At 43.1% G+C, this 227,017-nt stretch overlaps 2 protein-coding genes and 1 pseudogene across 2 annotated transcripts; 1 reads left to right on the top strand and 2 right to left on the bottom strand.

Moving 5' to 3' along the window:
• Window positions 1-18,588: 18,588 nt before the first annotated feature.
• Window positions 18,589-74,089, top strand: DDX60 (DExD/H-box helicase 60). Its single transcript, XM_052645225.1, is given in 28 exon segments — window positions 18,589-18,843; window positions 19,928-20,020; window positions 21,463-21,628; window positions 21,631-21,743; window positions 25,427-25,543; window positions 28,598-28,631; window positions 28,824-28,988; window positions 29,661-29,707; window positions 29,710-29,823; window positions 31,423-31,572; window positions 34,326-34,445; window positions 35,349-35,459; window positions 40,443-40,552; window positions 47,540-47,678; window positions 50,319-51,001; window positions 57,335-57,407; window positions 60,438-60,479; window positions 60,482-60,529; window positions 60,532-60,552; window positions 61,135-61,335; window positions 62,190-62,294; window positions 62,435-62,579; window positions 64,002-64,124; window positions 64,519-64,739; window positions 67,797-67,917; window positions 70,075-70,130; window positions 72,699-72,768; window positions 73,896-74,089. Coding segments are annotated over 28 exon segments (3,837 nt in total).
• A 10,986-nt stretch (window positions 74,090-85,075) lies between these two features.
• On the bottom strand, window positions 85,076-128,163 carry ANXA10 (annexin A10). Its single transcript, XM_052645224.1, has 12 exons — window positions 128,026-128,163; window positions 126,153-126,234; window positions 117,593-117,687; window positions 106,658-106,771; window positions 104,725-104,815; window positions 103,681-103,760; window positions 94,209-94,262; window positions 94,031-94,124; window positions 93,069-93,164; window positions 92,497-92,555; window positions 87,616-87,738; window positions 85,076-85,144 (listed from the first exon to the last, which is right to left on the bottom strand). The coding sequence occupies exons 1-12, from the start codon at window positions 128,161-128,163 to the stop codon at window positions 85,076-85,078; spliced, it is 1,095 nt and encodes a 364-aa protein (XP_052501184.1).
• Window positions 128,164-216,430: 88,267 nt separating this feature from the next.
• LOC128052644 (coenzyme Q-binding protein COQ10 homolog B, mitochondrial-like) lies at window positions 216,431-220,881 on the bottom strand (annotated as a pseudogene).
• Between the last annotated feature and the right edge of the window lie 6,136 nt (window positions 220,882-227,017).

Below are 227,017 nucleotides of genomic sequence, written 5' to 3'. Positions count from 1 at the left end.
ATTAGCCAGAGGATAGGGGTAAGTTCCAAAGGAAGGACGCAGTGGTCAGAAGCCAAGGGCGTTTCTAGAGTGGAGACCCCGGGGGGGCCCGGTGCAGCCACACCAGCCACACCTCCTGATGAATGACTGTCTCCACCCAGAGGCTGCATCCTGCCCTTCCCTGAGAAGGGACAGCACGTTCTCAAGATGCTAACATCAAGTCATGCAGACATACCCGGAGCCCCAAGCTTCCTATCCATGGGAAGTAGAGAAGCTTGTCCGAAAAGAACTCTTTTCGAATGTCAAATAATTCAGGAAGATTGTTTTTTACTCAGCATGTTCTTAACTGAAAGAAAACATACAGAAAAAATTGTTTACATCTGACTACACAGAACTCCAGTAGTGGAATGATGACTATCCCTTCATGTTTTACTTTATTTTTCAGAGTTTCTTATGCAAATCACCTTTTTCCATTCGAGAATCAGAAAAAGGAAGAAAGGGGTTCTCTTGCCTAGCAGTTCATCACAATCAACAGTGGTGTAAAGCTTTGTTTAAGGAAACTAGGTTGAAGGTACAACTAATTTCTCATTTTGACATTTTAGGTGACAGACAATAATTTTACTGACCTCCTCAATTAGGAAAACATGCACTAAAAACTAGATTGCTCTTGCATTAACTGCTACAAGTTTCAAATCTGCCAGAGTCTATCCTAATAGGGTTCCCAGAAATGAACATTAAGTCTTATCTGCCATCTGATCAATCCAGGTCCCATTAAGAGCATAATATGCTGAGATGCGGGCAGTTTATCTCTGGTTGGCAAGGTCACAGAAGGCAGCCTTTAGTCTAGTCTGAGGCACTGAACCCCTCAGGACAGTTTCCTATTGATCAAAGTCCATCAAACTTGTATTTCAAAACCGAACCTTTCAGTACCTCTTCCATAGTCTCTTTCTATGTTAAACGTCCAAAGTCAGGGGCTCATGCTAACATCTTCCTTTCTCCTGTGGGTTGCATGAAGCTTTGCTGTGCCATCTGAATCATCATCTTACTCTAAAAAACAGAGAAAGTCGTGTACAACACCTTCAGTGAAATATACATCTGTCCCAGATACAAAATATGTATCTGTCCCAGATACAAAAACATGACTGCTCCCCAGGTGAACGTGGTCATCACTTTCTCCATCTGTCCTTCCTATAGACAGTCACCTGCCACTCTTGAGCACCTTCTGTACTTTGAGCAGGCAGTGGGAAGGCCTAGCCTTGTGGTGGGGTGGGGGGCTGCGGTTTGTGTGGACGTGATTCTCTCTGTGTGGCTTTGCTGCTCCGCTGCCCTGGCTTGGACAGCCTGTTTTTCTAGGATTGGGTGTGTCTGTATGTTCATAAAAATGGTTACTGTACTTCAAATGGTACTGTACTGTACTGTAGCTTATTTTCTGTTTCACGATGAGAAATAAAGAGCATGATCACCTTTAAAATAGATTCATGTTGTGGGAAACTGCCGTATAGTGCAGGGAGCTCAGATCAATGCTCTGTGATAACCTAGAAAGGTAAGATAGTAGGAGGGAGGCTAGATGGGTAGGAGGGAGACTTAAGAGGGAGAGGATATGCATATAGCTGTTGTGGATATGTCTGGTGATGAAAGTAAAATCTGGTGCTGTAAAGAACTGTAATGCGTAGGTACCTGGAATGTTAGGTCCATGAATCAAGGTAACTTGGATGTGGTCAAGTAGGAGATGGCAAGAGTCAACATTGACATCTTAGGAATCAGTGAACTAAAATGGACATGAATAAGGGAATTTAATTCAAATGACCATTATACCTACCACTATGGGCAAGAATCCCTTAGAAGAAATGGAGTAGCCCTCATAATCAACAAAAGAGTCCAAAATGCAGTACTTGGGTGCAACCTCAAAAAAAACAGAATGATCTCTTGTAAGGCTTGGAGACCCGCACTCTGAAAAGGACACTCAGGGACAGCCTCTAGGGGACTGACAAAGTTTATTATCCAGTTGTGTAGTTTTGTAATTTCCAGGGACTAGAGCCTAAGGCTGACGTGCACGTAGCCATTCCAGATAAGCATTAAAGCATTCAAGCATAAAATACAGTTCCCACCGCCCAAGCCGTAACACAGCTTTGGTGAAACTCTAAAGGGAGTCTTATCATGAAACAACAGTCCTTGCTCTCAGAAACACGTGGTCAGAAGGAAGCCTTCGAACGCCTCAAGGCCGGGCGTATTGACCCTTCGTCATCCGTACCCAGCCTTGGGCACTCAGTGAACGCTCATAACCCTTTGTTATGCTCGTCCCAGCTTCCAACCTTCGTCATGAGTGGAGCAAATACATTTTCAGTATTTGCTTAAAGCCTTCCAGCTCCTCCACAATCTCCGTTCATTTCGAAGGTAAACCATTCAACGTCACAGTAATCCAAGTCTATGCCCTAACCACTGATGTTGAAGAAGCTGAAGTTGAGTAGTTCTATGGAGACCTACAAGACCTCCTAAAACTAACACCAAAAAAGATGTCCTATTCATCATAGGGGATTGGAATGCAAAAATAGGAAGTCAGGAGATGCCTGGAGTAACAGGCAAGTTTGGCCTTAAAGTCCAAAATGAAGCAGGGCAAAGGCTAAAGGAACTTTGCCAAAAGAACACATTGGTCATGGCAAACATGCTTTTCCAACAACACCAGAGACAACTGTACACATGGACATCACCAGACGGTCAGTACCAAAATCAGATTGATCACATTCTTTGCAGCCAAAGGTGGAGAAGCTCTATACAGTCAGCACTGTATAGAGCTGACTGTGGCTCAGATCATCAGCTCCTTATAGCAAAATTCAGGCTTAAACTGAAGAAAGTGGAGAAAACCACCAGGCCACTCAGGTACAACCCAAACCAAATCCCCTATGATTATACAGTGGAGGTGACAGATTCCAGGGATTCCATCTGGTAAACAGTGCCTGAAGAACTAGGGACAGAGGTTCATCACATTGCACAGGAGGCACTGGCCAAAACCATCTGAAAGAAAAAGAAAGGTAAGAAGTCAAAGTGGTTGTCTACAGAGGCCTTACAAATAGAAAAGAATAGAAGCCAAAAGCAAGGGAGAAAGGGAAAGGTGCCCCGAACTGAATGCAGAGTTCCAGAGAATAGCAAGGAGAGACAAGAAGGCCTTCTTCAATGAACAATGCAAAGGAATAGAGGAAAACAACAGAAGGGGAAAGACTAGCGATCTCTTCAAGAAAATTGGAGCTATCAAAGAAACATTTCATGCAAAGACAGGCACAATAAAGGACAGAAATGATAAAGATGTAACAGAAGCAGAAGAGATCAAGAAGAGACGGCAAGAATACACAAAACTGTACAAAAAAGATCTTAGTGACCCGGGTAACCAAGAAGGTGTGGTCACTCACCAAGAGCCAGATATTCTGCAGTGTGAAGTGAAGGGGCTTAAGGAAGTGTTGCTGCTAATAAAGCTAGTGGAGGTGATGGAATTCCAGCTGAGCTGTTTAAAAATTGTAAAAGATGATGCTATTAAAGTGTTGCATGCAATATGTCAGCAAGTTTGGGAAAACTCAGCAGTGGCCATAGGACTGGAAAAGGTCAATCTTCATTCCAGTTCCCAAGATGGGCAGTGCTAAAGAATGTTCAAACTATTGCACAATTGTGCTAATTTCACATGCTAGCAAGGTAATGCCCCAAATCCTTCAAGCTAGGCTTCAGAAGTACTTGAATTGAGAACTTCCAGATGTACAAACTGGATTTAGAAAAGGCAGAGGAACCAGAGATCAAATTGCCAACATTTGCTGGGTCATAGAGAAGGCAAGGGAATTCCAGAAAAACATATACTTCATATGTTTCATTGACTATGCTAAAGCCTTTGACTGTGTGGGTCATAACCAACTGTGGAAAACTCTTAAAGTGATGGGAATACCAGACCAATTTACCTGTGTCCTGAGAAACCTGTATGTATGCAGGTCAAGAAGCAACAGTTAGAAGTGGACATGGAACAATGGACTGGTTCAAAATTCAAGGAGTACATCAAGGCTGTATATGTCATCCTGCTTATTTAACTTATATGCAGAGTACATCATATGAAATGCCAGGCTGGATGAAGCACAAGCTGGAATCAAGATTGCTGGGAGAAATATCGGTAACCTCAGATATGCAGATGCCACCACCTTTATGGCAGAAAGCAAAGAGGAACTAAAGAGCCTATTTATGAAAGTGAAAGAGGAGAGTGAAAAAGACAGCTTAAAATTCAATGTTCAAAAAAACTAAGATCACAGCATCCAGTCCCATCACTTCATGGCAAATAGAAGGGGGAAAGGTAGAAGCAGTGACAGATTTCCTCTTCTTGGGCTCTAAAATCACTGTGAATGGTGACTGAAGCCATGAAATCAGAAAATGTTTGCATCTTGGAAGGAAAGCTATGACAAACCTAGACAGTGTATTAAAAAGCAGAGACATCACTTTGCTGACAAAGGTTCATATAGTCAAAGCTATGGTCTTTCCAGTGGTTATGTACCGATGTGAGAGTTGGACCATAAAGAAGTCAGAGTGCTGAAGAACTGATGCTTTCAAACTGTGATGCTGGAGAAGACTCTTGAGAGTTCCTTGGACAGCAAGGAGATCAAACCAGTCAACCCTAAAGGAAATCAACCCTGAATACTCATTGGAAGGACTGATGCTAAAGCTGAAGCTCCAATACTTTGGCCACCTGATATGAAGAGCTGACTATTAGAAAAGACACTGATGCTGGGCAAGATTGAGGGCAGGAAGAGAAGGAGGAGACAGAGGTTGAGATGGTTGGATGGCACCATGGATTCAATGGATATGAGTTTGGGCAAACTCTGGGAAATGATGAGGGACAGGGAGGTCTGGTATACTTGGTATATGCAGTCCATGGGGTCACAAAGAGTTGGACACAACTTGGAGATTGAACAACAGCAACAGCTGATTTATGCTGTACAGCAGAAACTAAACATTGTAAAGCAATTACATCCCAAACAGCAACAAAAAAATAGATTCATCTTGGAATAATGCCAGATCTAATTAGTTGATGAATCAATCAGGTCCCGTTTTCAATACATTGCTTTATTACAATATGTCTGTTTTTTTGAAGCATGAGAGCATTTCTCTTTCGTTCCTCCCTCTGATGAGAGTATGTTTCTGTGTCATCAACCAAGAAACTTGGTTGACATTATGTTCTGTTCTTCGAACTAGAAAACCCATTTATGCATTTATTTTTTTCTGTTTATTATAAAATTATAAGAAAAATTGGAAAACTGAAGAAAAATAGATAATATGTACTCCTAGCCTACCTCTCAAATTGATGCTGATAACTATTAGTATTTTGACTTAATTTCTGCTACTATTTTAGTTTAGGGCATAGGTTTTGTTGTGAGTGTTTCTCTCTCTCTTTTTTTCACTTTTTAAAAAATTTGGCTGAGCTGGGTTGTCATTGCAACATGTGGGGTCTAGTTCCCTGACCTAGGGGTCAAACCTGGGTCCCCTGTGTTGGGAGCACGGAGTCTTATCCACGGGACCACGAGGGAAGTCCCTGTGGTAGTTCCTTGTATGGTTGCAGTCATACTATACATACTGTGCATTATTTTACCTTAAAGGTATTTTCATTTTTCTCACAGCACTGTGCCAAAATAATTTTTATGACTGTTAAATATTGTTCGCGTGACCTACTATATTTTATATAATTGCTCCATTATTACAGAAAGTGAAAGTGAAAGTGAAGTCGCTCAGTCGTGTCCGACTCTTTGCGACCCTGTGGACTGTAGCCTACCAGGCTTCTCCGTCCATGGGATTCTCCAGGCAAGAATACTGGAGTGGGTTACCATTTCCTTCTCCAGGGGATCTTCCCAACCCAGGGATTGAACACAGGTCTCCTGCATTGGAGGCAGATGCTTTAACCTCTGAGCCACCAAGGAAGATTATTATAGAGCATTAGGATAATTTTCAGGTTTTATATCATAAATGCTCTTGGTCTCAAAATTGTGTGTTTAAAGATTTCCTTCTAACTTGGAATGAAATTCTTAGATTTTCTGAAATGGAAAGTGGGATTATTGGCCAAAACGCTACTGAAAATGTGGGGATCTTGGTACCTCTTGTCAGATTGTCATGGAAGGCGGTTAGTAACGCATGTGTGGGCAGCCTGCAACATGAGCGAGTTAGTGCTCCTGGAGCCCGAGCCCATCGGCTGCCCCTCCTGTTCCTCTTCCCGGCATTGGCCAGTTTCCCTCCCTTCCCCACCCACAGGCGGGGTGGGGAGACCCTTGGCTTCCTCCTCCTGCTGCTGTCTCTGCCTTCCTCCCTCCACACAAACCAGAGCTCTAGGGGCCACTCAGCCCACAGGGAAGTGGGGCCCTCCCAGAGGTCAGGCTCCCCTTCTCCAGCGGGCAGCCTGGCTTGGAGTGCTGTGCACCCCCAGGAACCACGGCACTGTCACTTCGGTGCTCCCCAGGGTGCCCCCCCAAATCTGGTCTCCTCTGTAGGCTTTCTTCTCCTTTTGCCCCCACCCCCAGGCTCCTCTCCCCGACCTGTCCCCTGAAGCCCGAAGCAGCCGCTTCCGCCCCCAAACTAAGCCCAGGCCTTTGGTTCTTTCTGTCACAGGCTTCCCCCAATAGATTTCCGTATGTTGTATTTCTGTTCGCATTTGTTTCTAGATAGTTTTAAATTTTACCTTTGGTTTACTTGATAACCAGTTGATTATTCAGCAGTGTTGTTTAATTTTGTGTGTTTATTTTTTCCATAAAAAAAAAGTTTTTGTAAGTTTTCCACTGAAAAATTTGCTGGTAGCCTCATGGGGGTTCTCTTGTATGTAACAAGTCATTTTATTATTGCTGCATTTAGGATGCTTTCTTTATCCTAAGGGCTTCCCAGATGGCTCAGTGGTAAAGAATCCACTTGCCAATGCAGGAGGCGAAGGTTCGATCCCTGGGTTGGGAAGATGCCCTGGAGAAGGAAATGGCAACCTGCTCCAGTATTCTTGCCTGGGAAATCCCATGGACAGAGAGCCTGGTGGGCTACTGTCCACCGGGTCACAAAGAGCTGGACATGACTGAGTGACCAAACAACAATGGCATAGAGCTGGTTAGGAGGATCCAGGTTTCTTCCAGTTTAAGACCCACTTTGCTGGCCTTAACGGCTCAGTAAGGATAACTCCCTGGGCTGTGGGAGGGGTCAGAGCATCCTCATCTCAATAAAAGCTTATTTATAAACACAGGTTCAAGAGGGCGGGGACATGTGTATACCTGTGGCTGATTCGGGCTTCCCAGGTGGCTCAGTGGTAAAGAACCCCCTGCCAATGCAGGAAACGGGGGTTTGAATCTGGGTTGGGAAGATCCTTGGAGAAGGGCATGGCAACCCACTCCAGTATTCTTGCCTGGAGAATTCCCATGGACAGAGGAGCCTGGTGGCCTGCAGGCCACAGGGTCACAAAGAGCTGGACATGAGTGAGAGACTAGACAATAGCAACAGTTTTATCCTGAGTCTTTACCGCTTCAGTGTTCCTGTGCCTTGGGTTAATCTTATTCAGAACTCTCTGGGTTTCCTAGACCTAGATGTGTTTCCTTCCTCAGATTGGGGATGTTTTCAGAGACTATTTCTTCTAATAATTTTTCTCTCTTGCTCTTTCTCTTATCCTTTTGGGATCCCTATAATGCAAATGTTATTCGGCTTGATCTTGTCCCCAGGTCCCCTGAAGGTAGCTTTGTTTTTTGCTTTGCTGCTCTGTCTGGGCGAGCTCCTCTGGTCTGTCTCCCAGTCTGTTGACTCCCTCCCACCCGCTGTTGAGCCTCTCTGGTGTGTTTGTTGGCTCAGAAACACGACTGTTTGGGTTTTTCTCTTTGCTGAAGTTCTCACTGTGTTTGTTCATCATCCTTGCCCTGAATTCAGTGAGCACTTTCAGGACTATGACTATGACCTCTATCAGTTAGATTGCTTATATCTGTTTCATTTAATTATTTTTCTGAGATTTTTTTTTTTTGTATTGTTCTTTTGATGGAAACACATCTCCTTATTTTGCCTAACTCTCTGTTCCTATGTATTCGGTGAGTCAGCTCTCTTTTCTGGTCTTGAAGGAGGAGACAGCATAGTAGGTTGCCTGTGAGCTTGGAAGCACAGCTCTGCCTGGCCACAAGAGCCAGGCGCCGAGGGGCTGCGTGCCCCTCCTGTTGTGATGAGGCTGTGCAGGCAGGTGGGGTGGCCCTGGGAGTGACTGCGCGGCCCACCACAGCAGCTGTGGCCGTGGTGAGTGTAGTACAGTTTGTAACACATTAATTTGGCCAGTTCTGAGGCCCTTATTAGGAGCTGCTAGTGTCCCTTTCTTGTCCAGTGCCTCAAACCCACACCCCAACCACCTCCCAAATAGGGTTCACACACTCCAGGCCACCATGCACCTGCCCTTATTACCCCCAGGCAGGTGTGACAACCAGAACTGGTGGGATTTATTTGGAGCCTGGATTAGGCTGCTCACTTGCCTCACCAGCTCCTTTGCATGAAAACCACAGGCCAGGCACCAGCCACTGTTCCCCTCTCCTCTGCCGGCCGACTGACCCCAGTGCTTCCTCTGAGTGGCCCTGCCTGGTCTGCTCTCGCCCTGGAACTCAGCTGACAGAGCTGCTGGACTCTCTCTGATCTCTCCTCTCAGTCCACTTCTGCCTTGCCATGCCTGTCTGAGCTGACGTTGTGAAGGGGAGTCCCATGCAGTTCCCATTTACCACCACAGCCATTCGACATGCATCTGAGGCTGGGAGATGAGGAGGGGAGTCAGGGGCCTGTCCTGGGGCCCCAGTTCAGCCTCAATGCAATTGCTTCTTCATAAAAAGCCCTGCTCTTTCGTATTCTTGTCGTGGGAGTGGACTGTCCTCTACCCACCGTGTTGTATCAAGACCTTGAACCCATCTGGGCTCTTGGCTTTCTTCTCCACCTCTAGTCCTGCCATAATCCTGGGTGACACCAGCACCCTCTTGTCTGTCAATTCCACACCCTGCAGTCTTGAATCCTATCTGTGATTTTATCTTCTTATACCTGCTGCTTTTCACCTCTGTTCATTGTCTAACCCTTGATTGTGCAGCAACACTTATGTCCTCTGCTTCCAAAATCCCAGATCAAAATATGTATCAGTATGTACTGCTGTTGGCAATTTGATCTCTGGTTCCTCTGCCTTTTCTAAAACCAGCTTGAACATCTGGAAGTTCACAGTTCATCTATTGCTGAGGCCTGGCTTGGAGAATTTTGAGCATTACTTTACTAGTGTGTGAGATGAGTGCAACTGTGCGGTAGTTTGAGCATTCTTGGGCATTGCCTTTCTTTGGAATAGGAATGAAAACTGACCTTTTGCAGTCCCGTGGCCACTGCTGAGTTTTCCAATTTGCTGGCATATTGAGTGCAGCACTTTCACAGCATCATCTTTCAGGATTTGAAATAGCTCCACTGGAATTCCATCACCTCCACTAGCTTTGTTCACAGTGATGCTTCCTAAGGCCCACTTGATTTCACACTCCAGGATGTCTGGCTCTAGGTAAGTGATCACACCATCGTGATTTTCTTGGTCATGAAGATCTTTTTTGTATAGTTCTTCTGTGTATTCTTGCCATCTTTTCTTAATATCTTCTTCTTCGGTTAGGTCCATACCATTTCTGTCCTTTATCGAGCCCATCTTTGCGTGAAATGTTCCCCTGGTATCTCTGATTTTCTTGAAGAGATCTCTAGTCTTTCCCATTATGTTGTTTTCCTCTATTTCTTTGCATTGATCATTGAGGAAGGCTTTCTTATCTCTAATTGCTATTCTTTGGAACTCTGCATTTAGACGCTTATATCTTTCCTTTTCTCCTTTGCTTTTTGCCTCTCTTCCTTTCACAGCTATTTGTAAGGCTTCCCCAGACAGCCATTTTGCTTTTTTGCATTTCTTTTCCATAGGGATGGTCTTGATCCCTGTCTCCTGTACAATGTCACGAACCTCAGTCCATAGTTCATCAGGCACTCTGTCTCTCAGATGTAGTCCCTTAAATCTATTTCTCACTTCCACTGTATAATCATAAGGGATTTGATTTAGGTCATACCTGAATGGTCTAGTGGTTTTCCCTACTTTCTTCATCAAAAAAGCAAGAGAGTTCCAGGAAAACATCTATTTCTGCTTTATTGACTATGCCAAAGCCTTTGACTGAGTGGATCACAATAAACTGTGGAAAATTCTTCAAGAGATGGCAATACCAGACCACCTGACCTGCCTCTTGAGAAACCTATATGCAGGTCAGGAAGCAACAGTTAGAACTGGACGTGGAACAACAGACAGGTTCCAAGTAGGAAAAGGCATACGTCAAGGCTGTATGTTGTCACCCTGCTTATTTAACTTATATGAAGAGTACATCATAAGAAACGCTGGGATGGAAGAAGCACAAGCTGGAATCAAGATTGCTGTGAGAAATATCAATAACCTCAGATATGCAGATGACACCACCCTTATGGCAGAAAGTGAAGAGGAGCTAAAAAGCCTCTTGATGAAAGTGAAAGAGGAGAGCGAAAAAGTTGGCTTAAAGCTCAACATTCAGAAAACGAAGATCATGGCATCTGGTCCCATCACTTCATGGGAAATAGATGGGGAAACAGTGGAAACAGTGGCTGACTTTGTTTTCTGGGGCTCCAAAATCACTGCAGATGGTGATTGCAGCCATGAAATTAAAAGATGCTTACTCGTTGGAAGGAAAGTTATGACCAACCTAGATAGCATATTCAAAAGCAGAGATATTACTTTGCCAACAAAGGTCTGTCTAGTCAGTTCAGTTCAGTTGCTCAGTCGTGTCCGACTCTTTGCGACCCCATGAATTGCAGCACGCCAGACCTCCCTGTTCATCACCATCTCCCGGAGTTCACCCAGACTCACGTCCATCAAGTCTGTAATGCCATCCAGCCATCTCATCCTCGGTTGTCCCCTTCTCCTCCTGCCCCCAGTCCCTCCCAGCATCAGAGTCTTTTCCAGTGAGTCAACTCTTCGCATGAGGTGGCCAAAGTACTGGAGCTTCAGCTTTAGCATCATTCCTTCCAAAGAAATCCCAGGGCTGATCTCCTTCAGAATGGACAGGTTGGATATCCTTGCAGTGCAAGGGACTCTCAAGAGTCTTCTCCAACACCACAGTTCAAAAGCATCAATTCTTCGGCTCAGCCTTCTTCACAGTCCAACTCTCACATCCATACAGGACCACAGGAAAAACCATAGCCTTGACTAGATGGACATTAGTCGGCAAAGTAATGTCTCTGCTTTTGAATATACTGTCTAGGTTGGTCATGACTTTTCTTCCAAGGAGTAAGCATCTTTTAATTTCATGGCTGCAATCACCATCTGCAGTGATTTTCGAGCCCCCCAAAATAAAATCTGACACTGTTTCCACTGTTTCCCCATCTGTTTCTCATGAAGTGATGGGACGAGATGCCATGATCTTCGTTTTCTGAATGTTGAGCTTTAAGCCAACTTTTTCGCTCTCCTCTTTCACTTTCATCAAGAGGCTTTTTAGCTCCTCTTCACTTTCTGCTTATAAGAGTGGTGTCATCTGCATATCTGAGATTATTGATATTTCTCCCGGCAATCTTGATTCCAGCTTGTGTTTCTTCCAGTCCAGCGTTTCTCATGATGTACTCTGCATATAAGTTAAATAAGCAGGGTAACAAAATACAACCTTGACGTATGCCTTTTCCTACTTGGAACCAGTCTGTTGTTCCACGTCCAGTTCTAACTGTTGCTTCCTGACCTGCATATAGGTTTCTCAAGAGGCAGGTCAGGTAGTCTGGTATTGCCATCTCTTGAAGAATTTTCCACAGTTTATTGTGATCCACACAGTCAAAGGCTTTGGCATAGTCAATAAAGCAGAAATAGATGTTTTTCTGGAACTCTCTTGCTTTTTCCATGATCCAGCGGATGTTGGCCACGTGATCTCTGGTTCCTCTGCCTTTTCTAAAACCAGCTTGAACATCAGGGAGTTCACAGTTCACGTATTGCTGAAGCCTGCCTTGGAGAATTTTGAGCATTACTTTACTAGCATGTGAGATGAGTGCAATTGTGTGGTAGTTTGAGCATTCTTTGGCATTGCCTTTCTTTGGGATTGGAATGAAAACTGACCTTTTGCAGTCCTGTGGCTACTGCTGAGTTTTCCAAATTTGCTGGCATATTGAGGGCAGCACTTTCACAGCATCATTTTTCAGGATTTGAAACAGCTCAAGTGGAATTCCATCACCTCAGCTAGCTTTTTTCATAGTGATGCTTTCTAAGGCCTACTTGACTTCACTTTCCAAGATATCTGGCTCTAGATTAGTGATCACATCATCATGATTATCTGGGTCATGAAGATCTTTTTTGTACAGTTCTTCCGTGTATTCTTGCCACCTCTTCTTAATATCTTCTGCTTCTGTTAGGTCCCTACCATTTCTGTCCTTTATTGAGTCCATCCTTGCATGAAATGTTCCCTTGGTATCTCTAATTTTCTTAAAGAGATCTTTCCCATTCTGTTGTTTTCCTCTGTTTCTTTGCCTTGATCGCTGAAGAAGGCTTTCTTATCTGTTCTTGCTATTCTTTGGAACTCTGCATTCGGACGTTTATATCTTTCCTTTTCTCCTTTGCTTTTCACTTCTCTTCTTTTCACAGCTATTTGTAAGGCCTCCCCAGACAGCCATTTTGCTTTTTTGCATTTGTTTTCCATAGGGATGTTCTTGATCCCTGTCTCCTGTACAATGTCATGAACCTCAGTCCATAGTTCATCAGGTACTCTGTCTATCAGATGTAGTCCCTTAAATCTATTTCTCACTTCCACTGTATAATCATAAGGGATTTGGTTTAGGTCATACCTGAATGGTCTAGCGGTTTCCCCTACTTTCTTCAATTTGAGTCTGAATTTGGTAATAACGAGTTCATGATCTGAGCCACAGTCAGCTCCTGGTCTTGTATTTGTTGACTGTATAGAGCTTCTCCATCTTTGGCTGCAGAGAATATAATCAATCTGATTTCGGTGTTGACCATCTGGTGATGTCCATGTGTAGAGTGTTCTCTTGTGTTGTTGGAAGAGGGTGTTTGTTATGACCAGTACATTTTCTTGGCAAAACTCCATTAGTCTTTGCCCTGCTTCATTCTGTACTCCAAGGCCAAATTTGCCTGTTACTCCAGGTGTTTCTTGACTTCCTACTTTTGCATTCCAGTCCCCTATAATGAAAAGGATATCTTTTTTGGGTGTTAGTTCTAAAAGGTCTTGTAGGTCTTCATAAAACCATTCAACTTCAGCTTCTTCAGTGTTACTGGTTGGGGCACAGACTTGGATTACTGTGATATTGAATGGTTTGCCTTGGAGACGAACAGAGATCATTCTGTCGTTTTTGAGATTGCATCCAAGTACTGCATTTCAGACTCTTTTGTTGACCATGATGGCTACTCCATTTCTTCTGAGGGATTCCTGCCCACAGTAGTAGATATAATGGTCATCTGAGTTAAATTCACCCATTCCAGTCCATTTTAGTTAGCTGATTCCTAGAATGTCAGTGTTCACCCTTGCCATCTCTTGTTTGATCACTTCCAATTTGCCTTGATTCATGGACCTGACATTCCAGGCTCCTATGCAATATTGCTCTTTACGGCATCAGATCTTGCTTCTATCACCAGTCACATCCAGAAATGGGTATTGTTTTTGCTTTGGCTCCATCCCTTCATTCTTTCTGGAGTTATTTCTCCACTGATCTCCAGTAGCATATTGGGCACCTAATGACCTGGGGAGTTCCTCTTTTGGTATTGTATCATTTTGCCTTTTCCTACTGTTCATGGGGTTCTCAAGGCAAGAATACTGAAGTGGCTTGCCATTCCCTTCTCCAGTGGACCACGCTCTGTCAGACCTCTCCACCATGACCCACCCATCTTGGGTTGCCCCGCAGGCATGGCTTGGTTTCATTGAGTTAGACAAGGCTGTAGTCCTAGTGTGATTAGATTGACTAGTTTTCTGTGAGTATGGTTTCAGTGTGTCTGCCCTCTGATGCCCTCTTGCAACACCTACCATCTTACTTGGTTTTCTCTTACCTTGGGCATGGGGTATCTCTTCACAGCTGCTCCAGCAAAGCACAGCTGCTGCTCCTTACCTTGGATGAAGGCTATGGTTTTTCCAGTGGTCATGTATGGATGTGAGAGTTTTACTGTGAAGAAAGCTGAGTGCTGAAGCATTGATGCTTTTGAATTGTGGTGTTGGAGAAGACTCTTGAGAGTCCCTTGGACTGCAAGGAGATCCAACCAGTCCATCCTAAAGGAGATCAGTCCTGGGTGTTCTTTGGAAGGAATGATGCTAAAGCTGAAACTCCACCTCATGCGAAGAGTTGACTTATTGGAAAAGACTCTGATGCTGGGAGGGATTGGGGGCAGGAGGAGAAGGAGACGACAGAGGATGAGATGGCTGGATGGCATCACCGACTCAATGGACATGAGTTTGGGTGAACTCCGGGAGTTGGTGATGGACAGGGAGCCCTGGCGTGCTTCAGTTTATGGGGTCGCAATGAGTCAGACACGACTGAGCGACTGAACTGAACTGAACTGATACACTGCTGTATAAGAAACTACTCTCAAATTTAGAGGCTAAAGCAACAGCCTCAGACCTCATGTGTTTTTATCCAGAGCATTAAATGACCCTCACTGACTTTAAATACTTGACACGAAGTGTCCTCTACGCAGGCCCAGCACTCATCTGTGGACTGGCAGATCTTTAGTCCATTTTAAGTGGGTTAGCATCTGCACACTTTAAATGCTCACACTTTACAGCATACTTTGACCCATTCATTGTTTCCTGCTCTTTGAGGACATGTGTGATGCCATGGTCTATACAACAGTATTTATAGTAGCAAACAGTAACAGCCTCAATCTCCAGGGTATGGAGTGGCCAAGTAAATTCATAGAGTTTAAAGTGGTCATAGAAAGTGATGTGAATGAAATGTTTATAATTGCATAGGAAAAACTCTCTGTAGAATGATAATGAAAAGAAATAATAATCATCTGTGTTTACAGTATGAATGCATTATTTAAAATGCAGCATCTTTTAAAATTTATCTATTTATTTTTTACCGTGCTGGATCTTCCTTGCTGTGCGGGCTTTATTGCAGTTGGCAGGGGGCGGGGCTCCTCTAGCTGTGCGGGCTTCTCTTGTTGTGAGCGCGGGCTCCAGGGCACGTGCGCTTCAGTTGCTGGCTCCCGGGCTCCGGAGCACAGGCTCAGTAGTTGTGCAGCACAGGCTTAGTTGTTCCGTGGTGTGTGGAATCTTCCTGGACCAGGGGTTGAACCTGTGTCCCCTGCATTGGCAAGCAGATTCTTATCCACTGCATCAACAGGGAGGCCCACAGCATTTTTTTTTTTTTTAATGATGGCAGACTGCACTGTTTTAAGTTGAGTCTATATAAATAAGAGGAAGTAAAGCCTTGATGGAAAGAGGTAGTTTGGCTTTTTTTCTCCATTAGAGGGGAAGGCAGATCTGCCAGGAAAATATGATGTTTAAAAGTGGCTTTGAGACTCCACCGCCTCAATCCCAGCTGACAGCCTCTGCTTCTCCTAGAGTTCTTGTTTTCTCTGCCTTGGGGAGACGTGGGGTGGGGAGCATCAGACTTGCCTGGGGAGCATTTGCTGCAACAAGCGGGGACATGGGGACAGCTGCCCACAGCTTCAGGGGCAGCTCCCCATGAAGCCTGCCCTGGACCATGTGGCCGGGACTCCCTGGGGAAAGCAGACAGGAAGGAAGAATGTGTCAGAGGGGGGAAAGCGGCTGTCGGAGCAGAGGACGATTTGAACGCTGAAAAAAGGCCAGCGTGGGGGCCAGTTGCTGTCCACAGAAACCCTGGATCCGCCCTGGCCCGCTGCAGCTGAACTTGCTCTTTGCTCAGCGCCTGCTATTCTGGGAAGGAATCTGCAGGGAGCTGGCGGGTCTTCAGCCCCGAGGTTTCCTCTGATGGACTGACGAGCAGGTGTTGGAGAAGCCTGTGTCAGAAATGTCACACACCCGGGGGCTCATCTTCACTTTCTACTGGAGCCTGGGATTGTGTTTAAATGTTTTATGTGTTCTTCATGATGAAGAGGTCAGTATATTATTGGTGACACTTTTCCATAGGGATACATAAAAATTGATTAATTCCATTGTTTATTTATGATTTGTATATTTAATACTCAGGTTATTATTACATAATTCAAACCAAAGCAAATTCAGTAGAGACGAACTCTGTTGGTAATAAAAAGTGTTGACTTTATGATATTAAGAAAGCATAAGACTATCTTGGTGTTAAAAAAAAAATTTCATCGTAGGACTCCTTGATGGTCCAGCGGTTAAGACTCTGAGCTTCTGATGCAACAGGTACAAGTTCAGTCCTTATTCAGGAAACTAAAATGCCACATGCTTCTTGGCAAGACCAAAAAATTCAATTACATCTCAAAAAGTAAGTCTTGAGATTCCTTAGAAATGTTAGGTAAACTCCTGAAACAATAATCACAGCATAATCAGAAAAAAAAGTAAAAAGTGAAATAGCATAGTATTCAGCTGCTGCGCTCTTGACAGATAATTTTCAGGAGCTGAATCATGTCTGTGTCTGTATGTGTGCTCAGTTGTGTCAGACTCTTCGCGACCCCATGGACTATAGCCTGACAGGCTTTCTGTCCATGGGATTCTCCAGGGAAGAATACTGGAGTGGGTTGTCGTTTCCTTCTCCAGGGGAGCTTCCCGATCCAGGGATCGAACCTGCATCTCCTGCTTGGCAGGTGGATTCTTTACCGCTGACCTAGTGACGAAGGGGTGGCAGTCCTCACTGGCTCTCCAGGCACCAGCCCACCTTGGTGTCTTCTCAGCCCGAGGGTGCCCCCTGCCTCCACCATGGACCCACTCCCTTTATGGCTCCAGGAAGCCCCCGACCCCCGGCACTCCATCCAGCGGCAGCTGGTGCATGACTGTTATGGAAAAGCACAGCTGTCCTGCTCTGTGCCTGTTCCCACAGCCCCTCTGCTGTCTGCAGTGTCCCGTCTCTGAAGGGCCAGGCTCCCCGGGGAGGGGGGCAGCAGCCTGGATGTGCACGTGCTTTGCGGGTGACATCTTAGCCGTGTCACCTTTCTCCAGGGGCACAGGTGTGACAGCACTGATGGTCTCATCTGAGGAGGTCCCTTCTTTCACTGAAGTGCTCATCCTGGACTCACGGATGTTGACAGAATGCCCAGTGTGTGCTGGGGGTGGATGCTGCACAGACAGACGGTGCCGGCCTGCCATCCTGGAGCGGGGCTCAGGATCTGATTGGTGAGCTGAGGGCTCCACTGCCAACAAGGAGTGCAGAGACCTGGTGACCGGCCCCCATCTAATGTGTGGACACAACGCTGATGGCTTTTAGTCCTGGTTGGGTTCTGGGGACAACATGATCTACATCTGCTCATTTCACCTGACTGCTGGTGTGACTTGCAAGTCACTATCTCATGGGGGCCCCCTGTACCACACGCTGCAAAACCTGCCTCCGCTGAGCTGAGTGAGCATTTCAGAGGTGCCCTCCACTCCTTCGCTGAAGAGGCCTCCTCTCGTGACTCCTCAGTACCTAACTACCTGTGGTAGCCACAGGGACCTCCAGGCTTGTGCCGTCAAGTGCTGCCTTCCTCAGCCCTGCACTCAGGATCCTGGAAAAGAGGTGCTCAGGACCCTGAGCCTGTGACCCTCTGGACTCTGCCCTCCCTGATTCGGTTGGTTAACAGCAGCACCCCACACTGTGGAATTGGGACCAGGCTGCTTGTGGAGGGTGGGGGTGTGGGGCTGAACCTGGGGACCCACAGGTCCCGCCCTGGAGCAGGACTTGTCCTTTGTGCCCCCTGCCCTCAGTCCAGGCCAGATGCTGGGGAGTTGGAGGAGGTACCCCAATCCCAGACCATTCAGTTGCCTGGGAACACCCAGGGATCGCCTGAGTGAACAGAAATGGGAGTTGGCAGATTCTGTAGATGGAGTTACCGCCAGTGTGTGTGCAGGAACTCAGAGGTGTGGGGCTGCTCTCCCATCTCTCAAACCAGGTGTCCTGGCGGAGGAGGGGGCCATGGCCAAACAGCTGGTGGCCCTTCTGCCACAGTCTCGGTTCTGAGGCTGGCCGCCCAGGGGCCCTGCCTGGGCATCTCCACGTGTGCCTGCCCCTGGCCTGGAAGGCCTTCCCTTTGGGTGGAAGGGCTCCAGACATCTTTGCTTTGCAGATACCCAAACAGAGAGCCAGTAGCAGACTTGTCTACATCTGCTAACCCCCAGAGAGCCCTCCTGGGACATGCCTCGTCCCCTTGGGAGTCCTAGATGCCATCCAGATGTCACGCACAGCAAGGACTCTTGTCCCATCTCAGAAGACATTGCTAGGCCTGAAGGGAGTGCTCCGGGCACCCACCTTCCATACACACCCCCGGCAGCCGGTCTAATTGGTTTAGTTTAGATGACCAAAGGACTCTTCAGAGCTCTGATTGAAGTTAAACAGTAGCACATGCCACCCTCCCACGTGCTGTGAGTGTCACCCTTACTACAGGCACCAATCACACTACAGGCACCAATCACGCTCTACCATCACTGTAGAACATGCAGAAGTCTTGGGGGAAAGGCATCAGCTATGTCTACAAACAGTTTGATGGGACACGAGCAGGGTCAACTTCCCCTGTGTCCAGAGAGAGCACTGGGGAAAGTGGATCCAGACTGTCAGCTGCAGGCAAGGTATGGAGGAGAGCCAGCAGTGGAACGGAGAGGTGCTGACTCGGAGCTCACCCAACAGGACCCGCTTCTGGGAGGTCCCCAGGGGAGGCAGCTGGAGGGAGGGGCTGACAGAGGGGGCGGGGTTATGATTGTCGACAAGCTGGACAAGGTCCAGGTGTGGTCGCAGGAGTAGGTTGTTGAAGTGGAAAGCAAGACTAGAGCTTCCGGTGCTGTTGAAATATGCTGGATGGAAGAGGGGAAGGACTGGGTCAGGGGTTGCTGAGGTTTCCCTTCCTCAACTCATTAAAAACCCTGAACAACCACAAAATACCATACATACCGAAACACTTCCCATCTCAACAAGTGAGCCAAAGGAGAAACCAGAGTGAAATCAGTTGCCCTTCAGTGAAAGGCTCTCAGTTGAGGATCTTGAAGGGTGGATCAGGTCACAGAGAAAGCTGTGGGCAGACCTGTGGCCCAGACAAGGTGTTGGATCTTGGTGCCATTTACTGCTGTGTTACCCCTCTAAGTTTATGAAATGATAAAATATTTATGAAATGTTTTATGAAATGATAAAAATAATAGTGCATATCTCATGGCATTGTTATGAAGGTTACTGTGGGAACAAATGTAAAGAGGTCAGCATATTTTGAACACACGGTGGCTTTGGCTATTGCTACGTCTTATTATAACACAAAGTCCATATTTCTGCTGCTGATAAATGCGTTATCACTTTCTGACCATATTAGTTTACAATATTGTGATAAAGTACAACAGACTTAGTGGTTTGAAACAGCACCCATGCATTTCCCTACAGTTCTGCAGGTCAGCCCTATGGGGCTAAAGTCAAGGTGCAGGAGTGCTGGTCCCCGGAGGCTCTCCAGGAGAATCCGTTTCCTTGCTTTGCCAGCTTGTAGAGACAGCAGACTCTCTAAACTGTGGCCTGCCCTTCTCCTGACGGCCAGCAGTATGGGCCCCCCCCCAGGCTGCTGGTCTCAGTGGGCCTCGGCCTGCAGTGGCTTGGAGCAGGGTTTCGGGTCCCCACCAGAGCCTGTGGTTGGTCACTGTGGGGAGAGTGCTGAGTCTGAGCTGTTATACCACCAGGGACCAGGGACCAGGTTTGGCCTGTCGGCTGTGTAGAGATGAATTTCCTCATAGAGATGAAAAGTAGTGAAACTAGTAAAGTGTCTGTTAGGAGGAAAAAGAGTACCTATGTAGACACATGGGTGGGCTCAGAGACAGTCAGGCCCTCGTGGTAGTTTGGACAAGACCTGTACTTCTTCTACCTGATTGAATGCTACCTCATGAATCTAATTAGCTAAGGAGGACAGTTTGCCATCGTTTTAGTCAAGGTAACATGCAACGGTGGGATTCTTTTCTGTGATTTGAGAACTGAAACCTGCAGTGACATTGTTTTGTAAGCAGTCTATTTTTTTCTTTTTTCAAAGAGAAATAGACCAATGAAAATTTAGAAAATTTAGAGGGGATAGCAGAAAAAGTTATTACCCATAATCCCAGTATTCAGAAATGACTAAGAGTTGAGAATTTTTTGTTTTTGTATTTTGGCTTTTGCACTTTTATCTATTATGACAATCTCTGTATTTTAATTGAGGATATAGAACATTCATATTTATTTATTTATTATTATCCATTTTTGTTGGAGTTTAGTTGCTTTACAGAATTGTTAGTTTTTGCTGTGCAGCAAAGTGAATCAGCTACACATGTACATATTTGCCCTCTTTTGGGGGTTTCCTTCCCATTCAGGTCACCGCAGAGCACTGAGTAGAGTTCTCTGAACTGTACACTATGTTCTCGGTAGTCGTCTATTTTATACATGGTATCAAGAGTGTATAAATGTCAGTTCCAGTCTCCCAGCTCCTCCCACTCCCTCTTCCCCTCTTGGTGTCCATACATTTGTTCTCTATGTCTGTGTCTCAATTTCTGCTTTGCAAATAAGGTCATCTCTATCATTTTTCTAGATTTCATGTGTAAGTGATATTATCTGATGTTTGTTTGTTTCTTTCTGACCTACTGGAGCTTTCCTGTGAGGACATACAGGACCCTGCAGGAGGGAGGCCAAGCTGATCTCCAGTCTAGCCTCCCAACTCCAAGTAAATCCATCTCTGTCTTCAAAACTCAGCAGTTTGAGCCCAGAGGAAGGCCAAACTCATTAGCGTTGCTCTGTTCTTATTTGCTCTGCAGTAAATACCTCTAAGGGAAGATACTTGGCTGGTGAAATTTTAGCACTTTCAAGTTCATATGTGTATAATACCACCTCCTTCTCATTCTACCCCTAAAGGTTTTGGTGCATGCCTGTCCAGTTGTTTTGTGATCTACATTATTTAAAGTGTTTGAACATTGCTGACTGCTTGCAAGCAGTGCACAAGCTGTGGTTTTTTGATAAAAACCAGTGCTACTTCCGGATGACCTGAGATCGTCCCTACAGAGCGATCTACCCTATCTTTCCTTGTGGATGATTTGTAGCCACCATTTGGTTTTAGTATTTTTCTTTCCTTTTTTTTTTTTTTTTTTGAAGTGCGTTTGGAGAGGAAAAGAATTAGAGTGGGAAGGGAAAGTGTGGTAAATTCTGAGTTAAAGGAGACACATGTATTCAAACCCAAATTGGGGTTTGTGGATGTATTTGCAAAATGACAGTCAGGGGTCTATTTCCTGACTGTGAATCAGAACATGACTGTGTTGGAACCCCCTTTAAGGGCTTCCATGGTGTATGTTAACCAGTGAAGCTAGTAGAGAATGAAATGATGATTTCACAGTTATCTATCCATCCTCCTAGGATGCTGAGCATGCATATTTCAACTTCCAGGAACTTCGTGCTCTGAGAATGGCATTAATCCTCCATCTTCAGGATAATACCAACATTGATGTTCAAACAACCTTTTCTGGGTGCTTGTCACAAGAGTGGATCACTTTCCTGGAAGGCAGTTGTCCGTATTTTCTGATTGTTGGTCAATGAAGGTCAGTGCTGTACTCTTCTCTGGCCAGTCATCTGATATCCTTCTACTTTATGTGTACTTTATGCAGAGCAAGTACCCAAACCAGATGTTTTTCCATAAGGTAATTTCCACCTGAAAGACAAACTTTTAGAATTTCACAAAGTTTTCTGTATTACGTGACTTGGTTTCATTTTCACCTGTTTTATGGAAATTATCATAGGTTTAACAGAGAGGTATAGAAATGATAACAATAAAATAAAAACGCTGTCTTCTCCTGGGCAGTTGTTGTCATAACAGTAGTGCTTGGTACTTTCTGCGGATCACTTTGTTTAACCTTCACAGTGACGCTGTGAGGGAGGTGTTAGTGTCATCTGTGTTTTGCAGATCATGAAATAGATACTTGAATAAATAATCTGCCCATTGTGTGTGTGTGTGTGTGTGTGTGTGTGTGTGTGTGTGTGAGTTGCTCAGTCATGTCTGATTCTGTGACCCCATGGACTGTAGCCCGCCAGGCTCCTTTGTCCGTGGGATTCTCCAGGCAAGAATACTGGAGTGAGTTGCCACTTCCTTCTCCAGAGGGATCTTCCCAACCCAGGGACTGCACTGGGTCTCCTGCACTGCAGGCAGATTCTTTACTGTCTGAGCCACCAGGGAAGCCCCATCTGCCCATTGTCAACCCCAGATGAGTAATAGAGCCTGGATTTGAAAAGAGGCAGCCTAACCCCAGTGCTTCTGTCCTTAAGTGTGGCGTGTCATTCTGCCTCCACTTAGGAAGGCCAGACACACATCCATGTACTAGTGAAAGGGTGGTGACTACAGCAGCTCTTCATGAGACAACAACGGAGAAATTTGATGAAGAAGGAAAACATATTATATACAACTTTTCAAAAAAAATTGGTCCGGTGGTTAAGAATCTGCCTTGTAATGCAGGGGATGTGGATTTGATCCCAGGGCAGAGAACTAGGATCCCATGTGCTGCAAAGCAACTAAGTCCACATGCTACAACTAGAGAGTCGGTGTGCCGAAACGAAGGATCCCATGTGCTGCAACTAATACCTGATGTGGCCAATAAATTCACACTATTTTAAAAAGAAAATTAAAAAATAATTATTGGCCATGTTGTGTGGCATGTGGGGCCTTAGTTCCCAGACTAAGGATCAAACCCACACCCCCTGCATTGGAAGTGCAGAAGCCTTAGCAATAAATGGACTGCTACGGAAGTCCCTGACATAAAGTTATTTCCTAACAGAAATCATTAACAGAATTTTCAAATTATTTAGAATTTTAATCTTGTGATCTTATTATTTTGCTGTATTGGTAAAATTGGTAATGACTGTAATATACTTTTGAGAGTTCAAAAAATGCTCACCAACTTTAGAAATCTGGTTTCTGTCTAATTTTCACTACCTATAGTGAATTTAGAATATGAAGATAATTCTACATATAATCAAAATGATTTTTGAGTCAATTAACATTTCTCACTTTTTTTGACTTTAGGGTCATACCCCTCTGGACATTGGACACATCCATCATAAGATAGTTTACTATTCTTCCATTAGAGCTTCAGTCATTAAACTATTTCCAACTCTAGTTGCCTGCAGTGAGCAGCAACAGCCTTGGGTTCTTTTTTTAATTAAAAAAATTTTTATAGTGATACGGTGTCCTATAATCAGTATATCTCATTTTATTCTGTTAGTGCAATTTCTGAATCTGAGTTTGAAGAGTCCTTACAAAACTTCCTTACTAAACTTTCCATAAGAACAGTATTTTGTAAAGGAGGATTTATTTTTGGTAAAATAATTTATATGAACACTCACCTTACAGAGGTTATTTCATTCATCACTTGGAGGACTGTGTGAAATGCACATAAAATGCTATGTAAATGGCTGTGGCTGGATGTTTATTACCTGGGCGGGGGTTATGCTGGTCTCTCTACTTATGTTTGAACTTTTTCTAATATAATATACTGCATTAAATGGGTAAATAGTTTCTTCTTGAGATGTTGAAGATGTTCTAAAATTAGATTGTGACAGTGGTTGTACACAGTTTTGTAAATTTACCAAAAGCCATTGTACCCTTAGAGTGAGTGGATTTTCTATCATGTTAATTACCCCATCATAACGTTGTTAAAAGATGAAATGGGCCAGACAAAAATTAATTTGGTGAAAACAAATCAGTGCTGTTTGGCAGGCTATAACAGCATTGTCAATACTCCATAATTACATTTGGGCCTTAGGAAGCATCACTAAGAACAAAGCTAGTGGAGGTGATGGAATTCCAGTTGAGCTATTTCAAATCCTAAAAGATAATGCTGTTAAGTACTGCAGTCAGTATGTTACCAAATTTGGAAAACTCAGCAGTGGCCACAGGACTGGAAAAGGTCAGTTTTCATTACAATCCCAAAGACAGGCAATGCCAAAGAACGTTCAAATTACTGCCCAAATTGCACTCACCTTACACGCTAACAAAGTAGTGCTCAAAATCCTCCAAGCCAGGCTTCAACCATGAAATTCCAGGTGTTCAAGCTGGATTTAGAAAAGGCAGAGGAACCAGAGATCAAATTGCCAGTATCTGCTGGATCATCAAAAAAGCAAGACAGTTCCAGAAAATCATCTATTTCTGCTTTCTTGGCTATGCCAAAGCCTTTGACTGTGTGGATAAACTGGAAAATTGTGAAAGAGATGGGAATACCAGACCACCTTACCTGCCTCCTAAGAAATCTGTATGCAGGTCAGGAAGCAATAGTTAGAACTGGACATGGATCAACAGACTGGTTCCAAATCAGGAAAGGAATATGTCAAGGCTGTATATTGTCACCCTGATAATTTAACTTATATGCAGAGTACATCATACAAAAATGCTGGGCTGGAAGAAGCGCAAGCTGGAATCAGGATTGTCAGGGGAAATATCATCAACCTCAGATACACAGATGACACCAACCTTATGGCAGAACGTGAAGAACTAAAGACCTTCTTGATGAAAGTGAAAGAGGAGAGTGAAAAGCTGGCTTAAAGCTCAACATTCAGAAAACTACGATCATGGCATCTGGTCCCATCACTTCATGGCAAACAGATGGGGAAACAATGGAAACAGTGAGAGACTTTATTTTCTTGGGCTCCAAAATCACTGCAGCCGTGAAATTAAAAGACGCTTGCTCCTTGGAAGAAAAGCTATGACCAACCTAGACAGCATATTAAAAAACAGAGACATTGCTTTGCCAACAAAGGTCCATCTAGTCAAAGCTATGGTTTTTCCGGTAGTCATGTATGGATGTGAGAGTTGGACTATAAAGAAAGCTGAGCACCGAAGAATTGATGCTTTTGAACTGTGGTGTTGGAGAAGACTCTTGAGAGTCCCTTGGACCACAAGGAGATCCAAACAGTCCATCCTAAAGGAAATCAGTCCTGAATATTCATTGGAAGGACTGATGCTGAAGCTGAAACTCCAATTTTCTGGTCACCTGATGCTAAGAACTGATTCCTTGGAAAAGACCCTGATGCTGGGAAAGATTGATGGCAGGAGAAGAACAGGACAACAGAGGATGAGATGGTTGGAGGGCATCACCAACTTGATGGACACGAGTTTGAGCAAGCTCCAGAAGTTGATGATGGACAGGGAAGCCTGATGTGCTGCAGTCCATGGGGTTGCGAAGAGTCAGACACAACTGATCGAGTGAAATGAATTACATTAGTGTATTTTTTTAACTTAGAAATATATTGTAACAATAATATATTCAATATATGATTTTCTATAATTGGAGAGTAGTGGAATGTTTTATTTATGTGATTTGCCCTCCTTTTGCAGAATGAAAAGAACATTGAGAATGCTTATAAGGCGCTGATGGAGGAACTGGAGGAATGCTGAGCTTTAGCGTTAGGACGTCTTTTTGGAAATTTAAAATGGGAAATTATGATGGAAGAAGTACTGAAGCTTTAAAAAAAGCTTCTTATTTGAATGAATTGTTTAATTATTAAGAAATATGCAATAATAGTAGAGTTTCCATATACTTCTCACTCAGCTTTCCCTAACATTAACATCTAATATAATGAAGGTACATTTGTCAAACCAGGAAATTAATATCACTATAATGGTAAAAAATGCACCTGCCAATGCAGTAGATACAAGAGACATGGGTTCTATCCCTGGGTGGAGAAGATTCCCTGGAGAGCAACTGACAACCCACTCCAGGATTCTTGCCTGGGAAATCTCATGGACAGAGCAGCCTGGTAGGCTACAGTCCATGGGGTTGCAAAGAGTTGGACATGACTGAGCACACACACACACACACACACACACACACACACACACACACACACAAACAATATTAACCAACAGACAAATATATTAATAATAGACTTTAATAGACCACTTTTGCTGATTGTCAAAAAATTCTTCACAAAGCTTATCTTTATGGATGTGTAATAGCTCTCTAATGCTGAATATTTAAATTGTTTGAAAACTGGCTTTAGCAAATAACTCTGTAGTGAATGTCTTGGAGCATAAATCTTTGTACACATTTTGTATAGCTCGCTAACCTACATACCTGGAACTTGAATAGTCAATCCCAAAGTATCAACATGCTTAATGGTAATCATTCAGTTCAGTTCAGTTCAGTCGCTCAGTCATGTCCGACTCTTTGCAATCCCATGAATCGCAGCACGCCAGGCCTTCCTGTACATCAACAACTCCCGGAGTCCACCCAAACCCATGTCCATTGAGTCGGTGATGCCATCCAGCCATCTCATCCTCTGTTGTCCCCTTCTCCTCCTGCCCCCAATCCCTCCCAGCATCAGGGTCTTTTCCAATGAGTCAACTCTTCGCATGAGGTGGCCAAACTACTGGAGTTTCAGATTTAGCATCAGACCTTCCAATGAACACCCAGGCCTGATCTCCCTTATGATGGACTGGTTGCACCTCCTTGCAGTCCAAGGGACTCTCAAGAGTCTTCTCCAACACCACAGTTCAAAAGCATCATATTGCCAAATGTCTTTGCAGTAACTCTGTGCCTATTTATACTCATTGGCAAAATGGAAGAGAAATGACTTATCCTATGATTTACAGTGCTGCTGCTGCTGCTAAGATGCTTCAGTTGTGTCTGACTCTGTGCAACCCCATAGACGGCAGCTCACCAGGGTCCCCTGTCCCTGGGATTCTCCAGGCAAGAACACTGGAGTGGGTTGCCATTTCCTTCTCCAGATTTCCAGTGCTATTAACCTTAAAATATACTTTGCTAATTTGAAAGTAAAAATATGCTATCTCATCATCTTTATTACTAAAGAGACTTGGACACTTTTATCAATATTTGTATTTCTTGTGTAAATTATCTACTCATCTCTTCTTAAAGGCTTAGATACTTTCTTATTGAGAAAGAAGCTTCAGTCAGACATCACTGAAGCTCCCTTACTTCAGTCATGTCTGACTCTTTGCAACCCCATGGACTGTACCCTGCCAGGTTCCTCTGTCCATGGGATTTCCCAGGCAAGAACACTGAAGTGAGTTGCCATGCCAAGTAGTATTACCTCTTTTATTGATGAACAATGAAGTCTCAGAGAGGGCCCAATAGCAAAGATGGAGCACATTCATAAGTGAATTAAAATCCATTCCTCGTTGCGTATATGTGGAATCTAAAATACAACACTGATGAGCTTCCTTACAGAACAGAAACAGACTCACTGACACAGAGAGCAGACTTCCGGGTGCCATGGGGGGAGTGAGGGAGGGATGGGGTGGAAGTTCAGGATTAGTAGATATGGACTAGTGTATGTAGGGTGGATAAACAGCAAGGTCCTGCTATAGAGCACAGGGAACTCTAGTCAGTATCCAGTGATAAACCATAATGGAAAATCATGACTATGTAGCTGAGTCACTGCTCTACAGGAGAAATTAGCACATTATAAATCGACTACACTTCAATAAAAAATTAAAATTGATTCCCAGTCAGAGTTGACAGCTATTTAGAGAATCATGGGCATGGTTAAGGGGCCCCACAGGGCAGCTGGACTCCTAAGAAGAGCCTGTCATCCATCTCTGAGGTCTGAACATTTCTCTTTGGGCAAAACTCCAGCTGCGTTTGCCTGGCATGCGGAGTTTCTATGTGCTACTTTACAACTGCCACAGTAGACAGGAGAAACGAAAAGGAGAGGTGGAAAGAAGCAGATGAAGGAGAGACAGCTGGGTAGAGACATGCAAGGTGGTGGCAGATGACACGACCGGGGCCAGTGCGCCGCCAACTGACTGTTCTTCCGAGTGAATCTCACTCATCTGTTGTGATCATCTCCACACGCGAATCCACGGAGCACATGGTCACTGGGTTCCCTGCTGCCCACCACCCCCCGCCATTCTATACTAACTTCCATCCTACCGCAAAGTCAGTCTTTCCTGAGGACCTTGCCACAGCAAGAAGCACGAGGCTTGGTCTCTGGTGTCGCTCTAATTAAGAGGCCGTGTCAGGATTTGCAGATGGTGGCTGTGAGAGAGAGCAGGATTAGCAGTGGCTTACCCGCCTGGGGCCAGCGGGGCTGCAGGGCGGATCCATGTTAAAACTCTTCTGTAGCCTTTATAGCATTGGTAAGTGTTTGGTAATGTTTGTAAATAAAGTGTAGGTTGATTGGAAGAAAGAGGGGATCAAAACAGCCCTAAATGTGAAGTATGAAAAGGCCAGCTGTGAGGAGGAAGAGAGAGTATGTCTGTGACCTAAAAACAGGAGAGGAATTAGCCAAGTCTGGGTCCAGTCTTTGAATTAAAGACTTTAATGTTTACACCACATGTTTATGTCTGGTCACTGTTAGGATTCAATACTTCTTGCCAAGTTTTAGCCAGATTATTAAAGTTATCTCAGTATTTTTCTTTGAATATAGTAGAGAAGGCATGGAAATCCTAGCTGGAGAAAGATTTGTGTTCCTCCAAACTTAGACCAATTTGGGTTTTAATGACCTGATTTTTGTCATGAACTACAAGATTTTTCTTTTTCTCCAGCACTTACATGGCTACCTCTCAATTGTCTATGGAGGTGAAGGAGTGTATATATAGCTGCATTTTAATTTTATTGAGTTTTCTGTATTCCAAAACCTCCATTAATGCTGAGTAAATAGTGAATTTAATTGGGACAGGTTGACTGGCCAAGTGACTAATCTTGGATAATCAAACATTTGTTATTTTTGATAGCCTTTTTAAACAGTTTTGTTGTATATTCTTTACCAAGGTGAAACCACGGAAGACTTAAGTATAGCTGTGCAGATGGTGAAAAGGATCTGCTTTGTGATGGGAAAATACCCAGAGCGTCTGCAGGAGGCAGACCAGCAACTCCTGGCCAGGTGCCTGCGGTGTTTAGGGTTCAAGGAGCTGGCGAGTTCTTTGCATCCAGTGCATAATGTTTTCAGAATAGCTCCATTTTAATAGAGCAGCTGTAAGGTGTACAGAAAGTGTCTTGTATAGTCACCTCCTGTCAGACTTTTTCTATTGAAAATATTTGCTTCAAGTTCTTAATCATTAGTAATCCAGATGCCCCAACCTGAAAAGTGAAAGTGAAGTTGCTCAGTCATCTTGGCGACCCATGGACTGTAGCCTACCAGGCTCCTCCATCCATGGGACTTTCCAAGCAAGAATACTGGAGTGGGTTGCCATTTCCTTCTCCAAGTAACCTAGAACTGGAACGTTTTACAAATGCTTCTCTGGTCAAGCAAATTGCATGCTTGATAGTCTCTGCAGACCCTTAAAACTAGTCCTGTGTTTAATTCTAGGAGAACATTAAAAGCTATATTGTGATTGTTCAGTTGTCTTTGTATCAGATTGTAGCTCAAGTACTGTGATGGGTATTTGAAAATCTTGATGTCTGCTATTTACTCTTAGTTAAGATAATGATTTAGATGGTAGAAGATTTCTTCAATAAATGTTGCACAATTTCAAAGGTGGTAAAATGTTTTTCTGATAAAAATTAGTTTTCAGTCATTTTATTTTAAAAAATAAAATAAATAATTTTGATCATTTAAATGATGTTAAAGTTTAAAATCACTTTCAAGTTGGACTTTTACACTAATACAGGTCACAGGAAAGGGCATAAAGGAGAAGAAAAAGGACAAATACTCACAGTGGGCCTTGGGCCAGCCCGGTTTCAGCTGCAGTACATGGGCCACTATCTGGTGCATGATGAGAGGAAAGATCCAGACCCCAGAGTTCAGGACTTTATTCCTGACAACTGGCAGGTAATGCCTGAATTTTCTATTGTATAATTAAATCTGATCTCAGAAGCTACTCATGATTGTGGTTCCTCATATCATGTTTGGCATGAAATTCTTAATATTGAATCATGTCATTTAAGACTGCCACAGGAAATGTCAAATGTGAACTTTTTCCCACTTAAAGAAAGTGAGTTTTCCATATCATCCACTTTTGGTAAGTGGACCATCTTCTTGGAGGTGTTCTGGTGGATTCACATGTGTGTATTTGAAGTTCCAACCGTATCATATGGAGCAGCCTCCAAGCTTCCCCTGAGTCAGTAGGGTTCCCGTGTAAATACAGAAAAGTGTACAGAGATTCAGGGAGGTTAGACAGTATAGACAGTCATTTAGGTATCTGGGGCCACAGTAAGTGCTTTTCTATAAATATGTGTAATAAAAGGACTCATTTCTGCATTGGTCCAACCGTATGAATTAAACATGCTTCCCTACAAGAGAGCCGTCTCAGAGGCTCACTCTCACAGGCTGTCTCATCTGCATCTGGCTGTCCTCCTTGAGCTGGCGCTGGCGGCGCTGGTCGCCCACGGGCTCTCTGGTGCTGCTGGGGGCGGGGCCCAGGTCCTTCCTGCCTGAGGGCAGGCCTGGGGCTGCCAGGGCTTCCGGGAATCCTACACACAGCGCACTGCTGATGCTGCCTTCGCTCTGAAGTGCAGCCCAGAGAGGACTTGGATTCAGATAGTGAGCAGAGTCGGGCTTTGGAGGGCTAGTCTCACAGGTCTCTCGATCCTTCGATGAGTCATCATTTTGATGAATGAAAGTGCAGACTGAGGGATGAGAATCTGTTCTAATGAAGAACCCACAGGCCCTCTAAAGTAGGGCCATTCTTCTCTTTACAAAGGAGAAGATAAGTAGTAAAATGGCTAATTATTGATTTTTTTTTTCTATTCAGCTACTTTTTCACCCTCACAAAAATACATATTCTTAGATCTTCATTTCTCTAAGCCAAGGTGCACTTAATGACAAGTCAGCAGAAAGAAAATCTGCCCAAGAACAAGATAACTTGTTCTGACTCAGTCTCCATTTTTCACACAGAGCCCACCTATGTATGCTCAAAAGCACTGTGGTTTTCTCTTCTGGGAGAGGCAGTGATCTCCTCACAAGTTCTCTAGGATCTCTTGGCGTGTTTTCAGCTCCCAACCACTGCTTTGCAGCACAGTGTTACCCGGCCCAAGCTCGCTCTGCTTGTGGCAAGTCAGTAAGTCAGGAGGCAAGTTGTTGGGATAAGAATTTTAATCGGAAAGCCAGCAGACCCAGAAGATGGCAGACTGGTGTCTCAGAAAACCATCTCCCTCAGTCCCAGTTCAGACTCCTTTTATACACAAGAGGGGAGGGACCCAGGACCAATCGCCAAGAAGGACCACTCAGGTGGCTGGTTGACAGTTGCTCTTAATGGTCGCTTGCTTGGGGGAGGGGCCCAGTGTGGCCCCGACCCCCGAGGGAAACAGGCTGCTAGAGCCCACGTCTGCCCTGCTGCCATCAGAAGGGGATTATGAGGGAGGTGTCTTCACTTACTGGTTTTGCTGTCGCTGCACCTGGTGCTGATGTGACAGTGCTCTGAATCTGCAGCGAGAGCTCCTGGACATCGTGGACAAGAACAAGTCTGCAGTCATCGTGGCCCCCAAGTCCTCAGGGAAGACCTACGCCTGCTACTGCTGCATGGAGAGGGTGCTGCATGAGGGCAATGAGCGCGTGGTCGTGTATGTGGCCCCCACCAAGGTACGTCCTAGGGCTGGCAGTCATTCCCGGGTGACAAGGGGGTGGTCGTGTGTGTGGCCTCCACCAAGGTACATCCCAGGGCTGGCAGTCATTCCCAGGTGACAAGGGGGTGCTCGTGGACATGGCCTTCACCAAGGTAACAATCAAGTGAATTTTCTCATTTACTCCTGAATCTCCTCTTTTGAAATAAGCCCTTGGTCATGTGGTAGATTAGCCCACTTTATTTTTTTTTCCAGTTTATTTTTTCAATTTTTATTGAGATAAAATTGACATGTAGCATATTAGTTTCGGGTATACAACATAATGGTCAGTAATGGTGTATATTGTGACGTGATCTCTACAATAATTCTGGTTACCATGAATCACCTCATACAGTTACACCTCTTTTCCCCCTTGTGATGAGAACTTTGGACTACACTCTTGGCAGCTTTCAGGAACACAATGTTCTTCAGGTATACAGTGTTATTAGGAATAGTCACTATTACATCCAGGACTGACTGACCACTGGAGCTTTGTACCTTTTGACCCCTTCCCACTTTCCCCTGCCCCCGCCACCATCTCCACCAACCACCAGGCTGTTCTGTTCCGTGAGTGTTACTTTATTTTCTGTGCTTTATCCTTCCAGTTTGAGAGCCTAAAGTAACGCTCTCCTTGGAGGGTTGTGAGGGAGAGTCTGGACTTGCACCCTTGTCATTCAGCTTTTTGCTGTAACTGAGCGAGGCACCTCCATTTTGCTGGGCAGTGTGGAGTCACAAAGGACCCCGCATCACCTCTGCCCTCCGTGGGGCATATTCCACTCTGCTCTCGGGCATCAGTTCCTTGCCTGTTCCTCACGCCTAGTGGTTTTGCCATATTTGTTTTATGGCTAAAACCACCTGAAGTCAAACTTAACAATAAAATATGATCTTTGTTATTTAGACGAAAGTTTGATTTCCAGAAAGTATAAGTTTGCATATCCTCATTTACAACCCCTTGTTTTTAATGTGATTACTCTTAAGAAAGGCAGATTTAGTTGACATAACTTTGATTCTACAGATTAAAATGAGATCTCACCCCATTTTATTGATATTTATAGGAAAATGTAGCGTTGAGTGACTTAGGGTCAGACTCAGAACCAGATCGATCAACATGTTAAATGAAATTAGCACTTTAGTTTTTATTGTAGCTTTTCTGTTTTTCACACTTGTGAAAGCAGCAAGTATTCATAATAAGAAATGAATAAAAAATACATCAAGAAAAATTAAGCTTACTGGAAGTGGAATTGGTAATTCAACACAGTACCTATTCCTTTTCTAAAAGTTTTAGAACCCAAAAGTTTAGAAGCCAAATTACTCTTCTAAAGGTTTAAATCTATTTTTATTCCCTCTGGAAGTGTATGGAAGTATATATTCTCTTATTTGTAAACAACATTCCTATGATTTTAAAATTTTATTTCCATGCTGATAAAAAATTTCCATCGCATATTAAATCTGAATTTCTGTGATTACTGACTGGAGAGTCTTCCCATATGATTTCTGGGCAGTGATATTTCTTTATTCATGAGCTACTTGTTCATGAAATCTGCCTATTTTCTTTTTCTTTTAGTGAAGGGGAATTCCCTTTTTATTGATTGGCCAGAACTGTATGTAATAAGTATATTTCTTTTTCTCTCCAAATTATAACCAATATACCTCAGTCATTTTGTCTTTTTACTATATTGCACCTATATTAATGGTATTTTGTTAATATTTGTGTAGTCAGATTTATCAGTATTTCCATTTAGCTTTGCCATGTGTGTGCTCAAATATATGAAAATATGTGAAATTGTTCACTTTCTAGTATCTTTATGCTCATGTTTTAAAGTTTACATTTTAATCTAGGTGAAACTTTCTAGGGGCATAAAGTATGAAGTAGAGAGATATATGTGGGTTTGCACATACTCACTGGCCGCCACCTGCCTGGTCTGGGGTGAGGATTGCCTGTACCCGCACAGATAGAGGTCTGGAGGCCACCCCCAAATATGAGGACCACATGACCACCCCAGTGCTCGCCTCGGCCATTCTCCTACGTAGACTTGTGGCTTCTCTGCAAGCCCTGATCGCCCAGGGAGCAGCTGTGGTTTCTCATGTGTGGCAACGCTTTCTGTTTTTCTCTCTGATGAAGCCATTTTTCCCATTTTACTTTACACTGAGGCTATGACCAAGGTTCAGGCGTAGTCACGCAGCTGGTAGACAGCCTGTGGGTCAGTGTATGAGGGCAGATGGGGGGAGAAAGAGGTGATGACGCCCCCCGCCCCCGCCCCAGCAGCACGTGCTTTGACAGAGCCCGTTGTTTTCCGGGTTTTCCCGGTGCTCTGTCACATGATTCAGTTCAGTCTCTCAGTCATGTCTGGCTCTTTGCAACCTCATGGACTACAGCACATCAGGCTTCCCTGTCTATCACCAATTCCTGGAGCTTGCTCAAACTCAGGTCCATTCAGTGATATCCAACCATTTGACCCTGTGTCGTCCCCTTTCCCTCCTGTCTTCAATCTTTCCCAGCATCGGGGTCTTTTCCAACGAGTCAGTTCTTCTCATCAGGTGGCCAAAGTGTTGGGGTTCCAGCTTCAGCATCAGTTTTTCCGATGAACATTAGGACTGATTTCCTTTAGGATGGACTGGTTTGATCTCTGCAGTCCAAGGGACTCTCAAGAGTCTTCTCCAACACCATAGTTCAAAAACATCAATTCCTCAAATCTGTCACATGATAAACGAATCTCTTTATTTGTCAATCAGGCCCTTCTCAATTAAGTGGCAGCAACCATTGAGAATCGTTTTAACAAAAATCTGCCAAATGGGGAAAGTCTGCGTGGTGTTTTCACCTGGGACTATTGTCATGATGCCCTGAACTCTCAGGTAGGGTGCACGCTAACTAATGCATTGGTTACTGACGTACATGATAGCACTTAGGAGTCTGTCTCAGTAGAACTGTGGTATCTCCCCAGGGTCTTGTACAAGTAATTTTCTTGAATTTACAAAAGGCATCATCTGGTTTATAAGTGGATTAAAAATGATCTGAAAAACCCCATAGTGTAAAAAGTAAAAGCTCTGATTTCCATTCAGAATAACTGTTTCTTGATATTTCTCAATGAGAAGGCTTGTCATGGTTTCAAATGTTATATTTATGGATGGACTTCTGGTGTTAAGTAAATCAAACAGTTTTCCTCCTTACTGAACTCACAGAAAATGGTTAAAGCTAAACAAACATCCTATCCCAACTTCCATCATTGTTGATTTTGTCTTTTTAAGATTTTTTTTTGATGTGGACCATTTTTAAAGTCTTTATTGAATTTGTTGCAATATTGCTTCTGTTTTATATTTTGGTTTTTTGGCTGTGAGGCATACAGGATCTTAGATCCCTCACCAGGGATCAAACTCACACCGCCTGCATTGGAAGGTGAAGTCTTAACCACTAGACCACCAGAGAAGTTACCCCATCATTGTTAATTTTTAATAAACGTTCTTCAACCTAAACTGAACCTCAGGGTCAGATTTTGAAGAAATAAATCGGTGACAATTAACTCCTTCTATTGTTATTACCTTGATTGCTCATAAATAAGAATTTAAATTTCAAATCTGATATTTTACCATTTAGACCTAAAAAATTGCAGGTTCACAGTATTCAGAAAAAATACATTGCATCTGTAGTGAAATGTTCTCTGAAACAGGATCGTATTCTAGCTATTAGCAGCTCCATTCAGGAGTTTTAACTCTCTCTTATATTCTTAGAAGCACATCTGTATGTGCAAGCGCTCAAAGTGTTCTTGTTCGTGGGTGCTCATCACAGTGCCTGCCTGCTTTGAAATTCTGCTGCTGGCTCCGTACCACCAGGTGTGGGTGACAAGGATCAGACACGTCATATTTGATGAGGTAGGCTTGGGCTTGTTCCTCTGGGCTGGTTTCCTGGTTGCGTCAGCGCTACACTGAAGATGTTTGCTGCTTCAGGGCGTTGTCGTCTGTGTGGAGTTTCTGTTGGGTGGCGGGGGACACCGGCTTCTCCATGAACCATCGTTTTCCTGTTCTGGCTTAGGGCCGGGCATCTGTGTCTGTGGGCTACTGGAGGGCAGAGGAGCTGTCTGTGGTGACCACAGTTTCGGGGGAGCAGAACCACCAGTACATAGGTGTTCCTGGGCAGAGCTTCCAAAATCCAGTCTTTGATCCCTAAACAAAGAATTAGGCCTCTAGCAAGGATGTCAGTTACATGAGTATCTTTTCACTTGTGATCCCAGCAGGAAACCAACGACATACTCCAAACAGAACAGTGCCAGAAGAGCATTTTCCAAAGCTGTGTGTATAGGGGGGAGGGGCCACTGGGGGGTTAGTGCAGGAATGCCGGGCAAGGAGCCCACCCCTTGGTCTAAGGGGACAAGGCAACGACGCGGTCCTTGAGGCCCACAGGGAGGTTCTGTGTGTGCTGGCCGCTTGGGGAGGACAGCTGCCTTAGTCAGGGTGGTGGGGGGCGGGGGCGGGCGGGCAGGGGGGCACAGCTGGCTCAGGGCAACCTGCCAGGAAGGCAGCTGGTGGCACTGAGACCTCATCCTCATTCCCTTCAGGTCTCTTGCCCAGGCTCTCATTTGTCCAAATCCGATGGACCCAGAGAACCCTGGAACCCTTTTGAAGTAGCCTCTGTGGCTCAGTTTCCCAGGGCAGAGAGAGCAGGATGGAAAACAGACATTTATAGGGCAAATGAAGGGTGCTGAGAACGTTTTTATAGCAGAGTAAGAGTATTTATTCAGAGAGGCTTACAGCATTATAGAAGAATTCTGCTCTAAGGGGCTTTTGGCTTAAAGGGGAAATGATGATAAAAGCCTGTATTTCACTTAACTCTTGTGTGAACTAGGAGCCACCAAGAAGGCTGTACTTTTGATTTGTTTGAAGCTGACTTCTTGTGTTTATTTCTGCTCAATCTGTATACATTGCATCTTGAAGGCCTTGAATATTCACATTTGCCAAACATCCAACAGCTTTGTCTTTGCACTCCAGTGCCTTGACCTGTCAGAGAAGGCAATGGCACCCCACTCCAGTACTCTTGCCTGGAAAATCCCATGGACGGAGGAGCATGGAAGGCTGCGGTCCATGGGGTCGCTGAGGGTCAGACACGACTGAGTGACTTCACTTTCACGCATTGGAGAAGGAAATGGCAACCCACTCCAGTGTTCTTGCCTGGAGAATCTCAGGGACAGGGGAGCCTGGTGGGCTGCCATCTATGGGGTTGCACAGAGTCGGACACGACTGAAGTGACTTAGCAGCAACTTAGCAGTAGCAGCCTTGAACTGTACTCTCATTTCCAAGCTCTGAAATGAAGTGACATGGGGTACCTCAGCTTCCCCAGTTTGTGTAAGGGTAAAGCTGGAGGTCTTTGGAGACTGATGGCTCTTCTGGCAGAGTCAGGAAAGAGTGCCATGTGTACAGACTGTAAGGCCACCACTCAGCTGAGTGGTGTGTTATCTGACTGTGTGTGGTCAGTCTCTCAGTCATGTCTGACTCTTTGCCACTCAATGGACTACGGCCTGCCAGGCTCCTCTGTCCATAGGATTTCTTAGGCAAGAATACTGGAGTGGGTTGCCGCGCTCTCCTCCAGGGGATTTTCCCAATCAGGGATCAAACCCGTGTCTCTTATGCCTCCTGTACTGGCAGGTGGATTCTTCACCATTGTGCCACCTGGAAAGTCTGTAATAAATAGAATTCTCCCGGGAAGAATACTGGAGTCGGTAGCCATTCCCTATTCCAGGGGATCTTCCTGACCCTGGGATTGAACTCGGGTTTCTTGTGCCTCCTGCATTGCAGGCAGGTTCTTTACCATCTGAGCCTCCAAACCAAATGGGCAAGGGAATTTTTAAAAATTATCTAATAACTGTGATAGTAAGCCCTTTCCAGTTGATTGCCAGGTGTCAGTGCAATCTGTTTAAAGGAAACCACTGTGAGATGAAGTATTTCCTGCCATATCATAGACAAAGGAGTCACAGCCTTCAGCTGTTTTGGCCCTCCAAATGTGACTTTCTGAGCCCCGAGGGCGCCCAGGAAGAACAGTGCGTGCCATCTGGCAGCCTTGGAGCTGCCACCACTGCCTATGGTGAACGAGGAACTAAGGAGGTGAATAATCAAATCACAGGGCAGTGGCCCCAGATAGCTGAGATGCATAAGAAAGGGGTGATTTCAGGGAGCCCAGACTCTTGCGTCTTCCCACACACAGAAAAGTGCAATTCCTTAATGAGATATCTCATCTTCCCTCAGTTCAGTTCGGTTCAGTGACTCAGTCATGTTTGACTCTTTGCGACCCCATGGACTACAGCACGTGTTCCCTAATTAGCAATAATCTTTTGATTTTTCAGACTGCCTGCCCCCTGTTGCAAGTTTCTATATTACCTGACTTCACACCCTCCCCTCCCCTCCCTGTCTCCTCAGAGCAGTTCTCTCAGGGTCACTTGAGACACTGTCTCCTGGGCTTGAAGCCCTAAAAATTCCCACCAAACGAAACATAACTCTCAGCATGTTTAGTTTTTAACTAAAACTTGTGTCCTGTGATTTGATTATTCACATCCTTATTTCCTTGCTCACCATAGGGAGTGCTGGCAGCTCCATGGCTGACAGATAGCAGGTATTGTTGTTCCTGGGCGTCCTCAGGGCTCAGAAATTCACATTTGGAGGGCAAAAAATAGATGCAAACTTATATTTTATAAGTTGACACCACTTCTGAGAATCTTCCTTAAATCTAGTTCCATTTGCTTTATCGGGTCAAAGGACATTCGTGAATTCAGCAAGTATAGAAGCAGTGTCTCCACAATGCCAGGCACTGTGGGTGGGGGAATGCACAGGTGTGAGCCACAGACTCACTGGGCCAAAGGGGTCAGACAGCTGAGCATATGTGTGCCTGTGGCAGCCCACTTCCCAGCATATGGTGGCGAGAAGGGCCAGCCTGTCTGACTGTGATGATGGCCAGGTAGGGGATGGGTGCAGCCTGAGGACAGCTCTGCAGTGCTGGTGGGAAGGGTCTTCCAGTGGGTGACACTGAGCTGAATTCTGCAAGTCCAAAAGTGGGTCAGAGCATTCTAACCAGAGGGAACAGTGTATGTGGAAGCTCTGGGATAGGAAATTTGTGGTCAAGCAACAAAGCGAAGTCCAGTGTGTATGGAGAGAAGTAAGTGCATGAAGGAACAGGGGCTGGAACGAGGCTGGAGAGCCGGTTGGTGGGGGTGGTAACCCCCAACACCATGTTCGCCCTGTTCAGGAATTTGTATTTTGTTCCACATGTAGTGGGAACATACTGAGAAAATGTAACTGGGGGCATGGCCTGATTGAGTTCATCCTCGAGACACATCTATTGGCTATGACGTGAAGGGTGCAGGGGTGGGCCCAGGGAACTGGGAGGTCAGCCGGGAGGATATTGTGGATGACCTGGGGGCCGTGGAAGTGGAGAAAATGCTTAGATTTGAAAGATATTTTGGAAAGTAAGATACAGAGGAATTATTGATGGATTGGTTGTGGGAATTAAAAGAATTAATTAGGATGTGTGTTAGGATTTTGTGTTGGCTGAATTTGTCAGTGTTTATGTAAACTTGGCATGGTTGGCAAATACGAAACCATGTATGATGGTGATTCAAGCTTCCAGGTCTTATTTTCATCTGCTGTTTTTAAATCAACTGGAAAGTTATTTAATTTATTTAATCTAAATAATCTAAAGTAATTTAATCTAAACTAAAACAACAAACAAAAGCCATTCACCAACTTCTACCACACACACTTCTTGCAACTACATATGTGTTCTCTATGTATTTGAGCTTGTTTGTGTGTGTGTGTGTTTTAAGATTTCACATGTGAAATCATTGTTTGTCTTTTTATGTCTGACTTATTGATTTATTTCTCTTAGCATAATGCCCTTGACATCCTCCCATGATCACAGATGGGAAGATTTCATTCTTTTTCATAGTTAGATAATATTCCATTCTGTGTATACATACTACAGTTTCATTATCCATACATTCATCCTTCAGTGAACACTTAGGTTGCTTCCTATCTTGGCTGTTATACATGGTGCTGCAGTAAACATGGGGGATGCATATATCCTTTCGTTCTCTTTGGATAAATACACAGGAGTGGAATTGCTGGATCATATGGCAGTTCTATTTTTAGCTTACTGAGGAGCCTCTGGTACTGTTCTGAATGGTTGTAACCATCTCACATTCCCACTAACAGTGTACAAGGGCTCCTGTTTCGCCATACCCTCACCAACAAAGTTTTTTTTCATGTGTTTACTTAGTCTCTGAGTAATGGACGTTCAGGGTGCTTTTCACCATGCTTTTGTTTATTTTGTGTTTTCACCTTTGGACTGTGCTGGGTCTTCACTGCTGCACGGGCTCTCCTCTAGTTGCGGCAAGCGGGGGCTTCTCTCTAGTCGTGGTGCCCAGGCTTCTCACTGCAGCGGCTTCTCCTGTGCAGCCTGGGCTCTGGGCTGTGAGGGCGTCATTGTGGCACGTGGGCTCAGTAGTTGCAGCTCCTGGTCTCTAGAGCACAGCCTTAATTGCTGTGGTGTGCAGGCTTAGTTGAGCCGTGGCTTGTGGGATCTTCCTGGATCAGGGATTGAACCTGTCTGTGTCTCCTGGATTGGCAGGTAGATTCTTTACCACTGAGCCACCAGGGAAGCCTCCAGCCAACAGATTTGATTTGTGTTCTTTCTGGTGGTGGCTGTTCTGACAGGTGTGAGTGATATCGCATGTGGTTTTGATTTTCATTTCTCAATGGTGGGTAAAGTTGAGCATCGTTTCATGTAACTATTGGCCATCTGTTTGTTTCTTTTGGAAAGACATCTTTCAGACCTCCTGCTCAGTTTTAATGGAGCATTTTTGTCTTTAATAGGTCCACTGTTTTGGTGAGGAAATTGGAGCAGAAATCTAGGAGCATCTCCTCATCATTATCCACTGCCCCTTCCTGGCCCTTTCCACCACCATCAGCAACCCAGAGCATCTGACTTGAGTAGGCCTGAGCTTCAGTCTAGATAGAATACTTATCTGTTTTGAATGTTTGAATGTTATCTTTTCTACATGTGTTCTGGAAAGTTCCATAACCACCTGTTGAATCTCTTACCTTATCTCTGAATATTCAGGGGATAAACTCACCCCTCCTGGCAGGTGCTGAGCAAGGCCACACTCTATAAAGGAAAAAACCAAGGGTTCCCCCAGCCAGATCTTCGGTTGAGCAGGAAATTTCCCCTGTATCTCAAAAAAGGCTCACCAGAAGTGATTGATTTATTTTTCTTTTTCTTTGTCCTTTTGCAAAGAAATAAAATTAAAATAGCATAGTGGCTCCCTGGTGGCTCAGACAGTAAAGAATCTGTCTGCAGTGCAAGAGACCCAGTGTCGATCCCTGGATCAGGAGGATCCCCTGGAGAAAGGATAGGCTACCCACTCCAGTATTCTTGCCTGGAGAATCCCATGGACAGAGGAACCTGGTGGGCTACAGTTTGTGGGGTCGCAGAGTCAGACGCTTTGATTGAGTGATAGACACACACACAGAAGGATGCAGTTTGCCATGGACCTTGAGACTTCTTGTGTTGTCCCAGTTTGCAGATGTTTAGGGAAGCCTTATTAGCTGAAAGCCCCATATCATTTTTCCCTTGTGCTACATCCTTGCCCACTAACAACAATTTTAGCAAAGACTCAGATTTGCCAAGTGCCTTTCTAAGTACTTTGCATATGTTGATTTGTCTTAGATGGCCAAAAACTCTTACGATTTATTATTTTAATTGCTGCTGTTAGATAGTTTTTCTGACTGCTATTATTATTTCCTTTTAAATATGAAAAATGAGGCACAGAGAGATTTTGTGATTCAACAAAGAGTCTCAGCCCATGGTAAGGAGGCTGGGATTCCATCTTAGGTCGTCTGGCTCCGGGGCCTATTCATTTATGTACAGGTTTTAAGGCACATGCAATTTTCTGTATTTTGAAGTACTTGATATTTCAGGAAGTGGTTCCATGTTCCGCATAAGTAATACGTAATTTAAATTTTAACATGGCTACAATCTGTAAAACGGTACTGAAAACAAGCAGACAGTATGATTGAAAAAAGTATTGCTTCTACAGAAATGCCAGCTGCCATGCCAGTTCCCACAAAAACTGCTTGCTGATGAAGGAGTCATGTAAAGTGAGACTTGGTAGGTTTGACACATCATAGGAATTTTGTCTCTTCCTTTCAAGTTATCCCATCATTATGTGTCCATTCATTGGGAAATTCTTGCTCTTCACTTCCAGTGCTCGATGAAGAGAGATTCAATGATTTAGAGAAATGCATATGGTCAGTGAGCAATCATGACATTTCCTTTGACCATTTTCACCTGTGTGCTGCGTTGACAACAGACCACGTGAGTGATGCTTCCGCCATGTTTGTTCTGAGCAACGGCTATTATTTATCTGACATTGCAGAGCTGCCTGGGTGGTCCTCATCAGAATTACAGAATCAGTACTTTTAACAGATATTTAATCTGAGTTTTAAAAGTAAGAAGAATAACTTCCCAGTTTTTATCTGTTCCTTAATGGTGTATGTCTCTGCAAAGCTTAAAAATGACTGAACACTTTGACCTGAAGTTTTTTGGGTTGATTTTTCTTTATTCTTAGATGTTATGTTTGCCCATGTTCCTTCTTCTCAGCACCCATGTCCACCTTTTTGGACACTGTCTCTTCTCTTAGTGCCGCTGCAACTTTGTGTGGACAGTGTCTCATACATGTGAGAATTTGATCACTGTGAATTAGGTTAGACAAGGAAAAGATGCTTTTCACTGATGTAGCAATCACAGTGTGATGTTTTGGTAGTAAATCAGTAAGGTGGAAGTTTTAAGGAGACCTCATTTGGGGCTCTGGGGTTTGAGTAGGGAAAGATTTCTTAATTTTCCTTTTCCATTCTATTCTGAACATGGCCCATTAAAGCTTTGGTTGCCTCTCAAAGTGATAATTAGGCAATAGTTTTCCTTCCTTCCAAGACTGAACAAGTTAAAGATACTCTAAATTCTGTTGTCAGGTGAAGCCTTGTAGTCTGACAGTTTTTAAGCCACATGCAGTTTTCTTTAGTTACAATAGTTGATGTCATAGGGAGTAGTTCCAAGTTCTGCCTGAATGACGTATCTGGATCCGAAACCTAACTTAGGTAAATAAATAGGATAATTCTGATCCTGCTGAGCCTCTGATGGCTTTCTCTTGCAAACAGCCAAAGGCACAGCTCCTTGGTCCGGCTTCTGAGGTCTTCCAGGACCCAGCCCCAAGTGCTGCGCATCCAGTTGGTGGATTTTACTGGACGCGCTCATGGTTTATCTGTAAACTGGAGTGTTGCACCACAGATGCACCGTACCAGCCATCTAGACCCTGTTCCTCTTGGATGGCTCTTCTCATGGGAAATCTCTTCAGAATCCTCTGTGACCTGCTTAGCTGGAGGGAGTCTTCTCTCCAAGCACCTGGTCTGTATTTCCTGTCCGACAGCAGTCGTGGTTGGCTTGCTGCTGAAGTTCCTTAAGAGCTTGTCTTCTTACTGGAATAATTCCTTGCAGACAGATTTTCTGCCCTTGTGGTTTGTAACTAACTGGATTGAAATGTTTGTTACATGAATATAGACACCCAGAGTGAGCACATTCTTTGGGTTCTAAGGATTTTATGTATCTTGCCTCTTTTAACCTTTGCAACAATTGGATGGATGCCTTACTTATACTCCCGTTTGACAAGCAAGGGAGGTAGGGCAGAGAGAACCTGTACTGCCGAGGAAGGGGTGGGACTGGGGTGCAGTCTCAGATGGATGACCCCAGAGCCTGCAGCTTCATTGCTGTGTTCTGAACAGACTGGTGGACAGATGCGTGAATGAGGGACTGAGTGAGAAGCATGTTACGGCCTTTGGGCTGTGACGCAGTAGCTTCTAAAAGCAATGAAATTAGTTCAGTGTGGTAATTTTCCAACAGGATTTCATTACGGGACTTTCTTTTTTGTGTGGCAACGGCTCCATTTACATCTAAAGAAAACTGAAATGTGGGTGAAATTCCTGTGACCTAACTCACACCCCAAAACTGGAGTAGTGGTGATAACCCGCACATGGATAACAAGCCCCCTTTCTCTGTGTCCATCTCTTCTCCTCTTCTCTTTCCACCTTGTCACCAGGCGTCTCAGTGCAGCATTTACACAGTCCTCCGTTCTGTGTAGATGGTTCAGGGCAGACTGTCTTTAGGTGGCAGCGAGCACAGGGATTGGGAGAACTTGGTGAGGTTGGCATCTTGCTCCAAGTGCCTGTCTGCTCTCTCAGTGGCTATTAATGGCTGGCTGGGAAGCGGATCCAGCTACTCTAACCCCACGTGACTCCTGCAAAGGTCATGCTGCTGCGTGAGTCTCCTTTGCAATAGGGACCCACTTGGATGGCATTGAATGTGTATGTTGACCGTTGTGTGTGTAGCGTGTGTTCACATGGAGTGTTTCCTAAAGCATCAGTGGTGAATGGCATGGCAGCCTCCCTGAACAAGGAGATGACCCTGATCTTGTGTAGCAGACCTCAGGTGGGCGTGAGGAGGTTGGGTGGTGCGGCCACAGGAACAGAAGAGCTGTCGCCATAGGTGTCTGCTGTGGCTCTGCTCTCACATGGGGCTCTAGAAGGAAAGGCTGAGTAGCTCGAGGGCCTGCCTCCATGTGAGGCTCATTTCTGGCACAGGGTGGAGTCCAACCTTGTCACCAGCTATCTGGCCACTCGGAGACAGCTGTTGGGACGGGGGTGTCAGCCCCAGCAAGTGTGGGAGGGGCTGCCCATCTTTCTGCTGCCTGTGGAACTGGGCTTCCCGTCACCTGCGGGGGTGGGGACAATGCGATTTGCTGAAGCACCATCGTGATGTGATGCTGTGTGCTCATAAATGAAGGAGGGTGGGAGCCTGTGGCCTTTTATCTCTCTTCCTTGTCTCCCTGGGCTGGCTCATTAGTTGTCACACAGTGAACACCAGCTGAATGGAATGGTGTGGCCCAGCTTTTGGCCACAGAGTTGTTAAATTGATTAAAAATGAAGACCTGTAAGTTGATCATTCATCAGGTACATGGACAGTCGAGGCATCGGTCACGTGCTGTGTGTTTTCCTAGGCTTGTGCCGTGTGTTGTATAGCTTTGTTCTGACGGCAAAGGCAGTACGTCTCTCCATGGTGGAAATAAGGGCATGCAGGCTTCTGTAAGAGGCTAAGAGCCCCAAGAAACAATGCATTCTAGTGACCAAACCAGAACAATTATATCTTAAAAATTGTGATAGTTCTTGTATTTATTTTATTTGGGCAAGATATTGTTGTTGTTCAGTCGCCTAGTCACGTCTGACTCTTTGAGACCCACCCTGTGCACTGCAAATTGCCACTTTTACGTGGTAATAATAACAGAACAAATGCTAACATTTCAAAGCAAGATATTCAAATGCTATTTGGCGAAAAGCAATTTTTTCTGTTCAGCAACTTCACTGCTCAGGTTGAGATGCTGAACTGTAGCCCAGGCACTCACCTACATTCTGTTGATTTTTACAGCCTCAGTCAAAGCCCGATTATTTTAATTGAAGTACGTTTGGCATAAAACCTTGTGTAAGTTTCCGGGGCACAGCATGTTGACTTGGTATGTTCATTTTGCAGTATGAGGGCCACCTGTGTTGCGTCTGAGTCCTAATCCTTTTCTTTTTTCGTGGTGGGACAGTTCAGATCTAGTCCCAGCATGTTTGGGCTCCCCAGCTGGCTCAGGGGTAAAGAACCTTCCTGCCAGTGCAGGTTTGATCCTGAGTCAGAAAGATCCCCTGGAGGAGGACGTGGCAACCCACTCCAACATCCTTGCCTAGGAAATCTCATGGACAGAGAAGCCTGGTGGGCCACAGTCCGTGGGGTGCAAAGAGTCAGATATGACTAACTGAGCACACACATCCTCAGCACATTGGTGTTCATAATTCAGCTTTGTTGTCTGTAGTCACTGTGCTGGGCATTAGCTCTTCAGGTCTTACTTATCTCCTAGTTTAAAAAGTCCAAAACCTTGTGCTAAGGTATTTGCCTTATTTGCTTTTACTGCAGTCTGTAAGGTGGCAAGAGAGATACTTGGATCCTACGTTGTAGATAAGGAACCAGCATTTAGAGGTGGAATTAGAATTAGATCTTCTGATTCAAACTTGGCTGTATTTTCCAGCCTAACAATTTTTTTCAACTGTATTATTTGAAGTGGCTTTATTTTTTAGCCCTGAGTTTCACAACTTAGTAGCTGTTTATTAAAACTCATTCCCTACTGTCAAATAACTTTGGAGAAATCTGTGTACATAGCCCCTTCTTGAAGACATAACCTTTCCAATGAGAAACCTTGAGGAAGCCTATTCATAAACCACCCCACCCCACCCCAGCCTTTTCTTTTGAAAGAAATCTGCCAGCATTTCAGGGATCATAGTTTCACAGGCAGTGGATTTGTAGCAATAGTGGGTGAATCCAACAGAATTTACTGCAATACAAGCTTTTGGGGAACAGGATTTTAAAATCTATATTTTAAAATATCTGAGGAAAAATGAATGACATGGATATCCAGAGGGCTTAAAGCAGAACTGAGTCAGTACCTGGGGAGAAGTTTCCTTGAGTGTTGTGAAAGTGACCTTCCAGTGATCTTCAGTACAGTTCAGTTCAGTCGCTCAATTGTGTCCGACTCTGTGACCCCATGAATTGCAGCACACCAGGCCCCCCTGTCCATCACCAACTCCTGGAGTTCACTCAGACTCACGTCCATCGAGTCGGTGATGCCATCCAGCCATCTCATCCTCTGTCGTTCCCTTCTCCTCCTGCCTCCAATCCCTCCCAGCATCAGGGTCTTTTCCAATGAGTCAACTCTTCACATGAGGTGGCCAAAGTATTGGAGTTTCAGCTTTAGCATCAGTCCTTCCAAGTGATCTTAGGACTTGAGAAAGTCAGACTTGCCCCTTTCAGGCTGGTGCTCAAAAGCCAGGAGCCATATTTATAGTGAAATCACACTTCTGGTGCCAGGGTGGAGCCTGTGTGTTCTTGTCTGAACCGAATTTGCAGATCTTTTAGACACCCCCTCACCTCTACGCTTATAGAGAACTGGCCCAGCTGCAGGGTCTCAGAACTTTGTATAGGAACTTTGTGGTGGGCTTTTGGGTTTTTCCCTTTTCTTAGTAAATCAGGGACACTCTTGGTTAGTACTGTTTCCATCAAGCATTTTAGATCAGGGATAGTTTCAGTGTCTGGGTTCACGATAGTGACTCTGAAGCAAAGGATAAAACTTCAGATGAAACAGAAAGAATATTAAATTTTTCCATTTTATTTTAAATGTAGATTGAAAAGTTTGGATTCCCTTCCAATCTTACCCTTTCACCTCAAGAGATGGTCCAGCTTTATGATACCTACCATGTTTGAATTCTGGAAAAGTTGTCTCAGAGCTCAGGTAAACAGTAATTTAGCAATTGTTTTTGAATTGATTTTAGTGGATGGTAACTGCCATTCACAGAGATGAGCTATCACCCTTCCTAATCGTCTGCATCTGATCTTTGAAAATCACCAGTGGATTCTTTACAAAATAAGATTGCTCCTCCTCTAACAGCCTTCCTGCTCACAGTCTGTGTTTTCCCGCAACTGGGGTGGAAAGCCCCTCAACTCCTGAGCTTGCTTCCTCTTCTGCTTTCTGGGATGGGACCACCCTTCCATCTCCCGCACTGTGTGCCGGGTCCTGGGTTTCTATTCTTGCCTTTCTCTCCTCTCATGCCCCTTTCTTCTCTCTGCCCATCTGTGTTCAGCTCCCTGTTGGCTTTGCTGCACATTCTTTTGTAAGGGTTCACCATCCCATTAGGTTTACACACCAGGAACAATGGGGAGATAGTTTGCCCCCTGTTTGCAAGACACTTGCAATTCTGTTCATGAGACATATTGTCGAGAAGCACTTGGATTTTCTTGCATGCTTTTACTGAATTTTGTGGCATTCCTTTTCAAGGAGTTGTGTCCAGAGGAATAAAATAAATTCATTTTATTTTGAGAATAAAGTAGTCATTAGGAAGATGGATGCTAGAAAGTGTGAAGAGAGCTTAAAGGCAGAACTGACGAGCTGGGTGAAGAATGGCCACACCAACAAGGTAATTTTCACACATGTTTTGGATGAAGCATCTCTGTATTCTTGTTTCCTTGAGTTATACTGTGCAGTCATGACTATGTCTTGACTTTTTAATCTTCAGCCTCCATTCTAGGATTTTCAGTTGAGCGTGAAGTCCAGTGGTTCCGAGATAGACCAGAGAGAAAGGACCTTGGTCCTCGACTTCTCCCCTGCCCCACCCGCCATGTGTGCTCTGAGTTCTGACGGATGCAGGCAGAGGGAGCCCTTCCATGGACCAGGTTGTGATGCCCAGACAGTGTGGGGCTGGAGTTACAGTGATTGATGATAGCTGAGGAGAGCTTTTGACTTCTTTATCTCTTTTTCAGAAAGCTTTTTTTTTCTTTTATGACTTTTGTTTTAATTTGCAGAAATTATTTTTGTGTTGAAACCTTAACCCGGGGTTATATGAGTTATGCATATTTATTTTAAGTAACTTGATGATCTTTTTTATTTTGATGTCTGCTTTCTTGTCATATATTGATGTTTCTGATTTTGGGGTGTGACACATATTAGAATTCTCAGGTGAGCTTTTCCCATTATCTTTTAACTTAGATTATCTCCTCCTGCTCAGAAACATAGTTTTATTTTATTCCATTTATTTTGCCAAGAAAAACCTTTAAAATATATTTATAAGAGATTTTTACATGATAGAGAAACTGATTCACCCCATCTGCTGCCACAGTGAAACTAGCGTTATTTACCAAATAATCCTCTTCCTAACTGATTTGTGTTGCTTTAAAAAGTTGCATGTTAAATTGCACCTGTGTGCGTGGTTATTACTTTTTATCTTTTTGTTCTCTAGTGTACTTCTTTAGTTCTTCTGCAATGTTTTATCTTATACTTTCATCTTGATTATTTTTGTTACATACTCTATTAAAGAACCAGAGGCATATAGATTAGATAGCGATGAATATGTTTTATCAAGAAGTAGGCACTCCTGTCTTCATTATGCAGAACTGAAAATAATTTTATTTTCCCTGCTGCAGGCAAGAATGGTCCTGGAGAGTGTTCATCCTCCTTCAGTCCTCGGTCCTTTGGTTGTTCAGAAAACATGGCAATTATGTTTCTACTTCTTGTTGCAAAGCTAAGGGAAATGGAGAAGTTACCTGCATGGTTTTTTCTGTGAGTCACTTAGTTTGTTTTTTATTAGATGCATTCCTTTAAGGATAAGAGTTATACAAACTTGACTGTTTTAGTGTTCAATAGGATTTTTGGTTCCCTTTTGTTATCAGAGTACATATTTAAAATGACACCTTTCCAGTCCAACTTTAAATGTTCTCACCACAAAAGGGAAAAAAGATAACTTGGGAGGTAATGGTTTTATTAACTAACCTTATTATGGTCATCATTTTGCTATATATACCTGTATCAAATTATCGTGTTTTTTTCACCTTAAATGTGTACAGTGTTATATGTCAATTTTTTCTTGATAAAACTGAAAACAAAAAGCACAGAAAAAAGCAAAGGAAGCGCTACAATTCACAGAAGATTGACCATCAAGAAATCTAACTTACTTCACTAATCTTAATATTCTCTGGTGAAACAAGTCAGAGAAAGACATATACTCTATGATCTCACTTATGTGTGAAATCTAAATAGTCGTACAAACTAGTGTACATGGGGAACAGAAATGGTCACACAGACATAGGAAACAAGCTTATGGTTACCAAAGGGAAGAGGGAAGGTGGGGAGGGGCAAACTGGGAGCTTGGGATTAATAAACTGTTAATACTGTATATCAGGTAGCCAGCAAGGACCTGCTCTACAGCACAGGGGATTTTAGTCACGGTCTTGTAATAACCCATAATGGAGTAGAGTCTTCAAAAACACTGAATTACTGTCTTGTACAACTGAAACTAACATGATATTATAAATCAACTATACTTCAGTAAAAAATACAGTCAGGACTTAGATATATTTAGCTAATACTAAGGGTCTTTGGGGGCTTTCCAGGTGGCACTAGTGGTAAAGAACCCGCCTGCCAATGCAGGAGACGTAAGAGACATGGGTTCCATCCCTGGGTTGGGAGGGTCCCCTGGAGGAGGGCATGACAACCCACTCCAGGTTCTTGCCTGGAGAATCCCGCGGACAGAGGAGCCTGGCGGGCTACAGTCCATGAGGTTGCACAGAGTTGGACGTGACTGAAGTGACTTAGAACACACACAAGGGTCTTTGATTCTGTTACAAGAGAGACATAAAAGCCACTGGAATTAAATATAAGAGCAACTATGATAACAATAAAAATAAATTTTAAAATAGCAGAAAAATCTTTTGTTAATTTTTTACCCCTCTCTTAAGAGTATACAGGGGAGCACCTCTCTTCTGTAGACAGAGAAAACGCACTGGGGTCGGCCCCTTGCCTGTGGGGTGCCCAACCCCTCCTACAGGAACATTTTCCAGGGGACTCTGCTTGCTGCTGCCCCAGGAGGGGGACTTCTGATCTCCCAAAATGTGGTTAGTGATGGGGCTGTGACCCAGAGCACCCCGTGTTCAGAATGAAGCTCGTAGCAAGGGATATTCAATCTCGACAGCCGTATGTCAGTGGTAGCAGTGGCTGCCTGGATGGCTGAATTGTTTTTATCACATCACTTTCAAGGCACGCCTTCTTTTCCTCTCTTTACAAGTTTGATTTAGGGGCTGTGGAGAGAAGGGCTGAAAGTGTGGAAAAGTTTCTACAGCGAAAGCAGGAGCACAGAAGGCCCCCCAGGGCAGATAGAGAGACCCGCGACGTGGCAAACGAACTGCACAAAGTGGCAAAAATCCATGGAGAAATACAAGGCAGTGTGAGTGTGCAGCTCAGTACATTGTGCTGGGAAGGCCGGGATAGTCGCACGTCCCAGCAGGGAGGCCGCTGGCTGCACGGACCAGTTAGTTGTCACTGGGACTTGTTTGCTGGCCAGTTCTGTGCTTGGAGAACTGTGTGTGCGGTGGGCCCCTCTGCCTCGGGGCCCTCATTCTGGGGCCCTAGTTCTTGGGGTCTAATTCTGACTCCTCTGGGTCTGAAATGCATCCCCCCCCCCGCCCCCATCCTCACGTCCTCAGTGACGTCCTGGTCTCGAAGTGTCCGCATCTTCCTTGGATGGTCACAAAGTTCTTCTTGGAACCTGACCTTGGGGCTCCCTCGTATGCTGCAGCTGACATTCAGGCTGATAACCTCACCCTCACTCGCTCTCCCTTCTGGGCTGTTGCGCACGGACCAGCGTGTGTGGGCTTTGCCCTCGCCTCTTCAGGTGCGCTTCCTGCTACTCTCACCCGACAGTACCCCTCACGCGCCTCTCCCTAGGGCTGTGTCCCCCTGTACTGTCCCGTAATCTTGGGCCCTCCATCCCATGCCCCCAGAGCTTCTGTGCAGCAGCTCGCCTGAGGCATGCCTGCCCCTCTTCCCCCCACCCCTGATTGGACTTGTCCCTTTCTCCCGGGCTCATGCCGCACTGCAGTACTTGGTGGGTCAGTTGTGATGTATTGGCCTCTTTCTCCTAAATTGTCGCTCCCTCACAGCAGGGACCATGCATTTTCCTCTTTTTATCTCCAGCTGTTATTTTATGTGGTGTCCTGCTACTCACAGCTTAAAAATCAATTACATTCTCACAAATGTCGGTAGAAAGGAAAGGTGCTTTTAATCAGGATGCCAGCCATCTGAGATACTCAGCGGGCTGAGTATCTGCTGGAAACACCTCTGAGATCCTGCTCGGCTGAATGGCACTGAAACATGTAAATTATCATATGTGAAACGAATCCCTAGTCCAGGTTCGATACATGTTACAGGGTGCTCAGGGCTGCTGCACTGGGATGACCCAGAGGGATGGGATGGGGAGGGAGGTGGGAGAGGGGTTCAGGATGGGGAACACATGTACACCCGTGATGGATTCAAGTCAATGTATGGCAAAACCAATACAATATTGTAAAGTAAAATAAATAAATATATAAATTTAAATTAAAAAAATAAAAACCATTGAGCACCTAAAAAATAAATAAATAAAATAAAATAAAGGGAAGGAGGGGAGTCATCTCAGTGAATCACTGAGATGAGGGGCGTCAGTCGCCATCCCCTCCAGGCTTGAGGATGCCTCAGAATCTTCCTCTGGATGTTCTCTTGTTCACGTAGTTTGGTCACACAGTTTACACGATTACTGAAGGGGAAGCTCGAGAAGAGGTCTGGTCACCTATTAATTACTGATTCTCATTTCTTCTTCTCTGATCTCTGTAGAGAACCGAACAGCCAGGCAACATATTGTGTGTCCAGACTTGAAAGGAATGCTTGGGCAGAGATGAGTAGAGCCTGGGGCTCCTGGTTAAAAGTCAGAGACAATGTCACTCTGCTAAGTGACAAGGAGAGGACCTCATGCCGAGGAGGGCTTCCTGCAGAGAGCTGCGCACACAGTCTCAGCGCCCTGCTGGCCGGGCCACAGCTGTTCATACCTGTTTTGCAGTGAACGGTAGTTACTTCCTTGAAAGTGGAAACAGCTTTTAGAGCTCCTTTGTTTCTCATGTTCTAGAGCAAGGTAGGATTTCCTGCTGACACTTCTGTGTGTCTTCCTTCCACCGGCTATGTATCCTTCCTTCCACCTTCCTTCCATCGTCTCCTTGGTTGTGACAGCAGCTGTTGGCCTTTTCAGGCTCTAGTTTTCTAATAGCTTTTCTTCAGGCCTCTAGGAGTTATGGTTTCAAGCTGGATTCAGTTCAGTTCATTTGCTGGATGGCATCACCGACACAATGGACATGGTTTGGGTGAACTCCGGGAGTTGGTGATGGACAGGGAGGCCTGGCATCCTGCGGTTCATGGGGTCGCAAAGAGTCAGACATGACTGAGCGACTGAACTGAACTGAAGTTAGCTTAATTATTATATGGTGTGCCTGATATTTTCATTTCATCATTTTAAAATGAGATTTAAATTAAAATGAGATGAGAGGTGATCATTATCACCCACAAGTGTTCTTGCTGCAAGAGACTCTGCTGACTGATGCAGACAGCTCTGGGGTGCTGTGGACATCCTGTTATCAAGAATTCTCATGTATTTTCAATCTAGACACAATATTCACTTAATGGAAATATCAGCTTTATGCATTTTTACTGATTTGATAAAGAAGCAAACTATTCATAACGACCCAAATTCTGAAAAAAAGAAGGAAAATTTGAAGAAGAAACCTGTCTAAAGCAATAAAGACTCAGAGGAGAAATTATGAACAGTGGAGTATTTCTAGTTGAATTGTGGTGTTAAGCCCTTAATCAATGAATGTTTCAGCAATTTTTATAATTCCAGCTTTCATTTATGACAATGTGGCTTCTTTCCCTCTTTATGACACATCCAGTTAATTGTACTGCACTTCTGGGGGACATTCAGGAGAGGATCATTGAATATTTTAATAAGTATACAATATTTTACAGTAATTTTCTTCATTGTAATCACTTTTTTTCTTCCTTTTCTTCAGAAGTGCAAATTATAAATTTGTTTTTTTTAGAAATGGCAAGTATACAAATTTGCTTAAAATGGAATTTGTGAATGTTGATACCCACTTATAAAGGATAGCCACTAAAATATCAAAACCTAGTCAGGCCAAGTTATCTAACATCTTAGACTCATTTTAGAATAACTTTCAAGAAATATGATTTTAGTTTTTCTGTGCCTTTATTGTCTTCAGTTCAGTTCAGGTCAGTGGCTCACTCGTGTCTACTCTTTGCGACTCCATGATTCGCAGCACACCAGGCCTCGCTGTGCATCACTCCTGGAGTATACCCAAACTCATGTCCATTGAGTTGGTGATGCCATCCAGCCATCTCATCCTCTGTTGTCCTCTTCTCCTCCTGCCTTCAATCTTTGCCAGCATCAGGTCTTTTCAAATGATTCAGCTCTTCTCATGAGGTGGCCAAAGTCCTGGAGTTTTAGCTTCAGCATCAGTCTTTCCAATGAACACCCAGGGCTGATCTCCTTTATGATGGACTGGTTGGATCTCCTTGCAGTCCAAGGGACTCTCAAGAGTCTTCTCCAACACCACAATTCAAAAGCATCAGTTCTTCAGCACTCAGCTTTCTTCACAGTCCAACTCTCACATCCATACATGACTACTGGAAAAACCATAGCCTTGACTAAACGGACCTTTGTTTGCAAAGTAATGTATCTGTTTTTTAACATGCTATCTAGGTTTGTCATAACTTTCCTTCTAAGGAGTAAGTGTCTTTTAATTTCATGGCTGCAATCACCATCTGCAGTGATTTTCGAGCCCCCAAAAATAAAGTCTGACACTGTTTCCACTGTTTCCCCATCTATTTCCCATGAAGTGATGGGACCAGATGCCATGGTCTTCGTTTTCTGAATGTTGAGCTTTAAGCCAACTTTTTCACTCTTCTCTTTTACTTTCATCAAGAGGCTTTTTAGCGCCTCTTCACTTTCTGCCATAAGGGTGGTGTCATCTGCATATCTGAGGTTATTGATATTTCTCCTGGCGATCTTGATTCTAGCTTGTGCTTCTTCCAGCCCAGCGTTTCTCATGATGTACTCTGCATATAAGTGAAATAAGCGGGGTGACAATATATAGTTTTGATGTACTCCTTTTCCTATTTGGAACCAGTCTGTCATTCCATGTCCAGTTCTAACTGTTGCTTCCCGATCTGCATATAAGTATCTCAAGAGGCAGGTCAGGTGGTCTGGTATTCCCATCTCTTGAAGAATTTTCCACAGTTTATTGTGATCCACACAGTCAAAGGCTTTGGCATAGTCAATAAACCAGAAATAGATGTTTTCCTGGAACTCTCTTGCTTTTTCCATGATCCAGTGGATGTCGGCCAATTGATCTCTGGTTCCTCTGCCATTTCTAAAACCAGCTTGAACATCTGGAAGTTCACGGTTCACATATTGCTGAAGCCTGCCTTGGAGAATTTTGAGCATTACTTTACTAGCATGTGAGATGAGTGCAATTATGCAGTAGTTTGAGCATTCTTTGGCATTGCCTTTCTTTGGGATTGGAATGAAAACTGACCTTTTGCAGTCCTGTGGCCACTGCTGAGTTTTCCAAATTTGCTGGCATACTGAGTGCAGCACTTTCACAGCATCATCTTTCAGGATTTGAAATAGCTCAACTGGAATTCCATCACCTCCACTAGCTTTTTTCATAGTGATGCTTTCTAAGGTCCACTTGACTTCACATTCCAGGATGTCTGACTCTAGGCGAGTGATCACACCATTGTGATTATCTGAGTCATGAAGATCTGTTTTGTACAGTTCTTCTATGTATTCTTGCCACCTCTTCTTAATATCTTCTGCTTCTGTTAGGTCTAGACTATTTCTGTCCTTTATCGAGCCCATCTTTGCATGAAATGTTCCCTTGGTATCTCTAATTTTCTTGAAGAGATCTCTAGTCTTTCCCATTCTGTTCTTTTCCTCTATTTCTTTGCATTGATCACTGAGGAAGGCTCTTTTATCTCTTCTTGCTATTCTTTGGAACTCTGCATTCAGATGCTTGTATCTTTCCTTTTCTCCTTTGCTTTTCACTTCTCTTCTTTTCACAGCTATTTGTAAGGCTTCCTCAGACAGCCATTTTGCTTTTTTGCATTTCTTTTCCATGGGGGTGGTCTTGATCCCTGTCTCCTGTACAGTGTCACTAACCTCATTCCATAGTTCATCAGGCACTCTGTCTATCAGATCTAGTCCCTTAAATCTATTTCTCACTTCCACTGTATAATCATGAGGAATTTGATTTAGGTCATACCTGAATGGTCTAGTGGTTTTCCCCACTTTCTTCAATTTAAGTCTGCATTTGGCAATAAGGAGTTCATGATCTAAGCCGCAGTCAGCTCCCGGTCTTGTTTTTGCTGACTGTATAGAGCTTCTTCATCTTTGGCTGCAAAGAATATAATCAATCTGGTTTCGGTGTTGGTGTCCATGTGTAGAGCCTTCTCTTGTGTTGTTGGAAGAGGGTGTTTGCTATGATTAGTGCGTTCTTTTGGCAAAACTCTATTAGCCTTTGCCCTGCTTCATTCCGCATTCCAAGGCCAAATGTGCCTGTTACGCCAGGTGTTTCTTGACTCCCTACTTTTGCATTCCAGTCCCCTATAATGAAAAGGACATCTTTTTTGGGTGTTAGTTCTAAATGGTCTTGTAGGTCTTCATAGAACCATTCAACTTCAGCTTCTTATTGTCTTAATGTAAAGTATACAGATGTGTAGAGTCATGCCTTTTTTTTTTTTCATTCTAATGTATAAAGCAACCTGGAAAATAAACTTCATTATAATAGTTGCATGTTTCCCACCTGCACTCAGGATTCTTTCCTAGTATTTGTCCTTATCTACTCTTGAGAGAAGTAATAACCAGAATGCAATATGTTAGTCTTTTCTGATACTGCCAGGTATATTTCTGAGATGAGGTGATCATGGAGGATAGGTTTGGGTCTGAAAAGGCTGCACGTGATCCCTCAGCCTGCATGCTGCCCGGGGCTGACTCAGGCCTCTCTAATGGCTGTACAGGCTGTCACCTGTGTCTCCTGGTGACTTACTGGTGGAAACAGACCCCAGCTCATCTCAAAGCTGATCTTGGCACCTCTAGAATATCTGCACAGTGTATGTTAGAATGAGAGTCTAGCAGATACAATCTTCTATACTTCAACTGTGAAGCATTTGAATTTGTATGCAGTTTTTAGGAAAATTGAATTTTTCTGTCAAATTTGATGTCAAAAACTGGAGATAGAAAATAAATAAAGCTTTAGTTAGCCTGAGGGATGGGATAGTTTAGAAGGTTTTGCTAATTCCTGTTAAATCCATATGAATACTTACACTTAAAATATATTTAAATGGCAAGCTGATAAATCTGGGTAATTAAAGCCTGATAAATGTGCTCTAATAAGACAAGTACATTTTAGGTTTGAGTTACGTGGCATTCTTTTCACCTGGCATTGACAGGCATAACCTCAAACTCAAAAAAACAAAAAGAAAGAAACTTAAAAAAAATACAAGCAATATATTTACTGATATTTCTGATATTTTATATTCAGTTTTTAAAATTCGAATTCCAGGGCAAGATTGGAGAGAGTGATTTTGTGGGAGGCTGAAATAAGTGAAATGAAGAAAAGCCTTGGGAAGCATTACGAAGTTCCTCCAGACAGCATTTACACTGAGCACTCAGTTGTGGACAGTCAGGTAGGAGGAAAGGATGGGACTACATTTGGGGTGTGTGTGTTAATTGTGTGGCTGGGGCTGCTCCAGGGACACAACCGTAGCCTAAGCAGCTTAAACAATAGGAATTTACTTTCTGAGAGTTCTGGAGCGTGGAAGTCAGGGATCAGGGTGTTGGTGTGGTCTGCTCCTTCCGAGTCCGTGAGGGCCTGTGTCCTTGGTTTGTAGATGGCATTTCTAGTCCACCACCTGCGGGTTCTGCCCCAAACACAACTGCTCCTTGTAAGAGGACTCTCTAGTGCTACACTCTCCTAATCTACTCGAGAGAAATAAAAACCAGAATGCAATGTTCGTCTTCTCTGATGCTTTCAGGTGTATTTCTGAGCACTGTTTTAATCATTGTTAAGTAACAGAGTGAAACCTTTAATTTGATATTTCTGACTCTTTGGTGTTTCAGACTTTAATGAAGATCTTATGTAGACTGTGGGAGACGAGAAGAGGCTAGAAGCTGTGTGGTCTGTTACGGCGGGGCAGCAGGTACCATCACAGGTTGATGGAGATTAGGCAGGGACAAATGGTGGAGACACTCTTCAGGCTGAAGCACATCAAGGTTGGTGAACTTTGAGGATAACTTTCCTAAAATCACTGTCTTCATCCCTTTGGACTGAATGTCCGCTGATAGCTTATAGGGAAATGTGCCCTGACATCACCTCTCTCTCCCCCAGGTCCTTCCACTTACCAGGATGCTCTGCCAACACTCAGCATTTTTATTTTGTTTTCTTAATACATTTTTACATAGTTCATATACAAAATATGTGCAATTTGGGATCCTGTCTGCTTTACCTTTGAGCTTCTCAGGCGGCTCAGCAGTAAAGAATCTGCCCGCCAATGCAACAGGCTTGGGTTTGATCCCTGGGTCGGGAAGATCCCCTGGAGAAGGAAATGGCAACGCACTCCAGTATTCTTGTGTGGGAAATCTCATGGATAGAGGAGCCTTGTGGGCTGCAAAGAGTCGGACACATCTGAGCAACTGAGCACGCAAATGTAATCAAGTAAATTATTAATGAACATTACATAATCAACATCTTTTAAGTGCATCATAACACACACACATATATATACTCTACTTAGGCATTTTCTTGACATTTTCTGGTTTATACATTTATATCAGCATTTCTCATTATTGAAATGACTGTTTCAGAGGGAAAAAGTATTATTAAGGCTATAGAATTATATTGCTATTTTTCCCTCCAGGATGGGTCTATTTGTTGTGACTGATGTTGAGTATTTTGGTTAAAAAGTAGAGCTGTGAGTGTAGTTCAGAGAGTTTCCTATTTGCCACCCACCACACCCCCCAGCTCCCCACATTACTCACATCTTACATCATTGTGGTGCCTTTGTTACAGCTTTCATTTTCCTACAGTGTGGTCAAAATTGCATAAAAGAATGACTCTAGAAAATGCTTAGTGTGGGTAGATTAAAATTATTAATATCTGAATAAAAGTTTTAAAAGAGCACACACACACAAAAGAGAGGCTTCGTGTTCAAGATGGCAGAGCAGAAGGATGTGCGCTTATTTCCTCCTGCGAGAGCACCAGAATTGCAGCCAGCTGTTGAACAGCCATCAGCGGGAGGACGCTGGAACCCACAAATGAAAAAGAGGGAAAATGTGTCCCAATAGTGTATGTATCAGAAGTGGGAGTTGTTGGAGGTAATGCCCAAAGGAAGGGTAAAATTACTGATCAGTTTTAGAATTTTACTACTATTGATTGTGTACATTTGTCAGAGCCCACTGAAAGAACAGAATTTGAGAGTGCAACTTCCAAACCCAAGAGGAAAAACAGCTGGCAGCAGAAACAGCTGAATCAATGAAAAGTAATCAGCAAAGCAGACAAAGTGGTTCAAAACACTGGACAAATAAAAGGCACAGTATTAACTGGTAGGTATATCATCAAATAGGACAATTATGTTAAATATATTGGATGTGTATAACTCTAATTAACAGGACAATATTTTGAACTTGGTTACCAAAATACCCAAGCAGGTATTGATTATACGGTACGCATTAAAACATAAGCGGAAAAGAATTGAAAGGGAAAAGTGCAATAATAACCAAAAGAAAGCTGATACAGTAATAACCAAAATAAGCTGATGCTTATATGAAATAAAATATACTTTAAGGTAAAATCATTACTTCAGGGATGGATGGTACCACCATTAGGAAGGTATAGTAATTTAGTGTTTTTACATGATATCACAAGGTCAAGATGTATAAAGAAGAAACCATAATGGGAACAGGAAAATACAGAGTTGATCAAGAAAACCCTACACAGGCAGACAGAGGCGGTGCAGGTCAGCTAGTGCTTCGAGGAAAATGTATCGCCACAGTGACGGGAAGAGAGAGACAAGAGAGGGCGTGAACAACCTTTGTTAAGTCCGGAGCAAGGTAGGCATATGGCAGAGTCCAACTGGTGGCTTCAGTTTCTTCTAAAAAATGTGAGTCAAAATAGTATTTTCAAATAGAGGTAGGAAAGCAAAAGCCTCAGGAAATATCCTTTTCCCTATATCTTATCTCTTCTGATGCCATCACATCTTACCTGGAATCATCTAAAAACCTCCTTCAGATTATTCAGCTTCCACTCACCCACTTCCTAAGAGTAGTTCAGAGCAGCCAAAGCAAGAGTGGAAACATGCATAAACTCGTCTACTCTGCTTCTCTTACAGTCTAAGCTCCTCAGAGTAGTGCTCTTCATGCTCGATGCGACCTGACCCCTGCCGTGCCTCGGATTTTATCTCCTACTCTTTGCTTGCCTCGGGAATCTTACTTCTTCATTTTTGCTTTGGCTGTGCGGGGTCTCTGTTGCTGCTCGGGCTTCTGCCCAGCTGCAGCATGCGGGCTTCTCCTGTTGTGAGCACGGGCTCTAGGCTGTGTGGGCGCAGTAGCTGTGGCACCCAGGCTTACTTGCTCCGCAGCATGTGGGATCTTCCTGGATCAGGGAGCAAACCTGTGTCTCCTGCATTCGCAGGTGGATTCATTACCAATGAGCCACCAGGCAAGCCCTAGAAATCTTTTTCTTTTTTAAATTTTTATTTTTACTTTCTTTTACTTTACAATACTGTATTGGTTTTGCCATACATTGACATGAATCCACCACGGGTGTACATGCGTTCCCAAACATGAACCCCCCTCCCACCTCCCTCCCCATAACATCTCTCTGGGTCATCACCGTGCACCAGCCCCAAGCATGCTGTATCCTGCGTCGGACATAGACCTAGAAATCTTTTAATGTAAAATCAATACTCCTTTTATAACCTATTGCTTTTATTTGTGCAAAAATTGAATGCTTACCGAGTGGCTTTGGTTTCATATCTTTTTGTAAACTAAAAGTGATAGATAATTGTAATATTAAGGAAAAACATTGAAAAGAAAGGAAATCCCTGTAAGACATAACTATTTCAAATGAAAACGTAAAGTTTGCAGTTTTGATTACATTGGCTACTCTCTGGACTTTTGTATAACAAAAGTGATTTCAGAGAGTCTAATTCAGTCAATATTCAATGCCTTCCTATACAGCTGTGTTTTCTATGTTAAATTTATTTTTCTATTTGTTTTTTGTTTTGTTTTATCCTCATTTCACAGATGGTAACAGCTACGTCAACTCTTGCTTTGGGAGTTAATATGCCATGCCATGTAAATCTGTTGTTTTTACGGAAGATTCTTTTTTTTTTTTTGGCGTGCCTTAAACTTCCGACAGGTACTGATGCCTTTTGTTATGTTTGTATACATGAGATTCTGCAACACCGATTCAGTGAGCCGAGATACACCATGCTTATTCTGAGACATTTGGGGACTATAAAATACTGAAAATAGATTCTAGATATATGACATCTGATGCATATGACTATTTTGAAACATGTTTTCCAGTCATTGATTAAATAGATTCATTTTCTTAAGAATATTCTTGTTTTGGTAAATATTATTGAACTGAACAAAAATGATATGAAGGGTCATAAATGTTCTCAGTTAAGACTAGTTTCAGGAAATATATGGAAATAAGACAGAAATTTCTCCTGCTTAAAAGCGATGACCTGTAACACAGATGTTACTGAAGAAGTAAACACATTTTAATAGTGATTTTGTGAAATCAGACAATACTTTGAAGTTTGCTAAAATTAATAATGCCAAGACAGGATGCTTTCAGGATTTTTGAAAGTCTAACATTCCATATAGTCTAGGTAAGTGTGATGTTGATGGAGACAGGATTCGATCTAGGTGGGGGTGACCGTTGATGGAGACAGGAATGAGGCTGCTGACGAGCTGTGTATGCTCTCTCTAGACGTCCGGCCCCGCAGCCAGACATGGGGAGGACCTCACAGGAAGCGTGTTCTTCGGCAACATCCCATTACCCAAGACAGAACGGCCTCTGAGATCAAATGTGCCTGAACTGAATGACCAGTTTCCTCTAAGCCTTTCCGTGGTCCTCAGACGCATGCCGTTAGGTGCCAAGGCAGATGACAAGGAAGATGCCAGTGCCAAGGTATTAACACACGTTTCAGAGGATCTGACTCAACTCAGTAAACAGAACCGTTCCCCTCTATTGTGTGATATTGCCTGAGCTCCCTAGGCTGCAGGGAATAAAATGACAGTGTGCCTCAAGTAAACCCACAGTGACGTTTGATTCTACTCCACAGAACCCTGGTGCTGCTGTTGCTGAGTTGCTTCGGTCGTGTCCGACTCTGTGCGATCCCACAGACGGCAGCCCACCAGGATCCCCCTGTCCCCGGGATTCTCCAGGCAAGAACATGGGAGTGCCACAGAACCCTTATTCCTCACAAAAGCAATCTTACAACCTCCATGCTTCCAAACATATGGAAAATTTAGCCCTCGACTTTACTGCTGTAATTACTCCTGGGATCTACATATATTAGACAAGAGACATTATTTTTTCTGTAAATATATATTGTCTGAAATATTTTAAAAGTCAAATTTCAAAGAAGTAGTTAATGGTTTAAAAATGTACATGATATTGAAATGTTTATAATTCTTGGTTCTATACTTTTATACCTTATTAGATACATGTAATACAAAAAGTATGTAATATTTGTAATAAATATAGTTTAATAATATATTTAATAAATGTAATTTTAATAATAATTTATTATAATAAGTATGGTACATTTTAATAAATTTAAGAGCAATATGGAATGCCTAATTTAAAGTGTAGAAATTCATCATACCTTATACATGGTATAAGGCCACCATGTATGGGCCACCATGTGGGCCACCATGTTTTATAATAATAGCGTCTAATGGTCCCATGGGCGTTGCATCTGAAGACAGTACGGAGTCCGCCCTGTGTCTGACTTCGTGTTTTGATCTGCATCTGTGTAGGCACTGTCAGTTCTCCAGCGTTCGCTGATGTCCTTCAAGCAACCAAATATCAAGTGCATGTTGAAATTTTATTTTATATATTCTTTACAATTCTTGGTCACAGAGGTAAGATTTATACTATTTTTACCAAATCTAAGTGTTAGTTTTTGCCTCTACTGTACCGAAATTTGCTTTGTTAATGATTTGTTTGTTGGATATTTCTGAGGTCTAGAGACAGAGGTTAGCTTGTTGGAACTGGTTTCCAGGGATTCCTGGATCAAGAGTGTGTTCCCATTGGATATTCTGGGCTTGTCTCCCATTTACACTACCACGAACCCTCCAAGTTTGTTTTAGTGAGCTTGCTGGTGAAAGGTTTATTTTACAAGCTGTGTGTTCCAACCGACATCAAAGGTGACCAGAGGTGCCTTTCCCACACTCCTACTCATTAAACTGTGCTTGTGTATGCACACCCCCCATACAGCATAAGCACACCATCATACCACACACACACAGCATACACACGTACAACCCACATGCTTTCATGCACACCACATCGACACCACACGCCACACAAATATACAGTCATCAGTCAGTTCAGTCACTCAGTTGTGTCCGACTCTTTGTGACCCCATAAGCACACCGTCACACCACACACACACAGCATACACACGTACAACCCACATGCTCTCATGCACACCACATCGACACCACACGCCACACAAATATACAGTCATCAGTCAGTTCAGTCACTCAGTCATGTCCGACTCTTTGTGACCCCATGAATGGCAGCACGCCAGGCCTCCCTGTCCATCACCAGCTCCCGGAATCCACCCAAACCCATGTCCATAGCGTCGGTGATGCATCCAACCATCTCATCCTCTGTCATCCCCTTCTCCACCTGCCCTCAATCCTTCCTAGTATCAGGGTCTTTTCTGGTGAGTCAGCTCTTGGCATCAGGTGGCCAAAGTATTGGAGCTTCAGCTTCAACATCAGTCCTTCCAATGAACATTCAGGGTTGATTTCCTTTAGGACTGAGTGGTTGGATCTCCTTGCAGTCCAAGGGACTCCCAAGAGTCTTCTCCAACACCACAGTTCAAAAACATCAGTTCTTCTGTGCTCAGCCTTCTTTATGGTCCAACACTCACATCCATACCTGACTACCGGAAAAATCTTAGCTTTATACAGACCTTTGTCAGCAAAGTGATGTCTCTGTTTTTTAATACACTGTCTAAGTTTGTCATCGCTTTTCTTCCAAGTAGCAAGCATCTTTTAATTTCATGGTTGCAATCACCATCCCCAGTGGTTTTGGAGCCCAAGAAAATAAAATATGTCACTGTTTCCATTGTTTCCCCATCTATTTGCCATGAAGTGATAGGACTGGATGCCATGATCTTAGTTTTTTGAATGTTGAGTTTTAGGTCAACTTTTTCACTGTCCTCTTTCACCCTCATCAAGAGGCTCTTTAGTTCCTCCTCTCTTTCTGCCATTAAGGTGGTGTCATCTCCATGTCTGAGGTTGTTGATATTTCTCCTGGAAGTCTTGATTCCAGCTTGTCTTTCATCCAACCTGACCTTTTCATGGTGTACTCTGCATAGAAGTACAGATTATACTACATGGGTGACAATAAACAGCCTTGTTGTATTACAAAGTAATATAATCTATTTCTAATTAATTTTATTTATTTAAAATTCACCAAACATCTGAAAAGTGACTTCAAATCCTTCTTACCTTGAAATTTTAAGTTTAGGTATTAAGAACTGATCCAACATATTTCTAAAATGATGATTTTTTTTCTTTAAAGTTTTGAAAAATTACAGTCTTTGTTTTAAACAGGCCCAAAGACATTTTCTGAAGACATAGTGGAGACTCTGGTGGTGGTGTTAGCAAATCTTTTTGGGCAACGATATTTTCTTCAGTGTGTGAAAAACTTTGAAAAGAGATTTTTTTCATTCAGTGGTAAGAAAAAAATATACCACAACCTTGTGATTTTATCAGAACTCTTCCCATTGTAACCTGCGGTGAAATTGTGTTCATATAATGACAAGAGCTTTGCTGTTGCTCACTAGAATTGCTTGTTCATCCTGCCTCAGCCAGGTCTGGGCATTTGCCAGAACTTCTCAGACAAGGCTAAGCTTGAGCTCCTATTTAAATATGGCAAACTTTATTCCTGACAGAGATTCTTAGCAAGCTATAATAGAGGAGTTTTTTGTTACATTGAAATAAATTTCAAACAACATCACATTCAAAATGGAGAAATCATAGATAGCCACAGGGACATTTATATCTGAAACGAGAAGATGTGAACGTTCAGTTTAGCGTTCATTTGAAAATGTCATTATGGAAATTTTAGTGACTGCCAAATGGCACGAAATAAAACTAGGGTGGATGCCTTGGGTAGGTGAGCAGAGCGAGCAGGGAGCAGGGGCCAACCGATATGAAACCGGACCCCGTGCTGCCGAGCCTGAGCACGCGGGTGGCGTAAGCGCTTTCTTCATCCGCCAACCTTTGCTGGGAGGATTGAATGGATGGATGTGTGCAGTGGCTGAGAACAGTGCTTGGCACATGGGAACAGTAAGTGTTCTATCTCATTTCACAATTATTGTTATTTAGGGACAAAATGGCTCCTGAAAAAGGCAGAAGACTTGGCAGAAAAATAATTACAATTCATAGCAGGTTAGTATGTCTTCAGATGCAAAATAGATCTAATGAAAGGGACAGCTTTCCCATACACTAAAGTGATAAAGGAAATGAAGTATAAAATAATTGAGTAGAAAATGCAAATTAACAAGACACCACAGTTCTCTTGTAAGTCTGGCAAAGATTACAACGAACAGTTGTGTTGATAGGATTGTACATAGGTAGATCCGTTACAAGTGTTAATATAGTATTTAATTCTTGAAATTTACAGTAGTGACACAATCGAAATACAAACACAGTGATGTAAACTGCATTAGCTTCCTCAGGCTGCTGTCAGAGGCGAGGTGGGTTAGACACTGAGGGCTGCCTTCTCTCCGCTGGAGGTGAGTCCAGGCAGGACTGGTCGCTCTGCAGATGGCGAGGCAGGGCCTGCTGTCTGCCTCCCTCCGCCTTCCTCGGCTTGTGGACACATCACCATCATCTCTGCCCCCATGTGCCTGAATACGTGTCCACATTTTCCCCTTTATAGGGGCGCTAGCCACTAGGTTAGAAGCCCACTCTACCTCGTCTTAGCTAACTGGGTGTGCAGTGACCCTCTTTCTTTTCTTTCCCCCTTTAAAATTTTAATTTATTTTTGGCTGAGCTGAGTCTTTGCCGCTGCTCAGGCTTTCTCTAGTTGCAGAGAGCGGGGGCTACTCTTTGTTGCGAAGCATGGGCTCTGGGGCACGTGGGCACAGGAGGCGGGGCGCCGGGGCTCAGCTGCTCTGCAGCAGGATTGAACCCATGTCCCCTGCACCCGCAGTTGGACTCCCGACCGCCAGACCACCGGGGACATTCTGACCCTCTGTCTGTTTTTTTAATTGGTTAGTTAATTGGTTTCTGGCGGTGCTGAGTCTCCCTTGCCGTGTGGGCTTGCCTCTGGTTGTGGCGAGTGGGGAACTGCTCTCTAGTTGTGCTGAGCAGGCTTCTCATGGCAGCGGCCTGAGTTGTTGTGGCTCCCAGGGTCCAGGGTGTGTACACTCAGGAGTTGGGTGCACAGGCTTAGTTGCTCCTTGGCATGTGGGATCTTCCTGAACAGGGATGAAACCCATGTTCCCTACATTAGCAGGCAGATCTTTGCCCCTGACCCCATTTCTTAATAAGGTTGCATTTGTAGGTACTGGGGCTTAGGATTTCAGGACAGGATTTATTGAGGGACACGATTAAATCTAATGTAGAATAATTATTCACCATTGAAAATTGAATGCCACTCACATGTCAACAAGAAGGAAATGGTTAGGTGAATTCTCAGTTCAGTTCAGTCACTCAGTCCTGTCCAACTCTTTGCGACCCCATGGACTGTAGCACACTAAGCTTCCCTGTCCATCACCAACTCCCAGAGCTTGCTCAAACTCATGTCCATTGAGTCAGTGATGCTATCCAACCATCTCATCCTCTGTTGTCCCCTTTTCCTCCCGCCTTCAGTCTTTCCCAGCATCAGGGTCTTTTCCAATGAGTTAGTTCTTCACATCAGGTGGCCAAAGTATTGGAGTTCCAGCTTCAGCATCAGTCCTTCCAATGAATATTCAGGACTGATTTCCTTTAGGATGGACTGGTTGGATCTCCTTGCAGTCCAAAGGACTCTCAAGAGTCTTCTCCAACACCACAGTTCAAAAGCATCCATTCTTCAGCGCTCAGCTTTCTTTATAGTCCAACTCTCACAGCCATACAATTTAGTCCATAATATCCCTTTTTCTCTTGATGCTGTTTGTCTTTTGGTCAATACTGATGTCCTCACTAGTTAAGCTTTCAAATCTGAATAACTTTGGAAATAGTTAAAAAAGGACCATTGGCACTACGGGGCTCATCAGTATGTGTGAACTTCCTTGAGTACACTATGAGGGCAACAAGGAAGTCCAGGCATTGTGAGTGCCTTTGAGGAAAGGAGAGAGTAAATGAAAAAAGTAACAAAATATAAGGAAAGTGCACCCATCTGTGCCAAATGAAGTAAAGGCTTAGGAAGTAGAGAATACACTCTGTGCCCAGGACAAAGAGGAGGAGGAGAGGAGAGGGACGAAGAGGAGGAGGATCAGAGAGGGACGAGGAGGAGGTGGATCTGAGAGGGACGAGGAGGAGGAGGATCTGAGAGGGGACTAAGAGGGAAGTCAGAAGGGGCAGTGTCCTTCCCTCCCTTCTGGAAGAACCAGGGAGGGAAGAGGAGCGGTTAGCTCCGCCTAGGTTCATTTTTATTTCTGGATAGACTATTCTAGTGGAATGTGGGAGGCTTAGGAGTGACAAAGAGGAAAGGGTGGGTTCTTGCAGTCATCGAATATGAAATTAGCCAGCAGTGAGGCACTTCTCAGGAAAGAATGTCATTGTTTCCAGGAAACCGCCTGCGTTTCGGATGCTGGCTCAGTATACTTACCTGTCTTCTGACTTTCTCTGGGGCGATGTCTATGGGCAGGCTAATGCCCCCTCCCTGCAGAGCAGTGGGGTCCTGGTCCTGGGGCCCCCTGAGCTGGTGATGTGGTCAAGGGACGTTCTCTGCCCTGCTGATCTCAGAGAACACGTCTGGGGCGAGGGAAGGGGGTAGGGGGAGGGCAGAGTGCAGACCGGGGGAGACGGCGTGAGACACTGCTGTGCTCCTCCTCCGCTCACACTAGCGTCTCCGGCCTGGGTGGGGGAGCTCAGTCAGAGCTGGTGGGGCACAGGGAGGAGGGTGAGGCCGCCATTCCCTGCCCTGCTGGGTTCTGAAGAGAAAACCTAGCCCTACTGGGCAGTGAGGCCAATTTTAACACTGTTACAAGAAATCGTGCAGTTTTTGTAGCTCTGAAGCATCTTTTAAAACAACTTTTTATTTGAAATACAGTGATTTAAAATGGTGTGTCGGTGCCTTAAAAGCAATTAACCAATGATGAAATGCATTTTAAAGGACTGGTTGGTGGTCTTGGGGTTTGGCCTGAGACTGTCAGATCACCGGACTCTGTTGCTTTGTCAACGGTGTTCATCCAGTTTCCGGGTGGGGACGCAGCAGCCCCGTGGGACCAGTTGATGAGGACAGATAACAGCGCCCATGACACAGACCAGAGCGGCTGTGGTGCGGGAAGAAGGCCTTCCCAGTGCCGGCCCAGCAGTACCATCCTTAGCTGTTCATCTTAAACATTTTCCTCTTGAAAACCCTTAATCAGTAGCCTGGTAATAATGGAAAAAACTGAGGCTTCCCAGTAGTGTTAGTGGTAAAGAACCTGCCTGCCGATGCGGGAGATGCGAGAGTGTTGGGCCCGATCCCTGGGTTGCGAGGATCCCCTGGAGAAGAAAATGGCAACCCATTCCTGTATTCTTGCCTGGAGAATCCCATGGAGAGAGGAGCCTGGTGGGCTATAGTCCATGGGTCACAAAAGAGTTGGACGTGACTGAAGCGACTCAGCATGCATGCACCAAGGGAATAACAAGTCTGTTTAGCTTTAAATAATATTGTGTTTAACCAGAGAACAGTGTTCAGTCCCTTCCCTCTTTGATTTCCTGCTTCATTTCTTCTGGACTTTTTGGGTAAAGAATGTGTGGACTCTGTGGGTCTGCCACCTGATGCCTGGGACAGAGCAGGACTGCAGTCTCCCTGCTTGCCTGCCCAACACAAGCGATCAAGACCTGCTTGACATCAGTGTGGTAAAAGATGTGTGTGGACATATGGCTGAGCTTCCTTTCATCATGTGTACTTGCTTAAGAGAAACAATTTCACCCTGATTATAGTAGTAGCTGTGTTCAGTAGACCTTAAGAGTATATACTTGAGTGTAAATCTTGGGGCTTCCCAGGCGGTGCTAGTGGTAAAGAATCCACTTGCCAATGAAGGAGGCATGAGATGCAGGCTCAACCCCTGGGTCAGGAAGGTCCCCTGAAGGAGGGCACCCACTCCAGTATTCTTGCCTGGAAAATCCCCTGGACAGAGGAGCCTGGTGGGCTACAGTCCCTGGGGTCGCAAGGAGTTGGACACGACTTGGGGAGCAACTGAACAACAAGAACAAGTATATCTTACTCTTCTTCCAAAACAAGAATTCAAACTTTTCACTGAACTATAAAAACAAATCTTTTTTTAAAATACTTGAGTGGTTTTTAAATAGAAAGTTAAATGAAGTAAGGAAAAGAATGTAACGTTCTCAGCTTCCCATCACTTACGGATTCTGCCTGACTGTGAGGATGGTCAGCCCAGAGGCCCGGGCTGCTCCTGTGTGGACCAGAGCCCAGCACCCCTGCCGGAGACCCTGTCCCATAGGCACCGAGTAGACACACAGCAAATTAGGCCCCTGCGACTGGCGGGTTGTGTCTGTGTGTCCTCATTCTTGTGATCCTTGCACCTAAGATGGTGTGGGATACAGAGGGAAACAACAAATATATAACACACTTTAATTTTTAAGATGAACACACGAGCCACTGTTTCCTGCCCCAGGTGATTGAGAGTAATGAGCCTGCTGGCCGGCCCTGTGAAAAACCCTAGTGCCTTATCCACGGCACAGAGAGAAGCAGTACGTTTTTGTTTTCTTGGATGGAAACTTCTGGGAGATATTTCCTCATGCTTTTTTGATTGAATTATAGTTGATTTGAGCTTCCCTGGTGGCTCAGACGGTAAGAATACACATGCAATGCAGGAGACGCAGGTTTGATCCCTGGGTCGGGAGGATCCCGTGGAGAAGGGAACCCACTCCAGTACTCTTGCCTGGGGAATCCCATGGACACAGGAGCCTGGTTGGCTGCAGTCCTTGGGGTTGCAAAGAGTCGTATGTGACTGAGTGACTAAGCCACCACAGAGCTGATTTACAGTGCTGTGTTAGTTACTGCGGTACAGCAAAGCAATTCAGTCATACACACGTACGTGCATATATTCCTTTTTTACACGTTGTTTTTATTATGGTTCTTCACAGGATATTGAATATAGGTCCCTGTGCTGTACAGTGGGGCCTTGTTATTTATCCGTTCTGTGCATAGACATTGACAGGTGCTAACCCCAGCCTCCCACTCCGTACCTCCCTCAACCCTGTCCCCACTGGCCGCCCCAAGTTTGTTCTCTCTGTCTGTGAGTCTGTGTCTGTTTCACAGACACACTTGTGCCATATCTGAGGCTCTACACAGTACCATCTGGTGTTTGTCTTTCCCTTCTGACTTGCTGCAGTGGGTGTGATCATCTGCGCTTTCTTCCCTGTGGCCTGAACTGGCGTTACAATGGCTGAGCCATTTGCATTGCATTGTCTGTGTCCCCCGTCTGCTGTATCCATTCATGGGTCCTTGCTTCCTTAGGCTGCTTCCACGTCTTGGCTGTTGTACCTAGTGCTGCGCTGACCATTGGCCTGCAGGTATCTTAGACAACTGTGGTTTTCTCCAGATCTGCGCTCGGTACCTGTGTGTCTAACGTTGGAAAGAACCCCCATGCTGTTCTCCCTAGTAGATGATTTGATTTCCATCCCCACCAGCAGTGCAGGAGGTTTCCCGTCTGTCTGCACTCTCTCCAGCATTGACTGCTGTAGATGTTCTGAGATGGCCCTGCTGAGTGGTGTGAGGTAATGTCACTGGACTTTCGACTTGCGTTTCTCTAGTGATGAGCCACGCTGATTCATGGGCTTCATGGGCTTTATGGCCATGTGTATGCTTTCTTCGGAGAAATGTGTGTTTATATCATTGCCTCGTTTTTCTGGGGTTGCTGGTTTTGACATAGAGTGGCACAAGCCATTTGTACATTTTGGAGATGAATAGTTTGTGGGTATCTTTGTTTGCAAATATCTTTTTTCCACTCTGAGAGTGATCTTTCTCTTTGGTTTGGTTTTCTTTGCTGTGCTCAAGCTCTTCAGATTAATTACATACCATTTGTTTGTTTTTGTCTTGTTTTCCATTATTCTAAGAGGTGGGAAAAAAGAACTTGCAGCGATTTACATTAAAGTGGATTCTTCCTGTATTTTCCTCCAGAGTTTCTTAGTATCCTTGCATGGAAATCTTTAATCTCTTTGGAGTTGATTTGTTTGTATGATGTTAGGGAGTATTCTGATTTCATCCTCATTTTCATCCTTTCGGGAACCTGTCCTCCAGAGTGGTTGTTCCCAAGTAACAATCCTAGCAGCAGTGTGTGAGGGTTCCCTTTTCTCCACACCATCTCCAGCATGGATTGTTTGTAGAGTTTGTGGCAGTGGTCATTCTCACTGAGGCAAGGTGAGCCCTTTTTGTAGTTTTGATTTGGATTTTTCTAATTTTTAGTGATATTGTTATCTTTTCATGTGATTCTTTATAAACAGTGTGAGGTAAATTTACCTCTTGAAATTGGTTTCTTGAACTACTGCCCTATTTGGAGTTGTTTGATGACCTGCCTTAGGAAATTACTTGAGGGCAGAAGAAGATTTTTCCTTACAACCCTGAAAACCTTTCCTTGTGTGAGAAGGCAATGGCACCCCACTCCAGTACTCTTGCCTGGAAAATCTCATGGACGGAGGAGCCTGGAAGGCTGTAGTCCATGGGGTCACTGAGGGTCGGACACGACTGAGCGGCTTCACTTTCACTTTTCACTTTCATGAACTGGAAAAGGAAATGGTAACCCACTCCAGTGTTCTTGCCTGGAGAATCCCAGGGACAGGGGAGCCTGGTGGCCTGCCATCCGTGGGGTCGCACAGAATCGGACACGACTGAAGCAACTTAGCAGCAGCAGCAACAGAGGTTTTATAGTTGTAGTTCCTCAAAATGGCCACAAAACAGCAGCATTTCTCCATGCCGCACTTCTTTTTTTGATGGTGGGGTGGGCTGTAGAGGATTTCATTTTTCTTTTGTATTGGAGTAAAGTTAATTTACTTTACCCTACCTGCCTCCTGAGAAACCTGTATGCAGGTCAAGAAGCAACAGTTAGAACAAACATGGAACAACAAACTGATTCAAAATTGAGAAAGGAGCATGTCAAGGCTGTATATTGTCGTTGTGCCTATTTAACTTATATGCAGAGTACATCATGAGAAATGGCTGGATGAAGCACAGGCTGGAATCAAGATTGCTGGGAGAAACACCAATAACCTCAGCTATGCAGATGACACCATCTTTATGGCAAAAAGTGAAGAAGAACTAAAGAGCCTCTTGATGAAGGGAAAAGAAGAGAGTGAAAAAGCTGGAGTAAAGCTCAACATTCAGAAAATGAAGATCATGGCATCTGGTCCCATCACTTCATGGCAAATAGATGGGGACACAATGGAAACAGTGTCAGACTTTATTTTTGGGGGCTTCAAAATCACTGCAGATGGTGACTGCAGCCAAGAAATTAAAAGATGTTTGCTACTTGGAAGAAAAGCTATGATCAACCTAGATAGCATATTAAAAATCAGAGACATGCCGATAAAGGTCTGTTTAGTCAAAGCTCTGGTTTTTCCAGTGGTCATGTATGGAAGTGAGAGCTGGACCATAAAGAAGGCTGAGCACCAAAGAATTGATGCTTTTGAACTGTGGTGTTGGAGAAGACTCTTGAGAGTCCCTTGGACCGCAAGGAGATCCAAACAGTCCATCCTAAAGGAAATTAGTCCTGAATATTCATTGTAAGGACTGATGCTGAAGCTGAAACTCCTATACTTTGGCCACCTGATGTGAAGAGCCGGCTCATTAGAAAAGACCCTGATGCCAGGAAATATTGAGGGCAGGAGGAGAAGGGGACCATTCCTAGAGATGGTTGGATGACATCACCAACTCAATGGACCTGAGTCTGAGCAAGCCCCAGGAGATGGAGAAGGACAAGGAAGCCTGGCAGGCTGCAGTCCACGGGGTTGCAGAGTCAGACATGACTGAACAACAACAGCAACAAAGCCGGTTTCCGATGTTGCGGTTGTTTTAGGTGTACAAGAACTTGATGCGGTTATACTTAGACACACGTCTGTTCTTTATTGTGTCCTTTTCCCACATAGGTTATTACAGTATGTGCGGTGGAGTCACCTGTGCACTTCCCTGTCATTTTTGATTATCTATTTGATCAAGGTTAGTGTGCATATGTTAATTCCAAGCACTTCATTTATCTCTTTCCTCTAACTTTTTTTCTAATCATAAGTTGGTTTTTTAATTCTGTCAGTCTGTTTCTGTTGTGAAAGTTCATTTTTTGTATGAATATACAGATTCCCCCTTTAAGTATGCTGTATGGTATTATTCTTCCTATCTCTGATTTACTTCACTTAGTAATGTTATCTCTTTGTCTGTGCTGCTTCCAGTGACACTGTTTGGTTCTGCTTTATGGATGAATAGTATTCCATTTATAGATGTAGCAGTATTCATTTTTCGCTGGATGGACATTTTGGTGGATTCTGTGTCTTGACTGTGGTAAATAGTGGTGCTGAGAAAATAGGGGTGCACAAGCCATTTGGAATTACGGTTTCCACGTCTTGGCATAGGAGTGTAATTGCTGGATCATGTGGTAACCCTGTTTAAAGGAACTTTAGTTTTTAGGAACTAAAGTTCATTAAACTTTAAAACTTAAAAACTAAAGTTCATTTAGTTTCCTTTAGTTTTTAAGGAACCTCCATGCTATTTTCCATCCTGGCTGCACCCATTTCCATCTCCATCTAGAGTGATGGAGGATGCCTTTTCCCGATGCCCTGAGCAGCATTTATTCTTCATAGATCCTTCAGATGGTGGTCCTTCTGACTGATGCGACGGGATTGCGCATCATAATGTTGATTTGCATAGATTTACCGATTAGTGATGTGGAATATCGTTCCATGTGCTTTTTTACGTTATACAGTGTGACTCCAACTTTCTGCTTGAAATTGGCTCCTTGTAAGTCTTTCCTGTTTTGAGTTCTTCTCAGATGATTTATCCCAGGACATTCCTTGAGGGCAGGAGTCCTTTACAGCCCTACAGGCCTTGGCCATCAGCACCAGGTTTCAAATGGTTGTAACAAAAAAGGGCCACAAGGTGGCAGCATTGTTTCCTGCCCCACTCTGTTTTTTCACAATTTAGTTTTGTCTATTGGATTTGAGTTGATTTTCAATGTTGTGTCTCTTTGAGGTGTGTGGAGTCTTGATCCAGTGATACACAGATGAATGGTAGACACATATCTCTGTCTGTATCCGGGGTCTGGCCTCTTCTCGTCATTGGGATCTTTTCCCCAGTGGGCCTGGCAGCCCTTTGGGAGTCAGAGTACCCCCAGCCACCCCATTCCCTGCCTGAGCCCGGCCCTGGGAAGGCCCCGGGCCGGTGTAAGTCACCCCTTCATGTAAGCATAGGTCAGATGGTGAAGGTCCAGGCAGCAGTGAGCCCGGCTCTGGAGACTGTGCCTGCGCCTGGCATCGTCTCAGAGGTGTAGAGCAGAGCCCCTCAGGACCCCCGGGAGCCAGAAGGACGGTCTCGTCACAGAGAGCTTCTTAAGCTCACTTGATTGGAGTCTAGCTGGTTTACAGTGTTGTGCTGTACGGCACGGCGGCTCGGTCACGCGTGCGCTCCGTGTTCTCTCCCACCATGGCTGACCCCAGGAGTCTGCCTGCGGCCCCCTGTGCTCCGCAGTCAGCCCTGGTTGCTTATGCTTCCTGTAGGTAACGGCCTGCGTCTGCCAACCCACCCTCCCAGTGCGTCCCTTGCTCATTCTCTTACACCTTGGCAACCGCAGGGCTGCTCTCTATGCCTGTGAGGCTGCTTCTGTTTTGCAGATAGGTTCATTTGCGTCAAATTTTGTCCTGCACATAGCTCATATTGTATACTTGCCTTTCTGATTCACTTACTTCACTTAGTTTGATCGTCTCTAAGTTCATCCGTGTTGCTGCAAGTGTCATTGTTTCACTTGTTTTGACTAATATTCCCTTGCATTTATGTACCACATTTTCTGTATCCATTTATCTGTCCATGGACAGTTAGGTCGCTTCCATGTCTTGGCTATGGTGAACAGTGCTGCTGTGAACCTAAGGGTTTGTGTGCTTATTGAAGTAGACTTTTCACCAGAGCAGGATTGCTGGGTCACATGGGATTTCTATTTTTAGTTTTCTGAGAAGCCTTCGTACTATGCTCTGTAGTGACTGCGCCAACTTCCCCCCAGCAGTGTAGGCATGTTTGATGTGCAGCACATTCTAAAGACTGAGGACAAAGTCCGATAGTTATATTCTGAAAGGCAGTTTGAGAAAAAAATAGGTATATATGGAGAGGGGGAATGCTACTTCTGTTATGCGTAGCTGATACAATATCAGTTTGTGAAGTCATGAATATTTTTTCAGGAAAAATGGACTTCAAAAAACTATTTGTAGTATAAAAATACAAATATAAAAGTGACTCTGACTTCACATTTCAAGCAAGCTCCAGGAGTTAGTGAAGGACAGGGAGGCCTGGCATGCTGCAGTCCATGGGGTCACAATGAGTCGGACATGACTGAGCGGTGACCTGATTTCTATGATTTCTAAGACTCAACATTTTGAATATTGATTTTTTTTTTTTTACTGACTTTGGTCGTTTATATTAAAGTGAAGAAAACCTTAATATGCTGTTTGAACACTTGACAATACTTAATTAAAACATATTATTGTTTAGATAGTAGATGTAAAGAACCAGGATAGTCAAATTTTATAATAGACTAAAGTGAAAGTGTGAGGAGCTCAGTCATGTTTGACTGTTTTGCGACCCCATGGACTGTAGCCCACCAGGCTCCCCTGTCCCTGGGATTCTCTAGGCAAGAGTGCTGGACTGGGTTGCCATTTCCTTCTCCAATAATAGATTAAGGCTTGCCTCAAAAAGAAGATGGTAACAATGTAAAATCTCTGCATGTCCTCAGGGTATGTTAGGAACAATTGACGTGGATGCAAAAAATTTTCCTCTCCTTTACTCGAGTAAATGCAACAACATTGGAAGAACCTGCCCTTTGAATGGTTATGTACTGAACTTCTACAAACGTGACTGCACTGACTGAGGATAACTGGTATAAGCTTCCCTGTGTTAATATGTTCTACAGATGTGCACGTGTGTTTGTGTAATGGGGGCTGTTTCATCATGACCTATGAGATTAGTTTTAAGATACAGTGATTTAAGAAGAGTCACTAAGATGCAATTTATTTCAAATGGTTTAAAAGATGCTTTTTCAAATTATGATTGAGGTGAAGATCACATTACATAAAATTGTCCATTTTAAAGTGAACAATTTCAGGATGTTTGATGCATTCAGAATGAACAACCACCGTCTCCATCGAGGTGTTAAGCACTGTCAGTAACCCAAGGGGAGTGTCTGGACCCGTGAAGCAGAAGCTCTCCGTCCTCCCCTCCCTCACACTCTGGCAGCTACTGTCCTGTCTCTGTCTTATGGATCTAACTTGTCTGGGTGGTTAATATGAGTGGTTTTACAGTTATTTGACTTTGTGTATCAGACATCTTTCACTGGGGATTTTTGAAGTTCACCATGTTGTAACATTATCAGTCGTTATTGTTGCTCAGTTGCTCAGTTGTGTCCGACTCTTTGTGACCCCATGGCCTGCAGCACTCCAGACCCCCCTGTCCGTCACCAACTCCCGGAGTCTACTCAAACTCATGTCCACCAAGTCGGCGATGCATCCAGCCATCTCACCCTCTGTCGTCCCCTTCTCCTCCTGCCTTCAATCTTTACTAGCATCACGGTCTTTTCCGATGAGTCAGCTCTTTGAATCAGGTGACCAAAGTATTGGAGCTTCAGCATCAGTTCTTCCAATGAATATTCAGGGTTGATTTCCTTTAGAGTTGAGTTTGTATATATACAGTTGGTTTATCTGGTGGATGAACATTTGAGTTGCTTCAACTTTTGCCTGCTATGAATGGTGCTGCCAAGAACATGCGTGTACATGGATTTATTTCAGTGCCTGTTTCCAATTCTTTTGTGTGTATCCCCAGACGTAGAATTACTAGGCCATACATTAACTCCATGTTCAACTTTTGTAGAATCGCTGAAATATTTTCCACAACGGAACCGTTTTACACCGCCAGCTGCACTGTACAAGGGTTCTACTTTCTCTACAAGCTCACTCCTCTTGTTTTCTTTTTGAAAATATTATAGCCATTCTAGTGTGTGTGAAGTGATCCACATCTCATTGTGGTTTCAATTTACATTTCCCTAAACACTAAAGAATTTGAACTTAGTCTTATGCTATGAAACAGATGCATATAGTCTTTGGAGAAATGTGTGTTCAAGTCCTTTGCTCACTTTGCATGTATGTTAGTTTCCTTTTGTTGCTGTGTTGTAGATGTTTTTTATATCTTCTAATACTAGACTCTTGTCAGGTATATGATTTGCAAATATTTTCTCCTACTCTGTAAGTTATCTTTTCTTCTTCTTCTTCTTTTTTTTTTTGGTGATGTCCTTCGATGCACAAAAAATTTCGGTTTTGGTGAAATCTAACCTTTCTAATTTTCCTTTTGTTACCCTTGCTCTTGGTGTCATATCTAAGAATTCTTTCCCAGATCCAAGGTCATGCAGACTTAGCCCTATGTTTTCTCTAAGAGCTTTTCTTTTTGAGTTGTCAGTCCATTTTGGATAGATTTTGGTGTGTGGTATAAGAGAAGGTTCCAACCTCATCTGTTTGCACGTGGATACACAGTTGCCCCAGAAAAGTCTGTTCAGTTCTTTTTCCATGGAATGGTGATGGTGCCTGTCAGGACTCAGCTGACGGATATATGTGCTCTTCTTTCTGAATTCCTAGTGCTCTTCCATTAGTCTACCTGTCTGTTCTCATGCCAGTACCACCCTGCTTGAGCTTCCCTGATGGCTCAGATGGTAAAGAATCTGCCTGCAATGCGGGAGACTCGGGTTCAATTCCTGGGTCAGGAAGATCCCCTGGAGGAGGGCATGGCAACCCACTCCAGTATTCCTGCCTGGGAAATTCCAGGGACAGAGGAGCTACATACAGTCCATGGGGCCGCAAAGAGTCAAACACGACTGAGCGACTAACACTTGAACTTCACTTTCACCACCCTGTTTGATAACTATAGCTTGTGAAATGTATGGGTCTTCCAACTTTCTTTGTGTCCAATATGGTTTTGTCTGTTCCAAGCCCTTTGTAATTCCACATGAATTTGGGGATAGTCTTTTCCACTTCAGCAAAAACAGCTGTACAGGTTTCCGCAGAGATTGCAGTGAATCTGTAGATCTCGTTGAGGAGCATTGAGGGATCGCAGAGTCTGACTCCACCGAGCGACTGACTAACACTTTCAATTTTTTTGCTTGCACTCTATAACTTTGCCAAAGTTGTTTATTAGCTCTGATAGTTACTTTGTGAATCCTTCAGCATTTTCTACATATGGGATCATGCCACCTGTGAATAGAGTTCATTTCTTCCTTTCCTTCTTTTTCTTCTTACCTGAGGGCTCTGGCTAGTACTTCCAGTAGAATGTTGAACAGCGATGGAAGCAGACAGGTTGTCCTCCGAGGTGTTCGTTGCTCAGTTTTTTGGCCTCGACTGTCATGTTTCTCCCTTGGCAGCTGGGACGGCTCTGAGCTCACATGGACAGAGACCAGCACCTCACCTCAGTCCTTGCTGCAGCTCCCAACAGGTTCAGTTCAGTTCAGTTGCTCAGTCATGTCTTACTCTTTGTGACCCCATGGACTGCAGCACGCCAGGCCTCCCTGTCCATCACCAACTCCTGGAGTCCATCCAAACCCATATCCATTGAGTCAGTGATGCCATCCAACCATCTCATCCTCTGTCGTCCCCTTCTTCTCCCGCTGTCAATCTTTCCCAGCATCGGGGTCTTTTCAAATGAGTCAGCTCTTCACATCAGGTGGCCAAAGTATTGGAGCTTCAGCTTCAGCATCAGCCCTTCCAATAAACACCCAGGACTGATCTCCTTTAGGATGGACTGGTTGAATCTCCTTGCAGTCAAGGGACTCTCAAGAGTCTTCTCCAACACCACAGTTCAAAAGTATCAATTCTTTGGCACTCAGCTTTCCTCACAGTCCAACTCTCACACCCATACATGACTACTGGAAAACCATAGCCTTGACTAGATGGACCTTTGTTGGCAAAGTAATGTATGTGCTTTTTAATATGCTATCTAGGCTGGTCATAACTTTCCTTCCAAAGAGTAAGTATCTTTTAATTTCATGGCTGCAGTCACCATCTGCAGTGATTTTGGAGCCCCCCAAAATAAGGTCAGCTACTGTTTCCATTGTTTCCCCATCTATTAGCCCTGAAGTGATGGGACCAGATACCATGATCTTAGTTTTCTGAATGTTGAGTTTTAAGCCAACTTTTTCACTCTCCTCTTTCACTTTCATCAAGAGGCTCTTTAGTTCCTCTTCACTTTCTGCCATAAAGGTGGTTTTATCTGCATATCTGAGGTTATTGATATTTCTCCCAGCAATCTTGTGCTTCATCCAGCCTAGCGTTTTGCGTGATGTACTCTGCATATAAGTTAAATAAGCAGGGTGACAGTATACAGCCTTGATGTACTCCTTTCCCTATTTGGAACCAGTCTGTTGTTCCATGTCCAGTTCTGTTGCTTCCTGACCTTCATACAGGTTTCTCAAGAGGCAGGTCAGGTGGTCTGGTATTCCCATCTCTTTCACAATTTTCCACAGCTGATTGTGATCCACACAGTCAAAGACTTTGGCATAGTCAATAAAGCAGAAATAGATGATTTTCTGGAACTCTCTTGCTTTTTTGATGATCCAGCAGATGCTGGCAATTTGATCTCTGGTTCCTCTGCCTTTTCTAAAACCAGCTTGAACATTTGGAAGTTCACGGTTCATATATTACTGAAGACTGGCTTGGAAAATTTTGAGCATTACTTTACTAGGGTGTGAAATGAGTGCAGTTGTACAGTAGTTTGAGCATTCTTTGGCATTGCCTTTCTTTGGGACTGGAATGAAAACTGGCCTTTTCATTTCAAAACCTGATGGATTGCTACTGCTACTGCTAAGTCACTTCAGTAGTCTCCGACTCTGTGTGACCCCATAGACGACAGCCCACCAGGCTCCCCCATCCCTGGGACTCTCCAGGCAAGAACACTGGAGTGGGTTGCCATTTCCTTCTTCAATGCATGAAAGTGAAAAGTGAAAGGGAAGTCGCTCAGTTGTGTCTGACTCTGTGCGACCCCATGGACTGCAGCCCACCAGGCTCCTCCATCCATGGGATTTTCCAGGCAAGAGTACTGGAGTGGGGTGCCATTGCCTTCTCCGCTGATGGATTAGGACAGACATATTTGGGAGACAGGGGCCAGTATCCCACAGCAGGACACAGGCACTGTCTTCAAGTCTGATGCTAAGCTGGTTGGAGGGAGAGAGATGGTGAATAAAAATGTCTCAGTGGTTTCCTACTTTCCCCACTGTGTTCTTGACTCTGAGTTAAATCCCAGCTAATTTCCCACACTTCTCAGTTGATTCCGGCAACTTTTGCTTGCATTTCTGATGTTTCTCTGCAGGGATAGGCCCTCATTCTGCCTCTGTTCCATCTTCTGAGACATCCCAGTTTGGCACTGTTTTAACATGTACGATGATGACTTTGGTCATAATAATGTTCTGTAATATAAGAACACTAAAAGTCAGTTTTTTTAGCCAAACGACTAGCCTTTTTTCTGATTCAGTATTTAAGTTTTATTTTGTCTCTGGAAATGCCAGCAATTCAGTGCTAATTTATCTTTTCTCAGCTGTAGACTAAGAACACACCCAAACAAAATACATTCCTTTTACGTTGCTGGCTCTTTTCTCTAGGTTAAACATGGGTGATAAGTCTCAGTTAATCAGAGGCCTCGCGCTGGTCACTTGGGCCTTTGGGTAGACACCCCTCCCTGTGTTTGGGGTTCCTGTGACCGCTGGAGGTCGGTACGCACAAGCGGCCACTGCTGTAATGGTAACGCTCCCTCTAGCACAGGACCTCAGTGAGTGAGTTATGCGAAGACGAGGACAGCCGTGTTGTGCTGGCATTTAAACAACTAGGTGATGCTTTCGACAGAAAACTTGGGAGAAAAGAAAGGCCCTGACTGTGTCCAGTTTTCCTGAGCCCTGGGCACCTGGGAAACTCAGCTGGCCCAGATGCCCCCTTGTGTGTCAGGATGCGGTCACCACCCCTTCCCACGTGGCTAAGATGGGGCTTGTAGTGACTCCTCCTTACCCACGACCACCCTCAACACGCCCTCCCGACTCTTCTGCTTCGTCTCATGTAGGATGAGCTGGACTGATTTCCCCTGCTGACCAACCGAACAAACATTCGCTACAGGTCTTTTCCTGTCCACCCCACAGGTCCCTGAACTATATAACCCACCTTCAGGCTCCTCCTAAAAGCTGCCTGGAGGGGATCTGCCCAAGATCTGTCCCCACCCAGCCCCTGTGAGGGTCACTGTGAGGTCAATGGTGCCATCACACCACATCCCCCACTCCCACACTGATCCTCTCCAGCCTCGTGTACTAACCCTGTGAATCGAAGCTGTTTCCTGCTGACCTTTGAGACCCTGCACACCCATGGTCAGTGTCTTCCCTTTGTGTTTGCCTCCTCCACTTACTGCAGTAAAATCTGCTTACCTAAGTCCAGAGGCTTTTTTTTCCCACACTATGCCAAAGACACAAAAAATATTACTTAGCTAAAGTGTAAGTTTCACAATTCCTTGAACAATGTATATAAAGATGTCTTAAGGTGAAAAACATCTATTTCTGCTTTATTGACTATGCCAAAGCCTTTGGCTATGTGGATCACAATAAACTGTGGAAAATTCTGAAAGATGAGAATACCACGACCTGACCTGCCTCCTGAGAAATCTGTATGCAGGTCAAGAAGCAACAGTTAGAACTGGACATGGAAAAACAGACTGGTTCCAAATAGGAAAAGGAGTACGTCAAGGCTGTATATTGTCACCCTGCTTATTTAATTTATATGTAGAGTATATCATGAGAAATGCTGGACTGGAGGAAGCACAAGCTGGAATCAAGATTGCCGGGAGAAATATCAATAACTTCAGATATGCAGATGACACCACCCTTATGGCAGAAAGTGAAGAACTAAAGAGCCTCTTGATGAAAGTGAAAGAGGAGAGTGAAAAAGTTGACTTAAAGCTCAACATTTAGAAAACAAAGATCATGGCATCTGGTCTCATCACTTCATGGCAAATAGATGGGGGAACAATGGACCTTATTTGGGGGGGCTCCAAAATCACTGCAGATGGTGACTGCAGTCATGAAATTAAAAGATGCTTACTCCTTGGAAGGAAAGTTATGACCAACCTAGACAGCATATTAAAAGGCAGAGACATTATTTTGTTAACAAAGATCCATCTAGTCAAGGCTATGGTTTTCCAGTAGTCACGTATGGATGTGAGATTTGGACTGTAAAGAAAGCTGAGTGCCGAAGAATTGATGCTTTTGAACTGTGGTGTTGGAGAAGACTCTTGAGAGTCCTTTGGACTGCAAGGAGATCCAACCAGTCCATCCTAAGGAGATCAGTCCTGGGTGTTCATTGGAAGGACGGATATTGAAGCTGAAACTCCAATACTTTGGCCACCTGATGTGAAGAGCCGGCTCATTAGAAAAGACCCTGATGCCAGGAAATATTGAGGGCAGGAGGAGAAGGGGACGACAGAGGATGAGATGGCTGGATGGCATCACCGACTCGATGGACATGGGTTTGGGTGGACTCCAGGAGTTTGTGATAGACAGGAAGGGCTGACGTGCTGTGGTTCATGGGGTCACAAAGAGTCAGACACGACTGAGTGACTGAACTGGAACTGGAAGGTGAAGTTTTTTTCAAGGAGTTTTTTTTTTAATTAATAATTTTTTATTGAAGGATAATTGCTTTACAGAATTTTGTTGTTTTCTCAACATGAATCAGCCATATATGCCCTCCCTTAAGAACTGCCCTTCCATCTTCCTCCCCATCCCACCCCTCTAGGTTGATACAGAGCCCCTGTTTGAGTTTCCTGAGCCATGCAGCAAATTCCTGTTGGCTATCAATTTTACATATGGTAATGTAAGTTTCCATGTTATTCTTTCCATACATCTCCCCCTCTCCTCCCTCTCCGCATGTCCATAAGTCTATTTTCTATGTGTGTTTCTCCATCGCTGCTCTGTAAGTAAATTCTTCATTACCATTTTTCTAGATTCCGTATATATGCATTAGAATATGATATTTATCTTGCTTTTTCTGACTTACTTCACTCTGTATAATAGGGTCTAGGTTCATCCACCTCATCAGAACTGACTCACATGCATTCCTTTTTTATAGCTGAGTAATATTCCATTGTGTATATGTGCCACAACTTCTTTATCCATTCATCTGCTGATGGACATCTCGGTGGCTTCCATGGCCTGGCTACTGTAAACAGTGCTGCAGTGAGCGATGGGGTACACGTGTCTTTGTCAGTTTTGGTTTCCTCAGGCTATATGCCTAGGTGTGTGCTTGCTGGGTCACATGGTGGTTTTATTCCTAGTTTTTAAAGGAATCTCCATACTGTCTTACATAGTGGCTGTATCAATTTACATTCCCACCAACAGTGCAAGAGTGTTCCCTTTTCTCCACACCCTCTCCAGCATTTATTGTTTGTAGACTTTTTGATGAGGGCCATCTGACCAGTGTGGGCATTCCTCTAATAATGAGTGATGTTGAGCATCTTTTCATGTGTTTGTTAGCCATCTGTTTGTCTCTTGTGGAGAAATGTCTGTTTAGGTCTATTTCCCACTTTTTGATTGGATTGTTGTTTTTCTGGTATTGAGTTGTATGAGCTGCTTGTATATTTTGGAGATCAATCCCTTGTCAGTTGTTGCATTTGCTATTATTTTCTCCCATAAGGTGGAAAGTTTTTAAGTTCTCATTGGGAATTCTAACAATATTTTTCTTCTAAGAGTTTTGGCTTGTACAACAGCTATGCTAAATGTCTCAAACAATTACTACTTTGGCTTGAAATGCTAATGATTTTTTTAATGGAAATAAAACCCAGGTTGAAATTATATAACATCATATGCATCAAGACAACCAGTTGAAGTCTTGAAAGTAGTTTCAGACGTCTAATTATGAACTGTTTCTACATGTCCTGCACCCTCCCCCGAGGCAGAACCCAGTTCTGAGCAAGTGCACTATATCCCTGAGTCCAGAGGGGCCGGTCTCCCGGGACTGGGCTGTGAGCCTGCAAAGTGTGCTCCCTGGGGAACAACACCCTCCTGTGAACGTCACTTAGGTTTCTGCCTGCCTGTCTTCATCTCCCTTCTGGCCTTCCTCACCTGCTGCCTCCAGGGTCTCGTTTGTGTGCTCACCCCCCGCCCCCGTGCCCACTGTACCACTGTGTATTCTGGGACTGCACCCCTCTGTCGTGGGCTCACCCATCCCTGTCCCCGATTCTGTTCTTGCTACACTGTGGCTTCAAGCTCCATTCTCCCCAAATCTGACTCTGTGAGTACCTTTTCTCTGCTTCCCCTAATTTACCAAATCTTTAGACACCAAAGGGATCAGCCTCACTGATGGGGCCAATCATGTGCTTGCTTCCAGAGAGACCCTGATGATGCTGCTGTTGAGCAGTGAAGATGGAAACCGGGAGCAAGGACTCCTCTGAAGCAGCTGGAGTAAGTGGCTGGTTCAACACCAACGCCAAGGAAAACAGTACCTGGGATAAGCTGCTGTCACTAGAGTGGCTGTCAAACACACACACACGCCTGTGTTTATGTCTCTCACACATCTCAGCTTGACAAGCACAAAGCTGGCTGCATGCTACTGTTTTGTGTTTTTGCGGTGGTGGTTTAGTCCCTTCAGTTGTGTCCAACTCTTTGTGAACCCTTGGACTGTAGCCCACCAGGCTCCTCTCTCCATGGGATTCTCCAGAGAAGAATACTGGAGCGGGTTGCCATTCCCTTCTCCAGGGCATCTTCCTGACCCAAGGATTAAACCTGCATCTGTTGCATTTCATGCATTGCAGGCAGATTCTTTATCAAGTGAGCCTTATGTCTTTGCTTTCATTTAAAAGGGCTTTAAATGTTCACTTCGCTTTAGTTGGCCCAGAGTCTTGAATGGGGGAGGGGATGGCCACCCACTGCTTGTCCTGGTCTCCCACTGGGACAGACATAAGCCAACCCACTTCTTGTAGAAATTGATCCTTCACATTCAGTAACATATATTTCAATACAGTGATTTTCTTTATTATTCTAGTATACACAATTTAACAAATTGCTGATTTAGATATGTGCAAATCCAATCCCATATACTTTCATCAATAGGTTTTCCTTGAAGAACCTATTGATACTAATTATTCTTAAAATACTTTTAAAGAGAGAAAAGAAAATATGATTCTATGATTTCATAGTAAAAGGCAAATTAATCACAACCTATATGTGACGTGTCTGTGAAGATGACGGCATACTCCAGATTCTCCTTTGCACTTAGTAGTCATCTGCGTCACCCGCACAGATGGCCAGCAGAGCCTTCTCATAGTGCCCTGATGCGAAATTCTGAAAAGGAGCACATATAAGGTATTTGAAACACAATGTCATAAAAAGAGCATAATTCCTCTGAACTATAGAGTGAGACACCATGGGCCATTAGCATCTCAAAAATTATTTTTCCATCCTGATGTAACATGTCCTGGGGACTCTTCCCGGTGGAGGTTATTGAAAAGTAATGACATGGTCATAGTCAATAGAATGTGGTTTATATAAAAACTGATGAAACCCTAATGGTTTTTATTTATTTATTTTTGGCTGTGCTTGGTCTTCATTGTTGCATGTGGGCCTGAATATGTTTTTATAAAGAAGAATGCTTAGCAGTAGAATTAATTCTTCTCCTCACCTTTAGATCAAGAGGTGCCCTAATGTTGTTACAAATTAGTGTAGAGTCTAGAGGGCACACTGGACAATATGTCTCAAATGGTTTAAAGATATTTATACTCATTAAAGCAGTCATTCTACTTCAAGAAGTCTATCCTAAGGAAATAATGATCAATTGTTGATGAGCCCAAGATTTGTGCTCCAAAACATATTGTGTACAATAATGAAAAAGTAAAAGATAATATATAATAATGTAGGGAGTTTATGCTCTTTACAACTAATACAGTGGGATCCATGATTTAAAGAAATATTTCTTTAAGTAGTAAAACTTTGATGTTTACATATAGTTTTAAAAGAAAACACATACAACAAAACTTTACTGTTGGTTATCTGTGGTGAATAATTTGGTGTTGCTCCGTCACTCAGTCATGTCCAGCTCTCTGCAACCCTATGGACTGCAGCACGCCAGGCTTCCCTGTCCTTCACCATCTCTCAAGAGTTTGTTCAAACTCATGTCCATTGAGTCTGTGATGCCATCCAACCATCTCATCCTCTGTCATCCCCTTCTCCTCCTGCCCTCAATCTTTCCCAGCATCAGGGTCTTTTCCAATGAGTCAGTTCTTTGCATCAGGTGGCCAAAGTATTGGCGCTTCAGTTTCAGCATCAGTCCTTCCAGTGAAAATTCAGGACTGATTTCCTTTAGGATGGACTGGTTTGGTTTCCTTGCAGTCCAAGGGCCTCTTAAGAGTCTTCTCCAGCACCACATTAGGGCAATTTAAATCCTTTTATCATCTTCTATAGTTTCTACATTATTTTCAAAAATGATAGTAATTAAAGTATTGTAAAACTTATCTTTGTTAAAAGGCAACTCTCATGTTCATGTTCTCTTACACAGCTGTTACTTATAATTCACTGCTGTAAATGCACAAAGTTGCATTAATTATTTGTGAATATTAGTAGATTTTGAGGTGGCCATGGTTAACTGCTGTATAGTATTGAGCTAGTTTACTCACTGAGAAGATTAGTTATGCATTTCTCAGTGAGAAACGTTCATCCTCACTAAAGGTTTCGGGCTTTGAAGGTGGATGCGAGAAGAGTTTTATCAGAGACAAAGGAGGAAGATGTCTCTTAAGTACTCCAATAATCATTCCTCTGAAACCATCTCGACTTCCTGAGGCCTGCAAGGCCTCCTGGGTTATATGGTTTCTTGGTCCTGTGGTTGTCAAGTTTCTCCTGGATCTTTCAGTGGACTAAAAAGCTATTTTATGCAATGGAAGATTTCAAGAAACAATGTGTACAAGACAACAGGGCTTGTTTAGTGGCTAAGTCATGTCCGACTCTTTCCAACCCCATGAACTGTAGCCTGCAAGGCTCCTCTGTTCATGGGATTTCCCAGGGAGGAATACTGGAGTGGATTGCCATTCCCTTCTCCAGGGGAATCTTCCCAGGTGCTTGGCAGGTGGAGTCTTTGCCACCGAGCTGCCTGGGAAGCCCAGAGGACCAGGCTGTGCTCAAAATATACCTCAAGATACATTACAGGCCCCTGTGCTTGGGTGCCATCTTGGAGTTCTTTATACTATTTTGAACCACAGGTCAAACATTGTCATTTTCCACTGTGTCCTCAAGTTACATATGCTGACATTTTTGGCTGGGCTTTATCAGGATCTAGGGTAGAGTTTACATGAGTCAGAGTGAAGACCCCAGGCTGCAGACTTCGGAGTCATCGCGTCAGCACCCTCCAGGGCTCATGGGTGCGCGTGCGCAGAACGTTACGGCCCCAGCACGTGCGGGGACCCGACAGGCTGCCCTCTCCTCTGGCGGCACACAGGTGGCTGATCTCAGAAGGTGCTCTTCAATTAACGTGCTCCCGCTGCAGAATGCAGTCTTCTGGTGCTGGTGCTAAGGCCTCATCACACGATCAGGGCATGAATAGCACTCATGACCAGACCACTGACTTTTGCTTAAAACACATCAAAGAGGGGTAAGTGAGGAGAAGGGGTTTTCTCACCTACTGATGCTCTCCTGACCCACTAATGTAGACGACCCCTTGACTGAACTTTTAGATTCCACCATGAAGTTATCTAAAGTTAGGCTCTCGTTTCAGTTTCAAGAAGGATGAAGTACGGGTGCAGGTAGATGACGATTAGGAGACTTACCTTGATGTCGTGGAAAAGGGACTTCCCATATCTCTCTTTGTACCGCTTCCTTACGGTCATCAGGTCGATTTCACTTCTGGCGATTAGAATCCTAATCACGGTTTTATTATGGAAGCCGAAGTCCTAAGAGACACAGCCAAGTGGGGGTGACCACCATGAGGAAGCAGCACCTTAAAGACAGTCCGTCTGAATAAACAGCCCTTTTCTGTGACCATGTCCTGTATTCCTCAGACCGTGGTGCTGGCACCCATGAGCACTGACTCAGACTCCGCCTCAGCAACGTGACCACCCCTGGCCGCGGTGCACACCCAGTGAAGCGGTCCATCTCCTCCACTTTTCCAGTGCCTTGTCATCTCTGTTTCCAGGGTCACAGCCTCGAGGCTGGCCCTTTTCATTTCACCAGGTTCTGCAATAATCTTCCCTTTTATTTTTATTTATTTTTAAAATTTATTCTTATCGGAGTATAGGTGATTTACAAGGTTAGTTTCGGGTCTACAGCAAAGTGAATCAGTTATACCAAAACCTAAGTCGCCCAGCCATATCTGACTCTGTGACCTCATGGACTGTAGCCACCAGGCTCCCCCGTCCCTGGGATTCTCCAGGCAAGAACACTGGAGTGGGTTGCCATTTCCTTCTCCAATGCATGAAAGTGAAAAGTGAAAGTGAAGTCACCCAGTCCTGTCTGACTCTTAGCAACCCCATGGACTGCAGCCTACCAGGCTCCTCCATCCATGGGATTTTCCAGGCAAGAGTAGTGGGGGTGGGGTGCCATTGCCTTCTCCGATTTTATATATAGTAGTGTGTATATGTTGATCTCAAATTCTTGTATTGATCCCTCTCTCTTCTTACCTGCTGGTAACCATGAGTCTGTTTTCTACCTCTGTGACTCTGTACTTCTCCCTTTAAACCTGGCCAGCCTCCTCATCGTCTCCCAGATGCTGCATTTTAGGATGCAGATGTGATCATTTGCTCTCTCTATGTAAACATTCTTCCTGGGTTGGGAGGTGGTCCCAGCTCTGGTTGATAAACCATTGGTATGTCTCTAAGATCACGATTATGTTTTTTTAAAATTAATTAATTTATTTTAATTGGAGGCTAATTACTTTACAATATTGTATTGATTTTGCCATACATTGACATGAATCAGCCATGGGTGAACATGTGTTCCCCATCCTGAAGCCCCTCCCACCTCCCTCCCCATCCCATCTCTCAGGGTCATCCCAGTGCACCAGCCCTGAGCACCCTGTCACATGCATCGAACCTGGACTGGTGATCTGTTTCACATATGATAATATACATGTCTAAATGCTATTCTCTCAAATCATCCCACCCTCGCCTTCTCTCACAGAGTCCAAAAGATTGTTCTTTACATCCGTGTCCCTTTTGCTGTCTCGCATATAGGGTCATCATTACCATCTTTTAAAATTCCATATATATGCGTTAGTATACTGTATTGGTGTTTTTCTTTCTGAGGTAAGTCCAAAAGAAAGACGATTATGTTTTTATTTTATCATCTGCTTATTCTGGTAAACTGTGCAAATAATAATTCCAGGTATTTGGAATACCTGATTTAACCTCCAGTATTGAAAAATGCACAAAAATTAATTTCTGTGTACTAGCTTCAGAAAGAATACTTCTGGCACAAAGGAAGTTCAAATTGCCTGTTCAAATGGAGTGATGGTGACACCTAGTGGCCAGGAAGGATCAGCTAATTTTTGAGGTATGAATGTTTTATGTAGTGTTAGTCACTCAGTCGTGTCCGACTCTTTGTGACCCCGTGGACTGTGGCCCACCAGGCTCCTCTCTCCATGGGATTCTCCAGGCAAGATACTGGAGTGGACTGCCATTCCCTTCTCCAGAGGATCTTTCCAACCCAGGGATCGAACCCGGGTCTCCTTCATTGCAGGCAGATCCTTTATGTCTGAGCTACAGGGAGATCCAGTTTTATGGATAGGCTCCAGTGTTCTTGGGCTTCCCTGGTGGCTCAGCTGGTAAAGAATCGCCTGCAATGCGGGAGACCTGGGTTCGGTCCCTGGGTTGGGAAGATCCCTTGGAGAAGGGAACAGCTACCCACTCCAGTATTCTGGCCTGGAGAATTCCATGAACTGTATAGTCCATGGGGTCGAAAAGAGTCGGACATGACTGAGCAACTTTCATTTTCTTCAGTGATCTGTCTGCCAATTCAGGAACCATGGGTTTGATTGCTGGGTTAGGAAGATCCCCTGGGGGAGGGCATGGCAACCCACTCTAGTATTCTTGCTTGGACAATGTCACGGGCAGAGGAGCCTGGGGGGCTGCAGTCCATGGGGTTGAAAACAGTCGGACACGACTGAGCAGGCAGGCACACACAGGCACTACTAACAAGCTCTACCATAAGTTGAAGTGATGGAAATGAATGATTAACCAAGTTTCTGTATTTAAGTTGTGTGATTAGAGTGTGTTGGAGAAAATCAGAGATGCTTTCCTTGGTGAGGGCTGGTGAAAACAGCTTTCCCCGAACTTGACCCTGGAGGGCCCTGACTTGACGTGGTCCTGTGCATGAGATCTCTGATTGCTGGAACACAGGCCTCTCCTCCACACCTGTGACGCTGACTACACACACCTTCCTTTTTGCACTGACACACTTCAGCAAAGCAGTTTTTGTTATTAGGGGGCTCTCACTTGGGGCATAATCGGAATCAGTAATGTGATTATTTTCCCAAGGTCATTCATGAGCAAAGCTGTACTCTTGTTGGAGAAAGAAGATTTGAAGTCATCCATTGTACATGCTAAGCCCTTTAGTCATATCTGACTCCTTGCAAATCTATGGACTGGAGCCCACCCGGCTTCTCTGTCCCTGGGATTTTCGCAGCAAGAATACTGGAGTGGATTGCCTGCCCTCGTCCAGGGGATCTTCCCGACCCAGGGACTGAATCTGCATCTCCTGTGGCTCCTGCATGGTAGGCGGCTTCTTTACTGCTGAGTCACAGGGTAAATCCAGTCACCCAATTGTTCGGTTGCCCATTTGTTTCTGACTCTGCAATCCCACGGACTGTAGCACGCCATGCCTCCCTGTCCGTCATTATCTCCTGGAGCTTGCCCAAGTTCATGTCCATTGAGTCAGTGATGCCATCCAGCCATCTCATCCACTGATGCCCTCTTCTCCTTCTGCCATCAATCTTTCCCAGCATCAGTGTCTTTTCCAATGAGTCATCTGGTTTCCATCAGATTACCAAAATACTGGAGCTTCACCATCAGTCCTTCCAAAGATTATTCGGGTTGATTTCTCTTAAGATTGACGAGTTTGATCTCCTTGCTGTCCAAGGGACTCTCAAGACTCTTCTCCAGCGCCTCAGTTTGAAGGCATCAATTGTTTGGTGTTCTGCCTTCTTTATTATTCAGCTCTCACAACCATATGTGACCACTGGGAAGACCGTAGCCTTGACTATACGGACCTTCGTCAGCAAAGTGATGTCTCTGCTTTTCGATACACTGTCTAGGTTTGTCATAGCTTTCCTGCCAAGAAGCAATCGTCTTCTGATTTCATGGCTGCAGTGACCATCCGCAGTGATTTTAGAGCCGAAGAAGAGGAAATCTGTCACTACTTCCACCTTTTCCCATGCAGTAATGGGGCCGGATGCCATGATCTAAGTTTTTTTTTAATACTTCGTCTTAAGCCAGCTCTTTCACTCTCTTCCTTCACCTTCGTCAAGAGGCTGTTTAGTTCTGCTTCACTTTCTCCCATCAGAATGGTATCATCTGCATATCTGAGGTTGTTGATGTTTCTCCCACCTTTCTTGAGTCCAGCTTGTAACTCATCCAGCCTGGCATTTCTCATGATGTGCTCAGCGTATAGGTTAAACAAACAGGGTGACAGCAGACAGCCCTTCCTTTCTCAAGTCACTCAATAGCCTTGCCCATTACACTTTTAGACAGATATTTAATCCAATCAGGTTTTCTTCTTGGAAATAGAATAACAAAGAAGCAGGGGACTGTGAGCGTCAATCTTCCTCCTATGTTCCGAGGATACAGAGGTTCTTGTACATAATAAAAAACACTGTACATAACTATAAGTAAATAAATCATTCTTGATGATTAGCATGTTATCCACACTTTCTGGCTACCTCTAAGAAGCTGGTCTCTAAAAATCACTTGGAGGATAAAACACTCTATTAAAACTACTCAACTACTGAGTTTTTAGAATGATTTTCATTGAGTTTTCAGGGCTGTGGTGTGTGTAACGACTTGCATCAGACCTTGTCAGTGTCTCAGCGTCTCATGCATGTTGTGAATGCAATATGCATGGTCTCAGGCATGGAAGCATTTGTTTCTTTGAACATGAATGCACCAGAGGATGTGCAATTGACTATCACCTGAAAGTAAAAACGTTTGTACTTAATTACAAATACAGCTTTAGAGTTTATCGTTGTCTGGCTGTTGCCTTTTAAGTGGTTTAAAAGAACCGCTATGCTGGAAAGTTTGTAGTGCTCTGACATTTTCTGCTTGACTCCATACGCTGTGTAATTGCCTGAGTATGAGGTGGCCGGGGCGGTGGGGTGGCAGAGGGGGAGTTTCTTTGGAAGCTGTGAAAGCATTTGGCCTTTCAGTTTCTTCAGATGCTAAAAAAATGCTGAAGCACACCTCCTGGGGGGAAAGGCGCTAAGAAATGCTTCTTAGGCACCTCCATTTGATATAGAAAGCAGAGCGTTATTTTTACTTGATAGGTCTCATTTTGGTGTGTAAAATATCTTTTCACTTGAGCATATCTGCTTTGAAGGTAATATATTTGCATACAAACTCAAAAATGGGAATCAATATTTAAATGATTGAAGTAAAACTAGTCCTTTGAGAAAGTATACATGACTTCTGGAGAAATATTAAAAATATGTGGGTCATACTTACATGGATTGCACTATACAATCTGTAAGCAAAATAGGCTGGTTTGTCTCGAATACAGAGAACTAGGAAAAAACAGAGAGAAAAGAAGGAAGTTTGAGAGCAATAGTACATATTTTTTTTTCAAAATTTGGGAAACGATGAGAATGCTTTTTTTTTCCAGTTATAATCCTGGAAAACTGATATTTTGTGAGTTCTCTGTGGGATCGCTCATTGTACACTATATTACAATGTCAACATTTCAAATAGTGGTAAAAACCATAACCTCTTTACAAGGGAAGGAAATTAGCATGTATGCGATGAATTTAAAGATGTGAGATCCCAATGACCTGAGAAGTCAAGGTTTCCTACTATGAACACTGACAGCTCTTAGGAAGAGTATAGGTTCATGAAAGACATCAGCTTGCCATTGTATCAGGAGCTGATGTATTTTTTCTCTACAGAGAATGTAGAGAAATGTCTTGTCTCAATAGTTAAATTCAAGGGAAACTAACTCAGTCACTTTAATTCAATTGAATACATCTTTATGTCAGTCAGAGCTACTCGACCCTTGATGTATCCAGTAAATTATTACTCACCAACTGCTACTAGCAGCTCTCGAAAGTATCCATCGTAACATTCATTAATGGCATCTACTATGTCTTGCCCAGAAATATTTTGAAATTCCTGGAAAACTTTAACAAATTGATTCAAAGGAGATTATTATGAATATTATAAATTTTAAATGTAGGCATTGATTTGACTGCTTATACACAGGAAGGCAAATAAAGTGTAGGTATGTGCAAATAAGTGTTGGGTTGGAGTGGGCCACCTTTTAAATTATTATAGACTTCTCTGTGTTATGGATAGTAGAAAAAAAAAACAAAAAAAGTATTGTAAAAAAATGAGAGAAGCAGGGACTTTCCTGGTGGTACAGTGGCTAGGACTCCAGCTTCCACTCCATGGGATGCGGGTTTGATCCCTGGTCAGGGAAGTAAGATCCCTCATGCCACATGGTGCAGCCGAAAAAAAAAAAAAAACCAGTTGAAAAACAAGAGAAATAGAAAGGTATCCAGCAGTTTGGGGAAAGCCAAAGAAAGCACCTTTAAAACCAATATGGCAGCTTTGCGTGAATCACAGTTTCAGTAACAGTGACCTTGGTTCCTTCCAGACTTATTAACCTATGTTCAGCATATTCTGTTTAAGACAACACGTGACACACTGAACAGGACACAGCTGATACATGTGAGTTCTTCACCAAAACCAGAGATGGCTTTCAAAGGTTTAGTACTGAAAGGTTGTTGCTGTTCAGTCGCTAAGTCCTGTCCGACTCTTTGCAACCCCAGGAACTGCTATAATTCAGTTACTGGAAGAATAAAATTCTACAGAAACTTCCTTCCTTAGCAGTGTTAATGGATGAGGCATGTCTGTACAAATATAATCTAAAATAGGTGCCTTGAGAGAACTGGCTTTCCTCTATTTGTAACACCCCCTTCTCCCCAGTTACCTACTTGCTTCTTATGCATAATCGGAGAGGAGCTATAAAACAGGAGGACATTACCCAGGCACAGCTGCTGGTAGCTCTTGTTACACAGCATCAATTGCAGAAGCGTCTTGTGTTCCCCTGTCCTCTGCTGGCAGGCCTCCCACAGCACCTGAAACGCCGCAGGGCCGCCCACTAGCACCACAGCCCCGGGCTGCCAGACAAAGCCCCCACAGCTGCCCCAGGTCCTAGTTACCATCGCGTCCTGAGTGGCCGTGGCTGGGTCTGTGTATCCTTCCTCCCTGGTTCCCTGGGAAGCAAGCACAGGTTTCCTTTGTAAGTGTCCTTTGTTTTAAAATTGGAACATGGCTGATTTTTCATACTGTTCATGTTCATGGGGTTCTTGCAGCAAAAATCCTGCAGTGGTTTGCCATTCCCTCCTCCAGGGGACCGCATTTTGTCAGAACTCTCCACTGTCATCCATCCACAAAGCTCCAATACTTTGGCCACCTGATGTGAAGAGCCGACTCATTTGAAAAGACCCTGATGCTGGGAAAGATTCAGGGCAGGATGAGAAGTGGGGCAACAGGGGATGAGATGTTTGGATGGCATCACCCACTCAGTGGACATGGGTTTGAGCAAACTCTGGGAGATGCTGAAGGACAGGGGACCCTAGTGTGCTACAGTTCATGGTGCCACAAACAGTTGGACACGACATGGCAACTGAACAACAGCAACAGTTGTTTAAAACGTTGTGTTAGTCTCTGCTGTATAGCAGAGTGAACCAGCCACGTGGATACACATATCACTCCCTCTTGAACATAGGATAACTGGGTGACAAGCCTTTGAACCACCAAACACACTGGAGATTCCTAAGAAAGTGCTATCACTAGTTAGAGTTACTCTACATTTCTTGGATACTTTATAAGATGCTGGTCTTTTAAAAAAATGTGGGCACTTTGCGTCTTTTCTTTGCAGCCGAGGTAATCCTTCGGAGTTGATGAGCTTTTCACTTTGCCAGCCCTCTGTGCAGTATCTTCTCCTCCCTCCAAACAGCGTCTGCTGCCTGGCTGGCTGGTAGAGACAGGATTTAATGTTGTCAGGAGGAAAACGCACAAAGAAAGCATGAATTAATAATGGACCTCTGGCACGGAACATCACACATAGGCAGCAGGAAAATAATCATGAAATCCAGATTTTGTGCAGTGAGAAGAGAGTATTTTGTATATTTGTTTCACTCCTGCCTCTTTATCATATAAGGAAAGAACAAACACGGCCAAGCTGACCTAAGAGGACATTTCGAATAGGAGGGAAGGAGGGCTCACCAGTGCAAGGTCCTCTGGTCCCTGAGGGTCATGACGACACAGAGGAAAGAGAGGTGGGAGAGACATGTGATGACCCAGTTTATCTCATGCTTCCTTTGGGAGACCTGAAGGAAACGTGCTTTTTGAACTTTGTGGGAATACTGAGTACCCTGTCTTTTGCTCTTACGGTTTTTTGGACTCTGCAAATGAACTCAGTGACACAGGACAGGGCAGAGGGCCCTGAAGACATCTCTGTGCATGATCTGCATCCAGGAGTCCCGTGAAGGATCCCAAGTGTCTCACCCGCTCCTGATGGAGAACCCTGACTGCTGGCTGGGAAGCACACAGGGGACCCTGACAGGTGGAGGGGCTTATGGCCACAGCAGGCAGACCCTTTGGCAGCCCCGGGCCATGAGGCAGACCACAGTGGCTGGAACCGTGTGGGGGACACAGCGGGACATGAGGGGATTCTTCAGTGAGAGCAGAGGTGAGGCCAGACCATCATCAGAGGTTACCTGCTTCTGACCAAAGTGAAACAGAGGAAGGGCTATACATTAACCAACTGAGGCTCATCTTCTCAGTGGAATTTGCTCTGACTGAGCTGTGGCACCTCTTAACTGACCCACCATCCCCTCCCCTGCTGTATTCTTCATCAGCTAACATGCTGGGAAATGCACCGATTTATTAGCTTCCTCCTGTTTGCATCTCCCCCCTAAAATGCAAGCTTCTTAAGACTGGGGTCTTTGCCTTTTTTGATAATTCCCAGTTGTCCTTGGCACACTGAAGGCTTTTGATGAATACTCACTGAATCAATACTACACGAAGGAAGGAAAGATAAATACCTTCGATGTCACAGAAGTTAAACATCAGTTGGTAGAGATGGGAAGATTTTCTGGATCACTGAAGTGTTTTCAGTGATTTCCAATCACACGATGTAGCTAAGTTGTGAGAAATATTTAAGAATTTTCTGCAGTTCTGTGCATCTGATATTTTTTTGAGAGGTAAGAATTTTGGACATTTACCTTGAAATGGGGCCCATATGTGTACTTCTTTGTGCAGTTAATTGCCAAAAGCACTTTAAGCAGATGGGTAGATTAAGAAAATGTCAATCAGCTAATGTGTGATGTAGCTTTTCCCACCAAGCAGATTTGGTCACATGAAAAGCCCAAGTTAGGACAGTAGCCTGTTAGGGGATGCAAATGCCAGAGAAATGGCATAAACAGACATTTGGGTTAGGAACAGAATAAACTCGTGACAGGAAGAAATTAAGGGGGTTCAAGTCTAGCCAGAAGAGTCGGGAGCAAGCACAGTGCCTGCAGCTGGTCCCGGGGGCTGCAGGTAGTGGGTCGCCGGAGGCCCCAGGGCAGCCGCCTGTGGAGCAGCAGAGGGGACTCCTGGCAGATGACCCTCTTCCCCTCTGTGGAGACACTTGTCATCTGTGTGTGATCATGCATGCGGATTAAGTAACCTCTAAGTGACTAATTCTTCATTATTTGACAGATAATGAGATCTCCCGTAAGTCTGGTTTAATAGAAGCAGAGCAGAGGAAGTGCTGTGAATTTAAGTTCAGTGATTGGCATTCATTTCAAGAAGAACGTGTTCTGGTCGAGTGGTTTTCTTATTAGAAATAGCCCTGTTGGAAAATTGTTTGTAGATTAAGTAAAAGCACTTCTTTCCCAGAAAATATGACAATAATTTAAACACTTCACGTTTCATGAATACCTTCAAGCTTCCAATCCCCACTCTCTATTAATTCTCAAAAAAACCCCAAGTGTGTCTGAATGTCCATGGACAGTCTTTCCTTTGATTCTCAAAGTGAAGATGCAGAGGGAGGAGGTGGATGTGATTATAACTGTTGGAGAATTTTAGAACATGGGCACAGGGAGGGAACAGAGAGAAGAATGGTTTCATGACCATTAATTTACGGAGTATGTCTCTGGAATCTCAAGAAAGCAAAATGATAAACCCAAGGAAACACACTGACTTATAGCAGAGTTGAGAGGCAAAGATACATAGATAATACCTGCTTGTTTTACAAACAGTATCTGTCATCTCTCTATCTACTTTCTACCTCTCTACCTTCTATCATCTTGTATCTAAGGAATCTAATATATCTGTTTACCTATCATCTATATTTCTATTTTCTCCCTATCATCATCTATTTTATTGGGCTCCAAAATCACTGCAATGGAGACTGCAACCAAGAAATTAAAAGATGCTTCCTCCTTGGAAGAAAAGCTATGACAAACCTAGATAGCATATTAAACAGGGGAGACGTTACTTCGCTGACAAAGGTCCATAGAGTCATGTATGCATGTGAGAGTTGGCCCATAAGGAAGGCTGAGGGCTGAAGAACTGATGCTTTTTTTTTGTTTTTAAATAAATTTATTTATTTTAATTGGAAGCTAAAGAACTGATGCTTTTGAACTGTGGTGTTGGAGAAGACTCTTGAGAGTCCCTTGGACTGCAAGGAGATCAGACCAGTCAATCCTAAAGGAAATTGGTCCTGAATATTCATTGGAAGGACTGATGCTGAAGCTGGAACTCCAATACTTTGGCCACCTGATGTGAAGAACTGACTCATTGAAAAGACCCTGATGCTGGGAAAGATTGAAGGTGGGAGGAGAAGGGGATGACAGAGGATGAGATCGTTGGATGGCATCACCTACTCAATGGACATGAGTTTGAGTAAACTCTCGGAGTTGGTGATGGACAGAGAGGTCCATGGGGTCCCAAAGAGTCAGACACGACTGAGCGGCTGAACTGAACTGAACTGCTTTCACTGGAAGAACTGATGCTGAAGCTGAAGCTCCAACACTTTGGTCACTTGATGTGAAGATCTGAATCACTGGAAAAGACCCTGATGCTGGGAAAGATTGAAGGCAGGAGGAATAAGGGGACGACAGAGGATGAGGTGGCTGGATGGCATCTCCAACTCAATGGACATGGGTTTGAGCGTGAGTCTATTTTCTATGTATCATTTATCATCGGTCATCATCTATCTAAGGAATCTACCTAATCTACCTATTTGTCTATCATCTATCTATGGAGAGAGCTTGAGGCAGAGAACAAGGATCCCAACTGGGGGGAGAGAAGGGTCATGGTCCTGTGACAGCCTCTCAGTCAGCTGGCTGTTTCAGTTATTATCTACCTGCAGTTTCACAACCCTGTAGGATGCAATTCCATTTCCTTTCTGTGAATATCTAGACAGATTCTCTGGCATGGGATATACCAGAGTTCGTGGTCAGCGGACATGCTGGACTTCATCAGTTCCCTAACTCACTTTTCACATTTTTCCAGTGCTCTAAGTTTATGGATTCAAATCCTAAACTAGGAGTTCCAAAATGAGTCATGAGTGTAGAAATCAGAAGCCAGTGGTCAAATTTAAAAATTTATGAGAAATTGTACATTTTACTAAGCATTCCACAGGACTCCTGATCTTGAAAAAGACTATTAGTAAAGGATATTTTACTATGGCTTTGATAAGTTTCTTATATCCAGTTTCAATTGTGAGTTAAGTAACTTCTGTAAAATCTGTGTTATACTCATAAGGTATGTTTTACATTTTAAGAGAAATATACTGTGAAACCTCTTAAATATATAATATTTAAGTACACATTATTAATTTTCCTTGGCTTCTTATAAAATGTAGAACTCTCCCCATTTTTGATATTCTATGTTGAAAGGACAATTTTAATGCTCTGAAAAGCTATTTTAAGGTTAAACACACACACACTCAAGTTCCAACTATAGAAATTGAACTTCAGAAGTAATACTTTATCCTGTAAAGTCATAATCAAAATCAGGTGAAAGCCAGTGATAAAACAAATTGTGTGTTATTTCAAAATATGTATGTCTATACAGATAATATTATTGCATATACATGTGTACTCTATAAAAAATAAAGCATTATTGTTTAATTTCAGGAAAAAGGAACTGCAGTTTTGCTAAGGGGAAATATTGTGCACTGATTTTTTCCCTTTGTGACTTATTTTCTCTCATGTTTAATTTTCAGAACTGTTTGTTTTTCCTGAAATATAGAGCACTTGCTTTATAAAAATCCTCATTCTTGGGTATCAGTTACTTTTAGGTGTTTTGTAGCTCAGCCTTTGAAGAATGGCAGAGATTCTGAGAGGCAGCGCACTTGATCACTGGAATTTCACCAAATAGAAACAGAAGTGGAGAGGAGTCAGACGAGGTGGAAACAATCTCGTTTACCATTGTGCTTCCCTGTTTTCAGGCTGGGCTCTTACTCAGCAGACGTGAAGTGTCGGCCCAGCCACAGGGCCCGTCTGAGCTTCCAAGGAGGAGGTGCCGTCAGCACGCTTCCCTCAGCTGGCTCTGAGATGCGGACCAGCAGTTATCTTTGCTTTTTGCCTTAAATTTTTTGTTGTTGGTGTTTAGTTGATTTATAACGTTGTGTTAATTTCAGGTGTATAGCAAAGTGATTCAATTATACATGTATACATATCAAAAAGATACATGCACCCCAGTGTTCCCTGCAGCACTAGTCACAATAGCAGGACATGGAAACAGCCTGTGTCCGTCAACAGAGGAACGGATACAGAAGACGCGGTGCATACGCATGGCGGAACACTACTCAGCCGTAAGGATGATGGAATAATGCCATCTGCAGCAGTGCAGAAGGGACTGGAGATTGTCCTACTGGGTGGAGGTGAGTCAGAGAAGGACAGATATCACATGATACCACTTATATGTGGAATCTTAAGAAATGGTACAAATAAACTTATTTACAAAGCAGGCGCCATGTTACTGTGGGATCAACTGTGGACCAGAGAGAAAAGAAGCCAGACTTGGAAGGAGAGTCTGGACTGAGATATAGCCCTAGTGGAATACAAAATAGTCTTTACAGAATGCATTTTTACCCTACTTATATTTTTCTTTAACAAATTGAAATACATTTCTGTTTGGATACTAAGAAAATAAAGATATGTTTGCCCTTAGATGCAACTTGTGGATTTATAGCAGCACTGATTTCTTTATTCTGTTGGGGCAGTACTAATGCCAATATGAATTTCTGACTGGAAACTGTTGCTTTAATTTACATTATGGAGTGTTAGTCCTGGAAAGCCAAGAAATGATGACCCTTCTAAGTTGAGAGAATCTTGTAACTAATCTTACAACATTTATAAGTTAGAAAATATTCGATTGACGCTTTGCCAAATGAGATTATTTTTTACTATTAATAATGATTATTAAAAACTTTTTTCACATAAAAAGACTCAACTTCTGTCACAAATTTAAATAGGCTTGTAGCTCAGTTGGTAAAGAATCCACCTGCATGCAGGATACCACAGTTCAATTCTGGTGGGATGATCCACTGGAGAAGGGATAGGCTACCCACTCCCATATTCCTGGGCTTCCCTGTGGCTCAGCTAGTAAAGAATCTGCCATCTGGTAAAGAATCTGGTAAATCTCCTGCAATGCAGGAGATCTGGGTTCGATCTGGGTTGGGAAGATCCCCTGGAGAAGGGAAAGGCTACCCACTCCAGTATTCTGCCCTGGAGCATTCCATGGACTGCAAGTCAATGGGGTCATAGAGTCGGACATACAGAAGCTCACACAGAAGCCTCCTGTTGGGCAATATAAAGCCAAGCTCTGTGTTCTCTATTGATGTTATCATCCTAGAGAGCAGAATCTCTGAAGGTGAAAAGACAGCCTTCAGAATGGGAGAGAATAATAGCAAATGAAGCAACTGACAAACAACTAATCTCAAAAATATACAAGCAGCTCCTGCAGCTCAATCCCAGAAAAATAAACAACCCAATCAAAAAAATGGGCCAAAGAACTAAATAGACATTTCTCCAAAGAAGACATATGGATGGCTAACAAACACATGAAAAGATGCTCAACATCACTCATTATCAGAGAAATGCAAATGAAAACCACAATGAGGTACCATTTCACACCAGTCAGAATGGCTGCGACCCAAAAGTCTACAAGCAATAAATGCTGGAGAGGGTGTGGAGAAAAGGGAACCCTCTTACACTATTGGTGGGAATGCAAACTAGTACAGCCACTATGGAGAACAGTGCGGAGATTCCTTAAAAAACTGGAAATAGAACTGCCTTATGACCCAGCAATCCGACTGCTGGGCATACACACCGAGGAAACCAGAATTGAAAGAGACGCGTGTACCCCAATGTTCATTGCAGCACTGTTTATAATAGCCAGGACATGGAAGCAACCTAGATGCCCATCAGCAGACGAATGGATAAGAAAGCTGTGGCACATATACACAATGGAATATTACTCAGCTATTAAAAAGAACACATTTGAATCAGTTCTAATGAGGTGGATGAAACTGGAGCCTATTATATAGAGTGAAGTAAGCCAGAAAGAAACAGACCAATACAGTATACTAACGCATATATATGGAATTTAGAAAGATGATAACGATAACCCTGTATGCGAGACAGCAAAAGAGACACAGATGTGTAGAACAGTCTTTTGGACTCTGTGGGAGAGGGAGAGGGTGGGATGATTTGGGAGAATGGCATTGAAACATGTATAATATCATATATGAAACAAATCGCCAGTCCAGGTTTGATGCAGGATACAGGATGCTTGGGGCTGGTGCACTGGGATGACCCAGAGGGATGGTACGGGGAGGGAGGAGGGAGGGGGGTTCAGTATGGGGAACACGTGTATACCTGTGGCAGATTCATGTTGATGTATGGCAAAACCAATATAATATTGTAAAGTAATTAATCTCCAATTAAAATAAATTTATATTAAAAAAATAAAAATGACAGTAACTTGGGCACAAAAAAAGTTTAAAAAATTAAAATTCTTGGTGCTTGGCAATGAATGAAATTCTCCGTTGGTGTTAAAATCAGGCTGATGTATTTATTCATTTTTTTAACTGAATGGTACCAAATACTGTGAAGTACAATATGAAGCTTTTAATCACAATAAACACACATTTGATTGGATATGTGAAGCTACCCTGGATGAGAATGATAACAAAATTGAAGTTTAAGAAGGAAAATAAAGTAGGTATTTAAATTTGCACACTGCCGTTGGTATTTTAAAGGAAAAAAATCATTGTCAATAGTTGTTTTCTCATTTTAACTCTTTGCTATACACAGACTAGTTCTAGCCAGGATAGAAATAATTCTTAATTTTTACCTTTCTCATGCAAAGTACTACATAAAACTGCCCATTTTTTAAAAACAAAGTTTTGTAGAATCAAAAAAAAAATCTTCCAAACTACAGATTTGAACCTTCAGTTTCAGAAAGAAAAATTAGTATATGGCTGTGGGTCTGTCTACCATGGAATTTCCTGGTGGCTCAGACAGCAAGGAATATGCCTCCAATGTGGGAGACACAGGTTTGATACTGGAGGAGGAAATGGCAACCCACTCCAGTATTTTTGCCTGGAGAATCCCATGGACAGAGGAGTCTGGTAGTCTATGGTCCATGGGGTTGCAAAAGAGTTGGTCATGACTGAGCAACTAACACTGTCACTATTTTCCAGAATGGGTGGGAGATTTCTGTAGTTTTCCCTGAGCCGATGTCCGCTTATTCTCTCTCATTTGGTAAGTTCTGTAACCTGGGCTGGAACATCAGGAATTCCATCCACTACTCCCTGCTAGAAGATGGCTGGTCAGCAATCTGACTAGTGACACAGAGGGACAGTGGCAACTTTGCTTGTCTAAATTCAAGCCTCTGGCTTCCTGCGCCATGTCATCAGACACTGAGGCTGTGTCTGAACAATTCGCTCAATACAAACTCAAGCAGAAGCTGGAATTACAGACATAAAGAGCTGCTACGGAGCGCCCCCTGGTGGCTCAGATGGTAAAGAATCCCCCTGCAATGCAGGAGACACAAGTTTGATCTCTGGGTGGGAAAGATCCCCTGGAGAGGGAAATGAAAGTTCACTGCAGTATTCTTGCCTGGTTAATTCCATGGACAGAGGAGTCAGACATGACTGAATGATTAACACTTGTACTAAGGAGGGAAAACTAGTTTTTGTTTTCAATAAACCAGAATCTCTTAAATTGAAGTCATATGGGAGGCTCCTGAATCCCAGTTTCTTGTATTTCATCTGGTGGTTCTGACTGTTCACCAGCTGGGTGGGTCCTGGGTTCCTGATGCCTTAGACGGTGTGCACATTCTAATTGTAACTGTAACATTGTCAGCCTGTTGGTTCCCTTGTCATATATAATCAGCCATGCATTTATCTAAAACTATGATCATTTGACTTAGAGTAGACTGTTTTGAGGACAGAGATGGTGTCTCATTCATACTGGTTTGTCTCTATATTCAACCCAAATTTCCATTGTAGTGCCTTGAATTTACTGGCATTCAGTAACTGTTATTACTGGAGTTTCCTGTCCTATTTTTTGAAAATGAAACATTTCAGTAGTGCAAAGTGGAGCAAATCTAGGAATCTCTTACCTGGACCAAGCTCACGAGCATGTCTCTGAAGTGTCCTGAGGTCTCTGAGTAGATGTCCTCCTGCAGGTCACGGCTATATTCTGGGGGAGAGCACACCCACGTGGAAGGGTTAGTCACGATGGAACCGCGCCTCCCTGTGTTCGCAGAGGTCAGTGCTGCTCCCATAGGGTGACATTTCTTGGTCTTCTACCACCTTCTACTCGCGTGAGGCCCATGAACAGTCCACCCAACAAAACTGATCCCAACAATAACACAGGCCCAAGTCTACTTTCTTATAAAAATACTATCTCTATTCCAAAATTGAAAACAACACTGAGAATCATTTCACATTCTGTAACCCTTAAAGTTCAGGGCTCTGTCTTCTCTTTCCTTGGCCCACGGCCTGGTCCAGTGGTCCCCCAAGTCTTTGTCCCGTGTTAATATTTTCAGTGAAGGGTCTTAATTCTCTCCCCCGGGGAAAGTCTTGTTTTTGTTTGAGTGCGATGGAGCTGATTGTCTGGAACATTTTGTTCACTCTCAATGTCACAATGATGCAATGGAACTTAAGGTCTTAAAGCTTTTTTGAATATGAAAGTCGTTAACCTTTCCGCTTTTAAAATGCATAAAAATCAGATTCTGAGGTGGATTCAGTGATTATGAGGTTTATGAAAAGTGAAGTTGTTGCCTATATTTGTAGAATTCACTGAGTGATAATTACATTTTGCTTTGTTCTGTCTTCATAACTGTCCCTCTTGGGTGAGAGACAAGGTCTCCCTGAACCACCGTCCTGAGTGCTCGCTGTCCTAAACTAAAGTCCACCTTGTAGAAACTCATTGTTATTTTCCTGGAAACTTTGCTTCACTCAATTATCTTGGAATTGCTTTGTTTTTAGTGCCCTAATCACCAACTCTACTTAGACAATTCATTAGTCTTGTGTAAGTGATATCTCACGTGTGACTGTCTTAGATAATTCTTTAAAATATATAAACTGGAATATTTTGCCTGTTATTTGAAAAGTATAAAGTTTATAATGTAAAACATATGTACAAGTGTATATTTCCTTACGCAAATAGTAGGCTTCTCGCATCTGGAAAATTTCTCCATTTGTTCTCGAAGCTAATATCTCAATGAGGCAGCTCTCATCAGTGCCTGCTCCCTGCAAGGACAGAGCAAGAGACAGCTGAGGGCCTGCAAGGGGAGCAGCCCCGCAGTGAACGCAGGCGGCCCTGGTGCTCTGAGAGGAGCGGAGGGCGGGCGTGTGCGCGGGGTAGAGGAGGGCCTTCTTCCGTCTGGCTTCGGGACCTACTAGGTGCGTGGCTTTCAAGAAGATAGTATCATCTGAAATGAGTTCCTTCATAAAATAAAACAGCATGGGCACCTCTAAATCATGTGGGAAAAGACGTTTAAACAGCACTCATGACACTCATTTTCTTTGCTGCTAGAATGTCAATTCTTGGGCAAACTGGTACTTGATTCTGGGTCCCTAATTCCCCAAGAATGGTGCAGAGACCTCACCCCATCTCTTCCCAGGTGTGGAGTTTTGTACCATTTGCCTGAATATTTGGACTGAGTACTCTCTGCAGCCTCTTCCAGTCATAGGATATTCCTCCCTGATGGTGATTTGAAAGACAACACACGTTTTTCTGAGAGCTTCAGAAATCCAAACCATTTTATGAGACACTGAAAAAATATAACAGTTTCATCTAAACATTGACATAGGACTTTCTCCTTAGGTTTTCAGTTACATCATTTTGCAAGAGGCATGGACTGACTTATGCAACACTTAAAAAGACATTAGTTGAAATTCATAATTTATATAAGGCCTGTGCTGACCTATTGGTCTACCTTGGCGGCTTAGCGGTAAAGAAACCACCGGCCAAGTAAGAGACACTGGTTTGATCCCTGGGTTGGGAGGATCCCTTGGAGAAGGAAATAGCAGCCCATTACAGTATTCTTGCCTGGGAAATCCCATGGACAGAGGAGCCTGGGGTGCTACAGTCCATGGGGTCACAAAGATCCGAACATGAGTTAGCGACTGAAGCAAACGACAGTGCTCGTTTGTGCATATGATAGCCATGACCCAGGTCCCCTAACTTCTCCCTTTGCCTTTTCGTGTTGTCCCCAGATGGGGGAAGTCAGGTCCTTGGCAGGCATCCCCCTGGAGAGATTGCACCCTCTCTACAGGTGTCTCATTCAGCATTTGGAAAGATCTGGAAAGATGTGAAAAGTCATCTGTTCCCCTTCCGTAGCCAACAGACCTCTGACAAATCTGTAGTCAGCTTCTTTCATGACCAGCCTGTACGAAAGAATTGTTCTGATCCTTTAGAAGCAAGATTTTGCTACATTTGAGCAGTAGTTTTGGTAAAGGACTAATTTAGCATCACAAAAATATAGGTGTCATCTATGTTTTTCTCTGCCTCAGCATTACTGACTCATTACTTTATGAGCCCAATTTATACAATAGTTTAAAGAGATTCACAAGAATGCTAACATTTCCATGTAACATAGGAAGACAAACCAGCTGATGCTGCTGTTTAGTCACTAAATTGTGTCCTACTTTTTGTGACCCCATGGACTGTAGCCTGCCAGGCTCCTCTGCCCATGGGATTCTCCAGGCAAGAATACTGGAGTGGATTGCCATGCCCTCCTCGAGTTCTTCCTGATCCAGAAATCGAACATGTGCCTGCTTCATTGGCAGGTGAATTCTTTACCACTGAGCCATCAGGGAAGCTGAAAGCCATACTCGGGAAGAGAAAAATGCAAACAGCCCCCAAAGAACCTCATTTCCTCATTCCTCTTGGCAGCTCTGCACAGGGCTGGGTCGTGGGTCTGAGTTTGCTCAAAAGAAGAGTCAAGTGATCCTGCTGCTGGGCTATGGAGGCCTCCTCCTTTCATGACAACCCCCTCTCCCCAAGCGTTTCTCTTGTGTCTTCCTTGCTGACATGCCTCCTCCCCTCCCTGATCACACATGGCAGTATCACAGGGTGGCCCACTCTACCTTCATGGCGTGCCACAGCTCATGGGCATCATACGAGGGTGGGGGGTACATGAGGCTGACCATGACATCCTTGAAGTGATTGGAAAGCTTCTCCTTCAAGTCCCCGACCAGGTCCTGTGCAGGGAAAGCAAATACTTGCATTATACCACTTCCCAAGTTTGTCGGGAAAACGGAATAATTGCAGAACGTCTTCTAGCAGGATTCCCTTCTCCTTGCCCCTTTCCGTAATAGCTAGTTTGGTTTGGGTTCACATGTGTGTACGTGGGTTACACCAGATGATGGACTTGAGGGTTTCAAAATGATTGATGTCACCGAGGAAACCAGAATCAAAAGAGACACGTGTACCCCAATGTTCATCGCAGCACTGTTTATAACATCCAGGACATGGAAACAACCTAGATGTCCATCAGCAGATGAATGGATAAGAAAACTGTGGCACATATACACAATGGAGTATTACTCAGCCATTAAAAAGAATACATTTGAATCAGTTCTAATGAGGTGGATGAAACTGGAGCCTATTATACAGAGTGAAGTAAGCCAGAAAGAAAAACACCAATACAGTATACTAACGCATATATATGGAATTTAGATGATAATGATAACCCTGTATGCGAGACAGCAAAAGAGACACAGATGTATAGAACAGTCTTTTGGACTCTGTGGGAGAGGGAGAGGGTGGGATGATTTGGGAGAATGGCATTGAAACATGTAAAATATCATATATGAAATAAATCCAGTCCAGGTTCGATGCAGGATACAGGATGCTTGGGGCTGGTGCACTGGGATGACCCAGAAGGATGGTATGGGGAGGGAGGTGGGAGGGAGGTACAGGATGGGGAACACGTGTATGCCTGTGGCGGATTCATGTTGATGTATGGCAAAACCAATACAATATTGTAAAGTAATTAGCCTCCAATTAAAATAAATAAATTTATATTTTAAAAAAAGAAAAAAAAGAAAATGAGTGTGTGGTCATATCTCCATGCCAGACATCATCTGTATGGATATTCTAGTTACACAAACACAGAACCATGATCCTTCTTTAATCCCAACACAACCCCTCTTCTGAGCTCGTAAATAAAAGTTAACATCTGAAAAGTTTAAAATAAATAAAAGTTGAAACTGAAAGCATTTCAGTAGGGAGTATAATAGTTTTGTGTGGAAGTAATGAAATATTAGTCCTTAAAGAAAATATGCATTTTGTTTTATCATTGTAGCAGTGTCTTTCAGTAAAGAGTTTCTGGTTATACTGTTGCCAAAAAGCTTGTGTACATGAGTTAAGTAAGCTGTCTGGGAACTTTCTTCAAATAGTCACCTGAAAAAGAAAAACAAGCATGCTAGATTTTTGTCCTTAAAATACAGCTCTAAAGGCATGAAACTGATGGTTTTAATTTAGTTTTCATTTTACTCATATAGAGCAGATGTTTAAAAATATAAAATATGTCCAATTTATGTTTTCTAGGGTTACAAAGATATCTGAAAGATTTGTTAAATGTACCATTTCTTGTTAAAATGTACAGTATATATTCAGTTATATGTTAAAATATGCAACAGTTTAGTTATGAGATGAATTATAAGATAATTATAAGATAATTCAATAAGGCACAATAAACTTTGTTACAGTAAAAAACAAAATTGTCATAATTTTCATTTTATTTGGTACAATCTGGCAGTATATTTCCTGCGTTTCTTTTTTAGCAAAGAAAAGCATCACCCACAAGGTGGTGATTGGTGACAGAGAGAATCTATTGAATTTTTGCTCAGGTCAAGGCAGTCTGTTGAATGCCTGGACCTGTGGCTGGTCTTGAAGTATATATAAGACTTATAAGATCGCCTCCTCACAGAGCTGGTATTCCAGTCAATTCCTTGTCTTTTGGCGTCAACTGTTTCTAATTTCTGTAACAAACAGTCCTGTGTGCTGTCAGGAGGCAGGCAAAAGCAATGATAAAGCCGTCGTGAGCACACGAGCTTGTGAAGACTTTGCTCTCCTGCCCACATGAGCTCAGCACATCGTTTTGAAGGAAAGGCAGCAGTGGATTCAGTGTGTTTTTATTTCTACTTTTTCTCAGACAAGATGGTAGGAGCTGGAGAAAAACAACACACAGTCTCTGTTTTCAAGAGGATCCACATCCGCAAACATCCCAGACATAATGTAAGTGGAAATGTGAGCTGATGCTTTGGAAGGCTCTGATCGTCATTTTTCACATCATAAGATCCTAAACACTAGTTCAAGAGGGTTCTAAAAATTCAGATAAGAGGTCAGAATGGCCTTACAGGTTTAGGGACATGAGACAGACGAGAAGTTGCTTTGGGATGGGCGTTCAGAAGTCGCTTCTGATAGTTAACTTTATTCACTTTTGCTGGGCCATTAACATTGTTCTAGATGGTTCTGTGAAGGTGTTTTTAGATGAGTAACATTGAAATCAGTGGACTTCAAGTCAAGTGGATTGCCCTCCACTATGTGGGCGCGACTCCTTCAGTCTGCTGAAGATGTTCCCTCAAGAGTTCTGCCAGCAGCTGGTCCTTGACCTCAGGCTGCTACCCTCTCTGAGCCTCCAGTTGGCCCGGGTCTCGGCTGGCCTGCCCTGTGGATTTTGGCCTGTCCGCCTCCACAGTCATGTAGCTAATCCCTCACTTCTCCCTGCCTCTAGGTGCCTGTGGGCATCCTTCCAATAGCGAGGACCTTGCATCTTCAGAACAGCATGAGGGTGGCACGCTTCCTTCAGCATGGCTCATGACTTGTCTCTCCGTGAGTTTACTCTCCCACTGCAGCAAAATCAACTGCGAACTAATAATAAAGATGTATCTGGAGAACCCCAGATACTTTATTTAATGAACCTGAAAATATAACAGGTCAAAATTTGTGACATGCAGCTGAGACAGTGATTGAACATACATTTTAGCTTTAAATATTTATATTTGAAAAGAAACAGGCAGTCAATGACCTAATCTTCCACCTCAAGAAAACTAGAAAGAAAAGAATACATTTAATCCAGTATAACAAGGGAGGAAATGACAGGATGGAATGCAGACTGTGATGGATTAATGTAACTGTATTACACATGTATGAAATATATATTCATATATTTTAAATTTTAAAAAAGGGAGGAAATGAGAATAAGATCATAATTCAATGAAATAGAAAATTAATAAATACTAAAACTGTCAATGAAATCAAAACCTAATTTTCTGAATGTTAATAAAATTCTAATTAGACTGACAAGAAAAAAGAAAATGCAAAAATATTGGCAATGTAAGAGAAACATACTCAAATACTACAGATATTTTCCCATTAGGGAAAAAGAGAATATTATGAACACATTTATACCGCTATATATATTTTTAGCTGAAATATAATTTATTTACAATGTTGTGTTAGTTTCAGGTGATTAAGCTATATATATATGTTTATATGTTCTTTTTTCATAATCTTTTAGGTTATTACAAAATGTTGACTAAATTTCCCTGTGCTACACAGTAGGTCCTTGTTGTTTATCTATTTTACATATAGTGATGTGTATGTGTTAATCCCATCCTGCTAATTTATCCCTCCCCCACATTTACTCTTGGCAACCCCAAGTCTGTTCTCTGCGCGTGTGAGTCTGTTTCTGGTTTGTAGATAATTTCATTTGTGTCATCTTTCAGATTCTACACATTAGTGATGTCATACAGTGTCTGTCCTCTCTCTCTGACTTGTTTCACTAAGTATAGTGCTCTCTGGGTCTCTGTGTTGCTGCCAGTGGCATTATCTCATTGTTGTTTATGGCTGAGCAATATTCCATATACATACCACATACACATTCCACATCGTCTTTACCCATTCCTCTGTCCATGGACATCTAGGGTGCTTCCATGTCCTGGCTATTGTGAAGAGTGCTGCTGTGAACACTGGGGTGCACGTGTCTTTTTGCCGTCATCATAAAGCCTAAAATAATACCTGCTGGAGAGGCTGCACTCAGCACCTGTAGGTCATTCCTGTCACCTGGCTGCTGCGTCCCTAGAGACCGCCTGTGGCGGTGTCATGACAGGCGAGCAGAGCCAGGCTCAGTTTGCTGGGGGAGGGTGGGCAAGGTAGCCTTCCTCTTCCTGGGAAGAGGAATTGGTGCAGCCTCTATGGAGAACAGCATGGAAGCTCCTCAGAAAACTAAACATACAACTACCATATGATCTTGAAATCCAAGTCCTAGGCATATATCTGGATAAAAACATAAAGATACACCACTATATTTTAAAATTTAGTTGAAAAGTATAAATTTGTTGACAGCCACAAATTACCAAAATAGTCAAGAAGAATTTCAAACTCAATCTAAATTTCCTTATATAAACAAAAACAAACAAACAACAGCAAAAAAAAAAAAAACCCAAAACTGGATTCACAAGTAATCCACCCTCTTTAATCTCTAGACCCAAGTGGAGTCACTTCATAAAATCTATAACACATTTTAATGTAGAAGTAAAATCATTTATACACAATATTTTGTAGAAAGCAGAGGGTGAAAGAAGACTTCTCAATTTATGCAACTAATATTGTCCCAATACCCCAGTAAAAAAAAAAAAAAAAATTAAATTCAGTGCCGTGCCTCAAAGGTTCAAAGGGGGCCAGATGGAAACGGTAGAATCAGCAACTCTTTGCGAGCCTTCCTCCGGCCCTCAGGGAAGCTGATTGTTTCTCTGCCACGGCAGCTCCACCCTTGAGTTTATTACACTAGATGAATGACCATATTACGTGAATTTATGGCCCCCCAAGTCTGTCTCAGGCTTCCCAGCTGGCTCAGCGGTACAGAATCTTTCTAGCAATGCAGGAGAGGTGGGGTTGATCCCTGGGTCGAGAAAATGCCCCCGGAGAAGGAAAGACCCACTCCAGTCTTCTTGCCTGGGAAAGCCCATGGACAGAGGCGCCTGGCGGGCTACAGTCCATGGGGTAAAAAGAATCGGACACGACTGAGCGACTAAACAACAAGAAACGGCTTTATCACAAATGTTCCCAAATCTGGCCAAGTGCTGAGTGGTCAGATGTGCAGAGTTTATGGTGTACACCCTGTATAAACGAACCTGTAACAAGTTGGAGAATGAAGGAATGAACGTGGGAGGAGAAAGCCCTAAATTTACTGATTAAACGTAAAACATACAGGCAATGGCTTGGGCATGGAAAAATCTTCCATTTGATCTTCAGTCATTTCTGGGGCCCCTATTCCTCCCGAAAATTCGTGACAGCATCTTCCCCTTACTTTCCCTGTGATCGCAGTGGGCTCTAACCTGAACACCTGCGCGGGTTCCACAGCCCGGTGAGGCTCGGCGCGGCCGCTAGATGGCGCGGAGGAGCTGTGCGCCGGAGCGCACGTGTACACATGTGCGTGTGTGCGCAGGGCTGTAGCACACGGATTTGATAAGGGACCTCGAGGAAGCCGGAGCACTTCGGTGAAAAAGACTGCGGGTGGCGCCCGGGCGGGAGGTGGCCTAGGTTCAGTCCGGGCGGAGCATCAGCTGCGCTGTGGGTGGCTCGCCTGGCTGCCCGGGCCGGTCTGCATAGCGAGGACAGCTCCCACCTCAGCGTGGACCTTACTAGACAGTGTTTGCTCAGGTGAAGTCCTTAACATGTTTTCTGGCCGGTATGAGGCACTCAAAAGGTCTTTTTTTCCCCCCCAAAATATTAGGTAATTTGCTGTAGGTTTAAAATGGCGGGTACTAGCTGTGTTCTCTGTCCCCACTTTTTTCTTTCTCTCCACCCCGGAGAAGGCAATGGCAACCCACTCCAGTACTCTTGCCTGGAGAATCCCATGGATGCAGGAGCCTGGTAGGCTCCAGTCCGTGGGGTCGCTAAGAGTCGGACACGACTGAGCGACTTCACTTTCACTTTTCACTTTCATGCATTGGAGGAGGAAATGGCAACCCACTCCAGTGTTCTTGCCTGGAGAATCCCAGGGACGGGGGAGCCTGGTGGGCTGCCGTCTGTGGGATCGCACAGAGTCGGACACGACTGAAGCGACTTAGCAGCAGCAGCAGCAGCCACCTCATTAGTTGTCTGTTCCCTTGTATTTCTCACAGCCTTTACAGTATCTAGTTGTCAGTGATTCCATGACCTCTAACTTAACGAATGCATCCCCAAACTGACGATTTTATGCCCAGTTACCCCTGCAGCCTCGGCCTCTCGTGGTCATTGCTCCTGCGGTCAGTGCCCAGGCCTCCACAAGCGCCCCCTTGTGCCCTCCCGTTTGCCCTCCCAGCACACCTGACAGGTGACCCTGGAACGTGCACATCAGCTAGTCACTTCTCTGCAGAAAGGCCCTTACCCACTCCAAACTCCAGGACGAATTACAACTCCTTTTGTGCAGCTCAGCTCAGAATATAGCAAACGTGCAGGTGTTTTATGTGATGGTCTCCAGGGCGCTCAATGGGCCTGTGGTGGTCACATCCCTGCCCTCACCTCCTGCTGCTGCTATCCCTGCTCCCCACCGGCTCCACCCGGCCGGCTTCCTGCAGCTCCTGGGTCTTCAGGCCCCTCCCTCAGCGCCCCGCGTGTTCCTTTGCTGTCTGTGCCGTCGGCCTCCTTCATAGAGCCTGCTGTCCCCGTTTACAATATGCCCTGTTTATCGCCAGGCTTCATCTTTTCTCCAGAGCACGAGTTCATTCTAACATGGTATTCGTGCATGTGTGCGTTGCTTCAGTCCTGTCTGACTCTTTGCTACCTATGGACTGTAGCCCGCCAGGCTCCTCTGTCCTTGGAATTTCCCAGGCAAGAATTCTGGAGGGGGTTGCCCTTTCCTTCTCCAGGGGATCTTCCTGACCCAGGGATCGAACCTGGATCTCTGAAGTCTCCTGCATTGGCACGTGTGTTCTTTGCCACTAGTACCACCTGGGAAGCTCACTGTAGTGGTGGCTCGTTTTTCAGGACATCAGAAGACAGTACTTTCATTAGGGAAAATAGGTATTGAGTGACATGTTGAAGCAGCCAAACTTCTCAAGCTCAGAGCGGAGCCTTCAACTGCGTCATCTAGTCAGCGTCTTAAATGCTCTCTGGAGGGGTAGACACAGCTTTGCAGATGCAGTCTTCTCAGGGCGCCTCTCCCAGCCTGACTGCTGCTCTTTCCTCTTTGCCAAAGACTCGCCCCAAAGGGACTCCGTGGGCTTCACGGCCTGGGCCTAAACTAAGCCGGTGGGAGGGCGCTGTTCAGGCGGATCTGTTGGAGCTGCAGGTGGGCCGCGCCGCAGCGGCTCCGACAGTGCCACTTAAGCTGAAAGTGACGTGGCGGTTCCCTTTCTTTCTTCCTTTCACCTTTACCTAAATGTGTGCACTCAGGGCAAGAGAAAGGAGGATGGCCCGCACTCTGCTTGTTGCAATACGTTTTTAACTTCTATTGCTTTTCCTGCTGTTGTGAAAAGATACTTGCTTTGAAGCCATGTTGTTGTAGTCCTGTATGAAGTGTGACTGAGATGTTGTCTTCATTCTGCCGACCCCAATAGTCATCCTGTAAACACTCGGGAAATTGTATATTACATTATAAAAACACTTGTGCAAGCTGCTTTGTCACTGTGCACTGGTAAGTAAGTTTTTAAAAAATGTATTTACTTATATTGACATATAGTTGACTTACAATGTTGTATTAGTTTCAAGTATACAGCAGAGTGATTCATTATAGGTTGCTACCAGATGTTAAGTAGAGTTCCCTGTGCTATACAGTAAACCATTGTTGTTTATCTATTTTATTTACAGTGGTGTCTATCTGTTAATCCCAAAGGTGAAAGTGAAGTCGCTCAGTCGTGTTCGACTCTTTGCGACCCCATGGACTGTAGCCTACCAGGCTCCTCCGTCCATGAGATTCTCCAGGCAAGAATATCAGACTCCTAATTTATCCTCCCCAACACCTTTCCCCTTTGATACCATATGTTTGTTTTCTATGTCTGTGAGTCTGTTTCTGTTTTTTATGGAGATTCGTCTGTATTATTTTAAGGATTCTGTGTTTAAGTTTATGTTTCAGTTATGTTAAGGATTCTATGTTTAAGTATATTCTATGTTTAACATATCATATGGTATTTCTCTTTCTCTGTTACTTCATTTGGTATGATAATGTCTCTAAGTCCATCCATGTTGCTCCAAATGGCATTATTTCATTTTTTATGGCTGAGCAATATTCCGTTGTACATATATACACATCACATCTTCTTTATCCATGCTTCTGTCATTGGACATTTAGGTTGTCTTATATATAAAAGTCATGTCTCGGCTACTAAATGCTGCTATGGACACTGGGATGCATGTATCTTTTGAATTAGAATTTTCTCCAGATATATGCCCAGGAGTGGGGTTACTGGATCATAGGCTAACTGTTTTTAAGGAATCTCCATACTGCTCTCCACAGTGGCTGCACCAGTTTGTATCCTGGAGTATCACTTCAGGTGACCTTGCCCCCTCTAGGAACCACTGTCAGATTGCCCAGCCCTTCAGCTGGGGCAGTCCCTCCCAGCCCAGGGGCATGTTGGGTCCCAGCTTCCACTGCCCTGGGGAGAACTGCTTTGGGTAAGGGTCTGGAGTGCCGCGTTCCTCACACTGACCAGTGTGTCGGCGGTGTTCCAAGGCTTCTCTGTGTGTCTCGAGACCAGTATCAGCAGCTCGTCTCTAATGTAAAGTATAGTATAAAGTATAAAGTATAGGAGGAAGTATTTATGGAATGTGCCCAGAACTGTACCTTATTCAGCAGCTAAGAGAGTAATTTCCTCTCATCTTTGTTATTCATGTTAATAAAAATCAATGGTTAACATACAGGAAATCTATCAGCTCCCCCACAGGAAGGGAAAACTAGCCTTGTCCAGGTGGAAGAAGTCATTTTGAACGTGAGCAGTGGGGGCGGTCAGGAAGCCATCCCCAACGTCTGGCAGGGTGACTGGGGGGCATCCAGAGGAAGAAATGAAGGAAAAGGGACATTGAGGCAGTTTGTCAGTGTTTTTTTTAACTGTTAAGTGTGCCCTAATGTGATTTTTTCCCCTCCTTTTTATTTACAGGCAGAGTGGACTTCAGTGAATACAGTTCCTGTTCTATATCAGACCCTGGCTGGACCCGATCCCTGACTCCAGGAGGTGAGGGCTGAGGGGTGGCAGGTAAGGTCAGTCCGCACACCTGGCGGGGAGGGAGAGGTGGGGAGGCAGGAGAGGATGTGGTGTGGCAGTCTTGGGGGGGTGGGGGGGGTGGGGAGAGGGGGCGCGGTGTCTGGAGCTGCCTGAGTGTGCAGGTCCCGGGGGAGTGCACGGAGTCCTGGCCGGGCAGTTTGCAGACCTGCAGGGCCTCCTCTTGTTGCAGTGGGCAGAGCAAGAGGTGGCCAGCCCAGTGTGAGGGTCAGAGTGCAGATGCTGGGCACTTGGTGAGAGCGGTGGGAGGATGGATTGAATTCGGTGCACAGATGGGTATTTTGTGGGGGAATCGACATTAATGCTCCTGTATTAAAGCGAGACAGTGGAGTTTCAGGCTTGGACTCCTCCTGCCTTCAGTTTAGGGATACCCAGGGTAAGGTCTTGGGGCAGCAGCTTGAGGGGGGGACCATTTCCACATCCATTGGGTACCATGTGGGAATGCCCAAATCGGGACCATGTGAACCAGGGACCCACGGCAGTACAAGTGACTAGGTAACTGACCTGATGGGGTCTCTCAGAGCCAAGGGGCCCCAGCAGGCTCCTCTGAGGGTCCTCAAGTTCCCTGGAGGCCTGGGGCCCTAGCACAGGGGGTCTGACCACTCTGAGACCTTGGGCGTGTGGTAAGGCCTCTTCCCTGGAGGATCCGGTGTCTGAGAAGGTGCAGATGCCTCGTTTCTTAGTTTTTTCTTGGTCTGTTTTAGGGCCATTTTGTAGAGAGTGATAAAGTATTGCTTTTACCTAAGTTAACCTTATCTATGAAAAGCACAGATGTATGTAAACTTTTGGGATAAGAAGTTACTGAAAATGACCTCTCTTACAGCAGTATGCATATTACAGCAATATTGGGTGACTGATGCTGCAACTTGTATAGCTTTTATATTTTCTTTCAAAGGAAAACTACTCCGGGTATCATAGGAACATAACAAAAGGAATAGTTTTACCTAGAAAAAAAAACCAAAAAAACAAAAAAACAACTGATTGCCTACTATGGCTTAATTCAGCTAATTTCATGAGCAGTGGTGGCTTTGTAGATGTCATTCATTCTAAAGCAGAGAACAGCTTTGTTTTGTGTACTGTCGTTGTTCAGAGCCTGAGGTTTGGAGATGGACTAATTCCTTAAGAACTAGTCTTACAGAGGAAGAGTTATGATGGTATTTCATCGATAATGGTCAGTTGACAAAAAGTAATTGCTATTCCAGGTCCTTTTGGACCGAAGAGTTTTCATTTTTATTCTGTGGTTTAACTGCACAAAAAAGGAGAGAAATCCTTAACGGCACCTGCTTCGAAACCAGTGCATGATTATGTAAAGTATTCTGGATGGTTCTATTGCCTGAAACTATTTTTGAGCACCATTCTTTTCAAATGGTCTCTAACTGTAGATTTGGGAGGAAAAACTAGTGGGGAAGCCACTTGGATAGAGATGCGGGTGAGGATCTCGGGAGAACTGGAGGAAAAGATCTTCTTTCTGGGCCTGGATCGTTAGTCCCTGTGTGCCTTCCCTGGAGCTGAACACGGGGTGTTCCCAGGCAGTGCCTAATTGGACCAGCTGGTGGTGTTGGGCTGTGAGAGGTTCTACTCTATCAAGTGAATGATTTCTCAGAAAGGGCTGGTGGGGTCACACATCACATACAGGCACTTCTGATGTGTCTCTTTCCCACATTCTGTGCCACATGTTTGAGGCAGAGGAACTGTCTCTAATGTTCAGTGAAGTCAGACACCTTTGTGATCAGAGACTAGAGAGCATACCAGACCCTGTTTGGAGGTGTCTCAGAAGTTCGCATGGAAACGAGAGGGGTTGGGGGGACTCACCCGGCTGAAGGCACCCAGGTAAGCCTCGGCGATCAGCAGCCTCTGGGTGTTGCAGCGCTGGGTCAGGATGTCGATCAGCAGGTCCTTGTCACAGCCTGGAAGAGAGTTGTGTTGGTGAGTGAGTGAGTGCTGTGAGTGCCACGCTGCAGGTAGGGAGGGCCCACGGTGCAGCGGTCAGGCCAGTGGGCCAGCTCGTCCCCTGGTGCTCTCAGTGGAGGGAGAAGGCCCAGCTTGAGTGGAAGTTTCAGGGTACCCCTGCCATGGCCGAGGTGCCTTCTGTCTCCCCTTTTCCTGGTGCTACAGACTTTTCTTTTTTAAAAGATTCAATAAAAATAGAGGGGAGGAGACAATGTGGCCTTTCTCCCCTCCCCTCCTACCCCACCAGCAAAAGGCTTCCCTGCACTCCACACTGATCTGGTTTGAACAGACCCCATGTCCTTCTCACCACACGTCTCCGAATGACTTACAACAGATGTGCACTGAGAGGAAAGTCACTGCTCTGGTCCTGCCAGCAGCAGGTGAGTCCACCAGGGCCCTTGGCTTTTTTGGAGAAGGCATTCCCCACAGAAATGGGGTGAAGCAGGCACAGAGTTTATTGGCAGCACAGCTCGTGCAAAGCAAACAAAGAAGCAGTTCATGTAGAGCAGGAGCAAAGCAGAGACACAGACCTAGAGAAGAGAGCAGCAAGGTCCCTCATGAGGAGTGTGCCAGAGACGTGATTTAAATCACTGATCTGGGGCACTTTTTCTAGGGCTCTGTTCCGCTCTGGCCAGTTATCTCGCCTCTTCCCCCACATCTGACCTGTCCCAGGGCCCTCCCCATATATATGCTCATCTTTTAGCCAAGACGGATTCTAGCACAGAAGACTGTGGAAGGTTTGACGGCACTTATTATGATGTGAGAGCTGGACCGTAAAGAAGGCTGAGTACTGAAGAATTGATGCCTTCAAACTGTGGTGCTGGAGAAGACTCTTAAGAGTCCCTTAAAAAAAAAAAAAGAAAAAAAAAAAGAGTCCCTTGGACAGCATGGAGATCAAATTAGTCAATCTAAAGGAAATCAACCTTGAATATTCATTGGAAGGGCTGATGCTGGAGCTGAAGCCCCAATACTTTGGCCACCTGATGCAGAGTCATTTCATTGAAAAAGACCCTGATGCTGGGAAAGACTGAAGGCAGGAGGAGAAGGAGACAACAGAGGATGAAATGGTTGGGTGCATCACTGACTCAATGGACGTCAGTTTGAGCAAGCTCCAGGAGTTGGTGAAGGACAAGGAAGCCTGGTGTGCTGTAGTCCATGGGGTTGCAAAGAGTCTAACGTGACTGAGCAACTAAACAAGAACATTATGGGATGGTGCCCCTCCCTTTCTGACCCCTGAGGAGCCTTCTTGCACACTTGTGCCTAGTGGGGCGGGGTCTAGTCTCCCTGACCTCAAGAGTGACAGATATGCTCATCCTCTCTCCTACTCCTGCAGAGCTCAGCTCCTGCCACTAACTCTGTCGTTGGAGTATCAGGGAAGACACAGCTCCAGTTTAACCCACCTGACAAACTTCAGCTGCTCTGCTCAGGGTCTCATCTGCCCCTTACTCAGTGCAGACCCTCCAGAGAAGGAAGAGCCTTGGGGGAGGGAGCTGTGAGAGGAGGGAGTCAGGCCCCTGCTTGTAACAGAGGCCCTGCTCCTAGGCTCTGAGGCCAGCGCTTCCTCCTCCACCAACCCATCGACCTGGTAAAATGGCGGGATGTACAATCGCTGCAGGGAGATTTAGCTATAATTGTGGTCTGCCTGCCAGTGCAGGAGACATAAAAGATGCAGGTTCGATCCCCGGGTTAGAAAGATCTCCTGGAGAAGGAAATGGCAAACCACTCCATTTTTCTTGCCTGGAGAATCCCATGTACAGAGGAGCCTGGCGAGCTGTAGTTCATGGGGTCGCAAAGAGTCGGACACAACTGGGCAGATTAGCATGCACACACGCGGTCACAGTAGTGACCAGGAAGACCCCAGCCAGCCCTCAGCTTGACCAGTATTTAGATAGACTTCTTCCTATCATCAGCCTTTGATCTTTGCTTTTCTTTTTTCTGAGAGCATTTACTTTGGAAAACTTGTAGTTGTAAATGCTTTCTTTACTCCTTTGAGATGTAAATCTTCTCCCAACCACTTGCTAGAAGGCTAGAAATGCCTTCCTCAGGGCTTAGGACCCACCCTTTTGAGCTGTAGTCGCAAGTATGACAGTTGCTGTTCCCGGGCTCTGTGGCAGGCGGCACCCTCAGCACCACTGGGCAGACTTAGCTGTCCTCATTGCATGACCGGGCCCCCATCCTGCGTTCTCTGAACCACTCCCTAGCTCAGCCCAGGGCTCAGACCTTGCAGGCCTTTGTCCCAGAGGAGCTGGGGCTGGTCTCTGCTTTGGTAAGGGCATCCTGGCCTGTTGAGTTGTGTGCGGTATAATTTTTCTCTGACAAATTATGGAGATGAGTAGAAAAGCGAGTTGAAGCACTGGGATGTTAAGCAGATCGTGTTTTGGGGATTTCATGCGTCCTGGAAATGCTGGGCTCATAGGAAGGTAGTGAGTTGGCTGTGGAAACGTGCAGTGAGCAAGGGTGAGGTTTGGGTAAAGGTGGACGGAGGGTCTCTGAAGACCCAGTGTGGGGCGGGGTGTCTGTTCATGTGAGAAAGAGGGTCTGGCAGTGGCAGAGTGGAGGTAGAGAGGCAGAGAATCTTCTCCAAAGACTGGAATTTCAGATTTGTGACAAAAAGGTAGCCTGCAGTGAAGTGGCACCGAGCAGCAGGGTGCCCAGGCTCCCGGGTTACATCCTGGACCCAAGGTATGTGAGATGGTTCCAGAGGAGTCTGTTGACCGCATGATCCAAAATGAATGTAGCTTTAATAATAAGTAGAAGGTTTTTTGGTGTTAACCATCTGGGGATGTCCATGTGTAGATTTGTCTCTAGTGTTGTTGGAAGAGGGCGTTTGCTGTGACCAGTGTGTTCTCTTGACAAAACTCTGTGAGTTTTACTCCTAGGCCAAACTTGCCTGTTACTCCAAGTATCTCGTCTTCCTACTTTTGTATTCTAGTCCCCTATGATGAAAAGGACATCATTCTTATTTATTTTTTGGTGTTAGTTCTAGAAGGTCTTGTAGGTCTTCATAGCCTTCAATCTCTTTGGCATTAGTGTTTGGGGCATAGACTTGCATTACTGTGATATTGAACTGTTTACCTTGGAAATGAACAGAGATCATTCTGTAGTTTTTGAGACTGCACCCAAGTACTCCATTTTGGACTCATTTGATGACTGTGAGGGCTACTCCATTTCTTCTAAGGAATTCTTGTCCACAGTAGTAAAACAATCGTTATCTGAATTAAATTCACACATTCCAATCTGTTTTAGTTCATTAATTCCTAAAATATCAATGTTGGGCCTTACGAAGCATTACTATGAACAAAACTAGCGGAGGTGATGGAATTCTAGCTGAGCTATTTCAAATCCTGAAAGATGATGCTGTCAAAGTGTTGCACTAATATGCCAGTGAATTTGGAAAACCCAGCAGTGGCCACAGAAGTGGAAAAGGTCAGTTTTCATTCCAATCCCAAAGAAAGGCAATGCCAAAGAATGCTCAAATTACTGCACAATTGTACTTATTTCATGTACTAACAAGGTTATGCTCAAAACCCTTCAAGCTAGGCTTCACATAATGACCCTAGAACTCCCAGAGGTTCCAGCTGGATTTAGAAAAGGCGGAGGAACTAGAGATCAAATTGCCAACATCCATTGGATTGCAGAAAAGCAAGAGAATTCCAGGAAAACATCTACTTCTGCTTCATTAACTATGCTAAAGCCTTTGCCTGTATGGATCACAACAATCTGTGGAAAATTCTTAAAGAGATGAGAATACCAGGTCTCCTTACCTGCCTCCTGAGAAACCTGTATGCACGTCAAGAAGCAACAGTTAGAACTGGACATGAAACAACAGACTGGTACCAAATTGGGAAAGGAGTACATCAAGGCTGTATATTGTCACCGTGCTTATTTAACTTATATGCAGAGTTCAGTTCAGTTCAGTACTCAGTCCTGTCCAACTCTTTGTGACCCCATGGACTGCAGCATGCCAGGCTTCTCTGTCCATCACCAACTCCCGGATCTTGCTCAAATGCACCTCCGTCAAGTCGGTGATGTCATACAACCATCTCATCCTCTGTTGTCCCTTTCTCCACCTGCCTTCAATCTTTCCCAGCATCAGGGTCTTTGCCAATAAGTCAGTTCTTCGCATCTGGTGGCCAAAGTATTGGAGCTTCAGCTTCAGCATCAGTCCTTCCAATGAATATTCAGAACTGATTTCCTTTAGACAGAGTACACCATGCAAAATGCTAGGCTGGATGAAGCACAAGCTGAAATAAAGACTGCTGGGAGAAGTATCAGTAACCACAGACATTCAGATGATACCACCCTTATGGTGGAAATGGAAGAGGAACTAAAGAGCCTCTTGATGAAGGTGAAAGAGGATAGTGAAAAGGGTGGCTTAAAACTCAACATTCAAAAAACTAAGATCATGTCATCTGGTCCCATCACTTCATGGCAAATAGATGGGGAAACCATGGAAACAGTGTCAGACTTTATTTTTCTGGGCTCCAAAATCACTGCAGAGGGTGATTGCAGCCATGAAATTAAAAGACGCTTGCTCCTTGGAAGAAAAGCTATGACAAACCTAGACAGCATGTTAAAAAGCAGAGACATTACTTTGCCAACAGAGGTCCATCTAGTCAAAGCTATGGTTTTTCCAGTGGTCACATATGGATGTGAGAGTTGGACTATAAAGAAGGCTGAGCACTGAAGAATTGATGCTTTTGAATTGTGGTGTTGGAGAAGACTCTTGAGATTGGACTACAAAGAGATCAATCCAGTCAATCCTAAAGGAAATCAATCCTGAATATTCACTGGAAGGACTGATGCTGAAGCACTAATACTTTGGCCACCTGATGTGAAGAGCAGACTCATTGGAAAAGATCCTGATACTGGGAAATATTGAGAGCAGGAGCAGAAAGGAACAACAGAGAATGAGATGGTTGGATGACATCACCGATTCGATGGATATGAGTTTTGAGCAAGGTCCAGGAGATGGTAATGGACAGTGAACTGGTGTGCTGTAGTCCATAGGGTGGCAAAGAGTCAGACACAACTAAGCAACTGAACAGCAACAAATAAGATGTTTTCAGTTATATATCCATATTGATTTTGCTATCATCACACATAATTATTGTAATGTGGTTTTTGTTTTTATCCTGTTGGGATATCCACAATACACCTCTTTGAATTACTCTCCATTTTTCAAAGTTCATAGCAATTCTGGCTCATTTATTCTTCTAGAAGTTTTTAAAATTATTTTCATATGGATCTCAAAAAATGTTATTCAAATATCAATTAAAATAACTGTAAACTTAGGAACCAACTTAGAGAAGTCACTAACATATCTGTTGAATTATTTATGTGTTTTTCTTTTCTAAAAGACTAAGTAAACATTTGTATAGTTTTTGCAAATGACAAGAAACTTTATTTGGTTAAAATTATTCATATTTGTATTTCTATCAATATTTCAAGTTATATTATTTTTATTTTGGTCTTAACAGAATAATTCCTTAATGAAATAGATGATATTGAACTTTATGTGGACCTTGTGTCCAGAAAAATTATTGAACTCTCATGCTGCTGCTGGTGCTGCTAAGTCACTCAGTCTGGTCCGACTCTGTGTGACCCTATGGACAGCAGCCCACAAGGCTCCTCTGTCATGAGATTCTCTAGGCAAGAATACTGGAGTGGGTGCCATTTCCTTCTCCTGAACTCTCATACTTCTAATAATTTTTTACTGGATTACCTTGGATTTTGAAATTTGCTGATAATGTCTGCTGCAGAAACAAAGAATTTTGACTTATTCTTTAGACAGTGTGTCGTTTTCTCTCTCTTGTCCTATTGCATTAGGGCCAGGAATTTCTAAATAATTCCTACTTGATGGTTTAACAGAAAGGCATAGTGTAATGATCCTTACCAGTTTTATGGGCTTGTATGATGTATGGTTGATTCTTGTTATTCATGATGTGTTTCTACAAAGTCACCATGAACATGAATTAGTAGATGCTGAATGGTTGCTTCCAGGGGAGATACAGGAAAACTCAGCCACGAGGTGTAAAGGGACACTTCCTCCACTTGTATAAATAGTGTCTACACACACCCTACAGCTCACACTGTATTATTGCTGAGTGAGGGCAGGGGCAGGTGGTGGTGGATCTAATTTAAGTAGCACCGAGGGTCCCACAGAGTCTTGCGGGCAGTTTTGCCATGATTTAGGCGTGTAGGTCAAAGATAGTTCCCATTGTCCAGGATCTGATAGGGATGGTCTGGAAGTTACATGTGCTAACTGAGACAAAATAAACACAGGTGCTCTGTGCTCTAAGTGTGCACAGGCTAGGGAAGCAGCTGGTCACAGTTGGGGCTTGGCAAGTGCACTGTTAGAGACCGTTACCTGGGAGGCACTGCTTTTCCTTGGTGAACTGTTATACAATGTAAGACACATTTTATTAAAACAACTCCCTTTCATTTGCATCGGACCATATTTTTGCTTTCTGATTTTTCTAAGTATCAATAAAACACAGAGCCAAGTCAAAAATCGTCAAGTAGGATTACATCAAACTCAAAAGCTTCTGCAAAGGAAAAGACTACAGTTAACAGTACTGCATTGCATCGTTGAAAGCTGCTGAGAGAGTAATCAGTGAATGTTCTCAGCATAGTAACAAAAATGGGAATTATGTGATGAGAAGGATGTGTAAGCTAACCTTACTGGGTTAACCATTTAGCGACAGGCATGTCAAATCATCATGTGTACATACACCTTGAACTTACACTGTTGTATGTCAGTTTTGTCTCAGCAAAGCTGGAAAGAACCCACAGTAGCCAAGGAGAACACTTGCAGTTGTCATTTTTGGTTGAACTTTGCCAGGAGCATCAAGATGGCTTGACTTTCCAAGCATGTTGACCTGTGTCCTTGCTCCGTCACCCTGAAGCATGCCTGCGCTGTCACATGCAGAACCTCCTGGAATCCTTCAGCTAAAACACTGACAAGCAAAAAGCTGCAAGGGTCGAAGTGAATCTGAATTCTGACCCTAAAATTGCAATGACAAGAAAACTGAAACTGTTGCAAGAAAAAAACTTTTTTTTCAATGAGTAGATTGCTCTGATCTATAGTTTTAAAGCAAAATATTCTCCAGAAGGAAGAATTCATCCACAACTTTCTGTTACCCTGCCCTTAGATTTTTCTAGTGATGATTGATATTTCAAAAGGCATGGAAGCAGTGCAGATTCTTAAAGTGGACTTCAGAGCATATTCAAGTTCTTTATTATTTTCCTCTGGGGTCCTGCTAGTGGACACACACACACACACAGACACACAGACACACACATACACATAGTATCGCTCTCATAAAAGCAACCTTGTCTTCCAAGCTGACAGTTTGCTTTCTCCTGAAAGGCTTTGTATGTTTGGTGCAAACGTTCTGGTGTCAGTGTTTATCTCCCTGCTCACCAGCTGTCTCCTTAGCACATGCTGACGTCTCACAGCTCTGTGTTGAATCTTAAAGATTAAATCTCTTTTTAAAAAAGACTCAACAACTTCCCCCTTCTCTCTACATTTCTTTCCTAAACTCTTGCTCGTTCACTGGACATGCACTTCTAAGGTGGGAGACCCAGCCTCCCCACCCTCGGAGCTCACAGACTGGTCTGCAGTTGACAGAGGCGGACAGGCTGGGTGAGGGGGTGGGGGCAGGGCTGTGGAGAGGAGGCGTCTGGCCTGATGAGTTTGGAGCACAAGGAAGGGCTATAAAGAGGAAGGCTCACTTGAGGGGGTTCCTGAAAGACGAGAATTTGAATGCCGAGTGAATTGGAGAAGAAAACAGCCTTCCAGGTGGGGTGGGGGAACAGTGGGGTGGGGTGGGGGGTGCTGGGCCAGTTTGTAGGATGTAGAGGAGCTGCCCCCCCTGGGAAACAGCAGAAAGAGGGCTGGTCTAGCCGAATATGGAGGTCACAAAGGAAACAGGCTAGAAAACAGACATAGTGAGAAAGGACGCTTATCCCAGATAAAGTTTTTGACTTAAGAATTTCATTGAGTAGTAGGGGTGAGGCGCTTAAGAATTTGAGGCAAAGATATATTGATCAGATGTGCAATGGTGAGAAGCAATTCTGGTCATCTTTTCTATATTTTTATTCTATTTCTTTGCCCAGCTTTTTGTTCGAAGCTGTGTTTGCCTTCTGTAGGGCTTCCCTGGGGGCTCAGATGGTAAAGAATTTGCCTGCAGTGCAGGAGAGCCGGGTTCAGTCCCTGAGTTGGGAAGATCCCCTGGAGAAGGAATGGCAGCCCACTCCAGTACTCTTGCCTGGAGGATCCATGGACAGAGGAGTCTGGTGGGCTACAGTCCATGGGGCTGCAGAGTCAGACACGACTAAGAGAGCATGCACACACAGTCATAAAATATAAAACCACAGAAAAAATGACCCCAAAGGAGCTAGACATCCCCAGACTCACCGAATCCCTGGAGCGCGCTTCCCAGCAACTCAGCATCCAGCACGGGGTTGAAATTGGGAGCTGGGAAGATGGTACCCTGAACCTGATGGAGGGTCAAGGAGAGAGAGGAGTTGGGTAATTCTCACCAAAGACTTCAGCGTGTTTTTCATATAAATAAAAACAGAAGTACATCCTATATGTTAGAATTACTCTAAGACACACACATGGGTATTTTAAACAGATGTGTTACTTGTATGTCAGTTGCGGCGACTTAGTTGTGTTCTTTTCGATCCCCTGTTCTCTCCCGTATTGAGATCTAGAAATTGAGCAACTAGAACTGATAGTATAAAAGGGTAAGAATCAAATAAATACATGTCTTCTTAGTAAACAGTAAGCATTTTCTTAGGAATTGGAGACTACTTAGAAACTGAAAAGAGAACTCTATTATGGGGCTTCATTCCATTTAAATGCTGCTGCTGCTAAGTCGCTTCAGTCGTGTCCGACTCTGTGCGACCCTATAGACGGCAGCCCACCAGGCTCCCCCATCCCTGGGATTCTCCAGGCAAGAACACTGGAGTGGGTTGCCCTTTCCTTCTCCAATGCATGAAAGTGAAAAGGGAAAGTGAAGTCGCTCAGTCATGTCCGACTCTTAGCGACCTCATGGACTGCAGCCTACCAGCTCCTCCGTCCATGGGATTTTCCAGGCAAGAGCACTGGAGTGGGGTACCGTTGCCTTCTCTGCCATTTAAATGAGTTACAGATTAATCCTTTGTCTGTTGCTTCATTTGCAAATATTTTCTCCCATTCTGACCGATGTCTTTCCCTCTTGTTTATGATTTCCTTTGCTGTGCAAAAGCTTTGAAGTTTACCTGGGTCCCATTTGTTTATTTTTGCTTTTCTTTTCATTGCTCTAGGAGGTGGGTCAAAAAAGATCTTGCTGTGGTTTATGTCAGAGCATGTTTTTCTTAGGTTTTTCTCTAATAGTTTTATAGTGTCTGGTCTTATATTTAGGTCTAAGCCAGAAAGAGAAAAATAAATATTGTATATTCACACATGTATGTGAAATCTAGAAAGATGATACAGATGAACGTATTTGCAGAGCAGAAATAGAGACACAGATGTAGGGGATAGACTTGTGGGCGTGGGGGTGAGGGGAAGGGGGACAAGCTGAGAGTAGCGTTGACATGTATAAATGGTTGTTTATTGTTCCTCACTAAGTCGTGGCTGCCTCTTTGTGACCCCAGTGGACTGTAGCACGTCAGGCCTCCTTGTCCACCGTCTTCTGGAGTTTGCCCAAGTTCATGTCCTTTGAATCGGTGATGCCGTCCAACCGTCTCAGTCTCTGCTGCTCTCTTCTCCTTTTGCTTTCGATCTTTGCCAGCATCAGAGTCTTTTCCAGTGAGCTGGCTGTTCACATCAGGTGGCCAGAGGATTGGAGCTTCAGGTACCATGTGTAAAACAGATAGCCAGAGGGAAGCTGCTGTAGAGCACACGGAGCTCAGCTCAGTGATGATCTAGAGGGGAGGAATGGGGGGGCAAGAGAGGTCCCAGAGGGAGGGGGTATATGTACACACGTGGCTGCTTCACTTCACTGTACAGAAGAAACTAATGCTACACTGCAAAGCAACTGTACCCCAATAAAAAATAAACAATGAGTTAGAAGTGGCAGTTACCACCACAGCTTAAAAAAAAAAAATTCAGGGGCCCTTAAGTCATATTATAGAAAATTGAAATATTGAATCTAGAATTGAAATTCATAAAAACCTAGACAATGCAGGTAGAGTGGAGGGTTTTTGGCAGAAACTGGCAGGTGCAGAGGAAGACCTGAGCTTCTGCAGGCCCTCCTTTCACACTCTGTCGTGTGCCAACAGTAGAGTGACTCTGCGTCTCTTGCTTGAGCCTGAGCCAGCAGCGCTGGGCTGGGTAGGATCACACGCCGAGCAGGAACCGCCAGCTCAGGTGTGCTGAGAAGGGGAGCTCCCCCCGTCTGTTGTGCGTTTGCCCAGAAATGATGGGGAAAGAGCCTTCCCATGGTGACGGGTCTCTGGGTCCTTGAGCAGGCAGTTTCGGAGAGCAATTCTGCTGAACACACAACATTCTGGGGCCCCCGGTGAAAGAGCAGAAAATTAATTAATTGATGAGCCTGGTTTCTAGTCTTAAGAAACATGCATATACCACCGCCAAAAGATTAATGAAAAGATTTCGGGAGGAGTAATAGCACTGTTCACCTGTGTTAAAACTAAGAATTAAATTCAATTTGTGTTCTACTTGACCGATATTATTAATAAGTTTTTATACTCAGAGGCACAAACGTGTCCGTGGAACATTCTTTCTAAATCCTAGATGGACAAATGTGTGATTAAAAAATACGGACATAGTTTAGGACCTTAGGATGCCCACGCGTGTGTCTGCACGCCAATGTCCAGTTCACTTCAGGTACAGTGAAAGTGAAAGTCGCTCAGTCGTGTCTGACTCTTTGCGACGGCATGGACTCTACAGCCCATGGGATTCTCCAGGCTGGAGTACTGGAGTGGGGAGCCTTCCCTTCTCCAGGGGATCTTCCCAACTCAGGGATCGAACCCAGGTCGCCTGCATTGCAGGTGGATTCTTTACCAGCTGAGCCACAAGGGAAGCCCAAGGATATTGGAGTGGGTAGCCTATCCCTTCTCCAGCGGGTCTTCACGACCTAGGAATTGAACTGGGGTCTCCTGCATTGCAGGCAGATTCTTTACCAGCTGAGCTATGAGGGATATCTCAAGCTTATTGGCGATGACCCAGGGCTTAGTTTTCTTGAGCCAACTCTCATTTCTATACACTGTTGCATAGGAGACGATATGAGTTTTATTTCCCTGTTCACTATCATCCCTGTGAGTGAGACTCTACTAAGAAAATAGACTTTGATTCTTCTTTCAGTCACTAAAGTGAGTTCAGAAAGCAGACTCTAAGGTAAACTCCTAGACTGAGTTCTCTTCACCTCAGCTGTTTTCTTTTGAATCTTATAATCCTAGAGCAATGTAAGATTTAAGCTTTTGAAAGACAAGCCCTGCCTTTAAATGTGAAATTTATTCTCTGATCTTTGTCACTGTCTTTTACTAAGTCCCCTTCGGCTGCGTAGCTTTTCCTCAGTTTTTTTGTTGGGAAAACTAAAGGCTCGTTGAGGCATGTTCATTGTAGGAGTTAGAACGCTGTTGCACAGGTCTTGGGTGATGGTGCCATTCATTGCCAGGTGACCTCAGTCTTGCTGCAAGCTCTCAGACAAAGGACTGTCTTACTTATTTATTTTTTAATTCATGGGAGTATAATTGCTTTACAGTGTTTCGTTAGTTTTTGTTGTACAGTGAAGTAAATCAGCTACATATATATGCATACAGCCTCTTGAACCTCCCTCCCAGCCCCCCATCCCACCCCTCCCGGCCGTCACAAAGCACTGAGCTGAGCTCTCTGTGCTTTACAGACACTTCCCACTGGCCGTCTGCTTTACACATGGTAGTGTACATGTGTCAGCCCCAGTCTCCCAGTTTGTCCCTGTCTTAAAGTGTAAACGAGGAAATGTATTTGGAAACAGTGAGACATATTGTTACATATGTGTAAGTAGCTTAGGCCATCTCATCTCTGAAGGTACAAATGTCCATCACAAAGCAGAGCATTCCATTCCTGGCTGGACTAGGGTCCTCCAGAATTCCAACTGGAGTGAGTGCTATAAAATGAAACTATTCATATATTTTGCAAAAGGAAAAAAAAGGCACACACACATACAGAGCTCTAAAAGTAATACATAAGGAAAGTTGCTGTTCAGTCGCTAAGTTGTGTCTGACTCTTTGTGATCCCATGGACTGCAGCAAGCCAGGCTTCCCTGTCCTCCACTATCTCCTGGATTTTGCTCCAACTCATGTCCATTGAGTCAGTGATGCCATCCAACCATCTCAACCTTTGTTGCCCCCTTCTCCCCTTGAACTGTCTATAGTGATTTATTAGAAAAAATTTGCATGTGAAATAAAAATCCACAGTTTTTTCTTCATAGTTTTTTTTAAATCCTCACACAGACTACTAATACAATGTATTTTTACAATATAATGCAAAAATTCTTTCTTTCTGTTTACACTTCTCATCTCTTGCCACTTAAAGTACTCTCCTTATCTATTCGTCTTAGAAAACACTAAAAATGTTTTAGAAGTAAATTCAACACTAAAAGTAAAAAAGAAATTGTGAATGGTCAGTAATTCAAACAACAGTTTTCTAGTGAGCTCTTGTCATTCATGCCCATTTAGATAGCATATTAAATCATTATATTCATTTCATATCAATTATTGTGTTTCAGTTAAGCTGGAGTCAGCAACATTGTTTCATGTAAGGTACCTATTTAGGGTTCCTTGGAATGCTGGCCTCGTCATTTAATGGTCATATTTCCTTGTTTCATTGAGAAGTAACTGACATGTGGCATTGTGCACAATGTGATGTGATGTCTGTGTGTGCTGTGAAGTGCTCCCCTCAGTACAGTTAGTTGGCACATCTGCCACCGTTGTTTAGTTGCTTCAGTCGTGTCTGACTTTGGGACCCCATGGACTGTAGCCTGCCAGGCTCCTCTGTCCATGGGGTTCTCCAGTCAAGAATACTGGAGTGGGTTGCCATGCCTTCCTCCAGGGGATCTTCCCAACCCAGGAATCGAACCGGCATCTCTAATATCTCCTGCATTGGCAGGCGGGTTCTTTTCTACTCGCACCACCTGGGAAGCCCAATAGAGATTGTAGGGGTGTCTAATTCTGAGTCCCCTGGCAGGTATAATGTGCACCTGAACTGAGGCAGATGGCGTGTTCTCAATGAATACAGATCACTTATCTGACCAAGTGTAGTTTTACTTACTGATTTTCAAGGTCTATTTTAAGTTAACCCAATCACTGTAATTTAACCTTCTGAAAGAGTGAGAAACTGTTATGTTAGGTACTTTTCAGCATGTATGCCTCTTAAAGTGAAGTCCCTTTTTATATATGTGTTCCTAATTTGTTCACGTCTTAGAGCAAATTGGAAATTTTGAAAAAGTGGACACTTTCCAATGTGTCATAAAAAATAATTCATCTATGATACAATTTTTTTGCCTTGAAAATGGACAGAGTTAGACATAGTGTCACTTAAAAATAAGTCCTAATGCCTGTCATTTCCACTTGAATTCTTACCACAAGGTAAGCAGAATATGATCTTCATTTCTACTCATTTGTGAGTTTAGATTTTGACAAAGGAATGAAACATACTCCCTTTTAAAAAGACAGAACAAACTGCCTCATCAATTCACTATGCAGAAGGTTATGAGTAATTTGTAAATTTAAAATTGGTTCCAGAACCTACTCCCCTGAGTGAATAATGAATGGATTTCTTCAACTGACAGAAAAATTTCAGAATTATTATCTGGAACTGAATACAGACTGGAAGACTCACAGCTTGCTCATGAAGTTGATAAAAACATCTTAATCCAATAGGTGCATGGATCAGTGCATATTTCATCTCTTCGTAGCTGACCTAGGGGCCAAGGTCCGTAAACCCACGTTGCTCCTTATTCAGCACCCACTCTGAAGTCCTTTCTCTCCTCTGCCTTTTGCGTCAAGCGCACACTAACCACTTGGGAGCCTCAAGAGTTTCAGCTCTGAAATGTCAGCTGGCCTGACTGGTGCCTGCCAGTAGGCGGGTCTCAATGAATGACTCAGCGTAGTTTCAGTGTCATAGGATCCCTAGATCTCCAGGGAACTGAGCGTTTTTGGAGCCCTGTGGGAAACCCTTCAGGAGTCCTGGGTCTTCATTCACGGGCATATTGTCACCTTTGGGGCACTGGAACCTGGTCTCCACTGATTCAGTTCTGAACACCCTGCAACCACTCACCTGTCACTCCTGTCTGCAAGAACGTCCTGAACGATTTCAGTGGCTTGGAGGCAAACAACACCATGGGGTGATTACCCCGCTGTCTCCCACCTTCCAGGAGCGTGTCCTTCAGTCCCTCTGCTCCTGGCAACACCTTCCTCAGGTCCCCTTATCTCAGCCTCTGCTCCTGCTTCCCTGATGCTCTTCCCTCCCCCAGCATCCCCGCCCCCACCCCACACACACCCAGCGAGCTGTCCCCGCAGCCAGAGAGGTCCCTTGCGGGTCAGACACACCACCTATCCTTCTGCCTCAAGTGCCCCCGCCCAGAGCCGGATTTCCCATGCTAGTTTTCTGCTCTGGTGCACAGTGGGGATGCTGTTCACGTGAGAGAAACATCCTGAGACACCGGGATTTACGCACACATCCCGGGGGCTGGCCTGAGCACGCTGCAGGGCATCAGCAGAGCGCGTCCTCACACCCCGGGGGCAGAGCAGGAGTGTGTGGGGTAGAGCAAGAGCCTGAACCTCGGCGCATCAGTCAGTGTCCACGGTGACTCTGCCCGTGACTGAGAATAGACCAAAGTCCAGAGGTTTCAACCGCGTGAGCAGAGCTCTGCGCACCATTCCAGGCTGTCTGTGGCGGTTCCTGCCTGACTTCCTCTCTCCTGAACCTCTCAGCTCCCGCACACAGCAGCCCCACGCTGCAGCCCTAGGGCACTGCTGTCACCCACCCGTGCCCACCTCCGTACCCACTCCCATCCCCAGACTCCTCCGTGACTCTGGGGAGTGTCCACTCAGGATTTGACTGATGGCTTCAAGGCCACGAGTAAAGGAGTCCCTCCTGACGTTCCCTTCCCCCCAGGAGTGTCTGCGCCCTTCCAGAGTGCAGCCGTGTGCCATCCCTTGCCAGTGGTTGGTACCCCATCAGGAAACGACCCTAATTCCCTCCTTCCTTCAAAATACCAACAGAAAGCTACCCCTGCAGCGCTGTGCAGGACCCTGGCCACATCCCAGATACTGAGAGTGACGGAAGCACACAACCAAGCTGGGATCAGTGGGCCGGAGCACTGCGGCACAGAGGGAAATGTTCCTCTCAACTCTCCCGGGGTTCCCAGAGCACGAAGTCTGCTTAACTGGACTTCCTGCATTTCGTTGAGGATGGACCTGAACGTGACTGGTCGTGCAAGGTTAGAGACTGAACATTCTCATGAATAAAGGAAGAATATTTGGATTTCCAGGCGTCAGTTTAGGAAGAGACACAAGTCACGAGAATGGAGGTGACCCAGAATTACACTCTTTCCTCCCAGACTCTGGAGTCAGCTCAGATTGCGCCTGTACTGTGGAGCCTTCCCTGATTTTATTGTGTATTACCTGTGGCTGACTTTTGTTATTAAACATGGCCTTGCTTTTTTTGCATTTACCTTTTCCTCCAAATTTTCAGTTTCTGCAGGGCAGTGACACTTCCTGCTTTTCAGAGCATTTAGGGCAGCACCTTATTCAGGAAGTGGGCCCTGAGGATGTTTGTAAAATGCTAATTAGAAAAGTGTATGGACCCAAAGGCATCTGCATGCATCTCCCAGCTTCAGAATCCACTCTTCACACAAGCGGGCTGTGCTCCGCCCCCCTTCACCCGGGCTTCCTGGGCAGTCCCCGCAGCCGTCTTGTGAGACTGGGGTGTCAAGTGTTTTACCGGTGAGGAGGCGCTGGGGCCCAGTGAGTCGTGTGTCAGGAAGCCCACACTCAGCTCCAAATTTACCTTCCTGGCTGGTGCTTTTTCCGTTAGAGCTGGAGTTGATGTAAAATAAAATAACATGTACTGTTGAGGCCCCTTATTCATTTCTTTTTGCCAGGGAAAATGTCCCTATTTGCAAAGGTTCCTGTGGGTAAAACCAAAACTCTAAAAGCATAAATTCTTACTCTTAAGCCAGTTCAATTAGAAGAAGAAAGGGGTGTATGTGTGTGTGTGTGTGTGTGTGTCTGTGTGTGTGTGAAGGAGGGGTTGAGGAAATTAGAGAAAGAGCCAAAAATAGATCCAGTGGCTGGGCCACTGAAGTGCATTTAAGAACAGAATGTCTAATAGTTAACCTCACAAACAGCGTTAGTCACTCAGTCGTTGTCTGACTCTTTTGCGACCTGACTGTAGCCCACGAGGCTCCTCTGTCCATGGGGCTCTCCAGGCAAGAATACTGCAGCGGGTTGCCATGCCCTCCTCCAGGGGATCTTCCCAACCCAGGGACTGAACCTGGGTCTCCTGTGTCTCCTGCATTGGCAGGTGGATTCTTTTTTTTTAAGGATAAATGCTGTACAGAATTTTATTGTTTTCTGTCAAACCTCAACATGAATCAGCCACAGGTATATATATATATATATCTATATATATATATATATATATATCCCCTCCCTTTTGAACCTCCCTCCCATCTCCCACCCCATCCTACCCCTCTAGTTTGCTACAGAACCCCTGTTTGAGTTTCCTTAGCCATGCAGCAAATTCCTGTTGCCTGTCTATTTTACATAGTTTCCATGTTTGCATGTTACTCTTTCCATACATCTCACCCTCTCCTCCCCTCTCCCCAAGTCCATTAGTCTATTCTCTATGTCTGTTTCTCCATTGCTGCCCTGTAAATAAATTCTTCATTTTTCTATATTCCCTATATGTGTGTTAGAATACGGTGTTTATCTTTCTCTTTCTGACTTGCTTCACCCTGTATAATAGGTTCTAGATTCATCTACCTCATCAGAACTGACCACTGAACTCACCTGGGAAGCCCAAGGAAATATGCATCTAGCATGTAATAAAAATAAAGCTTCGTGATCTGATGACTACCATAGCTCCTGATATTAAGATGTGCTAAGTCATTTCAGTTGTGTCTGACTCTATGTGACACTGTGAACTGTAACCCGCCAGACTCCTCTGTTCGTGGGATTCTCCAGGCGAGAATACTGGAGTGGGTCACCATGCTCTCCTCGAAGGGATCTTCCCTGATATTAAGATCAGTTCAGTTCAGTTCAGTCGCTCAATCATGTCTGACTCTTTGCGACCCCATGAATCGCAGCATGCCAGGCCTCCCTGTCCATCACCAACTCCGGGAGTTCACTCAGACTCACGTCCATCAAGTCAGTGATGTCATCCAGCCATCTCATCCTCTGTCGTCCCCTTCTCCTCCTGCCCCCAATTCCTCCCAGCATCAGAGTCTTTTCCAATGAGTCAACTCTTTGCATGAGGTGGCTGAAGTACTGGAGTTTCAGCTTTAACATCATTCCTTCCAAAGAAATCCCAGGGCTGATCTCCTTCAGAATAAGCTCCGTTATATTCTCAAATTGATGCAGAAGTGTTTATGACTGTGAACTGATTACTAAATTAGTTTCTGTAAGATCTGTACAACTTAGTAGATGGATGTTAAGGAGTTTAAGAAAAGGATGGGGGAACCTGGATTCAAATACACTGTCTCTGATGACTGTGGTCCAAGAGTATCTTCCCTCACAGGACTTTATATTTTGAGGAAACAGTTATGAAAGAAGATGTAACTGAAGATAGCTTTATCTGAATAACAGGTATTGTGAACATTATCTTAATAATATGTAATAGAACATTATAAAACTTTCCCTCTTCAGAATGAATTGATGGCATCAAATGACTGCTTTCTCTTGAAGCCTCAAAATATTCAATTCTTAATCCCAGGAATCTAAGATGCTCCCATGTTTGTAGGTGTAATTAAGTGAAGGGGTTTGAAGTGGAGAGTATCCTGGATTATCTGGGGGCCCTGAATATAGCCCTACCTATTGAGGCAGAGGGAGATTTGACTACAGCAGGTGACGTGAAGCTGACAGCAAGCTGCCGCGATGCAGGCTGTGAGGATGAAGGAAAGGCACTTGTGCAGGGAGGTAGGTGACTTCTAGCTGCTGAAAGGGCAAAGAGACCCCCTTCCTAGAGGCTCCAGGAAGACCCAGCCCTGGGAACAGCAGCCTGGTGAGACTGATTTCAGGTTCCTGACTTCAGAGCTGTCAGAGGATATGTTGGTATTGTCTCCACCTTTCTGATACTTTGTTACAGAAGTAACAGAAAATGAAGCCTTCACCTTGGAATCCTCCTCTCCGTGTGTCCTCCCAGCCTGAACTCTTAGCTCACGAACCTGCTCAATCCATTAGGAACCCCACCCCCTCGTCAAATGATACCCTTAAGCCAGCCCCCCTAATTCTTAAATATCCAGCCTTCCCCTGCACCCTGAGATGCTGTTAAGATTGTCAACGTAGAACTTCCTCTTCTATTCAATCTGCTTTATTGTTGGAGTGCTTTGGTGCCATTTCTAGGAAGCCCACATTTGATACGATACAATGAGGAAATCTGAAACAACATTCTGTCTGGATGAATAAAAGGCAATGGGTTATTACGGTTTTGTAAGTAAATAAAGACTGTCACTGAAGTTACCAGGAAGACTAGGTTTCATAGTTTAAAAGATCTTAGAAGCATTTTATGTGACTGATGCCAATTAATGAGGATTGTAAAAAGATTATTGCTATTTGGAAACTCTGTCCAGGGTCTTTCAGAATAAACAGAAAAAAGACATAGGGTTGAGATTATGAATTACAGAAGAAACAATAAGATATAGAGACATAATTTAGGACATTATATTTAATGTATACATCCCTAGGAGAGAGCATAACTATGGAAGAAAAACAATAATAAGAAATAATAAAATAAAACTAATAAATAATATAATCATAATAAATACATAATAATAGCAAAATAATATACCACTATATAAAATAAAAATAAAATAATTAAAAATAGAGAAAAATGCATCATGAAAAATTCAAGCAGTGAAAGGATCACATCCTTGTGATGTGATAAAGAAGGACCATCTTGTCTCAGGGAATACTAATGAAAAATATCAAGGTCAGCACTTAAGGGACAACATTTATACATATTCCAGTTGCTTACAAGGGACATAATCAAATTGGAATCCGAATTCTCCCTCATAAAATTAAATTTTAGAAGGCATTTATTTGATCAGTCTTTCCAGACTTCAGAGGAAACAATTGAGGATTCAAAGTTTTAAACCCAGTGAACTATAAATTGAAAGAAAGGGCAAAAGAAGAAGTTACCACTTACATACCCTTTTCAAATCATAGTAAGAATGATTCAGCCCAGTAAAGCTGACAGTGGAAGAAGGAAGTGATGTGAAGAACAGAAGTAATTCCATACTCTTAGCACCTCAATCCAGAAATAATGGCACCCACTGAGTTTCCAGTATGTCTCAAGAGTCATGGTAATTTATGCCTTATCTAACTCCCAGGAATTAAACAATCAGAAGTACACACAAGATGCATGAAACTTAGGTCACTTTCTGTTCAAGATCACAAACTTAGTGATGGGTGCAGACTGGCACCCACTCCAGTCTGAATCCACCCTCACCCTCTGTGTGCTTTTAAAATTCAATTTATATTGGAATATGTTTCATACACAGTCTTGGGTTAGTTTTAGGAACAGCAAAGTGGTTCAGTTATACATATGCATGTATTCATTCTCTCTCAGATTCTTTCTTCATTTGAGTATTAGGTAGAGTTCCCCTGTGCTGTACGATAGGTCCTTGTTGATTTTCTCTTTTATGCATATCAGTGTGTATATGTCAGCCCCAAGCTCCTAGTTTACCACTATCCCCAATGTTTCCACTTTGGTCACCTTAAGTTTGTGGGTTTTTAAAAAAAATTTATTGATTGATGGTATCTGGTCCCATCAGTTCATGGCAAATAGATGGGGAAATGGTGGAAACAGTAGCTGACTTTATTTTTTTGGCCTCCAAAATCACTGCAGATGGTGACTGCAGCCTTGAAATTAAAAGATGCTTACTCCTTGGAAGGAAAGTTATGAGCAAATTAGACAGCATATTAAAAAGCAGAGACATTACTTTGCCAACAAAGGTCCATCTAGTCAAGGCTATAGTTTTTAGTAGTCATGTATGGATGTGAGAGTTGGACTACAAAGAAAGCTGAGTGCTGAATAATTGATGCTTTTGAACTGTGGTGTTGGAGAAGACTTTTGAGAGCCCCTTGGACTGCAAGGAGATCCAACCAGTCCATCCTAAAGGAGATCAGTCCTGGGTGTTCACTGGAAGGACTGATGTTGAAGCTGAAACTCCAATACTTTGGCCACCTGATGTGAAGAGCTGACTCATTTGAAAAGACCCTGATTTGGGGAAAGATTGAGGGCAGGAGGAGAAGGGGATGACAGAGGATGAGATGGTTGGATGGCATCAGCGACTTGATGGGTTTGGGTAGACTCATGTGATGGACAGGGAGGCCTGGCGTGCTGCAGTCCATGGGGTCACAATGAGTCGGACACGACTGAGCAACTGAACTGAACTGAACTGATTTATTTATTTTAACTGGAGGATAAGTATAATACTGTGATGGTTTTTGCCATATGTCAGTAGGAAACAGCCCCAGGTACACATGTGTCCCCCATCCTGAGGCCCCTCCCACCTTCCTCCCCACCCTCTCCCTCTAGGTTGTCCCAGAGCACTGGCTTCCGGTGTCCTGCGTCATTCATTGAACTCACACGGGTCATGTATTTTACACACAGTAATGTACATGTTTCAGTGCTATTCTCTCAAATCATCCCTCCCTTGCCTTTTCCCACTAGTCCAAAAGTCTGTTGTTTACGTCTGTGTCTCCTTTGCTGCCCTGCACGTAGAATGGTCCGTACTGTCTTCCTAAACTCCACATATGTGCATTAATATATAGTATTTGTCTTTCTCTTTCTAACTTACTTCAGAAAGAAATAGGCTTTGTTTTCTAAGATGTGGTACCTATACACAATGGAATATTGATAGATATTATGATATCTATATGATATTATAAGATAGATATTACATTTAATGTATGAATGGAATATTATATATATATATGTATAATATATACAGGCTTTGTTTTCTAACCCTATCCCTAGCCCTAGCCTTTGTTTTCTAAGATGTAGTACATATATACAGTTCAGTATTACTCAGCCATAAAAAAAGAATGAGATAATGGCATTTTCTGCAACATGGTTGGAGTTAGACACTGTCCTGAGTGAAGTAAGTCAGAGAAAGACAAATGTTGTGTGATATCACTCATATGGAATCTGAAAAAACGATACAAATGAGCTTAAACTAAACACTGAGTCACAGACTTTGAAAACCATCCCCCCTACTTCCTTCCATGCACAGAACAGATTCCAGTGTGAATATTTTATCATTAAATAATTAACCTACACTTTTAGTACAATCATGTTAGCAAATAAGAACATCTCTGACAAAAGTTAAAACATCATTTGTGATCTCATTATCTACAAATTATTGGTAAATATTTAGTGGCAATAACAAAAGGAAATATCTGCCAAGTCCTCTTCTTGTGCTTTTCATATCTTTAGATATAATTGTGTTTGTCCAAATGGAATCATGTTTTACATATTTGGCAATTTTCCTTTTCCTATGGGCTTCCCTGGTGGCTCAGATGGTAAAGAATCTTCCCGAAGTGCGGGAGACCTGGGTTCAATCCTTGTGTTGGGAGGATCCCCTGGCGGAGGGCGTGGCAACCTGATCCGGTGTTCTTGCCTGGAGAACTTCTTTTCCTAGTGTACCAGTCTATAGGAAATAGCTTACAGTCTCTTCTGTTCTTTTATTTGAAGATAAAATTCTGCAGCAGCTCTAAAAATACTACTCAACCTGACTTACAGATAATCTAGTTAATAATAAGGTATCCTAACACTCTTTTAGTTCTCATCTATATCATTTAAATTAGAGACCTGACTCATAAATCAGTGACCTTCCTCAGCGATCAATGCAAAGAAATAGAGGAGAACAACAGAATGGGAAAGACTAGAGATTTCTTCAAAAAAATTCGAGACATCAAGGGAACATTTCATGCAAAGATGGGCTCAATAAAGGACAGAAATGGTATGGACCTAACAGAAGCAGAAGATATTAAGAAGAGGTGGCAAGAATACACAGAAGAACTATACAAAAAAGATCTTCATGACCCAGATAATCACGATGGTGTGATCATTCACCTAGACCCAGACATCCTGGAATGTGAAGTCAAGTGGGCCTTACTTGACTTCACTACAAACAAAGCTAGTGTAGGTGATGGAATACCAGTGGAGCTACTTCAAATCCTGAAAGATGATGCTGTGAAAGTGCTGCACTCATTATGCCAGCAAATTTGGAAAACTCAGCAGTGGCCACAGGATTGGAAAAGGTCAGTTTTCATTCCAATCCCAAAGAAAGGCAGTGGCAAAGAATGCTCAAACTATTGCACAATTGCACTCATCTCACATGCTAGTAAAGTGTCGGGGGCCAGCGTGAGGAACTCTGCCCATGGCAAAGGTCATGAGGAACGAGGCTTGGCATACACAAAGGCGTGATCAAGCCTCAGAAAACCCCCTGTTCCCGAGCATCTACCCCAAAACCAGAGTCTGTTTTATGCTCTCACCTACACCTCTGACTTTACGGGGGGCTCTCCCCCGTCACCATTTCTCTCGGAGAAGAAGTTAACTTGCAGCTCCAAGGCAATAAAAATTCCTGGGCGTGACAAGAATGTTTTAGCTTATGGACTCCTCTGAAGGTTATCTAGCCCACCTGTATAGGTTCGTCCGGCCACATGTGATCGTTTACAGCCTCCCAATCTGAGAGGCATGAGATGTTTTAGACTTACTAAAGGCCAATTCTTTTGGGGAGTTGGAAATTATTAGTATAGTGGGTTGGTTAGGAATTATATTGGTAAAGGGTTTTTCATTTGTTGTGTCAATAATTGCTGCTAATTCCCTGCTCTGGGTGGGACAAGGATGTCTCAGGTCAAACCTCTCTGCTGACAGACTAGCTTGTGTGACAGGATTATCCATACCCCTGCCACTATGCACATGATTGTTTACTACCTCTTAACCATAAACAGCACAGAGAGTTTTGGAGTATTTTGAGAGTCTTAATTAGCATAGGGCTTTTTCTTCTTGCTGAGTCAATGATTGCCGTCAGGCCTCCATATCCTTAGGCACCTGGGAATATATTAATCAAAGTATTTGGAATATAGAAAAGGAAATATAGTAGTTTTTAAGGTTAGCAATACTAGACTTTTTGAGTTAATGAATTTTCTTTTTTGTAATAGATCACTGTACTTTCTTATAAATCACTGTGTCCTTGCTATGTAAAAATGTAACTTTATCACTATCTTAAGACTAGATCTTAAGGGGAGCATTGGTGGAAGGATTTTCATTTGTTGGATTGATGTTTGCTGCTAAATCTCCATATTCCCTGCCCTTATAATGAATATAACGAACATATAGGAGAAATAAGTATTAACCTTTAAGCATATAGGAGAAATAAGTATTAACCTTGAAGATTAATCATGTTAACCTTGGGGTAAATAAATTCCTTTCTTGATTGTAACTCACTACACCCTCATCCTATAGGAATGTAACTTTATTTGGAGGGTGGTGCCTGGTTTAAGAAAAAACACCCTTGGAAAAAATAAGTTTTTTGGTTATCAGAAAGAAAGGATCATAAAATCCCTAAGACCTTTTTATGTGAAGCACCTGATTTTGATAAAGGTCAGGACTGCTGACCCCCGCGTGACTCTGTATTCATCCCTATGTGTAACAAAAGGTATATAAGCAAACCCCAAAATAAAGAAGTCGGATCAGTTTCCGGAAAGACTGATTCCCCCATGTCATTTCTTTCTTGCTCCCTGTTTTTCAGGCTGAATTCCTATCTGGAGCATGGATACTATTCCACGTAGACCAAGTTATTCAGCCTCTTTTTCTCCACTAATCTTCCTACTACACTATCTGTTTCTAATCTCTCTATATATCTGTAATTAAATATGTATTTTTCCAAGGATGCTGATGCCGTCCCCACCTTCGAATTCCCTGGATCCACTGGGGCTGGACCCTGGCAGTAAAGTAATGCTCAAAATTCTCCAAGCCAGTCTTCAGCAATATGTGAACCGTGAACTTCCAGATATTCAAGCTGGTTTTAGAAAAGGCAGAGGAGCCAGAGATCAAATGACCAACATCCACTGGATCATTGAAAAAGCAAGAGAGTTCCAGAAAAACATCTATCTCTGCTTTATTGACTATGCCAAAGCCTTTGACTGTATGGATCACAATAAACTGTGGAAAATTCTGGAAGAGATGGGAATACCAGACCACCTGACCTGTCTCTTGAGAAGCCTGTATGCAGGTCAGGAAGCAACAGTTAGAACTGGACATGGAACAACAGACTGGTTCCAAATAGGAAAAGGAGTACGTCAAGGCTGTATATTATCACCCTGCTTATTGAACTTATATGCAGAATACATCATGAGAAACGCTGGGCTGGAAGAAGCACAAGCTGGAATCAAGATTGCCGGGAGAAATATCAATAACATCAGATATGCAGCTGACACCACCCTTATGGCAGAAAGTGAAGAGAAACTAAAAAGCCTCTTGATGAAAGTGAAAGAGGAGAGTGGAAAAGTTGGCTTAAAGCTCAACATTCAGAAAATGAAAATCATGGCATCTGGTCCCATCACTTCATGGCAAATAGATGGGGAAACAGTGGAAACAGTGTCAGATTTTATTTTTGGGGGCTCGAAAATCACTGCAGATGGTGACTGCAGCCATGAAATTAAAAGATGCTTACTCCTTGGAAGAAAAGTTATGACTAACTTAGATAGTATATTCAAAAGCAGAGACATTACTTTGCCACCAAAGTCCATCTAGTCAAGGCTATGGTTTTTCCAGTAGTCATGTATGGATGTGAGAGTTGGACTGTGAAGAAGGTTGAGCACCGAAGAATTGATGCTTTTGAACTGTGGTGTTGGAGAAGACTGTTGAGAGTCCCTTGGACTGCAAGGAGATCCAACCAGTCCATTCTGAAGATCAGCCCTGGGATTTCTTTGGAGGGAATGATGCTGAATCTGAAACTCCAGTACTTTGGCCACCTCATGCAAAGAGTTGACTCATTGGAAAAGACTCTGATGCTGGAAGGGATTGGGGGCAGGAGCAGAAGTGGGAGACAGAGGATGAGATGGCTGGATGGCATCACTGACTCGATGGACATGAGTCTGAGTGAACTCCAGGAGTTGGTGATGGACAAGGAGGCCTGGCGTGCTGCGATTCATGGGGTCGCAAAGAGTCAGACACGACTGAGAGACTGAACTGAACTGAACTGACTCATACATGTGTGCTGAGTCATGTCCACCTCTGTGATCCTATGGGCTGTAGCCCACCGGGTTCGTCTCTCCATTGGATTTCCCAGGCAAGAATACTCGAGTGGGTTGCCATTTCCTTCTTCATAGAATTTTTCTGACGTGGGGATTGAATCTGCATCTCTTGTGTCTCCTGCATTGGCAAGCAGGTTCTTTACCACTAGCGCCACCTGGGAAGCCCAGAGAGACCTGAAATCCACATCCCAAACAGAACAAAGTGTGGGTTTGCAGACCCTGGTGTTCTGAGGTGAAGGAGGCCTCTGTACCTCTTGCTCTCTGCCTGCCTACTCTGCAGTTTAAACAGTGCCTTTATGGTCTCTGTTTGATTTGAGGTTATCAACAAGGCTGTAGCAGGCAAGGAAAGTGTTCTTTGTTCTACATTACATATGAAAATGATGACTCAATATTTGTATAACATCCTTGGCTTAGTAATTGGCAAACAAGAATAATAGTGTTCTGACGTTAAACCCAGATCTTTCCGTGTATATCTTACTTCTCATTCCTCTTCTCTCTTTTTCTTTAAACTCTTTGTCCTTATATTAAAAAAAATTAATGCTGCTTTCATATTTGTTTGTGTCTCTTTTAAAAAGATTAAAAAAAACCCTAGTGCCCATTACATAGAATAGAGGGAATAAGAGATATCATAACTTCAAATTTTTAAAGGTTAATTGGGAAGCAAGTCAATATAGGATTCATAGCTCAAACTAAAGGAACATGTGGAGTCCTGAATTTCAGTCTTAATATAGAGATTATGTTGCAGTTAATGAGTGAAGAATTGCATTTCATGGATTTATTATAACAGTTTCTACAAAACGAGGCTACTCCTAGATGAATGGTGATTTCAGCCACTCTACACTAATTTTATATTTTTAGAGGTTGGCAACCAGCAGTCTCGGGAGCAACCCCATGTCCAAGGAGTAGTGGCTGCATGGGCGCAGGAGGGCTGAGAGGAGCTACTCCACTTTCAAGGTCAGGAGGGGTAGCGGTGAGGAGATACCCCTCGTCCAATGTAAGGAGCAGTGGCTGCGCTTTGCTGGAGCAGCCGTGAAGAGATACCCCATGTCCAAGGTAAGAGAAACCCAAGTAAGACGGTAGGTGTTTCAAGAGGGAATCAGAGGGCAGACACACTGAAACCATAATCACAGAAAGCTAGTCAATCTAATCACACTAGGACTACAGCCTTGTCTAACTCAATGAAACTAAGCCATGCCCGCAGGGCCACCCAAGACTGGCGAGTCATGGTGGAGAGGCCTGACAGAATGTGGTCCACTGGAGAAGGGAATAGCAAACCACTTCAGTATTCTTGCCTTGAGAAACCCATGAACAGTAGGAAAAGGCAAAATGATAGGATACCAAAAGAGGAACTCCCAGGTCAGTAGGTGCCCAATGTGGTACTGGAGATCAGTGGAGAAATAACTCCATAAAGAATGAAGGGATGGAGCCAAAGCAAAAACAATACCCAGCTGTGGATGTGACTGGTGATAGAAGCAAGATCCAATGCTGTAAAGAGCAATATTGCATAGAACATGGAATGTCAGGTCTATGAATCAAGGCAAATTGGAAGTGGTCAAACAAGACATGGCAAGAGTGAACGTCAACATTCTAGGAATCAGTGAACTAAAGTGGATTGGAATGGGTGGATTTACCTCAGATGACCATTATATCTACTACTGTGGGCAGGAATCCCTTAGAAGAAATGGAATAGCCATCATGGTCAACAAAAGAGTCTGAAATGCAATACTTGGATGCAATCTCAAAAATGACAGAATGATCTCTGTTCATTTCCAAGGCAAACCATTCAATATCATGGTCATCCAAGCCTATGCCCCAACCAGTAATGCTGGAGAAGCTGAAGTTGAATGGTTCTATGAAGACCAACAAGACCTTATAGAACTAACACCCAAAAAAGATGTCCTTTTCATTATAGGGGACTGGAATGCAAAAGTAGGAAGTCAAGAAACACCTGGAGTAACAGGCAAATTTGGCCTTGGAGTACGAATGAAGCAGGACAAAGGCTAATAGAGTTTTGCCAAGAGAATGCACTGGTCATAGCAAACACCCTCTTCCAACAACACAAGAGAAGGCCCTACGCATGGACATAACCAGATGGTCAACACCGAAATCAGATTGATTATATTCTTTGCAGCCAAAGATGGAGAAGCTCTATACAGTCAACAAAAACAAGACCAGGAGCTGACTGTTGCTCAGATCATGAACTCCTTATTGCTAAATTCAGACTTATATTGAAGAAAGTAGGGAAAACCACTAGACCATTCAGGTATGACCTAAATCAAATCCCTTATGATTATACAGTGGAAGTGAGAAATAGATTTAAGGGACTGGATCTGATAGACAGAGTGCCTGATGAACTATGGAATGAGGTTCATGACACTGTACAGGAGACAGGGATGAAGACCATCCCCAAGAAAAAGAAAAGCAAAAAAGTAAAATGGTTGTCTGGGGAGGCCTTACAAATAGCTGTGAAAAGAAGAGAAGTGAAAAGCAAAGGAGAAAAGGAAAGATATAAGCACCTGAACGCCAAGTTTCAAAGAATAACAAGAAGAGATAAGAAAGCCTTCCTCAGTGATCAATGCAAATAAATAGAGGCAAACAACAGAATGAGAAGGACTAGAGATTTCTTCAAGAAAATTCAAGACACCAAGGGAACATTTCATGCAAAGATGGGCTCAATAAAGGAAAGAAATGGTATGGACCTAACAGAAGCAGAAGATATTAAGAGGTGGCAAGAATACACAGGAGAACTACACAAAAAAAGATCTTCATGACCCAGATAATCACGATGGTGTGATCACTCACCTAGAGCCAGACACTCTGGGATGTGAAGTCAAATGGGCCTTACTTGACTTCTCTATGAACAAAGCTAGTGGAGGTGATGGAATTCCAGTGGAGCTATTTCAAATCCTGAAAGATGATGCTGTGAAAGTGCTGCACTCAATATGCCAGCAAATTTGGAAAACTCAGCAGTGGCCACAGGATTGGAAAATGTCAGTTTTCCTTCCAATCCCAAAGAAAGACAATGCCAAAGAATGCTCAAACTATCACACCATTGCACTCATCTCACAAGCTAGTAAAGTAATGCTCAAAATTCTCTAAGCCAGGCTTCAGCAATATGTGAACTGTGAACTTCCAGATGTTCAAGCTGGTTTAAGAAAAAGCAGAGGAACCAGAGATCAAATGGCCAACATCTGCTGGATCATCGAAAAAGCAAGAGAGTTCCAGAAAAACATCTATCTCTGCTTTATTGACTATGCCAAAGCCTTTGACTGTATGGATAACAATAAACTGTAGAAAATTCTGGAAGAGATGGGAATACCAGACCACCTGACCTGCCTCTTGAGAAGCCTGTATGCAGGTCAGGAAGCAACTGTTAGAATTGGATATGGAACAACAGACTGGTTCCAAGTAGGAAAAGGAGTACGTCAAGGCTGTATATTGTCACCCTGCTTATTTAACTTATATGCAGAGTACATCACGAGAAACGCTGGGCTGGAAGAAGCACAGGCTGGAATCAAGATTGCCAGGAGAAATATCAGTAACCTCAGATATGCAGATGACACCATCCTTATGGCAGAAAGTGAACAGGAACTAAAAAGCCTCTTGATGAAAGTGAAAGTGGTGAGTGAAAAAGTTGGTAAAGCTCAACATTCAGAAAATGAAGATCATGGCATCTGGTCCCATCACTTCATGGGAAATAGATGGGGAAACAGTGGAAACAGTGTCAGACTTTATTTTTTTGGGCTCCAAAAATCACTGCAGATGGTGATTGCAGCCATGAAATTAAAAGATCCTTACTCCTTGGAAAGAAAGTTATGACCAACCTAGATAGCATATTCTAAAGCAGAGACATTACTTTGCTGACTAAGGTGCATCTAGTCAAGGCTATGGTTTTTCCAGTAGTCATTTATGGATGTGAGAGTTGGACTGTGAATAAAGCTGAGCGCTGAAGAATTGATGCTTTTGAACTGTGGTGTTGGAGAAGACTCTTGAGAGTCCCTTGGAATGCAAGGAGATCCAACCAGTCCATCCTAAAGGAGATCAGTCCTGGGTGTTCTTTGAAAGAATGATGCTAAAGCTGATACTCTAATACTTGGCCACCTCATGCGAAGAGTTGACTCATTGGAAAAGACTCTGATGCTGGGAGGGATTGGGGGCAGGAGGAGAAGGGGACGACAGAAGATGAGATGGCTTGATGGAATCACCAACTCGATGGACATGGGTTTGGGTGGACTCGGGAGTTGTTGATGTACAGGGAGGCCTGGCGTGCTGTGATTCATGGGGTTGCAAAGAGTCGGACACGACTGAGTGACTGAATTGAAATGAACTGTACCAGCAGTCTCAAAGCACAGTAATCTGTTTCACAAATAGAAACTGGCTCCTGGTGATTAGAAATTTTTTACCTTTGTAACAGAGATCAGTGATAACTTTATCTGGTTAACTGCCTGTTCTTGAGACGTTAATGAGAAAAAGAGTGGCTTTTCTGGGCTACCATTTACTTCCTTTTAAACCCTGAAAGACTGTTGTGGAAAAAGAATCATGATACTCTTTCCCCACCAGATTTTACCTTTATATTAATGCTTGATTCTAGCTGGGTTGACTTTTTTTTCTTTTTTCTGAGTTAATATTAACTAAAGCAAGAGAATATGGTTTTTAAAGATTTCTCAGCTAAATAAAATACTGGATGGATAATCTGTAAATAAGTTGTTTAGGTATAAAATAAAGGAAATTTATATTTCTTTATTTAGGAAAATTTAAGGCAAAGATTTTAGGATTTCATAATAATTTCGATAGATACAACATATGACTAATACATTTTACACAGTTAAAGTAATGGCCAGTTTGGGGCAATTTTTGCTTGAATTATTTTTAATAAATATCCTGCAAAGCAGTTCTGCTTCATTCTGTGAATGAAGATGTATACATCTAAAACAAAGCAAAACAAACACACACAAAAACACAAAAGCAGAGAATGTTAGTGAAGATAAAATATGGAGTCACAGTAAAGGTGGAAGCCATTCATTACTACAAGATTTCTTTATAGACATTAGCTGTGCTTCTGCCGTCATTGCGCCGAGGATGAAGAAGACAAAAGGACCACTTGGTACCTTGACTGGTTTCTTACCTGTTGGTTCACAGGTCTCTACTTCCTTAATGAAAGGCATAATGGTGTCATAGTAAGGGATCAGGAAGACATTAGTTAACTTTATGGTTAGATAAAGTACTTTTAAATTGTGTGAAAAAGCAAGAGCATTCCAGAAAAACATCTACTTCTGCTTTATTGATTACACCAAAGCCTTTGACTGTGTGGATCACAACAAACTGTGGAAAATTGTTCAAGAGATGGGAATACCAGACCACCTTACCTGCATCCTGAAAAATCTGTATGTAAGTCAAGAAGCAACAGTTAGAACTGTACTTGGAACAACAGACTAGTTCCAAATCAGGAAAGGAGTATGTCAAGGCTGTATATTGTCACACTGCTTATTTAACTTATATGAGAAATGCTGGGCTGGATGAAGCAAAACTGGAATCAAGATTGCCAGGAAAAATATCGATAACCTCAGATACACATATGACACCACCCTTGTGGCAGAAAGCAAAAAAGAACTAAAGAGCCTCTTGATGAAAGTGGAAGACAAGAGTGAAAAGATTGGCTTAAAACTCAACATTCAGAAAACTAAGCTCATGGCATCTGGTCCCATCACTTCATAGCAAATAGATGGGAAAACAGTGGAAACAGTGAGAGATTTTATTTTGGGGGGGCTCCAAAATCACTGCAGATGGTGACTGCAGCCATGAAATTAAAAGACGACTGCTCCTTGGAAGAAAAGCTTTGACAAACCTAGATAGCATATTAAAAAGCAGAGACATTTCTTTGCTGACAAAGGTCCATCTAGTCAAAGCTATGGTTTTTCCAGTAGTCATGTATGCATGTGACAGTTGGACTACAAAGAAAGCTGAGTGCTGAAGAATTGATGCTTTTGAAGTGTGGTGTTGGAGAAGACTCTTGAGAGTCCCTTGGACTGCAAGGAGATCCAACCAGTCCATCCTAAAGGAAATCAGTCTTGAATATTTATTGGAAAGACTGATGCTGAAGCTGAAAACTCTAATACTTTGGCCATCTGATGCAATGAACTGACTTAGTGGAAAAGACCTTGATGCTGGGAAAGACTGAAGGTAGGAGGAGAAAGGGACGACAGAGGATGAGATGGTTGGATGGCATCACTGACTTGACAGACATGAGTTTGAGCAAGCTCCGGGAGTTGGTGATGGACAGGGAAGTCTGGTATGCTGCAGTCCATGAGGTCACAAAGAGTTGGACACAACTGAGCAACTGAATTGAACTGAACTGAACTAAATTGTTTTAAGTATTTAAAGGTAATTTTTAATTTCTCAAGAATACCTGGTTTAATTGGATTTAAATAGTGTTATGCTTTTAATTGAAAAAATTGATCAATGTTCTGATAAATAGCAATCAATATAAGTGATCTCATTGTGAAGAAAAGATCTCAGAACTCTCAAATGTTTAGGAAGGTAAAGATAATTCCAAATCTAATTTTATGGTAAATTTGCTCCTATTTTTAATCTTCATAGTAACCTGTCAGCCAAGTGTCAAACCCCACAGTGATACTAGGATCTATTCAGAAAATGACAGCCACCTGCTCCAATGGGGGATCCAGTTTTATTTTATTTTTCAAAATAATACTCAATTGGTCACTTTTACACTTTAAAGTGTTGGTAATGCACCTACAGTTTTCCTAATAGATACTTAAGTACAGTGTTCTCTTTTGCTATAAATTGCATTTAGCATGTTTTTATATTACTTTTCTTACTTTAAAAATGTAATAGCTACAGAAATGTAAGTGTTAAAGCAGTACTAGTATTAAGGTAATTTGAAAAACTTGAGAGCAAGTGTTGAGGAGACTAAAATCCATTAACATTCATGTGATGTCTTATATTACAGGAAAGATTTCTGCCACATAAATATGGGTGTGCTGGATAGGAGTATGTGGTGTGGGCTGCACCACAGAAGGCATATATTAATCTTTCTGGAAAGTGAAATTTGGTAGAGATAGATACTCATTTGATAGACAAACCATAGGGAAAATGTGGCAAACAGTCAAGATGTTTATATAACACTAATAGTGGGATTTGGGGCTTCTCTGGTGGCTCACTGGTAAAGGACCTGCCTGTCATTGTAGGAGATTAAAGTTCAATGCCTGGGTCTGAAAGATCCCTTGGAGAAGGAACTGGAAATCCACTCCAGTATTCTTGTCTGGGGAATCCCATGGACAGAGGAGCCTGGCGGGCTATAGTCCACAGGCTCACAAAGAGTCAGACACAACTTAGCAATTAAACAACAGCAACATAATAGCAGGATTTTTAACACTGGTCGCTTCATTGTGCTATTTTCACTGAGGCTGTGATTTTCTGGCAATGCAGTGGCCACCATTAGCATCCACACCGCAGAGTGAAGTGGAGCACCTGGCTGGGGCGGCAGAGAAGGTTCTAGATGCCCATTTTGTAACTCAGCCACTCAGCAACCTAGGAGAGGGGAAGAGTGAGAACATGTGTTGAGGAGACTAACACATTTAGAGATGGGATTAGAGGTGGGATTACTTGGTTGGAGGTGACAGTGTCCTGAGACCCTCTGCGTTGCCATGGGAACCAAGGTGAAGTGTTCCAGGGTTGGGGTGTCTTTACCAAGGGAGCCGCTACAGAATTTGAATGTGACCATGGAGTCCTGACTACACAGCGACTCACACTGGACAAAGCCTAAAGCTGAGACTGCCCAGCTGCCCGAGGTGGGGAGGGTGGCTTTCCTGGGACTGCCAGCCCCAAGTGTCTGTTCCATTCGGAGTTGGAGGGGAGGTAGGTGTGAGTGCGTTTACCACCAGCCAAGTGAGGGCCACAAAGCAGGTGCATTAATTCCGAGTTAATCTGAAGGGCTCTGGCTCCATGTCTTCCTTCAGGGGGTAACAGGAACTTTGAAAGCAGACAGATACACAAACCTACCACAGTGGCCCGAGAGGCATCCTCCGTGGCCACAGGGCATCTTGACTGCACGTTACTTCAACACCCTTGATCCACACACTGTGGAGCTTGTATAGACACCGTGTTCACCTGAGTTATTTTGAAGAATGAGGTATCATGTCAATCAGAGGTAGTTGCTTTTTTATTGAAGTATATAGTTGATTTACAGTGTTGTGTTTCAGTTGAATAGCAAAGTAATTCATTTATCTGTACACATATATCTTTTTCTTTTTTTAAGATTCCTTTCCCTTATCAGTTCGGTTCAGTTCAGTCACTCAATCATGTCTGACTCTTTGCAACCCCATGAATTGCAGCACGCCAGGCCTCCCTATCCATCACCAACTCCCAGAGTTTTCTCAAACTCATGTCCATTGAGTCGGTGATGCCATCTAACCATCTCATCTCAGCTGTCTCCATCTCCACCCACCTTCAATCTTTCCCAGCATCAGAGTCTTTTCCAATGAGTCAACTCTTCACATGAAGTGGCCAAGTATTAGAGTTTCAGCTTTAGCATCATTCCTTCCAAAGAACACCCAGGACTGATCTCTTTTAGGATGGACTGGTTGGATCTCCTTGCAGTCCAAGGGACTCTCAAGAGTCTTCTCCAACACCACACTTCAAAAGCATCAATTCTTCAGTGCTCAGCTTTCTTCACAGTCCAACTCTCGCATCCATACATGACTACTGGAAAAACCATAGCCTTGACTAGACGAACCTTTGGTGACAAAGTAATGTCTCTGCTTTTTAATATGCTATCTAGGTTGGTCATAACTTTTCTTCCAAGGAGCAATTGTCTTTTAATTTCATGGCTGCAGTCACCATCTGCAGTGATTTTGGAGCCTCCAAAATAAAGTCTCTCACTGTTTCCACTGTTTCCCCATCTATTTCCCATGAAGTGATGGGACCAGATGCCATGATCTTCATTTTCTGAATGTTGAGCTTTAAGCCAACTTTTTCACTCTCTTCTTTCACTTTCATCAAGAGGCTCTTTAATTCTTCTTTGCTCTCTGCCATAAGGGTATTGTTATCTGCATATCTGAGGTTATTGATATTTCTCCCGGCAATCTTGATTCCAGCTTGTGCTTCATCCAGTCCAGCATCTCTCATGATGTACTCTGCATCATAGGTTAACATCATCATAAGTTAAATAAGCAGGGTGACAATATACAGCCTTAATATACTCCTTTCCCAATTTGGAAGCAGTCTGTTGTTCCATGTCCAATTCTAACTATTGCTTCCTGACTTTCATGTAGATTTCACAAGAGGCAGGTCATGTGGTCTGGCATTCCCATCTCTTGAAGAATTTTCCACAGTTTGTTGTGATCCACACAGTCAAAGGCTTTGGCATAGCCAATAAAGCATAAGTAGATGTTTTTCTGGAACTCTCTTGCATTTTTGATGATCCAAAGGAATTTGGCAATTTGATCTCTGATTCCTCTGCCTTTTCTAAATCCGGCTTAAACATCTGGAAGTTCACAGTTCACATACTGTTGAAGCCTGGCTTGGAGAATTTTAAGCATTACTTTACTAGCTTGTGAAATGAGTGCATTTGTGCAATAGTTTGAGCATTCTTTGGCATTGTCTCTCTTTGGGATTGGAATGAAAACTGACCTTTTCCATTCCTGTGGCCACTGCTGAGTTTTCCAAATTTGCTGGCATATTGAGTGCAGCACTTTCACAGCCTCATCTTTCAGGATTTGAAATAGCTCCACTGGAATTCCATCACCTCCACTAGCTTTGTTCATAATGCTTCCTAAGGCCCACTTGACTTCACATTCCAGGATGTCTGGCTCTAGATGAGTGATCACATCATCGTGATAATCTAGGTTGTGAAGATGTTTTTTGTTCAGTGCTTCTGTGTATTCTTGCCACCTCTTCTTCTTCTGTTAGGTCCATACCATTTCTGTCCTTTATTGAGCCCATCTTTGCATGAAATGTTCCCTTGGTATCTCTAATTTCCTTGAAGAGATCTCTAGTCTTTCCCATTCTACTGTTTTCCTCTAATTCTTTGCATTGATCACTGAGAAGGCTTTCTTATCTCTCTTTGATATTCTTTGGAAATCTGCTTTCACATGGGTGTCTCTTTCCTTTTCTCCTTTCCTTTATAGGTTATTACAAATTATTGAGTGTAGTTGCTTGTGCTATACAGTAGGTTCTTGTTGGTTGCCTATTTTATATGTAGTAGTGTCTGTATTTTAATCCCAATCTCCTAATTTATCCCTCCTTCCCCCTTTGCCCCCAGTAACCATAAGTTAGTTTTTATGTCTGTGAGTCTGTTTCTGTTTTGTAAATAAATTCATTTGTGTCATTTTTGTTTTTTGGTATTTTGCTCTTTATTTTTTATTTTTTACTTTACAATATTGTATTGCTTTTGCCATACATTGACATGAATCTGTCACAGGTGTACATGAGTTCCCAATCCTGAACCCCCCTCCCACTATCCTCCCCATATCATCTCTCTGGGTCATCCCAGTGCACCAGCCCCAAGCATCCTGTATCCTGTATCGAACCTAGACTGGCGATTCATTTCTTTTTTTTTTTTTTTTAAATTGGTATCTTACTTTATTAATTTATTTTTTGGGGGGGAATGTTTTACATTTCTTTTTTTAAATTTTACTTTATTTTACTTTACAATACTGTATTGGTTTTGCCATACATTGACATGAATCTGCCACAGTTATACCCGTGTTCCCCATGCTGAACCCCTCTCCCTCCTCCCTCCCCATACCATCCCTCTGGGTCGTCTCAGTGTACCAGCCCCAAGCATCCAGTATCATGCATCGAACCTGGACTGGCGATTCGTTTCTTACATGATAGTATACATGTTTCAATGCCATTCTCCCAAATCATCCCACCCTCTCCCTCTCCCACAGAGTCCAAAAGTCTGTTCTGTACATCTGTGTCTCTTTTGCTGTCTTGCATACAGGGTCATCATTACCATCTTTCTAAATTCCATATATATGTGTGTTAGTATACTGTATTGGTGTTTTTCTTTCTGGCTTACTTTACTCTGTATAATTGGCTCCAGTTTCATCCATCTCATTAGAACTGATTCAAATGTATTCTTTTTAATGGCTGGATAATACTCCATTGTGTATATGTACCACAGCTTTCTTATCCATTCATCTGCTGATGGACATCTAGGTTGCTTCCATGTCCTGGTTATTATAAACAGTGCCACGATGAATATTGGGGTACATGTGTCTCTTTCAATTCTGGTTTCCTTGGTGTGTATGCCCAGCAGTGGGATTGCTGGGTCATAAGGCAGTTCTACTTGCAATTTTTAAAGGAATCTCCACAGTGTTCTCCATAGTGGCTGTACTAGTTTGCATCAACAGTGTAGGAGGGTTCCCTTTTCTCCACACCCTCTCCAGCATTTATTGCTTGTAGACTTTTGGATCGCAGCCATTGTGACTGGTGTGAAATGGTACCTCATTGTGGTCTTGATTTGCATTTCTCTGATAATGAGCAATGTTGAGCATCTTTTCATGTGTTTGTTAGCCATCCATATGTCTTCTTTGGAGAAATGTCTATTTAGTTCTTTGGCCCATTTTTTGATTGGGTCATATACTTTTCTGGAATTGAGCTGCATAAGTTGCTTGTATATTTTTGAGATTAGTTGTTTGTCAGCTGCTTCATTTGCTATTATTTTCTCCCATTCTGAAGGCTGTCTTTTCACCTTGCTTATAGTTTCCTTTGTTGTGCAGAAGCTTTTAATTTTAATTAGATTCCATTCATTTATTTTTGCTTTTATTTCCAGTATTCTGGGAGGTGGATCATAGAGGATCCTGCTGTGATGTATGTCGGAGAGTGTTTTGCCTATGTTCTCCCCTAGGAGTTTTACAGTTTCTGGTCTTATGTTTAGATCTTTAATCCATTTTGAGTTTATTTTTGTGTATGGTGTTATAAAGTGTTCTAGTTTCACTCTTTTACAAGTGGTTGACCAGTTTTCCCAGCACCACTTGTTAAAGAGATTGTTTTAGATTACACATATTTGTGATACCATATATTATTTGTCTTTCTCTGTCTGACTTAGTGTGATAATCTCTGGGTCCACCCATGTTTCAGCAAGTAGCATTACTTTATTCTTTTTATAGCTGAGTAATATTCCGCTGTTTATATGTACCATATCCCCTTTATCCATTCATCTGTTGATGAACGCTTAGGTTGTTTCCATGTCTTGCCTGTTGCAAATAGTGCTACTCTGAACACTGGGGGTGTATCCTATTCCTCATTATAACCATTAGCTTCAACCTATAACTCCACATAGGCTTTCATTGTTCTTCTGAGAGTTTCATGGGACTCTACCATTTTCAAGAATCAACTTTATATAAAATTAGAAATGTTAACTTTGTTGAGATGTAAAATGAAAACTGTAAGTCTTATAGGTAACCACAGATAAATTTGTAGTACTTTCCATTTTTTATCTCAGAAGTTAATGATAAATGCTTTAAAATATTGTTGATCTGTAATTGTTTCTACCGTGTAACATTAACAAGTTTATCACTGAGCCTAACAATTTTCAAGACTTTATGGAATTTTTTGATCAAAATCAGGCAGGAGGAACAAAGTTGACTATCTCCTCCGTTTCTTTCTGTTATTAAAGGAACACTTATAGCATTAAATGCAGATGTTAGAAAAAATCATCAAATTAAAAATTTAAGATTTCATGATAAAAAACCGAGAAGATAGTGGAAGATTACGCTAAAATTAACAGAAGGTAGGTAATGATAAAGACAAAGTAGAAATCAATAACAGAGAAGGCAATGGCACCCCACTCCAGTACTCTTGCCTGGAAAATCCATGGACAGAGGAGCCTGGTAGGCTGCAGTTCATGGGGTAGCTAAGAGTCAGACATGACTGAGCGACTTCATTTTCACTTTTTGCTTTCATGCACTGGAGAAGGAAATGGCAATCCCCTCCAATGTTCTCGCATGGAGAATCTCAGGGGCGGGGAAGCCTGGTGGGCTGCCGTCTATGGGGTCGCACAGAGTCGGACACGACTGAAGCGACTTAGCAGCAGCAGCAGCAGAAATCAATAAAACTGAAGAGAAAAAGACATGAAAGAAATGAAATGCAAGAAAGGAATCATAAGCTTGTATTCTGAACAGCAGTAGAATTGGTAAAACTCCAGCCAGGCTGTCAAAAACAGAAAAAAATACAAACTATAAATATGTATATAGCTGAGACATCATTATGAAAAACGAATATTAAGAACAATTCCATGCCCATAAATATGATAATTTAAATTCCTTTTCCTTGGTAGACAAAAACTATCAAGCTTTACTCAAGAAAAACAAATAAGATGAATAGCCAGATCCTATTCACTTTCCCAGATTCATAGTTAGCATTGCATCAAGAGGAAGAACTTCAGGCACATAGTTTCACTGGAGATTTTTATCAATCATTCAAGGAATAAATAATAGCCAATTTCACAAATTCTCTAAGAAATAGAAGAGAACACTTTCTACCTCATTCTGTGGAGTCAGAATTGCACTAACCCCAAACCTAACCATTACAAGAAAAAAAAATTACAGAACAGTAACTTAGTAGGTGATTACAGCTGTAAAATTAAAAGACAATTGCTCCTTGGAAGAAAAGCTATGACAAACCTAGACAGTGTGTTAAAAAGAAGAGACATTATTTTGCCTACCAAGATCAGTCTAGCCAAAGCTATAGTTTTTCCAGTAGTCATGTATGGATGTAAGAGTTGGCCCATAAAGAAGGCTGAGTGCTGAAGAATTGATGCTTTTGAACTGTGGTGTTGGAGGAGACTCTTGGGAATCCCTTGGACTGCAAGGAGATCCAACCAGTCAATCCTAAAGGAAGTCAACCTTGAATATTCATTGGAAGGAGTGATGCTGAAGCTGAAGCTCCAATAATTTGACCACTTGATGCGAAGAACTGGCACATTGGAAAAGCCCCTGATGCTGGGAAAGATCTAAGGCAGGAGAAGGGGGTGGCAGAGGATTAAATGGTTGGATGGCATCACCGACTCAATGGACGTGAGTTTGAGCAAACACCGGAGATAGTGAAGGACAGGGAAGCCTGGCATGCTGCAGAACATAGGTTCACAAAGAGTCAAACACGACTCAATGAGTGAACAATAACAACTCTTAGTAACATAGACGCAAAAGTGCCCAATCTAAGAAAATCCAGTGCAGCAATATGTAAAAACAATAAGTAGCATGACCAAATAAGGATTATTCCAAGAATGCAAGACTGATTTGATGTTCAAAAATCCATCAGTTTATTTTATTATACCAGAAATCAAAGAAACTAAAACAGCTGAAACAGATTTGAAAAAGAAAAACATAATCAGAGGAATAATGCTGATTTTAAGAATTATTATGAAGTCACAGTATGAATGAGATTGTGATATTGGCTAATGTTCTAGAAAATAAGATGAATGAAACAGAATAGAGAGTGAAGTAACAGACAAATAATCTTGAGTAAGATGTAAAAGCAGTTCAATGGAGAAAGAATAGTTTTCCCAAGAAATGGGCCTATAGAAAGTGAACATCAATATGCTAAAAATTTAAGCTTGACTTATACCTCCCACCTTATACAAAAATTAACCCGCACTTTATCTTAGGCCTAAATAGAAATGTTAAGTGTGTGAAATATCTGGAAGAAAATATAGAAGAAAATCTGCATGACTTTGGGTTAGTCAAAAGTTTTTAGTCACGACAGCAAAAATGTAATCTATAAAGACAAAAAGATAAATTGAATTTTGTCAAAACTGAAAACTTTTGTTCTGTGAAAAATGTTAAAAAATGAAGACAGGGAATTCCTTGGTTGTTCAGTGGTTAGGACTGCATGCTTCCGTTGCTGGGAGCATGGGTTTGAAACATGGTTGGGAACCTAAGATTCCACAAGCCATGTGGTTTGATGAGGGGTTGGGGGGAAGGACAAGTAACAGAATGGGAGAAAATATTTGTAAATCATTCTCTCATGGGTCAGTGGTAAAGAATCTGCCAGCAATACAGGAGACCTGGGTTCAATCCCTGGGTTTGCAAGATCCCCTGGAGAAGGGAATGGCAACCCAACTCCAGTGTTCTTGCCTGGAGAATCCCATGGACAGAGGAGCCTGGCAAGCTACAATCCATGGGGTCACAAAGAGTCAACACAACTGAGTGACTAACACTTAAAGATACTAAGAGATAAGCAGACACATTTTCAATGACGGTATGGTAAATAAGTATACGAAAAACTATTGACATCATTTACGTTAAAAAGTTTGACATAAAGCTACAGTGAGATATTGCTGCATACATTGCTGGGTGGAAGGCAAAACTGTGGGCTGCTGAGGAATAACAACTGGACAGTTTCTTATAAAGTTTAAACACAGTCTTATCATACAGCCTGATGATCTCAGTCCTAGATATTTGTCTAAAAGCAATGGAACCCCATGTTTATTCAAAAACCTTAATTTAAGTGTTCTTAGAAGCTTTATCATAATTGCTAAAAGTTGAAAACAAGCCAGATGTCCTTCAAACTGAATAGATAACCAGACTGCAGAACACCCATTCAATACTGCTTTTCAGCATAAAACGACAACCTCTGAGTCATTCAACAAATTGGATATATGTTAAATGCATTCTACTAAGTGAAAGAAGCAAAATCTAAAAGATTTTATAGTCTGTGATTCCATTTATGTGAAAATCTGGAAACTCTAGTTAGAGTAATGGTAGCTAGGTCAGTGTTTGCCAGGGTTTGAGGGCTGGGGTCTTTGTTGACTCCTGACAGAAAGTGTGTATGGTGTTTGGGGTGATGGAAGTGTCTATAAGGAAATATATTGGATCAATAACTCAAATCTCTTACAACTGTATACTGCAAAGAACATATTTTACCACACATGAATTTAACAAAATGAGCTATGATGGAAAGGAACCTGACAGGGAACACAGATTGTAGCAAAGCTGCTTAAATTGCACGTGAACCTTGTAACCACAGTCAAGTGGATTGGGAGAAAGAAAGAGCCCTAAGTAACTTGGGAAAACGGTGTTTGACCAGAAACTGACACTCAGGATGAAAGGAACCCAGATAGTGTCCTCTTCTCAGCAGCTTACCATGTGTTAAATGTCACGGACGTGTGTTTGCATGCGTGTGTGCTCAGCTGCTCAGTCGTGTCCAACTCTGCCACCCATGGACTGTAGCCCTCCAAGCTTCTCCGTCCATGGCATCCTCCAGGCAAGAATACTGGAATGGGTTGCCATTTCCTTCTCCAGGGGATCTTCCTGACCCAGCGCTCGAACCTGCATCTCCTGAATTGGCTGGCAGATTGTCCTCCTCTGAGCCACCAGGGAAGTCTTCATGTACATGTGTGATAGAGTTAAAGAAATGAGCAGGTGCCTTTTAGGTAGTTTCAGTTATAAATATGGAGGAGGTTGACATGTGGAGCCTGAATTAGATTGAATGTATCAATATGAAAACAGATGATGGATAGCTAGAGAGAAACCAGTCACCATAGGTAACTGTACTGTGAACCAGCTGTGTGGACAGGGAGGTGTCTGCAAAGCCTGTTAGTATTCCTTCTGTCCCACTGTCTCTGCTGGCCCAGCTAACACACGTTTACCAAACATGTGCTTTTCCATTTCCACATGAATTGCCTTTCCTCCTCTGAGGTCCCAACCCCCTACCCCCAACATCCTCTTTGTCTTTAGCTGAGATGTTGTTTAAGCTGAGGGTCTCAGCCATTTCAATTTTCTTGGTTCTTTCCCAGGTATACATGCTTTTCTGTCAGAGAACATTTAACAGGAGGACTCCTGTGTGCTGTTTTCTGTCTCTCATAAATCCTCTGTTCCTTATCAGTTTTTGGTAACTAGTGGAGTGGCACACTGCTCCCAGGACTGAGGTCATGAGATAAAATGCGTGCATGGATTACCTTCAGTAAACATTCTCCTTATGACAAAACTGCTTAGTCACGACGCTCTTTCGTGAGATACGGATTGTCTTCTGATATTATGACCATTGTTAATTCCTAGTTTTCTTGATAACAGTTGCTGTACGTCTGGTTTTCTGATCTTTATTGTCAAAAGAAATTCCTTATACAACAGCCTATATATACTTACAGAAAGATCATTAAAGCATCCTTGCTCCACCAGAGGCTGGGTCCCCGTGTCTTTCTTTCTCTCTCTCTCTCTCTCTCTCTCTCTCTCTCTCTCTCTCTCTCTCTCTCTCCCTCCCTCCCTCCCTCTGGCTAATTCTCTGGAGTGTGGAAACCCACCAAGGTCACTCTCCTGCCCAGGCTTTCAAGACCTCTTCTAGAGGACACCCTGTGCCTTCGTGAGCAGTGCAAGCCTTGTTCAAGGGTTTTATTGGTTCTCTATGTAAACCAGGGAATATTAGCTTCTTTCTCTTTTTCACCTTTTTATTGTCGATCTTGAACACCAGGTTCCAGTCCATTAAAGGACCACAACACTTTTCAACTTCTGTGTGATTTTCTCCTGTTCATCTTTCTCATGCCCATTTAATTCTAGACCAGCCAGAAGAACATAGACAGATGGAAAATTCTTCCTCCCTGGCAGGGCTATTATTTGTACTTATTTTGGCCTGTAAAAACTAAAATAACATTTTCCGAAACCATTTCCAATCTCTGAAGCATTCAAATTACTCCAAATCAGTGTTATATGTGAGAGAAAGACCAAGTTCACTAAGAGAGGCAATCAGAAGTCACTGACCTCCTCTTGAAGGAGAACTTGACACATCCCTGTTCAGTTACCCTATGGTGTTTGGAATGTGTCAAATGACACAGAGAAGAAGTGCAGGGACTGAGGTCTCCAGGAGCTTTTATAGGTCATTAAATCATCGTAGGTTCAGGTGTGACCTTGGCTGCACCAAGAATTCTCACTTCAAAACCAGTAATTTGTGTGTCATTGAAGGTTCATAAATCTGACCCAGCTTTGCTTTGAAGGGACTACTGTACTCACTATGAATATTTGCCTTTATAAAATATGAGTTACATGCTTGATTAAACACACAGCAGTCAGTACAAAGGTGATGAAAGGTACACAGAAGGTGTGTGGCCCTACTTACAGTGCCTCTATCTTTATGCACCCTATTGGTTTTTTAAATTTACCCTTTAAAACAATGACATTTTGAGACTGGCAACTAAATGAAAGCTTCAGTTCAGTTCAGAGCTCAGTCATGTCCGACTCTTTGCAACCCCAAGAATCGCAGCATGCCAGGCCTCCCTGTCCACCGCCAACTCCCAGAGTTCACTCAAAATCATGTCCATCGAGTCAGTGATGCCATCCAGCCATCTCATCCTCTGTCGTACCCTTCTCCTCCTGCCCCCAATCCCTCCCAGCATCAGGGTCTTTTCCAATGAGTCAACTCTTCACATGAGGTGACCAAGTATTGGAGTTTCAGCTTTAGCATCAGTCCTTCCAGTGAACACCCAAGACTGGTCTCCTTCAGGATGGACTGGCGGGACCTCCTTGCAGTCCAAGGGACTCTCAAGAGTCTTCTTCAACACCACAGTTCAAAAGCATCAATTCTTCGATGCTCAGCTTTCTTTACAGTCCAACTCTCACATCCATACATGACTACTGGAAAAACCATAGCCTTGACTAAATGGACCTTTGTTGCCAAAGTAATAGCTCTGCTTTTTAATATGCTGTCTATGTTGGTCATAACTTTCCTTTCAAGGAGTAAGTGTCTTTTAATTTCATGGCTGCAATCACCATCTGCAGTGATTTTGGAGACCAAAAAAATAAAGTCTGACACTGTTTCCACTGTTTCCCTATCTATTTCCCATGACGTGATGGGACCGGATGCCATGATCTTAGTTTTCTGAATGTTGAGCTTTAAGCCAACTTTTTCACTCTCCTCTTTCACTTTCATCAAGAGGCTTTTTAGTTCCTTTTCACTTTCTGCCATAACCGTGGTGTCATCTGCGGTTATTATCTGCGGTGTTATCTGATGTTATTGATATTTCTTCCAGCAATCTTGATTCCAGCTTGTGCTTCTTCCAGCCCAGCGTTTCTCATGATGTACTCTGCATATAAGTTCAATAAGCAGGGTGATAATATACAGCTTTGATGTACTCCTTTTCCTATTTGGGACCAGTCTGTTGTTCCATGTCCAGTTCTAACTGTTGCTTCCTGACCCACATATAGGTTTCTCAAGAAGCAGGTCAAGTGGTCTGGTATTCCCATATCTCTTTCAGAATTTCCCACAGTATATTGTGATCCACACAGTCAGTCAAAGGCTTTGGCATAGTCAGTAAAGCAGAAATAGATGTTTTTCTGGAACTCTCTTGCTTTTTCGATGATCCAGCGGATGTTGGCAATTTGATCTCTGGTTCCTCTGCCTTTTCTAAAACCAGCTTAAACACCTGGAAGTTCATGGTTCATGTATTGCTGAAGCCTGGCTTGGGGAATTTTGAGCATTCCTTTACTAACATGTGAGATGAGTGCAATTGTGCGGTAGTTTCAGCATTCGTTGGCATTGCCTTTCTTTAGAATTGGAATGAAAACTGACGTTTTCCAGTCCTGTGGCCACTGCTGAGTTTTCCAAATTTGCTGGCATATTGAGTGCAGCACTTTCACAGCCTCATCTTTCAGGATTTGAAATAGCTCCACTGGAATTCCATCACCTCCACTAGCTTTGTTCATAGTGATGCTTTCTAAGGCCCACTTGACTTCACATTCCAGGATGTCTGGCTCTAGATGAGTGATCACATCATCATGATTATCTGGATCATTAAGCTCTTTTTTTGTACAGTTCTCCTGTGTATTCTTGCCACCTCTTCTTAATATCTTCTGCTTCTGTTATTTCCATACCATTTCTGTCCTTTATCGAGCCCATCTTTGCATGAAATGTTCCCTTGGTATCTTGAATTTTCTTGAAGAGATCTCTAGTCTTTCCCATTCTTTTGTTTTCCTCTATTTCTTTGCATTGATTGCTGAGGAAGGCTGTTCTTATCTCTCCTTGCTATTCTTTGCAATTCTGCATTCAGATGCTTATATCTTTGGTTTTCTCCTTTGCTTTTCACTTCTCTTCTTTTCACAGCTATTTGTAAGGCCTCCCCAGACAGCCATTTTTGCATTTCTTTTCCATGGGGATGGTCTTGATCCCTGTCTCCTGTACAATGTAATGAACCTCAGTCCATAGTTCATCAGGCACTCTATCTATCAGATCTAGGCCCTTAAACCTATTTCTCACTTCCACTGTATAATCATCAGGAATTTGATTTAGGTCATACCTGAATGGTCTAGTGGTTTTCCCTACTTTCTTCAATTTAAGTCTGAATTTGGCAATAAGGATTTCATGATCTGAGCCACAGTCAGCTCCCAGTCTTGTTTTTGCTGACTATATAGAGCTTCTCCATCTTTGGCTGCAAAGAATATAATCAGTCTGATTTTGGTGTTGACCATCTGGTTATGTCCATGTATAGAGTCATCTCTCTTGTTGTTGGAAGAAGGTGTTTGCTGTGACCAGTGCATTCTCTTGGCAAAACTCTATTAGCCTTTGCCCTGCTTCATTCGTACTCCAAGGTCAAATTTGCCTGTTACTCCAGGTGTTTCTTGACTTCCTACTTTTGCATTCCAGTCCCCTATAATGAAAAGGACATCTTTTTTGGGTATTAGTACTAAAAGGCCTTGTAGGTCTTCATAGAAGTGCTCAACTTGAGCTTCTTCAGCATTACTGATTGGGGCATAGGCTTGGATTACCATGATATTGAATGTTTTGCCTTGGAAACGAACAGAGATCATTCTGTCATTTTTGAGATTGCATCCAAGTACTGCATTTTGGACTCTTTTGTTGACCATGATGACTACTCCATTTATTCTGAGGGATTCCTGCCCGCAGTAGTAGATATAATGGTCATCTGAGTTAAATTCACCCATTCCAGTCCATTTTAATTCGCTGATTTCTAGAATGTCGGTGTTCACTCTTGCCATCTCCTGTTTGACCACTTCCAATTTGCCTTGATTCATGGACCTAACATTCCAGGTTCCTATGCAATATTGCTCTTTACAGCATCAGACCTTGCTTCTATTACCAGTCACATCCACAACTGAATATTGTTTTTGCTTTGGCTCCATCCCTTCATTCTTTCTGGAGTTATTTCTCCACTGATCTCCAGTAGCATATTGGGCACCTACTGACCCAGGGAGTTCCTCTTTCAGTATCTTATCATTTTGCTTTTTCATACATGGCTGAGGTCAGGGGAGGTGGCTGAGAGGAGCAAACCCACGTCGGGCACAGGAGGGCCGAGAGTAGCTACTCCACGTTCAAGGTCAAGAGGGGTGGCAGTGAGGAGATACCCCTTGCCTAAGGTAAGGAGCAGCAGCTGTGCTTTGCTGGAGCCTCCATGAAGAGATACCCCACGTCCAAAGTAAGAGAAACCCAAGTAAGTTGGTAGGTGTTGTGAGAGGGCATCAGAGGGCAGACACACTGAAACTATAATCACAGAAAACTAGCCATTCTGATCACATGGACCACAGCCTTGTCTAACTCAATGAAATTAAGCCATGCTGTGTGGGGCCACGCAGGATGGGCAGGTCATGGTGGAGAGGTCTGACAGAATGTGGTCCACTGGAGAAGGGAATGGGAAACCACTTCAGTATTCTTGCCTTGAGAACCCCATGAGCAGTATGAACAGTATGAAATGAAAGCTTAGTAGAATGTACATGTATATTCAGTACCTCTAAAGAATCGAACAATAATTCAAGCAGATTACTTTTATAGTGATGACAAGAACGGGAATCATCCAACTCTAAAATACAATAAGATTCATATATTTTTTAAACCATAACTAATACATATTTCTTAGAACAATATGTCTGCTGGGGTTAATGTGCTTTTTTTATAACTTGAAAAAATATTTCTTCCATGTTTTTAATCCTTCTCACTTAAAAATTAAATACCACTAATATTGTAATTGATAAATAGAATAATAAAATACATTCATATTTGTTACTTTATTACAAATTGCCACAAAATAAACTGAAAAGATAATCCAGAGTGGCCTATGAGTGAAAATGATTCCCACTTTCTCTCTAACAGGACCATGTAACACACAGTATCATATGCACAAATAGCTTAGAATCACTCTTTTGTACATCATACGTGTCATGGTCTGTGAGCATCTTATTTTCCTGTTTCCTTTAAGTGTAGTGACCAGGGTGTCTGAAGGTTACATAAAGCATAATTTAGAAAGACTGTATTCACAACTCTGTACAGTGATAATGAGACAGGAGGGTGCAGGGCTCAACCTCTGAAGGAATGACAGAGCCGAAAGACATGACATAAACTGGCTAGACCCAAATAGGCACAGTGGTGGATGGGTTGACCTCCACTCGACCTGGAGCCTCGGTACACACTCACTGGAAAACGACAGCAAGCTGGATGACACACCCCTGGCACCATGACCACAAAGTCAGAAAGTGGGCAGTGGCCCAATTCCTGGAAATCACAGCCCCTTCCCCCAAATAACTGGAATATTCCTCCAACTCATTAGCCTATGAAATTTCCCACTGCTACAAAAACTGACTCCCCCAAGGCAAGGCCTGCTCTTGCCTTCTGAGATAACCCACATGCTGTCTGTGGAGTGTGTATCTCCCTGAGTAAAACTTCTTTACATGACTGAACACAGACACATGCACACACACACATACACACACACTTTACCATGGCTCACTCTTGAATTCTTTCCTGCTCTAAGCCAGGAAGCCACACTTGGCAGCCATCCCAGGGCCTCAGATGTGACCCACTCTCTTTCCTGTGTCAGTAAGACGGGATGCTGACAAAGAAGATGAGTCTTAAAAAGCAGTCTTTACTACGCCTTGGATGAGAAAGGCATGTCCACAGGCTATAAGCAGAGTATATGAATTCTTGTAGACAATTCCAAAGAGGCTCAAGGAGGGAGATTGACAATGTGAACTCTGAAATACATTTTAAAAATTCCCATAATCTTTTTGCTTTTGATGAATGATTACAAGAAGTTTGCACTGATAGCAGAAATTAGTGGTAGATAGAGGGCTGGGTATTGGTCTAAAGGTAGTGCTACAGCAATGAAGTATCAGCCGGTAACACCCTCTAAACCATCTCTCTATCTGCTTTCTCCTCTTCCTGTTATCTTGGGAATGCATGACTCATTAGAGTAACCATGAGTCTCATTGCTCAGTCATCGTTGCTTCAGTCTTTAATCTCAAGACCTAACAAAAGAAGTATAGTTTTTGAAAGTGATTTGTGATAATCTGATGACGTTCTTGTACTGTTTGTTAAGTGGGCTGATTAATTCGAAAGCATAAAATAAAGATGTCATCAACCATAGTTTTCTTGTTGGGTTTTACAAGTCCTAGTGCAATTTATATTTGCAGTTGGTTCTGGCTTTGCCCTAATGCTGGGGGAATGAGCACCGTGTATTAATGAGAGTAGACGTATAATGCCAAAATATCTTCCCTTATAATTTGCAATCATCTGGAAACCTGGACATTTACAAGAAGTCAGCATGTCCAGAGAGGTATGTGAGAAAGGTATCTTATCTTCCATGGACCCTGTAGTCTGTACACTGTAAGCACTCTGGAAACTGAAAATGATGCTACAACATGAAACTGGTATCACTGTTATCACAGTGAATAATAACTTGTAAACCAAGACCAGAAGCTTGTTTCCATGCTCCTCTTTAATGTTTTTACCTTCTCTTCTGTAACTCACTCCAGAATGATGGTGGTCCCTACACCATCATCAATGGAATTTGTCATTAATGAAATTCGTGTTTTTGACAGTTGTACTCACTGTTGTGTCCACAAGACCCAGAAGTTTGAGCAGAGATAGAAGCAGGAGTCAAGGTAGGAGGCAGCTGCAGGAAGCCATCAGGTAACGATGATGGTGGTGTGGATGGCTGGCTGTAGAGGATGGTGAGAGGTGTCGTGTAGTGAATGCTGTGACTGTAGAGCCTACAGGTTCTGCTGGTGGACCGTTGTGAGGTGTGAGGGAGACAGAGGGACTTCCCAAGTGGCTCAGTGGTAGCAAATCTGCCTGCAATGCAGGAGACTCGGTTTGATCCCTGGTCGGGAAGATTCCCTGGTCGGGAAGATCCCCTGGAGAAGGACATGGCAACCCACCCCAGTATTCTTGGCTGGATAATTCCATGGACAGAGAAGCCTGGCAGGCGACAATCCATGGTGTCACAGTGATCTGGACATGACTGAGCACACACAAACTCATGAGAGTCAGAGGAGTCAGGAGTAACTGATTTCCAAGTTTTCACCTTTCTTTTCCTTTGACCTAAACCAAGGATGGAGTGAGTTTTCACTTCCTGAGTAGACATCCACTTGTATGAATCTGGGATTCAGGCACAGGTGATGAGTTGAGATGTACATTCCAAGAAGGCTCTGTGTGTAGATTGTAATTAAAGCCAGTAGATCGGATGCAATGACCGAAGGAGTGGCTATAAATAAGTTCGAGGGTTTAGCCCTGGGGCTTTCCCTGGCAGAGCCTAAGCTAGACCTCACCCATATGTCTGCAAGGGAAGGCAGAGAATGGGATATAGGTCAGGTCATGGAGGTCACTGCCAACCTCTACAGGACCCTGCAGGTAGAGGGGTTGGGTGACAGCTCAAGTAGGATGGAGCCAGGGAGATTCAGAGGCGAGGAGCTGGGTAACACAAGTACAATACACTTTGGAGGACATAAAAAAGAGTTTGCAATAACTGGCGAAGGAAGTGGGATTGTGAAAACCTTTTTAGCATGGTAGAAGCTATTTACAGTAAAGATAATTTATTCATATAAGAGAATATATTTCTGTTTCCACCCTTGGAACTTTTGCTGCTACTGCTAAGTCACTTCAGTCGTGTCTGACTCTGTGCGAGCCCATAGGCGGCAGCCCACCAGGCTCCCCCGTCCCTGGGATTCTCCAGGCAAGAACACTGGAGTGGGTTGCCATTTCCTTCTCCAATGCATGAAAGTGAAAAGTGAGAGTGAAGTCGCTCAGTCGTGTCCGACCCTTAGTGACCCCATGGACTGCAGCCCACCAGCTCCTCCGTCCATGGGATTTTCCAGGCAAGAGTACTGGAATGGGGTTTTTCTGGTATTCAAATTTGCTTATGAATGTTATGAATACTTACACACATATATACGAATATACATATGTGTGTGTGTGTCTATGTGTATGAGCGTGTTAGTAATGGTGCAGACTTACCCTTCTCTCTAGAAGATGTGTGTGCTGGGATGTTGAGAGCCAGGGCTTCTGCATCAGTTGGGTACAAATGCTGGCACAGCTACTTAATAAAATTGCTAATAATAGTTTCCAGGCGTGTTTGTGCTCCAGGTCTTCTCAGAGCATTACCTGCCAAGTAATCCTCGAAAGACTCATATAATACAGGTGCTATTTTACCACCTATTTTGCTGTGCTGTGTGCTGTGCTGAGTTGCTTAGTCATGTCCAGCTCTTTGCGATCCCACTGACTGCAGCCACGGGATTCTGTCCTCTGTCCACGGGATTCTCCAGGCAAGAATACTGAAGGGGGTTGCCATGGCATCCTCCAGGAGATCTTCCTGACCCAAGGAAGGAATCCACGTCTCTTATGCCTAATCTGCATTAGCAGGTGGGTTCTTTACCACTTGCACCACCTGAGAAGCCCATATCACCCATCTCACAGGTAGGAAAATTGAGATGCAGAAAGCTTAAGGAAGGGCTTCCCAGGTGGTGCTCAGTGGTAAAGAACCCGCCTGCCAAAACAGGAGATGCGGGTTCAATCCCTGGGTGGGGAAGATCCCCTGGAGGTGAAAAATGGCAACCCACTCTAGTATTCTTGCCTGGGAAATCCCATGGACAGAGAATCCTGGCGGGTGACAGTCCATGGGGTCGAAAAGAGTCGGACACAACTGAGTGACTAAACAACAAAGCTTGAGTAAATGGTCCTCAGCATAGAGCCTTGGGGGTAAAGCTGGCCCTGAGCGCTTGTTCAGTAGTGATCCTACACTTCTGTTTGCCCTGCTCTTACAGTAAAGCAACCCGTAACTGCTAAAGGAGTTTTGAAATATTATTAGCAATAATAATAATACTTATTAGCAACATGCTGATATAGGACTACAAGGAAAACGTGACTGCATAGACTTTTCCAGTCCAGTATGAGTTGAACAGAAGCTTCAGTTGCAGTGGAGGCCCTCACCCACATGAGTCATAAGTCTTGTTAAATCCTAGCATGTCAAGTTCAGACAACACAGTCCTGTGACAGTAAAATGCAATCGTGGTATGAATAACCTTTTCTTATTATTGGTTCAGTAAGTCATACTGTAGATAAGCAGTCAAAATCACATTTCTAGCTTGGAATGTTTCTCTCAGGAATCCCTTTCTATAGGAAAAATCTGCTTTTAAAATGCTCTTGTCTTTGAATCAACTGTACTCCAATAAAATTTTTTTAAAAAAGATCTTCCTCCTCCCAGCTTCTGCCTGGAAGAGAGGGAGGCCTTCTCAGCCTGAAGGCCCTCCTGGACTGAAAGCCCAGACTTGCTTCTGATTTACTGCCCATTCTGCCTTCCCCACCTGCCATTCACACCTGAGCAGCCATGCATTTAATTCATGTTGTTGTTATTCAGTCCTCAGTTGTGTCTGACTGTTTTCGACCCCATGGACTGTCACCTGCCAGGCTTCCCTGTCCATGGGATTTCCCAGGCAAGAATACTGGAGTCGACTGCCATTTCCTCCTCCAGGGGATCTTCTCCACCCAGGGATCAAACCCAAGTCTGTGCCTCCCGCATTGGCAGGTGGATTCTTTAATAGTGAGCCTTATTTCGTGTTAGTTGGGCTGAAATGCAGACTGCCTGGTTGCCCGTTCTAGACGTTAGCTCAGCTGCTGTTGTCAGACTGTTCTCAGGCCATTCTGGAAGCAACTCTATGAGAAACAGCATCTCTGTGAAAATACTGCTGCTACTTTCCTCTCTCAATTGGACTGACAAAGGGTCTGCTCTTTCCTTTATAACATAAACTCTAATTATGTAGGACAATCACACTTAGGGGCTTCCCTGGTAACTCAGCTGGTAAAGAATCCACCTGCAGTGCAGGAGACCTGGGTTGGGAAGATCCCCTGGAGGAGGGCATGGCAACCCACTCCAGTATTCTTGCCTGGAGAATCCCCATGGACAGAGGAGCCTGGAGGGTGACAGTCCATGGGGTTGCAAAGAGTCAGACACGACTGAGTGACTAACACACAGCAGTCGCACTTAGATGTTTTAATTTCTAGCTGTGTATGTGTGATGGATACGGTTTTGGAGTTACATTCTGTTTCGCCACTTCCTGCCTTTTCATTCCTGGAAAAATTATTTAATTTCTCTAAGCCTCAGTATATTCATATGGAAACTGGTAGATAAAATTTTCCTTGAAGGTTGTGAAACCTAAAAACAATATGTTTAAAACCAGTGAGCAGAATGTCTGGAGCCTCCATGAAGAATGGAAGGACCTTTGCCTGTCCAGGAGTATTCTTGTAAAAAGATTCACAGTGACTGTCCCATCAGACAAGGCACACAAATCTCCTGCTGTTTATCACAGACTCAGGAAATTTTAATAGTGATAACTTCTCTCTGTGTAAAATTAAATGTAAATTCAGGTATGGAATGTGGGCTCAACATATTATATTGCTTGTGATCTTCCTATGATTAACTTTTTTCAGAGTCAATAAATGTGGTAGAAATAGGAAAGTTGTCAAAAGGAAAGGAAAAGGACTAAAATTTCCTTTGAGGCAAAAAGGAAGAGTGTTACCAAATAAAGGAGTCTATAATAAATAAAATGCTACTGTACAAAATGATGGAGGAGGAAGTGATAACCCAGTCCACTGTTCTTGCCTTGGAAAGCCCGTGGACAGAGGAGCCTGGTGAGCTACCGTCCATGGAGTCAGAGAAGAGTCAGGCATGACTAAGGGACTGAGCACACGTACTAAAAGGGGAAATCAGTTGATGACAAAACCGGACAAAAACAGCCAACAGTTTTGGTAGAAGAATCAGGGCGATGTATGTGGAAGAGACAGTGTTTTTCTGTGGATAAGAGCTTGAGTTACAGTGACAGAGAGACCTGGTTTGGATACTGATTTGGGCATGTTTTTGGTAACGCTCTGCAGTGAAATTTCTTCCACTCCAAGACATACCACCTTCCTGACGGGTGATTTATATCTGGCTAAGTAGTAAATCAAAACAATTCCAGGCTTGCCAACATCGTTTCATTAAATCTTGCTTTTAACAGTTTTATAGTCAAGCACACCTGTAAAATACTTACACCTGTAAAATACTTACAGGAAGGTGAATTTACCTTCTTGATGTAACAACTAACCCACTTGAATTACTTTAATCCCTTAGGGTCATCTAACTCCAAAATTCTGGAAAGAAATTTTCAAGGAGTGAATATGCTTCTTTCCTATAGAAATATAACTGCTTTTCTCTAATTCTTGCCTCTTGCTTGATTTCTGTTTAAATTTTCTATGTTTTGTAACTGGCATAATGCATTATTTTGGTGTTTATACCAAGGGGGTGAATTCAGGTGTCATTCAATCAGAGCTGCTGAGAAGAAGGCTCAGTCGATAATTTAACTTTAGTTTAAACTTAATAGTTTAATAAGCAACCCCGTCAGTAACTATCTCCCCTATGACTTGAGGACTTTTACTTATTGTGCAAAAGCCTGCCTTTTGCTGAAGGACACACACCCAGAATGGAGATTAAACAGGTGAACTTGACCTCATATATTGGCCTCTTTAATATCCAATTCTTCCCAGTTAGTCCATAAATCTTAAGGATATATATATAACTGGATTTATAAATGTATATCCTAAAGAATATAAATATGAAAATATAACATGATTATGTAAAACCCTTTATCATCAAAATTTTCTGAGATAATTCATAAAACCTAATATTTATCTCTGAAATAGATGATCAGAACACTTAAAATGAAAGTTTAGGTCTGCTGAAATCCAACTCTTCAATCTCTGATTATCTACAGAAGCATGGCAAACCACTGCATTTCTTTAAAAGCTTGTTATCATTGGTAACTTTTAGTAGTCTCTGAAATGTAATTTAAATATTTTATGAATATATCTTTTGATAGATTGGCATAAAATATTAATATAAAACCATATGTACCACACAGAATATAGTTTTAATTACTTCCAAATAATTGTAGTTGAATGAAAAAAAGGGAGAAATTTTCTAGTCATCCACATACAATTATTTGAAAGTAATAATTGGGAGAAAATAACTTCTTTTACAAATTAAATCATTTACTGTGCTGGCCTAAATTATGTAACAACTTCTGTTTCTATAGTAGAATGTAACTGCCTTACAATTAATAAGATGATAAAGGAAGTTTCACCTGCAAATAAAATCCTGAAATCTCAAGATAAAATTAAGATTCATGAACCAACAGTGCTGGAAAGTAGCTACTTTTTAGGTTCCATTCAATACTTAATTTGAAAAGCAATATAAGTAAATAAAAATTTCTAGGGATTAATATTTTGTAAATAGGTAAATAACATCATATTTGTGCCAAAGTTTAACCAAATAATTGTTTTCTTTTCTTGCATAAAATTTTTGCACTAAAATAAAAGACTTCTGGAAAGAATTTTTGATGATACACATTTTTAGAAAATCCTCAACAAAAGTATATATAATTTCCAAGGCTGTGTGAAGTGGATATCTTTTCAAATGATGTATATTTAAATAACTCAGTGCCTCTATAGGCTCTTCCAAAGTTCATGGACTGTTAGAGTAATTGGATCAAAGTGACTCAGACAAGGAAAAAAATAAAATGACTAAACTAAGTCTTACATTTGTTTAAATTATGTATACTATCATGTAAGAAACGAATCGCCAGTCTATGTTCGATCTAGGATACAGGATGCTTGGGGCTGGTGCACGGGGATGATCCAGAGAGATGATATGGGGTGGGAGGTGGGAGGGGCGTTCATGTTTGGGGACTCACGTACACTCGTGGTGGATTCATGTCAATGTACGGCAAAACCAATACAGTATTGTAAAGTAAAATAAAGTAAAAATAAAAATTAAAAAAAATAAACTATGTTTTCTGAACATACCATAGATTTTAAATAAAAATTAGCAATCAGGTTTACTTTTAGTTTCTTATAGAGAGAAATAAGTATGGAGACAAAAATAGCTTATTACTACTTCAGTTAGAATTCTGAGTCAGGTAACTTTAGAAAGTAGGGATCACTGAATTGCCTCTAGAGAACAATACATTATTTCAAAATTAGCACGAATTTGATATTTAATAACACAGACTTTGTTTAATAGTTACATTGGACACCTACTCATTAACACTTTAATGAAGATAAATCAAAACACCAATATTTCTTGTTGAAAATGTCAAGAACCACAAATGAAATTTTGTAAACAAGGTTTACACATCTCAAAAAACTATAAAGTTTTATGGAAATCGCCATTATACTCACATAGTCTCCGCAAAACATTTTGATGATAATGTTTAACTTCAGGGCAGATCAAAAGGTGTTTAGTGTGTGGTCAGTTGAATAGATTGTTTCACCGTGTCCCTAGAAAGAACTCAAGTTCACCGTTCAATCCAACTTAAGTGTGTCCACTGTCCACTTTGGTTTCTCAGGCAAGAAAACAGAGGGTCAGTTATGGACAAGCATTTATTAATATACTGAGCCACCAGTCACAGGCAGAATTAATGCACAAAACAAACAGAATCGGTAGCTTAGCCCCTGGCTCTGTGTTGATTTAAGAAACATTAATTATCAAACCAATCAAAGCAGTGTAATCTTTTGAGAAAGCTGGTGACTTATGGAAAGTGGGTTGATTAACCACGTAGTTAATGATTTATTTTCTGCTTTGTTGTTTTTAATACTCAGACTTTTTCAGTTCCTCCAGCCTCTAGCTTCATGCTTCGCATGACTAGGTTTTATATGCATCTATACCATTCACTTGGAGAAGGACATGGCAACCCGCTCCAGTATTCTTCCCTGGAAAATCCCGTGGTTGGAGGAGCCTGGCAGGCTATGGTCAATGGGGTCGCGAAGAGTTCCACACGACTGAGTGACTAACACACATACCATTCACTAAATATATTAAACTGTTATGTGTCTTATGTTAAAAAATAGTTTATTTAGGAAAGAAATGATTACCCATCAGGAGAAGTTTTGGAGAAATCATATACGTGCACCATCATTTGTACACTTGTGCTTCCCTTGGAGCTCGGTTGGTAAAGAATCTACCTGCAATGCAGGAGTCCCCGGTTTTATTCCTGGGTCAGGAAGATCTGCTGGAGAAGGGATAGGCTACCCAATCTGGTATTCTTGGGCTTCCTTTGTGGCTCAGCTGGTAAAGAATCTGCCTGCAATGTGGGAGAACTGGGTTCAATCCCCGGAGAAGAGAAAGGCTACCCACTACAGTATTCTGGCCTGGAGAATTCCATATATAATCCATGGGGTCACAAAGAGTCACTCATGACTGAGTGACTTTCACTTTCACTTATACACTTTCGTATGTATATATATTATTTTTGGATTTAGCCTTATTACATTTTGAGGAAACATTTTAAAAACAGCTTCAAAGTCCAATATATTGCTAGGAAATATCTGTAAGCATATGTTTCATACATTATTTCCCCAAAATACAAAATAAATGTGCATTACAGCATTTTACTGCTACTTGCCACTTAGTGAACAACCCAGTGTTCATTTGTTGTTGTTGTGAGTCAGTCACCTAGTCCTGTCTGGCTCTTCGAGACCCCATGGACTGCAGCATGCCAGGCTTCCCTGTCCCCTGCCATCTCCTGGAGTTTACCCAAGTTCATGTATATTGCATCAGTGATGCCAGCCAACCATCTCATTCTCTGTCACCCCCTTCTCCTTCTGCCTTCAACCTTTCCTAGCATCAGGATCTTTTCCAACGAGTCGGCTCTTCCCATCAGGTGGCACAGGTGTTGGAGCTTCAGTATCAGTCCTTCCAATGAATATTCAGGGTCGATTTCCTTTAGGATTGACTGGTTTGATCTCCTTGCTGTCAAAGGGACTCTCAAGAGTCTTCTCCAGCACCACAGTTCAAAAGCATCAATTTTCCATTGCTCACCTTCCTTTATGGTCCAACTCTCACATCTGTACATGACTACTGGAAAGACCATAGCTTTGACTAGTTGGACCTTTGTTGGCAAAGTGATGTCTTTGCTCTTTAAGACACTCTTTAGGTTTGTTACAGCTTTCCTGCCAAGAAGCAATTGTCTTCTAATTTCTTGGCTGCAGTCATCAGTGGCAGTGATTTTAAAGCCTAAGAAGAGGAAATCTGTCATTGTTTCCACCTTTCCCCTTTCTATTTGCTAGTAAGTAATGGGACTAGATTCCATGATCTTAGTTTTTTAAATAATGAATTTTAAGCTGGCTTTTCACTCTCCTCCACCCTCATCAATAGGCTCTTTAGTTCCTCTTCACTTTCTACCATTAGAGTGGTATCATCCACATATCTGAGGTTGTTGATATTTCTCCCAGCAATCTTGATTCCAGCTTGTAACTCATCCAGCCTGGCATTTCACATGATGTGCTTAACATCTCAGTTAAGTATACAGGTTGACAATAAACATCTTTGGTATACTTCTTTCTCAGTCCTGAACCTGTCAGTTGTTCCATACAAGGTTCTAATTGTTGTTTCTTGACTTGCATACAGGTTTCTCAGGAGACAGGTAAGATGGTCTGGTATTCCCATCTCTTTAAGAATTTTCCACAGTTTGTTGTGATCCATGCAGTGAAAGGCTTTAGTGTAGTCAGTGAAGCAGAGGTAGAAGTTTTTCTGGAATTCCCTTGCTGTCCCTTGATACCATAGTTTTCTTCTGCTGATTTGCATCATTGTAGCTATGGGGGTGGAGAAGGCAATGGCACCCCACTCCAGTACTCTTGCCTGGAAAATCCCACGGACAGAGGAGCCTGGTGGGCTGCAGTCCATGGGGTCACTAAGAGTCGGACACAACTCAGCGACTTCACTTTTCACTTTCATGTATGGGAGAAGGAAATGGCAACCCACTCTGGTTCTTGCCTGGAGAATCCCAGGGATGGGGGAGCCTGGTGGGCTGCCGTCTATGGGGTTGCACAGAGCCAGACATGACTGAAGCAACTTAGCAGCAGCAGCAGCAGCAGCTATGGGGGTTGAGAAGATCAGGAATCAAAAAGCCACAAATTGAGGTCTGAAAGCTTCAAATTCACACCTCTTTTTTTCCTGGCGGAAATTGCTTTACAATGTTTTGTTTGTTTTAGAACAATGTGAATCACTGATAATTATATATATATATCCCCTCCCTCTCAAGCCTCCCTCCCACCCCCACATCCCACCCCTCTAGGTCATCACAGAGCATGGAGCTGAGCCCCCTGTGCTACACAGCAGCCCCCCCCACTCGCTGTTTTACACATGATAGTGTGGATATGTCGGTGTTGCTCTCCCAGTTTGTCCCACCCTCTCCTTCCTCCCCTGTATCCGCAAGTGTGTTCTCTAGTAGGTTCATCAGTACCATTTTTCTATATTCTCTATATATGCTTCAATATTCCCAGGTGGCTCAGAATCTGCCTGCCAATGTAAGAGACACAAGTGTGATTCCTGGGCCAGGAAGATACCCTTGAGTAGGATACGGCAACCCACTCCAGTATTCTGGCTGGAGAAATCCCATGGACAGAGGAGCCTGACAGGGTACATACAGACCATGGGGTCGCAAAGGGTCAGACACAACTGATTGACACGCACATATACAATACTTCTTTTGACTTACTTCACTCTGTATAACAAACTCTGTGTTCATCCACCTCACTGTAACTGACTCAAATTCATTCCTTTTCATGACTGAGTAATATTCCATTGTATATATGTAACACATCTTCTTTACCCATTCAGCTATTGATGGACATCTAGGTTGCTTCTGTGTCCAGCATTATTGTAATTAATGCTGCAGTGAACATTGAGGTACACGTGTATTTTGGAATTGTGGTTTTCTCAGGGTGTATGTCCAGGGATTGCTGGGTCATGTTGTTGACTTATTCCTAGTTTTTAAAGGAATCTCCATACTGTTCTTCATGGTAGCTATATGAATTTACATTCCCACCAACAGCGCAAGAGAGTTCCCTTTTCTCCACATCCTCTCCAGCATTTATTGTTTGTAGATATTTTTTGATGACGGCCATTCTAACCAAGGGCTTCCCTGATAGCTCCATTGGTAAGAATCTGCCTGCAATGCAGTTCAGTTCAGTTCAGTCACTCAGTCGTGTCTGACTTTTTGCGACCCCATGAATCGCAGCACACCAGGCCTCCCTGTCCATATCCTATCATTTTGCCTTTTCATACTGTTCATGGGGTTCTCAAGGCAAGAATACTGAAGTGGCTTGCCATTCCCTTCTCCAGTGGACCACATTCTGTCAGATCTCTCCACCATGACCCACCTGTCTTGGGTTGCCCTGCAGGCATGGCTTGGTTTCACTGAGGAGACCTCGGTTCGATTCCTGGGTTGGGAAGATCCACTGGAGAAGGGGTAGGCTGCCCACTCTGGTATTCTTAGGCTTCCCTTGTGGCTCAGCTGGTAAAGAATCTGCCTGCAATGAGGGAGATCTGGGTTCAATCCCTGGGTTGGGAAGATCTCCTGGAGCAGGGAAAGGCTACCCACTCCAGTATTCCGGCCTGGAGAATTCCATGGACTGTATAGTCCATGGGGTCGCAAAGAGTCAGACACAACTGATCGACTTTCACTTCACTTCATTCTAACCGAGGGCTTCCCTGGTGGCTCAGACAGTAAAGAATTTGCCTGCAGTGCAGGAGTCCCAGGTTCAATTCCTGGGTTGGGAAGATCCCTTGGAGAAAGAAATGGCAACCCACTCCAGGATTCTTGCCTGGAGAATTCCATGGACAGAGAAACCTGGTGGGTTAGGGGCCCATGGGGTCACAGTTGGACCTGACTGAGTGATTAAAACTTTCATTCTAACCATGTGAAGTGATACCTCATATAGTTTTAATTTTAATTGCTCTAATAATGAGTGATGTTGACCATCTTTTCATGTGTTTATTGGTCATCTGTATGTCTTCCTTGGACAAATGTCTGTTTAGGTCTTCTGCCCATTTTTTGATTGGGTTGTTTGTTTTCCAATATTGAGCTGCATGAGCTGCTTGTATATTTTCGAGATAAATCCTTTGTCAGTTGCTTTATTTGCAATTATTTTCTCTCATTCTGAGGGCTCCCTTTTCATCTTGATTGTAGTTTCCCTTGCTGTGCAAAACATTTTAAGTTTTGTTAGGCTCCATATGCTTATTTTTGTTTTTATTCCCATTACTCTGGGAGGTGGGTCATAGAGGATCTTACTGTGATTTATGTCATACAGAGTTATACCTATGTTTAACTCCAAGAGTTTTATTGTTTCTGGTCTTATATTTAGATCTTTAATCCATTTTGAGTTTATTTTTGTGTATGGTGTTAGAAAGTGTTCTAATTTCATTCTTTTACACATAGCCGTCCAGTTTTCTCATCACCACTTATTGAAGAGGCTGTCTTTTCTTAATCGTATATTCTTGTCTCCTTTGTCAAAGATAAGGTGCCAGTACGTGCATGAGTTTATCTCTGGGCTTTCTACCTTGTTCCATTGATCTGTATTTCTATTTTTGTGCCAGTACTATACTGTTTCAATGACTGTAGCTTTGTAGTATATCTGAAGCCAGGAAGGTTGATTCCTCCAGCTCTGTTTTTCTTTCTTAAGATTGCTTTGGCTATTTGGGGTCTTTTGTGCTTCCAAACAAATTGTAAAATTATTTGTTCTAGGTCTTTGAAAAAAAAAACCTTTGGTAATTTATAGGGACTGCATTGAATCTATAGTTTTCTTTGGGTAGCATGGTCATTTTCACAATATTTATTCTTCCAGTCCAGGAACATGGTATGTCTTTCCATCCGTTTGTGTCGTCTTTGATTTCTTTCATCAGGGTCTTAGCATTTTCTGCATACAGGTCTTATGTGTCTTTCAGTTCAGTTCAGTTCAGTTCAGTCACTCAGTTGTGTCTGACTTTGCGACCCCATGAATCACAGCATGCCAGGCCTCCCTGTCCATCACCAACTCCTGGAGTTCAATCAGATTCACATCCATTGAGTCAGTGATGCCATCCAGCCATCTCATCTTCTGTCGTCCCCTTCTCCTCCTGCCCCCAATCCCTCCCAGCATCAGAGTCTTTTCCAGTGAGTCAATTTTTCGCATGAGGTGGCCAAAGTACTGCAGTTTCAGCTTTAGCATCATTCCTTCCAAAGAAATCCCAGGGCTGATCTTCAGAATGGACTGGTTGGATCTCCTTGCAGTCCAAGGGGACTCTCAAGAGTCTTCTCTAACACCACAGTTCAAAAGCATCAATTCTTCAGCGCTCAGCCTTCTTCACAGTCCAACTCTCACATCCATACATGACTACTGGAAAAACCATAGCCTTGACTAGACGGACCTTACTCGGCAAAGTAATGTCTCTGAGGTAGGCTTATTCCTAGGTTTCATTGATTTAGACAAGCTGTGGTCAGTGTGATCAGATTGGCCTGTTGTCTGTGATTGTGGTTTCCATCTGTCTGCCCTCTGATGCCCCCTCTCAGTGCCTACCCTCTTACTTGGGTTTCTCTTACCTTGGATGTGGGTATCTCTTCATGGCTGCTCCAGCAAGGTGCAGCCGCTGCTCCTTACCTTGGATGTGGGCTAACTCTTCTGGGCTGCCACCCCTGACCTTGGATGTGGGGTAGCTCTTCTCGTAGCTCCTCCCAGCCACTCCTTGGACATGGGATAGCTCCTCTCAGCCGCTGCCCCCAGCCTCGGGTCTGGGGTAGCTCCTCTTGGCCATGCCTGTGCACCATCACAGCCGCTACACCTGTATTCTTTTTGTTGCAAACACATTTTTTACTCTTAAGAACTGTTTTTTTTTTTTTTTTTTTTTTAAGAGCAAAATTTCCTGTAGCCTCTATCTGATTTTGGATAATTTCTACTGCCTTTACATTTTCAACTTTTTATTACATCTGGCTCTATAATTGTTATCTACTATAATTTTTTATCGACTGTGGTTGAATCTACACAGCCATTTTTCTAGGACAACATTCCTGGACATTCTCTCTCTCTCTCTCTCTGTTAAAACAAACAAACAAACATTTATTTATTCATGTTTGGCTGTTCTGGGTCTTTGTTGCATCGGCTTTTCTCTACCTGTGGTGAGCAGGGTCTACTCTGAAGTTGTGGTATGTGAGTTTCTCATTTCAGTGGCATCTCTTGTGGCTCCTGGGCTCTAGAGCACAGGCTTAGTAGTTGTGGCTCCAGGCTTAGTTGCTCTGAAGCGTGTGCAATCCTTCCAGACCAAGGACTGGGCCTGTGTCCGCTGCATTGGCAGGTGGGTTCTTCACCTCTGGGCCAGCAGGAAAGTCCTGGATGTTCTCTCTTTATGCATAAGATGTAATCAGTAAAAATCCTGTGAACATAATCTAAGTATTAAAATTTTTCTTTAAAGAAATTTCCTTAGAGTATTAGTGCATAATTGGTCAAAAATATAAATATTTTTCAGGTATATTGTATTATAACGAGATAAATAAATGATTTTCTCAAATCCCTGTGGGTGAATGTTGCTGGTAGCTGGAATGAGAGAATAATAGTAAACCAGCAAGCATTCCAGTGTTTTAAAAGAGGCTAAGCCTTGCAAAGCATATTCATATCTGTATTGTAGTAGGAACAAGAGAAGTTTGTTTGTTTGTTTGATTTTTTACAAGAACGTAATTTACTGCTGTGGAGCTCTGAGTAATGTGAACACTGTGACTGTCTCATTGAAATATTTACCAGTTTACACGCTGACAAATTTGGTTCAGAAGGATTTGCTCTTCAGTTATGATTATCATTATCTCAGTTCCTAATAAATACACTGAAAAGTGCGACCTCCCTAATGACTATTAATTTTGCTCTTCTTACTTTCATAGATATATCTTGTTGTCAGAGTTAAAATCAAACATAACTGGGGAAACACAATGCTACAAATAGGAAAAGTAGGAAAATTTTTACTCAAATTGTCACCTGGTATCAAAGACCTATATAACAATGCTTAATTTTCTTGGTTATCTTTAAATCTTGAAAGTACTTGAAAATTGGACAGAAATCAGACACTGTGGTAATACTAGATGTATTAGTAGCTAAATACAATGTTTGAAAACAAGTATATAATTTAGACTTTCACAGAATTAGAACAGCAGTGAACACTTGCAAGAAAGTAATTAATCTTAACCCAGTGAAGCTGGTTTTCCAAAACCCTCGGCATTACCCCCTGACTGCAGTGAGGGGTACTTTGCCTCACTCTGCACAGGTCTCACTGTCTCAGTCTCCAGCTCTGTGAACACCTCCTCTTCCCCACCTCCCTATTTGGAAATGTCCCCTGATTAGTATTAGGTCCTTTTCTGCTTCTGTGTAAACACTTGCCCTAATTTATCTCATTAATTCCTGAGCTTTGAAACCATTTATCTACTTAGGAGTCCCAATTTTCGGGTTGGCCCTGAACTCCAAAATGTTTATTCAACACCCTCACTTGAATGTCTAAAAAAGAGAAAAACAAATACCATGTGTTAATGCATATATATGCAATCTGAAAAAAATGATATAGATTGTCTTATTTACAAAGCAGAAATATATATTCAGACATAGGGAACAAATGAACAAATGTATAGGCACCAAAGAGGGGGAGAGAGGATGAATTGAGAGATTGGGATTGACACACATATACTACTGACACTATGTATGAAACAGGTAACTAATGAGAAGGTACTGTATAGCTCAGGGACCTCTACTCAGTGCTCTGTGACCTAGTAAAAGTGTTAGTCATGCAGTCGTGTCCGACTCTTTGCAACCCCATGTACATGGAATTCTACAGGCAAGCATACTAGAGTGGGTTGCCATTCCCTTCTCCAGGGATCTTCCTGACATAGGATTTAACCCGGGTCTCCTGCATTGCAGGCAGATTCCTTACTGTCAGAACCACCAGGAAAGCCTGTGATGCCCTAATGGGAAGGAAATTCAAAAAAGAGGGGATATGTGTATACGTGTAGCTGTTTCACTTTGCTGTATAGCAAAAACTAGCACAACATTGTAAAGCAACTATACTCCAATAAATTTGTTTAATGTATCAAGAAGGACCAGACATTTTTATTCACCTCAATGCAGCCCACCCTCCCATGTGAGTCAAAGCCAGCACATTCCTCCCACGACCCAACCAGCTGCTCAAACCAGGATCTGGGTCTCACCCTCAGAGCCCTTGTGTACATACCCTGAATCACCAGCAGGTCCTGTTGACACCACCTTGCTGTGTGTCCTAACCTAGGTCGGCGTCTGCCCTCACACCAGCTAGACCTGTGCTTCCTCGTCCTCACAGAGTGGCTTTGATGACCTGCTCAGCTCTGCAGGGTCTGGTCTGCATGCTGAACCAGAGAGTCAGATCCCTCTCTCACCCTTTAACAGCCTTCCCTAACTGACAGTTCAAATGAAACCCGTCTTCTGCCCCCGTCTTGCCAGGCTGTGCATGGCTTTGCCCTGAGCCTTTCTGCCTGCCAATCCGCCTTTCCTTCCAGACTAAAGGCCGTCTCCTGGAGGGCTTGTGGACACCAAACTCGCCTCCTGCTCAGAACCTTAACTTGACATGCAAACCTGCTCTTCATTTATGTGGACCCCTGTGCCCATATTGGGCAAGCATGGCACTTTCTTCTTACTGAGACCTCTGCTTGAACATTGCTTCCTGATAATATCTTAACCCGGCCAACCTGTTCTTTTTTTTTTTTTTTTTTTGATTTTTTCAAAACTGAAGTAGTATAATAATGAGTACAACTCAGACAGTAAAGACTCTACCTGCAATGCAGGAGACCCAGGTTCGATCCCTAGGTTGGGCAGATACCCTGGAAAAGAAACGGCAACCCACTCCAGTACTCTTGTCTGAAAAATCCCATGGAACAGTGGAGCCTGGCAGGCTATAGTCCATGGGATCCCAAAGAGTCAGCCATGACTGAACGACTAACACTTTCACTTTTCAGAGTTGATTTATAGTGTTGTGTTAATTACTTCTGTACAGAAATGTGATTGTTATATGTACATATGTGTATATGTATATATATATATATATATGTATATATATACACACACACACACATACATATACCTTTTATTTATATTCTTTTCCATTTTGGCTTATCACAGGATATTAAATGTAATTCCCTCTGCTGTACAGTAGGACTTTGTTGTTTATCCATCCTCTGTATAAAGCTTGTGCTGTGCTGTGCTTAGCCTCTCCATCATGTCTGACTCTTTGTGACCACATGAATTGTAGCCCTCCAGGCTCCTCTGTCCGTGGAGATTCTCCAGGTGAGAATGCTGGAGTAGGTTGCCATGCCCTCCTCCAGGGAATCTTCCCAACTCAGGGATCAAATCCGGGTCTCCTGCATCGCAAGCAGACTCTTTACCATCTGAGCCACAAGGAAAACTCATATATATTTATATATGATATACATAAAGCACCCAAAATATTTTTGAATGAATGAATTTGTTTTTCTAAGGATTTGGAACCGAGGGCAAGGCAGTTGGTCATGTTGGTGGCCGCTGGATGCCCCCGTGTGGCCGTGCTTTCACCAGGTATGGTACATTCGGGTCACCTGTTAGTGTAAAGACCAAAGTTACAGGCCATCCAAATTCATCTACTTTTCAGGAATACTCTTTTCCAGGACTTTAAAAATGTTATCATTGGTTATCCTAGCTAGCAATCCCTGAAACCTCCATCTTTGTAAACCTCAAGACTCTCTCTGAAGCAAAACAGGAAATGTTAGCTTTCCTGAATTGTGTTGCTTATCAGTTATAACAATAGATTTTCCTTGTATAAACTGCATTTGTCCAACTCTAAATGTCACTGTCAATTTCATATATGGACAGAGTATTGCTCTTCAATCTAAAGCAATTTTTTGAGTGAATTCACATAGAATATACAATAGATATCTATGTCAGGCGTAAATGAAAAAATATGATTTTAAAAATTATCTTTATCTCTGCACTTTGGACATAGACTGATATTCAAAAGTCCATTTAAGGCTGCCTCTAATTGGAAATTTGCATTCACCCTTTCCATTTTATAGCAACAGAATTCATGAATAAAAATAACCTGTTTTAAATTATTTTTCAAATCAGAGACTCAAAACCTTATAAGAAATTTAGTTAAAACTCAAAGAAAAAAGTAACATACTACAAAATTATTTTTACCACTTTGAAAACTAGATTCTAGCACATTAGTTCAGAGATGGCAATGGCACCCCACTCCAGGACTCTTGCCTGGAAAATCCCATGGACGGAGGAGCCTGGTGGGCTGCAGTCCATGGGGTCCCTGAGAGTTGGACACGACTGAGTGACTTCACTTTCACTTTCACGCATTGGAGAAGGAAATGGCAACCCACTCCAGTGTTCTTGCCTGGAGAACCCCAGGGACGGCAGAGCCTGGTAGGCTGCCGTCTATGAGGTCACACAGAGTTGGACACGACTGAAGTGACTTAGCAGCAGCAGCAGCAGCAACACATTTGTTATATATATTAATTTGGAACAAAGTTCAAATTTCTGGAATAGTAATTTTCATATATTTCACAGAGATTATAGGTCAGAGAATCATTTTCATTAAAGAAGAAGAAATATTATGATGGTAAATGGGTCTCATGTGAAATTAATATTAAAAGCAATGCGTATTGAAAAGCGGTATCAGGTGTTTCTGGAGGATATTTTCCTTTTAATTTATCAATACCTTTTTGAAACACTGTTTGTTATTTGGCTGTGCTGGGTCTCGTTGCTGCACAGGCTTTTCTTGAGCTGCAGAGAGTGGGGGCCCCGCTCTGTTGCAGAGTGCAGGCTTTGCTTTCTAGGGGCTTCTCTTGCTGCGGCGCCGAGCTCTGGAGCACAGGCTCAGTAGTTGTGGCACACGGGCTTAGTTGTTCTGCAGCTTGTGGGATCTTCCCAGACCAGGGACTGAACCCTCGTCTTCTGCATTGGTAGGCAGATTCTTTTCCAGTGAGCCACCAGGGAAGCCCCAGTACCTTTTTTTGTTTGTTTTGAAATGGAAACACAAGATGCGTCTGACTCCCATGTGAACGCTGGAGCTGCTCCTAGGGAGGAGTATCAGTTCTCAAGGAGCAGATGTGGACAAAGCAGAGCCATAACCATAACTTAACTTTTCTTGAAATCAGTAAATAAAGTTCATGGCATCATATAAAGATCCTTCCCTGCTGGCTCAAGCAGTAAAGAATCCACCTGCAATGCAGGAGACATTGGTTTGATTCCTAGGTCAAGAAGATCCCCTGGAGTAGGAAATGGCAACCCAAATCCCATGGACAAGGGAGCCTGGTGGGTACAGTCCATGGCGTTGCAAAGAGTCGGACATGACTGAGCAACTGAGCACACACACTAGTCTTATCCACTGAAATAGCAAATATGTTTTTTGCAAAATGATATTTCATTTTGATGTGTGACTGTGAAGTATTTAAGAAATAGACAAGCTGGAATTTACATATCTAGGCATGTATTGTTGTTTGCCTTGGGAGATTATTAATGATGGCAGTGATGCCCTTGTTTCAGTGATAAAAGTGAATATTTTTCAGCACCAAATGTGCCAGCTTTGTTCTAAACACTTTAAATAGTTTAATTTGTTCCTATAAACAACCCTATGAAGTAGGCTTTATTATTTCTCCATAATATAGTTGGGGTTGAATAGGTGGAAAATGAGATTCAGATGGTTGATGCTCTGTGGAGCATCCTTGTATGAGGTTTTAGTGAAGATAATGACCTGGAGTGTCAGGCAGGAGAGTCCAGGCAAACTATGGGCTTCCATCGAGGCCCCCCACATGGGAGGATGCGACACCCACAGATGGGACCATCACCTGTGGATGTGTGTTGCTTTGGGAGACTTTGCTAGAAGTTTCCGGTGAGATCTGTCTGTCTCTGGTTATGGAGGCGAGCCAGGCTGACTCGCCTGCACCAGCAGCTCCTGGTTGTTGTGGGCGTTGTCTGGGGTTAGTTTGGAAGTGCTGCAGCGTGACTCCCGCCCGCGATGCAGTAAGGAGTTTCATGACGCAGCCCCCGCTTCGGGCTTCTTTTCCTTTCAGGTGTCCCAGTCCCATTTTCTAGACAGCATCACAACCCCATGGCTCCTCCCCAACAAGTGGCAAAAGCCACTTTTGCTGTTGGCCATTTCCTCTGACGGTGCAAGGAGCACTGCTTAATTTTGCCCACACAGCGGGTTTCTCTTTTACCTCTCCAGTTAGGGTAATGCCATCAGCACGTCAGCAGAGCACTGTTTTCTAGATGGAGCACAGGTTTGTCATCTTGATCAGCGGTTCCCAACCTTTCTGGCACCAGAGACCAATTTTCTGGAAGACAATTTTTCCACCAGCTGGGGATGAGGGGTGTTTTCAGGATGATTCAAGCTTTACATTTACTGTGCACCTTATTTTTAATCTAATCCCACTACTGATGATGACAGGAAGTGCCTAACCACAGCCTGGAGATTGGGGACTCCCCCTCTAGATGGTCAATGACCATCCACCATCCATGCCACGTGGATAGTGTCTCTGATAGTGTCACAGGAAAGGGACCACTCGGTGACATTCTTTCAACAGTCCACAGGGAAATGGAGGACCTGGAGGAACACCAGCCTCCTGAACATCCACGTGATGAGGTCCCCTAATATGCCCCCCTCCAATCCCCATGATGCTGTGAAAGTGCTGCATTCAATATGCCAGCAAATTTGGAAAACTCAGCAGTGGCCACAGGACTGGAAAAGGTTAGTTTTCATTCCAATCCCAAAGAAAGGCAATGCCAAAGAATGCTCAGACTAGCGCACAATTGCACTCATCTCGCACACTAGTAAAGTAATGCTCAAAATTCTCCAAGCTAGGCTTCTGCAATACGTGAACTGTGAACTTCCAGATGTTCAAGCTGGTTTTAGAAAAGGCAGAGGAAACAGAGATCAAATTGCCAACATCCACTGGGTCATGGAAAAAGCAAGAGAGTTCCAGAAAAACATCTATTTCTGCTTTATTGACTATGCCAAAGCCTTTGACTGTGTGGATCACAATAAACTGTGGAAAATTCTGAAAGAGATAGGAATATCAGGCCACCTGACCTGCCTCTTGAGAAACCTGTATGCAGGTTAGGAAGCAACAGTTAGAACTTGACATGGAACAACAGACTGGTTCCAAATAGGAAAAGGAGTACGTCAAGGCTGTATATTCTCACCCTGCTTATTTAACTTATACACAGAGTGCTGTTGCTGCTAAGTCACTTCAGTCGTGTGCAACTCTGTGCAACCGCATAAACAGCAGCCCAGCAGGCTCCACCATCCCTGGGATTCTCCAGGCAAGAACACTGGAGTGGGTTGCCATTTCCTTCTCCCATGCATGAAAGTGAAAGGTGAAAGTGAAGTCACTCAGTCGTGTCTGACTGTTAGAGACTTCATGGACTGCAGCCCACCAGGCTCCTCCGCCCATGGGATTTTCCAGGCGAGAGTACTGGAGTGGGTTGCCATTGGTTTTTCTGATGCTCTGATACTCTATGCAGAGTACATCATAAGAAACGCTGGGCTGGAAGAAGCATGAGCTGGAATCAAGATTGCCAGGAGAAATATCAATAACCTCAGATATGCAGATGACACCACCCTTATGGCAGATAGTGAAGAAGAACTAAAGAGCCTCTTGATGAAAGTGAAAGAGGAGAGTGAAAAAGTTGGCTTAAAGCTCAACATTCAGAAAACGAAGATCATGGCGTCTGGTAAGTGCCATGGCACTTCATGGCAAATAGATGGGGCAACAGTGGAAACAGTGTCAGACTTAAAATTTTTGGGCTCCAAAATCGCTGCAGATGGTGATTGCAGTCACAAAATTAAAAGACGCCTACTCCTTGGAAGGAAATTTATGACCAACCTAGACAGCATATTAAAAAGCAGAGACATTACTTTGCCAACAAAGGTCTATCTAGTCAAGCCTATGGTTTTTCCAGTGGTCATGTATGGATGTGAGAGTTTGACGATAAAGAAAGCTAAGTGCTGAAGAATTGATGCTTTTGAACTATGGTGTTGGAGAAGACTCTTGAGAGAGTCCCTTGGACTGCAAGGAGAACCAGCCAATCCATCCTAAAGGAATTCATTGGCAGGACTGATGCTGAAGCTGAAACTCCAATACTTTAGCCACCTGATGCGGAGAGGTGACTCATTTGAAAAGATGTTAATGCTGGGAGGGATTGGGGGCAGGAGGAGAAGGGGACGACAGAGGATGAGATGGTTTGATGGCATCACAGACACAATGGACATGGGTTTGTGTGGACTCCAGGAGTTGGTGATGGACAGGGAGGAGGCCTGGCATGCTGTAGTGCAGGGGGTCGCAGAGTTGGACACGACTAAGTGACTGAACTGAATTGAACCCCGTTTTATGTTCTTGAATGTACCTTTTCTTTCAAAGACAATGAATTTCATTAAATTCTTCTCTCCCTTTCCCTCCCTGTAGGATGACGATGTGACATAACCCACAGTGATGGGCACCTCAAGTCTCCTAATGCATGTATGTCCTTCGTAGTGGGCCCTGGTAACAGAAGCAAGTCCAGGGGTTGTCACTCTGTTTCTGGGGAATTACATCAGGTTACTGTCTAGTGCAAGTACCGGTGGATACCACTGGGTGGCAGTGTCAAGCTTTTGCCAAGTGCTTGAGTCAGCTTTGATTTTTAGGCAATATCCATGTTACCAGATTTATCTGGGCTTCCCAGGTGGTGCTAGTGGTAAAGAATTGGCCTGCCATCGCTGGAGACTAAGAGATGTGGGTTCGATCCCTGGGTCAGGAAGATCCCCTGGAGGAGGGCATGGCAACCCACTCCAGTATTCTTGTATCCCATGATGCAGAAAAGCCTGACAGGTTACAGCCCCTGGGGTTGCAAAGAGTTGGATACGACTGAGCGACTAAGCACAGCTCAGTGTTCATAACATTAATTCCCCAGTGGTTCACTGGTAAAGAATCTGTCTGCCAAGCAGGAGACACAGGTTCAATCCCTGGGTTGGGAAGATCCCCTGAGGAAGAAAATGGCAACCCACTCCAGTATTCTCGCTTGGAGAATCCCATGGACATAGGAGGCTGATGGGCTACAGTCCCATGGGGTCGCAAAGAGCTGGACATGACTGAAGCAACTTAGCACATAACACAGATTTTTTTAAATTTATATACAGTAATACTTGCTCCTTTTGGTGTGTAGGCCAGTGAATATTGAACTATACTTGACAGGTGCAGTGTCAGGTAACCATAACCACGAATGAGATACAATCTGTCACCTCAAAAGTCTCCCTCCTTCACCAGCATCCTCTGATGATCACTAACCTGTTAGCCATCACTGGAGTGCTGCCTTTCCCAGAACGCTATGTAAGTGGGGTAATGAACGCAGTGTGTAGCCTTCTGGGATTCAGCCATGCTCTTGCATGTATCAATAGTTCACTCCTTTCTGGCTGAGTGTACTGTCATTGATGTGCCAGGCTTTGCTGGCCCATTCACCTAGTGAGGGCTATATGTCTTCTTTGCAGCTTTGGCTAGTATGATGGTGCTGAAACACTGATGGGACTCCCCGGCAGTCCAGCAGTGAAGACTGAGCTCCCAGTGCGGGGCCTGGGGTCAGGCCCTGGCTGGCAATCCAAGGTCCTGTGTGCTGCATGGCACAGCCCCCCAAAAAAGCACTGATATGTGGGATTTTGTGAAAACATAAGTTTTCATTTCTCCTGAATAAAACCTAAGTAGTTGCTTATGAGAGTCCGACAGACTGTCGTCCCAAGCAATGCCATGAGGTATTTCCACCAAGAGCATAAGAGTCTAGTTGTTCTGCAGCATCTCTGTTCCAGCCAGCTTTCAAGGGACAGTGGGAGAGCAGAGTTACAGAGGGCTTGATTGTGCGGTGGTTCTTTGGGGGCCTAAGAAAAAGAGCAAAACCTCTTGTTTCTCAAAGCCTCACTCAAATCTAAGTTTTTTCCCTTGGTAATTTTATGAATGTGTGCATGCATACTTAGTCATTAAGCCATGTCTGACTCTTTGTGACCCTATGGACTGTAGCTCGCCAGGCTCCTCTGTCCATGGGGGTTCTCCAGGCAAGAATACTGGAGTGGGTTGCCATGCCCTTCTCCAGGGGATCTTCCCAACCCAGGGATTGAACCCGTGTCTCCTGAATCTCCTGCTTGGCAGATGGATCCTTTACCATCGAGCCACCAGGGATGTTATATCCAGGATATTATGAATGCTGTGCTGTGCTTAGTTGCTCAGTTGTGTCTGACTCTTCGCGACCCCATGGACTGCAGCCTGCCAGGCTCCTCTCTCTGTTCATTGGACTCTCCACGCAAAAATAATGGAGTGAGTTGCCATGCCCTCCTCCAGGGGATTTTCCTCACCCAGGAATCGAACCCAGGTCTCCTGCACTGCAGCCAGATTCTTTACCAGCTGAACTCCTAGGGAAGTCCCATTGTTATGAATAGAGGCTGATAAATCTCTCAGATGTTATTATGTGGTTTTTCTAGAAACCACACAATCAATTTTCGTGGCCTTCACTTTGATTTTGCAGTTGGCAGGACCAATAGCTTATTTCTGGTTGTCTGAGGCATGCCCTAGTCACCCCCGTCTTAGAGATGTTTGAGCATTTTGTGGGTTTTACTGAGCCCTGTTCTTTAGTTGGTTTACCCAGCCTCTTCTGGTACTGTATGGCTAACCAGTACTTCTAATTTAGTTTTAGTGTAGGGTTCAGGAGATGTGATCAGATTGAGAAGTACACATAGCAATAATGTAATAAATAACTGTACTTTCAGTTGAATAAAGTTTATCTTTAATGGCAAAAATATGTAAAGAATTCATACAACTCAGCAGGAAAAAAAGCAAACAATTTGATTAAAAACTGGAAAGAGGAACTGAATAGACATTTTCTTGAAAGAGTTAATTATACAAATGGCCAAGCTGCTGCTGCTACTAAGTCGCTTCAGTCGTGTCCAACTCTGTGTGACCCCATAGACGGCAACGCACTAGGCTCCTCTGTCTCTGGGATTCTCCAGGCAAGAATGCTGGAGTGGGTTGCCATTTCCTTCTCCAATGCATGAAAGTGAAAAGCAAAAGTGAAGTCGCTCAGTCGTGCCCGACTCTTAGTGACCCCATGGACTGCAGCCTACCAGGCTCCTCCGCTCATGAAATTTTCCAGGCAAGAGTAGTGGAGTGAGGTGCCATTGCCTTCTTTGAAATGGGCAAGAGGTGCATGAAAAAGTGTCCAACATTGTTAATCATCAGGTGAATACAACCCAAATCACAATGAGCTATCACCTCACACCTGTCAGAATGGCCATCATTAAAAGACCAGAGGTAATGAATACTGACAAGAGTGTGGAGAAAGGGAGCCCTCCTGCACTGGTGGTGAGAATGTAGACTGGTGCAGGCACCATGGAGAACAGTGTGGAGGCTCCTCAAAAGACTGAAACAGAGCTACCGTATGACCCGGCAATCCCACTCCTGGGTGCACATATAAAGAAATGAAAATAGGATAGATATCAAGGCGATATCTGCCTGCCGGGGTCCAGCCCCGGTGGATCCAGGGTGATTCAAAGGGGAGATGGAGTAGGCGAGGAAAAATTTATTTAATTAGAAATGTAAGATTAGATTAGGAAAGAATACTGTAGTAGGAAAATTAGTGGAGAAAAGAGGCTGAATAACTTGGTTTATGTGGAAAGCCAATAAAGTTCCAGACAAGGAACTTGTACCATCTATGTTAGGCCACCGGCGTCCTCTTGAATAGCGGAGGGTGCCCCACCTTGGGCTCCCTCTCGCGTGGATCTTAGAAGCTGGGGCGAGTAAGTAGACATGGCGAGCCTCCACACCCCAGATGGGAATTCAGCCTGAAATTAGAGTAAAGAGGAGACACGGGGGAAACCAGTCCTTCCAATGACTGGCCTGGCCTCTATTGTCTAGAAAGGCCTTTTATACCTTTTTGATTGTACATAGAGATCAATGGATAATACAAAATTATGCAGCGTTAGCAGCCCAGACTTACCAAAACCAGGCTTTTCTCTCCGCATACCTAGTTGTATACACAAGTCTTAGGTGATTTACATCATCTTCCGGCCAAAAGGGCCAATTAACATTTTACAGCCTTTTTTCTGATAAGGATTTGTCAACCAGAGGACTTATTTGTGTTGATCTTCCCAAAGTTTGGTGCCACTCTCAGAAAACACTAAATAAAGTTACATTCTTACATAGCAAAGATACAGCAATTTATAACAAGTGAAAGGAGTACAGTGATTTATAACAAAAGAAAAGTAATTAACTCAAAAGTCTAGTGTTGCTAACATCAAAACTACTATATACCGTTAAAAAGAATTCATTTGAATCAGTTCTGATGAGATGGATGAAACTGGAGCCGATTATACAGAGTGAAGTAAGCCAGAAAGAAAAACACCAATACAGTATACTAACACATATATATGGAATTTAGAAAGATGGCAATGACGACCCTGTATGCAAGACAGGAAAAAAGACGCAGCTGTGTATAACGGACTTTTGGACTCAGAGGGAGAGGGAAGAGGGTGGGATGATATGGGAGAATGGCATTCTATCATGTATACTATCATGTAAGAATTGAATCGCTAGTCTATGTCTGACGCAGGATACAGCATGCTTGGGGCTGGTGCATGGGGATGACCCACAGAGATGCTATGGGGAGGGAGGTGGGGGGGGGTTCATGTTTGGGAACACATGTAAGAATTAAAGATTTTAAAATTAAAAAAAAATAAAAAATAAAAAATAAAAAAAATAATAAAAAAAAATAAAATAAAAATAAAAAGAAAAAAACTACTATATAGCTTTTTCTATATCCTGTTTACATTGATTAACATCCTCACAGGTGCCTAAAAGATAAAGAATGTGGAGGCCGGCAGCAATCATTGAGTCAACAGTGAAATCCGTCACCAATATGATTTTTAGCTCTTTAGAAAATGCTCTGTATCTTTAAGATGCTTTAAGCTTTGTGCCTCTCGCGGTTGGGGGGCTATAAGCAATTCACAAGCTGTAAGAAGTCCAGGGGAACCTGTTAGGCAAACTAGAGAGTTATCAGAGGGGGTTTGAACTGAAACATCCCTTTCAAATGCAGAAGACTAAAGCCCTGAGTTAACTTTTTCCAGAATGTGTCAGAAGAGTGGAAAAGTACAGTACAATAAGGCAGGCAGATTCTTAGTCTGGGGGGGTACATGCTCAGGAAATACCAGGGGGAAACCCTGAGGCTTGACTCGCCTTGCCCATCAGGCCTCTGCCGCATGACCTTGTCACGGGTGGGATTCCTCACGCTGGCTCCCGGCACCTGCCCCCATGTTCACTGCAGCTTTATTCACAGTGATCAAAATATGAAAATTGCCTGAGTCTGTCAATGGATGAGTGGGTAAAGAAGATGTGATATGTAATATTATCATTCAGCCACGAGGAAGAGGGAGACTCTGCCATTTTGGCAAGAGGGCATTTGCTGAGTGGAGTAAGTCAGAGAGAGGCCCACACTGCACAATCTCGTGCATGGACTCAGAGATCCAGAGAATGGGATGGTGATTGCAGGGCTGAGAGCAGGAAATAGGGGATGTCACTCAAGGGTACAGACTTCCAGCTTTAAGATGAGTAAGTTCTGGAAACAGGACAATTTAAATACCCTCATGGAAACACAGTGCAAGTGTATTTTCCCATCCATCTCACATGAATGCAGCTTGTCTTTGAATTTCTCTGTGAGTAGAAATGGAGAGAAAGCATTGACCAACCTCCTCACAGAACCACAGTCTCCTTTAGCACGTCCCCCAGTTTGAATATTCATCGTCACACTCTGCACTGTTGTGGCCCAGGGGCCAGTATTTATTAAGATTTGTGTCATCTTCAGTGATGACACATCCAGGGTTCTTCAGCTTTTCTCACAGGACATTAAATGAGGAATTTTTGGGTATTGATGTACCTGCCTCTAGAAGAACTTTAATTAAAATCAAAATTTCTGTATGCCCCTCAGGTGTCCAACCCTGGTCTCTCCTAAATGTTTTAAATTAGCCACTTGAGTGGGCTGAGAGAATTGTCAGAGTTACCATTACCCAGCCCTGTTAAATGAGAATGAAGACCAGATTGGCAGGATACCATTCCCCCCGGTCATTCAGGTGAGATAAGACCTTCCATTCCAGCATCACGTCTGTTCCAACAATACAGTCTGGTGGATGACACAGCCAGACATACACACACACACTCACACACACACACACACCCCTTTGATTCATACATCACTGCGTTTAAGCCACACTCTTATCTGTAACAGGAAATGAGCAAGACCCTGGGAGCTCTTGTGCACAGAAGCCTTTCTGGGTCCCCCCGTTTCTTGTTTGTAGGGAACAGACTCCAGCCTCCATGACCTTCCCTGAGTCCCACAGGGAAGATGCAAACAGATGCTGTTCAGGGAAGGGGGTGGATGTAGAGACAAGGGAGGAGCAGCCGAGAAACAAAGGAGCAGCTTTGGAGCAGGTCCTGGTTTCCCCTCAAGGGATACAGATAACAATCTTTGAGCTCTTCTGCAGAACATTTTTTGTTCAGTCACTCAGTTCTGTCCGACCCTTTGTGACCCCATGGACTGCAGCATGCCAGGCTTCCCTATCCTTCACCATCTCCCAGAGTTTGCTCAAACTCTTGTCCATTGAGTCAGTGATGCCATCCAACCATCTCGTCCTCTGTTGCCCCTTCTACTCCTGCCTTCAATCTTTCCTAGCACCCCCATTAGACATAATATGTTAGCATTCTTCACTCCAGAGAACATCACAGATTGATGACCTTGAGAAGCTCTTCAGGAGGCCACTTGAGGCCAGATTAAAGGACTGCAGTCCTTGTACACACTCTGATTCTTGTCAGCACTCCCCCACCTTGAACTGTCACTATAAAACTCCTCTCCAGATCTGCCCAGGTTGAGACAGTTTTTCAAGGCAGGGCCTCACTGTGGCCCCCTTTGCCTGTTATTGTTGTTCAGTAGCTCAGTCATGTCTGACTCTTTGTGACCCCATGGACTGCAGCATGCCAAGCTTCCCTGTCCTTCACTATCTTCTGGAGTTTGCTCAAATTCAATCCATTGTTAAAGGGCTGCACTCAATATGCCAGCAAATTTGAAAACTCAGCAGTGGCCACAAGACTGGAAAAAATCACCCATAATTCCAATCCCAAATAAGGGCAATGCCAAAGAATGTTCAAACTACCGCACAATTGCACTCATCTCAGATACAAGCAAATTAATGCTCAAAATTCTCCAAGCTAGGCTTCAACAGCATGTGAACTGAGAACTTCCAGATGTTCAAACTGGATTTAGAAAAGGCAGAGGAAACAGAGATCAATCTGCCAACATCTGTTGGATCATCGAAAAAGCAAGAGAGTTCCAGGAAAACATCTATTTCTGCTTCATCAACTACACTAATGGCTTTGACTGTGTGGATCACAACAAACTGTGGAAAATTCTTTAAGAGCTGGGAATACCAGACCACCTTACCCACCTCCTGAGAAATCTGTATGCATGTCAGGAAGCAACAGTTAGAATGGGACATGGAACAGCAGACTGGTTCCAAATTGGGAAAACAGTACATCAAGGCTGTATATTGTCACCCTGCTTATTTAACGTCTATGTAGAGTACATCATGCAAAATGCCAGGCTGGATGAAGCACAAACTGGAATCAAGATTGCCAGGAGAAATATCAATGACCTCAGATATGCAGATGACACCACCCTTATGGCAGAAAATGAAGAGGAACTAAAGAGCCTATTAATGAGGGTGGAGGAGAGTGAACAAGCTGGCTGAAAATTTAGCATTCAAAAAACTAAGATCATGGCATCCAGTCCCATCTCTTCATGCCAGATAGATGGGGAAAAAAGTGGAAATAGTGACAGACTATTTTCTTGGGCTCCAGAATTACTGCAGATGATGACTGCAGCCATGAAATTAAAATACACTTGCTCCTTGGAAGAAAAGCTTTGACAAATCTAGACAGTGTATTAAAAACCAGACATTACTTTTCTGACAAAGTTTGGTCTAGTCAAAGCTATGGTTTTTCCAGTAGTCATATATGGATGTGAGAGTTGGACCTTAAAGAAGGCTGAGCACCAAAGAATTGATGCTTTTGAACTGTGGTTTTGGAGAAGACTCTTGAGAGTCCCTTGGACTGCAAAGAGCTCAAACCAGTCATATTCATTGGGAGGACAAATGTGGAAGCTTATTAACACCTTATTAACACCTATTTCTGTTTCAAGTATGGTTCACAAACAGGAACTGACTCACAGACAGAAGACAGGCTGGTGGCTGCCAAGAGGTGGGGGGTGAGGAGGGATGGAGTGAGAGTTTGGGATTAGCGGATGCATACTGTTATATACAAGATAGATAAACAATAAGGTCCTACTATACAGCACAGGGAACTATACTCAATATCCTGGGATAAACCATAATGGAAAAGAATATGAAAAAGAACATATATATATATATATATATGAATCACTTTGCTCTACAGCAGAAACTAACACAGCATTGCAAATCAACTGTATTTCAAATTAAAAACTTTAAAACAAAATAAAAATAAAACCTATGGGGGGTGTGTTCTGTGGCCTCTTTTGAGTCCTCTCAGTTATGTAACCAGTTGCAATGTGTGCAGCTGGCAAACTCCACTCTAGAGCTTAATTAACAGAGACATCTGTTTTGGGGGAAATAAGCAGCGAAGAAGAGAGGGCCAGGAACCCAATGCCCTCTCTCCACATCCCTGGCAGGAACTGGCACCAACGTGGCACCCACTGTGGGGAGGATGCCTATCAGTGACCAGGGGGGCAGATCCCAGCCCCGGCGAACAGCTGGATGGATCTGAGTCGCCCCCGTGGCTGCTTTGTCTCTTGGGGAGGAAACGACACTGAAGAGAAGCAGCTTTGTTGCTTTCGAGGCCACAGACTGTGACACGTAGCTCAGCTTGCGATGCCAGAGTGGGCTGGGGAGATACTTGTTTTGTCAAAATAACCTCACTAGCAGAAGTCAGTCTCTGTTCACCTGGGGGAAGGGTAACTACAGAAACCCAGGGACAGCCAGCTGCACAGTTACAGTGCTGCGCAGACGGTCACACGCTCACTTCTGAGCCACCCTGGGGACCACGCGCTGTGCATGGACACTGTCCAAGCACAAGCCTGTGCATCTGTGCCCACGGCCCCCCACTTCCTGCAGCTTCTGCCGTGATGCAGAGGGCACACCCCTGTATGAATCTCTGCTAAGGGAAAGGAGAATTGTCCTGACCTGCCCTCAGAGAGTGCAGCACTTCTGAGGCCACCAAAGTGTGTAGAACACATGTAACATTGAGTTACATATAACAGACCTGAAGTCTCTCCTAACTCCATGCTGTCAATTGAGACATGGTCGGTGCTGTAAGAGGCACCCCACACCCTCAAGATATTAAACTGTATGGAAAGTCTTTATGAACAAATACTGTGTTTATTTTTCTTGTGGATTTTGAAGTAGCAACATAATACTTATCCTTTTTTCTTTTTTAAAATATTTTTAAAATTTATTATTTTTAATATGAATTTATTTATTTTAATTGGAGGTTAATTACTTTACAATATCGTATTGGTTTTGCCATAAATCAACATGAATCCACCATAGGTATACATGTGTTCCCCATCCTGAACGCCCCTCCCTCCTTCTTCCCCGTACCATCCCTCTGGGTCGTCCCAGTGCACCAGCCTCAAGCATCCAGTATCATGCATCGAACCTGGACTGGTGATTCATTTTATATATGATATTATACATGTTTCAATGCCATTCTCCAAATCATCCCACCCTCTCCCTCTCCCACAGAGTCCAAAAGACTGTTCTATACATCTGTGTCTCTTTTGCTGTCTCACATACAGGGTTATCGTTACCATCTTTCTAAATTCCATATATATGTGTTATTATACTGTATTGGTGTTTTCCTTTCTGGCTTACTTCACTCTGTATATTAGGCTCCAGTTTCATCCACCTCATTAGAACTGATTCAAATATATTTTTTTAATGGCTGAGTAATACTTCATTGTGTATATGTACCACAGCTTTCTTATACATTGGTCTGCTGATGGACATCTAGGTTGCTTCCATGTCCTTTTTTCTAATCACATCTTAATATATTTTGTTCCCTGTTTTGTTCTTGGATACGTATTATTCTCTATAGTGGTAATTAGGGAAACGTTTACTTTTTTACTTAACGTATGACAGACATACTTTTCATGCTCCAAAATGAGTCTTATATTTATTATTTTAATAGTTGAGTAATATTCTATCATATACTTTATAATATTTAGACTATTCTTTTTTTCCAGCACATTTTCTATTATAAATATTGTTTGACTAAACTTACTTTTTATATTATTTTCTTAGGTTAAATTCTTACAAGCATGATGCTAAGTCATAGAGTACATTATTTTATTTGTTTGTATAAGAGAAACAATTTTTATATTATTTTTGAAATTTTTGCCATCTGACAATTAGTGAACTGAATCTATCTTCCTTCAAGACACTCTTGCTAGTATGGGTGTTTTCCTTCTAATTAAATTTGAGTCAAATTGTATATCATTGCACTTTTTATTTGCATTTTGAAATTATACTGTGCATATCAATTTTCCACTTTCACATTAATTGATTTTTACTCTTGTATGAATTGAAGGAGGAAATGGCAATCCACTCCTGTATTCTTGCCAGTATAATTCCATGGAGAGAGGATCTTGGCAGGCTACAGTCCATGGGGTTGCAAAGAGTCAGACATGACTGAGATACTGAGCATGCACATGCACTTGTCTGAATAGTTCATATGATTAGCCCATTTTTCTTACCATATTTCTTGTAGATCTGAAGAGATTTTTTTTAAAAAATTTAATGTGCTACTGCTGCTGCTGCTGCTAAGTTGCTTCAGTCGTGTCCAACTCTATGCGACCCCATAGATGGCAGCCCACCAGGCTCCTGCATCCCTGGGATTCTCCAGGCAAGAACACTGGAGTGAGGTGCCGTTTCCTTCTCCAAAGCATGAAAGTGAAAAGTGAAAGTGAAATCGCTCAGTCGTGCCCGACTCTTAGCAACTCCATGGACTGTGGCCCACCAGGCTCCTCCATCCATGGGATTTTCCAGGCAAGAGTGCTGGAGTGGGGTGCCATTGCCTCCTCCAGTTTAATGTGCACCATAATGTAGTTTATGTCACTGCCCCAACAGTCTGTTGTAACACAGTTGCTGGTGAACAAGATACTCACTTTTGCCGTTAGGCAGTCCTGCTTGCAGCTGAGGTCTTTCTTGTCCTTCCATTCTGCAGAGGCGGGTATGGGACTGTGGGCATGAGAGAGCCCTATTTAGAATATTCCTGATCACCACATGTAACCCTGTTAGAAAGTGTCTCTTTTCCATTTATGACAACAAACACAGAATCTTGGTGGGGTAGATTTATGTTGATCTACATGTGAATTTGAGATGGTGAGAAGGTGTATTAAAGCATGATTAACAGATGCTGCTGCTGCCTGGAGGTGGTTGAGGACCAGTTTTCAAGACAAGGCCGTGGAGTAGGGAGTGGAAGGCATGGGACAAGTCCATCATTACACAAAGCATGCTCCTGGCTCCTACCTTGGGAGTCATGGAGATTGTGCTGTGTTCAGCTGCCCAATGTCCATTCATGAGCACTGCGACCGGCATGTGTGTTTTCACTTCTACACAAGATGGAGAGGTAGAGGTTTAAATGTCCTGGTAATCTTCATGCAATCCAGTGAGATGGGAATGGTCATGTCTTAGACTAGGAAAGCAAGGCACCAAGAACTAGATCACAGTCACCAGGTTTATTAAGGATGATATTTATTTCAGTCTGTTCACTAGACTGCTTCTTTGGAGTCTAATGGAGTTATTATAATGCATGGAACAAAGTTTAAAGTGTTATTGAATTGCTCTATATGACTGTTGAATTATTACAAGTACACTAAACGCTGGGCTGGAAGAAGCACAAGCTGAAATCAAGACTGTCGGGAGAAATATCAATAACCTCAGATATGCAGATGACATCACCCTTATGGCAGAAAGTGAAGAGGAACTAAAAAGCCTCTTGATGAAAGTGAAAGAGGAGAGTGAAAAAGTTGGCTTAAAGCTCAACATTCAGAAAACGAAGATCACGGCATCTGGTAAGTGCCATGGCACTTCATGGCAAATAGATGGGGCAACAGTGGAAACAGTGTCAGACTTTATATTTTGGGGCTCCAAAATCACTGCAGATGGTGATTGCAGCCATGAAATTAAAAGACGCTTACTCCTTGGAAGGAAAGTTATGACCAACCTAGATAGCATATTTAAAAGCAGAGACATTACTTTGCCAGCAAAGGTCCGTCTAGTCAAGGCTATGGTTTTTCCTGTGGTCATGTATGGATGCGAGAGTTGGACTGTGAAGAAAGCTGAGCACCGAAGAATTGATGCTTTTGAACTGTGGTGTTGGAGAAGACTCTTGAGAGTCCCTTGGACTGCAAGGAGATCCAACCAGTTCATTCTAAAGGAGATCAGTCCTGGGTGTTCTTTGGAAGGAATGATGCTAAAGCTGAAACTCCAATACTTTGGCCACCTCATGTGAAGAGTTTACTCATTGAAAGACTGATGCTGGGAGGGATTGGGAGCAGGAGAATAAGGGGCCGACAGAGGATGAGATGGCTGAATGGCATCACTGACTCGATGGACGTGAGTCTGAGTGAACTCTGGGAGATGGTGATGGACAGGGAGGCCTGGCGTGCTGCGATTCATGGGGTCACAAAGAGTTGGACACGACTGAGCGACTGAACTGACTGAGTGATGTATACGTATAACTGATTCATTTTGCTATATGGTAGAAATGAACACACCATTGTAAGACAGCTATACCACATTAAAAAAAAAAAGACTGCATATAAGGCACTTGTGTAGGCTCTAGGTTTGCAAGCATTGGATAAGCAATCAAAACCTGCCCTCATGGAGCTCAAGGTCCAGTGGGGAGAATGAGAAAATGGGGGATTAATAAATCCATAAACAAAGGAAACTGCAGAGATATATGTCGTTAAGTACTGTGAACAAAACAAGCAGGGAAGCGATTTGGGGAATTTCTGGTGATAATACAGTGTAAAGATGGCTAAGGGTATCTCTCTAAGAAGGTAACATTTGAACAACAGCCTGAGAGCGCAGGAGCTCCGTGTATGCCAGAGACAAGGGGACACTTGTGGAAGCGTGTTCTCAGAGAGGGAACAGAACCTGCTAAGACTTGGAGGCAGGGGCCCAGCAAGGAAGCCTGTCCGTCTGGGGCCAGTGAGAGGAAGCAGGATCGAGGAGACAAAGGCTTGCAGGTTATTTATTGTGACGACTGTGGGTCCTGCTCCAAGTGACAGGAAGGCTTTGGAGGGGGTGGTAAAGAGAGACTTCATCGACGTATAAACAGCTGGTCGGTTTACATTTGGCCTCCACTTCTGTCACACAGGGGATTTGTGTTAAGCTTCTAACAGAATGCTATGGCTTCTTAGGTGATGCAGTGGTAAAGAATCCGTTTGCCAGTACAGGAGATGCAAGTGACACAGGTCCGATTCCTGGGTCAAGAAGATTCCCTGGAGAAGGAAATAGCTGCTGCTGCTGCTAAGTTGCTTCAGTCGTGTCCAACTCTGTGTGACCCCAGAGACGGCAGCCCACCGGGCTCCCCCATCCCTGGGATTCTCCAGGCAAGAATACTGGAGTGGGGTGCTATTTCCTTCTCCAATGCATGAAAGTGAAAAGTGAAAGTGAAGTCGCTCAGTCGTGTCCGACTCTGAGAGACCCCATGGACTGTAGCCCGCCAGGCTCCTCCGTCCATGGGATTTTCCAGGCAAGAGTATTGGAGTGGGGTGCCATTGCCTTCTCCAAGGAAATGGCACCTCCTTCCAGTATTCTTGCCTAGGAAATCCCATGGACAGAGGAGCCTGGCCAGGTACAGTCTATGGGGTTACAAAGAGTTGGACATGACTGAGCGACTGAGCACATTATCAAATGAAGAAAAACATTAGCGATGCCCAGGGGTCCGGGGGCTGCTGGAGAACATGTGGACTGTGTCTCGTGGATGTGAAACCACCTTAGGAGATGATGCACACTTCCTCTAGTATACAAACCCTTCTGTTACCACAGAACTCTAAAGAGACTTTCCCATTTTCATAAATGTCATGTGAATGTATTTTTTCTGTTGTAAAGAATGTAATTTAGTAATAGCACACTTTATTGATCAATAGAAAATATTTGCTTAACAGAAAGTTAATTTTTAAAAGCAGATAAACACTTAGCAAAGATCATTAAACTGATTTATTTTTAAACTCCCTTCTTAGAGTAGGTTCAGTTTAGTTTAGTTCAGTCGCTCAGTCGTGTCTGCCTCTTTGCAACTCCATGAATCACATCACGCCAGGCCTCCCTGTCCATCACCAACTCCCAGAGTTCACTCAGAATCATGTCCATCGAGTCAGTGATGCCATCCAGCCATCTCATCCTCTGTCAGCCCCTTCTCCTCCTGCCCCCAATCCCTCCCAGCATCAGAGTCTTTGCCAGTGAGTCAACTCTTCGCATGAGGTGGCCAAAGTACTGGAGTTTCAGCTTTAGCATCATTCCTTCCAAAGAAATCCCAGTGCCGATCTCCTTCAGAATGGACTGGTTGGATCTCCTTGCAGTCCAAGGGACTCTCAAGAGTCTTCTCCAACACCACAGTTCAAAAGCATCAATTCTTCGGTGCTCAGCTTTCTTCACAGTCCAACTCTCGCATCCATACGTGACCGCAGGAAAAACCATAGCCTTGACTAGACAGACCTTAGTCAGCAAAGTAATGTCTCTGCTTTTAAATATGCTATCTAGGTTGGTCATAACTTTCCTTCCAAGGAGTAAGCATCTTAATTTCATGGCTGCAGTCACCATCTGCAGTGATTTTGGAGCCCCCCAAAATAAAGTCTGACACTGTTTCCCCATCTTTTTCCATGAAGTGATTGGATCAGATGCCATGATCTTCGTTTTCTGAATGTTGAGCTTTAAGCCAACATTTCACTCTCCATTTTCACTTTCATCAAGAGGCTTTTTAGTTCCTCTTCACTTTCTGCCATAAGGGTGATGTCATCTGCATATCTGAGGTTATTGATATTTCTCCCAGCAATCTTGATTCCAGCTTGTGCTTCTTCCAGCCCAGCATTTCTCATGATGTACTCTGCATATAAGTTCAATAAGCAGGGTGATAATATACAGCCTTGACATACCCCTTTTCCTATTTGGAACCAGTCTGTTGTTCCATGTCCAGTTCTAACTGTTGCTTCCTGACCTGCATAAAGGTTTCTCAAGAGGCAGGTCATGCGGTCTGGTATTCCTATCTCTTTCAGAATTTTCTACAGTTTATTGTGATCCACACAGTAGGTCACTGTAATCAATAAATGTGTTATTCATACTTTTCAGGACAGTCATAGTTTTGCTATTTAAGAGTTATATCATGGACCTCTTATTGTTTGCTTGTTTGGTTTTTACTTTATGTTTGGCTGTTCTGGGTCTTCATTGTTGCACTCAGGCCTCGTCAACCTGCTGCATGTGGGGGCTACTCTCTAGTTCCCTGTTAAGTGTGTGGGTGTCTCCTTGAGGTGGCTGCTTTTTTGTTGTTGTGAAGCATGTTGTGGGCTCTAGGTGAAGGAAAGTTACACGGCTCAAAATCGCCTGGAGTTAAAACTCCCCTCCGGGTCCTCCCCACCATTCTATGCAAAACAAAGAACTCTCTCACCTGAAGAGAAAAATGGGCATTAAGGCTGATTACGACCAGCTCCCAGCCAGTCCAGCCTCTGGCTGATCTCCAGAATTCCTTGCCACAGCCATTTAAGAGATAACTAACCCGAACAACTTTGGAGAAGAACAGGCCCCCTTAAGACAGTAGATTTCCACATATATGCCTATATATACTTGCTTTTTTCTTGGGTTAGTGATTGCTGCCTTTTCTCGCCTAATTAAAGGTGATCTGTTCTGGTACAGTGTCGTTCTCATTCTTTTTCCAAACCTTGCCTTCTCTGACTCCTTTACCCTACAGTTGGGGCGCAGAGTTACATGCCTAAATATGACAGTTTCCGCATTTCAGACCGGTAACTCAGGGTGCAGATTTTCCTGCCTGAAATATGAAATTCTCCACCTTTCATCCTAGAAAGTTGGGGAGCATAGTTTTCTGCCTGAAATAAATTTTCCTCATTTCAGGCCAGTAACTCAGGGCATAGAGTTTCCTGCCTGAAATCTGACATTTTCCACATTTCAGTCTGGAAACCTGGGGCACAGAGTTTCCTGTCTGAAAAATGAAATTCTCATTTCACCGGCAAACATGGGGAGCAGATTTTCCAGCCCCAAATATGGGGTTTTCTATTGCAGCTTATAAAATTAAGGCAGAGTTTCCCACCTGTTACATGAAATTTTCGTATTTCAGCCCGGAAACTTGGGGCACAGTTTCCTGCCTGAAGTATTAAACTTTCCTCATTTCAGCTCAGAAATTCGGGGCACAGATTTTCCTGCTTGACATATATGACATTTTACACATTACAGCCCTCAGCCTTGGGGTACAGAGTTTCCTGCCTGAAATATGCCACTGTCTGCATTTCAGCCTGGAGTCTTGGTGTATAGAGTTTGCTGCCTGATGTATGACACATTATGCATTTCTGCCCCAAAATCTGGGGCACAGAGTTTCCTGCATAAAATATTAAAAATATCTGCATTTCACTCTGGAAACTTAGGCAGAGAATTACCTGCCTGAATAATGAAATCCTCCGTATTTCAGCCTGGAAACTGGGGGCACAGAGTTTCCTGACTGAATTACGAAATTCTCCAAACTTCATCCTGGAAAGTTGGGGCACATAATTTCCTGCCTGAAATATGACACCTTTAGCATTTCAGCCCAGAAACTTGGGGTGCTGAGTTTCCTGCCTGAAATATGAAAATCTCTTCATTTCAGCCCAGAAAGTTGGGGGTGCAGAATTTCCTACCTAAAACATGAAATTCTCTGCATTTCAGCCTGGAAACTCGGGGCACAGATTTTCTTGCCTGAAATATGAAATTCTCTGCATTTCAGTCCAGGTTCTTGGGTCATAGAGTTTCCTGTCTGAAATATGAAATTCTCCTCATTTCACCCAGAAACATGGAGTGCAAATTTTCATGCCCGAAACGAGAATTTCCGTATTTCATCCCAGAAACATGTGGTGCAGTTTCCCACCTAAAATTTGAAATTTTCCATATTTCAGCCTCAAAAGTAGGGATGTAGAGTTTGTACTAGCCAAGAGTTTGAAACAGCCAAGAAACATGCTTTTGTGAATCTGGGAATTGGGCCCTTATGGGGAAAACAATATTTTCCACCTGTGGAAGTTGGTTCACACTTGTTCATTTTTCTCTTCATTCCAACAACAGCTTTGGTCAAGTTTTTGGATTATCTGTAAGAAATAGGCTGCTTGCTACTTCTTTCTGGGAAGTCACCTGACAGTACTGTTTCAACTAATCAGGGTATGAAAGGTTGTGGCTATGAGCCATGAATTATGCCAGGATTTACGACCTCTGGAAGAGAGGAATTTGATCAGGAGCCACAGACAAAGCACAATCTCTCAGAGCTTTTGTATCAATGTTTTATTAAAGTATAAAAGAGATAGAGAAAGCGTCAGACATAGACATCAGAAGGGGACAGAAAGAGTGCCCCCTTGCTAGTTTTTTAGGTGTTTTAAACCTGTTAGCAAGCTGCTAACCAGATAAAAGAAACACCTTGAGACTAAAAGAGTTGCACTAGGTCCCTCTCCCACAACATACATTTTGAGATAGCATTGGCACAAGGGGAGTCATCTTTGGTTGTAAAACAATTGACATGAATGTTAAAGACAGATTCTAAAGCAAATACATAGTTTTATTTACATAGTTTAAAAAGAACATTTCCATAAGGAAAACACATTGTTTAGGTGAAGGTTTGAGAAAAGTTAAGTTCAGGTGGAACCAGGTGTCATCATGGCAACACACGATTAGAAGAAGTTTCCTGTAACTTTGTACGTTGAAGGAAAAAATGTCTATCACTTGCAGTTTATTTCCTCCTGCTAATTAGGGACCTCTGGCCTTCCTACAGAGGCTGCTAACCCTCTCAGGTAACAACTGGCATGGCAATCAACACTCAAAGAACACCGTCCCATGACCTCTTTTCTAATGGAATGGTACAGTGTTTTCTAGCTGTGTCTTTACAAAGCTTTGAAAACACCAGAAAACGTGTTTTGTGAACCTGAGAATTGGGCTCTGATGACTAAAGAAGTATTTTCCATGTGAATGCTTGATAGTTGCAGCCTCAATCCTGCCAGAAAATCACACTTATTCATTTCTTTCTTCATTACCACAATAACTTTGGTTTAGTTTTGAGTTTTCTGAAAGGAACAGTCTGCGTGTCACTTCTTTCTGGGAAGTCATTTGATAGTACAGATTCACTAATTAGGAAGTGAAGGTATGGCAGTCAACACCCACAGAACTCTCTCTTCTGACATCCTTTCTCATGGAATGGTACATTGTATCCGAGGAGTGTCTTTACACAGCTCTGAAACTGCACCAAACATGTTTTTGTGAACCTGGGAATAAGGCCTGATGGCGAAAGAAGTATTTTCCCACTATGAAAGCTGGATAGCTGCAGCCTTAAACTTGCAGTAAAACACATTGGTTCATTATTCTCTTCAACAACAGCTTTCACCATGATTTTGAGTTGTCTGAAATAAAAAGGATGCTGTCAACTTCAGGCTGGGAACTCATCTGACAGTAATTTCTAGTGATTTTCAGTGATTTTCACCTAATCATAGTAACAGCAGGTATGGCAGTCAACAGTCACAGAACACTCTCCTCTGCCATTTTTCTCATGGAGTGGTACAGTGTGTCCTGAGTGTGTCTTTACACAACTCTGAAAGAGCCAGGAAACACATGCTTTTGTGAACCTGGGAATTGGGCCTTTATGGTCAAAGCTGTACTTTCCACCTGTGGAAGCTAGATAATTGCAGCCTCAGAGCTGCCAGGAAAACACATGGATTCATTTTTCTTTTCATTACAACAACTTCTTTGATCAAGTTATTGAGTTTTCTGAAAGAAACAGGGTGCAGGCTATTTCTTTCTCAGAAGTCACCAGACAGTACTGTTTCATCTAATCAGGCAAACAACAGGTATGGCAGTCAACAATCACAGAACACTCTCCCTTGACCTCTTTTCTCATGGAATGGTACAGTGTTTCCTAGGTCTGTTTTTACAAAGCTCTGAAAATGAAGGGAAACATGCTTCTTTGAACCTGGTTATTGGGGCCTGATGGCAAAAGAAGTATTTCCCCACTGTGAAAGCTGAGTAGTTGTAGCCTAAAATCTGCTATAGAAACATATTGGTTCATTGTTTTCTTCATTACAGAAACAGCTTTGGTCTAGTTTTTGAGTATTCTGAAAATAAGGAGCTGGTTTCCACTTCTTGCTGAAGTCATCTGACAGCACAGTTTCAGCATGCACAGGACACTCTCCCCTGACGTTTCTTTCTCATGGAATGGCACAGTGCTTCCTACGAGTGTCTTTACAAAGCTCAGAAAGCTCCAGGTTCATGCATTTACAAACCTGGGAACTGGGGCCTGATGGCAAACCAAGTATATTCCCACTGTGAAAGCTGGAGAACTGCAGCATCAGTCAGTCAGTCAGTTCAGTCGCTCAGTCGTGTCCGCCTCTTTGCAACTCGATGAATCACAGCACGCCAGGCCTCCCTGTCCATCACCAACTCCCAGAGTTCACTCAGACTCACGTCCATCGAGTCAGTGATGCCATCCAGCCATCTCATCCTCTGTCAGCCCCTTCTCCTCCTGCTCCCAATCCCTTCCAGCATCAGAGTCTTTTCCAATGAGTCAACTCTTCGCATGAGGTGGCCAAAGTATTGGAGTTTCAGCTTTAGCATCATTCTTTCCAAAGAACACCCAGGGCTGATCTCCTTTAGAATGGACTGGTTGGATCTCCTTGCAGTCCAAGGGACTCTCAAGAGTCTTCTCCAACACCACAGCTCAACACCACCAGTCTTGCCCAAAGAACTCCCTGGTTCTTTTCTATCATTACACCCACATCTTTGGTCTAGTTTTTAAGTTTTCTGAAAGAAACAGGTTGCTTGCCACTTCTTGGTAGGAAGTCATCTGACAGTACATATTCACCTAATGAGGGTAACAACACGTAAGTCAGTCAACACTCACAGAACAGTGTACTGTCATCTTTCCACATGATGGTACAATGTGTCCTATGTATGTCTTCACACAACTCAGAAAATGCCAGGAAACATGCATTTGTGAATCTGCAAACAAGCAAAAACAAGGAAAAGCTATCTTTTCCACATTTACAAAATGGATAATTGCAGCCACAAACCTGCCAAGAAAAAGACTGGTTCATTTTTCTCTTCATGATAACAACTTTGGTCAAGTTTTCGAGTTTTATGTAAGAAACAGGCTGCTTGCCCCTTCTTGCTGGGAAGTCATCTGACAGTTCGGTTACACCTAACCAGAGTAACAACAGGTTTGGCAGTCAACACTCACTCACAGACACTCCTCCCGGCTTTTTTTCTCACGGAATGACATGTTGTGTCCTGGCAGCATCTTCAAATAGCACTGAAACTACAGGGAACACTGCATTTCTGTGAAACTGGGAATTGGGGTCTGATGGCAAAATTAGCATTTCCCCCCAGTGAAAGCTGGGGAGTTGCAGCCTTAAACTTGCCAGAAACTCCCTGGTTTATTTTGCTCTTCCTTATCATAATAGCTTTGGTTGTGATGATTTTGAGTTTTCTGAAACAAAAAGGATGCTTCCAGCTTCTTGCAGGGAAGCCATCTGACAGAACAGTTTACCCTTATCAGCGTAACAACTGGTATGGTAGTTAACATTCACAGAACACTCCCCCCTGACACTTTTTCTCATGGAATGATACAATAAGTCCTAGAAGTGTCTCACACAGCTCTGAAACTGCAGGGAAACATGTTTTTGTGAACCTGGGCACTGGGGCCTAATGGCAAAAGAAGTATATTCACCCAGTGAAATCTGGGTAGTTTCAGCCTCATAGTTGCCAGAAAAACATACTCCTTCATTTTCCTTTTCATTTCAACCATGCCTTTGGTCATGATTTTGAGTTTTCTGAAACAAAAAGCATGCTTCCGACTTCTTGCTGGGAAGTCATCTGACAGTACCTAATCAGAGTAACAACAAGAATGGCAGTCAACACTCACAGAAACTATCCCCTGACATTTTTTTTTTTCCTCATGGAATGGTACATTGTTTCCTAGGAGTGTCTTTACAAAGCTCCGAAAACGTAGGGCAACATGTTTTTATGAACCTTGGAATTGGGGTCTGATGGCAAAAGAAGCATATGTCCATTGTTGAGGCTTGAGAGTTTCAGATTTGAACCTGCCAGAAAAACATGTTGGTTCATTTCTCTCTTCATTGCCAACATTTGTTGGATCATAGAAAAAGCAAGGGAATTCCACTTGCTTGGAGAGGCAACCCACTCCAGTATTCTTGCCTAGAAAATCCCATGGACGGGAGATCCTAGAGGGCTGCAAGAGTCGGACACGACTTCTTTATGGCCTAAGTCTCACATCCATACGTGACTACTGGAAAAACCGTAACTTTGACTATGTGCATCTCCTTTTATTTTTTTAATTGAAGGATAATTGCTTTATAGAATTTCGTTTTCTCTCAAACCTCAACATGAATCAGCCATAGGTATACATATATCCTCTCCCTTTTGAACCTCCCTCCATCTTCTGCCCCTTCCCACCCCTCTAGATTGATACAGAGACCCTGAGTTTCCTGATCCATACAGCAAATGCCCATTGGCTATCTGTTTTACATAAGGTAATGTAAGTTTCCATGTTACTCTTGCCATACATCTCACCCTCTCCTCCCTTCACCCCATGTCCATAAGTCTATTCTCTATGTCTGTTTTTCCACTGCTGCCCTTAAAAATAAATTTTTCAGTACCATATTTCTAGATTCTGTATATATGCGTTAGAATACGATATTTATCTTACTCTTTCTGACTCATTTCAGTCTGTATAATAGGTTCTAAGTTCATCTATCTCATCAGAACTGAGTCAAATGCATTCCTTTTTGTGGCTGAGTAATATTCCTTTGTGTGTATGTACCACAACTTCTTTATCCATTCATCTGTTGAGGGACATCTAGGTTGCTTCCATGTTCTCTATGGTCAGAGAAGATGCTTGATATGATTTCAATTTTTCTTAAATTCACTGAGTTTTGATTTGTGACCCAAGATGTGGCCTATCTTGGAGAATGTTTCATGTGCACTTGAGAAGAAGGTGTATTCTTCTGCATTTGGATGGAATGTCCTGAAGATATCAATGAGATTCATCTCATTTAATGTATCATTTAAGACTTGTGTTTCCTTATTAATTTTTTGTTTTGATGATCTATCCATTGATGTGAGTGGGGGTGTTAAATTCTCCTACTATTATTTTGTTACTATCAATTTCTCATTTTATGTCTGTTCGTGTTTGTCTTATGTTTTGAGGTGCTCCTATGTTGGGTACATAGATATTTACAGTTGTTATGTCTTCTTCTTGGATTGATCCCTTGATCATTAGGTAGTGTCCTTCCTTGTCCCTTGTAATCTTCTTTATTTTAAGGTCTATTTTGTCTGATATGAGGATTGTTACTCCAGCTTTCTTTTGCTCCCCATTTGCATGGAATATATTTTCCCACCCTCTCACTTTCAGTCTATATGTGTCTTTAAGTCTGAAGTGGGTTTCTTGTAAACAGTATATATATGGGTCTTGATTTTGTATTCATTCACCAGTCTGTGTCTTTTGGTTGAAGCATTTAATCCATTTACATTTAAAGCAGTTATTGATATATATGTTCCTATTGCCATTTTCTAATTGTTTGGGGTTGATTTTTGTAGATCTTTTTTCTTCTGTTGTATTTCTTGACTATATAAATCCATTTAACATTTGTTGTAAAGGTGGTTTGGTGGTACTGAATTCTCTTAACTGTTGCTTGTCTGCAAAGCTTTTGATTTCTCCATCAATTCTGAATGAGATCCTTGCCAGGTACGGTAATCTCGGTTGTAGATATTCCCTTTTCAATACTTTAAATATATCCTGCCATTCCCTTCTTGCCTGCAGAGTTTCTGCTGAAAGACCAGCTGTTAAGTGTATGGGGTTTCCATTGTATTTTAGTTGTCGTTTCTCCTTACTGCTTTTAATATTCTTTCTTTGTGTTTAGTCTTTGTTAGTTTGATTTGTATGTGTCTTGGCATGTTTCTCCTTGGGTTTATCCTGTATGGGACTCTTTGTGCCTCTTGTACTTGATTGCCTATTTCCTTTTCCATGTTGGGGAAATTTTCAAGTATAGTCTTTTCAAAAATTTTCTCATACCCTTTCTTTTTCTCTTCTTCTGGGACCCGTATAAATCAACTGTTGGTGTGTTTGATGTGGTCCCAGAGTTCTCTGAAACTGTCCTCAGCTCTTTTTATTCTTTTCACTTTATTCTGCTCTTCAGAAGTTGTTTACACCATTTTATCTTCCAGCTCACTGATTCATTCTTCTGCTTCAGATATTCTGCTATTGACTCCTTCTAGAATATTTTTAATTTCAGTAATTGTGTTGTCTCTGTATGCTTATTCTTTAATTCTTATAGGTCTTTGTTAATTGATTCTTGCATTTTCTCCATTTTGTTTTTCAAGGTTTTTGATCATCTTTACTATCATTATTCTGAATTCTTTTTCAGGTAAGTTTCCTATTTCCTCTTCATTTATTTGGACTTCTGTGTTTCTAGTTTGTTCCTTCATTTGTGCAGTGTTTCTTTGCCTTTTCATATATTTTTTTAAGTTCCCCAGGCTTTAAGGAAAGATGAATTCTTTCCTTGAAGAAGGTTGTATTCTTTATTCCTTTTGGTTTCTGCCCTCCTAAGGTTGGTTCAGTGGTTTGTGTGAGCTTCCTATAGGGTGAGATTTGTGCTGAGTTTTTGTTTGTTTTTCCTCTGATGGGCAAGGCTGAGTGAGGTGGTACTCCTGTCTGCTGCTGACTGGGTCTGCATTTTTGTTTTGTTTGTTGTTTAGATGATGCATCCTGCACAGGGTGCTACTGGTGGTTGGCTGATGCCAGGTCTTGTATTCAAGTGGTTTCCTTTGTGTGAGTTCTCACTATGTGATACTTCCTAGAGTTAGTTCTCTGGTAGTCTAGGGTGTTGGAGTCAGTGCTCCCACTCCAAAGGCTCAGGGGTTTGATCTCTGGTCAGAAATGAGGATTCCACAAGTGGTTTTTTCTGGCATTAAGGGAGAGTGAAACAAATATCCAAAAATGAGAAACCAAAGATGAACCCCAGACAAATGGCATGTACAAAATCAGGCAAATAATAATTAAAATAATGGAATATACACAGGTACATATACACTCATGAAAAAAGTGAAAACAGTCCAATAAAAATAAAATACAGTAGATTGATCTGGTGAACAATGGAAATAAAAAATTTTACTTACCAATTAAGAACAAATCTAACTTAAGCACAAACTGGAGAACAAAAGTAAAGCAAAGTGTCAAGTGGGAAATAAAGCAATGAAAACAAAACTAACAAATATGCTGAGTGGAAAGGAAAGAGAGGAAAGAAAGAAAGAGTAGATATGCCAAGTTAAATAGAGGTAGATGAAAAAGATTTATATACATTAAAGATTAACTGCAAGGGGAAAAGAACAGTAGGAAAGGCAAACGAAGGAATAGATGTAGAAAAAATATAATAGGTTAAAAAAAATTAAAACATAAAAAGGAGAAAAGAGAAAAAAAATGGAAGAAGAAAAAAGGGAAAAAACAGGAAAATTTCACAGAACTGCAAAAGCTCAGTGCAGAGGCAGAGGTTTATAACAATAAAAAGTGACTGAATATACACATATACACCCAAAAGCAAAATGAAAACAGTTGAAAAAATATTAAGTACAATAGATTGACCCAGCGAACAAAGGAAATCAAAAATTATATCTACCAAAACAAAACTAATTAAAGCACAAACTGGAAAACAAAACTAAAGCAAGGTGCCAATTGGGGAATAATGCAATGAAAATAAAACTAACAAATATGTTGAGAGGAAAGGAGAGAAAGAAAAGAAAGAAAGAATAGATATGCAAAGTAAAATAGAGGTAGACAAAGATTTATATACATTAAAGATTAACTGCAAGGGGAAAATAACAGTAGTAAAAGCAAACAAAGGAATAAATGTAGAAAAAATAATAATCGGTATAAAAATTAAAATTAAAAAAAGAGAAAAGAAGAGGAAAACTCCACAGAACTGCAAAAGCCCAACCTAGAGACAGAGGTTTATGACAATAAAAAATGTGACTGAGGAAAGAGAAAGGAATAAAAAAAAGCTGAAAAACTTAATTGGATTTCTTAGTGCCAATAAAATCGACAACTACAACAGGGGGTGGAGGGGAGTGCGGAGAAAAAAATCCAAAAGAATCTACAGAACAAATAAAAAAATAAGAATAATAAATATTTTTCTTGAGTCACTGCTGTCAGTCCTTTCTCGTGCTGCAAATCACAGTCCACCTCCCCTTGCTAGGACGCCCTCCAACACTGTGCTGATCTCTGGACCTGCTGCGGGGGCTGCTGAGATTCTAATCTGGTCCTACTCCTGTGTGTTCTTGCCTCCAGTGTCCGGAGCTATCAGAGATAGTGCGTTTTCCTTTGCAGGAGCTCTCAGTGTCCTTTTATATATTCCATAGATACAGAATTTGCCTAGTTGATTATGTGGATTTAATCTGAAGCTTGTACAGCTGGTGGGAAGGCTTTAGGTCTTCTTCCTTAGCCACACTGCCCCTGGGTTTCAACTGTGGTTTTATTTCCACCTCTCCATGTGGGTCATCCAGTGGGGTTTAGCTCCTGAGGCTGCCGTGGAGGGCTTGGGTTTGCCCCTGTGAAGGCCAGGTGTGGAGGTGGTGCAGCTGCTTGGGTTGCAGGGGTTCTGGCAGCACCAGGTACTCAGGGGAGTTGGCGGCTAGGGCAGCAGGAAACATAGTGCTCTAGAAGGGTATGGCAACCAGTTTTGGCCAATATGCTCCAGTATTCTTGCCTGGAGAACCCCCCTCTCTGACAGAGAAGCCTGGCAGGCCACAGTCTACAGGGTTGCAAAGAGCCGGACAGGACCAAAGTGACCCTGTGCACATAAACACAAGACTTTATTATTATTGTTATTATTTTGCATGTGGTAGCTCTGCCCCAGTGAGAGTTGAGCATGAAGGTGGTGCAGTTGCTTGGCTTGCAGGGACCCTGGCAGCATCAAGTGTGCAGGGACACAAACTACCTCCATGGCAGGAGTTATGGCCCTGTCAGAGTCTTTTCTCGAGCCTCTTGTAGCTGGCTATCAGAAGGCCTCTTTGGCCAGTCTTTCTCCGTTGCTCCACCTGGTCAGGCACTTAGAGGGAATCCCTTGCCTGGGGTCCCTCTCTGTTGTTCTACACATCAGGCACATAGAGGCCCCCCCCCCCCCGCCCCCCCCGACTGGGGTCCTACTCCGTAGACCCCATCAGGCACTTAAAGGGGCACCCTGGGTGGAGTTCTACTCTGCAGTTCAGTGCCTCAGGCGTTTGATGGGCCAGTCTCTCTATCGTTCAGCTGCCAATGCTGGTGTGTGCAGAGAGAGGCTATGGTGATGGCTCTACATCCTGTGCGTGACTCAGCAGTACTGCCTTGCTCCAGCTTTCCTCTGCAGGCATTTCCCACCATGATCTTCCCCCTCACATCCCCACAATCCGTCTCTGCACAGTCAACAGCAGCCCTCGCACTGGGTTTGCTCCACAATCCCTAAACTCCAGCTCCCAGCTGCTGCGCCTTCTAGGGTACCTGCGTCCCTGTCCAGGGTATGTATGGCTGTGGTAAGGACTGTCTGATTCTCATTCTATTTAGGCTGCCACAGATCAGCTGTTTCACTTAAATGTTTCTCCTCTGACTCAGACAATTGCCCCGCTGTGGGGATCGGACCCCTGCTTCCGTCCCCCAACCTGCCGAGGATATGTCCACTCCTACTAACACTGTTTTTTCCCCTAGTTCCTTCATCCTACTGAGTTTTGTGTGGTTCTATATATGCTTTTCCACTGGTCAGGTCTTCCTGTACGATCTCAGCTGGTGATGCACTTCTGTGTCTGAAGGTGTATTCCTGATGCATCCATGAAGAGAGATGTATTCCACCTCCACCTACTCCTTTGCCATCTGTTCCCCCTCATCTTTTTTTTAACTGTACAAGAAATAAACAAATTAACTTTATTAAGTTACCACTTCAGTCCTTATGTCGATTGTTTATAAAAATATCAGTTTGAAATACATTATTGAAAGTGAATACACACAATAAATAGACAATAAGGATGCATGGTGCTGCAGACATATAAACCAACTTATCTTGATTTATTGCCATTGCTGTAGGCAAAATTTGACATGGATTCAGCATTACTGACACAGCAGTCAGAGTATCAGGGTGAGGGTTGCAAACTATGAGAAAAGTAGCTTAAAACTCTGGACCAAAAAAACCCCTCTGGATCACTCACCAAAAGAAAGAAAAATATTTTTGTTTATCTGGAAGTTAACCTTAGTATAATACTGAATTATCTACTACTACCCATAGGGACAATTTAAAAATAAGAAAAGTGCCAGGGAACCTTCTCTAACAGTATTTTTAAGTCAGTTTTTACTCTAAGTATCTGATTATTACTCAAATATCCTAAGCCATGAGGCAGGCCCTAAGGCAATAAATTATAAATAGTCTGAAATTAGTAACGTAAATGTGACATGGTTAATCTCAACCAACCTCTTTCAGGTGAGGTAATAATTAAAAGGTTTAAATTTACAGTTTCAATTTCTGCTCAAAAGAGTGATGTCAGTATTCTAGCAACAGTGATGACATCCTATTATTGTAAATATGCTAACATACATACTTCTCTGAATTATACTTGATTGAATTCTATGTACATGTGGTTCCATATTCCAAGTGTAAATTTTCAACGGTATGGGTTTATAATCAAAGCTGAGTTTGACAAATGCTTTCTGACTTCTGAAAGCAAATGATTAAAGCACTTCCTAAAAGTGAGTAAACTAGATACAATAGGTGACCATTTCATTTTTTTCTTTACAAGTGATGAACTTCATGAAGCATCATTTCCTGAGGTATGTTTGTTTCTGGAACATACAGCTTACATGCTCTTCTTTCAAAGGCAGCCACCATCTGCTTTACAACTTCATTGAAAAACTACTGTGGTAAGCTGAGAGTGTAGAAGTGAGCAAAATTCAAAAGAAATTGAAAAATCCAAAGTACAAGTTCTTGGGTAGTCAGGAAGACCTGGGTGAAAATGCCAAATAGTCTCCAAATGATTGAAGAGCTTCCCATCAGTACAGGATACCTTCACCAAATGTGGTTTCACCAAGGTTACTACTGATATACTGCACTTCAGTACAAGTGGAAATCCAATTTCTAATCGTGTTTTGCAGTATTCAGATCTCCTTGATATTATATCTGATTTTTTGCACCAAAGAACAAAATGCATGTAATTCTCCATTCCATCATACATTTCCTGCATAGAATAACCTACAATTCTCCTTTCTGAATGTTCTTTTGTTTATTAATGGTGCAGCAATTCTGAAGAAGGTTTTTGCGTGTATCTTTTAAGGCAAAATTGAGGTATGTAGTGGAAGAGTTCTGCTCATCAGTATACCATAGGAAGCTAAATAACTGACATTCCTCACAGGCACTGTGCTAGAGCCAGGGTTCTGGTAGCTGCGCCGACTTTGGACGGCATCCCGAGACCACCTTTGGGCTCTCTTACCTGTCTGAGCTGCCATGATCATGTTAGTGAAGCCCGTCACCAGTAAGCTGGGACCAGGCCCCAGTTATCATCTTTTCAAGTGAATTTTGGTCTCCTAAAAACTCTGAGGGAAAGAATATTTCTTGTGTTTTTAATGGCAGGAAAGTAGATTTTAAATCTATTTAGACAAAGGCTTTTTGATTCTTGTATAAGTACAAAGCAACAACATACAATAGAAAATTCACAATTATCTTTGCTGATATTCTAAACTCTCAAGTTTGAAACCAGCAATTGGCGAGACTTAGAACTTCCCTAAGTGAAATTTGGCAGCTTGTCACACTGACAGAAAAGTCAGACTAGAACAAGGAAAGCTCAAGTACTCTTACATGACAGAAGAGGACATGCTGTCTTCTAAAATTAATACGGTCAGAAAAGAAAATAGATGAATGTACTTTTTATGCTCTTACCACTCTTTCCTTTCACTCTTCTTTTTATTTACGGCTCAAGAATTTTGGTATGCAGATATTTTAAAATGCCCATTGGTCACAAAATTCTTTTTTCTTTACAAGTCAAAGTTCTAATAGGCCTAACCTTGAAAACCACTGTCTAACCACTGTCATCTAGTGGTCATAATATTTTAAAACACAATGACTCTAATCATCATTACCCTCTTTCCAAGACAATTAACAGCTTTAAAAAAATGGCCCTGATGGCCATTAAAGCAGCTATACACACATAACCCATAAAAAAATCCCCAAATAGCTAACATACTGAAGTACCCTAATACATCTAATGTATCTTAATATTTTGTAATACATTTATCTTTACCTGTTCATGTTCTTGAACATTATAAATGATTCAACTTAATGAAGCTAATCTCAGGCAGATTTGAAAAGAAAATTTCAATTCATACTTAAGTATGAACAGATTAATAATCTCCATGTCACCTCACCTCTGCCCCTCAAATCTTATGGGGTTGTCCATAACATTTTTACAAGTTATGTTCCTTTTAAAAATCTTAGAAAATATAAGCCTTTTTATTCTTCTTAGCCCAAATGACCAAAATATAAAATCAAGTTATTAGAACTAAAATAATAACAACCAGTATTAGAGATCCATGTATTTTAGTATCCCAGAGACAAACATGCACAGTTATTCTTAGTTGACACATAAGACATGTGAGAGTCACTGCAGAGAACCTCACAGCTCAGGCCATTCCAGTGGAGTTGCACTGGTAATAAGAACGAGACAGATTTCTGGGCTCAATATCAAGGAGGATTAGACAAACACATAAACATTAAAAATAAAAAGGAAGAAAAAGTTTTCAAATATAAGCAAGCTAGAAAGAGACAGGGAGACCTAGCCAAGATGGTCATTCCTTCTGACTTAATCACAGAACTGAGAAAGAAAAAAGCTAAAAAGAATAAAATCCAAGCTCTATAGCTTTGCATGGGAAATGATATAGCGTACTCTGAGCAAGAATCTAAGGAATTAAGATGCAAGGGAGGAAGTGGAGGGGCTTCTCTTTCCATCACACCTAAGAACATTAACCCTCTTTGCAATTCTGAGAGATGTCAGTCGGAGAAGTGGGTAATGCTGCTATGAGGTGAAACATCTATGGTTCCACTGCACTGGGAGATGAGACTCCTACTTGGCCTTCTCATGCCACTGAGGCAGGAGACAAAGGGGTTGTGCTGCCAGTGAGGAGAAAGGAAAGCTATGTCCAGAACTTCAGGGATTCTCTGAGATAGTTCTTAGTACTCCATGCCTAGTAGCAAAATTACTGAAAAATTACAGATACTAATGATAATGATGATGATGTTGGTACAACTACTGAGGGTGCAGATCCATTAGTAATTTAGATCTTGGTTAACTGTCAGAAAACCCCAACAAGCTGAAGTTTTATTGAAGGTCAAGGAAATGGAATGGGTAGAAGCAGAAGTTTTAAATATTAGCCAGTTCCAGAAAAACATCTACTTCTACATCATTAACTATGCCAAAAGCTTTGACTGTGTGGATCACAACAAATGGTGGAAAATTCTTAAAGAGGTGGGAATACCAGGCCATCTTACCTGCCCCCTGAGAAATCTGTATGCAGGTCAAGAAGCAACAGTTAGAACCGGACATGGAACAAGGGACTGGTTCAAAATTGGGAAAGGAGTACATTGAGGCTGTATATTGTCACCTTGCTTAATTAACTTATATGTAGAGTACATCAGCAAAATGCCAGGCTGGATGGAGCACAAGCTGGAATCAAGATTGCTGGGAGAAATATCAATAACCTCAGATATGCAGATGACACCACCCTTATGGCAGAAAGTGAAGAGGAACAAAAAAACCTCTTGATGAAGGTGAAAGAGGACAGTGAAAAAGTTGACATAACATCCAAAAAACAAAGATCATGGCATCTGGTTCCATTACTTCATGGCAAATAGATAGGGAAACAATGGAAACAGTGAGAGACTTCATTTTCTTGGGCTCCAAAATCACTACAGATGGTGACTGCAGCCATGAAATTAAGACGCTTGCTCCTTGGAAGGGAAGTTATGACCAACCGAGACAGCATATTAAAAAGCAGAGACATTACTTTGCCAACAAACGTCCGCCTAGTCAAAGCTATAGTTTTTCCAGTAGTCATGTATGGATGTGAGAGTTGGACTATAAAGAAAGCCGAGCACTGAAGCATTGATGCTTTTGAACTGTGGTGTTGGAGAAAACTCTTGAGAGTCCCTTGGACTGCAAGGAGATTCAACCACTCCATCCTAAAGGAGATCAGTCCTGAATATTCATTGGAAGGACTGATGCTGAAGCTCCAATACTTTGGCCACCTGATGCAAAGAACTGACTCATTGGAAAAGCCCCTGATACTGGGAAATATTGAAGGCAGGAGGAGAAGGGGATGACAGAGGATGAGATGGTTGGATGGCATCAGCGACTTGATGGACATGAGTTTGAGCAAGCTCTGGGAATTGGTGATGGACAGGGAAGTCTGGTGTGCTGCAGTCCATGGGTTGCAAAGAGTCAAACATGACTGAGCAATTGAACTGAACCAAAGGTCACATGACCAGTCACAGAAGCGAGGACAGAGCAGGTGACTGTCATCTCCTTCCTTTTGCTGGTGTGCGTGTACATGTAGAGTTAGCATTTTCTTCTCTTCTGGTTTTATACAAGTTTTATTGCAGGTTAAAAGGCAGAGGAACCAGAGATCAAATTGCCAACATCCACTGGATCATGGGAAAAGCAAGAGAGTTCCAGAAAAACATCTATTTCTGCTTTCCTGACTATTCCAAAGCCTTTGACTGTGTGGATCACAATAAACTGTGGAAAATTCTGAAAGAGATGGGAACAGATTTCTCAAAGATGGTGGAGGAACAGGATGGGGAGACCAGTTTCTCCCCCACAAATTCATCAAAAGAACATTTAAACGCTGAGTAAATTCCACAAAACAACTTCTGAATGCCGGCAGAGGGCATCAGGCACCAAGAAAAGCAGCCCATTGTCTTCGAAAGGAGGTAGGAAAATATATAAGGCAAAAAAAGAGAGAAAAGAGGTAGGGACGGAGCTCCATCCCAGGGAGTCTTAAACAGAGAGAAATTTCCAAACCCCGGGAAACACTCTCACTGCCGAGTCTGTGGCAAGCCTTGGAAGCACAGAGGGCAACAGAACAGGGAGGACAAATAAATAAATAATTAACTCCCACAGATTATGAGCCCAATGGTAACTCCCCCAGCAGAGAAGCAGCACAGACGCCTGCATCTGCCACTAGCAAGCGGGGGCTGGGCAGGGAGATGCGGGCTGCATTGCTTAGAGTAAGGATCTGGCCTGAATGCCTGAGAGCAATCTGAGCGAACTAACTTGGGCTAGCAAACCAGGCTGTGGGATAACTACCACGTGAAAAACCAGCCCTAACCCAGGACACCACCAGGCCCACGCACAGAACAAAGGACTGAACAGAGATAGCCAGCTGCAGACCATCCCCCTCTGGTGACAGGCAGCCAGAGCCAGAAGGGGGCAATCACAGCCCCAGAGAGACTTTATCTACAAAACTGTAAGTAGGCTTCTTTGCTAACTAAGATTTCATGGGGTTCTGGACAGTCATCATCTGCCTGAGAAGGTGCGCCGGTTGTACACCCAGAAAACCGAGCGGCAGGGACTGGGGAGGCGATAAGTTGCAGCGACCATGCTCACCAAACACCTCATCACCTGAGCTGCTCAGACCTGGGAAGGGCACAAAACGCAGGCCCAATAGAGTCTGCACCTCTGAGGACTACCCGAGTGCCTGAACCTGAGCGGCTTAGACCTGGGAGGTGCATGCAGCCCAGGGCTGGCCTCAGACGGTTCCCGGGGAGCAACCTAGAGCCTGAGCGGTGTGGGCAGGGAGGGTACACACGCCGTGAGTGGGGGTAGGCCCAGTGTTGCTGAGGCACTGCAAGCACACGCCAGTGTTATTTGTTTGCAGCATCCCTCCCTCCCCACAGTGCAACTGAACAAGTGAGCCTAAAAAAAGTGTCCACCACCGCCCCCTTTGTGTCAGGGCAGAAATCAAACACTGAAGAGACCAGCAAACAGAAGCTAAATCAGAGGGAACTGGCTTGGAAGCGACAGGTGCAATAGATTAAAACCCTGTTGTTAGTACCGACTACATCAGAGAAGGCAATGGCACCCCACTCCAGTACTCTTGCCTGGAAACCCCCATGGATAGAGGAGCCTGGTAGGCTGCAGTCCATGGGGTCGCTGAGAGTTGGACACGACTCAGTGACTTCACTTCCACTTTTCACTTTCATGCATTGGAGAAGGAAATGGCAACCCACTTGTGTTCTTGCCTGGAGAATCCCAGGGATGGCAGAGCCTGGTGGGCTGCCGTCTATTGGGTCGCACAGAGTCGGACACGACTGAAGTGACTTAGCAGCAGCAGCAGCGGTACCGACTACATAGGAAGGGGCCTATAGATCTTGAGAAATATAAGCCGGACCAAGGTACTATCTGAAAATGAATTGACCCTACAATATCCACAATAACACCAGAGAAAGTCCTAGATATATTTTTACTATTTTAAAGATCATTCTTTTTTTTAATTAAAAAAAAATTTTAAGTCCTCTATTACTCCTTTAATTTTCACTTTTATAACCTACTATTACTCTGCAAAAAAAAAAAAAAAAAAAGACCCTATGTTTTAAAAGAAAATTTCATATATAATTTTTGTGACTGTTTTTTTTCTCTTTTTTTTCTTCTTTTCTTTAATATTGTATTTTTGAAATTCCAAACTCTACTCTAGATTTTTAATCTTTGCTTTTGGTATTTGTTATCAATTCTGTACCTTTAAGAACCCAATCTTCAGTACCCATTTTTACTTGGGAGTGAGATTATTGGCTTGACTGCTCTCCTCCGCCTTTGGACTCTCCTTTTTCTCCACCAGGTTGCCTGTGTCTCCTCCCTACCCCCTCTCTTCTCTCTGTGAATTTGTGTGTGTTTCAGACGATGGAGATCACTTAAGGAACTGATTATTGGCTGGATCTGTCTCTCTCCTTTTGATTTCCCCCCTTTTATCCTCCTGGTCACCTCTGTCTCCTTCCTCCCTCTTCTCTTCTCTGTATAACTCCGTGAACAGCTCTGAGTGGCCCAGCTGTGGAGTGCACATAAGGAAGTGATTACTGGCTAACTTGCTCTCTCCTCTATTGATTCCATCTCATCTCATTCAGGTCACCTCTTAACTCCCTCCTCCCTCTTCTCTTCTCCATGTAACTCTGTGAACTTCTCTGGGTGTCCCTCACTGTGGAGAAACTTTTCATCTTTAACCTAGATGTTTTATCAATGGTGCTGTATAGAAGGAGAAGGCTTGAGACTACTGTAAAAATAAGACTGAAAACCAGAAGCAGGAGGCTTAAGTCCAATCCCTGAGAACATCAGAGAACTCCTGACTCCAGGGAACATTAATTGACAGGAGCTCATCAAACACCTCCATACCTACACTGAAACCAAGCACTACCCAAGGGCCAACAAGTTCCAGAGCAAGACATACCATGCAAATTCTCTAGCAACACAGGAACACAGCCCTGAGTTTCAATATACCGGCTGCCCAAAGTTACTCCAAAACCATTGACATCTCATAACTCATTACTGGACACTTCATTGCACTCCAGAGAGAAGAAATCCAGCTCCACCCACCAGAACACCGACACAAGCTTTCCTAACCAGGAAACCTTGACAAGCCACCTGTACAGCCCCATCCAAAGTGAGGAAACTCCACAATAAAGAGAACTCCACAAACTTCCAGAATACAGAAAGGACACCGCAAACTCAGCAACATAAACAAGATGAAGAGACAGAGGAATACTCAGCAGGTAAAGGAACAGGATAAATGCTCACCAAACCAAACAAAAGAGGAAGAGATAGGGAATCTACCTGAGAAAGAATTCCGAATATTGATAGTGAAAATGATCCAAAATCTTGAAATCAAAATGGAATCACAGATAAATAGCCTGGAAACAAGGATTGAGAAGATGCAAGAAAGGTTTAACAAGGACCTAGAAGGAATAAAAAAGAGTCAATATATAATGAATAATGCAATAAATGAGATCAGAAACACTCTGGAGGCAACAAATAGTAGAATAACGGAGGCAGAAGATAGGATTAGTGAAACAGAAGATAGAATAGTAGAAATAAATGAATCAGAGAGGAAAAAAGAAAAACGAATTAAAAGAAATGAGGACAATCTCAGAGACCTCCAGGACAGTGTTAAACGCCCCAACATTCAAATCATAGCAGTCTCAGAAGAAGACAAGAAGAAAGACCATGAGAAAATCCTTGAGGAGATAATAGTTGAAAAGTTCCCTAAAATGGGGAAAGAAATAATCACCCAAGTCCAAGAAACGCAGAGAGTTCCAAACAGGATAAACCCAAGGCGAAACACCCCAAAACACATATTAATCAAATTAACAAAGATCAAACACAAACAGCAAATATTAAAAGCAGCAAGGGAAAAACAACAAATAACACACAAGGGGATTCCCACAAGGATAACAGCTGATCTTTCAATAGAAACTCTTTAGGCCAGGAGGAATGGCAAGACATAGTTAAAGTGATGAAAGAAAATAACCTACAGCCCAGATTACTGTACCCAGCAAGGATCTCATTCAAATATGCAGGAGAAATCAAAAGCTTTACAGACAAGCAAAAGCTGAGAGAATTCAGCACCAGCAAACCAGCTCTCCAATAAATGCTAAAGGATATTCTCTAGACAGGAAACACAAAAAGGGTGTCTAAACTCAAACCCAAAACAATAAAGTAAATGGCAATGGGATCATACTTATCAATAATTACCTTAAACGTAAATAGGTTGAATGCCCGAACCAAAAGACAAAGACTGGCTGAATGGATACAAAAACAAGACCCCTATATATGTTGTCTACAAGAGACCCACCTCAAAACAAGGGACACATACAGACTGAAAGTGAAGGGCTGGAATAAGATATTCCATGCAAATATGCAGGTCAGGAAGCAACTGTTAGAACTGGACATGGAACAACACACTGGTTCCAAATAGGAAAAGGAGTATCTCAAGGCTATATATTGTCACCCCATTTATTTAACTTATATGCAGAGTACATCATGAGAAATGCTGGGTTGGATGAAGCACAAGCTGGAATCAAGACTCTCGGGAGAAATATCAATAACCTCAGATATACAGATGACACCACCCTTATGGCAGAAAGTGAAGAAGAACTAAAAAGCCTCTTGATGAAAGTGAAAGAGGAGAGTGAAAAAGTTGGCTTAAAGCTCAACATTCAGAAAACGAAGATCATGGCATCTGGTCCCATCACTTCATGGGAAATAGATGGGGAACAGTGGAAACGTGGCTGAATTTATTTTTCTCGACTCCAAAATCACTGGGGATGGTGATTGCAGCCATGAAATTAAAAGACCCTTACTCCTTGGAAGGAAAGTTATGACCAACCTAGACAGCATATTGAAAAACAGAGACATTACTTTGCCAAAAAAAGGTCCGTCTAGTCAAGGTTATCGTTTTCCCAGTGGTCATGTATGGATTTGAGAGTTGGACTGTGAAGAAAGCTGAGTGCCGAAGAATTGATGCTTTTGAACTGTGGTGTTGAAGAAGACTCTTGAGAGTCTCTAGGACTGCAAGGAGATCCAACCAGTGCATCCTGAAGGAGATCAGTCCTGGGTGTTCATTGGTAGGACTGATGTTGAACCTGAAACTCCAGTACTTTGGCCACCTGATGCAAAGAGCTGACTTATTTGAAAAGACCCTGATGATGGGAAAGGTTGAGGACAGGAGGAGAAGGGGACAACAGAGGATGAGATGGTTGGATGGCATCACCGACTCAATGGTCATGGGTTTGGGGGGACTCCAGGAGTTGGTGATGGATAGGGAGGTTTGGCATGCTGTGGTTCATGGGGTTGTAGAGTAGGACATGACTGAGCGACTGAACTGAACTGTGTCCAGAATTTATAAACAACTCTTACAACTCAACAATAGGACAGTCATCCTGATTCAAAAATAGGCAAAGGATTTGAATAGACATTAAAAAAAAATAAAGTATATATAAATGGCAAATAAAGACACAAAAAGATGCTCAGTATGATTAGTCATTATGGAAATGCAAATCAAAAGCATGAGATACCGCTCTAAACCCAATAGGATGTCTACAAACAACAGGCAACAAAATAGAAATTAACAAGTATCTTTAAAGATATACAGAAATGAAGCTCTCCGACATTACAGATAGGACGGTAAAATGTGAAGCTGATGTGTCAGTTCCTCAAATGGTAAAATAGTACTAAATGACCTAGCAATTCTACTCCCTGATATATACCTAACAGGATATGCTCACCAAAAAACATGGACAAGAATGTTTACAGTGGGTTAATATTCATATTAACCTAAAAGTGAAAACCATCCAAATACCAAATGATATTAATTGATAAGTGAATAAAGGAAAATTCCATTTTGTACATTTGGTATATGCACAAAATAGAATAGTCACCCTCAAAAAGGAATAAAATTTGACACATGATACAACATGGATGAACCTTGAAAACACTGTATGTCAAAGAAGCCAGACACAAAATGTCACATACTGTATGATTCCATTTATATGAAACATTCAAACTAGGCAAATCTACAGACACAGAAAGTATATTACTGGTTTCCAGGGGATGGGGATGGGGAAATTGGTAGTGATTGCTAATGGGGATGGGGTCTATCTTTTGGGATGATGGAAATGTTCTGGAATTGATGCTAACAGTTGCACAACTTTGTGAATAAAATAAACATCACTGAATTGTACACTGTAGAATGGTTAAAATAGTGATTTCGATCTCAATTTTAAAAATTTATGTAAGTTTTAAAAAAATTGTGACAAGATATACCTAATAATAAAATGGATCATTTTAACCATTTTTAGGTTGGTGCAATGCCATTGAGTACACTTACCTTGTTGTGCAACCAGCCTCACCATCCATCTCCAGAACTTTTCTTGCAAATCTTTGCAACTCCATGGACTATAGCCTGCAAGGCTCCTCTGTCCCTGGGATTTTCCAGCCAAGAATACTGGAGTGGGTTGCCATTTCCTCCCCCAGGAGATCTTCTCGACCCAGGGATCAAACCCATATTTCCTGAATCTCCTGAATTGCAGACACATTCTTTACCACTGAGCCACAGGGAAAGCTCAAAACTAAAACTCTATCCATTATATAATAACTTCCCACTTTTGTTTCCCCAAGTCCTGGCAACCACTATTCTACTTTCTATGTGCATTTGACTAGATATTTCATATAAGTGGAATCATACAGTTTTTGTCCTTTTGTGACAAAAGTATGCGTCCTGCTTATTTCACTTAGTATAACATCTTCAAGGTTCATCCATGTTGTAACATGTGTTAGAATCCTTTCAA

The sequence above is a fragment of the Budorcas taxicolor genome, chromosome 8, assembly GCF_023091745.1.
Source record: "Budorcas taxicolor isolate Tak-1 chromosome 8, Takin1.1, whole genome shotgun sequence".
NCBI lineage: Eukaryota > Metazoa > Chordata > Mammalia > Artiodactyla > Bovidae > Budorcas > Budorcas taxicolor.
Note: the sequence above shows the minus strand (reverse complement) of the source record. Positions and strands in the feature narration are given on the sequence as shown.

Bases quoted from the DNA above. Each gene is read 5' to 3' on its own strand.
- ANXA10 (XM_052645224.1), bottom strand. From the start codon at position 128,163: ATGGGAAGGCTCTTTCCCCATCATTTCTGGGCAAACGCACAACAGACG. The intron at 94,125-94,208 runs GTAACTAGGACC...GCGGCGTTTCAG, and splicing joins CGGCCACTCAGGACGCGATG to GTGCTGTGGGAGGCCTGCCA. The intron at 85,145-87,615 runs GTAAGTCTCCTA...GCTCCTTTTCAG, and splicing joins CCCTTTTCCACGACATCAAG to AATTTCGCATCAGGGCACTA.